At 41.7% G+C, this 255,460-nt stretch overlaps 3 protein-coding genes across 8 annotated transcripts; 2 read left to right on the forward strand and 1 right to left on the reverse strand.

Annotated features, from left to right (window-relative positions):
* Positions 1-6,193: 6,193 nt before the first annotated feature.
* Positions 6,194-217,326, reverse strand: COL26A1 (collagen type XXVI alpha 1 chain). Of its 5 annotated transcripts, none has more exons than XM_058164388.1 (15): positions 217,006-217,326; positions 166,338-166,460; positions 154,780-154,877; positions 55,311-55,372; positions 51,956-52,109; positions 49,668-49,757; positions 45,918-46,070; positions 36,399-36,491; positions 31,716-31,777; positions 29,901-29,963; positions 23,389-23,433; positions 20,017-20,061; positions 16,551-16,635; positions 14,683-14,847; positions 6,194-11,957 (listed from the first exon to the last, which is right to left on the reverse strand). In XM_058164388.1, exons 1-14 carry the CDS (start codon positions 217,155-217,157, stop codon positions 14,690-14,692), a joined length of 1,383 nt encoding a protein of 460 aa, XP_058020371.1. In that variant the 5' UTR covers positions 217,158-217,326; the 3' UTR covers positions 6,194-11,957; positions 14,683-14,689. The 5 variants fall into 5 exon arrangements, with proteins under 5 accessions (XP_058020371.1, XP_058020372.1, XP_058020369.1 ...); XM_058164389.1 differs by having other exon boundaries at positions 14,683-14,823; positions 154,780-154,883; XM_058164386.1 differs by having other exon boundaries at positions 154,780-154,883.
* Positions 122,236-123,413, forward strand: PFN4 (profilin family member 4). The gene has a single exon (XM_058164394.1). The coding sequence runs from the start codon at positions 122,236-122,238 to the stop codon at positions 122,620-122,622; it is 387 nt and encodes a 128-aa protein (XP_058020377.1). The 3' UTR covers positions 122,623-123,413.
* Positions 217,327-235,919: 18,593 nt separating the features above from the next.
* IFT22 (intraflagellar transport 22) lies at positions 235,920-239,719 on the forward strand. 2 transcript variants are annotated; one of them, XM_058164391.1, is made up of 5 exons: positions 235,922-236,071; positions 237,325-237,404; positions 238,233-238,322; positions 239,257-239,459; positions 239,549-239,712. In XM_058164391.1, the coding sequence occupies exons 1-5, from the start codon at positions 236,033-236,035 to the stop codon at positions 239,695-239,697; spliced, it is 561 nt and encodes a 186-aa protein (XP_058020374.1). In that variant the 5' UTR covers positions 235,922-236,032; the 3' UTR covers positions 239,698-239,712. The 2 variants fall into 2 exon arrangements, with proteins under 2 accessions (XP_058020376.1, XP_058020374.1); XM_058164393.1 differs by lacking the exon at positions 238,233-238,322 and having other exon boundaries at positions 235,920-236,071; positions 239,549-239,719.
* The last annotated feature ends 15,741 nt before the right edge of the window (positions 239,720-255,460 follow it).

The raw sequence follows: 255,460 nt of genomic DNA on the forward strand, positions 1-255,460 counted from the left end.
TAGTTATTATAGGAATTTACAGGATGAGATGTTAGGTCCACTTAAGGAATTATTTAATCAGATACAACTAGGAGGGGGAATTCCCCCCTCATGGAGAACCTCTTTTATTTCATTGATACCAAAAGAGGAACAGGATTGTTCTAAACCTGGGAATTATAGGCCAATCTCACTTTTAAATAATGATTATAAGATTTTTGTTAAAATAATAGCTAATAGATTAATGTTGATTTTGCAGCGAAGAATTCATAATGATCAATCTGGATTTATAAAAGGGAGACAGATGAGGAATAATGTTAGGCAGATTGTTAATTTACTGGAGTACTTAGAAAAGAAAAATTTTATTCCAGCAGCATTTATTTTTCTCGATGCAGAGAAAGCTTTTGATCGATTGCATTGGGATTTTTTATTTAAATTAATAGAAAAGATGCAATTTGGAGATGGTTTTTTAAGAATAATTAGGGCAATTTATGGAGAGCAAACAGCACAGATTATAATCAATGGTAGCTTAACAGAACCTTTTAAGATTGCGAAAGGAACAAGACAGGGATGTCCTTTATCACCATTATTGTTTATTTTAACTCTAGAACCATTATTGGATAAAATACGAGAAGTAAAGGAGATAGAGGGAATTAGAGTTAGACAGTATGAATATAAGTTAAGAGCTTTTGCAGATGATTTGGTGATTACTTTAACAAACCCTATAAATTCTAGTAAATCTTTGTTGGAAATAATTGATCAATATGGGAATGTCTCAGGGTTTAAGGTAAATCAGAAAAGACAAAAGTGATAATAAAAATATGGCCAGACAACAGAAAGAAAAACTAGAGGAAGTAACAGGATTTGAAATTGTAAAGAAGGTTAAGTACTTAGGGGTTTATATTACGTCGTCAAATGTGAAATTGTATAAGAATAACTATGAGGTTTTATGGCAAAAAGTTCAGAAGGAGTTGATTGTTTGGAAAAAATTGCAATTATCATTGCTGGGGAGAATTGCTGCTATTAAAATGAATGTTTTACCTAGATTTTTATTCCTCTTTCAGATGATACCAATAATTAAGAAAGATAAGAATCTTGAGGAATGGCAGAAGGGAATTAACAAATTTATATGGGAAGGTAAAAAAGCTAGGGTTAAAATGAAAATAATTCAAGATTCTCGAGAAAGGGGAGGTTTAAAAATGCCTAATTTTAAATTATATTATGAAGCAGCTGCTCTCTGCAATAAGTGATTGGTTTAATTTAACAGAGGACAGAATTTTGAATATAGAAGGTTATGATTTGTTATATGGATGGCATGCATATTTAATTTATGACAAAAAAGTGGATAAGGCCTTTAAAAATCATGTGCTAAGAAATGCCCTTCTGCGTGTTTGGAAAAATACTCTTATAAAGTAAATTATAAGGTTCCTATATGGGCAAGTCCTAGACATACAGTAGAAAATATAAACATAGAACAGAATCAGGAAATGATTACATATAAAGATCTTTTGTATACTGAAAGAGGTAATTTGCAGTTAAAATCTCTGCAAGTATTAAGAGAGGAAGGGAAAAATTATACTTGGTTTCAATATGAGCAACTACGTGCTAGATGGAAGGGAGATCAGAAAATTGGTATAGAGCAGAACGAGGAAATTTGGTAAAGCAAATTAGAAATCAGTCTCAGGAGCATATAAAGAGATTGTATAATGTGTTACTTGAAATAGATTCTGAAAGGGACTTGGTAAAGGACTGTATGATAAAGTGGGCACAAAATTTTCAGGAGCCAATATTATTGGAAACGTGGGAAAAAATTTGGGTTAGAAATGTTAAATTCACGCAGGCACAGAATCTGAGGAAAATTTTATAAAATGTTTTATAGATGGCATCTAGATCCTAAAAAATTATCGTGTATGTATCCAGAAATGCAAGCAAAATGTTGGAGATGTAATTGTGATGACGCTACATATTTTCACATTTGGTGGACTTGTAAGGACATAAAGGCCTTTTGGATAAAAATTTGGTGGATTTTACAAAATGTTCTGAAAAGAAGATAAAGTTCCTGCCGCAATTTTTCTTGTTGGGAATTATTACGGATTGTACAGTAATTGAGACTAAATTGATTTTAAATCTAATAACTGCAGCAAGATTACTAATAGGACAATATTGGAAGAAAAAGAAGTACCAACAATAGAAGAATGGATATTGAAAGTTGCCAATTTGGCTGAGATGGCGAAGATATCAGCCTTTTGAAAGACAATACAAGAAAGATACTTAAAGGAATGGAAAAATGGATTGACTATATTCAACGTAGATATCAGACTAAGAGTTATCAGACTGTTTTGAATGATTATGATGTATTATTTTGATTGCTTTTGGGGAAGTTAGGAATTGATGATTGTAGGGTATAATTAAGTTGGGACGAAAATTTTTAGCATATGTTTGTTTTATTTTTAACTATACCTTGTGCTCGTTCCGGGAAGTCGGGGAGGGGTTGCGAAGGGAGGGGGGGGAAAGGGGAAAAATTTTGTAAAACTTTTTGAATAATAAAAAAAAAAAAGTCCCTTTTTTAACTGCTGTTATAACATTGAATGGTCACTAAATGAACTGTTGTAAGTGGAGGACTACCTGTATTTATATGTGGCCCAAGACAATTCCTCTTCATTCAATGCAGCCCAGGTAAGCCAAAATGCTGGACATACGTGATCTAGGAGATTTAGGCGGCACTCTTATACTCAGATGACTGGAAACTTAATGGAGCTTTTATTATTATTTGCATTTATATCCTGCCCTTCTCCGAAGACTCAGGGCGGCTTGCACTATGTTAAGCAATAGTCTTCATCCATTTGTATATTATATACAAAGTGAACTTATTGCCCCCAACCATCTGGGTCCTCATTTTACCTACCTTATAAAGGATGGAAGGCTGAGTCAACCTTGGGCCTGGTGGGACTTGAACTTGCAGTAATTGCAAGCAGCTGTGTTAATAACAAACTGTCTTAGCAGTCTGAGCCACCAGAGGCCCTTCATGAATCTTACTTGTAAGCAGACACACAGATTGCCACTGTGGCAAACATTTTAATAAATGAGGAATAGTAGTCAGCAAACTAATTCCCCCCTGCATAACTAATTCCTATGCCTCCATGCCAATTCATGTTGCTCATTTTATTACATCTCTCTTATAATATCATTATATACTGTACAAATTTGAAATCACAACAGCCAGTTCTTTAGCTGGTGTTTGCCTTCATTCAGACTGAGTTCTTTGCAAGAACCATGTAATATGTGTGCAGATCCAAGCATTGCAGTCCTTGATAATTAACAAATAGAAATGTTGTCAATTGCCACATCAATTGTTCATGCTTTCTTCTTTTCACCTACAGTTAAATCTGCTGCGTTATGCACCGAGACTTTATCCGATTGTATTTTAACCTGTTGATTTTCAATTATTTTTTCAACTACCGTATATATTCGGATATAAGCCGATCCGAGTATAAGCCGAGGTCCCCAATTTTACCCCAAAAAACTGGGGTAAACTGGGGACTCGAGTATAAGCCGAGGGTGGGAAATGAGGCAGCTACTGGTCGGGGAAACCCTCCCTCCCTCAGCCGAGAAGGCTGGCGGGTCCCCCGCCCCGCCCTCTCACTGCACCGGGAGGGCTTCCCGCTAATGCAAAAGCCCGCCAAGTTTGCGCCATCCGTATAATGTGAAAAAGAAAAAAAAAACTCGAGTATAAGCCGTATATACTCAAGTATAAGCCGAGGGGACGTTTTTCAGCACAAAAAACGTGCTGAAAAACTCGGCTTATACTCGAGTATATACGGTATATGTTCCTGTATACAGCTAAAGGTTATGGAAAAATTCTGCTAATCAAAAGATTTGGATTGGGGTATTTTTGTACATGATGGAGGTTATGTGAAAACTACTTACGTGAAGTGTTAGTGCTACTTTATAATGCCTTGGTAAGGCCACACTTGGAATACTGCATTCAGTTTTGGTCGCCACGATGTAAAAAAGATATTGAGACTCTAGAAAGAGTGCAGAGAAGAGCAACAAAGATGATTAGGGGACTGGAGACTAAAACATATGAAGAACGGTTGCAGGAACTCGGTATGTCTAGTTTAATGAAAAGAAGGACTAGGGGAGACATGATAGCAGTGTTCCAATATCTCAGGGGCTGCCACAAAGAAGAGGGAGTCAGACTGTTCACCAAAGCACCTGAAGGCAGGACAAGAAGCAATGGGTGGAAACTAAGAAGACCGCTTTCTGCCACCGATAGCCTCCCAATGACCTGTGTGCTCCCACAGAGTGGGCCTCCTCAGGATGCCGTCGACCAAACAATGTCAGTTGGCGGCCCCCAGGGGGAGGGCCTTCTCTGTGGCAAGCACCGGCCCTATGGAATGAGCTGCCTCCGGGGTTACGCCAACTCCCCGACCTCCGGGCCTCCAAACGTGAACTGAAGACTCTACTATTTCATCGTGCGGGACTAGCCTAAATATAATTTTAATTGTAATTTTAATCTGGTTTTATGTCGGTCTTTGACCATTTTAGTTGATCTGGCCATTAAATATTTGGTTTTAATTCGTTTTTAAAATTGTTATTTATATTTGTAGTTTTAACATGGCTGTAAACCGCCCTGAGTCCTTTGGGAGAAGGGCGGTATAGAAATTAACTTATAAATAAATAAATAATAATCAAGGAGAGAAGCAACTTAGAACTAAGGAGAAATTTCCTGACAATTAGAACAATCAATAAGTGGAACAACTTGCCTGCAGAAGTTGTGAATGCTCCAACACTGGAAATTTTTAAGAAAATGTTGGATAGCCATTTGTCTGAAATGGTGTAGGGTTTCCTGCCTGGGCAGGGGGTTGGACTAGAAGACCTCCAAGATCCCTTCCAACTCTGTTATTATGTTATGTTATGTTACTAAGAGAAAGGTGAACGAACTCTTACGTTATTTTGGGACCACACCAGTTCTTCCTTTGTTCATTGTTGATTCTTTAAAACATAATGTTAGTACAGAATGGAGCTCAATGTGATTTGCTTTCCAAACTAATTATTGGCTACTGATGGCTAATGAAACCAGAGTGGTGTTGTCAGAAGGCATCTAAGCAAAGGTGATCCTTGAGGGATCCAGGTTGACAGTTTTGTACAATCATCAAGTCAGTGAGATATTTGTGTTGTCTCCATGGCCATCACCCTGATCAGATATGAGGACTTCCTGGCTCAGATCTCTATGTTTTAAAAGGATACTAAAATCCATTAAATAAAAATAGAAGATGGATGGTATAGTGGTGCAGTTATGTAATGTAAGGTTCTAGATATAATGGGCTTCTAGCCCTCTCTTTTTAAGACATGGGTGTGTATTTATTGATTTACATCAAACTGCAGTAAGATATTCTGCTGTTTTTGGAGGACTTTTCCTGAATGGAACTCTAGACTTTGACCCCAAATTCTGCTCCTGTCAATAATAAAACTTGAACTGCGATGGGGGGGGGTATATAAATTTAATAAATATATTTCTGAAGCATGCTTTGTACCTCACGTAAAAAGCATTGGCATCTCCTTCCAAATGATTGCTTATCATCCTCCCAAGTATTGGACTTAATCAATCAGATTTTAGCCAACCAGCTTTAATGTCCAAACACAATTATTTCAGGACTACATTCTTAGATGCTAGGATTCCTCAAATCTCTCAAGTCCTACTCCATTGTCCACTCATATAAAATATATAGGGAATAATAATGCTAACTCCATATAATTGTTTGATTCAAATTCAGTTTCATTTTTGGGGAGGGGGTGTTCCATGTTTTGTCCTAATTTTGGAGCACAGCATAACAACATGCAGAAGCTGAGAACGCCAGTTGTACAGCAATTAATTTCCTCAAAGATTCATATTTTTGAGAGGGTCCAAAATATGTCCATTTACTTGCTGAGTTGATTGAGGAATCCTTGCTAAAGACAGCAAAAAATATGTAGGAATGAGACAGAAATTCTCCATTCTGACCTTACTCTGAGCCATTCAAATCCACTTTGCACCTTCTTTTTATTATTATTTTTTTCTGGAAAGAATCAAATACTTGAAGTAAGATAATTCCCAAAAGCAGAAGTAATATCCCCACACACTTGTCCAATTTTATTTTGGGTTGCCAAATGCAGGCAGAAAGTCAATTTTAAAGACAAGAGATTGTTTTCACATACAGAATGTTTTATTGGTCAGTGCATTAAATAAGTATGTTTTTGGTCTCTTTGGGCTCTTTAATATTGCCCCCACTGTTCTGTAGAGGGGGGAAAACACCCCAACACCCAAAAAAGGAGAATACAAAACATTCCATATACAGTAATGAAACCTATAGTAAACAAGAAGAGAAGTAGATGCAATTCAATAAAAATTTATGAACCTGAACAGTAATAATAAAAAAAGCTGCAGAGAAGGGGTAGGTAGATGTCCCCCAGGCACTCCATTTAGGATCTGCATCTAGGAATATTTGGGCCAAAGAAAGCTTCCAAATCCTATTTCCATTCCCTTAAGTAGTTACCACATCAAAGCTAAAAATTAAGCAAAATTTGCAGCAAGTAATTCTGGTGAAACTATTTCTGAGACAGCCCACAGGAGAAAGTAGCAAGATTCTGACATTAGCCTCCCACTCATCTTTAAAGTAGTTTGCCTGAAATCCAGTTGCTGGTTTGGATACATTGCTTTGCCACTTAATATATCCATGAAGTTCACAAGATCTGACCAAAACTTTATTCATATTGGCATCCTCCATTAGGAAGAGAGCAGATACATGAGTAAGGTATCAAAAGAAGCTGGGACATTTTCAAATGTTCCTAATGCATGGATATAAATTAAATAGATATATTTAATATTTCACATATATATTTATATAATACATACTGTCTTGACTAGCATACCGAATTCAAATGCCTGCTTAAAGTGTGCTTTGCGGACTTTGATAGCAACTTTTGCATTCTTTGATTCATCGCCATCCCTGTAAGGAGGGTATGAGGTGAGGTTGTGGGATGCTTCCAAGGGCTTATCCTCAGACCACCCCCTAACCATGGAACAAAGATGCTTTGCTGAAGGACTTCACAATGTTACCTTGGTTTCATCCCCAGCAGATTAAATTCATCTTTAACTGTTCCAGTCCTAAATACTGTAATGTTTTTCCTCTTCTCCCAAAGCGAGCCTTGCCATACCAAGCAGCCTGCAATGCCTCCTTCACGGTGTTGGGGATGATGAAATCTGACCAGCTTCCTTTGACTACTTTAAGAGTCCTGCAGACACACCTTCTCCCCTCTGGCCACTGAGTATTGCCTTGTGTGGCCATTTTGGCTTGGCTGCTAAACACACCTGGGATCTGCAAAGGAATGTCCTTGCTTAGTATCTGACTAGAGCTGTCTGAGAGAGAGAGTGAGAGAGAGAAAGAAAGAGACAAAGAGACAGAGAGAGAAAGAGACAGAGAGATAGAGAGAGAGGGAGAGAGAAACAGAGAGAGAGGGGGAGAGAGAGAGAGGGAGAGAGAAACAGACAGAGAGAGAGAGAGACAGAGCGAGAGAGGGAGAGAGAAACAGAGAGAGGGGGAGAGAGAGAGAGGGGGAGAGAGAGAGACAGAGAGAGGGAGAGAGAAACAGAGACAGAGACAGAGAGGGAGAGGGAGAGGGAGACAGACAGACAGACAGACAGAAACAGAGAGAGAGAGGGACAGAGAAACAGAGAGAGAGAGAGAGAGAGAGAGAGAGAGACACAGTGCTATGTGGGCTCTTTATAAACACATGTATACCACTTTCCTGAAAGAACAGATGATCTGTTTATGAGAGAGGGGAGGAGGGAGAGGGAGAGAGAGAGAGAGATGTGTGTGCATATGCATGTTTCTTGTTCATTTAGCCATTAAACACCCTTGGGATGTTTTTCTGTTGCTGAAACCATCTTTCCTGAAATTCAAAGGGGATCACATTTTGAACTGTTTATTTGGATCTCAGGCTTGGCCAGCAGAAATTGGGGCAGGGAGAAAGTTCCTACTCACAAACAAAGAGAAAGCTTTGCAGTGTGCAGACATATAGTGCCATTCCAAAATAATGCAATTCTGGAGTAGCCATTCCACAAAAGATATTTTAGCATTATTTTTGGAATAGGGTTCTCCCAAGCACCAGAAGGTAAGACAAGAAGTAACAGATGGAAACTAATCAAGGAAACAACTTAGAACTAAGGAGAAATTTCCTAACAGTGAGAACAATCAACCAGTGGAACGGCTTGCCTTCAGAAGCTGTGGGTGTTCCATCACTGAAGGCTTTTAAGAAGAAACTGGACAGCCACTGGTTGGGAATGGTATAGGAACTCCTGCTTCAACAAGGGGTTGGACTAGAAGACCTTCAAGGTCCCTTCCAACTCTTCTTATTCAAGATGTTAAAGCCAGATCCAGCTAATAGTCGGGCTTCTTTTGAACTTGCCAAAAAGAAAACATATTCTGACACATGGCTAAATCCACCATTCTGGTCATCTATCAAAATTCACCTACTCTCCAGCCTCAGTCTATGCTAAAGAGAATGATGGTGAATGTTTACCCCTTTGCCTGGTGAGATTTGGTAGAAACTAAGCTTATGGAATTCACAAATCAATTTCTTTAGCTTGTCCTCTATTAAACCAATAAGGACAGCCTTACACCCTTATCAAGTGCAAAATATACTGAGGGCAGTGCCAAGTACGCCAGCGTATTTTTCTACCTCCTTGAAGTCTGTATGAAAGCACTTCAATACTGCTGTTTGAGGAAGCTCTTAGGAGTGGGTCTATGACAATTCGCAATGGCCTACTTGCCACGGCCAACTCATCACAGCCGACTTGCCATGGCCAACTCATCACAGCCAACTTGCCGTGGCCAACTCATCACAGCCGACTTGCCGTGGCCAACTCATCACAGCCAACTTGCCGTGGCCAACTCATCACAGCCAACTTGCCGTGGTCAACTGGCCACAGCTAACTTGTTGCAGGACAACTCACCACAGCAAGAAACCCGCTGCAGGACAAGAATTACACTAATATTAAAGAAACCGTAGAATAGAATCATTAAAGAAAGGATGCAAAAGGAGGGACAGAATGAAATGTGAATGGCAAAAATTTAAAAAAAATGATTTTAAATAATTAAATAGAATTGTTAAATTGTTCTGCGGTGAGTTGTTTTATGGTGAGTCGGCCATAGCAAGTTGGTCGTGGCAAATTGCCCCATTCCACTTTGCGGTAGCCTCTGGATTAGTTCCCAGTCACAACCCTGAGCATTTCTGCAACTGCTTCTGTTTTACATTTCAGACAATGGCAATGAAGGGAGAAGAGAAACGTGTGCAATGCAGCACAAAGGCAGGCAGGCAGGTGGACAGGTAGCTACTTCCTTGCTTGTCAGATTTTTCTTTATCATCCAATCACTACTTCCTGTCATCCTCTTTATGGTAAGACTCAAACATATGAAACCCAGTATGGAAGAAAAATCTTGGGTATAATGGTAGGGAAGAGAGATAAGGGAAATCATCCCGAATAAGACTTAAGTACCTGGCTTCTGTCTGCCATGTTTCTGCAAATTACTCCTAGCCTTTATCATCCAGGAACTTGCAATATATACCTTTTAGGTATCCATAATCTCATTTTGCAATCAAAAAGCAACAAAATGGTACAGTTGAGCAATATAGATCCTATCAAAATGATTTCATTTCGTAACATACAAGAAGACTGCTGATTATCAGAAACTATAGATGTACAAATTGTACATATCTTAAAGGACCATCTGCAATCAAATTATAAAACCCAAATCATTTCTAGCTGTTTGATTCAGCAGAAGCCTTCAGATAATGTTTTCCAAACCTTCAAGATATGGGCCCTTGTGAGAAAGTGAAATAAATGTAATTTTTAATAGCTTTCAAAATATTAAACAAGTTTCAGTAAAGAGAATATAGGAACGGTACCTTGAAACAGCCTTCAGCTACATTTATAAAGATTATTTTCTTTCTCATTTTCCATGATAATATATCTTAAGCAAAATTAGCATTAAAAAAAAGATCATGTGTGCTTTAATTTTCATCCTTGTTAATTAAAAGAGGCCCTTCTATTGCTCTAAGACAAACTTATAACAAGTTGTAGGTTGATAAACACATTTTTAAAATCTAATAAGCTGCATTGAATTGTGTTGCAAGAATTTCAATTTCGGTAAATGAACTAAGGCGTATCTTTTATACAGTTAGCAAACTATTTGTATGGCTGCAAGATTTTATGTGAATTCTACTTAAGTACTGGAAAGCCTTAAAACCACCTCAACTGTCCCTCCTAGTAGATACAGGGACAAAAATCTACATATTTCAATTCTAGAAGGATGGGTGTGATGTTACATCTTTTGTAACAAACAAGGCAAAAATGTGTAGTAGCAACTTAGAAAATCTATTATATAATCTTTTGTTCATCACAATCTGATCACATCTAATGAAGCAGACTGAGATATACAGGACCATATGTGACAATAAATTTATTAATATTTAATGTGCCACAAGACATTTCATTTTTTTTCCTTACATGCTAGAAATGACACACTATTCTTGTCTCTGCCATTGACATCTCATGGTTGAACTAAAATCCAATGGCTGAGGCAATTTTCCACACTTTGCCTGTGGAATTTCGTTCATTTGTTCAGTTATGAAGGTTATAGGAGCATTATCAAAATATATATCAATAACAGGTCCAAATGAACTTTAGTAAAAAGTGAAATAAGGAAGGAATCTAAAAAAACACCTTACAGGTAAGAAATTAACCACAGCAGAACCACAGATGGTAAACTCTAGCAAAATGATAACATTGTTGGTTTTATAGACCTTAATTTTGGATTATAACATCAAAGTTACTACTCAAAAATCTAGTTGGATTTGGGGGAGAATTAAAGGAAAGTATGTATATTCCCTAGAGCTTGGCTCTGTGGCTATACGAGCCATGTCCATATAATATTCTTGGCAACAGTATTTAAGGAGGCGGCATTAGATCTGAGGTGGCACAGTGGTTAGAGTACAGTACTGCAGGCTACTTCAGCTGACTGCTAGCTGCAGTTCAGCAGTTCAAATCTCACTGGCTCAAGGTTGACTCAGCCTTCCATCCTTCCGAGGTGGGTAAAATGAGGGCCCAGATTGTTGCGGGCAATAGGCTGACTCTGTAAACAGCTTAGAGAAGGCTGTAAAAGCACTATGAAGCTATATATAAATCTAAGTGCTATTGCTATTACGTTCTTCTCAGCTGCTTATTTGACTTTTCAAGCTAGCCTACAGCTCTGAGATTTTTCTGGTTATCTCCAAACTACATGTTCACCAATTCTGTTTAGTTTCTCAAGATCAGTCAAGTTTGGCTAGGCATTACAAATCTGGATAACAGGAAGATTTATATAGAACGATGGTTTTCAGACCAAGCTCAGCTGTGTAACTGAGGTTGCTTGAATGCTTGGTGTGAGTTCTACAATTAGAACATCAGTAACAGTCTTGAAGTGATCATTAACTATAGCTTACTTCTATTAATTGTCCCTCCTCCCTTGCAATATGAACTTGGGCTGTTTTCTGCAGTGCATAGTCCATTCATTCAAAGCAATGGTAGGGCCAATAAACAAATTCCGCACTCTTCGTGGATTGGGTGTGTGTGCTCTAGAATGTTATTCCCAGAATGTTCTAGACTGCAGCACTGGCTCCATGGCAGAGAAGGTTACATCAATGATGTTACAGAAAAGCTCTACAAATGTTGGTGTCTTTATCACATGAGACTTCTTGGGATTGGAACTTTATTGTAATCACCTGAGACGGGCCTCAAAACAAGAACAAAAATAGCATGTATGTAAAATGTGAAGAATATTTTTAAAAGATCATGGAAAGTTCAAGGAAGGTATTCCAATTGGACATGGCTCCATCCTCCTGACCTGCAGGACTTCCCAACAGGAGTAAACAGAGGTCTCTTCAAGCCTTTGCTGTTGGACCTACCAATGAAAAGGAATCCATTAACATTTTCTAACTTTTGGACAGTTGCTACTGTCATAGGAGCAACCAATTCAATTTCATGTCTTTACTTTCTTGTCATGTAATATTTAATCTTTTTAACTCTATTTAATTTTAACCTAATGTAAACCCAACCAAGCTTGACTTTTCCTCCAGTAACACCCACTGTTTTTTAGGCAATTTATCACACACAAGCCAAAGCCAGTTCTTGACTTACAAAAAGATCTACACCCTTGCTTTACAGATTTAAAACAAGCAAAAAACAAACCACTGTGCAGAAATCTACCCCAAAGGGAATCCTGGAAAGGTTTGGATGATGAAGGGATTTCAATTAACAAATTGTTGAATGGATGCCAGGTGGATTTTCTATTCTAAGTAGATTCCCTGAGGCTCATAGTGGTGCCAGCCTTGTCTCGTCGTCTCAGAAATTATGCTTCATCAATACAGAGCAGCGGCATCTGGTGGGTATGAAGGTGTGTCAAAATTAGCAAGATGGCAGATGAAATATCACATGTAAGCCCCTCCTTGAAGGACGGGGCCTGAATCATATTCCATCCACCATTTTGTTGATTTTAATTCACTACTGAAGACAATGCTGATAATATACAGTAATATTCCAGAATAAGCGTAACAAAATGGCAGCTTTTCCAAAGAGGCTAGTTAAATGCTTCTGGATACTTCCGAAGATGTGGGTGCTCCATCACTGGAGGACTTTAAGAAGACATTGGACAGCCAATTGTCTGAAATGGTATAGGACAGGGGTCTCCAACCTTGGTCCCTTTAAGACTTGTGGACTTCAACTCCCAGAGTTCCTTAGCCAGCTTTGCTGGCTGAGGGACTCTGGGAGTTGAAGTCCATAAGTCTTAAAGGGACCAAGGTTGGAGACCCCTGGTATAGGACAAGGGTGTAAAACTGGTCGGCCCGTGAGCCAGATGCATCACGTGCAGGCCAGTGGTGGGTTGCCCCTGGTTCGGACTGGTTCTATAGAACCGGTAGTAAAACCAGTGGGAGGCTCCGCCCACTGACCCAAACGTCATCAAAACTCTTCTGCACATCCGCGCAGGCAGGATGCAAACCGGTAGTAAAGATAAGTAGAACCCACCCCAGCTCTGTGAAGGGGGAAAACGCTGCAAAAGTCACATGATGGCAATGTGATGCCATGAAATTGATACCTGTGGTATAGGATCTCCTGCTTGAGCAGGGGGTTAGATTAAAAGACCTCCAAGGTCCCTTCCAACTCTGTTATTCTGCTCTGTTTGGTTCTATTCTATATTACTATTTCTGTATTACTCGGCTATTTGAGATCTGCTGTATGATAGCATTTCCTAACCTGGTACATCCTAACTGACTAGAATTACAATTCCAACCACCACTATTCTTGCTTGGGGAGCAAACTGGGAGGTGCCAGGCTGCTTCTATGTGTGATGCACAAAAGAGGAAAAATAGTGTTTCTTGTCTATCATTTTTAATATTAAAAAGTGAGGCACATTAATTCATGCTTCAATGACTTTGTTTTCCTTTTTCCTCTTCTTGTGTTTCTCCTTCTGTGCCATCTTATTATTATTTTTTTTCATTTGAAACACCAAATGCAAGAACCGCTTGGATTTAATTACTGTGTAGGAAGCTCTGGAAATTTTCAAGCTGAGTGGTGGGTTAGCCATACATTATTTAGATATATAATAAATAAAAGTAGCACCTACCCACGGAGTGTTAATCTACTTTAGACATTTAAACAAATTGGATTTCACAATCAAATCCGCTTTCCAGTGTAAGTATTTTTCTCGGGCTAACACCCGGAGTGAAAAATGTAAATGTAGCAAAAAAAGCCATGTGGCCAATATATATATATATATATATATATATATATATATCACAACTTCACAAAACCTTATATGCCTTTTGGTAAATGTTGTCTGTTAGAGAAGGCGCCACCAAATTCCTTCTGATATTTTTGCCACTGGAAAAGTGAGTGAGTTAGAACTTTCTCAAATGCCCAACAAATAATTACTCTTGGAAAAACACTGTTCACAGCCAAGGTGGTACCAAAGCAATTGCTGAGGGGGAAGACCAATAAAAGAGAGGATCTTCTAATGACACTTCTCCACATGTTGGCATTGCCTTGCACAACTGAAAGGGAGAGGAGCATACGGACCTTACCAGGGGTGAAATCCAGCAGGTACTGACAGGTTCTGGAGAACCAGTAGCGGAAATTTTGAGTAGTTCAGAGAACTGGCAAACACCACCTCTGGCTGGCCCCAGAGTAGGGTCGGAATGGGGATTTTGCAGTATCCTTCCACTGGAGTGGGGTGGGAATGGAGATTTTGAAATATCCTTCTCCCAGGAGTGGGGTGGGAATGGAGATTTTGCAATATCCTTCCCCCAGGAGTGGGGAGGGAATGGAGATTTTGCAGTATCATTCCCCTGGAGCGGGGTGGGAATGGAGATTTTGCAATATCCTTCCCCCAGGAGTGGGGAGGGAATGAGGATTTTGCAGTATCCTTCCCCCAGGAGTGGAGAGGGAATGGGGATTTTGCAGTATCCTTCCCCCAAGAGTGGGGAGGAAATGGGGATTTTGCAGTATCCTTCCCCTGGAATGGTGTGGGAATGGAGCTTTTGCAGTATCCATCCCCTGCCACGCCCACCAAGCCATGCCCACAGAACCCCGTAGCAAAAAAATAATAATTGAATTCCATCACTGGACCTTACTAAAGTTTTATTGCCTCTGGTCACTTTTCGCCCTGGGTCTGCTGTCATCCAGAAGTGAAGAAAGGATCTGGTTCGAATGGTGCCGCTTGTTTTTCGTGTTTGCTCGGAGCGGGGCGCCCAGGATCACATCTTGTCCTGAGCCTGGTTCAACGGAAGACAAAGAATCTGAAAACAAAGGAAACCGGGACGGGGGTATTGTTTAAAAAACAGGGAGGGGAAAGTGGGAAATTCCCTGGCCACGGAGGACCCAAAGTCTGAAAGCTTTGGCTGCCAGAGAAGCAGACAGATCAATGGCAGTAAATTATAAATACTCTAATCCAGGGGTCTCCAACCTTGGCAACTTTAAGACTTGTAGACTTCAACTCCCAGAATTCCTCAGCCAGCTTTGCTGGCTGAGGGATTCTGGGAGTTGAAGTCCACAAGTCTTAAAGTTGCCAAGGTTGGAGACCCCTGCTCTAATTAACTGCTATCCAGATAATCAAGAACTGGTTTCTTGTAGCAGTCAAAGTGCTGCACTAGAAACTGGGAGACGGTGAGTTCTAGTCAGTGATTTTGGGGCAGACGTTCTCCCTCAACCCACCCCGTCCCACTGGGGTATCTTTGTGTATCACAGATGTGGGATTCACTTATCTTCCCTACTAGTTCACAAATGTGAGCATGCGTGCCGTCCACGTGTGCTCTATGCTCATGCCTTCCACGCATGTGCATGGCCTCCAAAATGTGGCTAAGTAGGACGGCATTACGTCAGAGAGGGTGGGCGGGGCCTACCGTCGTCGCTGCTACCGGTTTGCCTGAACCGGACAGAACCGGCTGAATCCCACCACTGATGTGGCTGCTCTTCCTGTATTGCCATACTTATCCAAACTATAAGGGGCCCACTCCAAAAATGCCCTTTTGCCCTTCCAAAAAATGAGATAATATCACCCAATTGGGAAATGCGGCGTGGTTTTGCTTAAAAATTTGTACCAATAATAATAATAATAACGAAAACAACAACAGAGTTGGAAGGAACCTTGGAGGTTTTCTAGTCCAACCCCCTGCCCAGGCAGGAACCCTACACCACTTCAGACGAATGGTTATCCAACATCTTAAAAATTTCCAGTGTTGGAGCATTCACAACTTCTGCAGGCAAGTTGTTCAACTTATTAATTGTTCTGTCAGGAAATTTCTCCTTAGTTCTAAGTTGCTTTTCTCTTTGAATAGTTTCCATCCACTGCTTCTTGTCCTGCCCTCAGGTGCTTTGGAGAATAGCTTGACTCCCTCTTCTTTGTAGCAGCCCCTAAGATATTGGGACACTACTATCATGTCTCCCCTAGTCCCTCTTTTCATTAAACTGGACATACCCAGTTCCTGCAATGGTTCTTCATATGGGTATGTCTAGTTTAATGAAAAGAAGGACTGGGGGAGACATGATAGCAGTGTTGCAATATCTCAGGGGTTGCCAGAAAGAAGAGGGAGTCAAAAATTGTTCATTTCAATATCCAGGTACAAATGCAGAAATCCATTTTAAAATTTGGACAAAAATGCAACACATCCTCTTATAAAAAGAGAAACTGAGTTGCTGAAGTGCATATATCAGGGGTGTCAAAGTCACGGCCCGTGGGTCGGATGTGTCATGTGCTGGCCCCACCTGGTTTAGCGAAGTGGGGAAAAGTCCCGATATGTCACGTCACGACGCCGTGATGACGCAAGTTTGACACCCCTGGCATATATGATCAAATGTCCAGGGGCTGGCATCCCTGAATAGACAACAACAATAGACCTTCTTTAAGTCTTTAAACTGGACTTCTGGCAAACTACCTTTCATTGCCCCTCCAAGATAAGATAAGCAGGTCCCTTAAAGTAAAGCCACTTTTGCCGGCACTCACCATGGATCCCTATCATGTGTTCTAAAATTAGCACCCTCTCTGCTAAAATCTTCAAGGCCTCTCGCAGTTGTTGGACTCCTTCACCCTACAGAGGAGAGAAAAAGTGAGGGAGAGACAAGAAATTTGTGCACGGTGTTAAACTCCTATTTCCTCTTTTTCCTTTTTTTAAAGCAAATGAGAAGTATTTCAGTAACTCATTCTTAAGGACTGGCTGCATTGTTTCAAAATGGTTGGTACAGGTAATCCTCGACCTATGACTGTAATGGAGCCTGCCTGTTATAGTCCTATGCTGTAAGGGTCATAAAACAGGGCCAATCAGGTGACTGACCCAATTTTATGATCTTTCTCGCAGCAGTCATTAAGCAAACACTGTGGTCATTAAGCAACCCAATGATTTGCTATGGGTTTGCTAAAAGATACATATGTGCCAAAACCTGGAAGTGTTAGTTTTCGATAAAACTATTGTCAGTGTTCCAGAAAACTCCCAACTCCAAATAAAACTCCTAAGCAAGTATCTTTCAAAGTTCTATTTACTAGCATAGGTAAACTGGCACATCTGGGAAAACCCGGACCTCTCAGATTCGGGTTTTCCCTCAGTAAATCAAAACCCACAAAACCATCCCCTCACTCCTCAATTGATCACGTGCTCCAATTGCCAACCATCCCATCTCGAGACGGCACTCTGACCACTCCTTCTCCAGATTCAGGATCAGCCTGACCTTGACCAACAGGAAGAATGCTACTGTGTCTAAAGACAACCCCTCTACTAAATCCTCCCTCCTACTTTCCCACACAGGAGAAAGTGGCAGCACGGAAGCTTCCGGCCTAATATGGCTTCCAAAGCTGACAACTATCATAAAATGCAGTCATGTGACCATGGGACGTTGCAAACAACTGTAAATACAGTCATATTGATGAGCACCTGAAATTTGAGGGTGAAGGTTCGTTCTCCAAGCTTATGGGCTGGTTTCCGAATGTTTCATTACCAGGCTAGGTAACCTCTTCAGTGGTGTTTAGGGGATGTCAGTGTCAGTGTTCCTCTGTTTATAAGGGCTTCAGGTATGGGTGAGTCAAGTGAGGGTCTTGTAATGGGTTAGGGTTAGGTCACAAGACCCTCAGTTGACACACCCACATCTGAAAGCCTTATAAACAGAGGAACACTGACATCCCCTAAACTCCATTGAAGATGTTACCCAGCCTGGTAATGAAACATTCAGAAACCAACCCACAAGTTCAGAGAATGAACCTTCACCCTCATCCTACACCTGAGCTACAGATTTATCGCTACTATGGCAAACCTGAAATTTGGTCATGTGACTGCAGAGAAGGTCCAACCATCAGAACTTGGAATCCCCTTTTTTGGATCAGTCGTAACTTTGAGTGGTAAGTGATCAGACATAAAGTGAGGGCTACCTATTTTTAGTTTACAATAGCGGTTCCCAAACTTCCTAACTTTGCAGACAGGGAGGGGTGAGAGGGAATGGTTTTGGGTGAGCATGTGTGCGCCCACCCTCACCCGCCACTCAGGCAAATGGAGCTGCATGCACGCATACACTTGCCCGCCGTTTCCGTGACCTAGTTCCGAACAGGCCATGGCCTGGTACTGAGCCAGGGGTTGGGGACCTCTGGTTTACAATACAGGTGGATTCACCTGTACTTACACATTTGTGCACGCACACACACAGTTACACAGCATTTGAAAAGACAGCGTAAGGATGACCTTCACATGCTATCTTTCTATTAAATGCTTCTATTACAAGAAGCATTTTGCCATTCTTGGTGCTTCCTCTACCACAGGTTGATTAGAAGCTTTAAATTTCACACACCACTCTGAATTATCCATTTATGGCTGATATGCAGGTCTGGAGAAATAGATGATGGCTAACCAAGCAGAGTTGCTGCTTGTTTGCAGCTAGGACAAGGATAGAAAAAGGCTTACTTTGATAGGCTGTTCCTAGCCATCAAGGAACTGGATTCACTTTTGATGGTCAGAACGTCAGATTAATACACTAATCCTATTTCTCACTTGATAGTTACATTTGGCGTTTCGTCTTTAGCAGTTCATATTTACCATTTGGCATTTCATCTCCTCTTGTTCGGATCAGAGCAATTGGGAGCAAAGAGGATTTAAAGCCTGACATGCAATGACTGGAAGCTCTAAATAACAACATGGAGATATCATACAATGGTATTTCACATTTAAGACCAGACCTTGATGGCGTTTGGAGATTTTTCTTACACTCCACACCTTCCGAACTCCTGCAAATTTCCATTCTGTCTGACCAGTTTTTGAACCTCTACCTGAATTAAGGCATAGAAGATCAACTGGAGTCTCAGAATGAATTGCAATTAATATGCAGAGGGCACTTATTCTCTCCACCTCCCCATTTCCAGTTATTTCTTCCACAGAGACAGGAACTTCTGAATTAGTGTCTGGAGGCGACTTGAAACCAGTGGTGGGATTCAAATAATTTAACAACTGGTTCCCTGCCCTAATAACCAGATGGGTGGGCATGGCCAGGGGGGCTGGCCAGGGGGTGTGACAGGCAGCACTCGGCCTCCTGCACCCCATGGAAGCAAAAATGGGCCACGGGGGAGCACCGCACACACCTCGTGCTCAGTTTTGGGCCTAGTAGGCCTCCCTGCACTTACCTGGGAGCCAAAATGGGGCGCGTGGGGACTCCTGGAAGGGGTGGGGCAGGGCCAGCAATTTAACAACCGGTTCGCCCGAACTGGCCCGAACCAACTGAATCCCACCACTGCTTGAAACCGAACCAAAATCTAACCCACCCACCCCCAAAACAAATGGTGTACACAGAGTTATCACTTGCTCAGATTTATATTTAGTTCTAAGACATTTGCCCTTCCCCGAGTAGCCAACTCCACAATCAGGGAATTTACTGAATCTGAATTAACTGGGAAGTTTGAGTTTTCAATGATTGTGAAGAAGCGTTTTTAGGAAACGAATCTGCTACATCAAATGCCATCAAGTCTGAGATGGTCTCTCTCTTTGTCACCTCAGTTACCACAAGGGGTGTCAGATTTAGTTTCTTACAAAGCACAAGCGCTGCTTTACCACTTGTCAAGGAAAACCCTCCAGGACGTGAAATATTAAAGAATCTCTCCTACTTTCTGAGAAGTTTGGCTTAAAATGCTGGTCTTTTTATGAACTCCGAGAATAGGCTTCTGAACCTGAGATGGTAGATAATGTTAGATACTAGATAGGTTTAACAGTAACAAAGTTGGAAGGGACCTTGGAGGTCATCTAGTCCAAACCCCTGCTCACACAGGAAACCTGCAGTAGGGATTCGAACCACCAAACTGCCAACCCTTCTGATTGACAAGCTCAGTGTTTTAGCCATTGAGCCACCTAGTCAGGCAGATACTATCAATGCTAGATAAATGTTACACAGCAGTACAAGGAGAGACTGTTGACATGATTCCGAAAAGTTGATTGCATCCTTACATCGGCACCTCTGTCTCCTTCTTCACCTTTCTTACCAGGTTCACCCTAAAAAAAAAAAAAAAGCAGACAGAAATTGGTATCAAACTAACAACTGTCTTTCCGGTAATAAAGAGGGATAGAACCATGCTATGAGCTATGATTCAAGATCTCGGTCTCCTTCCACATTCCCCAATGTTGTCTCTTCCTGAAGCGCTTTCATTAGCTGTTCCTCCAACGTTGGCTGGAGAAAGCTACTCTTATCTTTTCCAAGGAAGCCTTTAAGTAGCTTAGTTAATGCTTATTGGTTGTTAAATAAGACAGGGGTTACAAACTTCATGGGTAGAGCCATGAAACCAAGCAAGCCGTAATAGGGCTTTGCCAATAACATTTAGGAGGCTCCCTCTAGAGCCAACAGTGGTTGCGGTCAGATGCTCCAGCACAGGTACACCTGGCTTATTGAAACACCACTCCAGGGACAAGTGTGGGATCTGAAATCCATTAACAATACGCATCGGCTTTGATCTCTTCCTGAAATACGCTATCCATTAGTGGTGTACTTTAAAATTATCTCCTGGCCCACCCAAGAAGCAGCTCTCCACAAACAAAAGCACTGGATTAAAAACAGAGGGCTGGCTCAAGTAACAGGACGTTTCAGAAGAAACTTGGCTCCGATGACTGTCCTTGAAAAACTCCGAGTGCGAAGGACGGAAAGAGATTTCGCCAGTGACAAAAGAAAGAGGCAGAAAGTTAATATACGGGGAGAGGTTATTTTTTAAAAAAATGGAAGAATCCACTTTTACATGGTTTTTCTATGTTGTTTCTCTAATCTAAAGTCCTCTGGATGTATTTAAGCTGGAAATCCCAAAATTCCAGCCACTACAAGTAAAAGTGATAGGGGGAAAAATAGGTATAAATAGATTTTTTTTTCCCTTTTTCGTGCCTTCAAATCAGCGTTGATTAAAGTAGTCCTTGACCAGTGGTGGGATTCAGCCAGTTTGCACCATTTCAGGAGAACCAATTGTTAACTGTCTGAACAGTTTGGCAAACTGGTTGTTGGAAGAAATCATTAGGGCAGAGAACCGGTTGTTAAATTACTTGAATCCCACCACTGTCCTTGACTTACGACTGGTTGCTTAGCAACCATTTGAAGTTACAACAGACCCCTCAAAAGATACTTATGACCCCGATTCAAAGTTTCAACAGTGGTGGCATAAGTGTGCAGAGGAGCTGGATAAAGGAGCGGATTTGGCCAACTGTACTGGCCAGAGATGGCTGGCAGGTTCGTGGCAGTCAGGAATATCATGCCCAGGAACGGGTGGTGCAAGAGGCTGTGAGGGCTTGCTGATCAGTGAGAGTGGCACATTTCCTCTCTCCCTGCCCATCCTGGGAGAAGAAGGCAATATAAGAGACCCAGCCAGTATTGAGGTATTGGAGACTGTGATAGAACTGGAAAGCAAAAGAGAGGACTGAGAACAAATCATACAGGAGACTGAGATGACGACTGATTTGGAGTGAAGAAATCAGCTGGAAAGGAAAAGGAAAGAACAGAGGGGACAGAGTGGAAGAAAAGTGGATGAGATGTGGCAAACAAAATAATGTGACAGAAAGTAAAACGGGATTAGAGAACTAGAGGACTAGTGTGCGAGAACTAATGTGGAACAATGAAGACTATCCGGTGATCCAGAAAGTGAATGATGGGTCAGCAGAGAATCCTGACAAGTGGTCAAAGGACAGTGAGGGGATGATGGGGATTTAGATTAGTGGCCCAGGGAGGATGCCATTTTGGAGGCCATTTTGGAGGCCAAGACTAGACCATTGGCCTGAGGCTGCAAGCAGTCATTAAATACAAGCCACATAGTCTAAATAGGAGACTTTGGGCAATTGTTATTGGTCCTTCAAGAGCATCTTGATAATGATGAGGATGGGACTGAATGGAGCCACAGAGGAACAGGTGTTACACAACCTGTGCATAATCAATTAACATCAAAAAAATGCTAGCCTGGATGAGATAGGAAAGAGATTAGCACACCTAACCTGGGAGAACCTAAGAGATGGCTGGGACTCCTGGTGCCCCAGTTAATATGAATAGTGAGTGAATAAAGTCACAGGATATTTTAAAAATAATGGGTGGAATGAGAGTGAAGAGATGAGATGCTTCTGCTTCTGGGACCAGAAGAGTGCTGACACCAAAGGATTGGCAGAGTGGTTACACACCAGATGGATAGAGTGGGAATGGAAAGATGTGTGAATGGAAGAAAGATGAATGTGAGCTGGGAGGGGAGGATGGCTTTTGGGACTCCTGCAGCTAATAGTGAAAACAAGGAAGAACTAAGAGGAGATAGTGTGGAGGGTGAATGTTGAAGTAATAATGGGTTGGAGATAAGAACTGAGCAGACTATTAGAAGAGAATAGTAGCAGGCAATTTGATACGCATCTCTCTCCCAGCTCAGCATCCTCAGCCCAGGGCCTAAGTGGCCGAATTGTGGCTTCCCTCAACATCAAGATATTGCCAGTTCTATGTAGAAGAATAACGGTCATGTTTATGACATGTATTACCAAGATTTGGCTGGAAAAAGAGGCAATGTACTCCTCCCTGAAACCTACCCACTGAGTGTTTGTGAAGTGAGGAAGCAAAGACTGCCTGGGACAAATTGGTTGTGAATAAGGGTCATGCTATAGAGCAGGTGTGTCAAATTCTAGGCCTGTGGGCCAGATATGGCCCGCAGGGTGCTTAGATCTTGCCCACAGGGCTGCCCTGGAAACAGCGAAAGACTGGCCTGCAGTACCTCTGCCAGTGAAAACAGAGCTCTGTTTTTGGTTGTGATGGTCTCCTGCAGCCCTCTGCCAGCGAAAATGAAGCGGCCTCCCCGAGCTCCGTTTTTGCTGGCAAAGAGCTGCAGGAGGCTGTCGCGGCCAAAAACAGAGCCTCCATGAGAGACATTGAGCTGGCCATGCCCATCCCGCACCCCGCACCCCCCCCCCGAGGTCAAACACAATCCTGATGTGGCCCTCAATGATATTGACTTCGACACCCTTGCTATAGAGGGTGCTAGCCTGTTTCTGATCTTGTGCAGTGGGACAAATGAAAGATCCTGTTTATGTTCATCTTGTTGTGTGGCCCAGTCCCTATTTGATCCCCTGGAGCTTATTGCAGGGGTCTCCAAACTTGGCAAATTTAAGGCTTGTGGACTTCAACTCTCAGAGTTCCTCAGCCTGCATTTTGGGAGTTGAAGTCCACAGGCCTTAAAGTTGCCACGTTTGGAGATCCCTGGTTTATTGGAAGGTTGGTTATGGTGTCGTCTCAGCTGGAGGGGGCTGTAGAACCTCAATCTTTATGCCTTGGGTGAAATTAAGCTGAAAACATAAACGGACACACATAAATAAATCACTTACAGGAAAACCCTTAATGCCTCTTTCACCAGTCTGCCCCGCTGGCCCCTGTCAGAAGTAAAATCAATTAATGGGAAAGTCCAGCTGCTAGGTTAGTAGCTAAAGCAATTTGTTTGTTTGTTTACATGAGAAGAGGATAGATCAGTGAAGGGATAGATGAGCATCAGGATGTAGAATCGAAAATCTTTCGAACAACATTAAATGAAACTGATTAAATGTAGTGTTTTGATACGAGATAGCCGAGATACCTTTTAGAAAAAGAAATAACTAAGGTTTTGGGAACAAATTCTGTGATCCTTTTGCTTATTTGTATTATTGTTCTTGTTATGTTTTTTTTAAACTGTGAGTTACCATACCTCAGGGTAGGTTTTTTTTTTTTTAATTTCTTTTTGTCACAACAGTATATACAAACAAATGTTATAGATAAAACAGCATATCTTGAAGAAAGAAATATATCCCAACTGCTGGAGAGATGGAGAGAATTTTGGAAAAGTTATCTAATATGGACAAGAAATTGGATGAAATAAGAGCAGAAATTGTGACTATCCAAAAGGATTTAAAGGATACTCAACAAGTTTCAGCAGAAAACAAGCAGAAAGTGGAAGGTTTGGAGGGTGAGATGCGGGCAGTGCAGAAAAGAGAGGAGACGACAGGCAATGCTGTGCTTGGACTACAGATGGATAAAATGTCTTATTTCCTTAGGTTTCAAAATTTGGAAGAAGTGGACCAAGAAGACTTGAGAGATGTTGTGACTAAATTGTTGGGAGAATTTCTTGGGAGAGGTGTTGATTTCATGAATTGGGATGTGGATCGAGTTTATAGAGTTAATTCGCAATATGCACGCATGCAGTTCCCAGAGAGGTTCATGTCAAATTTGTGAGAAGAGAGACGAGAGATGAAATTCTTAGAAAACATAGGAGTGGGGCACTGATTTACAGGGGCAGGGAGATAGCCATTCTGAGGCAGATTCCCAGACAGGTACGTGAAAAAAGAAAGAAATATTATTTTTTGTCAAGCAAATTGTACCAGAAGGAGTGGGCTTCAGATGGCTGATGCCAGAGGGATTGATGATTTTCCGGGAGGGCATTACGAAAAAATCAGTACAATTGCGGAGGCTACGGCCTATGTGGAGGAACACAAAGCCTCCTGGAATCAGATGACCCAGGAATTGAAGAAGGGAGGTTATAGATCATGGGCGGAGCGGCTGCCGCTGTTGCGGCCCTGGAGTTGGGTCAGGCTGAACCCAGAGTTCTGAGATCCAAAACTAGGAAGTGATAAAGATATTTGGGATTGTGTTGGTTTTCCTTATTCTCTTTTGAACGATATTCTGTTTATTCTTGACCCTTCTTTATTACGTATTTAAAATTTGTAAACTTAGCTACTTCGTGTTACCTGCTTGCCATATGGCTGTTGTATGTGTTAAAAAATTTGAGTAAAATTCTTATTTTAGATAAGAAAAATGAAAATTTACCATACCTGATATGTATTTGTATAAACCTTTTTTTTGACTAATAAAAACTTTTTGAATAAAAAAAAAAAAAAGAAAGAAATATATATATAACAATAGGACAGGAACGGTAGGCACTTTTGTGCTCTTATGCACGCCCCTTATAGCCCTCTTAGGAATGGGGTGAGGTCAATAGTAGACAGTTTTTGGTTGAAGATTTTGGGATTTTGAGTAGAGACTATGGAGTCAGGTAATGAGTTCCAAGCATTAACAACTCTGTTACAGAAGTCATATTTTCTGCAATCGAGTTTGAAGCGGTTGACATTTAGCTTGAATCTATTTTTTGCTCTTGTAATATTGCGATTGAAGCTGAAGTAGTCTTTTATAGGAAGGATATTGCAATAGATGATTTTGTGTGTTAAACACAGGTAATGTCGAAGTCGACGGAGTTGTAAGTTTTCTAATCCCAGGATTTCAAGTCTGTTAGTATAAGGTATTTTGTTTTTTTCAGAGGAGTGAAGAACTCTTCTAGTGAAATATTTCTGGACTCATTCTATTGTATTTATGTCAGAGATGTGGTATGGGTTCCAGACGGATGAGCTGTATTCAAGAATAGGTCTGGCAAATGTTTTGTATGCTCTAGTTAGTAGTGTAGAGTTTTTTGAAAAGAAGCTGTGTAAAATTAGGTTTACAACTCTTAGAGCCTTTTTTGCTATGTAGTTGCAGTGGGCTTTGGCATTAAGGTCATTTGATATGAGAACTCCAAGATCTTTGACAGGGTGGGGGTCGTCAGTTAGGTAATGTCCATGAAGTTTGTACTTGATGTTAGGGTTCTTTTTTCCAATATGTAATACTGAGCATTTGCTGGTTGAGATTTGGAGTTGCCAAGTTTTAGACCAATCAGAAATTAAGTCGAGGTCTTGTTGAAGGGTCGAAGTATTATTAGTGATATTAAATAGTTTGACATCATCAGCAAAGAGAACACAATAACTTGAGATGAGGTCACAGAGATCATTTCTATATAGTATGAAGAGTGTTGGTCCAAGAACACTACCTTGGGGAACGCCACTTTTGACAGGAACAGGATTTGACATAGCGTTGCCAATTTTGACCACTTGTTGTCTGTTTGACAGGAAGGCATTTATCCAATTGTGAAGAGGTCCCGAAATGCCGTAGGATTTTAGTTTGAGGAGTAGTTTATCATGTACTACTGAATCAAAAGCTTTGCAGAAGTCTATGTAGATTGCATCTATTGTTTTTCCTTGATCAAGTTTTCAATAAAAACTTCAAATGGTTAGCAAAAATCCTAAATTTACAAGTGAGCATTAAAATCCAATGAAAATTAAAAGTCTGCTCAAAATATGTGTTTATAAGGCTTTTTTAAAATGCCAGCAAAGTTGATTTCAAGATCTGAAGAGGCAACGCAATTCAGACGCTAAGGGAACTATAGAGATGGCTCAATTCCTAGTGATCCTTGGAAAAATGTTATTTTTATTAGTTTTTTATCTCAGCATTTTAACATTTTTTTTACGTAAAATTCAAGATGGCAAATAAAATATTCCTGCCTTCTATTTTCCCCATAAGAACATTGTGAAGTGGATTGGGCTGAGAGAGAGTGACTGGCCCAGTCACCCAGCTTGCTTTCATGCCTAAGGGAGAATTTTATTTATTTTTTATTTTATTTATTTATTTTGTCAAACACAATATATATAAGTATAAGCATGAAATAACCACACAAATTGAATACAACCAAAGGGAACATTAGGACAGGAATGGTAGGCACGCTGGTACTCTTATGCATGCCTCTTACGGACCTCTTAGGAATGGGGTGAGGTCAACAGTAGACAGTCTTTGGTTAAAGTTTTGGGGATTTTGGGATGAGACCATGGAGTCAGGTAGTGCATTCCAGGCATTAACAACTCTGTTACTGAAGTCATATTTTCTACAATCAAGATTGGAGCGGTTCACTTTAAGTTTAAATCAGTGGTAGTCAACCTGGTCCCTACCGCCCACTAGTGGGCGTTCCAGCTTTCATGGTGGGCAGTAGGGGTTTTGCCCGATACTGAAGCACTTTCCTTTTTAAAAAAATTTAATTGACTTTTTAAAAAAATTTTATAGCATTATTTAAAAACATTTTTATTAGGTTTTCATAAAATTCCCTGTGACAATTTAAATTTCTGAAAATATACTATTTGTATCGCCCACACATAAGTTTAATTCACGTTACGTAAGTGAAACTCAATGGCGCTATAGTGCGACCGCAAACAAAAGAGCCTCTGTGGAACCGGTGGGCGGTTAGAACATTTTACTAATTAACAGATATACAAAAGTGGGCGATAGGTATAAAAAGGTTGACTACCCCTGGTTTAAATCATGGTCTCCTGGTTTCCAAACCAGCGCCCTAAGCACGAAAATTGGTGTAGTAGAATGTACAGTACTTGGTCCTTGGGCCTAATGTAGATTGGTTTTAATATACATTGTATTTTGTTCTGAAATGTATGGGGATCAATACATTCCAATGTCATTGGCTGTTTTTCCACATTCACCAATGGAAGAAGAACATAATTTCTTCTGTTTGGAATCTTCTTTTGAGCATCCCCCGATTGGTAAACAAATTTTCTTAATTTCCTTTCACAAGAGCTTATGAAAGTTCTGAAGCTACTTCCTTTTGGGTCAATCAGGAGAGATCTACCAAACTGAAGAATAGAATAGTAAAGGAGAATAGTGTAAAGGCCCACCTACTTGGAGAACAGCTTTTTTCCACATAAATTAGCCTGAAGCGCCATTTTTCATCTAAGGCCCTTCTCCTGATATCATAATCGTCTCAGATATACCAAACTATATCTGCCATTAAGCGTATTATAGGACCAAATTATATTTGACAGTAAATATACCACCATGTTTTCTTAAGACTGTGCTATAATCCAGCTTCAAAGAGGAAATGGTGATTTGGTATGCATGGAAGTATTTGCCTCATACCAGTTGGTAAGTCCTTACAGAAGTTTACTTTTTTCCTGGGCTTTTGCTACACCAGTGTTGTTGCATTTGATTTAATGTGGTGCCAATAAGTACAGTGTACACTTCGGTGTATGGGTGGACAGTTTATGCCTGATTGCTTCTTCCCCTCTGAATCTGAATTGATGCTTTGCCTCAGTATTTAATACTCTTTTAAAAATTTCAGTTTAGCTGTTGAATACAGATAGTCCTTGAGTTATCATCGGTTGCTTAGCAACCATTCAAAGTTCTGACATGGGGGTACTTACACCAGGTTTCAAAGTTCCAACGGTCACCCCCCATGCAGTCACATGACTGCACTTTGAGAGCTTGGCAACTGGGTTACATTTACTACCATTTGCATTATCCCATGTTCACGTGACCACATTTTATGATGGTCTGACTAAAAACCAGCATTTACTTTCAGTTTTCAGCAAAACCAGCTCATAGAAAGCCACGAGTTTGCCCTGGTGGTACAGTGGTTAAGTGCAAACTCTGTCCACAGCCTGGAGTTCAGTCCTGACGGGGTTCAAGGTTGACTCAGCCTTCCATTCTTCCAAGGTCAGTAAAATGAGGAGTCAGATTGTTGGGGGCAGTATGCAAATAATGCTTTTACACTGTACTTTACGATCTGTTTCTGCTGCTCCCCTCTGGGAGGATGTTTGGAAGTATTTCTAGCAGGACTACCAGATTCTGTAACAGCTTTGTTCCCTATGCCATCCGTTTGGTAAACTCGAAAGATTTGTTTTTCTCTCCATGTACATGTATACATCTGAACTAGACTGTGCTGTTTTGTGTGTCATATAATATATATGAGTATGTGTATTCTTTTGTATTCATTTATTTAGTCATGTTTATGTAGTGCCTATTGGAGGTAGTCCCTTTGAGAACTATATGCAACAAAATTTCATTTTAATGTATGCCGATTAGTGTACATTCAAAGTGACAATAAAGTTATTCTAAGTCTAAACAGTTCAGAGACTACTGTAAAGAGCTATGGGGTGGTATATAAGCCTAAAATTCTATTTTGACTGCTATGAGTTCACTTAACAACCAATGCAAAAAAGCTCATAAAATTGGGTCAGCCATATGGCTGACCCGATTTACGTCTGTCACGTCTTACGACAGTGATGGGCAGGGTCCATTACGGTTATAACTCGAGGACTATCTGCAGGCAGGGGAATTAAGAGCTCCTGATGTCACAAATGACAGTTTCCCTTGCACTACAGATAACAACGATGAGATTGAGTTGAGATGTGAGTTGAGGTGTTGACATTGTATAGTTACCAAATAGCAAGCAGTATGCAACCCTATGATGTATGCTAACTCTGTGTGAAATTAGTCAGCCCGATATCACAATTGCATCATGTAACATGAAGGTTCCTATAGGAAACATCTTTGATGGCAGCAAGACTTCCTCCTCACTCTTTTAATTAAAAGATGGAAAGCTAGCTCTTTGCAAGTTCAACAATAGCCTCCAATTTAATCCTTATGTCTATAAATATTTCTGGGCTTCATATGAGCCTCAGTTGAATTTTTAGGAAATGGAAACAAAGAAGAAATACAGGCTTGTGATTCATTCAAGGGTAAATCTAGTTGCCCATATCTTTTAACAGGTCAGTTGGAATAGAATTTTGAAGAAAGGGTAGAACATTGTTTTTCAACATTAGAAACTTTCAGACCTGTGGACTTCAATTCCCAAAATTCCTCAGCCAGCCATGTCTGCTGGGGAATCCTAGGAGTTGAAATCCACACATCTTAAAGTTGCCAAGATTAAGAAACAATGGTGTAGATCAGGGGTCTACAAAGCTGGCTGAGGAACTCTGGGAGTTGAAGTCCACAAGTCTTAAAAGAGCCAAGTTTGCAGACCCCTGATGTAGATGAAGGAACTTTTAAGTGAGCAAGCCAGCCAAACAATCCCTATGTGAGCATGCCTAAAATAATGCTTCCAAAATTCCAATAATGTCCATTGACATAAATATTGCCCCAAAGGTCATAATGCATATTTTTAATGCATAAAAGGGATCTGCTGAAACGCACCGCTGATCTGGCGTAAATCTAAAAATTGGCTTACCCTTTCGCCCCGATCACCTTTTGGGCCCTTCAGCCCAGGCTGTCCAGGAGAACCAGGAGTGCCCTGATGGAAAGCAAAGACAGTAGTACTGTGTGTGGTCAACCTGGGCTGTTTTAAGATACGTGGACTTCAACTCCCAGAATTCCCTAGCCTGAATGAATTCTGGGAGCTGAAGTCCATACATCTTAAAAACAGCCCAGACTGAGAAATGCTGCCTTAAAAGTTATATTGCTTATGAAAAACTGTAAACTCTGATGGTTCCTTCAGCAATAATTATGTCCTATGTTTTATACTCATCAATAGCCACTGGTTAAATTCACTACTATAATATAAACAATACAAGACATTTTTGTAATATCACAGATAATATCACTCTGTCATATTAATACATAGTGCTGGATCTTTTTATAGGTAGAAAATGCTGCCTTTTGCAAAATCACACACTTATCTTGCCTGGGTTTTACCATGCCTTGCCTGCAACCATCATTGCACCTACCTATGACATCTATGTTACAAATGCTGGGTTTACACAGTATGTGGTGCTTTTCTCTAGCCTATCTTTAAGCCAAATAACTAGCAATACTTCAGCATTGCTGAAACAGTTCAGGTAGTCCTCAACTTAAAACTATTTGTTCAGTGAGTGAAATTACAGGTAGTCCTTGACTTACAACATTTCATTTAGCCGCTGTTCAAAGTTACAACAGCACTGAAAAACAGTTATGATCTTTGCAGCATCCCCATCATCATGTGATCAAAATTCAGATGCTTGGCAACTGGTTCATATTTATGACTGCTGCCATGTCCTGGGGGTCATGTGATCACCTTTCGCAACGTTCTGACAAACAAAGTCAGTGGGTTAGCCAATGGATTTGCTTAACAACCGGGTTGCTAACTTATCAATTGCAGTGATTCACTTAACAACTGAGGCTGTAGGAAAGGTTGTAAAATGGGGCAAAACTCACTAAACAAATTTCTCGCTTAACAACAGAAAATGTTGGCTCAATTGTGGTCGTAAGTCGAGAACTACCTGTACAATGATGCTGAATGAAAGGACAAATGTCCTGTAGTCTTAAGTTACAGTCATTGCAGCACTCCTGCAATCTTGTGATGAAAATCCATCCACTTAGCAACCCCACCTGCCCTTACGACTGACCATAGGGACATTGCAACTGCCCCCACCCGGCAATCTTTCCCCCACATCCTCCCTTGAAGGACCCCTGAGAGGCCTTGGGTCTCCTCCCTGTCCCAGCACACCTTGCTCCATTGACTTCCTTTGAAGGTTGCCTTTCCAAAAGAGAAAGTCAATGCGATGTGTGACAGACGCTGCCTCGTGCCATTCCAGAAGCAGCTGCTAGAAGCAGCTGTAATTCTCACTTACAATCTCTCAGAAAGACATAATTTTCCAAATCACTCCATTTGGAAAATTACGCTCTTCTGAGATTGCCCTAACGATGCCCATTTTCAGAATGGCACGAGGTGGCCTCTGTAGGAAGGCCACACATTGCACATTGGCTGAGTGCTCTTTCGGAAAGGTTGGCCGCAACGGACTCAGTGGTGGTCGTAGGTTGAGTACTACCTGTAACTATATGCGTTGTACCAGAGACTAATGACTCCTAAATTGTACATAATTTAAAATGTTAACCTATCACATGTCTGGTACAGAAAGGCAGAATCAGGGAGATCAACCCATTACAACCATGCCTCTTTAAAAAGAAAAGAAAAATGAATAGTAATTTTTGTTAAGCTTAGTAAAACAAAAATCACTTTAATTTGACTTGAAAAGGCTCCACAGGTGGGTGAAAATGGTTTGCCTACCTGTACTCCAGGTGCTCCCATTGGCCCTGGTGCTCCCTTGGGGCCTGAAGATCCAGGTGGACCTGGTGAAAAAATGTATTCATGTATTTTAAGGATTTGCACATTACTTAACGCACATCTGTATTCTGATGCAATATTAAGTTGCAAGATTCCAGGCTTTCTTTAAGCCAACGATATCCTGATATGGTTGGATTACAAATTCTGTGATTCCCAACTGCTCTGAGTGTCTTAAATGATTTAATTAACCTCTTTTGTCTAATATATTTGAAGGCACCACTCTGAAGAAAACTCTAGAGCATCATCTAGGGTTCATCTATCTGTTCCTTTTTGTTGGAGGAGAAATGCAGAGGATCCCAAAGAGTGGTCTTTGGGTCTCACTAAAATGAAACTCAAATACTTTGGCCACCTAATGAGAAGGAAGGACTCACTGGAGAAGAGCCTAATGCTGGTAAAGATTGAGGGCAAAAGAAGAATGGGACGACAGAGAATGAGGTGGCTGGATGGAGTCACTGAAGCAGTCGGCGTGAGCTTAAATGGACTCCAGAGGATGGTAGAGGACAGGAAGGCCTGGAAGGATGTTGTCCATGGGGTCGCGATGGGTCAGACACGACTAACAAAAAAAAAAGTATAGGGAAAAGATAGACAATGATCTTGATGTGCTATCTTTCTATTATAAGGATGTGTTTTGCCATTGTTGGTGTTTCCTTTCAGCTTCCACCACAGAGTCATTAGAAACTTTAAATTCCACACACCACTTCCGGAATATCCATTGATGGCTCATATGCAGGACTGGAGAAATTCAAATGTTGGACTACCGAAGAGAATTTGTTGCTTGTTTGCAACTAGAATAAGGATAGAAAGAGGCTTTCTTTGATAGGCTATTCCTATCCATCAAAGAACTGGATTTTGATGGTCAGAATTTTAGTTTAATATTCCAATCCTATTTCTCACTTGATATTTACATTTAATAACATTTGGCATTCCATATCGTTTGAGCCGTCGAGAGCAAATAGGATTTAGAGCCTGACATGCAAAGACTGGAAGCTTGTAACAATACGGAGATACCATACAATGGTATTTCCCATTTAAAGACCAGACCCTGCTCTCATCTAAGTGGCATTTGGCAATTTCACTCTAGAAAACCCATTTATGGCTGATGTGTGGGACTGGAAAAATTTAAATGATGGATAACCAACTCTCAAACTTTTAATTTCTCTCTTATGCAAAAAAATAATAATAATAAGTAAACCAACCTGAAAAGTCTATTTATTTCTGCCATTCTGCAACAAGTTTTGGCAAGGTGTAATAGAGCAGGCAGATTCATTGTACTTTATTATTAAATCAGCCTGAATAAAAACAAGCAGTGATACAGTAAGGACCTCTGAATTAGATAGGGTTAAGAAGGTTTACTGGAAAATCTAAAGGTATTACAGGGGCTAGGGGTAGTATTAAACCTGAACAAAAGTTTACACCTCCAATTTGTTTTGATCTATGCCTGGAAAGCAGCAGGAAACTGCTTGTGATTTCTTTGCAAATTTTCTACTGAAATTTGAGTGGTTTAGGTTGCCTGCACACCTTCCTTGCTTTTAGGAAGCAGCGCCAAGAACTGAAACTTAAGTGTTTCTGCAAGCAAAGCAGGTGCTCTTTCCTTGAACTGGTGACAGATCTAGACTCCACCTACATAACTTGCCAGGCATAATTTTGGATCCAGCTTCCAAATCTCTGCCCTAGAGAATTCGTGTGACTCCAGACAGGCTAGAACTTCCCGCCGTCTCTTTCCTAACAAGCGTTGAGTTCTTCCTGGCATGCAGCAAGCTCACTGCTTGGCAGGAGGAGAAGACTCATTTGGACTGATCTGCTTGTTAATGCTGCATGTTAAGAGATTGCCTTCAAATGGCTTCACCCTACCTGAAAAAAAAAAGGGGGGGAGTGATATAATTTCTTCCAGACGCCGACTATTAATTACACTTGCCGATCTTTGGGGAGGAGGGAGGGACGGCGTGGGCTCCTTCCAAACTTAGCCTTAATTGTTTCAGTTGAAACCCCCAAGAGCTCCAGACAGCTCACCAGGGCAATTGAATCTGCCTCCATAATTAATGCAGCCCTCATATATCAAAGTCTGGGCTGAAATGAGCTGAAGGCTCAATGCAGGAATGTGGTAATAAGAGAAAGGACGTCTTGTCAACCTGATGGGAGGTCACTTTTGAGCGCCTCTGCCATAGACAAATCACTTAAGACCATTTCTTTTCTTTTCTTTTTAAAAAAAAACCAAAAAAGCAGAAAGAAAGAAATGAAAATTACAGTTAAAAGTACAGGCCGGTCTAATGGAAGGAAGAGCTTTTTAACTATCGTGATTTCATTCCTGATTGTTGGGTGGACTGAAAAGATTCATACTGGTGAACATGGATGCCATATTATTTATTCCTTGAATAAAGCTGATTTTAGGTTTTCATAGGATTCCCACCTCAAAATGTTTTAACACCAGCATGCCTACTGTCCCTGTCCTAATGTTTTCTTTTATTCATACCTTTTACATGTGTTTATAATTATGTTTACACTTGTATCTGTCATAAAATACACACTTGACGAAAATAAATAAATAAATAATAAATAAATAAATAGCATAAATAAACCCACATAAAGCAAAGCTCTTTGTGAGGGGGGCCTCAATCATTGTTAGGAATTTAAAGGGATCCTAAAATTGAAATGTTTGAAAACTACTGCTGGGTGTGTGGAAAGCTAGCAGATTAATAAATCTGAAAAGTTGTTAAAAATGCTTCATAGTCTCAGTTTTATTCTTGGTGATGGTGACAGTTGTCAACCTTTTAAGGCAGACCAGGTCAGGAAACCAACAAGTTTGATTGGAACTCAAGACAGGCTATAGAAATGGTATCTTACAAAGCTGTGTTTTCCCTTCCTTTCATCTTATAGGTAAGGCACAGTCAACTTGAATTTTTTTCTAATCCTTTCTTCATTTCCTGGGCTTAAAATGTATTTTATTTTTAACTGCTGCTGCATACTTTCTTCAAGATCATCTCTGTGGCTCTCCCCAATGGTGAGCACAGCACCACTTATGGTATGAACAGTTCTTGGCCAAAGTTTCGATTCACTTTGATTCTCTAAACCAGAATTTGTCAATCTCGGCATTTTTGAGATGTGTGGACTCCAACTCCCAGAATCCCCCCAGCCCCTTAAACACTCAAAGAGCCACAAAGGTCCTAACTGGAAGCCTCCCCCCCGCCCCCGTTCAATTCTGGAGCCAACTAGAAGTCCAGTTCCCCCACCATAGTGTCTCCTCCTAGTGCAGCATCCTTTTTTCTCTACCTGTCCTAACTGAAAGCCCTATCAATTGTGGAGCTGACCGGAAAACCCGCCCCTTGCCATAGAGTCTCTTCCTGATGCTCCGTGCTTTTCCTCCCCATAACCAGAAGCTCCTCTCAAAATTGTGGCGGCGACAGGGAGCTGCAGCAGAGGGATGAAAGAGCCACATGTGTCATGTCCCACTCCTCCGCTGACGGCCGGGTCAGGGAAATCCGAATCAGGTGTGCCTCTGCAGCTCTGCCAAAGTCCTAGCAAAGTCCTCAGGGCAGGCAGGAGACCAGAAAGTGACTTCAGCAAGATATGTTTAGACTTTGCCTGACTCAGAGAATGCCAGAAAGCAGATCCTTTATATAGGCCATGGGGTGTGGCTCCATGACTCAGCACTTATCCAGGCCTGCCCCTCCCTTCCTTCTGTTGCCTCCGCCTATCAAGTCTTCTGACGCGAGGGTCACTCCAGTCGGCAGCTGTTGGTAATAGACCTCCCTCAGGCTCACATGCTGTGGAGGAGGGGGAGGGGTCTAGTTGCTCCGTTTGCCTGGGCATGGAGCCAGAGCTGGGGGCTGGAGGTATTTCTTCCTCTTCAGCCTGTCTGGGCATGGAGCCAGGGCTGGGGCCGGGAGGCATACTAGAACATTCCTCCATGTTCGGAAGCAGATAAGAAGACCCCGGCTGAGGTGAGATTGGACGAGACACAACAACATGTGGCTCCAGAGCCACGGGTTGCTGACCCCTGCTCCAGCCACACATCTTAAAGTTGCTGAGTTAGGAATTGAAGTCCATACATCTTAAAGTTGCTGAGGTTGACACGCACTGCTCTAAATAAACGTGTACTATTTTGTCTGTAACAGAGACCCTAGATTGGTGGGGGGGTATATCTGGATTTTTGAGAACACCTGTGGAACTCATACGGTTTCTGAGATGGGGAGGCTTTATAGTTGCCATTGGGCAGAAAATTAGTTACAGTTGACCCATTTACCAACAGGAGACTTCAGAGTCCCTTAGCTCCCACTTCTCTACTAGGATGGATGTTTCCTGTCTCTTCTTAACTTTGCCTCTTTGTGAAACAAAGCTCCAAGTTGCAGCTGTCATATTCTTATCATCCAAGAACACTTATGCAGTCTTGCTGAGTCCCAGAAACATTCTTGAAAACAAAGATGGTTGTTCAAGCTGCCACTTTGTTTGCTTCCCATTTAATTTTTCCAAATGGAATACAGATGGAAAAATCAAGGGTTGGGTGTTAAAAAAATAAAATAAAAATTAAGCGTGTCAAGCGAACAGGTTCTAAGAAGTGATTATCTTGGAGCCTCTCAAACACAGTGATTGCTTTATTCCTCTGTTTCTATCAATCCATCTCTCTCTTACCTGGCAGCCCTATGGGTCCTGGTGCCCCACGAGGTCCTGGCAAACCAGCCAATATAGTGTCAATGACAGTAGATGCTAACTGTGGCTCTCCATCTGTATTAGCAAGAAAAAGAGGCGAGACGTCATTGCACTTGTTAAATTATGAAAATGCGTGTTGCTGTATTTTGTGCCATCTGGTGATTTCCCTTGCAGACAAATAGAAAGACAGAGCTGGACAGTCCTTCAGTTCCATTCGATTTCGGTCCACGTTTTATAGTACAATACAAGATGCAGCCACAGACAGAATCCTGACTGTTTGCTGTCTAGCCTCCAAGGAGAGGTAGCCCTTGTATGTCTTCAGACAGTTATTTGCATTGTCGATCATCTCTTACCATTAGAGTAAGAATTTCTCCTATCAGTTGAGCCAAAATCTGTTCCCTTGTAATTTGCCTTTAATTGCTTCTAGCCCTGCCCTCTGGTGAAACAAAAAACAAGTCTGAACAATACTGGAATAATTACTAGCATGCTTCTTTTCCCATTTTTTTCCATTCGTTCACTGTCCTGCAAATTCACTCCCATCTTCATTCTGCTCTTTCTGAATTGTGGCTTAAAAAGAACACCCAAAGTTCATTTCCAAAATTAGTCCAGGTAGACAATAGTCCCTTTGACCCATTGCAGCTTTTTCTCCAACTTTTTGTTATGGATCTGCTGGCATCCGTTAATAAAAAATTTCAAAACAGTGATTTTTCCTCTGCAATCCTATGTGATGGTACCAAAGTTTTGTTTTAATGCAGTGTCCAAGTAATATACTCCACAACTCCCATGTTTTACCATAATATTGAACTGACTTACGCTTTTGTACTACTATCATGTAACTATCATGAGTCCTGAGTCCTTCGGGAGAAGGGCGGTATAAAAATTTAAATAATAAATAAATAAATAAATAAATAAATACTATCATGTACTATCATGTAACATGATAGTACTTTTGTACTATCATGTTAAGACTGCTGGCTTCTACAGCACTTTATGAAAGTGTAAAACGGGCCCATTTTTAAAAATAAATAAACAAAAAGAACCTTACTGTTGGAGGGTGTTCCAATTTTTATTTTAATATAGGTAGTCCTTGTTTAATGATTTAGCAACTGTTTGAAGTTAAGACAGGCTCATCCCCAGAACTATTTATAACCCATTTTCAAAGTTCTGATAACTGCACACACACCTCTAGTCACATGGCTGTATTTTGGGTGGTTGGCAAGTGGCTTGCATTTACAGCCATTTGCAGGATTTTGTGGTCACATGACTGCATTTTTTAGCAGATTTTGCTGATTTTCTATTTCCAGCAAAAACCAGCCACTTTGGGGAAAATGGGCTGGCCGGGGGAAAAAAAGTTGTAAAATTAGGTGCATGCAGTGATCTTACAACCATAACTTATGACCATAATTCTGGGCTCAATTACCTCCTCTCCTTTCCATAATGAAATCGTCAATAGTGTTGGAAAAAGAACATCGGAGAGAGATAAGCTAAAGTCAACTGCAGAAAATAAAATAATGAAATGGGTATGTGAAGAGAAGCAGGGATATAGATCGCAGATCAAAGAAAAGAATTTACAGGGCCTGAAGTGCAAAGTAAAACAAAGGTCTGGGCCATGAGATGTATACTGAGATGGTCAGACTATATACCAGGGGTTTCAAACTTGATTTCATTGAGGCAGGGGTGAAATCTACTTACCTTCCCTACCGGTTCGGAAATGTGCGCTCTGCACGTGTGTGATTTTGGACCCCCTGCGCATGCGCAGAGGATAAAAAATAGGTTACTTCCTGGTTTTAACCAATGACGTCCAGGTGGGTGGGCGGAGCCTTGCGCTGCCACCACTATTGGTTCTCCGAACCACCCACCGCCATCGCTACCGGTTTGGCCAAACCGGTCCGAACCGGTAGCATTTCACCCCTGCATTGAGGGCCACATCAGGGCTGTGTTTGACCTTCGAGGGGCCAGGGGTGTGTGGCCAGTTTGACGTCACTTGTGTCGAGGGCGCCTGTGGTGGCCTGAGCACTCTGCTAGTGAAAACAGGCTCCCAAGTTCCATTTCAGCTGCGACTGCCTCCTACAACCCACTGGCAGTGAAAACAAAGCTTGGGAGTGCCGCCCGCGGCCCTTGCGAGCTCCATTTTCTACTGCAGTGGCCTCCTTCAACCCTGTGCCAGTGAAGACAGAGCTCGGGAGTGCCGCATGCAGCTGTCCCGAGCTGCATTTTTTCTGGCAGAGGCACTGCGGACTGGTCCTTTGCTGTTTCCAAGGGCAGCCTCGCGGGCCAGATTTAAACACCGCATGGGCCAGATCCAGCACCTGGGCCTTGAGTTTGACACCCCTGCCATATACAGTCCAACAATTCCTAGATTCAACTTTCCCAACTTGGTGTCCCTTCAGATGTATTGGAACAACTCCCACCATTCTCCCAGCCTTTGGGCACACTGACTTAAACCAGGAGTCAACAGCATCTTCAAAAAGCACACAGTATTGTGCTTCTCCTAATTTTAAAAATTGAAAATTCCAAACTCTCACAAGACCTCGTATTTGAATAGAGACTTCTCAAGATTTGGTATATCAGGTGAAAGTGGATACTGCAGCATTATTATTGTCATCACCACGATCATTACATCATGGTCCTTGACTACCACCTAGTGGCCCTGCAGCTGCTGAAAAAAACCAACTTTTTCTTCCTGCTCCTAAGTAATAAAAAGAAGAACGTACCAATACTGATGGGAACGTACCAATTTCAACATTTTATTTATTGAGGATTATGAAGAAGAATAGAAGAGATCAACAAGTGCAAATAAAAAGAATACCAGAAAGTATTGAAGCCAAGTTAAAGAGCAAGTTAAACTATTTGAGTTATTAAAAATAACATTTTCCCTTTTGTTTTTTCCCAACAACAAAAAGAAGCAGTGATTTAAGCCAAAGAACTATAAAATTCTGTAAAGGGATGTGGTTTGAACTGACTTAAGGTTGGTACCCTTCCAGTTACAAGTGTCATCAAAAAGCTGCCCAGGATAGCTTAAAAGTCCTTTTTGCTAGACTGGCCTTCTCATACAGAATGCCCTGGAACTCTCTGACAGTAGAAACTTTTCACCACGATGACTCAGAATGACGGGAGATATGGCCTCAATACACCCGGAGCTCTCCTGATGAAAGGAGAAAGCAAAAACCACCTTCATGCAGAAAACCTCTGAAAAACAGAGATTGGTCCAGGGTTAGGAAGTTAGAAAAACTGCTGGTGGTTTTTTTGATGGTTGGAGAAGATAGGATAGGATAGGATAGGATAGGATAGGATAGGATAGGATAGGATAGGATAGGATAGGATAGGATAGGATAGGATAGGATAGGACAGGACAGGACATGACAGGACAGGACAGGACAGGACAGAATAGAATATTAGAGTTGGAAGGGATCTTGGAGGTCATCTAGTCTAACCCCCTGCCCAGGCAGGAAACCCTACACCACTTCAGACAAATGGTTATCCAATCTCTTCTTAAAAACTTCCAGTGTTGGAGCATTCAGAACATATACAAGCAAGTTGGTCCACTTATTAATTGTTCTGTCAGGAAATTTCTCCTTAGTTCTAAGTTGCTTCTCTCCTTGATTAGTTTCCACCCATTGCTTCTTGTCCTGCCCTCAGGTGCTTTGGAGAATAGCTTCACTCCCTCTTGTTTGTGGCAGCCCCTGAGATATTGGAACACTATCATGTCTCCCCTAGTCCTTCTTTTCATTAAACTAGACATACCCGGTTCCTGCAACTGTTCTTCATATGTTTTAGCCTCCAGTCCCCTAATCATCTTTGCTGTTCTTCTCTGCACTCTTTCAAGAGTCTTGAGATTCTTGAGACTATCATGGACAGCCAAGAAAACAAACTAATGAATCAGGAATTCTCATCTGAGGCACAAATGACAGACTCAAATTATCATCCTTCAGATACCTTATGCAAATATCTATTCCCTTGAGAAGTCCACAATGATGGGAAAAGTGGAAGAGACAACCAACAGCAAAATGTTAAGATTCAATTAAAGTGGCAATGGATGCCCCATTGGAAGATCTACAACCTTGGCAAAGCTGGCTGGAGAATTCTGGGAGTTGAAGTCCTCCAGGTTTAAAGTTGCCAAGATTGGAAACCCCTGATCTAGAAGACTAGGATAGGAACATCATGGGGGGGGGGGGAATCTATCCGTGTGGCTGCTAAGAACCAACACTAACTTGATAATAAAAATCAAAACACACAATCAGAATCACCAGCGGTTTGCCACTAGCAGTAGCCTTTTCATCATTACCTAGGTTCTGCTCCCCTCTGCTGTTAGTAATCCAGAGCAGCAGCTTAATGTTTTGCAACAGGTTCTTTAAAGCATATTGCGTCCCAAAAGTTGGTTTCACCTCTCTGAGAAGAGTTAATCTGGAAATCGATGAAGGTGACAGCTAAGAACTAACTATGCAGACAAAAGGCCATGAAGCCGAAGTGGCCAAGCAAATCTAGTGAGAAACCCACAAGCAGCAGGACCCAAAGCTATAAATTAAATACATCTGAAATACTTGAAAGGATCTGGCGATGAGGATCTCTTCTCTAAACTGTTCCAAAATACAGTTCACAGAATAATTAATTTAATTTGCAGGGGATTTCCAGTCAAATATGAAACTTCCTTACACTAAGGGCAGCTTGAAACCAGAAGCAATTACCCAGAGAGATGGTAGGTTATATTTGAGGATTTGTGTTATTTTTTTTTTTTTAAGAAGATGTTGAACATCTTTCTGGGAGTTTTAATTTTGAATCCAGCAATAAGGAGGAGGTTGGATCTGACTGCCCAAGTATCCGCCTCCTAGGATTCTATCAAATCTGGAACTTCCATTTAGGGTCAGGGGTATCCAAACTTGGCAACTTTAAGACTGTGGACTTCAATTCCCAGAATACCTCAGCCAGCAAAGCTGGCTGAGGAATTCTGGGAGTTGAAGTCCATAAAGCTTAAAGTTGTCAAGTTTGGACATCCCTGATTTAGGTAATGCAACTGTTTCCATGAATCAACAATGTGAACGCCGGTCTTAGTCTTTCAACACTTCCGTACTCTGATGTTAGAGCTGCCTTCAATATTCAAACAAAAATAAAAAGGATAGATTAAATTGAATAAATAAAATCGGTTAAATAAACGTGAATAAATACACGAGTATGTAGAAAGCAATTTGTCTAATAATCCCTGTTCAGAATTGCTTATGCAAAGTTTCATGGATATATTCAGGACTGGCCAAAATATTAGGCAAACTCAAGCAGTGTCCACCACACTAGACAGATAAGATAAGAAATCAACTTCACAGGAAGGTTAAAGTTACCTTTATTGAGATTGGCTATAGTAAACGAATCATAGGGGTCTGATTGTGCTGGGTCTTCTCCTCCACCTTATGGTTCAATGAATCGTGCCCCTTTTGCTTAGGCCCATGATGGCGAACCTATGGCATGCGTGCCAAAGGTGGCACATGGAGCCATATCTATGGGCACGCGAGCGTTGTCCTAGCTCAGCTCCAGCGTGCATACGCTCGCCAGCCAGCTGATTTTTGGGCCTTCCGGGCCCACCGGAAGTTGGGAAACAGACCGTTTCCGGCCTCCGGAGGGTCTCTGGGGGGGGTGGGGGAGGCCATTTTCATCCTCTTCAGGCTCCAAGAAAGCCTCTGGAGCCTGGGGAGGGTGAAAAACGTGCCTACCTGATCCACCGTTAACCTTTTTGCCATCGCATCCCAAAAGCTGGAGAAGTGCGGCGGGGTGTCACGCGCACATGTGTGGGAGGGAGGGGCGTGGGGGGCATTGAATTATGGGTGTGGGCACGTGCATGCACAACTTCCCCGCGCTCCCCCTTCTTTTGGCACGTGACAACAAAAAGGTTAGCCATCACTGGCCTAGACAATAGAACCTGCATATCTCGACCAAGGCCATCTTCCTTAGCCTCTACTCTCAAGAGGTAGACAGGGACAGACAGTGATTTAGGGCAAGTTCTATCTTCCTAATCTGCAGCCAATATTTTAGTGCACTCAAGGTAATGTTGAAGGCTTTCTAGAATAGCTTTCCCAAGCCATTTGCTCTGAGATGATCCTTCTAGAAATGCTTTGGGAGGTGGCTATCACGTGTACCTACAAAGGCAGCCATTCTGGAAGCCTCACAAAGGTATGCTTCAGAGGGAGCTCTCAGAGGCCAACTGATTTATCTAACCCCTATCTAACAAAATGAAATTCAATGTAGAGAAAAGTAAAGTCTTAGGCCAGAAAAACCAAAAGTACACATACAAACTGGGTGAAACCAAGCTTAATAGCAGTAACTGTGAGCGGGATCTTGGAGTCTTAGTAGACAACCAATTAAATATGAGCCAATAGTGTGCAGCGGCAGCCAAAAAAGCCAATGCAATCTTAAATTACATTAACAGTGGGATACAATCAAGATCAAGTGAGGTACTAATACCGCTCTATAAAGCCTTAATAAGACCACACCTAGAATACTGCATCCAGTTTTGATCACCACACTATCAAAAAGATGTTGAGGCTCTAGAAAAAGTGCAGAGAAGAGCAACCAGGATGATTAGAGGACTGGAGGCTAAAGCATACGAAGAACAGTTACAGGAACTGGGCATGGCTAGTCTAGTGAACAGAAGAACCAGGGGAAACATGATAGCAATGTTCAATATTGGAGGGGCTGCCACAGAGAGGAAGGCGTTAAGCTATTTTCCAAGGCACCTGAAGGCAAGACAATGAATAATGGATGAAAACTGAACAAGGAGAGATTCAACCTGGAAATAAGGAGAAATTTCCTGACAGCGAGAACCATCAACCAATGGAACATCTTGCTTTCAGAAATTGTGGGAGCTTTATTCAGTGATGAAGCTTTCAAGGATTGCCATCTGTCAAAAATGGTGTAGGGTCTGCTTGGGTTGGACTAGATAACCTACAAGGTCTCTTCCAAATCTGTTAATCTGTTAAACTGTTACATTTAGAGGATAAAAGTAGTCTTCCTGTTGAGGGAAGGGGTAAATGGGAGGAAAAAGGGGAATCATGTCAGGTCCTTCTCCCACCCATGTGTTCTCTCCAGTAACCCTTAAGGCATATCTTATAACTACAATCATATTTTGTGCATTTGTCCCGAATTACCAATATTGAAATAAATACGTTACATAGACTCCGTCTCAATTGCCCTCTCTCTCTCTTTCCCTCTCTGTCATACCTTCACCACCCTTCGGTCACAGGGATAGAGAATATCTTGCCCTCAAGACAGCCTTGAAATCCAGGTTGCTTATTAATATATTAATCAAACGTATATAGCTTCCCAAGCCATTTGCCAAAGGAACTCCGGGCAGCAAGCAATGATAAAAATAAAATGCCAATTTATAGTTAAGAATAAATAAGTTGAAGCTGTAGCCCAACATTTTGGGGATGGCCACCATGGTTTTCTTTCCTTGCCCTTCTAAACAGTCCTGAACGTTTTTTGCCAGTCTCTTGATCATTTTAGCTCCCCTATCCAACACTTTTTTTTTTCATTTCAGAAACCACTGGGACAGTGGTGGGATTCAATTTTTTTTACTACCGATTCTGTGTGCATGGCTTGGTGGGCGTGGCATGGCAAGGCTTGGTGGGCGTGGCATGACATGGCTTGGTGGGCATGGCAGGGGAAGGATGTCAACATTCCAGAAAACCCCTCCTGCAGAAAAGACTCCGAAACCAGCATCTTTCAAAGTTCTTTTACTAGCATAGGTAAACTGGCACAGTTGGATGAAAACCGAAACTGGGGTTTCCGGTTCATCCCTCAGTAATACAAACCCCAAAATCTCCACCCTCATGACCCCTCTGCTGGTCACATTCTCCACTCCCCAACTGTCCCGTGTTGAAGCATCACTCCAGCCACTCCTTTCCCAGATGCGAACCCAGCCTGACCTTGACCGGCAGGAAAAATATGTTGTTATGTCTAATCATCCCTTGCACTACCACCCTCCTCCCCTCCTTTCCCAGAGAGGAGAATTGTGGAAGCGTATGGAAGCCTTTGGCCTAGTACGGCTTCCAGAGCTGACAAAGGATACTATAAAATCACCATTCCCTCCGCACTCCAGGGGAAGGTTACTGCAAAATCCCCATTCCCCTCCTGATCAGCTGGGACTCAGGAGGCAGAGAATAAATGGGGGCGGGGCCAGTCAGAGGTCGTATTTGCCAGTTATAACTACTCATAATTTCTGCTACTGGTTTTCCAGAACCGGTGAGAACCGGCTGAATATCACCTCTGCATCATCAAGGTCATCTTCCTTACTCTCTGCACAAAGCTCGCTTCCTTGCCCTTTCTCTAGGTTCAGATCACACACAGAGGAAGTGGGGAGGGAATCAAAAGAAATTAAGGATATTCTTCCATCTCGTCACTCCTGTTGTGCTTGCAGAAACTCAGAGAAGACAGGATTGTTGGAAGCAAGAGGGATGGCATAAAACAAGATGGCAGGGAAATGCCAGAATGGGCAATAATAACAAGAACTTCCAACATATGCCACTCAATAACTACCTGGGTGGCCATCTCTAGTTCAACTATTATTATTATTATTTGCAATAGTAGGTTACATGTATTTGTTTCTTTGTTATTATTTATATAGTTCCTGGGTTTTTTTTAAAAATTCTGGTGTTCAAGACTTTCCTTCCTCCTTTTTCTTCCTACAGCAGCCCTGTGAGGGAGATTGGGTTGACAATGAGGAACTGGTAGCAAGCAGTGGTGGGTTGCTCCCGGTTCAGACCGGTTCTTGCGAACCAGTAGTAAAACCAGGGAGAGGCTCCGCCCACTGACCCCAATGTCATCAGGAAGCTTTGCAGAAGCAAGCATGTGCACGCAAGCAAAGCGAGCGCACGAGCGTGATCCCGCTGCAAACCAGTAGTAAAGATAAGTAGAATCCATCCCTGGTACCAAGGAGCTGCCATGGCTGAAGAAGGGCTCAAACCTGGGTCTCCTCCCTCCTAGTTCAGGACTTTCACCAGTATACCTCAACACAAGGGTGGGCTTCAAAAATTTTAGCAAGGGGTTCTCTGCCTGGTTGCTGGGTGGGCGTGGCCATGATGGGCGAGACCTAGTCAGCCTCCTGCACCATGGCTGCGGGGGGGGGGAATTTTTGCCCTCCCTGAGCTCCGGAGGCTCAGAGGGTGAAAACAGCCTCCCCAGGCTCCAGAGGCCCTCTGGAGTCCAGAAACAGACCCGCTTCTGGACTTCCTAAACTTCCGGTAGGCCCATTTTTCACCCTCCCCAAGCCTCTGCATGCCCTGCACTTACCTGTATCTAAAATGGGCCGCATGAGGACTCCAGGGAGGGGTGGGCGGGGTGGGGCGGAGCCAGTCAGGAGTGGGATTTGGGGGTTCTCCAAATTGCACAAAATCTTAGCTAGAGGTTCTCCCAAACCCTTGCAAACCCCCAGCAGCCCACCCTTTCCTCAACAGCTCTTTACATCCATATAGAGTTTACTGGGTATGCATTTCATTTTCAAACTATGCGTAGACCTACTTTCTTTTTCACCACTGGGCTGCAGTGAGTAAAGAACTCCTTGTTGAAATGTTAATGGGAGATTTGGAGACGCTGGGGGTCCCGGTGGCCCTGGTGGCCCAGGAATCCCTGTCTCTCCGGGATAGCCTCTAGGTCCTGGAGGTCCAAGTTGTCCTAGAATTCAGAGCAAAGAAAGAGTCAGGATTCCTCAGAGCACTGGAAGCGGCATTGGCTTTGCTGAGGATTAAGCTGAGCCTTAAGGCATCTGTCAGACAGCCTATTCCTTAATGCAAAAAATCTTGCTTGAGATATGTGAAACATTGATAAAGGAAGGACAACTTTCTATCCCAACTAAGGCATGGCCAAGCATGAGTCATCTCACACACACACACACACACACCCGTCTATCAAACCACTTCCTCCCAAGATTGGATTATTAAGCATAAATATTTTGCATGCCAATTCTAGACATTGGTGGAGAAAGTCCTGGCTGTGAGCAAAAGAGTATTAGTACATCCAGTTGAGTTACAAAGCAACTAAGAATCAAGAAAAAAGACAGATTGCTTTTTTTTAAAAAAAGGTCCAAATGGTAGAGGAGTATATACCAACTTGAGAAGAATGGGTTACTCAAGCGAGCTTCAATTTGAAGAGGAAGTTTTCTTAATCCCCTCCAGAAAGATTGAATGGCTGGCCTCAATGGGGAAGCATCCTCAGTCCAGCATGGAAGGCTGCAAAGAACTATAAGGCTCAACCTTTGTCTTTAATGATCATTTGCAGTCTCAAAAGAGGTGCTTTTCAGCCCATAAAGCACTTCTAGACATTGTAAAAAGTTGTGTTGCTCTTCTCCCCACCCTCCCAGTCACATGACCACATTTTGGGTGCTTGGCAACTTGTTCACATTTACACCTGGTTGCTAAGTGCCCTGTTATCGTGCAAAAAGGAGGCAAAATCCTCACTTATTCTGGAGGAATGGACTTCAAAGATGGCGAAGATATTTAACAGACAGAGGGAAGGCACATTCAGATTTGCAAAATTCTATTACTCTAACCCTGTAATGAAAGTTTTAGTATTTAGTATATAGTAGTAACTGTGGGAGGGAACTTGGAATCCTAGTGGATAACCATTTAGATATGAGCCAGCAGTGTGCAGCAGCTGCCAAAAAAGCCAACACAGTTCTAGGCTGCATAAACAGAGGGATAGAATCAAGATCATGTGAATTGTTAATACCACTTTATAATGCCTTGGTAAGGCCACACTTGGAATATTGCATTCAGTTTTGGTCGCCATGATATACAAAAGTTGTGGAGACTCTAGAAAGCATGCAGACACAGCAACAGAGATGATTAGGGGACTGGAGGCTAAAACATATGAAGAATGGTTGCAGGAACCGGGTATGTCTAGTTTAATAAAAAGAAGGACTAGGGGAGACATGATAGCAGTGTTCCAATATCTCAGGGGCTGCCACAAAGAAGAGGGAGTCAAGCTATTCTTCAAAGCACCTGCGGGTAGAACAAGAAGCAATGGGTGGAAACTAATCAAGGAGAGAAGCAACTTAGAACTAAGGAAAAATTTCCTGAGCAATTAATGGAACAATTTGCCTCCAGAAGTTGTGAATGCTCCACTACTGGAAGTTTTTAAGAAGAGATTGGATAACCATTTGTCTGAAGTGGTGTAGGGTTCCTGACTAGGCAGGAGGTTGAACTAGAAGACCTCCAAGGTCCCTTCCAACTCTGTTATTCTAATTCTAATTTATAACTTATATTAATATAATAAATTAATATATAATATTATATTATATATTAATATAATATATTAATATTATATTAATATTATATTAATATTATAAATTAATACCATAAATTATATTAATTTATAATTTATAAAGCACCTCCCCTTTCCTATCTTTATCTAGAAAAGATTTAGGGAGGGTCAAGTCTGAGACCTTTTTTCAAATTATATTTCTGCTTTGGACTCTGATCTCTCTGACAGTTGCCTGGGTTGCAGCTCTTCCTCTTATTCCTCAAAGTTATTCTCACAGCTCGTTTTATTTCTCCTGGTTAGTGCTCTAGGGGGTAGAGGCACACATCCTGTTTCATGCTAATTCATTGCAGCTTCTGAGATGATATGGTCAAAAACCCTTAGTGAGATTGTCCTGTCCCACTACCCCTTCACCCTTCTTTGCCCACCAAAATAGAGTAGCACTTCATCCTAGGGGGGAAAAAATGCAATGACTGTGTAGGAATTTAGCACCCACCCCCCTCCTAGAAAAATGAAATATTTTAGAAAATATTTAAAAAAGCAGAATATATTTCCCTGGATGAGAAATGGAGAAACATGTTTTAAAGGCAAAGCAGCTTCCTGACTCCCCCCACCTTTGTCAATGGGCCATTAAAGCCTCAGCCAAGCTCACTCATTTCCCCCCACCTTTGTCAATGGGTCAGAGGTAGAAACTCATTCTCCCCACCTTTGTCAATGGACCATCATCTGCAACACAATAGGACCCATCTAGCAACAGAAACTCATCACATGGCACCTGAGAAGATTACATCAGCCAGCAAGGCTAGCTAAGACCCCCCACCCCCTGGGAGTCTGACAACCAATCAAGATATTCTTCCTGTGCCCCAGAAAGTTCAAAGCTCAGAAAAAGCATAAAGCTAGGGAGTGCACAGGATCTCATCCCTTTTCTGTTCAGGAACTCAAGCCATGTGATCCTGACCACCATTAAACCATCTTTCCAAGCAGTCTCCATGTTTCCAGTGTCTTTGTCCCCACTTGGAACTGAACCCAGATGGATATTTCTTCCAACAACTGGTTCTGAACTGTTCAGATAAAACCCCTGGATGAGCTAAGATCTAGAAGCCCTGGTCTCTGGAATTGCAAAAGCTGGATATGAGGTTTACTCATGGATTTCTTTCTATACTCCAGTTGTTTAGACTGTGAATGTAAACAACTGGAATATACCAAGTAAGAAGATGCCATACAATACCTCTCAAATTTGGGGAAATGTTTTCTGACCAATTTCTAGGCATGCTTATGCTGTCACATATCTGGGAACAAGTCGATTGATGAGTTAGAATGTTTATTTACAGGGCACCATTTTTCTACAACCTAGTGTTCTCCAGATACAACTTCCACCTTCCCAGGCCAGGCATCACAGTCTAAAAACCAAGGGAATCTTTCACATGTAATAGAATTGCTTACATCCCAATAGATTAGAAATAGGATTCGAAGTAATGTTAAAAACAATCAATGGCTCCCCCACACCCCCACTTCTATCATATGTATTGAGTGCCATGCAGATTTTAAGGGCAAAACTGTTCTTTAAAAAAAAAGCATACTACTACTGATGAGAAAATGTTGCCCTTGATGACACATGGGATGTTCATTAATAAAATAAAGACCTAAGACAAAGCACACAAACATTCTCAAATGGAATAAATTACAGAGACTTTGTTTTTAAGTTTTAGACACAAGCTGCTTTAATAAAGAGTTAAGCATTGGGATTAGGAAAAATAGCCAAGAAGAAAACTCAATTCCGCCATCAAGACTGAAGATTTGTATTTGAATGTGCTGGACTCCAGGTCCCAGAAGTCCCTTCCTGTAATCTAAATCACTGTACTGATGGGGAATATGGGAATATGGATCATCTGGAAGCTGTAGAATTGCCACATAACATGTAGCCCAACTCCAAGTATCATCATGGAATGGGCCAACTTGAGCTCCATATTGTCCTCCCATAAGTGTAGCTGCTTCTCTCCTCACTGTACTCACCTGGTGGTCCAGTCGGTCCTTTTTCACCAATCTCTCCCTTTTCCCCCTTTGGCCCTTGCAGTCCTGGTCTCCCAGTTGGTCCTGGAAGCCCTAAAAATACAAACATAAACATTTTGGTTCAAAGGGTAAGCTACAGTATCAAACAGGGGTCAGTAAAATATATTTTTCCTTTTGGCACACTGGTTAGAATGCAGTATTGCAGGTTAATTCTGCTGAACGCCAGCAGTTTGATCCTCACTGACTCATGATTGACTCAGCCTTCCATCCTTTCGAGGTTGGTAAAATGAGGACACAGTTTGTTGGGGGCAATATGCTGACTCTGTAAATTGCTTAGAGAGGGCTGTAAAGCATTGTGAAGCAGTATATAAGTTCAAGTGCTATTGCTATGTTTACAAATACTCTACTTAAGTGTCTGTATTTATCTTTATTACTGTCAAAAAAGTTGAATGTGAAACAAAATGTAAATCTAACTTGCCTAATTAAGCAGTCTAACTATAAAATATTCATTAATAGGAAACCGCTCATAACGTAGCAAGAATAATAATTGACACCTTCCTAATTGATTCACAAGCTGTATTCTTAATTGATAAGCACTGCCAAAAATTCAGCTGCAGCAGGGGTCTCCTTGAAATTTCTGTCACAAAACAAACATTTTACATCTTCAGCATGAGATCTGCCTGCAACTATTTTTAACATGACCCAGATCAAGTCTAAGACAAGCCTTTCTCCCACCACTCTCACAAAATTACAGCGGCTCCAAAACATATTTGAGTCTAGAGATAATGTGAGAAAAAAGGAAAAGCTTGAAAAAATTGGGTATGTTTGGCACAGAGAACATACATGTTGCCATCTTAATCATCCTTGAATCTTTTTTCCCAGAGAATGCCTGTTCTTTTACTCTTTCCTTTCTGTACTGCCTTCCCCGGAGCATTTCTCCCCAAGAACCATTTTTCACTTAAATAATTTTACCCCTTCTCTTCCCTTTTTCACCCATTCCCTGTCACTTGGACAATCTTCTTCTACTAGAGGATGGAAAGAGAGAGCTATTGCATATATCCTGAGAAATTATCATGAACATCATTATTACTGGTGGAAGGAAAGCTTTAAAGAAAGACTTCCTCAGTCTTTTATCACTCTTTGTAAGTGTGTCTGTGTGTCAGAGAGAGAGAGAGAGAGAGAGAGAGAGAGACAGAGAGAGAGACAGAGATAGAGACAGAGAGACAGAGAGACAGAAAGAGAATGAGAGACAGAGAGACAGGGACAGAGACAGAGAGAGACAGAGAGACAGAGAGACAGAGAGACAGTGGCAAGGAAGTGATGGTCATACCATTGCAACCTATCCATTACTATTTCAACCAAGGGAAGTTGGTAAAAGAAGTGGAGTATTATTTGTCATTTGGATAAAAGCAACCTCACACTCCCATGACACAAGCCTCTTTTATGATGACATCATGATGATGTCATGCTCATGTTGTTATGAAGAAGTCCACAATCAGTATGATGCTGCTTTCTGATAAAAGTGGCTGTAGCTGTGGAAATGGTGCTGGAGAAGACTCCTGCGAGTCCTTTGGACTGCAAGGCGATCAGATTGGTCAGTCCTAGAGGAGATCAACCCTGACTGCTCTTTAGAAGGCCAGATACTGAAGATGAAACTGAAATACTTTGGCCACCTAATGAAAAGGAAGGACTCACTGGAGAAGAGCCTAATGCTGGGAAAGATTGAAGGCAAAAGAAGAAGGGGACAACAGAGAATGAGGTGGCTGGATGGAGTCACTGAAGCAGTTGGTGTGAGTTTAAGTGGACTAAAGAGGATGGTAGAGGACAGGAAGGCCTGGAGGAACGTTGTCCATGGGGTCGTGATGGGTCAGACACGACTTCGCAACTAGAGATATGGCTTGTGGAAAGCCATGTCTCTAGACATTAGCAAATGTGGGAAACGGCTTATTTGCAGACTTAACTGCATAGGGAAAGACTTCTCTCTTTATGGAGATCCAACAGGATTTCTACTTTTCTTGGAAAATGTCTAGATATACCTTTTTTTTTTTTTTACAAATGGCTAGTTACTTACTTATTTAAATAACCAAGATGCTTCTATAGCAAATGATAATGCTTTAACTAATGATTACATTTCTTGGCCTGAGTCCAGACTTAATGTTATTTGGTTGAAATAATGAACCACAAGTTCAATGCAGAAAAAAGACAGAATTGGCCTATGAAGAAATACATGGCATTTCCCATTTTTATGAAAATCAAAAGCCTAGGATGAGAACACGAGGCAATCTGCTCACCAACAGGTCCCATTGGTTTCCTCAGGGCTGTTCCTGGATTAGCTAGTGGAATAGCATCAGGCACCACATCATCATACCAAGTGGCTGTAGTTCTTGTCATCGGAAGATCATTGTCTGAAGGTGAAGCTCGTTCCGCAGCCTCAAGCAAAAGGATCTGGATGGAAAATATAATGGTCAAAGTGACATGGAGACAATCATGCTAAGTCTTTGTGAATAGGACATGGTGTTTAAATGAAAATCAGGACCACGAACAGCTCCTAATCAGTCCTTGAGGCCTGGAGCAGTTGGAATTTCTCTGGAATAGGATTCTGAACCATTGGCTCAAGGGATGGTGTCCTTGAGAAAACTTGGATTCCTGGAACACGCTCATTAGTACCTATATGAAGAGCTTCTGGGACAGATGGGCTGCACCTTGCAAAAATGAAGAAGAATATTTTTGGAAAACATATTGTTGAAGTCATCTGGAGGGCAAGGGAGTCTATTTCCTAGAACCACATTTAAAACACAAGTCTAAAGTACCTTATGATTCTTGATGAACGTATCTTTTCTTTTATGTATACTGAGAGCATATGCACCAAGACAAATTCCTTGTATATCCAATCACACTTGGCCAATAAAAAAATCTATTCTATTCTATTCTATTCTATTCTATTCTATTCTATTCTATTCTATTCTATTCTATTCTATTCTATTCTATTCTATTCTAAAGTCGGTATATTGTATCTTACATACACTAGGATGGGGTCTCCAACCTTGGCAACTTTAAGACTTGTGGACTTGAACTCCCAGAATTGAAGTTGAAGTCCACAAGTCTTAAAGTTGCCTAAGTTGGAGACCCCTGCACTAGGAGATACAGCAGGAAAATTTTAAAAAGGGGCATTATTAAAGGGCTTAAATACCCATATGGGGAGCAAACAAGCAAACTTAAAAGTCCTAGTATAGGAGAGTCAATATGACATTGAAAGTATTACAGACACTTGCTGGGATGGATATCATGATTGGAATACTGTGCACGAAAGATGTAATTGGTTCAGAGGAAACAGATCTGACAAATTCGACAAAAGGAGAGAAGTCTCGTTATATATAAAAACACATCTATGCAGAAATTCGTAAGTCACTGGGAGTTTGGCAGGAAATAAATTTAATAACAACAATGCAACAGAGAGGAAAATCCTGCGGAAAGTGCCTGAGTAAATATTAAGACACACACATACACACACACATCCACCCGTCCCAAATGACATTGTTGTGGGCATGTACTACAGGCAACTCAACCAAGCAGAAACTACAGGGGAAATTTTTGCAGACTGGATGATCAAGATATCCAGGAAACACTATTGTGAAAATGGAGGGTTTCAACTCCCCTGACATCATTGGGAATCATACTCTGCAGCAAATGGGAGGTCCAATAGGTTCTTGACATATACCTTGTAGACGACTGCAATGGAGGAAGGAACTAGAGAATCAGTTATACTGGACTTAATAACTACGATAAGAACAAGGAGCAAGTGATCAAGGAAATGGAAGTGGTAGGAACTTTGGGAGTGCCCATGTACTCCTAGAATTTACTAAAGGTTTGACAGCTTCAAATATTTTATATACAATATATATATATATATATATATATATATATATATATATATATATATATATATATATATATATATATATTATATATTCTAGAACACAGAGCATAGAATCATAGGTCATAGAAAGAGACCACAGAGGTCTTCTAGTCCAACTCCCTGCTCAAGGCAGGAGATGTTATACCAACCCAGGCAAATGGCTGTCCAGTCTATTTTTGAAAACTTCCAGTGATGGAGCATCCGCAACTCCTGGAGACAAGCTACTCCATTGATCAATTGTTCTCACTGTTAGAAAATTTCTCCTTACTTCTAGGTTTCTTTAATAAGCTTTCACCCATTACTTCTCATCCTGCCCTTTAGTGCCTTAGAGAATTCCCCCTCTTCTCTGTGACAGCCTCTCACATACTGGATGACAGTTATCATGTCTCCCCAGTCCTTCTCTTCTATAGGCTAGACATATCTAGCTCCCCTCAACCATTCATCATGTGGTTTAGCCTCCAGACTCCTTATTAAATGAAGTCTGAATTTGTAAGCATGTTTATCTATGGGAAAGCATGATTTAATTCACTGGGACTTATTTCTGATTAGATATAGATAAGACTGCATTTCATCTCATATAGCTGTTAACAGTTATTAAGAAAAATGTGTTTAAATTAAATCCGTGGAACAAAAACTCTATTTTCCTTTAAATAAATAAGCACAAGCCTTTTAATGATATGGGGAAAAGTTATAATTTGGAGTCTGGCAGAGAAAGATAATTATATTACGAAAAATAGCGATCATGCAAAAACTATGTGGTCCTTTAGCTATTACACACGGAATCAATCGTAACTAGTATTTGTGTAATCTTATGTCCTCACATCCAGGACACCATAGCCTATGCCCTCCACTGGGATGTTTGATATCAGCTCAGATCAGATAACTGCAAGTTTTCAAGGAGTGATCCAAACCTTAGATTTCTAACAGACTATTCATAATCCACCATGGATTGTGCCTAAAAGACATTGGCAGATAGGAACCCCCCCCCCAAAAAAAACAACCACCAAACCTAGGCTCCAGAGAACCTGGCAAATATTTATAGTCCTGGACAGATTATACATTGTGAAATCTAATACTTATATATAATTTTATACTGTATGCACTATATGCAGCCATGTAAATGCAAGGCTTCATGCTTGGTCAAGTGCTGGTGGCCTTGGAAACAAAGATCCACAATAACCAAAAAGAAGTGAAGAAGAGCAAAGATGATTAAGGGGCTAGAGACTAAAACCCATGAAGAATGGTTGCAGGAATTGGATATTTCTAGTTTAATGAAAAAAATGAAAATCTTAAAAGTCTATGCACATAGCTAGGGAGGGCCGCAAGTGCTCAGGCCACCACAAGGGCGGTGACGTTGAGCTGGCCATGCCCACCCTGGCCCCTCGAGGTCAAACACAACTTTGGTGCGGCCCTCAATGGAATTGAGTTTGACACCCCTGAGATAGACACTGGATAGCCATTTGTTTAAAATGTTTTCTCAGATCCTACATTAAGCGGTGGACTGAACTAGATGCCTTCTGAAATCTTGTCCATGATTCTGAGCATTTTTTTCTACTCATACATTAAAGGAGAATGATTGAAGTCTTTCAAATGAGGCTTTGGGAGATGCTCCAGAAATATGAGATCGGATATTTCAGAGCAGCTGAGAGCAATGAAGTCAGGTAAAGATGAAGGCCAAAGGCAAGGAGAATGCTCAGCTATCCAAATGGCTTCCCGAATAATTTACTTACTTTGGCTTCCAAGATATTCAGCCTTTCAGTCATATCTGTGAGCTTTGTGCAGTTCATACATTCTAGGAGAAAGAAAAACACTGAGTCTGTTACAACATATGGTTAAAATAAATGAGCAACTCATATTGATCATGTTTTAATTTTATTTTAATTACTGCAATGTACTGTTTGTGCTTAGCTTTTCAATTTTTAAAAAAAAAAATCCCTGGGGGGAAATTGTAATGATTTATTAACACAATAACATTTCAAAAACAGTACACATTCCTATGTTGAATGCAAATAAATAGATGATTAGTTTCATAAAAGGAGCAGATGGATGATCCTTGTAACATTTAAAGAGGGGTCCATAAATCAAGGTGGCCTGGAAACAATAAGGATAAAACAATGAGAAATGCTTTGACCCAATGTACTTGCTGGAGAACAAGGATTAGACAACAGGGTGGTAGATGATTTGGACTATGGTTCCTGTTTAGCACCAAACAAAAAAGGTCCAATGAATACGGATTCTGGTAACTTGTTGTTTAGAAGTCTTTGGTTGCTTATCTGTGCCCTAAGTAGGGATGGGGAAAAGCAAATTTCGTTACAAATCTGCAACAGAACTGCATGGAGGCTTGGGAGTTCAGAACACATATTCCATCTCCACTGCGAAGATCATTGGATGCAGTGATGGTGTTCTGTCCTCCCTCGCCTTCGTCCGAGTGATAGCTTAATTAGCCGGCACTATCAGCTCTGGCAGCAGAATAGCCAGCGTATGCCAAGAGCCTCCGTTATCTTCCACGACGCTGGTGAGTCACCCAGAAACAAACTTCAGCTCTTAATCAGTGGATTTGCCTTTTACAAAGAGACACACCAGCTCTCGCTGCCTTTTATATCCTGTGGGGTGTGGCTCCATGACTCAGCAATTCCTAGGCCTGCCCCACTCTTGCTTCTGTTGTTCCCTCCTCTCCTGCCTACAAAACCTAGGGTTCAATCAAGCCTGATTGCTGTCAGCTGGTTCTGCAGGCATGGCCTGGGGGGGGGGAAGAGTCAGGGGATGGAGGCCTCGTTATCTCTTCCACCTGGCCTGTTTCTGGCTCCTGGAGCTGAGCCAGGGAAGCCGGTGCTCCCGAAGTAAGTCCTGATGGCCCTTCTCCCTCACTGTCCAAGTCACTTTCTGACAGCAGGCCGGGCTCCAAGTCACTTTCTGGCAGCACGGCCGGCTCAGGGGGCGCAGACACAACAGATGGGTTTCAAAAAAATTTACTACCAGTTCTGTGGGTGTGGCTTGGAGGGCATGGTATAACTTGGTGGGTGTGGCTTGGTGGGCATGGCAGGGGAAGGGTAATGTAAAATCTCCATTCCCACCCCACTCCAGGGGAAGGTTACTGCAAAATCTCCATTTCCTCCCAATCAGCTGGGACTTGGGAGGTAGAGAATAGATGGGGGCAAGGCCAGTCAGAATTTTTACTACCGGTTCTCCAAACTACTCAAAATTTCCACTACTAGTTCTCCAGAATTGGTCAGAACCTGCTAAAACCCACCTCTGATTGGATGGAACTACAGGTGGTCCTCAACCAGTGGTTTAGCAATTGTCAAGCTATAACAAAGCCCTTAAAACGTACAACATGGTTCTGAAGTTCAGATGGCTGCCCCACCCCCACCCCAATCCCCTGATCTCACACTGCATATTGGGTGTTCGGCAACGGCCTGCATTTACAATGTTTACAAGGTCATAGGACTGCAATTTACCCATTTATTTAAATTTATATGCTTCCCATCTTGCAATCTGAGGCAATTCTGGCCAGTTTCACAATGCAATAAAACATAGAGATGTCAAAACAATTACAGTATATACATTTTTTTAAAAAAACAGCTGGAAATCAACATTTACTTCCTGTTTTCAGCAAAAACTGCCCATAGCAATCAATAGGTTTGCTCAATGACTGAGTCAGTCATGTGATCATCATAAATTACAAGTGTAATTGCCAAGGTCACTTTACAGCTTAAGTTAAGGACTTCCTGTAATAGAAGGGATTGGGGAAAAACAGCATCACCCGGAACCCAGTCATCAAATGCTCCAAAGAGAGATATCAAAAATATAACAAAGCATTCAGAACAGTTTCTGGAACTGTGTCCAACCCATTAACTAGCACTGGCTATAGGAGGTGCATTTTCTTTTGTGAAACAATAGCAATAGCACTTAGACTTAAATACTGCTTCATACTGCTTTACAGCCCTGTCTAAGTGGTTTACAGTGTCAGCATCTTGCCCCTAACAATCTGGGCCCTCATTTTACCCACCTCCAAAGAATGGAAGGCTGAGTCAACCTTGAGCCCATCAGGATCGAACTTCTGGCAGTGGGCAGAGTCAGCCTGCAATATGCATTCTAACCACTGTGCTACCACAGCTCCTTAAGGAGAAACAAAGTAATGTGTCCGATCTCTGCGATGTGTCTCTGTTCTCTTCTCATATCATATCGTGTTTCAGTGTTTGGGTGCTTTGAGGAGCAATTCCAAACAACAAACACTATGTTTTGTTTAAGTTAAATGTTTTGAGGATAAATATGATTTTGGAGCACTTTTGAGAATTCTACTGTCAAAAGCTCCTAATGTTTCAAAAACTATGGAGAAAACCTTTCCGGTTTACTCTGTCATCTCAATATTCAGTACCAATATTTATAACCCTTTTTGCTTGCTTTTAAGCTACTCTTGGCTTGGTAGTGCCACATCTACAGTATATGTAAAGCTTCAGCTACTAAGACATCCATTGTGTTCTGTTTTAGATGTCAAGTCTTTTTGAACTTGAAAGGCCCATAACCTTTTTACACAATTGTTGTGAAATACACATTTATTTATCAGATTTATATCCTGACTTTATTTTGTACAATTCCAGGCAGCAAATATAATAGCAATAGCACTTAGATGTATATACCGCATCACAGTGCTTGACAACACTCTCTGAGAGGTTTGCAAACATCAGCATACGGCCACCAACAATTTGGGTCCTAATTTTACTGACCTCAGAAGAATGGAATGCTGAGTCAACCTTGAGCCGTTCAAAATCAAACTTCTGACAATGGGCAGAGTTAGCTTGCAATAGTGTATTCTAACCAATACTGCACCACCATGGCTCCTAATGCTCCATTTTTCTCATAACAATAATCCTGTGAGGTGGCTTGGGTTGACATAGTGTGATTCATCCCAAATAACTCATGCCTAGCCTAGGGGAGGCTAAAACTCACAATGTCTCACTTTCTAATTCAGCACGATAACAGCTACATCAATTGGCTCTCGCGTTTTTACATCTCACTATCCGGGGGCCATCAAACGTACTGGAGTCAAATCCTGCCTTCCTTTACTCTGTCTATGAAATTACTGAGAGACCTACCTGAACCTTTCAGACTGGAAGAAATTTTAAAAGGAGCTTGCAAAATCTCTACTGGGGTAGTCTTCGTAGTATATACATTATCTTTTTCACTCTGTTGCAAGCATTTTTAAGCATGAGCTGACTCATCTTGCATTTTAGATTCCAAAACTGCTGGTAAGAAGCCACCAACTTTCCTATTAGGTACAGTACTTCCAGCTGCATAAAAAGGGTTCCCCCCCCCAAGTACCAGTTGCTACAAACTTGAAAACCAATAAAAAGCCTTAGGAATGATGCCCTGTTTGTGGTCTAGACTGCCTGCTGTTGGAAAAAAAGTTGCTGAACCTGATACATAATTTTTCAATGCATTTTAATCAGCTTTTGTCCCAAGGTAATAACAACCAATATGTAAAATTATTTTTAAAATCTATAAACTAAAATAAGACACTAGGTGGCAGTACTGACAAAGCAACATCTTAGAAGGAAACTAGGAAAAGGAGGGGGGAGAGGAAATGGAAAGGTGAGGGACAGATGGATCTTGTCTCATTAGAATGTTATTTTAACAACAGTAAAATAGCTTACAATGGAAAGGATTCGTCACACACACCAACCACCAGACCTATTTGTTGAAAAATGAATGAATGAATGAATGAATGAATGAATGAATGAATGAATGAATGAATGAATCTGTCAGTGTTCCAAGTAATGCACCCATAGAAAACAAAACTCTGAGGCAGGTAGATTCTTCATAGAGCAATTTATTGGATACATCATATTGGCACAACTGGTAAAAACCGACTCTGAAAGTTCCCGCAGTTTTCACCTAAATAAAAGTAGAAGTTTCCCCTTTCCCACCAAGTCATCAGTCATATTGTCCAATAGAGGTGCTGGCCAGTTCCTTGGTTACTCCACTCCACTTCTCCTCTCCTCGGCCACCTGTTGGAATGTCCTTAGTTCCCACAGGAAAACTTTTTGTTTTGATTACAAAACCCCAGCTATCTCTTTCCACCCTCCCTGTCCCCTCTTCCTCCTTGTGGCAACCCTGAAGCCTCAAAGATGGCCTCAGCAAGGTTTGCTTTAGGGTTGAGAGTATGAATGAGTTTGAATCAATTTACTATGGAAAAAATGTCCCTAGTGTTAACTCACAATACAAGATCCCAATAAGTAAATGCCCACTGCAAAATAGCTCACTTATTTGACAGTAAGAACTATTAAACAATGGGATACTTTGCCCCCTGGACTTGTGGATGCTCCACTGCTGGAGGTTTTCAAGAAAATAAAGCTTTTAAGAAGAAGGGTAGGCTATTCATCTTTTTTTTTCTTTTGCACATGACAAGCTTATAAAATGCTTTACAAAAAAAATATTGCAGTTCCTTTTGATACAAGTGAATGTTTTAATAGGGACAAACCCATACGGGCATACCACTGAATTCAGGAAATGGCCATTTATTAGAAACTCAGAAAATGGCTCATGTTTGAAAGAAAACAGATGGCAAAGAGCTAGAGCAGGGGTGTCAAACTTGATTTCACTGAGGGCCGCATCAGGGTTGTGTTTGACCTCAGGGACCAGGGGGGCGTGGCTAGCTTAGCATCACTCATGTTGGGAGTGTCTTGTTGTGGCCCAAGTGCCCTGCCAGTGAAAACAGGCTGCCATTCCATTTTACTTTATTTTATTTTATTTTATTTTATTTTATTGCATTTATAACCCGCCCTTCTCCGAAGACTCAGGGCGGCTTACACTATGTTAGCAATAGTCTTCATCCTATTTGTATATTTATATACAAATTCAACTTATTGCCCCCAACAATCTGGGTCCTCATTTTACCTACCTTATAAAGGATGGAAGGCTGAGTCAACCTTGGGCCTGGTGGGACTAGAACCTGCAGTAATTGCAGGCAGCTGCTGTTAATAACAGACTGCATTAGCAGTCTGAGCCACAATAAAATGTATTTATTTTATTTTGTCATTCATATATAAGATAACAGGTAAAAGTATAAACATAATTTTATAAAAATAATTTTATAATTTATAAAAATAATTTTGTAAAATTTTCCGCCATGACAAGACTCCTGCCATTCTCTGTCAGTGAAAACGAAGCTCCATTTTCATTGGCAGAGGGTGGCAGGAAGCCAGTCATTTGCTGTTTCTAGGGCGACTCCGCGGGCCAGATCTAAGCACCTCCGTGGCCGGACCCAGCCCCTAGAGCCTTGTGGGCTGCTCTCTCCACATGAAGGGGCCAGCAGGCCACCCTTCTATTAAATGTTGAGTCTGTTCACATTCCTAAATCCAGTTCCTGAATTAATCCATGTTCTCAGTTCATAATTTACAGTAAGGTTCAAAAAATAGAAACAGTCAAATACTACCCCAACTAAAGTTGGTATTAATCTATTTTAGGATGAATGTTAGAATGCAGCAGCTCCTAGGTTTTTTCATAGATTTGGATAAATATTGTGAAAATGATCCTCCAGAGCAGGGGTCTCCAACCTTGGTAACTTTAAGCCTGGAGGACTTCAACTCCCAGAATTCCCCAGCCAGCAAAGCTTCAACTCCCAGAATTCAACTCCCAGAACTTCAACTCCCAGGACTTCAACTCCCAGAATTCCCCAGCCAGCAAAGCAAAGAATTCTGGGAGTTGAAGCCCACCAGGCTTAAAGTTGCCAAGGTTGGAGACCCCTGCTCCAGAGTATCATATATGAGTCAGAGATCTTCCATACAGAAAAGAAAGGGAAGGTGGAGAACTGATGGCAACTATACATGAATTAACTTAACAATCCTATTCTGAGACTGTTCCCAAAAAGGGAAATGCTGGATATACCAGTAAGTGATAAATCAAGGAAAGCTAGTATCCCAATTAATGTAATTACAAATAAATTTAAAAATAAATCGGACTAGGGATAGGGCTGTATACAGCGGGTTGATTACATTTAAGAGCCTCGGTGGTTAGAGTACAGTACTGCAAGCTACTTCTGCTGACTGCCGGCTGACTGCAATTTGGCAGTTCGAATTCTACCAGGCTCAAGATTGACTCAGCCTTCCAGGTGGGTAAAATGAGGACCCAAACTGTTGGGGGCAATATGCTGACTCTGTAAACCGCTTAGAGAAGGCTGTAAAGCACTGTAAAGCGGTATATAAGTCTAGGTACTATTGCTATTTAAACCCATGACTGATGCAATCAGTCACTACCCAATCAGCCGTATTTATCTGTAGTAAATATCATAAACTATCCATGACAAACCCCTATCTTTTACTGCTGGAAGTCTGCCATCATTCCCTGCCACTTAAATATATATATATATTGGGGGAGGGGGGAAAATCCATGGTAACTCAGCTGTAATCAAACCCATTGTTAAGTCTTTCTTTCTACTACCAAACAAACATAACCCTAGAGTAGCCCTGGAAAAATTTAGTTTCTATAGGAATTTTTATGGATTTTGTTTTTAATCCTGACTTTAGTATTTTAATAAATAACTTCAGGCAATTCTCCTTCCTCCTCCTATTTTCCCCATAACAGCCATCCTGTGAAATGAGTTAAGCTGTAAGAGAGGAACTGGCCCAAAGTCCCCCAACTGGCTTTCATGATTAAGGTGGGATAGAATTCACCATCTCCTTGTTTATAGCCAGGTGCCTTAAAGACTAGACCAAAACATTAATCTCTTTACAAGAGATAGTGGTGTTGGTGGTTAAAAAGAGAAAGACTATGGACTTCTTTGTTTCCATCTAATAATGGTCTATTTTACAGCTCAGAATTGGTAGATCCAGCTCAAGAGATAATTTGTTGCCATCAAATGCTTCTTACCATTCATGCAGAAACCCAGCCCTTCAATGAAATCCATGTGATAAACTTTTTATGATGTTTTAAGTTGCCCAAAGATGGTTCTCAAACAATGTTGTTTCTCCACAGAAAAATATCAGGCTCGTTTTAATCTTATTGTTTCATTATTTGCAGGTTTACACCAATAAAAGATGTAGATTCCTCAAGTTCAGAACATTCCAGATGGTGGCTAATAATCTAGGCTTAAGCCAAATCCTGATTTAAAACTGATTAGAAGCTGCCTTATTTTGGTTCAATAATAAACATATGATAAACATACGATAAAATATACGATAAAGAGTTGCAGGAATTGGGTATGTCTAGTCTAACAAAGAGAAGGACTAGGAGTGAAATAATAGCAGTCTTCCAATATTTGAGGGGCTATCACAAAGAATGGGGGGGGGGTCAACCTACTCTCCAAAGCACCTGAGGCAAGGCAAGAAGTAACAGATGGAAACTTACCAAAGAGAGATCCAACCTAAAACTAAGGAGGAATTTCCCGATAGTGAAAACTATCAGTGGAACACCTTGCCTTCAGAAGTTGTGAGTGCTTCAACACTAGAGGTTTTTACGAAGAGACTGGACAGCCACATCCAGAATGGTTTAGGGTCCTCTGCATGGGCAGGGCATTGGACTAGAACAGGGGTCTCCAACCTTGGCAACTTTAAGACTTGTGGACTTCAACTCCCAGAGTTCCTCAGCCAGCAAAGTCCACAAGTCTTAAAGTTGCCAAGGTTGGAGACCCTTAAAGTTGCCAAGGTTGGAGACCCCTGGACTAGAAGACCTCCAAGGACCCTTCCAACTCTGTCAATAATCAGATGGGTTGCTAAGCTCCCAAACAAGCCTGGTCTGTCTATTCATTTCTAGGCAGGAAGACAGAATAAAGCAAACAAGCTGCATTAACCATTATTATCTCATTTGATCTAATAAGCTCCCTGACCAAATGATATAAAAACATGGGCTCTCCTCAGTAGAAAAACAAGCAATTCAAGAAAAGATTCGATCCACTTTTTGCCTACTCTGCTGGTTTTCTACTTGGGAGTTCTTTTTTAAGATGTTGGCCTGTATTCAAATAAGGTTTCCCCAGACAGCAATCTGGCCTTCTCTTTTCAGCTGCTTTGTCCTCGTGTGGACCATCTTTTAGAACGGAAAACTCCCCAGCGGAGGCTCGGAGAAAATTCCCATTTCCCTTTGCCATCTTCTGATGCCTTAATAGCAAGCCTCAGACACCAGGAACTAAGGAAGTTCATCCAGAAATTACAAGGGCCTGCAATTTCCGATTCCTTTCTGCCCAGGCATCCATTATTCATGATGGCAACCACTGCCATTTCTACAAGTACCCCACCCACAGTTTGGAGGAAAGCAGTTAAAAGCATCCCACTTTGAGAGAGAGAGAGAGAGAGAGGAAGATAAATCTCTTCTCAGCCACCCCCAAATTCATATCCAGAGACCTGGCTTTGCAACTCCAGTTTTGCTAAAACAATGTCTTGTCCTCGTCAGAGGTTCTACTCCGGAGCAAATTACTCAGGTTTCTGCAGGTTTTTGCCAGGGTGGCAAAAGATAGACATCTAGGCCTGAGCCCTTTTATCCCCAGATGTGCCATTGCTTCCTTCACAAAACCCCTCTGTGGTTTTGGGCAGCTCATCTGCGTAGCAGATGTGCCGCTTCTATGACTCCCAGGGTTTTCCCCTAGAACAAATCTACAGATGTTCACTAAAGTACACCTTTCCTAAACAACATTTTACTTCCCTGGAAGCTACTAGGCTCTCTGATCTCCTCCTGCTGGGATCCTGAAATCTATTTTCAGTTCTAAGCAGGGACACAACAACACAATGATGATGAGTGCTTTCAAGCTAAGGGGTTTTTGAACTCAGTAATTGTTAGCTAAGGAAAGACAGACTGTATGACACAAGGAGTCGGATTACAGAATCAGATTTTCTTTTATGCAAAAAGAGGCTTGCTGAGCTGCACTGCGCAGACAGTCCTTGACTTATGATACATTTAGCAACCATTCAGAATTACAACAGCGCTTTAAAAAGTGGCTTATGACCAGCTTACGATCATTGTAGTATCCCCATGATCATATATTCAAAATTCAGATGCTTGGCATGTATTTGTGATAGTTGAAGCACCCCAGGGGCTATGTGATAATTATTTGTGACCTTTCCAATTGACTTCGGACAAGCAAAGTCAAGGGGGGAAGGCCAGATTTGCTTAACAACCATGTGTTGGAAGAAATATTCATCTGGTTCAGTTCCAAGCCAGGAGAAAGACACTGGAAACATGGAGGCTGATTGGAAAGATGGTTTAATGATGAAGCAGAACCACATGGGTGGTTCTGATGCAGCTGACCACATGGAGTTGAGAGAGGGGGGTATTTATACCTTCTCTTTGGCTTTGCCCTTGAACTTCCTGTTCCTGTGCAAGAACATGTATGCTATTGGCTGTTGTAGGGGGTCATAGCTGGCTCTGTAAGTTGTCTGAGCTATGTTTGATTGAAGTTTGGAGGGTGATGCAGTGAAAAGGCTTGTTGCTAATTCCTATTGTGGTTGAGGGCTTACCCTACCTTTGTTCAGACCTTGCTGCAAGAAGTAATGGATTACAAAATCTGCATTTCTAAAAGCTGGCCTCAGTTTAATATCTGCTTGGGGGCAGGGAGCTGGGGCTCTGAGTTTCTGTCTCCCTTCAGATTTTTATTTCTCTTTTAGGGGAAATATTTTATCCTGCCTTTTTTAATATTTCTCAAAATATTATTATTTCATTCTTCTAGGAGAAGGGTGGGTGCTAAGTTTCTACACATGTGATTTACTTAGCTACTGCAGTAATTTGCTTAACAACTGTGGCAAAACAAGTTGTAAAATTGGGCACAACTCACTTGACAAGCACCTTGTTTAGCACGTGAAATTCTGGTTCTGATTGCAGTCGTAAGTGGAGCAGGGGTGGGATTCTACCGGTTGAACAACCGGTTCGCTGAGTGCGCGCTTTGCACACGCTTCATGCGCTTGTGCAGTTGCCATAAAATTGAACTTCCGCGTTGCAAACAAAGAAAGGAGCAAGGAAAACAGCTGAGGAGGGCCAATTCACTCTGCCACCCCTGATCAGCTGGGCTTCAAAAGCAGAAATGAAAGTCAGTATAACCCGGGGGCAGGCGGGTCCACTTTCACAGCAACAGAAAACCAGTTCGCTCTCGGCAGGAAGTGGGAACTACCAGTTTGGCCGAACCAGGCCGAACCAGTAGAATCCCACCACTGAAGTGGAGGACTACTATACACGGAGAAGTCAGTAAAACTTTCTGGAGTAGCCAAAGGCAAACCACTTCTCCACCATTGCCATGAAAACTGCTTGGATTCAGCCAAATTAAGCTCAATATTATAGTTTCTATATACTTTTATATTAAGAAATACACATATTCAACTTATTATGTGATTTTCTGGCAAGCAGTCCTTTAAAGAGGGATACCCTTATTGCAGCTGAACTAGAAGTTTATTTAAGAAAACTCCAAATTGGAAGCTTATATTTATCTACCACCCATCTTGCTTTCAAGGCAATGCTAAGGCCCTAGCATTGCCTTGAACAGCAGCTTACAATATCATGAAAATAGAAATATAATCATTATACATTGGTTGGCTCTATTATGGTCTAACCTAAAGAAGCAACAAACTGATTTAAAATATGAAACCAAAATGCTTTTTCCCAATATTACTACTTCACTGCACAAAGAAAATCTGGAAAGCTTTTCAGAGTTGGATGAGTGGGTGGGGGGAGTTACTATAAATATTCTGCTTTTTGTTATCATTTCATGGCATCATGAAATTATCCAACGGTGAAATGCTGGAAATATACTTAACAGATTGGATCCTTTTTCCATATGTGGTGGCAATGTTGTAAAACTCAACAGCACTAGAAAACAATCCACTTCTAGAATGGAACAATTTAGAAAGATGTACTCCTAGTCCATCCTGAGATATTTTTATTACATTTCATGAAATCATATATTTCTTTAAAATATACTGAATTGGCATTGTATATATTAATGACTACATGGATTTTACATGCTTTTTATTGGAAAACAACTTTGATTCCTTCCATGGAAGAGTGGCTAACCAAACGATGGGAAGATGCTTCAGTGTCTGGTATAACTTTGTGTTTAGAAAATAAACCTTTAAATTTCTAGGTTCTATCATATCGCAAGATCTAAAATGGACAGCTAACATCAAAAACATCATCAAAAAAGGACAACAAAGAATGTTCTTTCTGCGCCAACTCAGTAAGCTCAAACTGCCCAAGGAGCTGCTGATCCAGTTCTACAGAGGAATTATTGAGTCTGTCATTTGCACCTCTATAATTGTCTGGTTCGGTTCTGCAACCCAACAAGAAAGACACAGACTTCAGAGGATAATTAGAACTGCAGAAAAAATAATTGCTACCACCCTGCCTTCCACTGAGGACCTGTATACTGCACGAATCAAGAAGAGGGCCATGAAAATATTTACAGATCCCTCACTTCCAGGACATAAACTGTTTCAACTCCTACCCTCAAAACGACACTATAGAGCACTGCACACCAGAACAACTAGACACAAGAACAGTTTTTTCCCAAAGGCCATCACTCTGCTAAACAAATAATTCCTTCAACACTGTCAAACTATTTACTAAATGTGGACTACTATTAATCTTCTCATCGTTCCCATCACCAATCTCTTTCCACTTATGACTGTATGACTGTAACTTTGTTGCTGGCAATCCTTATGATTTATATTGATATATTGACCATCAGTTGTGTTGTAAATGTTGAAATGTTGTACCTTGATGAACGTATCTTTTCTTTTATGTACACTGAGAGCATATGCACCAAGACAAATTCCTTGTGTGTCCAATCACACTTGGCCCATAAAATTCAATTCAATTCTATCCTATCCTATCCTGTCCTGTCCTCTCCTGTCCTTGGCCAATAAAAAAAAAATTCTAATTCTAAATCTGATGTAGAATTCAGTTCTGTTTGAAACTCTTTTAGACTGTGATTTTATATGTGGAATTTTGGAAGGTTGTGGATGCAGTGATTGGTTGCGAAATTACTTTTTCATCATCAGTCGCCAAATAAGGCAGACATTAAGCAAGCATGACTTGTATGCAGTTCAGAAGTGATTAACAAGAAATACTGTGCACCCCGCATAAATTCAAGCACAATGCCTCTGTTTTTTTCTCAGAAAAAGATGCCACTACTTTAATGAGCTGACTCATTTGCATGACTTCTAAAAGAGCAGCATCTTTTTCCAGGATCCCTTGCAAGACTTTTGGGGGAGGGGAGGGGAGGAGGAGTAGAAAGAGGCCTTTTTAATGAAAAGCAGAGAGGTGTTACAGTTAGGGGATCTGAAACACATCTTTCAAATTGTTTTTGAAACATGCAGAATCCTAATTTTATTCTGTATATATTGGGCACTGCACTGTTCTTTTCAGGTTGACTCTGAAAGGTGATATAAATTGCCCACAGTGTGGCGTAATACACTGGGGGGGTCTGACCAACTTTAATTCACCAGAATATTAAATTAGTGCGTGTCTTTCTTTAGATTTTAAAAGAAACCAGCCACCACACATATACTGCAAAATGTCAGTTCTGACTTGCCATTTTTAACATTTCAACATTCTTTTATTCCTTTGTCTGTGTACAGCTAAATATAACACTGGGCTTCTGTATATAGACAGAAAGAAAGTACCGTATTTTTCAGAGTATAAGACGCACCTTTTTCCCTCCTAAAAGGGGGTGAAAATTTGGGTGCATCTTATACACTGAATGTAGCCCCTCCCACCCACTGGCCCCCACCCTTTGCCCTCTTCCTCCCAGCAATTTACCTCCTCGTAGCAAGCATAAAAAGAAACAGCTCATTTCAGCTTCAGCACAGCCTAATTAGCACAAGTTGATTGTCCCTTGGATAGGCCTCCCGACTCTCAGCTGTTTCAGGCTGCAGGGAGCCTTTTCTATGCGGGCCTCTGCAGCTTGCTGCAAGGAGGTAAATTGCTGAGAGCAGATTTTTTTTCTTGTGCTAATCAAGCTATGCTGAAAACGAAAATGAAAGTAAAGCAGGCTGTTTGCTGTTTGCTGCAATGAGGCAAAACTGCTGGGAGGCAGAGGCAGATTTTTTTTTCTTGTTTTCCTCACCAAAAAAGGTATAGTCCGGAACACTCTGAAAAATATGGTAGTTGGATTTTTGCTTCGAGAAGAACGAAACCTTCCTCTCAAAGAGAAAAAGAATTATTTTCAGGAAAAGAATTTGACCCGGCTCCCTGGAGTAGAAATGACCCAACACTAATCTGGCTTCAGATAGACAAAGAGAGATGGCTGCCAAAACAAGTGTATCTGGTCCTTTGGCAGATTTACCTGATTTTAATCGGGGCCTGGTTTTTTTATTCATCATTGTAATTCTGGTAATCCCTCCTTAAAATCTGACTTCCTCTCCTTTCTGCATATGGGTAAAGCTCCTTCCACGGAAAGTAGAATCAGCCACCTCAACCAGAAGATCCCTGATCTCTTCTACAACTTCTAGCCCTTCCCGACAATGAGTTATGGGACAAATCAAGTAATTACAATTCTCTACTTTTGTAAGATCTGCTATAGCTTTGCAGTGTTGAATGAAATTTCCTAGCAATGAGTGCCTGGCTATGAGGGATTCCTCTTGGCAATGACTGGACACATACCATAGCAGAGATGAAATTTTCACACAATGCAGATAGCCCTCAACTTACGACCAATGACTTAGCAACTGTTCCAATGGTTGCTTATCCATGTACTCAGTTGCCCAGGACCTCAAACCATGTGGTCCTGTCCACCATTAAACCATCTTTCCAATCAGCCTCCATGTTTCCAGTGTCTTTCTTCCCACTTGGAACTGAACCCAGGTGGATATTTCTTCCAACAATATACACTGAGAGCTAATGCACCACAGACAGATTCCTTGTGTGTCCAATCGCAGTCGGCCAATAAGCAACTATTCCATTCCATTCCACTCTATCCTTCCGTAAATTTCTAATCCAACTTCCCATTCTCGTACCTGCTTGTATCCCCTCTTCCTCATGCATATACACTGGCTTTTCCTACTGGCACGGGTGTGCTGCTTATAAGCATTGGTACCTTCCTTTAAAAAGCCAGGTTGTGCCACAGTTAGCCAGCTGGGGTTGTTGTTACACCAGTCAAATGGCTGGGATACCGGTGTGGATGGACGAGTGAGCGTGTGGTGATCAGTCTGTCTCTCTCAACAAGCTGGGAGGGAATTAAGCACTTCCTCTCTCAGGTTTCCAAGCTTGTAAATGTTTATGTCCCTGTGGGAAAGGGGATGAGCCGAGTGTTGCCTTGGGAAAGGATGGGGAGGAGGGCACTTCTGTCAGCATTTTCAGAGCAGTTTTTTCTTAGCAAAGAGAGCGATTTTAACCCCTTCTCCTCACACTGAGATATACAGTACACATCTTGGAGAAATCAGTTTCTGGTTCATTTTATTTTCTTAGTTCCTCTAAGGCCGTGATGGCGAACCTATGGCACCCGGTGCCAAGGGTGGCACGCAGAGCCCCCTCTATGGGCACGTGTGTCATCCTGGTTTCTGCATGCACATGCACACCAGCCATCTGGTCTTTGCGGGCACCAGAGTGCTGGAAATGGCCTGAAAAATGCCCCCAAAATAGGCTGTTTTTCAGACCATTCTCTGGACCATTTTTGGGCTGTTTTCAGGCCATTTTCCAGGCCATTTTTGGGCCCAAAACAGCCAAAACTGTCCAAAAAACAGGCATGCATGTAGTGGCCAGCTGGTCTTCTGGCGCTCCGGCACACACACATGCACATACACAAGCAAGTGCATTCTGGTTTGAGCGCTCGGTGCAGAAAAGGTTCGCCAACACAGCTCTAAGGCAATTACTTCCATTACTATTTCTTGAAGGGGGGTGTAAAAAAACAAACCCAGTTTAACTATACCTGTGAGAGGGTAGTAATAACAATTTAAAAAAAAACCCAGATCCAGAGTTCTTTAATGTCTACTTCAAATCCTACTTGTAAAAACTGGTGATTTTTTCAAAGTCTCTGAATCGTCAAAAAGCATATTTCATTTATTTATTTATTTATTATTACTATTTATTTTATCATGTACAAGATAACAGGGGTAAGTATAAAAATGGACATGAACGTAGGAAATAAGTACAAATAAATGGGGACAGGGATGGTAGGCACATTGGTGCCCTTATGCACGCCCCCTTTACGGACCTCTTAGGAATGGGTCCATAGTAGACAGTTTAAGGTTGAAGCTGTGGGAGTTTGAGGATGTAACAACGGAGTCAGATAGAGCATTCCAGGCATTGACCACTCTGTTGCTGAAGTCGTATTTTCTGTAATCGAGTTTGGAGCAGTTTACCTTGAGTTTGTATTTACTGTTTGCCCGAGTATTAGTGAGGTTGAAGCTGAAGTAGTCATTGACAGGTAGGACGTTGTAGCAGACAATTTTATTTATTATTTTTTTTGTTTACATTTATACCCCGCCCTTCTCCGAAGACTCAGGGCGGCTTACAATGTATTTTGTGTACTATGCTTAGTACACATGCTTGTGTACTATGCTTAGGTTAGACTGTAGGCGGCGTAGTTCCAGGTTGTCCAGGCCCAAAATTTCGAGCCTGGTGGCATAAGGGATTCTATTGTGAGTGGAAGAGTGGAGGACTCTTCTCGTGAAATAGCTCTGGACCCACTCAGTTGTATTAATGTCCGATATACAGTGTGGATTCCAGGCAGATGAACTGTATTCAAGAATTGGTCGGCAAAGGTTTCTGTATGCCCTAGCTAGCAGTACCATATTACCGGAGAAGAAGCTTCGCAAAATTAGGTTAACAACTCTTAATGCCTTTTTGGCAATGTTGTTACAGTGAGCTCTGGGGCTTAGATCGTTTGAGATGAGTACTCCTAGATCCTTGACACAGTGAAGGTCGTCTACGAGGTCGTATCCACCCAGCTTGTATTTGGTATTCTGGTTTTTGTTGCCAATATGTAAGACAGAGAATTTGTTAGTTGAGATTTGGAATTGCCAATTGTTTGACCATTGTGACACATGGTCAAGGTCTCTTTGTAGGGCAGCAGCATTATCGGTGGTGTTAAATAGTTTTACATCATCAGCGAAGAGGACACAGCTGCTTACAGGGTTGCATGTATAGGTAAGGTTAAGGTTGCATGTATAGGCACAATCAGGAAAGTACTTAAGAAATGCCAGTCCTTCTTGTTATTCACCCTTGTTAGGTGTGATACATGAATGTTTTATAACAACCCTGCAGAAAAGTTCAGCATTATCAGCCAGTCTACTGGAGTGTGTATATGTACATTTCTTAGGAAAAGAAGTTAAGTTAGATTTATTACAATCAAAAGACCACCATGAAACTTTTGCCATTCAATCTTTGTCTTCTAAGTCTTTGATGGCATCATTTTGCCATGGCCACCTGTCAACCTATCAAAGGCTTTTACAACATAGAAGCCGACTCAAGGATGGAATAGCCATTTTGTTAAAATTCCTGTTGTCCCTTTTTATCTGTTTTTAAAATTTGTAAAATAATTGGATTTCCAGGAGTTCATGACTGACTTGCCTCACATCCTTAACAGCTGTAAGTATTTAACCAAATAGCAATAGCACTTAGATTTATATACCGCTTCATAATGCTTATACATCCTCTCTAAGAAGTTTACAGAGTCAGCATATTGCCCCAACAATCTGGATTCTCATTTTACTGACCTTGGAAGGATGGAAGGCTGAGTTAACCTTGAGCTGCTCAGAATCGAACTCCTGGCAATGAGCAGTGAGCTAGGCTGCAATACTGCATTCTAACCACTGAGCCATCATGGCTCCTGTACAGGGGTGAGATCCTTCCAGTTTAATAACTGGTTCGGTGATCACAGGTGTTGCGTGTGTGCGCAGTTGAATAAAAAAAATCACTTTTCTCATTAGTGTTAGGGAATTAAAACAGCTGAGGCACGGCAATCTGCTCTGCCTCACTAATCAGCTGTGAAGATAAAGGTTAGTAAAGAGATGGGTGGGCAGGCCCAGCTGATTGTTGGGGGGAACCAGTTCACTCCCAACTCATCATTGGAGTTACCGGTTCAACTGAACTGGTCCGAACTGGTAGAATCCCACCCCTGCTCCTGTGGATGGATACCCATCCCTGTCTAAGCTTTCAATTCCTTTCTTTCATTTTGTTTGTCCCTCTCATCTCTTCTTCTCTTATTAGGGTTGGGAGTGAGCATTACCCTGTCTTCCCTGCACAGAGGTTGAACACTGCTAACCCCAATAGAAACCAACAATTCTTTTGTTAAGCTGCGCAGTTACTAAGTGTGAGGTTGTTCTGACCCAGGCCCAAATAGGTAGTATTAAAGTCAGATTAAAAACAAACAGACTTTATTAGAACAGCTGATAATTAACTCATTCTCAGCATCGTCCAAACTAAATCAAAGCTAATTCTTCATAGCACAGTTCTTCAGTCTTATCACCAACCTTGGTCTAATTAGGCAAACTGCCAAAGACTTCTCTTGGCAAAAGTTCAAAAGCAGAAGACGCCGACAAGAAATAAATGCACAAGACAAGGAGCAAGTCAATGTTGTTTTCCGACAACGAGCCCAAATGCCGTTGCTGGTCTTTTAAGCCTTATGGGAGTAGGTCAATCATCTCTTGACCTACTCCCTAGTCATCCTGTTTGCTTTAGCTGCTCTTGGTTTCTGGCAGCTCTTCTCATGCGTGCATTAGGAACAGGCTCCTCCTGTTCCTCTGTCTCATTACTGTCAGCCTCTGGAGGCTCCGGAGTCAGCACATCACTCCCTGTTGTGTCTGCGCCCCCCGAGCTGGGCCCCCTGCCAGAAAGTGACTTGGAAAGTGAGTGGGAAGGGCCATCAGGACTTACCTCTGGAGCACCGGCTTCCCTGGCTCAGCTCCAGGAGCCAGAGGCAGGCTAGATGGAGAAGATAACGAGGCCTCCATCCCCTGACTCTTCCCCCCCCAGGCCACGCCTCCAGACCCAGCTGATGGCAAGCAGAAGCAGAAGTGGGGCAGGCCTAGGAAGTGCTGAGTCACGGAGCCACACCCCACAGAGTATAAAAGCAGCCCTGGCTGCTCTTCTGCTCCGTGACGAGCAAAAATTGAGCTGAACTCTTTGACTCTTGGAGAATTGAGCTGAACATTTGGCCTGGACTGCTGACCTCCTGCTTGCATGGCAACCCCAAGATAAAAGGAAGACTTTGGCAGGCAGCTGCAGATTCCCTGCCAGGACTGATAGCAGCCGTGAACTCAATTACTGGCTCGTTTAGCCAGCTCATGTGGCTGAGGCCGGGAGGGGACAGAACACTCCCAGATGGCCCTGGCCCCATCTCTGCCTCTGATGCAGAGTTCTCATCCGGGCCTTTCCCAGCCTCCAGGACTGGCCCATGTTCTTTCTCAGCCTCATCGCTGTCCGACTCCACTGCTGGCGGACCACAACAGAGGTCCTATGACCCTGCTGACTTACTCCATCAGTTCTGTTGGTTGTGGCTGTGGTTGTTAAACATGACTTGACTTGAATCTTCATGATGGATTCCTTAATCAACTTTGCTTGTCATAAGCCAGCTATGAAGGTTACAACTGGCGATCAAGTGACCAAAATGAATGTTGTCATGGCTGCAAATTTGAGATCCTGTCATAAGTCTTATTGTCAACACCACTGAAACTTTGGTGGACAGTATGCAAGGATTAAGCTGGAAACTTGGGCTCTGAGAATTTCCAGCGGCTTGTTTGGCAGATTCTCTTAAAATTTGCAAAAGACTTCCTTAGAGTAGGGGTCTCCAACCTTGGCAACTTTAAGACTTGTGGACTTCAACTCTCAGAGTCCATCAGCCAGCAAAGCTGGCTGAAGTCCACAAGTCTTAAATTTGATAAGGTTGGAGACCCCTGCCTTATTTATTTTATTTTTAACTGGGATCCATAAGTAGGAAATTGAGCAGTCAGCAGACTACATCTGGCTATGAAGTTAGCTGCATTGCCATCTTTTAAACATTTGAGAAGAACTAGGGTGACATCATAGCAATCTTCCAAACTTTGAGAGGCTGCCACAGAGAAGAGAGGACTGAACTATTCTCCAAGCACCTGAAGGCATGACAAGAAGTAACGGATGAAAGATTATCAAAGAGATCTGACTAAAAATAAGGAGAAATTTCCTGAAAGTGAAAACAATTAATCAGTGGAATAGCTTATCTTCAGAGGTTGTGAGTGTTCCATCATTGAAGGTTTTGTCCAGAATGGGCTAAAGCAGTGATGGCTAACCTTTGAGTGCCCAAAGTGCACATGCATGTGCATGTGCATCCCCAAACCCCCAAAATACAATGTGTGCGTGGCCCCCTGCATGCCCCCTGCCCCCCACATATGTGAGCACGGGTCCCCCACACGAGTCCCGTGCCCCTCCGCACATGCATGGCAAAGACCCAAAGACCAGCTGGACGGTGGAATCCCCGGCGCATGCGCGGCAGAGCTGAACTGGGGCGATGGCTCGTGTGCCAATAGAGAGGGCACTGCGTGCCATCTCTGGCACGCATGCCATAGGTTCGCCATCACGGGCATAGGGTCTCTTGCTCGAGCAGGAGGTTGGACTAGAAGACCTCCAAGATCCCTTCTAACTCTGTAATCTGTATTCTATTTCAAATCTAGAGTCTTGGCCTACCCTTGAATATGCTATGTTGCCGCTAAGCAGACGGCAGCTGTCTATGAGCAGGGGGCATCCTTTCGTAAGTTCTGCAAGTTGTCGACTTTCACTCTCTCCCTGGAGAGCCTGTTCTAAAATATCAAAGAGAGATATTGCATTACTTACAGACTGAACTTTCTTGTTGGACTATATTGGTCAACTTTCAGCTGTTTCGGGGGTCTGGATGTAGCCTGCCTTTTTTCGCTCTCCACCTCATGTTGACAGCATTCCTTTTCTCCAATCTGATTGCTCAGTGTGCCAGAAGCTTCGGGCAAGCGGTGTTTTAAAAATCAAGATTTTAACAAAACATAAGGGAAAGGGAAAGGTTTCCCTCACACATATGTGCTAGTTGTTTCCAACTCTAGGGGGCGGTGCTCATCTCCATTTCAAAGCCGAAGAGCCAGAGCTGTCCGAAGACATCTCCGTGGTCATGTGGCCGGCATGACTAAATGCCAAAGGCACATGGAACGCTGTTACCTTCCCACCAAAGGTGGTCCCTATTTTTCTACTTGCATTTTTTACATGCTTTCGAACTGCTAGGTTGGCAGAAGCTGGGACAAGTAATGGGGTTCACCCCGTTACACAGCACTAGGGATTCAAACCGCTGAACTGCCAACCTTTCGATCGACAAGCTCAGCGTCTTAGCCACTGAGCCACCGCATCAGTAACAAAACATAGCACAGTAAAATAAGGAAAAATGTAAAATAGAAGAGTATAAAATGAAATGAAATAACATGTAAGGAGATAAAGGAGGTGTTTCCTTGTCACCATCTGTCAGCTTCCCCAAACCAAAAAAGGCACACAGAGTTACTTCAAAGTAGTTTCTTTTCTGTTCCATACCTATAGACAATAATCTCCAAATTAAAGCAACTACTTGCATCATATACTTTGAGAATTTCTAGGGAGGAGCCATCTTGACTCTTTCTCTCAACCAAACTATCTAAATTTTGCTGTCTCTGGGTCCTTTGGAGTGCAGCCCCTCCCTCCTGGGAATCCAGACTACATTCTACCCCACCATCTTTTTCCTTTTCTCCAGGTTGCTGTTGATAACTGATCCTTTGAGTTCTTCTAGGCCACAGGTGTCAAATTTACCGTGTCATGTTGCCATCACGTGATGTTTCACGATGTTTTTCCCATTCACGGAGCTGGGGTGGGCATGGCCTGCACCTGACACATCCGGCTCTCAGGCCGCCAGTTTGACACCCCTGTTCTAGACTTATGCTTGTGTCAGTGAGATGTGCCAAGTGCCAAAATTGCAATCTAGATCCTGCACTTAATTTATTTGGTCACTCTTCTGGAAAAATTGCAGGGCAATTCATTCATCTTTACTTTTGGATTTGCTCTTTCTTATCTCCACCATCCAGAATCTTTAACCTTTCTTCCTCTAGTTTCACCTTCCACTGCCACCAGAGAGTTCTATTTTCCATCACTCTTTGGGTTATAATGCATAATGCGATGGAACCAGGATATAGGTAGTCCTCGACTTGCAACCATTTGTTTAGTGACCATCTGAAAGTTACATAGCACCAAAAAAAGTGACTTACAACTAGTCCTCATACGTAGAATTGTCACAGCATTCCCATGGTCATGTGATCAAAATTCAAGCACTTGGTAACTGGCATTTATACTTGCAAGAACCTGGTATCATGTAACCACCAATTGCTACCTTCCCAGCCAGTTTCTGACAAGTCAGTTTGGGTATATGGATTCTCTTAACAACAGCATGATTCACTTAACAACTGTAGTGATTCACATAAAATTGGGTATGACTCACTTAATAGCCACCTTTGTTGCAATGGAAATTCTAGACCCAATTGTGGCCATAAATCGAGGACTACCCATATTTGAAAATTGTTTCTTATCCTATTAATATGTATGTATGCAGGGGTGAAATGCTTCTGGTTTGCACCAGTTCAGGTGAACTGGTAGTGATAAAAGCTACCGGTTCAGGCGAACCGGTAGTAAAAAATGCTACCCATTCGTCCGAACCAGTATTTCCAACTATCACCTGCGCTGCACAATTTATATTCACTAGAAAGCAGGAAATCCTGCTTTCTAGTGAATCTAAATAGCGCGGCACACTGCCCGCCCCCTCACTGTTCTACTTACCTTGTTAAGCCTCCTTTTTCTGTGCAAAGTGCGCGTTTGGCATGCAATGCGCATGTGTACACAGTGTGCTTTTGGCGCGCATTGCACATGTACAGGCAGCAAACCTGTGGCAATCCGCGGAGGATTTCACCACTGTATGTATGTATGTATTTATGTATGTATGAATGCATGCATACATGAATGAATGAATGAATGAATGAATGAATGAATGAATGAATGAACAAATAAACATTTCTATGGCTGCCCAAGTCACTCACAGTCACTCCAGGCAGCTTACAAAGATAAACGGATAAATAAAATACTGGTAGATTGTTCCCACAAACTAATAGTGGTTAATTTTCTGGGATAGCATTCTTTCTCTGGAATTCCTTTCTAATGCTGGTTAGACAAGCATCTACTTTCTTTAGCATCAAGCAGACAAATAAACAATTTTGATTCTGTTTAGTTTTTAATTTAAGATGACAGGTTTCCAATTCTCTATTAATAGTGGGGACTTCAACATGGCTTCCAGCTTAATGTGTTTTAATTTTTATTTAAAAGATCCCCTTTGAAAGCTCTTAATTGGTAAAAAGGAATTTATAAATATATTTTTATAGCTAAAACATTTTCCCCTCACTGGATTCTATAGATTTGGAAAGAAATGTATCCTGGACAGAGATAGCAAAAAAAAAAAAAAAAGTACACCCCATATAATATACACTTGGCAAAATACAGTATATAAGCTGGCTAGAAAGAGAGTATTATGTTTCAGTAATATTTCCTTAAAAGAAAAAGAAATCCTAGATTATGAAAGAACAATGTGAAACAAGTGCCAAAGTAGGAAGTTTTGACTTGAGAACTGAATTCCACCTGCTCAGGACAACTACTATTTTAATCTTTGACTTACATTAACGGCAAAGAATGCAACTTCCTTTAAGTGAAAATGAGTGACTTGTGAAGGACTGACTCAAGAGATGGTGTTTCAGGGTAAGGAAAGAACAGTGAAGAAGGCTAAAAGATGTATAAAGGTAAAGGTTCCCCTCGCACATATGTGCTAATCGTTCCCAACTCTAGGGGGCGGTGCTCATCTCCATTTCAAAGCCGAAGAGCCAGCGCTGTCCGAAGTCGTCTCCATGGACACGTGGCTGGCATGACTAAATGCCAAAGGCGTATGGAATGCTGTTACCTTCCCACCAAAGGTGGTCCCTATTTTTCTATGCATTTTTAATGTGCTTTTGAACTGCTAGGTTGGCAGAAGCTGGGACAAGTAATGGGAGCTCACCCCGTTACGCGGCACCAGGGATTCGAACCGCTGATTCACAAGCTCACATCTTAGCCACTGAGCCACCGCATCCCTATAAAAGATGTATACATTTCCTATATTTCTATCCCCACCCTTCCTCCATGGTGCTGGGGCACTTTCAAAGGCCAGCCTATTTTAACTACTGCAAATTTGAAGAATAGCCAATGATGGGTGAGTGAATCAATCTACATTTAATGCAGGTCACTGTGCCATTAGAGCACTCTGTCAAATTTGTTGTTATTTTTAAGTCCTGGGAAAAAAATAAATCACAATTGTTGTCAAATGCACACATCGTTTGTAAACTCTCATTTTGCAATTTTTTCAACAGATTTTGGAAAACAATGGGAATTCCTTGAGTCCAGAATGGAAAGGTTGGAAATGATTTTTGAGATCATCTAATTCAACTCTACTTACTGCAGGAATTCAGGATCACAGGATCCCAACAGAAAGTGATCCAGACTCTCATAAACAATTACAATAAATAAATATTAAATAAAAAATACAATTGAGAGAGGCCAGAGATATTTCACGAGAAGAGTCCTCCATTCCTCTACCCACAATAAAATACCTTGTACCACCAGACTTGAAATTTTGGGCTTATATAACTTAGAGCTACACCGACTTCAGTCTGACCTAAGCGTAGTACATAAAATTATCTGCTACAACGTCCTACCTGTCAATTACTACTTCAGCTTCAACCACAACAACACACGAACACACAATAGATACAAACTCAATTGCAGAAAATACAACTTCAGTAATAGAGTTGTCAATGCCTGGAATGCATTACCAGACTCTGTGGTTTCTTCCCCAAACCCCCAAAACTTTAACCTTAGACTGTCTACTATTGACCTCACCCCATTCCTAAGAGGTCTTTAAGGGGCGTGCACCACATACCAGCGTGCCTATCGTCCCTTTCCTAATGTCCCTTTTTATTTATATCCATTTCATGTATTCATAATCATGTTTATACTTTTATCAGTTATCTTACATATGCTTGACAAATAAAATAAAAAAATAAAAAATAAAAAATAAACTGCTCTAGTGAAAGATCTACTTTCTTGTAATTTCAACCCATGGGGTTTTTTTGCCCTGTCTTCAGGAACAAGTAATTACGGGTAGTCCTTGACTTACAACCATTCATTTAGTGACAGTTCAAAGTTGCAAGGGCACTGAAAAAAGGGACTTATGACCATTTTTCAACTTATAATCACTGTAGAATCCCCATGGTCATGTGATCAAAATTGGGACACTTAGCAACTGACTCATAGTGATGACGATTGCAGTGTCCCATGGTCACATGATTCCGTTTTGCGACCTTCTGACAAGCAAAGTCAATGGGGAAGTTGGATTCACTTAACAGCCGGGCTACTAACTTAACAACTACAGTGATTTGCTTAACAACTGTGGCAAGAAAGGTCGTAAAATGAGGCAAAAGTCACTTTACAGCTGTCTTGCTTAGCAACAAAAATGTGGGGCTCAGTTGGGGACATAATTCAAGGACTACCTGTATTGATTGAGTACAATGTCCTGCTCCTTACAGGATCACTAAGCATCTCTGACATGGGGCTCTCCAAGTTCACATATGAGGTCTTTGAGTGTGTAAATATTTGAAAATAAAATAGCCAGTTCTGTAGATTTCCAATTTCACAGCTGCAAGCAATGGTAAAAAGAGGAGATTCTGTTTCACCGATCTACCCTCCTCATCCCCACCACAATCCACTTAATGTAGCAGTTCCAGTATACGATCAAAGTGCGAATACAATCCAGGGATCCATCGTAAAAGTCTCTGAGCACATTTTCATCTCCTGAATTTCTGACTTTGAGCAAATTTCATTCTAAGAGGAGCCAGATGAGGTCTTTCCTCCATCTCCCAAACACAAGTTAAAAAGAGGAAACAAAACCATTTTTTAATATAAATTCAAAGATGTTATTTTTTTCCCCCCAAAGTATTTTTCAAATTTGCTCTCTGCTCTGCAGAAATCTCTCAGGCTGGCTTATTTTTCTATACCTGTCCCCTTGCTGGGAAAAAAAAAACACATTTATTCCTTTGAAACTTAACACTTTAGTGTCATAGACTACATTTTGGAAATTATACAGCTTCACGTAAACCACGGAGAGCCAAGCAATTGATTGATTCATCCAGTGAGAAGTTCAACCTTGGCAACTTTAAGCAGTGGTGGAATTCAAATTTTTTTACTACCGGTTTTGTGGGCGTGGCTTGGTGGGTGTGGTGTGGTTTGGTTTGGTGGGCATGGCAGGGGAAGGATACTGCAAAATCTCCATTCCCACCCCAGTCCAGGGGAAGGTTACTGCAAAATCCCCATTCCCTCCCCACTGTGGAGCCAGGCAGAGGTGGCATTTGCCGGTTCTCCAAACTACTCAAAATTTCCGCTACTGGTTCTCCAGAACCCGTCAGAACCTGCTGAATTTCATCCCTGACTTTAAGACTTGTAGACTTCAACTCCCAGAATTCCCCAGGCAGCATGGGGAATCTGAGAGCTGAAGTCCACAAGTTGCTAAGGTTGGGCATCCCTGATATAAAGCAAAAAGCAAGCAAAAGAGAGAACTAGGTTCACTGTGTCTTACACTGTTTGCTTAATTACAGTTTATTACAAAAACTGTTGGGTTCAAACAACAAGGTAACCTACAGACTTAGCTTAATGTCTCTTGTGTTCAAACAACACACAAGAAATATTCAATATACCACACTCTGATTTGGAGTATGATATATCAATAGGGACCTTTGAATATAGCACTCTGCTCAGTGCAGAAGACTTATATGGGTAATCCTTGTCTAGCAGCCACAACTGGAACAGGCAACATGGTCATTAAATGAAGCAATTGCTAAATGAAAGATCATAATGTTAAAATCTCAATTCAGTCTACCTTAGTTTTACAGACCTGCCTTCTCTGTGGGGGCTCCTACCCTCTGGAACGAGCTCCCTCTGGGGCTTCGTCAACTCCCCGACCTCAGGTCCTTCCGCCGCGAGCTGAAGACGCTGTTTCAAAGAGCAGGACTAGCGTGAACGTAGTTTTAAATTGGGGTTTTAAATCAGGGGTTTTAAACGGGGTTTTAAATTTGTATTTAAAAGTTTTAGGCCATCAATTGAATTAATTTTCTATTCTTTTTTGCTGTTTTATATGTATTATATGTTTTCTGTTGTTTTATTGGCTGTGAACCGCCCTGAGTCCTTCGGGAGATGGGCAATATACAAATATAATAAATAAATAAATAAATAAATAATAATCATAAATGGGAGGACTGGTCAATAAGTTACATTTTCATCACTATCGTAACAGTCATGTAACAATCGCTAAACAAGGCTGTCACAAAACAAGGTCTACCTGTAATTCAGAGAGATGGACAGCCAGCTGTGTGACAAAGGAACCCCAGCCTCTTCTTACATCCTTCCACTTGCCTCCAGAAGAAATTTATTGTACAATTCTACAGCTCTCACTTTATTAAGTTTCTGCTTTTATATGATTCTGTTGCCCATTCTTTACTAAAACTGCCATTCCCAGTATCAATAAAGTCTTAAGATTGTGGCACCTAAAAAACCAATAAAAAACTACATTTTCCAAATATCCAAGGAACAGACTTTTAATCTTCAAACTGATTAAATCCCATTGACCCACTAAACTTCAATCTGAATAGAGCTGGAAGGGACCTTGAAGGCTTTCTAGTCCAACACTCTGCTCAAGCAGGAGACCCTATACCAGTGATGGCGAACCTTTTCGGCGTCAAGTGCCCAAACCAGAACGTATACATGGTGTGCACACCAGAAAACCAGCTGGCCAGATGGTCTTTGGGTTTCCGGTGCCTACATGAGCACCAGCCAGCTGGTCTTCTGGTTTCTAGCACTCGGACATGAGCAACCAGCTGGCTACCCATGCCGGAAACCAGAAGACCAGCTGGGGATGACACTCATGCCCACAGAGAGGGCTCTGTGTGCTACCTCTGTCACTCATGCCATAGGTTCACTATCACAGTATTATACCATTTCAGACATGAGACTGTCCAGTCTCTTCTTAAAAACCTCCAGTGATGAAGCACCCACAACTTCTGAAGACAAGCTCTTTCACTGGCTAATTGTTCTCACTGTTTCTCCACTATCCCAGGTTGCTTCTCTCCTTGATTAGTTTCCATCCATTGTTTCTTGTCTTGCCTTCTGGTGCTTTGGAAAATAAGTTGACTCCCTCCTCTTTGTGGCAGCCCCGCAAATACTGGAATAACTGCTATCATGTCAACCCAAGTCCTTCTTTTCTCTAGACTAGACAACACTTCAGTACACAACAGTGGTGGGTTGCCCCCAGTTCAGACTGGTTCTATAGAACCGGTAGTAAAACTGGTGGGAGGCTCCGCCCGCTGACCCAGATGTTGTCATAGGTGATCTGTACATGTACAGAAGCTCGGCGCACGCATGAGCAAAGCCATCACGCACACACCATCCCGTTGCAAACCTGTAGTAAAGGTAAGTAGAACCCACCCCTGGTCCACACCAGTGATGGGATTCAAAAATATTTACTACTGGTTCTGTGATCGTGGCTTGGTGAGTGTGGCTGGGGAAGGATACTGTAAAATCTGCATTCCCTTCCCACTCCAGGGGAAGGTTACTGCAAAATCCCCATTTCTTCCTGATCATCTGGGACTCAGGAGGCAGAAAATAGATGGGAACGGGGCCAGTCAGAGATGGCATTTACTGGTTCTCTAAACTACTTAAAATTTCCGCTTCCGGTTCTCTAGAACTGGTCAGAGCCTGCTGAAACCCACCTCTGGTCCACACCATAGAGAAGACTTTTTTGTTTCTATCTTTTTATTCTTTTCTATGCCTGATCAACTGCAACTTTTGAGAAAGCGGCAACCTTGCCTTGGCTCAAAGTTGTACTTAGTTACACAGAAGTACTACGGCTTAACCTTTGATATTCTGCTAATCACCAAGTTCTTTGGCATTGGACTGCAAGGATTAAAACTAATCTGAGGTTAGTATTGTTGTTTTTATTGTGCTACAGTTTGTCAGTGTACGTTGCTTTGGGTTATGTTATTTTTAAGAAAAAGAAAGATGTAAAAAAAAAAGTTTGTCTTATTGGCTGAGAAACCTAATGACTGGAGTCCCAGACATCTGGAGGTCAGAGGTCAGGAAGGTTTTATTAAACAAACAAGATGAACTTTTTCAAACTGAAAGATTATCTCGCCCACTTGTAGAAACAGAATACTAGGCTCAACTGGAAATTTAGATGAAGAAAAGCAATATGAATCAATCCAGCAAAACAATCCTTATTTTATCCCGTTCCTTTCCCATGACCAATTATATTAAAGTAAAAAAATAAAATCATGCTACTACTCCTGTATCAACACTAGCATAAGTTTGAACAAAGAAGAACCCTTCGCTTTTCTCATTCTTATTTTTCTTTGTTTAATAACCTAGAGAGGCCTTCCATCTCTCTGGCAGCTGATTTATTTCCTTTCTTGCTTTCACACTGCTGTCAGTTCAGATCCCTGGACCTCTCCCACCAGGCTAATATTTCTGCAAACTTAAGATATACAGGTTTCAGCCAAATGCTGTCTGGAACTTGTTGGTTTTTCAATAAGAGTTTCAAATAAGGGGAAAATATCCACACACCTGTTCCCCATGGATATTAAAAGGTTCAATCTTTCATGACTTGATCTCTTTCTTATATCTTGAATCTAGATGCATTAGATGTCCTCTTAATTAGTAAAAAAACCATGGACCTTCTCAACGTAAACTGTTTGTATTTCAAATGTCTATGGAGATGCTCAGTCATCCAGATCATGATTGTCTCAAAGGTGCTTTTTCAAAAGGATTTTCTTTGTTTTTCCTTTCTTTCTATTTTATTCTATTGCATAACAGACATTAATACAATTGAGAGAGTCCAGAGATATTTCACGAGAAGAGTCCTCCATTCCTCGACCCGCAATAAAATACCTTATGCCACCAGGCTTGAAATTTTGGGCTTAGACAACTTAGAACTATACCGCCTTTGGTCCGACCTAAGTGTAGTACATAAAATTATCTGCTAGAACATCCTACCTGTCAATGAATATTTCAGCTTTAACCACCACAATTCCCGAACACATAATAGATACAAACTTCTGGTAAACTGCGCCAAACTCAACTGCAGAAAATACAACTTCAGTAACAGAGTGGTCAATGCCTGGAATGCACTACCTGACTCTGTGGTTTCTTCCCCAAACCCCCAAAACTTTACCCTTAGACTGTCTGCTGTCAACCTCACCCCACTCCTAAGAGGTCTGTAAGGGGCATACATAAGCGCACCAGCGTGCCTACCAACCCTGTCCTAATGTTCCCTTTTATTTGTATCCATTTCATGTATTCATAATTATCTTTATATTTATATCTAATACCTGCTTGATTAAAATAAATAAATAAACAAACAAACAAATAAATAAATAAAATATTTCCCTGTTTTTTGAAACATTTGCAGGCTTGTCCTGTAAACTGTGGTGCCTACAATTCCTTTCTACCTTATGGAGATTCATAGCCATATCTTTTCCAGATACCTACAGTATCTCCCACCAAGAAAATATTAGTTATTTGATATCACCTTCCAATCTTACAGGAAGACGTACTTAAGAAGATGTATGGTCTGTGTTCGGGGATTTTATCGAAACCATATGAGTACCCAGTTTCAAGTTCTGGTCTAAAGCCAAAACATATAAGCAGAAAATTACAAAAGTGTAAAATGTGATGGTTGGATTTTTAGAAGAGGCGAAAAAGTCACCTTTGTGCGGGTAATAAAAAAGGTTGATGTAGGTCAGTATTCTTCAAAGTATGCTAGAGAGACAAATTTTCAACCTGCCTGGCCATTCGTGATTGGAAAGCTAGGGAGTTGTAGCCATAACATATTTTGAAAGCATCACTCTGGGGAAATCTAACAAGAGGTTATTTAAGCAAATTAATATGACTAGTTTGAGTTTCATATAAAACTTTAGATTGGGTACTCCAATCAATCTGTATTAAAATACATGAGCAATGCTTAAAGGTTTGTGAACCATTTTGGATTTTCAACATTTCTGCATAAATATAACCTAAACCAGTGATGGCTAACGTTTTCCGGACCGAACCCCCAAAATGCAATGTGCGCACGGCCCCATGCATGTGTCCTGCCCCCTGCACATGCACACGTGCCCCTGCATATGCCTCCACGCATGCATGCACCCCTCCTGCATGCACCCCACCCCCGCACATGCACATGTGCCCCCCTGCACATGCGCGGCAGGGACCTGAAGCCCAGCTGGCAGACGGGAGGCACGCGCGCATGCACAACGGAGCTGAACTGGGGCAATGGCTCACATGCCATCAGAGAGGACTCTGCTTGCCACCCCTGAGACGCATGCCATATGTTCGCCATCATGGACCTAAACCATGATCAGTTTTCTACAGAAGTCCTAAAACTCGATATAGAGAAGCCAATTAAACAAATGAGTCAAAGCATTATAGGTAGTACAGGCTGCTCCCCACTGGGGTCACATGACTGCACTTTGGGCACTCAGAAGCTGGTCTGCATTTACGGCCATTCGTAGTGCCCCACAGTCATGTGACCACATTTTGCAACAGTTTTGCCAAAACCTGGGCTCTACTTCGAACTGGACTATAGTGAATCATTGGTTCATTTAACGATCATGGCGTTCAAGTAATGATCAAGGCATTTGCTTAATAATCGCCACAAAAACAGTTGTAAAGTTTGAGTCAGTCATGTAGATGACTCAATTTACAACCATCTATGACTTATGACAATAATAGTAGCTACTATGACTGTAAATCAAGGGCTACCTGTATATTGTATAAGAAAGAACAGGAAAATCGGTACGGGTGAGAAGTATCCAACCTGGGCTGCAAAAATCTGAATGACCACTAGGCAGCACAAAGGAGATCCCACAGAGTGTTTCTCAGAGATCAAAATAGAACCTTTCCTCATGTTTGCGTTACAAGAGAAATGTAGCATATTGCCAAGCCAGACATCCTCCACTATTCTAAAAAACCTGTAGAACAGAGATCACATAGAATGAGTTCCTCATGCAAGTTTTCATAGAAGAAAAACTGTATTTTCAATGTTTCTGTAGATTAGAATGCAAGGAAGGAAGGATGGATGGATGGATGGATGGAAGGAAGGAAGAAAGGAAGGAAGGAAGGAAGGAAGGAAGGAAGGAAGGAAGGAAGGAAGGAAGGAAGGAAGGAAGGAAGGTGGGAGGGAGGGAGGGAGGGCAGGCTGCAACTACCTGTAGTTTTAGGCTGATTTGCACAATAAAGTAATCAATAAACCATGATTTACAGACCACAGTGCAGGGATTTATACATACTTACTAAGCCAAAGGGACACGGTGGCTCAGGGGCTAGGATGTTGAGCTTGTCGATCGAAAGGTCGGCAGCTCAGCGGTTCGAATCCCTAGTGCTGCCGTGTAACGGGGTGAGCTCCCGTTACTTGTCCCAGCTTCTGCCAACCTAGCAGTTTCGAAAGCACGTAAAAATGCAAGTAGAAAAAATAGGGACCACCTTTGGTGGGAAGGTAACAGTGTTCCGTGCGCCTTTGGCGTTGAGTCATGCCGGCCACGTGACCACGGAGATGTCTTCGGACAGCGCTGGCTCTTCGGCTTTGAAACGGAGATGAGCACCGCCCCCTAGAGTCAGCAACGACTAGCATGTATGTGCGAGGGGAACCTTTACCTTACCTTACTAAGCCAAATCTATATAGACCACCTTATTAGCTTAAAACAATGTGTGTACCCAACTCATTCCTCCTCCTGAAAAATAGAGGGTTGTTGTTGCTGTTGTTTTAAAATGCACCCGAGGGAGATAATACTTGGTAGTGTTTGGCTGTGTTAACATACCATATTTAGCCTGTTTATTTCTTTTATTCATTTTCAGTCAGCACAATACACTGAATCATAACTAATCAAACAAGGATACATGATATTAAACAGGAAAGCAAACCAACTTTGGGAATTCATGAGGAAGCGGGCAAGAAGGCAAGGGACAATATGCATATAACCACACCATTGCACAACTGATGGGAATTGTGTCATTTGCACAATGATGTCATAACATATGTGACATTACTGTGGCTTGTACTAAACACCTATGGGGGGAAAAGGAAGACATTAACCCCATTGAACATGTAAGTGACTGCATCCACTCCACTAGTTTTTAACTAACTTCGGTGATAATGATATGTAAAGATTACCTTTAAGTAACAAACATTTATTCAAAATCAGTTATTACTTTACAAAACCTGTCTTGCCATATTCCTGAATCCAGACTTCCTTTCGGATTACTGTAGTTGATCTTCTAACACAAAGTGGGAACACAGTGCTCAGTCTATTCAGAATAGAATAGAATAGAATAGAATAGAATAGAATAGAATAGAATAGAATAGAATAGAATAGAATAGAATAACTTTAATGTACACTAATCAGCATACATTAAAATGAAATTTCATTGCATACACCTCTCAAAAGGTCACCACTTCCAATACACACTACTTAACTATGACAGAAGGAATGAATGAATGAATAAAAAAACAAACAAACAAACAAATAAATATTCTTTGTTAGAGCACATCTGGGTGGGGCTTAAAGTGATGTGCAAATACAGAAAAGCAGGCAGCTTAAGCTGTTTAATATCTATGAAGCAGACAGCGAATTAAAAACAGAATGGTCAATTCCTCCACCACCACCCTCCCCAAAAAGTAGGAGCAGAGTCCATTTTAGAGGGATAGAAAGAAAGACGGTCCATAGGACAAACCACCAGTGGCTTGATTTAAAGTCTCAGCCAGCAATTTTCCTTTTCGGTGGGTTGGGTTCCCCCCCCCCCCACTTTCTTTCTTTCTTTCTTTTTTTTAATGGCTGAATGAGTATTACTTCAGTGCTTTGTGCTTATCTACGTGAAGGAGAGCGTCTTGCAATGATTAACAATTACTTCAAAGTATAGACACAGAATGCACCCTTTTCAAGAGGGGGGAAAAGTACATCCGAGTGGAAAACAGTTGTAGAGCAGATTTTGGCAAATGGGGGTTGAGGTGGGAGCAGGGGCGCGGAACAGAGTGACTAAGATAAATTACAATCCTGATGTTATTGCTCAACTTTCAAACAGGAAACTCTGAAATCAGTGAACCCAACGAAAGAACAATTCTTATAAGAGACACGTTGTAATTTGCTCTGGGTCCTATCTCTTCCCTTTCACCACAGACATTCCAGTGTTTGTATTTCCGCCATTTTCTCTACTGTAGAATCAGAAAACAGCCCCTTCTCCCCTCCCCCACCAAAGGGAAAGAAACTGTTTGCAACGTATGATGAAATATCTTATGCCACCAGACTTAAAATTCTGAATTTAGAAAATTTAGAACCACGCCGCCTTCGGCATGACCTGAGCATAACTCATAAAATCATCTGCTACAATGTCCTTCCTGTCAAAGACTACTTCAGCTTCAACCACAACGATACACAAGCACACAATAGATTTAAACTTAAAGTGAACCGCTCCAATCTTGATTGTAGAAAATATGACTTCAGTAACAGAGTTGTTAATGCCTGGAATGCACTACTGGATTCTGTGGTTTCTTCTCCAAATCCCCAAAATAAGGTTAAAGTTTAGACTAAGGTTAGACTGTCTACTGTTGACCTCACCCCATTCCTAAGAGGTCTGTAAGGGGCGTGCATAAGAGCACCAGCGTGCCTACCGTGCCTGTCCTAATGTTCCCTTTGGTTGTATTCAATTTGTGTGGTTATTTCATGCTTATACTTGTATATATTGTTATGTTTGACAAAATAAATAAATAAATAAAAATAAAAAAATAGAAGTACAGCAGTAATGACCTAGTATACATGCAAAATGCCTTCAGCTTTAACCTTGCTCACATACTTTCAGGTAGAGCCAGGAAAAGCTCCTTTCCAGAATCTTGTTGGAGATTAATTACCACCAGTTAATGTTGGAAATATTAGTATTAATAAAGGAGGAGCTACACATTCAGTGACAGAAGAACTATTAGCTGGGTTCATAAAACACAATATATCCTAAACCCAAGTTAATAAATTATAACTACTCTGTTTCTTTCATATGTTATACTTTGAAACAAATAAACAGTATTATTTATTAAGTATGGCTTAATAAGATGGACCTAGGTCACACAACATGCTATGATAATTGATGGGTTTCCACTATATTAACTACAAACTATCCAACTTCATTTTAACCAAGCCTAGTATATCATGAAAACCCAGCCTTTTTTGTGTACAGAAGGTTGAAGTTCAATCTCGTATTTCCTGCTAAAGAGGGGGGGAAATCTACTAAGGTGCTAAACATATGCTACTCATCCATGCAGACCTGCCTTGCCCAACTTGATAATTCTCCAAGTGCATCTGAAGTTGCGACTTTCCAATCTCTAGCCAAGCAGACAAGATAGGTTAGTTCATACACCCCTAGATGGCTCAATGGTCTAGCTTTGTATAAGGTACAAAGTTGAAGCTGGCATTGCATCGATCTTGATGGATCCCCTGTCCCAGTCACAACTGATGTAATGCTAAAAGAAGTTAGGCAAAAATAAACAGATAGAGTTGTGTTACATAGCTGTCTAAATATTAAATACCTGAAGTATAATTCTTTTCCAGATCTTTGATGAGCAAATTGCCTTCCGGAATACAAACCCTTACTAATTTTTCAATGCATTTTATTTTAGCCATCAAAAAGGAAAGGAAGGGTCATTCTTAGTCCTCGTACATAGAATACTTCTGTTCTCTTTCGAAAATAGAAAGGAATTGAGCTTCCAAAATATTGCCCATTTCACTTTTCAGTCCTTATGTGAGAAAGCAAGTAGATGTCTAAGAAGCAGACTAGCAGAGTTGCCTCTGGAAGTCCTGCTCAGGCAGGAGACCCCATATCACTCTGAACAAACAGCAGTCCAATCTCTTCTTGAAAACCTCCAGTGATGGTGAAGCCACAACTTCTGAAAGCAAGTCATTTCACTAGTTTATTGTCCTGACTGTCAGGAAATTTCTCCTTCGTTCTAGGTTGCTTGTCTCCTTGATTAGTTTGCATTCATTGCTTCTCGTCCTGCCTTCAGGTGCTTCGGAAAATAGGTTGACCCCCCTCTTCCTTGTGGTAGCCCTTTAGATATTGGAACATTGCTATCATGCCACCCTAAGAAAGGGTGCAGAGAAGAGCAACACAGATGATCAGGGGACTGGAGGCTAAAACATATGAAGAACGGTTGCAGGAACTGGGTATGTCTAATTTAATGGAAAGGACTAGTGTTCCAATATCTCAGGGGCTGCCACAAAGAAGAGGGAGTCAAGCTATTCTCCAAAGCACCTGAGGAAGCAATGGGTGGAAACTAATCAAGGAGAGAAACAACTTAGGAGAAATTTCCTGACAGTTAGAACAATTGATCAGTGGAACAACTTGCCTTCAGAAGCTGTGAATGCTCTAACACTGGAAGTTTTTGAGAAGATGTTGGATAACCATTTGTCTGAAATGGTATAGGGTTTCCTGCCTAGCCAGGGGTAGGACTAGAAGACCTCCAAGGTCGCTTCCAACTCTATTATTCTATTCCTATTCCTATTCCTATTCCTATTCCTATTCCTATTCCTAATTCTATTCTATTCTATTCTATTCTATTCTATTCTATTCTATTCTATTCTATTCTATTCTATTCTATTCTATTCTATTCTATTCTATTCCTTCTTTTCATTAAACTAGACATACCCAATTCCTGCAACCATTCTTCATATGTTTTAGCCTTCAGTCTCCTAATTATCTTTATTGTTCTTCTCTGTACTCTTTCTATAGTCTTAACATCCATTTTATATCGTGGTGACGGAAATAAACACCCATCCAGACATTTGGAATGGCCATTCACAGTTTTAAATTCTGCTTTGATGTTGGTCCTTCATGTTCTCAACACAGCAGATTTTGCATCATTTCTGATGGATTTGTCACATAAGTTCCCCACCACCACCAAAGCAAGATTAAAGCTAGCATTGAAGCACTCTGGGACAATGATTTATAATATTAACTTTTATAACATTTATAATAACAAGAGCTATTTGACAGTGTGCCCAGTTGAGATGATTGGCTCCTCTTCATTATATTCAACAGAGGCTTGAAAATTTGCCCAGGACCCTTAAAATTGGATCCCTGGGATTCTATGAAGCCAGAGTTGTGTTTGACCTTGGGGTGTGTGTGGCCAGTGGGCGTGGCCAACTCAATTTCACTCGTGTTGGCAGCCCTCCCAAGCTCCGTTTTCACTGGCAGAGGGTTGCAGGAGGCCGCTGCAGCCAAAAACGGAACTCGGGAGCCTGTTTTCGCTGGCAGAAGCACCGTGGGCCTGTCCTTCACTGTTTCCAGGGTGGCTCCGCGGGCCAGATCTAAGCACCCCGCAGGCCAGATCCACCCCCGCAGGCCTTAAATTTGACATCCCTGACTTAGAATATAAGCCATGAAACAACATTAATAATAAATGTCTTAGTGTTCAGGGCATTAAAAGGCCCCATCTTGCTTTGCTGCAAAAAAAAAATGTTACAATAATTCAACAACATCAGGAGTCTATAATACACCATGTAAGTCTACTATGTGATGTGTGTAAATCTGATGACCCAATGAAATTGTCAAAGGCGTTTTAAGTCAACTAAAAAAGCAATCCAATCCCAGTCACAAGGAATTAACCAAGCTGTCTGGTGATTGCACAGTGAAGGATGCACTGTTAACTGAATAAGGCTTTGACACAGTGGTGGATTTCCATTCTTTTTACTACCAGTTCTGTGGGTGTGGCTTGGTGGGCGTGGTGTGGATTGGTGGGCATGGCTTGCTGGGCGTGGCAGGGGGAGGATACTGCAAAATCTCCATTCCCACCCCACTCCAAGGGAAGGATGCTGCAAAATCCCCATTCCCACCCCACTCTGGGGCCAGCCAGAGGTGGTATTTGCTGGTTCTCTGCACTACTCAAAATTTCCACTACTGGTTCCCCAGAACCTGTCAGAACCTGCAGAATTTCATCTCTGCGTTGACATATTGTTAACCCATAACAGACAGATAGACAGACCATTTATTCATTCATTCATTCAATTTGTATGGCAGCCCATCTCAACAATTGACTTTTGAATCATTGGGCAAAGTGAAAACTTATGCTAGGTGCCAAAAATCTGAGAAGTCACTCAGCAGCAAAAATCCTCAGAAAAGAGTTGCTGTGTACATAAAAAAAAAAAACAGATAAAAATATAATGTTAGCAAAATGTTCATCTGAGTTAAAGGTAAAGGTTCCCCTCGCACATATGTGCAAGCCGTTCCTGACTCTAGGGGGTGGTGCTCATCTCCGTTTCAAATCCGAAGAGCCAGCACTGTCCGAAGACACCTCCATAGTGATATGGCCAGCATGACTCAATGCCAAAGACGCATGGAACACTGTTACCTTCCCACCAAAGGTGGTCCCTATTTTTCTACTTGCATTTTTTACGTGCTTTCAAACTGCTAGGTTGGCGGAAGCTGGGACAAGTAATGGGAGCTCACCCTGTTACGCAGCACTAGGGATTTGACCCAGTGAACTGCCGACCTTTCGATCCACAAGCTCAGCGTCTCAGCCACTGAGCCACTACGTCCCTTCATCTGAGTTAGGGGTAACCTATATTAGTTTTTTGTGGCTTGTTGCATTGTGTGAAATTGGCCTATTTTTATTCATTGACCAGGTAATGTGTTAATTAATTTAAGATAAATACATGAACACGCAATCAATCAATCAGTAACTTTGACTAAGCCCAGATGGGAACAGTGTTGCATCAGATTATAGCTGAAGATTAACTAGACTTTGGAAAGGAAAATGAGCAGGCCCATAAAAGCAGCTAAAGTAACTGAATCTTCCAAAGCCAAAATACATGCAAAATTTAAATTAATCTCCTTTTGCCCTTTGACCTTCTGCTGCATCTGGAAGAAGAACCCTTGAGGGTTCCCAGAGGCCATCCCTGGAAGTTTGATAATCTCTTAACTGGAGCAAATTGTAATGGTTTTTTCTTTGGACCAAACTTTCAAACAGCTGCTGCGGTGGAACTTGCTCCCTCATCACCTTCCAAAAGAGATTGTTTTCTGCTTTTAAAAATCTCAGGTCATCCAGGGAAGATTACATCTGCAAATGTCTCTTCTCGTTGAAACAGATCAACCAACAAATAAACAATGCATTTTGAACAATGTAGAGAAACTCCACGGTTTTATGATGATGCTCTTTCAGAACCAGTCAAGGGAAGGAGCGGATATCCCACACGCTGCTGCCTATTTCGATGGCACCATAATCAGGAAAATATTGTATGAACTGAAATATTCCCAGCTTGCAATTGGAGGTTCCAAGGATACCTAAGCTCAAAAGCTATAACTGTCATCTTTAGAGACCTCCCAATGTGGTTACAAAATCATAAAAGCAAGTGGATGGTTATAAGTCACAGACAAAAGTTTGCGTTTTCTTTTAGATATGAAAACTATAGCCCGAATTCCTTCATTTCCCCTCACCAAGAGTTTTATAAGCATATGGAAAACTAAACTACTATTTTCATGTTCCGAGTGAAGCCAAAATATCCCCATTGAAGTAACTTTACACCAATATATCCCATTGAAATCAATGGAGTGTAAACTTTCAAAATGCTAACCCTGTTTCAAAATCTGGAAACAAAAACTCTAGCAATTGTTTTTCTTCCCACTGGACCCTCAAAATCATATCCCAGCCAGCAATTACAAGGGATAATATTTGCCTGGTGTATCAAATTTCCAGCTGACAAACATATAGCTATTGCAGACAAAGTCAAATTTTAAGCCCTCTTGTTTTAATTCTCTCCATGGTAGAACGTTATTTTAAGCAGATGTTTATGTCATGGGACATAATAAATTAGACCTTGTGAACTAACTGGTGGTATCTGTTTTCTTTCAGTGACTATGCTTGCCCCCTCATCTTTTATCCCAATCGTGTTCCAAATTCAAGGTACATGAAAATGGTGGTGGTGAAAATGGCAGACATCTTGAGCAATATTAACCAGATCTCTTGTTCAATCAAGAATATAATAAAAACATGCCATGAGGTAAAACCCTTCCTGTCCTTGAAATGAAGTCTGATCTCTGTCTAAGCTACTAACCATATAACTCTTCCTTCTCTGGGATGTCATTCAAAGGAAAGAAAGGCAGATCTCTGCAAATTCCAGCCAACATAGCTTTTAACGGAATAACATAGTGAGAAGAGACCTTGGAGGTCTTCTAGTTCAACCCCCTGCTCAAGCAGGAGACCCAATACCATTTCAGACAAATAGTTGGCCAATCTCTTCTTAAAAACCTCCAGTGTTGGAGCATTCACAAATTCTGGAGGCAAGTCGTTCCACTGATTAATTGTTCTAACTGTCAGGAAATTTCTCTTTAGTTCTAGGTTGCTTCTCTCCTTGATTAGTTTCCATTGCCTTCATGTGCTTTGGAGAATAAGTTTATCCCCTCTTCTTTGTGGCAGCCCCTGAGATATTGGAACACTGCTATCATGTCTCCCCTAGTCCTTCTTTTCATTAAGCTAGACATAAACAATTCCTGCAATCGTTCTTCGTATGTTTTAGTCTCCAGTCCCCTAATCATCTTTGTTGCTCTTCTCTGCACTCTTTCTAGAGCCTCAGCATCTTTTTTTTATCAAGACGACCCAAACTGGATACAATATTCCAAATGTGGCCTCAGCACAGCATTATATGTTTACATCTTCAAGCATATCTGGGGGACACTTGGTTGGAAAAAAAAAACTAGACCAGTGATGGTGAACCTTTTGGATTTGCGTGGTAAAAATTTGGAAAATATCTAACTCAACTCTGCTGTCTTGTTACACACACACATCCCTGAACAGTGAAACTTTCTCTCTCTCCCCATCTAAACCACCCCAAACAGCAGCATTTGTCTTGGCCTGAAGTAAAGGCCCAGGCCTTGAATTCAGCCCAATTGCCACCATTGCTACTCCAAAAGGCCACTTAATTCTGCCCACCCCATCCCCCCAGCACTCCTCAGGAACTGCCATACGCTGCTTCCTTTCAGGTTGTTTCTGTTGACAGACTTCTGTGACCTACCTGAGTCTATATAAGACCTTCATTCTTGAAGTGGTTTCGAAAACCTCTGCAATCTCTGAAAAGCACACAAAACCACAACCTGCTCTATCATGATTTCCAGAGGGTCCTGCAAGAGCACACCCCATTCACCAAAACATTGCGGTGTGTTATCTTTGATGTGTGTGTCATAGATTCACCATCACTATGCTAGAGGCTCAAGATTCTCCAAGTTGCAACTGGCACTTAACAACTGCAGTGATTTGCTTAACAACCATGACAGAAAAGATTGTAAAATTGGGTGCAACTCACCTAACTCTTAACCATGTTATTTAGCAATGGAAATTCTGGTCCCTATTATGATCATAAGTTGAGGACTATCCGTACCTAAATGTACATGATTGAGATTGGGCTAATGCATTCCTAAAAGCTTGCCTTAACTCTGTTTTGGGGTCCTTAAGAAAACTCACTAAGCAGAGTCCCAAAGGTGCTTTTTCAAGAGGCAACTGGACTTTCTGATTTTTCATAACATAACATAACATAACATAACATAACATAACATAACATAACATAACATAACATAACATAACATAACATAACATAACATAACATAACATAACATAACATAACACCAGAGTTGGAAGGGACCTTGGAGGCCTTCTAGTCCAACCCCCTGCCTAGGCAGGAACCCTACACCTTCTCAGTCAGATGGTTATCCAACATTTTCTTAAAAATTTCCAGTGTTGGAGCATTCACAACTTCTGCAGGCAAGTCGTTCCACTTATTAATTGTTCTAACTGTCAGGAAATTTCTCCTTAGTTCTAAGTTGCTTCTCTCCTTGATCAGTTTCCACCCATTGCTTCTTGTTCTACCTTCTTGTTCTACCCTACCCTTTTTCTTTAAAGACGTTTTGCTTCTCATCCAAGAAGCTTCTCCAGCTCGAGCGAAAGAAGCTTCTTGGATGAGAAGTGAAATGTCTGCAAAGAAAAACCAGAAAGTCCAGTTGCCTCTTGGAAAAAAAGCACCTTTGGGACAAACATGGCCTGCATGACTGAAAATCTCCATAGACATTTAACTAAGCAGAGAATAGAATAGAATAGAATAGAATAGAATAGAATAGAATAGAATAGAATAGAATAGAATTTTTTATTGGCCACGTGTGATTGGACACACAAGGAATTTGTCTTGGTGCATATGCTCTCAGTGTACATAAAAGAAAAGATATGTTCATCAAGAATCATAAGGTACAACACTTAATGATAGTCATAGGGTACAAATAAACAATCAGGAAACATTATCAATATAATTTATAAGGATATAAGCAACAAAGTTACAATCATACAGTCATAAGTGTCATAAAAGTTTTAAGAGCTTTGAATCTTTGCCGCTTTGCTGATAACTGTGGACAGCGGGAACATGTGCATTAATCAGAAGAAATGAAACAGTTAAATCCAATTACAGAGAACTGGAAAAAAGAGGAATGGTTTGTACAGTTTGTACAGGAGGCATGTTGGCACCAACACATTGTCACATACAGCTGGGATGCCCCTTCACAGGACACCCCTTCCCCCAAACACCTGTGATTGAAAGATATTATTTCTTCCTTCTGAAGCAGACAAAAGCCATGGATTCATCACAAACATGCTGAGTCAATGTCAGATGTGAACCTGGAGTGATATACTGTCCAGACATCTCTTTGGGAACTTCTTGTCTTGAAAGCATTAAAAGAAGAAAAACCAGTAAAAGTGTAACACACACACACACACACTTGACTTACACAAAGTCTGTATTCATTCCAGACACCTGGACCAGGCACTCCACAAGCTGGAGGCCTGTCAAGAGCACTCCAGAGGAGGAAGAAGGCAAGTTCATAAAATAAGAGCAGAGATTGAGGGAATTGAAGGAAAGCCCTCAATTAAACTAGCAGTGCAAGAGAAATAGCATGAAGAGATTTCTGGAAGAACGCCAAGTATATTTAACATCAAATCTGAAACTGCAGCAGAACACCAAACCAGAGCTGAATTCTAGGATCGATGATTCTTTCGGAGGTTCTGAAGTTCTTCCAGAGGAAAGCTTCATCAGAACTCCGTCCCATCCATGAGTGTTCCAAAGCAACACAGGAGGGACCTAATACCACCTAGCACTAGTGAAGAAAAGCAACAAGCAGAACCCCTGAAAGGCTGAGGGTGTGGGGTTGTGTGATCTGAGCTAAGGGGTGGGTTCTACTTACCTTTACTACTGGTTCACATCGTGCCCGAACCGGGTCTTCGTGCACAGAACACTTTTGATGACATTCAGGTCAGTGGGCAGAGCCTCCTGCCGGTTTTACTACCGGTTCTATAGAACCGGTCCGAATCGGGGGCAACCCACCACTGTTTGAGCTTCATGTTTTATTTATTTATTATATTTATTTTATTTATATAACCTTCCATTTCCATCGAACAGTGTGTGATCTGGGTACAGTTATTTTTAAACAGTCATGATCCACATATTTGTTCATACAGTAGACTAAGTCCCAAAGGTGCTTTTTTCAAGAGGCAACTGGACTTTCTGGGTTTTTTTTGAAGATGTTTCAGTTCTCATCCAAGAAGCTTCTTCAGCCAGAGCTGAAAGCAAAACCAGAAAGTCCAGTTGCCCCTTGAAAAAACACCTTTGGGACAACCATGACCTGGATGACTGAGAGTCTCCATAGACACAGCAGACTAAGCCACACACAAAAATAATTTAAAACTAATCAAGCTACATATACTGCACAAACATAACCAACTGAGGTTTTCAATAGGGCTATCATATCTGAACTGCAAAAATTCAGTGTACCACCATGCAGTAGATAACAAAGAGATCCCAAAATATAAGACCTTGCTAGCAACTTCAAGACATCTACAGATGTCCAGATACGATAGCCCAACTTTAGTTAACCTTAAATGTGTTATGTGAACTGAGCTAAGTGGCCATGAGAAATTTACCAATCTACTTTATGTGCCACAGAGGACATGTTTTTAAACAAAATACTAAGGTGCACTCACCTATCTTTTTATCTTGTAAGCATCGTTATGCTTCTGTGTGAAACTTAAAGACATTTTGGGAAACAAGATGCTGGAAACCAATATTACATTTTGTAATGTGTCAATTTCCCAACCTTTTAATTAAAAGAATTTAAAATAATACTAAGTGAGCTACGACGGTATCAAGAAATGTCTTTGCACTTATGCTCCAATAATCTATGATTACCTGCTGGATGTAATTGAGATAAATATTTATGCCTTTTTATCTTCTTATCTTCTCTAACCATTTGTATGTTATTAAACACATTTCTTTAGTTTGTGCTTACAGAGGGAAGACTATATATTTCTGTGATTAAGAGCATGACAGAGATTTAATTTATAGCCTGTCTTTTTTCTAGCTCTTAAAAAAAATCCTGAAATATATAGCAAAAGCTATTTCCCCCCTCATTTTAATGTGGTTTTCAGTATTAGGTTTATTGTTATGCACAGTGAGATTTTTTTTCAACATTTCCCCATGCCAAGACCATATGTTTGCAATATATTTCCAGTTTCATATTGGAAATATGCAACACATTTCCAGTTTCCAAAGGTACATTGTGCCCATTTCACTCAAAAAAAGTCAAAGCAAAAAAGGAGGTCTACCTATGTGGTCAGCCTGGGCATTTGATCCATCTGAAGCATGAAGGAATTAAGGCCAATTAAGCAAAAATGATATATAACCAAATTTATGAATAAAAATAGCAATAGGCTTACAAAAGGAATTTTACTGTGTAGTAAGAATATAATATAGTAATTTAGTCTTCTAATGATAACAGATATGCATAGAAGGTTACCCAGAAGGAAGAGGATAAGGAAAATAAAGAGGAAACAAAACTTGGACCAGCATTTTGTAATCTGAACATAAAAACAGGGAAACAGCTTTCGTCGACCTAATTTTTTTATATTAATTACTCCAACAGATTCGTAGACTGGCCACATTGCTGCCTTCTAGATGTGCTGGACTGTAAATACCATACTCAGAATAGTAAACGGTGAAGATGTTATGGGAATTTTTAAAGAATAAACTAGACTCGGTGCAAAGAATTTGAAACTGATGAGGTGATCTAAGTTAGAAAAGTTTTGAAAAACTGAACTAAAACATCCTTTTGTCTCACATCTCCTGAATCAGCAAAGTCATAGATAGATGCTGTACTTCTTTCATTTTGTTTGAGGCAATGGACAAGCTGCAGGTGAAAGGGGAATACCCCATGAATCAGCCAATATGGCTGTGTGCATTACATTATTACTGAAGTAACTAGACTAGCTGCCAAGTAGCTTCTGAGACGGCTCTAAATAATTTGGGACTAAGATTCTTGGCAGACTAACACCATGATTACAATCTGAGATCAACTGCTAAAATAGTCTGGAAAGGAAGATCCTCCTATGTGTACTAAGAACTATAGAATATCATCTTGCAATGATTCTTCAGTAAGCCTTCTTGGTTTTGGCGCTATTATTCTGGAATGCTCTATTGTCTTATTTTAATTGTTAATAGCAAGCTTTGCAAATTCATAATAATGGCAGTATGCAAATACATCAAAGAAATAAACATAGAAATAAATATTGTAAACTTAAACTCTACCCCCAAATGGTTTTCGTTCATTGAACATTATGTTGACCTTGGATTACACTTTTGTTTCCAAAGAGATCCATGATTCATATCACAGATTACACAAGAGATTTTTCTCTGTCTTCATAAGCGAATAGGGAAGAAGCCACCTGTTGACTTGGGAAAAGATACTCTTTTGAGTCAAGCTTTAGAACAGAGCCAAACATTCTTGGAAGTCTGGCTTTCTTTTTTAAGAAAAAGAAATTTGCTATTCTGTGTGGGCATGTATCATCACCATCATTTTTATCTTACAGTACATGTCTGCAAACCAAGCTAATCAGGAAATTGTGATTAGGCCAGCAAAAGTTGATTATATGCCGAGAATAAGGATGAAAGCACATTTTCTTTTGAAATTCTCCTTTGGGAAGTGGAGCTAGAAAATTGCCATTTTCAGCAGAGTAGCAAACAGATTAATTGCATTTTCCTTTTTCACCGCCTAAGGAGATTCTCCCTGATGTTCTCTTTAGTTTTTTGAGGGAGCAAAATTCCCCATCTGATTTCTTTATTCTTTTATCAGCTTTATCAGACATGCATCTAAATCTTCTTGAATTTCTAAAATTTAGACTATTCTATTTCTGCCTTATGCATAAAAGAAAGTTGGGTGACGTTGGACCAATCACTCTGTGCCCAACCCACTTCTCAGGGTTGTTGTGGTGGGAAAAATAGGAGGAGGAAGGAGTTGTTCACTGCCTTGTGTTACCTATAAAATAATCCAGGTAGTCCTCGATTTACGATCACAATTGAGCCTAAAATTTCTGTTGCTAAGTGAGATAGTTGTTAAGTGAATTTTACCTGATTTTACTACCTCTCTTGTTGTAGTTGTTACGTGAATCGCTGCAGTTGTTAAGTTAGTAACAGGGTTGTTACGTGAACTTGGCTCCCCCAATAACTCTGCTTATCAGAAGATCACAAAAGGGGATCACATCAGAGATGAGTTTCAGAGAACCAGTAGTAAAAATTCTGACTGGCCCCACTCCCATCTATTCTCTGCCTCCTGAGTCCCAGCCGATCGGGAGGAAATGGGGATTTTGCAGTATCCTTCCCCTGGAGTGGGGAGGGAATGGAGATTTTACAGTATCCTTCCCCTGCCACACCCACCAAGCCACACCCACCAAGCCACACCCACAGAACCGGTAATAGAAAATTTTGAAATCCACCACTGGATTACATGACCACAGGACACTGCAAGCATCATAAATATGAGCCAGGTGCAAAGCATCCCAATTTTGACCATTACAACATGAGGATGCTGTAATGGTCGTGTGAAAAACGGTCATAGTGTAAGTCATTTTTTCAGTGCCATTGTAACTTTGAACGGTCACTAAATGAATTGTTGTAAGCTGAGGACTACCTATAAAGGCATGATAAAAATCAAATAGATACATAAATACAATACCAGTATTGGAGCACTGTAGGTTTGCTGTTGATTTTACTTAATTCCATTTGTGTTCTTACTTTCCCTGTTACTGTAACCGGATAAACACTGCATGTTTAAAACAAGGATAAATGTGATAGTAATATATTCCTGACTTCCTCTGAATGGAAAGATCAGTGCCAATCAATAAATAGATGAGATAAAGATAATAAATTAAATAAAAGAAATAAAATCCGCCACAAAGCATTCTGGAGAAGTGTTGGTATAATATCTGAAAATTGAAAAATGGAAGAGCAGAGAGTTGCTAATGTCTGGTTTACACTTTGGGAACATATCCCAAGTTAAATAATTTTGAACTCCAATCTAAAGGAGCTATGTGAAAGACAGCAAAATAAACAAAACATGAAAAAGCAGCCTTTCTAAACAAAACAGCAGGGATTATCTCCATTATGTTAGTAATTGCCTCCAGCTCAGTACTATCAAAACTAAAACATTTAGAACTCAGAATGGCTGGAGCAACATGTCCAGAATGTTTTAACCTGAAACACAGCATTCTGACACACGTATTTCAACATAATTGTTTTTTAAACTCATTGTCAGAGTCATTAGTCCAATGAATCTTTTAATCATCATCAAAAATATTTTAAATTCATTTATCTAGCTGTACTGCTGTGCTGTTGGCTGCTAGCAATAGGACTTAGACTTATATACTGCTTCACTGTCCTCTCCAGCCCTCTCTAAGCGGTTTACAAAGTCAGCCTATATTGCTCCCAACAATCTGAGTTCTCATTTTACCCTCCTCGGAGGGATGGAAGGCTGAGTCAACCTTGAGCCTGGTGAGATTCGATCTGCCAAAGTGCTGGCAGGCCCTGATCAGCAGAAGTAACCTGCAGTACTGCACTCTAACCACTGCGCCACCACAGCTCTTATAGCAATCCTATTTGCAACAAGACTATCATATCTGGGCTGCAAAAATCCAGATGAATCTATAGATAGAATGTATAGAATGTATGAGATACAGAAGAAACTATACTTCTCTCTAGTGATATTTGGACTGTTGCAATCAACATATGGTGCCCTTAAAGAAGAATGTTTGTAGCTCAGGGTCCTTGATGAGGGTCCTTGATGTTCTGTGAGCAAGGTTGTTTTCTTCCAGATGTTTCATTACTCAAACTAGGAACATCATCAGTGCTCTGATGATGTTACCTAGTTTGAATAATGAAAAGTCTGCAAGAAAACCACCAAGCTCAGAGAGCACCAAAACCCTCATATGGCACCCTAATATATACATTGTAAGACTTACATTGGAATACCTTCCTATTGTACGTTGACTTCTATATGGTTCTTCCTGATTGTATAGTCTGCCAAAACATCATTTATTTAGCATGTCATCTCCGCCTCTGATTCTTATTTATTGCTCCCTTTAAAAAAATACAAAATTATAAACCAAGATTCTATAAATCAAGATTTAATACATTTAATATAATTGGCTTATTTGAGAAACATCAGAACTACACATCTTAACAGCAAGAATTGTGTATGCGCAGCAGCGGAAGAGTGAAAACACCCCCTCAGAGGAGGAGACAATAAGGAAGATACTAAACACTAAAAATAAAAGATAAAGGAGATACAGAATACTATGCTACATGGAATAGATTCTATCAATGTTTACAAACATGAGGTAGAAGTTGGAATGTGAAAGACTCAGGTTAGGTGGATGTTATGTACCAAAAAAGGAGTGAGCTATAGGCTTCACTCAGGTCCACCAAAACGGCGGGAAAATACTTAAAGCTCATTGGTTAAGCTATCTGACAGCCATCTATAAAAGGGCACGCTGTCAGACAAGCAAGTTGTTGGGTTGTACTGGTCTACTAATAAAAAGCCATTGTTATTGAAAGAGCTGTGTCCGTATCTTCCACCTTCTGATATAACAGTAGACATGGAAAGAGATACTACAGGTATGTATGTATTAGAAGGTAAGTATTAGAATGACGTATTATGAGGTATTAGGGATGTGGTGGCTTAGTGGCTAAGGCACTGACCTTGTTGATCGAAAGGTCGGCAGTTCAGCGGTTCGAATCCCTAGTGCCACGTAACGGGGTGAGCTCCCGTTACTTGTCCCAGCTTCTGCCAACCTAGCAGTTTAAAAGCACGTAAAAAATGCAAGTAGAAAAATAGGGACCACCTTTGGTGGAAAGGTAACAGCATTCCATACGCCTTTGGCATTTAGTCATGCCGGCCACATGACCACGGAGACGTCTTTGGACAGCGCTGGCTCTTTGGCTTTGAAACGGAGATGAGCACCGCCCCCTAGAGTCGGGAACAATTACCACATATGTGCGAGGGGAACCTTTACCTTTACCTTTTATTAGAATGATAGATAAGTTGACATTCTAGAATATGATGGTCAAAAATAAATGTACAACACTAGCACTGTTTAAAATGGTATATATGTTATTTGTTTTTAACCTGTGTTCCACGACAAGTGGAATGCCAGGACAATTACACTGCATTCAATATATTTATATGTAAACAATAAAAATATATTTTAAAAAAAGAACTGCAAACATAACTTCTGGTCTACCTATATTAAGCTAAATTCATAGTAGCTGGTGAAGAGGTGTTTTGCATGCCAGAGCTCTCCAGTCCAACTATGGTATCTCCACTTAAAAGCCTATTAGTAAGATCACTCCCTTTCTATGGAATAGAGAGATGTGCCAGAATAAACAGTGATGAAATTCATGTGGCTACAGTCTGAATGAAACAGACTTTGTAAGAGCAGTGAAAAAAATATAACGCTCGTTGCTGTAAATCCACAGCCACCACTTTAAGACTGGGGAACGTGCCAAAGGCTTCATGGAAAAGGTGGCTTCTCTAGGTGCAGTTGAAGAAAGATAAATGACATCATTGGAAATGTATGAAGGGTCTACAGGATAGTTAGAACATGTGTGCCTATAATGCTGTCTTGTTGGTGCATATACTGGATCTCTATTTACTGTCTATCCTTTCTTTCTGAAATTGGCCAGATGGGTTATCAATTTTTCTTTCATGCAGTCTCTGCCTTGGAAAAGGGAGGCAGCAGTAGCCTTTCTTTCCCCCTTCTGTAGGACTGTCCAACTCAGAGATGGGTTTCAGCAGGTTCTGACCAGTTCTGGAGAACCAGTAGAGGAAATTTTGAGTAGTTCGGAGAACTGGTAAATACCACCTCTGACTGGCCCTGCCCCATCTATTCCCTGCCTCCCGAATCCCCAGGAAATGGGGATTTTGCAGTAACCTTCCCCTGCCACGCCCACCAAGTCACACCCACAGAACCAACAATTTTGAAACCCACTACTGGTCCAACTGCTGCTGCCACTTTTTTCAGATGAGTAGTAATACGGCCCACCCCACTTATGCTGGCAGGGGAGGCATGCTGCAGATCCCGTCGGTCAAGGAATTCCACCTGGCAAGGTACAGGGGAAGAGCCTTTTCTGCTGTAGCTCCTTCCTTTTGGAACATGTTGGTCCCATCCTCCTGACCTTCCATGTGTACAAGGTTAGCACCCACCCCCCCTAGAAGAATGAAATATTTTGAGAAATATTAAAAAGGCAGAATATTATATTTCCCTAAAAGAGAAACATGCTCATGGAAAGCAGCCCCCACCTTTCTTAATAGCCCCAAGCAGGATTGGGCCAGCCTATCTACAAGACAAAAGACCTTCTGCTCCAGGGTGATGGGATTAAGACATGACCCTCCAGGATGTAATAAGATTAAACCGTCTAGCAGCAGAGCTCACCACATGGCACAATCACTGGAGACATTGCATCACCCGGCAAGCTTCAACCAAACTTGGGAGCTCAGACCACCTCAGCTATGACCCTTGCATAGCCCCATGGGAGTCTGACAGCAGCCAATGTGCTTGGTGGTTCTGCTTCATCAATAAATGGACTCTCTTTCCAATCAGCCTCTGTGTTTCCAATCTCTTTCTCCCAGCTTGGAACTGAACCAGATCAATATTTCTTTCAACATGTAAGAGCCTGAAGACCTGGCTCTGCCAGCGGGCTTGGGGCCCCAACAGGAAAGTATTAATCTGGAGGTGGTCGATGGACTAACAGATGATCCCAGCACCACCCACTGCACAGCCTGCTCTATTCTTTCCCATCTTTTAATTAGAATTTAATTATAGTTTGTATTTTTATTATTAGAAATTTTGAACAGTTTTATTGTTTTTATTGCTCTAAGCTGCCCAGAGTAACCTTGGGGTGAGATGGCAGCAAACAAATTTAATAAAAATATTGATGACATCTGTGATTGCTTGCTCCTCCATCCCATTTCCATTATAGATGCAAGGGAGAAGGGTCCAACAAAACACCTGATTCCCAGGCATTCAGCAGGACAATATTGTCTTCACAAGAGGAATTGCAATGATTGCTTGCATTTGCTGGAAAGATACTGTTTGGTTACTAAACGGAGATAAATGAAGAACAGGGATCAATTCCCTGTGTTTTGAAAATGCAGAGCCAAAAATATTTATGTCTCTTCCTATCCCTTGGGAGAATGCCTTCAATTTTTGGCTGTGCCTTTCACGGAGAGCAGTGGCTTCCAACTGGCATCGGTTTCCAAAGCTAATTCAAAGAGAAAGAGTAATGACAGAAACCAAAGAACAGCAACTCCAAGAAGACCAGACGTCTAAAGAGAAGGAATTGGCTGTCCTTCTCCACACCATTTAAGAGCAATTTTGGTCAGAGCAGGTGAGCAGTTGCTGGCATTCAAGGAATCCCAATTGCTGTATCCTCTGGAAGTCTGCACAGGGAAATGGCAAACCAACGTAAAGAGCAGTGAAGTGCAGCCACATGTACTGTTGAAGGAATGCAAAAAAAAAACACAACCCACTGAGCTCAAAATGCATCCGAGATAGCAAGTGGGCATGACATTTCAGCAGTGCTTTTCCAACAAATGACATAAACCATTAGTCCATATGCTTCAGGGATTGAAATAGGATTCTTCTGCATGCGAATTATATTGGATCTTGGATAAGTTTGAAGAAAGGGAGCAGCGATTAGGAGTTATGGAAATCAGGAAATAGTGTGATCTGGGTATGTTTCAGAGGTGGATTTCAGCAGGTTCTGACCAGTTCTGGAGAAGCAGTAGCGGAAATTTTGAGTAGTTCAGAGAACCGGTAATACAAATTCTGGCTGGCCCCACCCTCATCTATTCTCTGCCTCCCAAGTCCCAGATGATTTATTTATTTATTTATTTATTATTTAAATTTGTATACCGCCCTTCTCCCGAAGGACTCAGGAGGGAATGGAGATTTTGCAGTAACCTTTTCCTGGATTGGGGAGGGAATGGAGATTTTATAGTATCCTTCCCCTGGAGTGGGGTGGGAATGGAGATTTTACAGTATCCTTTCCCTGCCATGTCTACCAAGCCATGCCATGCCCACCAAGCCACACCCTCAGAACCGGTAGTAAAAAAAATTGAAACCCACCACTGATATGTTTAGCCTTGAAAAAACAACAACAGAGATGCAGGTGGAGGTAGAAGAATATGACAGCATCCGTCCAGGACCTGAAGGAGTGTCACTTAGAAGAAGATCAAGATCTCTTCTGAACTGTCCCAAAGCACAGGAATCAGAATGATGGTTTAATTTATAGGAGGCAGCAGTTTGATAGTAGTGCAGTGAACTCCCCTTTGCAGGCTGGATGAACATCTGTTTCAGACACTTTCATTTGGATTCCTGTACTGAGAAAGGGGTGAATCTGAAATGCAAAGTTGCCCCTTCCATCTCTTTGATTCCTCAGAAATGCAATTAGCAGGCACAACTGATTTCACACATATGTTTAGAAAATGAACCTAACCTGGTGATCTAATTACACTACTACTTTATTTCTTATTTAATCACTCGCACCATCCCTCAAATAAATATTTCTGCTTCTACGCAACAGTGCCAAGTCTTTAATCAAGCTAATGCAGTGCACTCTGACTGGTATCTTTTTGAAATGACACTTTCAATTCAATTAGTCTCTAAGATTAAATCACTTCCAACCTATTAAACAAAACAACTAAGTCATGCCAAGATAATGTGTCACACCACACTCTAATCTGTTTCTTGAGGCTCTTTTAGTAACCTAGATCAGGGGTCTGCAAACTTGGCTCTTTTAAGACTTGTGGACTTCAACTCCCAGAGTTCCTCAGCCAGATGGTGTATACAGAAGGAATTGTACATCACAGTCGTGCAGAATTCACGGGAAATCTGACTTACCATGATAATACATGCGCCAAATGGAGGACAGCCATCACCAGTGGGACACATTCTGGAGGGGAAACATCTCTACAGAATGGTGGCATCGCCATAAACCAACTACAAATATATCACTAGGAGGCATTTATCTTGTCTTGAACATGGGGACATCTGAGGTCACATCTCATGTTATTAAGAGTTTGGCATGTATATACAGCAGCAAGCACCTTGTTAGTATGTGTGTGGTCACTGCTGCACCCATACATGTTGCAACAACTACATGAGCACAAAGTCCCAGGGCATCTCCAAGCAGTTCATTGAGCGAAAGTCTTCTATGTCAGCAATATGGGCCTGTTATCTGCCTGTGCTAAGAAACACATACTCCTCTGTCAGACATAGCCATTTCGCTGGAGACAGCCAAACACAAGGAAAAAATAAATATAACATTATGTCAAACCTAATAATTCACTAGTCTGGGTTTATCCAGGCTGAGTCAGCAGTTTATTTGATTAGAGTTATTCCCAGATGTCTAACATCCTAGTAACCATTAGCAACCAGTTCATGAACTCCATCAAGAGATCAAATGTTGAAGTTTTGGGGTTCTTAGCTAAAGTTGCAGCTTCAAAGAAGAGAAGTTAATGGAGTGTATGTTTGAAATTTTAAACATTGATGAAGCAATAAGTAGAACCCAAAAGAAAAGAAAATGGGGGCATGCTTTTTCAGCACTATTTTCCCATCTGGCCTTGTTTCCTTGATATCTCACAATTCAGGTGAAGATGGAAAGGAAACAGTATGAGATGAATTAAGTTACATTCCCAGCTGCAACTCCTTTTAAGATAAAAGTCAAACAGAGCTCCCAGACAGGGGGGGAGGGAGTAAAGAAGAAGAATAGGCAAGAGAGTTGTGTTTACATTTTAAGTGTTTTAAATGTAGATATTGTATCTTTAAAGTGTTTCAATGAGTATTGTATTTTTCAAAAAAATCTTGTTTGGATACCAATAAAGGAGAATACTTGTAGCTCAGGGTTGAAATGAGGGATCCTTGGTGATCTCTGAGCTTGCTGAACTTACAGCCACTAAGACTGTTGGTCATGCAGGTACAAAGATAGTCAGGGAAATGACTGAAACCTGGGAAAACGGCCCCCTTGTCAATCAACACAAGTGTTGATTTACCATTGGTTTATCAGATACTTAGGAGCCGAGGCAGAGGTGCTATTCAGCAGGTTCTGACCAGTTCTGGAAAATCGGTAGCGGAAAGTTTGAGTAGTTTGGAGAACCGGTAAACACCACCTCTGACTGGCCCTGCCTCCATCTATTCTCTGCCTCCCAAGTCCCAGCTGATCGGGAGGAAATGGGTGGGCCATGCCACGCCCACCAAGCCACGCCCACAGAACCGTAGTAAAAAAATTTGAATCCCACCACTGAGCCGAGGGCTTGGCAGCACAACGAAACAATAGCCAATCACTGCCATCAACACACCAATCAACCAACAGGAAGGCACCACATAAATATGACTAGCTCAAAGCACATATTTATTCCAGTAGAAAGAAGTTCCCTGAAGATGGGCCCCAGCATGAGTCCAAAAGCTTGGAAGAGTAAATCTCTGGTCCTGGTGACCAACCTCCATTGGATCTTGCAACAGTAGAAGCACCTCACTAAGGACTACAAGCATAGGCTTTCCAAGCAGAGGGAAGACATGCTGGAGTGCAAGGCCAGGTACAGGGGCCTGGAGGCTTAGTGGGCTGAGATGGTCAGCCAGTTCCAGGCCATGATGCGGTCTCACTGGAACGAGGCCCTCTGGCTCTTCACCACCAGGGGCACTTCCCTCCAGCCTTCACCCAAAGCCCCACACCAGGAGGCTGAAGCAGACCCCAAGTTGGAATTTCTGCCTCCCTCCGACCCACACAAAAAGATCCCAAAGGAGGAGACTCTCTGCAGCAACACAAACGTTCATTGCACGTATCTGTCCCAGGGGGTGTAATTTGAGGACCCCTGATTTAGTGCAATATAAAAATGCAAATAATTTTTCTGCAGACCACCAGAATTTTCTCACAGACCACCAGTGGTCCACGGACCACCAGTTGGTGACCGTTGGTCTAGAAGGATACAATGGGCACACTTCTCCATTCCAGGTTTCAACAATAGCCATTGATTAGCGTAACAAATGTTGTGTTTGATGGAAATTTGACGGAAGAGCATCCAGATATCTAGCATTCATTTCTGGCTGCTCTGTAGTTGTTGCCCCACCAACATTTCAACAACCTTCTCTAATAATGTGGCTGTTGTCTAATACTTCTGCATCCCAAGAAGGCATCTTAAGCAAAGAGCTGACCAAGGTCTCCTTTAAGACTATAAGCAATAACCTGTCCAAAATGAGGAACTGACAATTTCCTATCCTTCTACCTTACAACCATACATTCCTGGAATCTCTTTGTTCAACAAACAATACCCCATTTATTGACTTAGCCTACTTTGAAGAACTGGAAGCATGTATCAGAGCTTGGCCAGATTTAGTATTCATCTTTTTCCACCAATGGTGGAGACATTGCTAGGTAGAAATACTGGTATATGCCATAGTCAGAGAAATGTAACTTCTTAGTTACACAAGGTAAGAAACCTCACAGGTAAACCATACTGCTCTCATGCACAAGTTTTTTGTTACTTAAGAGAAAAAATCTTTGCTGTATTTCTTGAGTTTAGCAGCATATTCTAGACATAGACTCAAGAGGTGGGTACTTGCACTTATAGAATTCCTGTCTTTAACACTAAGAATGTTTTAAATCAGTCTCCCTCAATTTGGTGTTTTCCAGATGTGTTGGAAAGCAGCTCCTAGAATTGCCAGCCAGCATGGCTCAAGACCATTCTGGTTGGGAATTCTGGGATTTGCAGTCCCAGCACATCAGAAAATTGCCAAATTGAAGAAGGCTGTTTTAACTTAATGTAGCCTTCAGTCCTAAGTGTAAAACATCTGTTGTTAATTCACAACTTGGTGGAAGAGAAATGCCAACACATCATTTATTAGATCCATTGATGCTATAATGTCCTTCCTCATGTTCCTTTTGTCTTTTTCTCAGAGAGCATAATAGATTCCAGGATGTCTTTTGTTTCACAGTATAGACCATGTTTCCTCCCATCAAACAGAGCAAGATATAATGGATTCCATATATGTGTGTATGTGCGTGTGTGTGTAAAAAATTGCAATGCATATCATTTTACTTTTTGGTCCTTGTTTGGTTTTTGCATAAAAGAATAAATAGAAATGCTACTTCATATTTACTGTAATGGTTTGATAACATATAACAAAAAATGCTGGGTCAAACCGTAAGTCCATCTTTTGAAGCATTTTGTTTTCATAGTGGCCAACCTGATGTCCCAAGTCAATAAACAAGATATAAGTGAAAACAGCCCTAAGTAGTTTGGAGCCAAAATATCCAAACCTCCTCCCGCCCTGCTTTATTTACATTAAGATTTACATAACATCCTGATTCTTGTTTTTTTTATATATAGTGATACTATTTAATTTTTTTATTTTGAAATATGAATTCATGACAATAAAATAGATTAACTAGGTGTCCAGTCCATATAAATCTTGCTTATAGAATCACACATGGACCCTAAGGTATTATTAGCAGGATCACATTTCACAGATAATTCTCCCAGCTTAGGCTTTCAGACAGTGATGAAATTCAATTTTTTTTACTACCGGTTCTGTGGGCGTGACTTGATGGGTGTGGCAGGGGAAGCATACTGCAAAATCCCCATTCCCTCCCCATTCCTGGGGGAAGTATATTGCAAAATCTCCATTCCCACCCCACTCTGGGGCCAGCCAGAGATGGTATTTACCAGTTCTCTGAACTACTCAAAATTTCCACTACCAGTTCTCCAGAACCTGTCAGAACCTGCTGGATTTCACCCCTGCTATCAGAGCAACTTTCCCCAGCCTGGTGCCTTCTAGACACATTAGGATTACTACAGCCAGAATTCCCCTGCAGCAGGTTACATTAAGATTTCCAGCGTGGCATGGCTTGGTGGGCATGGCAGGGGAAGGTTACTGCAAAATCCCCATTTCCTCCCGATCAGCTGGGACTTGGGAGACAGAGAATAAATGGGGGCGGGGCCAGACAGAATTCTTACTACCGGTTCTCCGAACTATTCAAAATTTCCGCTACCAGTTCTCCAGAAATGGTCAGAACCTGCTGAAACCCACCTCTGGTGCCTCCTGTTCCAAATGTAAGTTTAAGATGAGCAAGATTTTCTCTGATATCTCTAAAAAAAAAAAATTACTTTTCCACTCTGGAAAGGTTTTTCCTTTGTTGACTTGTAGAACTCCATTCAGGTATACCTATAGAACTTATCTTGGAATACTGTATACAGTTTATCCTTTTAGATAAAATATGACTTCTGTAACAGAATCATCAGTGCTTGGAATACTTTACCTGACTCTGTGGTCTCTTCCCATAATCCTAAAAGCTTTATCCAAAAACTTTCTACTATTGACCTCAACCCATTCCTAAGAGGACCATAAGGGGCGTGCATAAGCGCACAAACGTGCCTACCGTTCCTGTCCTATTGTTTTTCTTTTCTTCTTCCTATATATATGCTTATACCTCCTTATATTTACCCATATATGTTTATATACTATATAATCTTTTGTATGATTCCTACATATATTGTTGTGACAAAATAAAAAAAATAAAAAAAATAAATAAAAATAAAGGAAAGCCTTTCAGAGATGGGATGTTCAGAGCAAGTCACGGATTTCTGACTGTACACAGTATTCCAAGATAAGTTATATATGTATACACTACACACAGTCAAATTATTGTTGTTCTTTCCATTTTCCAGGGCAGGTAATCAATTTCAGATAAAACCAATTAAAAGAAAACTATGCCTATCTAGAAACCAAGGTACTTGTCACTAGAGTCCAATAGTTATTTTTTTTATTAAAAAAATATTGCAGGAAGTATCACATTTCATTTTAGGGGCTATTGGTCCATGTTGCAATGCAATTCCTTTTTCTCCCATTTCCTGCTTTTCCTCACAGCTGTCCCACAGAATTACTTGCAGACAGGCAATAAAAAAAAAAAACTTGGGAGAGGGAAAGAAGGATGAAGAGGTACGGCGAGACCAACTCTATTTATTTATTTACACATTCCTAACCCCCCTTGACACTGATTCTCATTTGGAAAATCAATATTTTGGTTTTTCATGCTTTTTCATCAACAACAATTAAAACTCTGCAAAGGCATATATGTCGTTCTCAACTTATGACCACATTGAGGTGAGAATTTATGCTGTTAAGCAAAGCAGTTTTTAAGTGAGTCAAACCCAATATTACAATCTTTTTTGCCATGGTTGTTAAGGGAATCATTGCAGTTGTTAAGTGGATAATATGATCTTCAAGCAAATCCAGCTTCTCCATTGATTTAGCATGCCAGAAGCCAGCTCAGAAGATCGTCAATGATGATCACATGATCCCAGGATGCTGCAACTATTGTAAATACATGTCATATATCAAACAACCAAATTATGTAAGCTGGAGACAGGGGTGGGATTCAGCTGGTTCGAACCGGTTTGGACAAATTGGTAGTTCCGACAATCAGCTGGCCCCGCCCACCCACCCCGCCCTATCCTGTCCTATATTTCCTTCTTTCTGGCTCAGCTGATTTCCACCCCTTCCACCCCTCCACTGTTCTACTTACCAGGGCTGCCTTAAAAGGGAAGCAGCTGAGCTTCAAACTGCTGTATTTTGAACGCTGTGTGCAAGCATGTTAGGCGAAGCGCGCACTCACCCAGTTGTTCAACCGGGTGCATCCCATCCCTGCCCGGGGAAGTTGTAGTCATCAGTAGAGAACTGGCTGTAAGTCACATTTTCAGTGTCACTGTAACTCTGAACAGTCACTAAATGAATGGCTGTAAGTCAAGGGCCTCTGGTGGCTCAGACTGCTAAGACAGTCTGTAATTAACAGCAGCTGCTTGCAATTACTGCAAGTTCAAGTCCCACCAGGCCCAAGGTTGACTCAGCCTTCCATCCTTTATAAGGTAGGTAAAATGAGGACCCAGATTGTTGGGGGCAATAAGTTGACTTTGTATATAATATACAAATGGATGAATGGTGTAAGCCATATAATATACAAATGGATTGACATAGTGTAAGCCACCCTGAGTCTTCGGAGAAGGGCGGGATATAAATGCAAATTTAAAAAAAAGGACTATCTGTATAAGTGTCTCATACTTCCCTCATCTCCATTTGAGAAACACTGCCCTAAATATGAAAGGAAACAGCTGTGGAGAGAGGGGAGATGAGAATTCCAGTTCCCAAAACCAACTCCTCCTCCCAAATAAGGTCAGTGAAAATTCTTTCATGTACAAGCCTGCATATGAAAGTCTTCTTACAAGACAGATGCAAAACTATCTTGTTAATTTTTTATAGTCTTAACCGCTAAACAAGCTACTTTTTCAATAATTTATACCTGAATGGTGTGTCTAGACATGACATCATTTTAAGATATGCCTGATGTTTTGTGGTCTATTTACAATAACCAGGATGTATAATTGCCTTCATTCAGGTCGGCAAAAAGGGTGATTAGTGGGTTAAGGAGTGGAGGAGAAAAATCAAAAACCGCATAACAGCTGTTTTAGGGAATGGCTTTGAAAGGCTGTTGTTCTCTGTCAAAGAGGCAGGTCACAAATGTTAGAATCCCCATTGAATCAGTATTCCTTGCAGTAAGGAGGGATGACAAATACCACAGATAATCTCTAATTCATAAGTAGTTTCTTGTGGATGGTTTACATTAAAGTCAGGAAAGAGAGCCAGTTGCGGTTAATGTAAAATATCTATGTGTATGGGTGTAGAGAGACTGACACTGCAAGGACAAGATCCTGAACCTATTTATAAAATATGATCTTTTGGAGTATTTGCCTTTGAGCAGGGAGAAAGACAAGGTTGTGTAAAGTCCCCTTAGATCAGGGGTCTCCAACCTTGGCAACTTTAAGACTTGTAGACTTCAACTCCCAGAGTTTCCCAGCCAGCTTTGCCTTAGGTGTTTAATGTGTTTATGTACAAACATATAAGGAATATTTGCTGTGGTGTTAGAGGTGCAGTGCAGTTGCTGGTGACAGGAATGGGTGTGCATTTTTGTACACAGATGAAGTCATCATTCTGGCTGACAGTTCAAATGATTTGGGGCAAATGTCAGTCATGTCCACACGCATGTGTCAAGATGTCGCAGTGAAAATCTCAGTCGGAACAGATGGCGGCCTTTCTTAGGGTCTGGGACCGGGAAGGGTTTGTTTTCTGACCTTCTGGTCCAAGACCCTGCCGGGGGAACATCTGGTGCAGCGTTCATGATGAGGCTGGCCGAGCTGATGGTCCAGGACGTGTGGTAGGCACAGCATTTCCCTCGGCCTTCTGTTGGGGTGGCGGCCGCGGCGGTCGCGGCATGGCTTCTGGGTTCCGGCGGCGGCGGCAGCAGCAGCAGCCGCGGCCTCCCCCAGGGGCTGAGGGCTTTTCCATCAACGCCGGAGAGAAGAGGGTCGGACGTTTCCCACAGCGTTTCCCTCGGCCTTCTGTTGGGGTGGTGGCCGCAGTGGCCGCGGCATGGCTTCCGGGTTCCGGTGGCGGTGGTGGCGGTGGCAGCGGCCTCCCCCAGGGGCTGAGGGCTTTTCCATCAACGCCGGAGAGGAGAGAGTCGGACGTTAGGCAGAGGGTTGGACAAGTTATCTGGAGGGTCCAGCCCATTGAAGAGGGAGCTGGAGGTGAGGCTGGCCCTCTTTCGGACCCTCTGCAGTTCGGCCCAGGATGGCCCAAGATGGCGGCGGTGGCGGCAGTGACGGCTTGGAGTTCCGGCCGGTGGCGACACGACGGCCTTTTCGCCTGATGGGTTTATTCTGGATGATCGAGGCCCTCACTAAGGCTAGGCCTGAAGAGCCGGAGAAGGTTGGTTGGAGGAGGCAACCTGAGGGTGGAACCTGCCGAAGAGTGGGCTCGAGGCAGGTTCGGGCCCTCTTCCTGGCCCCGCCTTTGGGGGGGTATCGGCGTCAGTGTCGGCAGCGTCGGCGATGGACTTTGCCGGCAGCGAGGGCAGCGATGTTGGCCTTTCCATGGCTGGACTTAGGCCAGGACCCCCGACCTCTGGTTTCTTTGGTTGCCTGGTATGGAGTCCCTGGCCCCTATCGACTTTTAACATCAAGATCCATATCGACTTTTAACATCAAGGCCGACTGGACTGGCTTGGAGGAGAGTGGCTGGTTTCATCTGGACCTGGGGCAAGTGGTGGCCGTTTGGGTTTGGTGGTAGAGTAACGGCCCCACGGAGTCCTGGAAGTCTGAGCACTGAGACAGCTTTGGTCGCGTTGGTGGATGATCTCTGGAGGGCCAGGGATAGGGGCTGTTCCTCTGCCCTGGTCCTATTAGACCTCTCAGCGGCTTTCGATACCATCGACCATGGTATCCTGCTGCGCCGGTTGGGGGGATTGGGAGTTGGAGGCACCGTTTATCGGTGGTTCTCCTCCTATCTCTCCGATCGGTCGCAGACGGTGTTGACAGGGGGGCAGAGGTCGGCTCCGAGGCGCCTCACTTGTGGGGTGCCGCAAGGGTCGATCCTCTCACCCCTTCTGTTCAACATCTATATGAAGCCGCTGGGTGAGATCATCAGTGGCTTCGGTGTGAGGTACCAGCTGTACGCTGATGACACCCAGCTGTACTTTTCCACACCGGGCCACCCCAATGAAGTTATCGAAGTGCTGTCCCGGTGTTTGGAAGCCGTACGGGTCTGGATGGGGAGAAACAGGCTCAAGCTCAATCCCTCCAAGACAGAGTGGCTGTGGATGCCGGCATCCCGGTACAGTCAGCTGAGTCCACGGCTGACTGTTGGGGGCGAGTCATTGGCCCCAATGGAGAGGGTGCGCAACTTGGGCGTCCTCCTGGATGAACGGCTGTCTTTTGAAGATCATTTGACGGCCGTCTCCAGGAGAGCTTTTTACCAGGTTCGCCTGGTGCGCCAGTTGCACCCCTTTCTAGACCGGGATGCCCTATGCACGGTCACTCACGCCCTCGTGACGTCTCGCCTGGATTACTGCAATGCTCTCTACATGGGGCTCCCCTTGAAGGGCATCCGGAGACTGCAGTTAGTTCAGAATGCGGCTGCGCGGGTTATAAAGGGAGCCCCTCGTGGCTCCCGTATGACACCTATCCTGCGCAGGCTGCATTGGCTACCTGTGGCCTTCCGGGTGCGCTTCAAGGTTTTGGTAACCACCTTTAAAGCGCTCCATGGCATAGGGCCAGGTTACTTACGGGACCGCCTACTGCTACCGAATACCTCTCACCGACCCGTGCGCTCTCACAGAGAGGGACTCCTCAGGGTGCCGTCAGCTAGGCAGTGTCATCGGGCAACGCCCAGGGGAAGGGCCTTCTCTGTGGGGGCTCCCACCCTCTGGAACGAACTCCCCCCAGGACTCCGTCAACTTCCGGACCTCCGAACCTTCCGTCGCGAGCTTAAAACACATTTATTCATCTGCGCAGGACTGGACTAGATTTTAAATTTATAGTGGTTTTAATTGGTTTTAATATTTATACTATTTTTAATTATTTGGCTTTTAGAATAAGTTTTTTAATGGTTATCTTAATTTGTACATATATGTTTTTTACTTGCCTGTGAACCGCCCTGAGTCCTTCGGGAGATAGGGCGGTATACAAATACGAATAAATATATAAATAAATAAATAAGTCCACGGTCTATCTTGCCAGCCGGGGAGCCTCGTTCTGCTGTAGTGACATCTTGACCAGCTTGGATGGGCTGCTAACCGTACTTTTTGTTATGTGGATATTTTCAACTGCGGACCTTTTTGCCCTGCGAGATTCCCCTCTCTCGCAGGTTTGGCCCTCCACACTATTGAGGGCCCATCTTGAGGACAGGTTTTGGAACCCCGAGAGTTGGCATGCTAAATCTAGGAGGCTTAGGGGATTTTTAACAAACTGTTTAAATCGTTTTTTTAAGGGGAGTTTTAATGGGAATTTTAAGGGGGGGAGGGAAATTGATGGGTTTGGGTTGGGGGGGTGGATGGGTGGGGGGGGAACCCATCAGGGAGGGTACCAAGTCCAACATGTGTTCGCGGCGGTAATTTAACAGGTCCGAAGGAGGCGGGGGAGGGTTTCGTTCCAGTTTATCAGGGTCGAGTTTTCAATACGGTAAGTGGGAGAGGCACATATGATGGAATGGGGGGCACATCAGGTTTTGGGGGTACGCCCTTGCTGTTTAAGAGCGATTGCGTGCTCCGGTCCCCCAGGATTTTCCCATTCCCCGAGTGGCCAGAGTACTCGGGACTTGGGCCTTCGGCTGATGTTATGTAATGCAAGGTCCGTGGTTAACAAAGCCCCCCTGATTTCAGATCTAATTCAGGAAGGGACCACGGACGTTATGGGCATTACGGAAACCTGGTTGGGCACCGAAGGGGGGGGGTTCCCCTAGTGGAGATGTGCCCACCAGGTTCCCGAGCATTCCATCAGCCGAGGGCCCAGGGTAGGGGTGGCGGGGTGGCAGTTATCATTAAGGAGAGTCTTGAGCCGAGGGAGACCACTGTGCCTCAGATAGCTGGGTGTGAGTCCCTCTACGTGAAGTGGGGTCGTAGGACTCAAGTGGGCTTGTTGATCACATACCTGGCTCCTTGCTGCGTGACAACAGCCCTGCCTGAGCTGTTGGAGTTGCTGGCCGGGTTGGCAGTTGAAACCCCTAGACTGTTGGTCATGGGGGATTTCAATCTGCCATCAACTGGCGCGGCATCCTCGGCGGCTCGGGAGTTCATGGCTTCCATGACGGCCATGGACCTGATTCAATTAGTTGACGGCCCTATCCACGTCGGGGGAGGCACCCTAGATCTGATTTTTATCTTGATTTTTAAAATTTTAATTTGATTTAATGGGTTTTAAATTTCTGTAATTTTATAGGGTATAATTGTATTTTAAATTTTTGGCCAATTGAATAAGTTTTTTAAGGGTTGTTCTTAATATTGTATGTGTTTGTTTTTGTATTTTACTTGGTTGTTCACCGCCCTGAGTCCTTCGGGAGAAGGGCGGTATACAAATTAAAATATTATTATTATTATTATTATTATTATTATTATTATTATTATTATTATTATTATTATTATTATTATTATTATGATGTCATATGTCGCAGGAAGGAGCACAGATTTGAAAATTAATATAGTGAAGATGAAGGTAGCTATATTTGGGGGGGGAGAGCAAGCAAATCCAAGTTATACATAAATGGCAAAAAGCTAGAGCTAGCCAAGGTATTTGTATTGTATTATATTTATTCAATAAGGTATGTTCACTGCCTTGAGTTGACCAAGTATTTTAAAAAAGTAGGTAAGATGATGATGATGATGTTGATGATACTAGATAATACAATACTAGACAACACAGTATCAACAGTAGAGACCTTCAAATTTCAAGGTTCTACCATATCCCAAGATCTAAAATGGACACCTAACATCAAAAGTATCATCAAAAAAGCACAACAAAGAATGTTCTTTCTACACCAACTCAGAAAGCTCAAACTGCCCAAGGAGCTGCTGATACAGTTCTACAGAAGAATTATTGAGTCTGTCATCTGCACCTCTATATCTGTCTGGTTTGGTTCTGCAACCCAACAAGACAGACAGAACTTCAGAGGATAATTAGAACTGCAGAAAAAACAATGACTACCAACTTGCCTTCCATTGAGGACCTGTACACTGTATGAGTCAAAAAGAGGGCTGTGAAAATATTTACAGACTCCTCGCATCCTGGACATAAATTGTTTCAACTCCTATCCTCAAACGATGCTATAGAGCACTACACACCAGAACAACTAGACACAAGAACAGTTTTTTCCCGAACGCCATCACTCTGCTAAACAAATAATTCCCTCAACACTGTCAAACTAAGTCTAAACTACTATTAATCTACTCATAGTTCCTATCACCCATCTCCTTCCACTAATGACTGTATGCAGCGGTGGGATTCAAGTAATTTAACAACCAGTTCTCTGCGCTAATGATTTCTTCCAACAACCAGTTTGCAAAACTGCTCAGAAAGTTAAACAACTGGTTCTCCTGAAGCGGTGCGAACTGGCTGAATCCCACCACTGACTGTATGACTGTAACTTTGTTGCTTGTGTCCTTACGATTTATATTGACTGTTTCCTAATATGATTTGATTGCTTATTTGTACCCTGTGACTATCATTAAGTGTTGTACCTTATGATTCTTGATGAACGTATCTTTTCTTTTATGTACACTGGGAGCATATGCACCAAGAAAAATTCCTTGTGTGTCCAATCACACTTGGCCCATAAAATTCAATTCAATTCTATCCTATCCTATCCTGTCCTGTCCTGTCCTATCCTATGATACAATGGTGTCTGGAGCAGCTTGTACCTATTTATGAGAACGGATTGTTAAGTATTCTGAAATTCTGCAAGCTATTTGAGAGCATAGCTGAGCTGCAATGGCTATTGGGCCAAATAGCTGAGTGACAGCCAGCATCATGGCATGATGGCAGCGATGAAACTAGTTGGTGGTTAAAATCACTTTAGACAGCGAGATGGCCAGCATATACATTTAATAAATAAATATAAATAAATACCAAAACATCATAGCATTTATGTGATAGCGTATGTCATCTTGCCTCTCCCATTTCCTGCAGACACCTCTGGACTCCTGATAATCCTTTCTGGCCTTATCGGAATCTTCTTTTTTTTAGAATCCTTGTTAAAGCATGATAACCAGAAAGGGACACAGTACTTGTGAAGGAGCCTAACCAAAGCAGAACAGGTAAAACAATTACTTTCTTTGAATGAACTATATGTTTTGTCCTTGACAGAAAAACTGTTCATCAAGGAAAATGTTAGGTTACAAACTTTCCCTCATACAGTATATGAAAGTCTTTTTTAAAATATATATATATATATACTACAGCTCTGTTTTAATTCTGCCATTAATTAATTAAATAAATTCAACATGAAACAGTCACTTTGATTAACTTCTGAGATGTTATCATTTTATAAGATATTACCATTTACACTTTTATTTTATATTTTTAATTTCTGGTTTTTATTTTTTCCCTTTTCCTTTTTGAACATTTTGTACTCCAAGGCAGAATGCTACAGAAAAAGTTGTGGTGGCGCAATAGTTAGAATGCAGTACTGCAGGCTTCTTCTGCTGACTGCCAGCTGACTGCAATTTGGCAGATCGAATCTTACTAGGCTCAAGGTTGACTCAGCCTTCCAGGAGGACCCAGATTGTTGGGGGCAATAGGCTGAGTCTGTAAACTGCTTAGAGAGGGTTGTAAAAAGCGCTGTGAAGCAGTATATAAGTCTAAGTGGTATTGCTACTAACCTCCCCAAAAGGCAATAATTGCTTATTTTTGGCCAAATCAATATATTGACTGCAAGAAACTAGATCTTTCTTAAATATAAAAGAAAAAACACTGTTTTTAAAAGTTGCACAGGCAGAGGCAGACTCAGCTGGGAATCTGTCTACCTAATGGTTTCAGAACCTGTGTGGAAACCAGTCTGATTTTGTTTAATAAGCACTTCTCAACTGGTCTATTTACAGGTTTCAGAACGACTGCTTAGAAATGTCAATGGCTTTATTTAAGAACGAACACTGTGAAATGTCTGTTTGGTGGATGGCACTTCTAAGGACCAATAATTGAAGTATTAAAGAAAATCAGAACCATTTTACTGTATTTCATTTTTATCTTTAATCACATAAATTCTGCAGATTTTTGAAGCAGTATAAAAGATCCAAGATTAATAGAGGTATCATTCTTAATTTTTTTATTTCTGACTTCATATCTACCTGAAAGGAAAACTATGCCCTCCCCAAAATTAAATGTATAAGTCATTTTACTTTTGCTAAAAATCAAAGGGAAGTAATAGATTCCTGTAGTCTATTTTTTGTTTGTCAATGTCATTTTTCTTTGAGGTGCAATTGGTATTTAAGTCAGGATCAGAAGGAATGTAGGAATTATATTCAAGTATCAGTGCAGTAAATACAAGGTTAAGAGATGGAGGTTATTTTCCTTTCAAATCTGTTAGAAAAAATTCTCCTTGCACACTTTGCTCTGGGTCTCCATCTTTAAAAATGGGAAAGACATTTAAAAATAAAACAAACTTTGCAATTTCATAGAAGAGGCTGGGCTTAACTCTACTCCTTACCTAGTCTATGGCTGAGCATGTGAGCTCAGCATTCTTCATAAACTACAGCTCCCAGAATCCCTTGGGAGAAACCAGGGCAACTAAACTGTTTACACTCTCCAGGGAGAAGCCAAAGCCTTAGTTATCAAACGCAGAGGGAGATGAACCAGGCACAAACTCTGCTGCTTGACGGACTCATCAAGACAAAGCATGTAGAGAAAGCGGCCCTTATCAGAATATCCGACATGAATGTGATGACATCAACTCTAGGCTTTAATATTCAGAACTGGGCCTCAGTCATTGTCCAAGCCTTCTTCAACAACCCAGCCCAAATGAGAAAGGAAGGGCAGTACTTTCATGACCGGTATTATAAATGTTTCCGAGCAGATGGCAACTCCATCTACCTTAAAGCAAAAGAAGAGGGAGTGATACTAGTTAAAACAGCAAACTTTATCCTGGTCGGAACATATTGCCAAGGCATGTACCCCAGTGTCTGCGTCGAGGCAGTGGAGAAACTAGCAGACTACCTGAGAGCGAAGGGGAACTGAAGAAAGAAAGGAAGAAGGAAAAGAGCAACAGAACTTCCTACCCAAAATTCTTGCTTGCCATAACCAGCAAAAGAAATGTCCCTTTTTGAACAACACAATGGGTTCCCTACAGGCCAGTCTCAATGGACATGTCCTTTGGAGCCACACAGGAGAATGCCCAGCATCATCATTAAACACTTTCAAAGTGTAGACAAGAATCTTGAGGTGGAATTGAATTACTATAAGCCTATTTCCAGAGAAAGATATAACAGGCAAGCATGGGCAGAGACGGAGACCATCTCCTTGCTATTAACCTGCAATGAAAGGAAACCAGCTGAGATTGGCAGAGCTGTTACCACGGCAATGACAAGTTCCTTGTTGAGAAAAAGGACCACCAGGTTGCCAAGGCAATGGACCACTGGGCCTCCATGGGGAATTTCCTGTCAGAGCCAGCTCTACCATTGGACAGAGTAAGGCAGTAGGTTAAAAATGCAGCAAACCATAGTTTTCTTGGTTTTATTCTCAAGAAGAGGCAATTCTGGGATTTTGCTTTGCCCCAGTTACAACTTGGACTGTCTTTGGTCCCCTGCACCTGAACTTGGATGCTAGAAAGATCTGCATTTTGCTGCCAGACATAAATAATGTTTTCCATCAAATCTTGGGTACATGTTCTCTTTGCCACGCCCAGTAACAAACAGGGCAGCTTTTTTCAAGCTGGAGATTGTAACTGGCCACAGGCTGGCATGCCAGGGTTGTGCCACTTTGAAAGCAGAATTTCATGCCATTTTGAAAGCAGACGGGTCCAAGGCAAAGGAGTGGGTGAGCAAGGAGGAGTGGTTTTAAATTGCATTAATGTTGATTTGTAAATGTTCAATAAATGTGGTTAATAGAATTCCCTGTGTGAATTATTTTCCTCTTCTCTTCCATTAAGCATTACAGTTGGGGAGGGTAACTTTTGAAGAAGTACAAGAATACCTTAGGGATATTATGGGTTCAGTTCCAGACCACTGCAATAAAGCAAATATCGCAATAAAGTGAGTCACAGAAATGTGTTGGGTTTCCAAGGGCATATAAAAATTATGTTTACAATAAACTGTAGACTATTAAGTGAGCAATAGCATTATGTCTAAAAAAAACACCAATGTGGATACCTTAATTAAAAAATGACTTTATTGCTAAAAAATGCTAATCATCATTTGAGCCTTCAAAGAAAGCCATAATTATTTTGTTGGTGGAGGGTCTCATAAAATACACACACACAGAGAGAGAGAGAGAGAGAGTATCTGCAAAGCACAATAAAGTATAATGCAATAAAATGAGGTATGCTTGTACAGGGGGCCACACACCAGGTTTTCTAAGTCCATATGTGGCCCTGGAGCATAAAAATGGTCATCCCTTATATAGAGAGGAATAAATAACCCTTTTTATTCTCTTTTTCTATTTCTTCTCTGTCTCTTTCTCATCCCCGTCCATTCACCACTTTTGTTTTACCAATACTTTTTTCCTTTCAGCCCTGCAGTTTGCTGGAAAAAGAGACAAATTTCTTTTGTTATAAATCTTAACTCCCACCCACCCCCCAAGGCTGACAATGTTAGCCCAAGGACTGCAGGTTTATTACCTCAGGTATGGAAACTTGGAGGGAAAGCCTGGGATGCAACTTAGAACACTACAATGTCAATAAAATGAGACCATTTTAACCTCTGAGTTTCCAAAGCTGGGTTTCTCACCTGGCGGAATCTTCTTTACCCATACTGGGACGCAGAAATAAAATGAGGAGAAAAGCAAGCAATACAGAATTTAGAATAGTTGTTAATATGTTTTCTTCCATCTAAATAAATACATTAGTTTCTGTACATAGTTTTATTCCAGACAATTAAAAACAATTCTGTTTTTAATTCTCAATAGCATAGTCAGAAGGGACGCGGTGGCTCAGTGGCTAAGATGTTGACCTTGTCGATTGAAAGGTCGGCAGTTCAGCGGTTCGAATCCCTAATACCGTGTAACGGGGTGAGCTCCTGTTACTTGTCCCAGCTTCTGCCAACCTAGCAGTTCGAAAGCAGGTAAAAAATGCAAGCAGAAAAATAGGGACCACCTTTGGTGGGAAGGTAACAGCATTCCGTGCGCCTTTGGAGTTTAGTCATGCTGGCCACATGACCACGGAGACGTCTTCGGACAGCGCTGGCTCTTCAGCTTTGAAATGGAGATGAGCGCTGCCCCCTAGAGTCGGGAATGACTAGCACATATGTGCGAGGGGAACCTTTACCTTTTTACCTTTAGCATAGTCAAGAGATCCAGATCTCATCTATGAACGCCCCAGGAGCTGCTATGTAGAAGCCCACCCATGCCTCTGTTTGCCTGTGCTCTATAGCAGTGGTCTCCAACCTTGGCAACTTTAAGACTTGTGGACTTCAACTTCCAGAATTCCTCAGCCAGCTTTTTTGCTGCCTGAAGAATTCTGGGAGTTGAAGTCCACAAGTCTTAAAGTTGCCAAGATTGGAGACCACTGCTTTATAGCACCCATTCATAGCACTCAACCCACTGCCTGCTGGGTTGCTTGCCTGGGAATCCCACTTCTTCCCACATTATTAGGTGAGGTCCTTGTTTAATGACCTACATATTCCTGGGGCTTTGACAGCAATTGGGATTGTTGCTGCCAAGCAATTCAGTCACATGACATCAAGCTTTACAACCACATCCCAATTGCCTTTGTAACTTGAGGACTGATTGTAAGGTTGGGCACTGAAACTAAGTGGATGGAGAGCACTTGTATGTGGGCATGCTCTCCTCTCCCTCGTGATTATTGTTGATGTTATTTGTGAATTTATATGACCATCTATTTGAAATGACTTTTAGCCTCTTGGAATCTGCTGTATCTAAGTTGTACCTGTTTGAGGAGTATTTTGGAATGAAGGCCTGAAACATACTTAAGCTTTTACCAACAAACTCAGCCTGGTGATCTGGGGTTGTTTTGTGTGTGTGTCTCTCTCTCCCTGTTTGTAGGTCTGTCTATCTTGTTTTCAGCTGTTGGATGAATAAAGTGGAAATTAGGGGAAGAAAACCCATGTGCTTTCCAAAGTCCTTGGAGAACCAGTCAAATCCAGGGGTAAAATTCAGCAGGTTCTGACAGGTTCTGGAGAACCGGTATCGGAAGTATTGAGTAGTTCAGAGAACTGGCAAATACCACCTGTTGGCTCCAGAGTGGGGTGGGAATGGAGATTTTGCAGTATCCTTCCCCTGCCACGCACACCAAGTCATGCCCACAGAACCGGTAAAAAAATTTGAGTTCCACCACTGGTCAAATCAAAATTTCTTTAGTAAAATTATTCAGCAATGTGGGATTGGCTTAAAGCTTCTACATTTAAGGAACACAGGGAAAGTTGGAAGCAGATTTCTGCTTTAGCATGGTTCAAATGATTCCATCAGATATCCCTGCTACAGTATTTCCTAGTATGCCAAGGACTGTGTGATGAAGATACAGGTAGTCCTCAACTTACAACCATTTGTTTAGTGACTGTTTGAAACGGTTAGAATTTGTGGCAAATTCCATGAAAATACTTAATTGATCTTCAGTCCTGCTTCTTCCCTCCATATCACACAGACATACACACAAAGAGAGAGAGAGAGATTCATTTACCTCTGATATTCTGTGATCAAGCTTTTATGACTCTGTAATCCCTTAATTCAGGGCAGGAGAAGGAGAAAACCCTAGGTAATACAGTTAAAAATGGGACTTTTAATCTAATACGTTATGTAAGATTTCCGCCATCCAGTCAAATCTAATAGAGTCTCAAATCTATTCCCCTTCCTTGGTTTTCTGTTTTTTCTTCCACTGTAATTTGCTAGCATTCTGCATTATTTATTTGAAAAATGTACACATTGTACTTCATAATATAGCTTTCTTAAAGTGGCTTATAATGTTCTAAAGACCCTGACCCTAATCCTATATACTTCATTAATGGTTTTGAAGAGTAAGCTACCATATTGGTCCAGGGCAAGTTAGTAGGTAGATGGTTTTTACTTCCCAGAGTAGAGTTGATCGGCTCAAAATCATCCAGCTGGCTTCCATGGCTGAAATTCGACCAATTCCTAGTCCAGCACCTTAACTATTACATGATATTGGCTCTCAAAATGTATATAAAAGCATATAAACATAAATATAAAAATACATAAAGTGGTAAACAGCAGGAAGAAAATAAGCTTAAAAACTCCATTGCTGCATGAATATTAAAGCGTTAGAAGTCGTAGAAGAATAAAAATGCCTTTCCCTGATGCTGAAAAGATACTAAAATAAGGTCTAAGGCTATCTCACTGCAGGAGGGCATTCCAAGGTGGGTGCCCCCACTAAGTAAGCTTGTTCCTATGAAGTTACCCATTATATGTCACTATGAGAATTAGGTGTAGCCGAGTTTCCAACAATGATCTCTGCCAGGACTATGTGCATACTGTTCTTCATATTCTACATATTCCTTCTACAGAGGAATTACTGAGTCTGTCATCTGCACCACTATAACTATCTGGTTTGGTTCTGCAACCCAGCAAGACAGACAGAGACTTCAGAGGATAATTAGAACTGCAGAAAAAACAATGGCTACCAACTGCATGAGTCAAAAAGAGGGCTGTGAAAATATTTACAGACCCCTCACATTCTGGACATAAATTGTTTCAACTCCTATGACACTATAGAGCACTGCACACCAGAATAACTAGACACAAGAACAGTTTTTTCCCCGAAGGCCATCACCTTGCAAACAAATAATTCCCTCAACACTGTCAAAGTATTCACATCAGGCTGCATTACTATAGCTATTAGTCTTCTCATCATTCCTGTCGCCCATCTCCTCCCACTTGTGACTGCATGACTGTAACTTTGCTGCTTGTATCCTTGCAATTTATATTGATATTGATTATTTCCTAGTATGATTTGATTGCTTATTGTACCGTATGACTGTCACCGGGTGTTGTGCCTTGTGATTCTTGACGAGAGTATCTTGTCTTTTTATGTACACACTTTTTATGTACACTTTGATGCATATGCATCAAAGACAAATTCCTTGTGTGTCCAATCACAGTTGGCCAATAAGGAATTCTATTCTATTCTATTCTATTCTATTCTATTCTATTCTATTCTATTCTATTCTATTCTATTCTATTCTATTCTATATATATATAATACTTAAATAAATAAATAAACCTTAGGTTGCAGATAATAGATGGGAGGAAGTTTCATTACATGTACTGTGCTGGGAATGGTCATAAAGTATAATTGACATTCGTGAAGCCTCTCAATAAAATGAACAAAGCATGATGTACATTTAACTGAATCCAAAGTTGAAATATTGCTCATGAGAATGGCAAGGTATCATGGCCACTTTTGTAAGCCAAGGCTGAAGAGGATATGGCCTTTAAATATTTATAGAACTACAAGCCAGAGCATTCAAGACCACTGCCCATGCTAGTTGAATCAAACATCTGTCGTGCCAAATGCTCCAACTTTGTGTCAAACACTTGGAAATGAATTCCAGATCTCTCTTCTCTTTCTTGTAAAATCCTCTTTAAAGAGCCTGATAGCTATTGTAATTTGCAGTGCAGGCAAAGTAATGAAACTGAAAAAGCAAAGGAACTACGAATTGGACACCCAACCCTATAAAAGCTCTTCTTTCCAGATTGGTGGCTGCAAATGGGAAAATGCTAAATGAATTTTGCATGATAAGAAAACTGGGAATATCTAGTAGGCAAGGAACACAATCAAATGTTGACCAAAATGGAGAAATAGGCAAAAGGCCATGCAATAAGATTCCAAAATAAATGATGTAAAAAAAAACTTTGTTTCTTTTTACAAAGATAATGGAGGAAATAAATACTTAAATCAAAGTATCAACTAAGCGAGGTCAGTTTAATCCACTGATAATTAACATGCTGTGCCAGAATAGACGACTATAGCTGAGCGCTGCAAAATATAAGTTACTAAATTGGATGCATCTTGGTATCCCATGCAGTTTTTATCTCCCTGCTCTACAATATTGTCTGAAAGAGAAAAGTGCAAAGATTCCCAGTCAGAGAACACTTGCTGAGAGGTTAGAAAGGAGGGGGTCTAAAAACAGGCAACCTGTGTGGCAGCCACCCCGCCTTCCTGGAATGACTCACCCCCAAAGGTTTAAGTGACACACACACCCCTCATAGCATTCTGGGAGTCTGTATAAATTTAGCTGTTCTGACAGATCTTTGGAATTTGCTGTTTTATATTTACTGGCAACAAATGCAAGCATTACTGTAATTATATATGGTTATCTTTTAATCTGTTGTATTATTGTATTCTTTTATTGGCTATGTTACCTTGTGCTTGTATACTGCCTAAAGTTCTTGAAATTGAAATGTATACATTCCATAAATATATGAATGAGCAGCATAAAATGCGGTAAATAAATGCATAAATAATCACAAGCAAGACAAAGATGCCGAAAGTGACACTAAAATTCCACCCAATTTCAAATATGTATACTATTTGATATATTCAAAAATACATATTTTCAACATTTCTGGTTTCTTGGCTTCTTAGAAGGAACTAAGATATATTCACACAGGATTATCTAGAAACAATTAGCTATAAAAGTTACAGTTGTTTACATAGGCTTATAAATTCTGATAAAAATATATGTTTAATGAGCCTCTTATATGCTTGCTTGTGGAATTTTTTCACTTCTCCTTCCACTTAAGCATTAAGAACAGGGGTGGTTCTATTATGCTTTGAGATTATGTTGTAGTAACCAGTGACAGAGGGAACATTCTGCAGGTAGAAGACAGAATGCGTTCAGCTAAATATAAACATATCCAAGAAGCTAATGTCTGAAATTCTTTAATTAGAGAAGAGAAAGGTAAGGGTTTGGAATGCTTTTACCACACCCAGAATAGAGCATAATGGGAAATCTCCATAATGTAACTCAAAAACACAGCGCATGCAAAGAAACTTGACAATAATTCTGGGCAAGAAAAACTGGGCAAGAAAGAGTGAGAAAAAACTCCAAAAGCAAGAATTTACCCTAGCAGACTACAAGACATATCTACAAGCTGTTATTGTTTCCAAAGAAAGTGAAGGGCATCCAAAATTATGCTATATTTGTGTTTAATATGAATTAACTTAAGTCAGGGGTGCCAAACTCAATTTCACTGAGGGTCACATCAGGGTTGTGTTTACCTACGGGGGGGCGGGGGCTGGGTGAGTGGGTATGGCCAGGGTGAGCATGGCCAGCTCAACGTCACTCATGTCGGAGGCACCTGTGGTGGCCCAAGCGCTCTGCCAGTAAAAAGGGGAGCGCCATTTTCACTGGCAGAGGGTTGCAGGAGGATGTTGCAACTGAAAACGGAGCTCGGGAAGGGAGCGTGCAGCCCTCTTGAGCTCTGTTTTCACTGGCAGAGGGAATGTGGGCCAGTCCTTTGTTGTTTCCATGGCAGCCCCATGGGCCAGATCTAAGCACCACACAGGCCGGATCCAGCCTGCGGGCCTTGAGTTTGACACCCCTCGCTTAGGTAGTCAATGAAAAATACAGTTTGACGAGACGGGCCTAAATGTTTTCGTACAATTATTAGAGAACCTGCTATGGTCAAATGAAGAATAGCTATGAAGACTAGTTTCTATGAGAAGCAAATAATGGCAGCAGAACTGCTTAAATCAGTTCTCTTGATGTTTTTTGTATTACGTTAAACTGCAGGTAGTATGGATGTACCTTTAAGTATACCTTCATAAAAGCTAGATGCTTCATTCTAGGGGAAAAAATGCTATGGAAACTACATTTGACCCAGTAGTGGGATTCAAATCCTGGCGCTACTGGTTCGCTATTGGTAGCGCACAGGTGTGCGCACTTGCTTCAAGAGCACGTGGCACTTCTGCACATGCGCAGAGCGTTTTTGATGACGTCTGGGCGGGTGGGCGGAGCCGGGGCGAACTGGAAGCAACCCACCACTGGTTTGACCCTATATACCAGGGGTCTCCAACCTTGGCAACTTTAAGACTTGTGGACTTCAACTCCCAGAGTTCCTCAGCCAGATGGCTGAGGAACTCTGGGAGTTGAAGTCCACAAGTCTTAAAGTTGCCAAGGTTGGAGACCCCTGGTATATACTGTATATCCTGAATTACCACAAAGTCACAGCCTGCAAACTACCCTTCCCAGAATAACCAGGTAGAGCAATTGTCGCCCTTGGTGAATTGCTACTATTCCTTTAAAACAGGGGTCTCCAACCGTGGCAACTTTAAGCCCGGAGGATTTCAACTTCCAGAATTCCCCAGGTGGCTGGGGCATTCTGGGAGCTGAAGTCCTCTGGGCTTAAAGTTGCCAAGGTTGGAGACCCCTGCTTTAAAACATAAAAAGAATCTGTATCTAAAAAGGACAGAAGACAGGGTTGACATTTATATGAGCAAACGTAAAACAGTTGTCATTAGCTGGCTGCATCAAATTGGTGCCAAGATTCCAAGTTGATCGGGGACATTTTAGCCTCCCCAGAGAAGATCCTCGTCTTTGAACTTCTAAGCACATGGGAGAAGGGAAACAGACTAGGTTGAGGTGTCAGCATTATCTTGGATTCAAATCAATCAAGTTGATGCATGTTGCAATAATTAGTGCACATCACCTCTGGGCTGCCCCCTTCCATATGGTCTTTATATCAGGATTTAGCAGTCTGGGTGGCTGAATAGGCTCATTTCCTGTTCTAGCTAAAAACTCCTTTTGCTCCAAACAGAGAGAGAGAGAAAGAGAGAGAGAGAGAAATAAAGTCAAGCTTATTATACAGCAGAATTGTTTGAATAAAGGCCTTCAAAGCCAAAAAAACAATTCCTGCTAAGTTCTTCATTATCTTACCAACCTAACTAGATACAAGCAAAAGGAATAAACAAATAAATACTGATGAGTCCCCAAGGCTAGCGTGCCTCACACGTTTTACCACACAGATTAATTTGCAGTATCTTCCATGATCCAGATCCCAAAATTGAAGAATGCTAGAAATATTGAATCTAGGATTCAGGCAGCTGGAATCAAATAATTCCTTTAAGTAGCAAAGAAACTGTCCAGATATTTTGCTATCAGAGGTGAAAGATAAATCGTAGTCTCCTTCCACATAAAGAAATTGGTTAGATTAGTAATCTAACTGAAGAAAGTCTAAAATTCTCTATCCCATCCAACTCTGGCCAACTTAAGAAGGCACTTGACAGGCTACATAAGATCTGCACCTTACACTCATATCACCCACTGCCTACTCATTACCCAGGGTCTAGGACAACTTGCCATGGCTGACTCCCTGTGGCCAACTCACTGCAGGATAGTTCACTGTGGGACAATTCAACACAGGATAACTCAAGACAGGGACAAATGAATTGCGCCATGGCGAGATGTCCCACAGTGAGTTGGCTGCAGTGAGACAATTGGAGCAGGTTGAGTGGGGCTAGCTGGCCGGGGTGAATTGTCCCACTACACATTGCCCACTCAAATTTTTATTTCTTGCTGCTAGCTGCCAGTTTTATCATTATAATTATTAGAAAGAGCAATTCTCCTTGGATCAGTAATAAGGGCCGTGGTAGCTCAGGCTGTAAGAAGCCTGTTATTAAAACACAGCAGCCTGCAATTACTGCAGGTTCAAGCCCGGCCCAAGGTTGACTCAGCCTTCCATCCTTTATAAGGTAGGTAAAATGAGGACCCAGATTGTTGGGGGGCAATAAGTTGACTTTGTAAATATACAAATAGAATGAGACTATTGCCTTATACACTGTAAGCCGCCCTGAGTCTTCGGAGAAATAAATAAATGTAAATAAAAAATTAAATAAAAAAAAAATTAAAAAGGCTGGTAATTAGTATGGCTGAAATTTATACAATAGCAAAGAGTTTGCTAAGTAAAGATTGATTTATTCAAATTTGGCCTTCAGTGTTTAGCTCTCAAGAACAAACTATTTTGAACAGATTATACTGTATATAAGATCTCTGGTCAGAAATACTGAGTATCATAGAATCAGAACTGGGATCTCCAAGGGATCTTGGAGATCATCTAGACCAGGGGTGTCAAACTGGATTTCTTCGAGGACTGGATCAGCATTGTAGTTCTCCGTGGGCTGGTGGGGAGAGGGGGTGGAGGGGAAACGGGACAGATGCCTCCTGCAGCACCCTGCCAGCCAAAAAGGGATGCAGTGGGTCCGTGCGTGGCTCCCCCCACGGCTCATTTTCAACCTCCCCGGCCTCCAGCAGCACTATGCTAGCCAAAACCAGGACACAAGGCCCCCATGCAGCCATTTTTGGCCCCCCATTTTTGGCTGGCAGAATGCTGCAGGAGGCTATGGAGATTGAAAACAAGCCCGGGGGGGGCTGCACGACGCCCATTTTAGCTGCCAGAGGCACCCAGGCTGGTCCTTTGATATTTCCAGGCCGGCCCCATGGGCCAGATTTAAGCACAGGCCTTGAGTTTGACACCCCTGATCTAGTCCAACTCTTTGCCCAAGTTAGGAATCCTCATCCCAGGCAATTGGCTATCTAGCCTTTGTTTAAAAATATTGACAGAGTTACTGCAAATCCAACAAGGAGGCTGTTCCACTGCTTAATAGCTTTATTTACTTACCAAATTTATATGACCACTTATCTACAAGAAGAGACAGTGGGCAACATATAGCAAAAAAAAAAAAAGTATAACTATGTCAACTCACTTCAAGGAAGAGAATGTTCCATATAAGGCAAGTGCCATGGCAGAGAAGGCTCGCCTCCTTGACCTCGCCAAATTTAATTTCCCGAGGGATAAGAACCAGTGGATTCTTTTGAAACAAACAGATGTAATCAGGCAGAGGTGGTTCCTCAGATAACCCGACCTCATACCATGAAGGGCTTTAAAGGTCAAAACCAGCACTTTGAATTGGATCCGAGATGTCACGCTGATATACTTTAAACTTTGCATCTCTCTTAAAGATTTCAAATGTGTGGCCTCAAACTATTTTTTTCCTTCCCAGTTTCTTTCTCTCCCTGCTGTCCTTTAAAAAAATCCTTGAACCATTAATATTTTATTAAAATAACAAATGTGTTTAAAACAGTGTCAATTCTATATCTCCTTCCTTGATAGAATACTGTCAGTCCAACTGGCACCTCCCATCTGAATTGAATCTGATGTTTTTTAAGTTCTTGTGTAAAAAAAGCAAATTCCTTCCTGTCTCTTAACATCTTTGAAGGAATCTCTTTCAACACCTTCAACTCCTGTTCTCCAATTTTTAAAGTTGTCTGATATGAAACTTGCAGAATTTGATTTCTCATAGTCCTTTTCACAAAATAAACCACAATGTCCCGAGGAAGCTTTCTCTGTCTTGCAATCCAGGAATTAACTCTATATATTTTATCAATTTGGTAAGCTACCTCTTGGGGGTCCACTTCAATAAATTCAGCCAATGCTTCTGATATAATTTTTCTTAAGTCTTCTCCTCGCTCTTCTTGCATACCACGAATTCTAAGAGCTCCTTCCATAAGTTTATATTGTAATATCACAACCTGATCTTCATTTTGATCCACTTTTTTCTGAACACCTTTCATTTTGTCTTCTAAATGCTTATTTGACTGAGAGATCTGTTGCATTTCCACTTCCAATCCTTCAATTTTTTTACTCAGTCCTTGAACTGCCATAAGAATATCTTCTCTTATTTTTGCATTAAAATTCTCCATCATCTCTTTTTGCCTATCTTCAGAAAGTTTTAATTGTTCTTTCAATATTTCCTCAAGACTTGGTTCAGATCCCCTTCTTCCAGAAGGCTTTAAAGGTTTAGCTGCCATTCTGTCTTCAAAAGAATCAGGAATTCAAACTTAATAACTCTCCTTCCCTCCTTTCAGTATAAAAACTCCGTTTGTAACAATCCACAAATAACGCTGCTTCATCGTACTAAAAATTTTACTTTCACTTTCAGACGCCATTTTAAAAGTCAATTAATCAAAGACAAAGAAAGGTTTCAAGTTTCAAAAAGGGAGTCGGTACTTGCCGTGCTGATTCTACATCAAAGATCGAACGCTTGTGAAATTCCCGTCTGCTTAGAATATCAATCAATTTAATAAGTCCTTTAGAGCAGAAGCGACATTCCCACTCCTTTTTCCTGATAAAAACAGGAGCGTGCTGAAGTTGGAGGGAGTGGAATTCGGTGGGGTCATAAATCCAGGAAAATTCGCTCTTGAGAGCAAACCCCCTGTCAGACCTGCCACTTTCCCACAACTCTGATAACCTCTTTCACCCAGAGGTTATGCTAAGCTCAGTGAACAGTGATTTTTTTTCTGTTTCACTGACTTTTACAATCTTCTAACACGGAGTGCTCTGTTAGAGCACCCAGCAGGAGGGTGACGTCACTGGAGCCTCAATAACCCGACCTCATACCATGAAGGGCTTTAAAGGTCAAAACCAGCACTTTGAATTGGATCCGAGATGTCACGCTGATATACTTTAAACTTTGCATCTCTCTTAAAGATTTCAAATGTGTGGCCTCAAACTATTTTTTTCCTTCCCAGTTTCTTTCTCTCCCTGCTGTCCTTTAAAAAAATCCTTGAACCATTAATATTTTATTAAAATAACAAATGTGGTCATATAACACCACTGCATGGTACAGAGGAACTTCACCAATAAGAAGCCTAGACTGAGCTGGATGCCCTTTTCCTGCTTGCTGGCTTCTGAACTCTTTTTGTAAGACTCCTGTTGTGGCCCACCAGCTGCCAGAGAAGTTGGTGGCAGACTCCGACGATGAGGAGATTGGGGAGGGACTTGGGCCAGTTCTGGAGTCTGGGGAAGGCTCTGATGGATGCTCTGCGTTGGACACAGAGATAGAGCCAGGGCCGTCCGACATTTCCCAGCCACCGGAGAGGCAGCTGCCTTTGGAGGCCCAGATGAGTGAGGAGGAAGAACAGCTGGGGCCTGTTCCAGATGCACGTATGTGCAGAGCAGTTAGGAGAGGTGAACAACAGAGGGCAAGGAGTCGACTCAGGAAGCAAAGCACACGTGGACGCTGATTGGCCTCTCCCTGGCTGGGGAATAAATAGAAGGAAAGGGGAGTGGTTGTCGTAGGAGAAAACAGTTCGTATTTCTGAAGATTTTGCTCATTGTGTTTCGTGCTACAAATTTTCAGCTCACGGCCTTGCAATTATTGCAAGGAACTGATAAGGTCTGTTACTGCAGTTAACTCTTTGAAGAACTATTGCCTGGACTTTTCAGTGGGTGAATGCATTTAATTCACACAAGGTAAATAAAGAAAAGTTTTTCATGACAAGGAGTCTGTTTCTTGCTTCTGCTAAGGCTGGGTCAGAACAATTCCTATGAATCAGGAGAAAACAATTAGGATAGCTACCATCCAAGGGGATGAGGTTTCAGAGTCTATGACTACACAGCTTTCAAACAAAACAATCATTTATTTGACAAACTGGTAAAGAAAAGGCTTTTGTAAGCCCAGAGTCAATGAGAGTGAGTTGTGCGGCCATATAAATTTTTGTAAATTAATAAATATTTTTTTAAAAAACAACAACAACGATAGATCATCTCAAAATAAGGAGCATAACAGAGAAAACCATGGAGAAATTTTCTTAGGAATTTAACTAATTTTGTATCCTTATACTGTAAATAAAGTTCTTAGGAAGAACACAAGACATGGGTAATGATGATTTAAAGCTGACTAACCAATGTAAGGCTAATGCAACTGTAAAGCTGATGAAATGTAAGGCTGATGCAATGAGAATGAATCAGCATTGGTATAGCCAGTTTAAGACTCTGAAGGGGTCCACCCAAGTCTTTTACCCCTTTAAGAGGTGTTTATAAATTTCAGCCAGAAGAGGGCGTATTCTCTCTCCTTGTGTCCGGTATTCATTGCTGAGTTCTCCATGTAGAGTTAAGAAGAAAACTGATTGCTTGTAAGGTATTTGCTTACCACGTATATTTCTGTATATATCTTGTATATAAGCCACTGTTAAATATCTAAGTCTTTGCGTGCTGTGTTTTGCTCCTGGGTTGTCTCCTAATAGTAGTCACTTTGCAAATGCTCTGACAGAATATGGAAAGGGGTTACACAATTCAGCACACTCATTAGTTGGCCAAGTCTTCCCCACAAAAAGATTGAGATTAAGAAGGAGATCTTTAGATTGCCCCAAGGAGATTGTTCTTACACCTCAAAAAGAACGATTAAAAAGATGGAAACTTCAAGTTAAAAATCTTCATAATTGGATAGAACCGCTTAAGGAGTTGCCTGGAGGTTTGGAAGAGGAATGGATGTTTTGGAGATGTTTAAATGGATTGACCACTGATTTGGCTAGAACTAAAGACCACATGGAAAAATGGGGGCTTCTTTCACAGGACATTTAGTGCGAATGTGGCACAAAATGTCACATATTCAAACAACTATCCATCTTTTACAGTACCCCCTGGGACCAACATACATACATTTGCTGGTCACAAATATCCCTGCCATCAATGTAGCCCGGCACTGGGCTAGAACTATATAAATCTATGCTTTTATTAAAGCTTTTAATATTTTTAAACGTAATTAATATTTTTCCCCTTTCTAGTTCCTGCATTTCTGACAGGAGACAAAATCAGTAAAGGTCTCTCCGGGTTTGGCTAGACAAGTTCTTTTGATCCCAAGGTCTTTCTACTATCTCAAGAGATTTGCTGAGCATAAGGAAAAAAACCACTACTTTCAAGAGTTTTTTTGGGGGTGGGAGTAGATAAATTTTACATTTCGCATATCTTTCTTCATACCTATGGCAGCCTTCCCCAACAATGTGTATAATGAATGCTCTTACTGGAGCAGGATACTGGAAGCCATCATCTCATATAGCTAGAAGGCACCAAAATGAGAAAGTTTGGCCCTTTCCTTTTATTATGCTGGAAGATATTACGTTAGTAACCCCAAAATCATTTGCATACTGTGAGTGAAAAACATCAAAGTTAAAACAATCCAAAGTTCTGGCTCAGTTTTCTATTAAAATTGACGTCAAAAATAAAAGAAAAAATAAAGGGAACCGAAAACAAACATAAGTGAACGAAAAATTAAACCACTTGAATGTTTCAAATATATATCCTTTTAAGTTCCAAATGCACTCAAAATAAAATTGAACTAGGGACAGGAAGCTATGTCAAAACAAACAATATCTCTTCTTTCTTCAAAACCCCTTCCCTTTATAAAGCTTCTGCTTCATACATGGATTACATATTTTCCTATCTGGCCATAACCCTGCAAAGAAAATTAACCTTAGAATTAGATTTGCAAGCTTGAGGGTCTGACAAGAATTCACATGTGTGAAGCTGTCTAACGCAAAATGAAGAATATGAGTCAATCTATTTTAATTGCAAATTAGTCTTGTAGTTGCTATGCTAATATCTTTTGTCTTGGAATTTGTCTTGGTGCATATGCTCTCAGTGCACATGGAGCATATGCACCAAGACAAATTCCTTGTGTGTCCAATCACACTTGGCCAATAAAAAATTCTATTCTATTCTATTCTATTCTATTCTATTCTAATGTTTTTTTCTGCCATCATGTCCTAAAACTTTTCAGGAGTTAAGGCCAAGAGACCAACTACAGCCAATCTGTAATTTGTGTGCGTAGGATGTGTCAGAACCTGGAAAGATGAAAAATAATATATCAATCGGTTATCTAAAATTAGTTTAATTGCACGTAGCTGTCTCCCCTCCAACAGAAGCCTCACAGGTAATTTCCTGCAGATGATTGCAGGTACAAGTTCTTAATGCACACTTGGCACAACATTCACCCAGCTGAGCTGAATCTTATCAAAAATGTTATTATTTATTTTATTATTTATTCCAGAAAAGTGTTAGAGAGGGGGCCATTCTAATCTCTGGGGGAATAATGTTCCAGAGAGAGGAAGCCACCACGGAGAAGGCCGTTCTTCTGGGTCCCACCAGGTGTATCTCCCTAGGGGATGGGACCCGCAATATTCCCTGCTTCCCAAATGATGAAAGATAGGCAGTTTCTCAAATAACCAGACCCCATGCCTATTGCCTGAGTGTATTTATTTGTCTACTTCATATGGATTTTGTTCCCATGGATTCTCTGGCATTCCTTTTTTTTAATCCTATTTTATTCTTTTTTTTTAATCCTATTTTTTGTTGTTGGAAAAAAAATCTGTTTCTCCCCATTCCAGTGACTCTTTTTTTTTTTGCTTTGTAGAGTTGAACATTGTTGAATCTCATTTTAGAGTAAAACAGAAAGTCTTGACCCTTTGTTAATGGGTTCAGGTTTTGAGAAAAGTAACCACTTAACCATCACCAGCTGGTGGGCACCTCCTTAATGCTAAAGGCTACAGATTGTTTAGATTATAATTATCTCAGGAATTTTAATTCTTAACCAGGCAGCTGACAAAAAAAAAAAAAGAACTCCAGCCTGCAAAGAAATCTTTCTGGCAGTTCACTCAACTCTATGTCATATGTGAGCTTTAAATCATCACTTTTTCCTCTTTAGGGAAAATGTTCCCTCTATATTCATGAGATATTCTCCTTCCTATGGAATATGTCATGTCTGTGTCGACACAGGGCAATTTTACAGAGCTATTTTCTGAAATCCCACTCTAGGAGACATTATTACTTTTTTCTGGCCTTCTAAACCAGGGGTCTCCAACCTTAGCAACTTTTAAGACTTGTGGACTCCAACTCCCAGAGTTCCTCAGCCAGCAAAGCTGGCTGAGGAACTCTGGGAGTTGAAGTCCACAAGTCTTAAAGTTGCCAAGGTTGGAGACCCCTGTTCTAAACTATGGGCTGATCCTTCTTTTGCTTTTGTTCTTAGTTGAATTGCACCAGAACTGGGCTGTAAACAAAGAGGAGCAAATGTCCATTAATTCTATAATATCCTATTTAATGCAGGTGTTGGTTGTCTATCACATTTCTACACCGCCACTCCCATCTCACCTAAGGGAGTTTGGACAGTTTACCTCTCCGTGCTTATCTCAGTCTTCCTGGTTAAACCAGACAGGAAACACAGTTAGATGAGGTAATTCTTACTTTAAAGTAAGATACATTGATAGAATTTTGAAAATCTGAAAGTACAAAACTTCCTGTTACCACTTTTAACTGCTTGGTCCATTTGGGAGGGTCCTTTCTAAGTTTCTTCTTCTGACTGTTAAGCCACTGGGGCTCCTGCCTCTTTTATCTGATCGTTTCCTAAGCAAATCTCTTCCTATCTTTCCCACATCCAATTGCAATTTACTAGAATGGGACAGGCTATAAACTAAAATTATGCAGCTGAACTTCTGGGGTTCCCAATTCTTATTTTGAGTTCCTAATTATTAGGGCTCATCCAATAACAAGTCTAAAGGTAAAGCAAGTGGCATAATGTTGGATCAGTTTGGTGCTCACACTAAACTTAAGTAAAAAAAAATAATACAATTGCTGCACTCATACAATAAGTTGCACCAAACATAAGTATGGAGTAACATAATACTTTGATTCACACAATAGACTAAGAAAATAGCTAGTTTTTCACAACATACTGAACTGAAAACAATCCAACCCCGGTTTAATGCTAACCTAAAACATTATGTATACCCATTCAAACTATGACAAGGAGCTTCAGAAAATAAATCACTAAAGGGCCAACTAGGGAAATTTGAGAAAGTAAATTGAGAAATCAGTTAAACAAACTTTAATTCACACTGACTTGTTTCGTATCTTATATGTGCATCATAGTGGTCTTTCTCCAAATTCTGTGAAGCACTTTGACTTCAAATATATAGCAATTTTTCAAAATACATAACTCAGTATAAAGCTATCTAGAAAAGTATATATCGAAGTAAAATCCTCATCTAAATAGCAATAGCTATTAGACTTCATAGTGCTTTACAGCCCTCTCTAAGCAGTTTACAGTGTCAGCATATTGCCCCCAACAATCTGAGTCCTCATTTTATCGACTTCAAAAGTATGGACGGCTGAGTCTATCTTGAGCTGATCAGGATCAAACTGCTGGATGTGAGCAGAGTTTGCTTGCAATGCTGCATTCTAACCACTGCACCTACATGGCTCTCTCTAAATGAGCGACTTATAAGAATGTGGTCCATACATTTTAATAAAATTATCACTTTAAAAAAATCCATTCACTTATGCAAAAACAGAACACATTTATGAATTAATACTTGAATTATAAGTAAACTCTGGGGGCCATCTTTAAGATCCAAAGACCTCGGTCACTGCTTACTTAATGGTTACACAGATACCTTTTCCAGTAATAAAGCGGATGAGCAGAGTTAATGAGAGATAATCTTGACCTGCTTCCTCCCCACAAACCTAGATATGTAATTTTCTTCTTAATGATATTTGTGAAGGAGATTGTTCACCAAACAATTAGGTTGATTCAACAGGCCCAAAATGTGGTAGCCATAACTGTTCTACAGGCTATTGAGGTTTGCACTGCTGACCTATATATTCTATGATTATCACTAAATGTTGTATCTTATGATTCTTGATGAATGTATTTTTAATGTACCCTGAGTGCATATGCACCAAAGACAAATTCCTTATGTGTCCAATCACACTTGTCCAATAAAGAATTCAATTCAAGTCTAGTCTAGTCTAGTCAAACGGGAGTGGGGGAGGTCATTTCAGCAAATCTTGTATTTATTCTTGTGCTATTTTATCAGGCTGTAAACCGCCCTGGGTCCTTCGGGAGATAGGGCGGTATAAAAATTTGATTAAATAAATAAATAAATAAATAAATAAATAAATAAATAAATAAATAAATAAATAAATAAATAAATCACAGTTTGCCAGAGAAAGATAATATGATGTGTAACGTTTTCCATGAATCAAAAGCTGGAATTAAGGTTGCCGGGAGAAATATCAACAACCTCAGATATGCAGATGATGCCACTCTAATGGCAGAAAATGAAGTGGAACTAAAGAACCTCTTGATGCGGGTAAAGAAGGAGAGGGCAAAAATTGGCTTGAAATTCAACATTAAGAAAACTAAGATCATGGCATCTGGCCCCCTCAATTCCTGGCAAATAGATGGGGAAGAAATGGAGGTAGTGACAGATTTTATTTTCCTGTGCTCCAAGATCACCGCAGATGGGGACTGCAGCCAAGAAATTAAAAGACGCTTGCTCCTGGGAAGGAAAGCTATGGCAAATCTAGACAGCGTACTAAAAAGCAGAGACATCACCCTGCCAACAAAAGTGCGTATAGTCAAGGCTATGGTTTTTCCAGTTGCAATGTATGGCTGTGAAAGTTGGACCATAAGAAAGGCTGAGCGCCAAAGAATTGAGGCTTTTGAACTCTGGTGCTGGAGAAAACTCCTGCGAGTCCCTTGGAATGCAAGACAATCAAACCTGTCAGTCCTAGAGGAGAGCAACCCTGACTGATCTTTAGAAGGCCAGATCCCGAAGATGAAACTCAAATATTTTGGCCACCTAATGAGAAGGAAGGACTCACTGGAGAAGAGCCTAATGCTGGGAAAGATTGAGGGCAAAGAAGAATTTATTTTATTTATTTATTTATTTTGTCACAACAGTATATATAAGCATAAGCATGAAAGTAACTATATAATATATAAGCATATATATATAAGCATAAGAATGCAATAACTATATTAATTGGATATAATGAAAGAAAACAATAGAACAGGAACGGTAGGCACATTTGTGCTCTTATGCACAAACTTATGCATGGAATGATAGAGAATGAGGTGGCTGGATGGGGTCATTGAAGCAGTAGGTGTGAGCTTAAATGGATTCCAGAGGATGGTAGAGGACAGGAAGGCCTGGAGGAACATTGTTCATGGGGTCGCGATGGGTCAGACACGACTTCCCAACTAACAACAACAAACAACAAACATTTTCCAATCTTAGAACATTTCAAGATGGGATTTGTAATTCCAAGGCCTACAGTTTTTATTGCAGCTCTATATTGGCTCTATCTCATCCTCAGAACAAAGCAGCAAAAAAACCCACTTTTGATTTGATCTAAAAGCTATTGATTTCAGGCTGGCTGGTGTAGTTCCAATGATTTTCTTTTCCTTTCCCCACCCCTTATCTCCTCCTTTCTGAAAGGAAGAGACAATATTCCTCCAGTTGTTTGACCCTTCATCAGTTCTCAACAATTTCTCAAAGATACTACAAGTGACATATAAATTGATTGTTTGATGTAAATAAAAAGGTAGACCATTAGCTGGTCCCTTCAGTTCAATTCCTCTGGAGATTTAGGTATTCCCCAATCATATTTCTTTTATGTACACTGAGGGCATATGCAAAGACAAATTCCTTATGTGTCCAATCACACTTGTCCAATAAAGAATTCAATTCAAGTCTAGTCTAGTCTAGTCAAACGGGAGTGGGGGAGGTCATTTCAGCAAATCTTGTATTTATTCTTGTGCTATTTTATCAGGCTGTAAACCGCCCTGGGTCCTTCGGGAGATAGGGCGGTATAAAAATTTGATTAAATAAATAAATAAATAAATAAATAAATAAATAAATAAATAAATAAATAAATAAATAAATAAATAAATCACAGTTTGCCAGAGAAAGATAATATGATGTGTAACGTTTTCCATGAAAAAAAAGCTGAAATTAAGGTTGCCGGAAGAAATATCACCAACCTCAGATATGCAGATGATGCCACTCTAATGGCAGAAAATGAAGTGGAACTAAAGAACCTCTTGATGCGGGTAAAGAAGGAGAGGGCAAAAATTGGCTTGAAATTCAACATTAAGAAAACTAAGATCATGGCATCTGGCCCCCTCAATTCCTGGCAAATAGATGGGGAAGAAATGGAGGTAGTGACAGATTTTATTTTCCTGTGCTCCAAGATCACCGCAGATGGGGACTGCAGCCAAGAAATTAAAAGACGCTTGCTCCTGGGAAGGAAAGCTATGGCAAATCTAGACAGCGTACTAAAAAGCAGAGACATCACCCTGCCAACAAAAGTGCGTATAGTCAAGGCTATGGTTTTTCCAGTTGCAATGTATGGCTGTGAAAGTTGGACCATAAGAAAGGCTGAGCGCCAAAGAATTGAGGCTTTTGAACTCTGGTGCTGGAGAAAACTCCTGCGAGTCCCTTGGAATGCAAGACAATCAAACCTGTCAGTCCTAGAGGAGAGCAACCCTGACTGATCTTTAGAAGGCCAGATCCCGAAGATGAAACTCAAATATTTTGGCCACCTAATGAGAAGGAAGGACTCACTGGAGAAGAGCCTAATGCTGGGAAAGATTGAGGGCAAAGAAGAATTTATTTTATTTATTTATTTATTTTGTCACAACAGTATATATAAGCATAAGCATGAAAGTAACTATATAATATATAAGCATATATATATAAGCATAAGAATGCAATAACTATATTAATTGGATATAATGAAAGAAAACAATAGAACAGGAACGGTAGGCACATTTGTGCTCTTATGCACAAACTTATGCATGGAATGATAGAGAATGAGGTGGCTGGATGGGGTCATTGAAGCAGTAGGTGTGAGCTTAAATGGATTCCAGAGGATGGTAGAGGACAGGAAGGCCTGGAGGAACATTGTTCATGGGGTCGCGATGGGTCAGACACGACTTCCCAACTAACAACAACAAACAACAAACATTTTCCAATCTTAGAACATTTCAAGATGGGATTTGTAATTCCAAGGCCTACAGTTTTTATTGCAGCTCTATATTGGCTCTATCTCATCCTCAGAACAAAGCAGCAAAAAAACCCACTTTTGATTTGATCTAAAAGCTATTGATTTCAGGCTGGCTGGTGTAGTTCCAATGATTTTCTTTTCCTTTCCCCACCCCTTATCTCCTCCTTTCTGAAAGGAAGAGACAATATTCCTCCAGTTGTTTGACCCTTCATCAGTTCTCAACAATTTCTCAAAGATACTACAAGTGACATATAAATTGATTGTTTGATGTAAATAAAAAGGTAGACCATTAGCTGGTCCCTTCAGTTCAATTCCTCTGGAGATTTAGGTATTCCCCAATCATATTTCTTTTATGTACACTGAGGGCATATGCACCAAAGACAAATTCCTTGTGTGTCCAATCACACTTGACCAATAAAGAATTCTATTCTATTCTACTCTATTCTATCTGAGCTGAGGTGGCGCAGTGCTTAGAGTGCAGTACTGCATGCTACTTCAGCTGACTGCTAGCTGCAATTCGGCAGTTCAAATCTCACCGGCTCAAGTGCTATTGCTATATTTCAGGGACCCCCAAACTTTCCTTCTGCTCTTTAGAATAGAATAGAATAGAATAGAATTTTTATTGGCCAAGTGTGATTGGACACACAAGGAATTTGTCTTGGTGCATATGCTCTCAGTGTACATAAAAGAAAAGATACGTTCATCAAGGTACAACATTTACAACACAATTGATGATCAATATATCAATATAAATCATAAGGATTGCCAGCAACAAGTTATAGTCATACAGTCATAAGTGGAAAGAGATTGGTGATGGGAACTATGAAACGATTAATAGTAGTGCAGATTCAGTAAATAGTCTGACAGTGTTGAGGGAATTATTTGTTTAGCAGAGTGATGGCCTTCGGGGAAAAACTGTGCTTGTGTCTAGTTGTTCTGGTGTGCAGTGCTCTATAGCGTTGTTTTGAGGGTAGGAGTTGAAACAGTTTATGTCCAGGATGCGAGGGATCTGCAAATATTTTCACAGCCCTCTTCTTGATTCGTGCAGTATACAGGTCCTCAATGGAAGGCAGGTTGGAAGCAATTATTTTTTCTGCAGTTCTAATTATCCTCTGGAGTCTGTGTTTTTCTTGTTGGGTTGCAGAACCGAACCAGACAGTTATAGAGGTGCAAATGACAGACTCAATAATTCCTGTGTAGAATTGGATCAGCAGCTCCTTGGGCAGTTTGAGCTTACTGAGTTGGCGCAGAAAGAACAGTCTTTGTTGTCCTTTTTTAATGATGTTTTTGATGTTAGCTGTGTCAGGCCTGGAAACCATATTAGACTTTAGGTTTCCAGACGCTGCCACATTTTTCCCCTGAGGGGAAGAATGGGGGCTGTGGGGTATGGTAACATTCTTCAGACGGTCAAGGTCGGATGGTGTTCACATCTGCAGGAAGAGTGGCAAGAAGATATTCGAATGAACTGGGAGAACGTGGGACCATGTGACCATCAAAGGGGTCAGGGGGGTGGGACTCTTGGGGTTTGTATAACTGGGGAAAAGAATCCGGAAATTCAGTTTTGGAATTTCACTCATCGTGTGCCAGTTTCCTCATGCTAACTCTTAAAGTAAAGGACTCTTAAAGACAATGGCTTCTGAGTTTTCTTTATGCAGAAGAGGTTTTTCTGGAACCTTGACAAGCTGTCCATTTGAGATCTTGCGATATGATAGAACCCAGAAATTTGAAGGTTTCTACTGTTGATACTGTGTTGTCAAGTATTGTGAGAGGTGGAAGTATGGAAGGGTTTTTCCTAAAGTCTACCACCATTTCTACGGTTTTGAGTGTGTTCAGTTCCAGATTGTTTTGGTTGCACCACAAACTTTAATCTTGCTCTTCACAATTACCTGGTGAAACACATTACCCTCTTATTCAGGGGTGTCAAGCTCGCATCGTCATGGTGGTGCCATGTGACATATCGGGACTTTTTCCTCCTTCACTAAACCGGGCATGGGTGTGGTCAGCGCATGATCCATCTGGCCAGCGGGCTACATCCCTGCTCTTATTGGTGACAACAGAATCAAAACAAGAGCTCTGCTTTTTCTTTGTTCCCTGTTAACATTTTTATGTCTTCATTGGGTTGTTGCTTTATTGATTCTTTTCTCTTTTTATTTTAGATAGTCGAGTGCAAACTTCTTGAATTCAAAACAGCTGTTTGAAGATCAGGATCGGTTATTCCAAACTTAAAATATTTATCTGGGCCATTTCAAGCTCAGAACATTCACAGGAAGGTTGGAAAGCTTCCTGTAAGGATGGAACAGCCCATTTTTAAACTTGAAACAACTTTCAAGCTCAAAATCTTTCACACTTACGATGGTTTAAACAACTCTAACATTACAAACCTCTATAAAAGCCTTTTTTATTGTTTTTAGCATCCTTTATCAACTTTAGCTCATTCTCACATTTCTTATACCATTTCTACAGTTTTCATCCGTCCGTATGCCTGCAGTATGTGTAGGGTAAATTCCCACACACCTGGGCAAGTTCAAGAGAGCCAGAACTACTCCCATTTCAGTAAAATATCTTTAATGGTAGTCTTGAGATAAACACAGAGTCTTGAAACCACAAGAGGAACTTCTAATCCTCCTTTAGGTTGGCTGGGGAATTCTGGAAGTAGACGACGTCCACACAGCTTGAAGTTACCAAATGTGAAAAACAGAGTGAATTAATTATGCTAGTTTTAGAGTCTGAAATGTCCGATTCTAAAGAGAGTCTGAATTTTCTGGCATCTGGGCTGAGTTGCCATTTGTAAGATAAACTGCCAGTGGCCTCACCTCTTCTCTCTTCATTAGATCTGCTTTCCCTTCCATTTCTTTCTCAGCTTCCCTATAATCTCTTATATTAAGTGATCTACACCTCTTTCTACCATCTTTATGTATCTGTTGGGCTTTCAAATCTCCACTAATATTTTGTGAAGCCATATTAGCTTTTTCTGTTGTTCTCTTTTTTTATCCTCCGTGGAATTGTTTGCAATTGTGTTTTCAGTATTTCCTTTTTGAGGATCTCCGACCAAATTCTGAGGCCTTTTCCCATTAACATACCTGCCATGGAATCCTGCCATGGAATCTTGTATTTAGATTTCATCTGCTACTCCATGGAAAGATTTATTTTTCATGAAATCACTGAAAGGATTGTGCTTGGCAGACTTTGTATTCCAAGCATACAGAAGTCCCTCATCACAATGTTTTTTTTTGAAATATCCAGAATTTACTTTTGGAAAGCATCACTTACGTGTTTTCCTTATTTGTGTCAAGTGCAGGAAATCAGGAGGTACAGTGATTCAAATGAATACAGGTTTATTGCCTGCTAACCCTCTCTCAACAAAAATCTGAACTACTAACAGCCAAAGAAAAGTGGCAGTAGTTTAAGAGCCATTGGAATACAAGATGTGTTAGACTTAGATCTCTTTTTTTTTTAATAAAAAAGTTTTATTTCCATTTTCCAACAGCCTATTCAATATACAGTCTCTTATTCAACATTAGTCATTAACTTTCATTTGTTACTTATTCGGACCTGCCCAGCTACCACTTCCTTCCTTAACAAACCTTTCCTCCTCCCTTCTCTACTTTCTTCTACTTTCTTCATCCTTCCTCTCCTTCGCTTTTCTACATCCTCTCCTCCTTCCCCACTCTTCTCTTCCACCCTTTCTAACCCTCTCTTTCCCCTTTCTTCTTCCTCTCCTTTCCCCCTCTTCTACCTCTCTCTTTCCTACCTACTTTCTTCCTTCACTCTCTCCTCTCCCTTTCCATTCCCTTCTGCTGAGCAGCCCCGATTTCATTTCAAATTATTTCTATTTCTTAATTACATATCTTCAATCAATCCTTTACATTGATCCTTCATCTCCCCCCGTCTCCCCCCTTCCCCTCCCTCCCCCCTCCCACCCCCCGAGACTTCCCAGAACAAAGTACAGGGTATAAAATTAACAATCATAAATTAAAATACAACATAAGTCATAATCCATAGTCACTCCTCTCTCTAAGACCTTAACTCCCTTTCCAGAAACAAAAAAGTACATTCTTCTTCCAGTCCATTATATATCAGTCCATTCCACTCCTAAAATCTTCAGAATCTTCCAATTAAATTAGTATTTCCAGTTCATCAATAAAATACATAGTTTTTAATATCCAGTCTTCATCGATTAACACCAAATATATATCAATCCATTCCACTCCTAAAATCTTCAGAATCTTCCAATTAAATTAGTATTTCCAGTTCATCAATAAAATACATAGTTTTTAATATCCAATCTTCATCGATTAACACCAAATATATATCAATCCATTCCACTCCTGAAGTCTTCAGAATCTTATAGTTTTTAATATTCAATCTTCATCGATCAAGACCAAGACGATATTCCATCTTCCAGTATTCATCAGAATTTTTTTTATAATATACCTTTCTTCCTTAAACAATCTCCCAAATATAATTCATATTTCCAGCTTAAATTCTTAAATTTTTATCCAATCTCCAAAAATAAACAATATTCTATCTTCTCATATCTTTAATATCACTTACATAAATCAAATAACATTGCTAATATTAATATTTCTTCAATTTACCTTATATCTGTCAAATAACATTATTAAAATTATACTTATAACTTATATCCAAAATATATCAATTATAACAATTAAATTCTATTTAACCAAATACCAACATTACATCCATAAATTTTTCTATCTGTCCTCCAAAAGTTAAACAATATTCCATCTTCCCATTCCTTTATACCTCACATATATCAAATAGTAACACCTTATACCCAAAATAGATCAGTTGTAAAAATTAAACCATATATATATATATACACACACACATATATATATATATATATATATATAAATATCATCAAAATCACATCTTAAGCATTCTCCTTCCCCTTGTCTTCTATCTTACACATTTTCCACCATCTGCTCACCAATCAGCTTAACATCTAACAATAAAGAATTTCCACTCTTTAATATATTGGTGTAAAAATTTCTTGTTTAAAAACTTATTAAGAAAAGATAAGCTTCCAAAAGTTCCTATTAAAAAAATTTCCATATTTGAACTGAAGAAGTTTCCAAGATTTTAGTAGTTAGTTCTGTTTGCTTAAGAGCCATTTTTAAACTGTAAAATCTACCAAAAAGAGAAAAAAAAAATTCAATAAACTTTTCTTCTTAAACATTGCGATAAAGAAAAAGGTAAAAAGAAAAAAAAATCATTAACAGTTTCATTCCATTTAAAAAGTAGCTTGTTATGTTCTTCTTATAGGTTCCACGCCAGCAGTTATAATAAGCATTTCCTTAACTTTCACTTCCAATACACAAACGCCATTTGCTAAAATCTTCTTACACGCAAATGCCAGCACACTCCAACACTTTTAAAAGCAGTTGTTTTTAATTGCTTAATTGCCATCTTCTTTTAAACTTTATTTCTTAAAATTAAAATTAGTAAAAAATCTTTTTGAAAATCTCTTCCTTTATCCTTTTGTAGTTTCACTTTCCTTTGTATATTGCAAACGCCATTTTAAATCCACTCAGGTTGAAAGTTAGTTCAAAGGAAGGCTATTTAAGAGCCGAAGTTAAGATTTATTACTTGCAAATTCTTGCTAGTCCTCCTGCTTTGTTCTGTCTGTGTTGAGTTCTCTTTAAAAATAAATCTTGGCACAGAGATGGTCGCGGCTTCTCGTTCTGTATAAACAGAAGCACCCTGGGCACGGAGCTTCGACAGGCTGAAGGGGAGCTCTCACCCTTCGATCCCCTGGTTAAATTCCAGGGGCTCCCGGGGAGCTCTACCCAGTCCTGACCACTCTTCTCTCCCCCTTCTCCTGGGGGAGAGAATTCCAAACCGTTTGACAGCCCATTTACGCTGTCAGGGACGATTTGACGAAACCCAGGGCAGACAATCCCAAAGGAACGTCCACGAAGCCTGCGTTGCCAGCGGAAGTCGTGTTAGACTTAGATCTCTTGTAGGCACGAAAGGACTCAAGACCGATGACATGCTTGACCCCTCCTCAGGCTCAGCTTGGTCATCTCCTCCAGACTGGGATGGTAATACTAGCTATCAATCAGTGTATTGTTTTTACCTGTTCCTACTTATTCCTTTATATTCACAAAGAGTTCGTTCCTGTTCAAAAGCATGAAGAATGCAAGTAGATTCATAGGTATCACTTCGGTGGGAAGGTAACAACACTCTGTGCACCTTTGGTGTATAGCCATGCTGGCCATATAACATGGAAATTATCTTCAGACAACACTGGCTTCCTCAGCCAAGAAATGAGGATGAGCACCATACCCTAGAGTCGTGCAAGATAAACCTTTACCTTTGCTAATACTTTTGATATATATGATTTATCACTTATAGCTTATATGTACAATGAGAGCTTATGCACCAAAGACAAATTCCTTTGTGTCCAATCACACTTGGCCAATAAATAATCCTATCCTATCCCATCCCATCCCATTCCACTCTACTCCACTCCATTTCATTATATTATTCTATTTTTATCAGAAAACCTTATATTAGGAGTTTCATTCTCAATCTCCACGGTGTGATTTTAAAACCCTTCTGATCATGCTCAGCCTACATTAGTCAAACATGCTTTTACCAATCCTTGTGAAATATCAGCAGCCTTCTATTCGAACAAATATGTGTAACTACTTCATTGCACTTGAAATGTGCAACTCTCTAGTACAACTTGCCTTTTCGTGTAGTTGCTCTTCGTGTGACATAATGTGAGATATCTGCATAAGCAGCCATAACCACTTCATAATACAGAACTTTGAGAATCCATTCAATGTGATGTCCTATAGGAAGCCTGTTAGGTCAAGAAGTGAATAGTGTTGTTGATGGTGCCAGAGGAAACATACATGTGAAAGAACAACAGAGATGAAATTCTTTTGAATTTCCGCCTTGTGCGGAAGCTGGGAAAGATTGTGGGGAGGCTGGGAAAAGAATGGAAGGGAGAGTAGACATAAACATTCAAGAGAGAGAATGAAAATCCTCAGGTAGCTTATCTCATAAATGACAAGCTAGTCTAAATGGTAAGATACTTTGGAAGGAACATTTAAATTACTGTAGTCAAAAAGTCTCTACAGTACTTCAATTAAGTCATATAAAAGAAGATGGGAAATTCTTATAGTTTCCAATATTATATATTTACCTAATTTTTTTTTTAAATTTACATTTATATCCCGCCCTTCTCCGAAGACTCAGGGCGGCTTACAGTGTGTAAGGCAATAGTCTCATTCTATTTGTATATTTACAAAGTCAACTTATTGCCCCCCCAACAATCTGGGTCCTCATTTTACCTACCTTATAAAGGATGGAAGGCTGAGTCAACCTTGGACCTGGTGGGACTAGAACCTGCAGTAATTGCAGGCAGCTGTGTTTTAATAACAGGCTTCTTACAGCCTGAGCCACACCGCGGCCCTATACCGAAAACTCATATACCGAAAACTCATCAAGTTTTGATGTGCTGCATGGGACTTGACAGAAGCAGAAAAAGGGAAGGAATTAGAGGCATGCCCTTGTCGGAATGGGACAACATGGTGAGGCCCACTCGCCGCAGTCAACTCACTGAGGCCAACTTGGCGTGGCCAACTCAACACCAGCCAACTCACTGCAGGACAACTCACTGTGGGGCAATTCAATAATTCAATTTAAGTATTTAAAATTATTTTAATTTTTGTTATTCACGTTTCATTTTGTCTCTCCTTTTGCATCCTTTCTTTATGATTCTGTCCCACCATTTCTTCAATAGGAGTGTAACTCTTGTCCTGCAGTGAGTTGTACTGTGGTACGTTGGCCATGGCACGTTGTCCCGCAGTAAGTCAGCCAAGGTGAGTTGTCCTGCAGCAAATTGGTCACACTGAGTTGTCTTAGACCTTGCCCTTGTTGACAGCAGGGTAAATAAGGTGAGTTTATTCAGCAAGGTTCTCTGTCAATTCCAATATTATCCTACAAATAAGTACCATTGTCCTTGAGGGAGCAGTTACATGAACTGGGGCTGCTCCTGAACTGAAAGCAATTGCCAGATCGATGGTGAAAATCTAGCTAGGAGGGCCCTCATCTAGCTTTGGCTGATACATCATCTGTGGCCCGACTTGGAGCGAGAGGACTTTGTAGCTCATGTTGCATAACTAGATCCTACCACTCACAAATTGCACTTCATCCAAAACAGAACAGCTCATATATTAATGGGTTCTGGACAGATGAACACATCTCTCTGTGTTAGGGGCCTTTCACTGGTTGTCAATAGATTTCTAGATGCAATTTAAAGTACCGAATTTAATTTATAAAGCCTTACATGGTTTGATGCTGAGGCACCTTCAGGACTACTTTTTTCAAATAGAATCCACCAACCTAAAGACAACTCAGAAAAAAATAATAATGTCTATGAAATGGGTGGTGGGCTGAGGCCAGGAGAAGCTGTTTCTCAATACAATAATGTGTTTTTATTTATTTGTTCAATTTCTATGACTTTCCGTCTCAATCACTGACTCTGGGCAACTATTGTAATATAATGGTCTTACATTATGGAACAGTTTCACCCAAGAAACTAGACAAGCCTTGACATTACTGCCTTTTTGGAAACAAGATAAAACAAAACTCTTCTGAAAGTCTTTTTAAATTTGATGTAATGAGGGAACACAACATGTGTGTTTATATTGCTCTAAGTTGCTGTTTTTAATTTTTGTATTGTACTATTATTTGGTATTTTTATGATTAGACATTTTGTAATTATTTTCATACCCTGCCAAGAGTGGCATGATTGCAGCCATTTAGAAACTAATAAACAAATGAACAAACAATGGAAAAACCAAGAACCAAGAAGAGGGTTGACAGAAAAAAAAACAGCAACAAGAGAGAGAAGGGAATTGAGAAATAGCAAATCAATGGGTTTTATTGCAAGTCTCACCCTTAAAATTCATAGCAGAGCAACCTTTACTGAAAAACAGCGGGCTTTCCTCTTGTGTATTTTAATAATTATCCAATTATAATTGTAATAATAGATGTATCAAAAGGGGTTTTTATTTTGAAAAGGCAACTGGACCGAGGAAAAAGACAAGATGTTTTGTTTCTTATTCTGGAAGCTTCATCAGTGGAATTGAATGCTGTGGGAGATGGAAGCAATAGCAATAGCACTTAGACTTATATACCGCTTCCCAGTGCTTTACAGCCCTCTCTAAGCGGTTTACAGAGTCAGCATATTTGCCCCCAACAATCTGGGTCCTCATTTTACCCACCTCGGAAAGATGGAAGGCTGAGTCAACCTTGAGCTGTTGAGATTTGAACTGCCGAATTGCAGCTAGTAGTCAGCTGAAGTAGCATGCAGTGCTGCACTCTAACCACTGTGCTACCTCAGCTCAAATAGAATAGAATAGAACAGAATAGAATTCTTTATTGGCCAAATGTGATTGGACACACAAGGAATTTGTCTTGGCGCATTTGCCTTCAGTGAACAAAAAAGAAATATGATTGGGGAATACCTAAATCTCCAGAGGAATTGAACTGAATTGAAAGAACCAGCTAATGGTCTACCTTTTTATTTACATCAAACAATCAATCAAACTACAAACACTTGTAGTATATTTGAGAAATTGAGAAATTCCATTTCCCCACACCCACCATCCTGTCAGAACCTATCATTCTTCCTCCCACCAACTAATCTCAATAATTGTCCTTCCATCTCCCACAGCATCCAATACAATAGATGAAGCTTCCAGAATAGGAAGCAAAACGTCTTGTGTTTTTCTCAAAAAAATCCGGACAGTTGCCTTTTCAAAATAAAAACCACTTTTGATACAACTATGATCTGGATAACTGAGAATCTTCATAGACATTTGCAATAAAGGATGTACATAGTAAGTAAATAGGCATGTAGGTCTATAGAATACAGAAATGTAAAAATATATTCAGTAGTTACTGTAGGTCACAGCTTGGTCAAGGTGTTTAGTGGCATACATCTACTATCCGTTTAACCACATGTGAGTTGCTAGGAATCCTGTAACATGTTTAGTCCTATAACAGAGACTGATGATGGAAATGTACTGTATATAGACCATGAGATGCATAGTGCTTCTGTCTATTGCTATGGGAGTTACAATAAAGTTTCAATGCCATGTACTGAAATTTCCTAATTAGTTGTAGACAGAAAACAATGCAACATGGGAGGAAAAAAATCTAAATAGCACATAATGATACATCACTTAAAATTAGTGTGGCTTGCAAGCCATAAAAGCATACATTTATGAATTCCTCAGAAATTTGACTCTTGCTTAAGGGTAAACACAGATGAAACTCTGATAGGATCATAGTCCAGTATTTCTAATCTAAACAAGTAAATCCTCCCATTTCTAACTACTAGCATATTCCAGTCTCCCATGCTCCATAGATGGTGGGCCTACTTCCATAGTCTCCATGCTGAGATTTATGCTGAATAGGGTTGTGAGAATCCAAGTCCAAAACAGCCAAATGGGAGAAGGCTGGATGTATATACTCACAGCTTCATAGACACACGCTCTTGATGGGCAGTGTTTGTCAAGTATGCAGGAGTCTTACCTTCCTCACAGTTGCTTCCAGTGAATCCAGGGCAGCATCGCCATTCAAGAGCAGTTACTGTTCGGTAAGCTATCTTGTACGTGGGTCGGATGAGGGTCCTGTAACTAACACAAGCAACACGTCATCCACAATGTTCAGCTCAAACTTGCCAACATCAGTAGTTGCTCATAGCAACAAGGTCAAATCCAGGTAGTCCTTGATTTACAATTACAATTGAGCCCAAAATTTCCATTGCTCATCAAGACAGTTGCTAAGCACTGTAAAGTGCTATATACAGTGGTGGGGTTCAAGTAATTTAACAACCAGTTCTCTGCCCTAATGATTTCTTCCAACAACCAGCTTGCCAAACTGCTCAGAAAGTTAACAACCGGTTCTCCCGAAGTGATGCGAACTGGCTGAATCCCACCACTGGCTATATAAGTCTAAGTATTAGTTCTATTTAAAGTGTGTTCTATTCCAAGCTAGTTCTATTTGAAGTGTATTAAAATGTTATGCAGGGTAGCAATGACACCAAAAATGGGGAAGGGAGTGGACCAAACATTTTGATATAAAAACTTAGAAATAATTGCTATAATTCAAATAATGCTAAATATTTCATTTAAAGCAGTGGAGTTTGAGCAGGTGATCTGTGGAGTTACATTCTACTTCTAAGTACAGGTAAGCCATATCCCAGCTCCTCTTGTTTGTTTTTCTTAATTCCATAAATATATTATACCAACAAAGAAATTCTATGCATTTGTGAGATTTTTTCCAATCACAGAGTCTACGGGTCAAGATGTTATCTGTATGGTAAGATTTTGTATGTAGTTTGCAGGAAGGAAAGGAATTGAACTGGTAGTGGCAGCTGTGAGAGGCTCCGTCCTGTTTTTGATGCTCTGCGCATGCGCGGAAGGCTCTGTGCACTCGCACACTCACTTTTGCGAACCAGTAGTGAAGGTAAGTGAATACCACCCCTGTTCTGATTACATATGTATGCATGCATGTGGAAAAAAGAGAAAGGGAGACAGACAACGAAGAAGATCGTAGAAACAATATAGTTCTTCCATTGTTAACTCTGGCTTTACTTACTATTGACAAATTCCTCAAGCAAACATAGCTCTCAGAATACATACTCATACTGTACCACCACCACTCTGACACAGATAAAGTTTCTATTACTCATAGGAGTTTTTTCAAGCTTTACTCAAATGATCAATTTAGGGACTAATTGAAATTTAAGTCTATACCAGGAACTTTCTTACTTCCCTTGCTATTTGCAGGAATCAGGGCTTCTGTTTTGTTTGCAGTGAGCCCCATCCTCAGCAGAGAGATGAAACCCCAGGCCTACAATTTCAAATTGTGGCAATATTGCACATTGACTATTGTGCTAGAAAAATGTTGCCAAGGAAAACGTGGATCCAAATATGTCTGGCCTGCATATGCTAGCTGGGAAATTTGGAAATTGCAAGCTGACACATATGGAGGATATCAAACTGGGAAGGCTAGAGTGAGTGTTACACTGGGTAACCATAACAAATGTGTCTGGCACAGCTCACACAGTTATTTCCTAAGCACTGAGAGCAACACTATATTCTCCTTAAGCTTCTCAAAATATACTTTTTAAGCATGTGTAAAAATTACATCTGAATATAGTACATAAGGGGCTTATTGGATAACCCAAATGGGCCATTAGAGATGAAATGTAAAAAAAGAAAAGGGCTGTTGAGACAATACATCAAACCAGATTTCTTATCCAGCAGCACCTGTGGTGTTTCCTCCAGCATCAGCTGTTCATCTTCCTGAGCACTCACTCTGGAGAAGGTCTGTCTATGTAGCTACTAAGAATCAGTATCAACTTGACTGGTGAGAGTTGGATATGATGGGAGTTTTACATAAGCAGTTGGAGCTAGGCATGATGGAAAATACATAGGTAAAGGTAAAGGTTCCCCTTGTACATATGTGTTAATCATTCCCGACTCTAGGGGGCAGTGCTCATCTCCGTTTCAAAGCAGAAGAGCCAGCGCTGTCCGAAGACGTCTCCGTGGTCATGTGGCCGGCACGACTAAATGCCAAAGGCGCATGGAACGCTGTTACCTTCCCACCAAAGGTGGTCCCTATTTTACTACTTGCATTTCTTACATGCTTTCGAACTGCTAGGTTGGCAGAAGCTGGGACAAGTAATGGGAGTCACTCCATTACGCAGGACTAGGGATTCGAACCGCTGAACTGCCACCCTTTCAATCGACAAGCTCAGTGTCTTAGCCACTGAGCCACCACATCCCTTGGAAAATACATATAAGCATACTAATACAAGGAGGCCTCGGCTCATGACAGGGCAGGCTCCATTACGGTCGTTAAGTTGTGGCAGTCATTAAATGAGGCACCCACGTGATTACCTTGATAATAACCAAAATTTCTGCTCTCTCCATTACAGTTACCGCACAGTGACCGCACAGGCCATTAAGCAGAGCACAGGGTGCCTTGGGTGGGAGAGACATTAAGAAGCTTAGCACAGGCCCAGGCCCACACTGCTTATGTCTGCCCCGGCGTCCCAGAGCCCCCCAGACTCCATGAGAAAACCCATGTTCCACTTCCTGCCACATGGGTCCCCCAGGATTTGGGCCTGCTTCCAGTCCTACTGGGTCCCACACCCTCATCCCCACCTTTTCCATAAATTTCTAGAAGCCGCTGATCCACCACATGGCTTTCCTACATGGAAGCTGTACGACACCAGTCTGGAGGCGGACCCCATTTTGGGACCAGTGACAATTCATTGTGTCTCCTCCAAAATGGCGCCAGCTTCTAGGACGATACCAAGTGACCTCCACAGGAGGCTGATGGGCAAATTGGCCAGATCTCCTTCGCAAAGGTGATCTTTCTGCAGTTTCCATAACTTTGGGCAGGGGTTATACATCCCTTCATTCAGCACCATAGTAATTTCAAACAGTCATTGAATGAATGGATGTAAGTCAAGCACTACAGTGCTTGTTTCAAGTTCAACATCTGAATGAAGCCTCCTGGGTATTTCTGGTTAGACTAAAATCATCTCAATGGCTGATGCTCTCAAATGGATTTTCCCTGCATTTTACTTTTTTTTTTTTTTGAAATCTACTAAGTGATATACAGTCACATGCAGGGCTGTTTCTGAGCACCACTGCTCAGGATAAATTACCAAAAGGCATGTGCATCACTAGGTGAGAAGCCTAGCTTGCATTATTATTATTATTATTATTATTTATTAGATTTTTATACCGCCCTTCTCCCGAAGGAATCAGGGCGGTATACAGCCAGAAGATAAAAACCCAATATATACAATTAAAACAAAAAATTTAAAACAAAGCATATTACAAAGTGGCCGACATTAAAAAAATTAAAATTTAAAACCCTAAAATAATAAAATCCCAATTAAAATTTAATAAAACTGTTAGGCCAGTCCCGCTTGAATAAGTGTGTTTTTAGCTCACAGCGAAAGGTCCGAAGATCGGGCACTTGGCGTAGGCCAGGGGGAAGTTCGTTCCAGAGCGTAGGAGCTCCAACAGAGAAGGCCCTGCGCCTGGAGGCCGCCAGCCGACATTGTTTGGCGGATGGCACCCTGAGAAGACCCTCTCTGTGTGAGCGTACGGGTCGGTGGGAGGCATAAGGTAACAGCAGGCGGTCCCGTAAGTACCCGGGTCCTAAGCCATGGAGCGCTTTAAAGGTGGTGACCAAAATCTTAAAGCGCACCCGAAAGACCACAGGAAGCCAGTGCAGACTGCGTAGCAGTGGTGTTACGTGGGAGCAACGAGTGGCTCCCATTACTATTTGCGCAGCTGCATTCTGGACTAGCTGCAGCCTCCGGGTGCACTTCAAGGGCAGCCCCATGTAGAGAGCATTGCAATAATCCAAACGAGAAGTGACCAGAGCGTGAGTGACCGTGCATAAGGCATCCCGGTCAAGGAAGGGACGCAACTGGCGAACCAAGCGTACTTGGTAAAAGGCCCTCCTGGAGACGGCTGCCAGGTGTTCATCAAAAGACAGCCGTCCATCCAGGAGGACGCCCAAGTTGCGTACCCCCTCCCTTGGGGCCAATAACTCGCCCCCAACAGTCAGCCGTGGTTGCAGCCGACTGTACCGGGGTGCCGGCATCCACAGCCACTCCGTCTTGGAGGGATTGAGCTTGAGTCTGTTTCTCCCCATCCAGACCCGTATGGCTTCCAGGCACCGGGACAGTACTTATTAACAGTACATGGCCACAAAATGTCACAATTACATACATTATGCAACAAACTCGTGGCAAAATGTACTGTAATTTTTCATAGAATAAAAAAACGTTAGCCAATTTTTTTTAACATGTAAGTTTGTCTCTTTCTTTTTGCTGCAAGAAAATGAAACAACTAACTCTCTGGAAACAGTTAAAAAAAACAAAAGCACAGTGTGTGTGTGTGTGTGTGTGTGTGTGTGTGTGTGTATTTAATCTTTAGCCATATAACTGCATTAACATTGCAACCTAATCTCCTTTTTCGCTTTTTTTCTTCATACTCAGGAGGATATATATAGCTGTCAGTATGGATGTTTTTTCACTTATACAAAAAGAACAGCAACTTTTTCTGGCCCTGGACATTTTCCAGTACACTGTCCCAATCTATGAAAGTTGCAAGGCCACTCATCAGAACAATGACGTTTTGTCAGAACTCAGCACTTTTATTTTTTCATTCTGATGTGGCATAACACATTAGTTGTACCACCTCGAACTAGAAAACAGGACCCAAGTGGACTTTCTCTCATAGAAGAGCCAGCAGTGTGCAGCAGCTGTTAAAAAAGCCAACACAGTTCTGGGCTGCATAAACAGAGGGATAGAATCAAGATCACGTGAAGTGATCTGGATGGGGAGAAACAGGCTCAAGCTCAATCCCGCCAAGACAGAGTGGCTGTGGATGCCGGCATCCCGGTACAGTCAGCTAAATCCGCGGCTGAACATCGGTGGCGAGTCATTGGCCCCGATGGAGAGGGTCCGCAACTTAGGCGTCCTCCTGGATGAACGGCTGTCTCTAGAAGAGCATTTGACGGCCGTCTCCAGGAGAGCGTTCTACCAGGTTCGCCTGGTACGCCAGTTGCGCCCCTTTCTGGACCGGGATGCCCTATCCACGCTTACTCACGCACTCGTGACGTCTCGCCTGGATTACTGCAACGCTCTCTACATGGGGCTCCCCTTGAGGGGCATCCGGAGGCTACAGTTAGTCCAGAATGCAGCTGCGCGGGTGATAGATGGAGCCCCTCGTGGCTCCCATATGACACCTATCCTGCGCAGACTGCACTGGCTTCCTGTGGCCTTCCGGGTGCGCTTCAAGGTTTTGGTGACCACCTTTAAAGCGCTCCATGGCATTGGGCCGGGTTACTTACGGGACCGCCTACTGCAACCGAATACCTCCCACCGTCCCATGCGCTCTCACAGAGAGGGTCTCCTCAGGGTGCCGTCAGCAAGGCAATGTCGTCTGGCGACGCCCAGGGGAAGGGCCTTCTCTGTGGGGGCTCCCACCCTCTGGAACGATCTACCCCCCGGACTTCGTCAGCTTTCGGACTTTCGGACCTTCCGCCGCGGGCTTAAAACATACTTATTTAATTGTGCAGGACTGAGCTAGATTTTAAATTTTGGGTTTTAAATTGGGTTTTATTTCTATTTTTAATTGGACGGGCTTTAGAATAAGTTTTTTAAATGTTTTATATTGTATTTATATTCTATTTATCTGTTTTTAGTGCCTGTAAACCGCCCTGAGTCCCTTGGGAGATAGGGCGGTATATAAATATGATTAATAAATAATAAATAAATAAATAAAGTGTTAGTACCACTTTATAATGCCTTGGTAAGGCCACACTTGGAATATTGCATCCAGTTTTGGACGCCACGATGTAAAAAAGATGTTGAGACTCTAGAAAGAGTGCAGAGAAGAGCAACAAAGATGATTAGGGGACTGGAGGATAAAACATATGAAGAACGGTTGCAGGAACTGGGTATGTCTAGTTTAACAAAAAGAAGGACAAGGGGAGACATGATAGCTATGTTCCAATATCTCAGGGGCTGCCACAAAGAAGAGGGAGTCGGGCTGTTCTCCAAAGCACCTGAGGGTAGAACAAGAAGCAATGGGTGAAAACTGATCAAAGAAAGAAGCAACTTAGAACTAAGGAGAAATTTCCTGACAGTTAGAACAATTAATAAGTGGAACGACTTGCCTTCAGAAGTTGTGAATGCTCCAACACTGGAAATTTTTAAGAAAATGTTGGATAACCATCTGACTGAGATGGTGTAGGGTTTCCTGCCTGGGCAGGGGGTTGGACTAGAAGACCTCCAAGGTCCCTTCCAACTCTGATGTTATGTTATGTTATGTAAGAAAGAGATAAGCAAGCCATTGAAGGGAGACATTCAAAAAATATTTCCAGAGAAAGAGACAAATGTGAGAAAGGACCTCAAAATCAGATCATTTTCTCCTCCGCCTAGACTTTCAGACCACCGCTCACCACCGCAGGGAGACAGAACCAATGCGTTGGTTCCATCCCAGGAGCCTGATGGACCCCGAGAGGTTCCTGATGGAGCTTGGGCCGTTTCCTGAGGATCTGGCCTACGGCACGACTGAAGAACTAGTTGCGGCCTGGGCTTTGGACCGTGTCGTGCCTTTGCGGCCTCTGACCCGGCGCAGATCTCAATTGGCTCCTTGGTTTTCTGAGGAGCTGAGAGAGATGAAACGCCGGAGAAGATGAAACGCCGGAGAAGACGCCTAGAGAGTACCTGGAAGTCCAGCCGTTCCGAGGCTGATCGGACACTAGTTAGGTCTTTTTCGAAAACCTACCTAGTGGCACTGAGGGTGGCGAGGCGTTCCTACGTATCCACCCTCATTGCATCGGCAGATAACCGCCCGGCCGCCCTGTTTCGGGTGACCCGCTCCCTCCTACATCAGGGAGGGCGGGATGACCCCTTGCAGGGACGTGCCAAGGAGTTTAGTGGTTATCTATACGATAAAATCGCTCAGCTTCGGGATAGTCTGGACCAAAACTGCGATGATCCGGGTGAGATGACTGAGACGTGTCTTGTTGATGTTGTTTGAGATGGGTTTGATTCTGTGGCTCTCGAGGACGTGGATAGGTTACTGGGGAGGTTACATGCCACTACATGTTTACTGGACCCGTGTCCCTCCTGGCTGGTGCTGGCCACTCAGGAGGTGACACAAGGCTGGCTCCGGGGAATTATAAATGCTTCTTTGTTGGAGGGGGTCTTTTCCGCCGCCTTGAAAGAGGCGGTGGTGAGGCCCCTCCTCAAGAAGCCTTCTCTGGACCCAGTTATTTTGGGTAATTATCATCCAATCTCCAACCTTCGCTTTGTGGCGAAGGTTGTAGAGAGAGTGGTGGCATGGCAGCTTCCCCAATACCTGGATGAAGTTGTCTATCTAGACCCGTTCCAGTCCAGCTTCCGGTCCGGATATAGCACGGAGACAGCTTTGGTCGCGTTGGTGGATGACCTCTGGAGGGCCAGGGATAGGGGTTGTTCCTCTGCCCTGGTCCTATTAGATCTCTCAGCGGCTTTTGATACCATCGACCATGGTATCCTGCTGCACCGGTTGGAGAGTTTGGGAGTGGGAGGCACCATTTATCGGTGGTTCTCCTCCTATCTCTCTGACCGGTCGCAGACAGTGTTGACAGGAGGGCAGAGATCGACCGCGAGGCGCCTTACTTGTGGGGTGCCTCAGGGGTCAATTCTCTCGCCTCTCCTGTTCAACATCTATATGAAGCCGTTGTGTGAGGTCATCAGTGGCTTTGGGGTGAGTTACCAGCTGTACGTTGATGATACTCAGCTGTACTTTTCCACCCCAGGCCACCCCAACGAAGCTGTCGAAGTGCTGTCCCGGTGCCTGGAGGCTGTACGGGTCTGGATGGGGAGAAACAGACTCAGACTCAATCCATCCAAGACGGAGTAGCTGTGGATGCCGGCACCCCGGTACAGTCAGCTGCAACCGTGGCTGACTGTTGGGGGCGAGTCACTGGCCCCAACAGAAAGAGTGTTCTCCTGGATGGACGGCTGTCGTTTGAAGATCAGTTGGTGGCCGTCTCCAGGAGAGCCTTTTACCAGGTTCGCCTGGTTCGCCAGTTGCGCCCCTTTCTTGACCGGGATGCCTTATGCACAGTCACTCATGCTCTCGTCACTTCTCGTCTGGATTATTGCAATGCTCTCTACATGGGGCTACCCCTGAAGTGCACTCGGAGGCTCCAGTTAGTCCAGAATGCAGCTGCGCGGGTGATTGAGGGAGCCACACGTTGCTCCCGGGTAACACCGCTCCTGCGCAGTCTGCACTGGCTACCTGTGGTCTTTCAGGTGCGCTTCAAGGTGTTGGTTACCACCTTTAAAGCGCTCCATGGCTTAGGGCCCGGGTACTTACAGGACCGCCTGCTGTTACCTTATGCCTCCCACCGACCCGTACGCTCACACAGAGAAGGTCTTCTCAGGGTGCCGTCCGCCAAACAATGTCGGCTGGCGGCCCCCAGGGGAAGGGCCTTCTCTGTTGGAGCACCTACCCTCTGGAACGAACTTCCCCTCGGTTTACGCCAATTACCTGACCTTTGGACCTTTCGCCGTGAATTGAAAACATATCTGTTTATCCAAGCGGGACTGGCTTGATTTTTAAATTTTCAAATTTCTGATTTTTAATAATTTTAAATTGGGGTATTTTAGTATCAGTCAATTCGACGGTTTTAATTTTTGGCCATCTTTTGAATATGTATTTTAATTGTTATTTTAATTTTGTATATTATTGTTTTAATCTGGCTGTACACCGCCCTGAGTCCTTCGGGAGAAGGGCGGTATAAAAATCTAAATAATAAAATAAATAAATAAAATAACCTTGCCTTGAATTTGTTTGGTATAAAATGTGGAAGAGAGGAATATTGATATGCAAATTGTGTTATTCTGCCCTATAACTATAAAAATCATTCCTAGAAACTCTGCCATTCCTGTTGCTTACCTTCATCTATTGAAATACAGTTATAAGGTTCTCCAAAGACTGGAGCAACCCAGTGGTGGAATTCAATTTTTTTACTACCGGTTCTGTGGCTGTGGCTTGGTGGGTGTGGCTTGGTGGGCGTGGCAGGGGAAGGATACTGAAAAATCTCCATTCCCTCCCCACTCTGGGACCAACCAGAGGTGGTATTTGCCGGTTCCCCGAACTACTCAAAATTTCCACTACCGGTTCTCCAGAACCTGTCAGAACCTGCTGAATAGCACCCCTGGAGCAACCACACAAGAAGCTGTACAACCAGTCTCCATCCTCTGGGAAGCCTACCAGAATAATTGGGGGTGGGGGAAGAGCTCACGATCAATTCCTAAATATCATTATGCAGTGGGAATTGTTTTTGACAGGCCAACCAGTGGAATTGCCTACAGATTGGTCCAAAGTAGACTCTGTTCCTAACCTGGTAAAAGAAGGGGCAATCAAATGAGATATGCCATTCCTTAAGAGCAAAGGTGCATTGGTGGGTAATTGCCACAACTTCATGCAAAGATTTAGAGCTGCTTTTTCAGCCAGGAGAACTACAGAAAATTGAGTCACTAACTGAAGCATGGAAATTGCCAAATTTGGGAGTACAGGCAGTTTTTAACTTATGACTATGTTTGAACCCAGAATTACGATAATAAGTTGTTGCGGTCATACGTTGAAGCTGCAGGAGATGACTTTGTCAGAGGCATCACGTAACCAGATTCAAAGTTACAACTATTTTTATGATGGTCTTTTTAAACAAATGTGGTTGTTAAGTAAATCCTTTTTCACCAATGGTGTTTTGTTTTTGGTTTTTTTTTGCTGGAAACTGGAAGTAAACTCCAGAAACCAGCAAAAAAATAAATCATAAATTAGGTTTATGTTCACAAGACACCACAAAGGGACATAACGTCGAACGTCAAGTGCCCAAATTGCAATCACGTGATTCAGGGGGGACATTGTAATTCGGAAAATGGATGATAAGTGGCTCTATCATAACAGTTAAGTGACTAGTCATAACTCAAGGATTACCTAGAGCCGATTTCCAGTTGTTCACCAGAGATGTGTCTTTAGAATGATCTTAGCCTGACCAGTTTGGGAAAGACTTTCCGATAAGCATGTTAATCAGCAGATGATTGAGGAGTTGAGGCACGAAGGAAATAATAGGAGGAGGAGATTTTACTATTATTTGTAATCCCAAGCCCCCTCCCTCTGACCTCATTGGACAATAACCTCATGAAAGCCAGGCAAATATGACTGATGAAAAGACGCTCATCTGCCATATAGAATAGAATAGAATAGAATAGAATAGAATAGAATAGAATAGAATAGAATAGAATAGAATAGAATAGAATAACAGAGTTGGAAGGACTTTGGAGGTCTTCTAGTCCAACCCCCTGCTTAGGCAGGAAACCCTATACCATTTCAGACAAATAGTTATCCAATCTCTTCTTAAAAACTTCCAGTGTCGGAGCCTTCACAACTTCTGGAGGCAAGTTATTCCACTGATTAATTACTCTAACTGTCAGGAAATTTCTTCTTAGTTCTAGGTTGCTTCTCTCCTTGATTAGTTTCCACCCATTGCTTCTTGTCCTACCCTTAGGTGCTTTGGAGAATAGCTTGATTCCCTCTTCTTTGTGGCAGCCCCTGAGATATTGGAACACTTATATCATGTCTCCCCTAGTCTTTCTTTTCATCAAACCAGACATACCCAATTCCATCAACCGTGCTTTATATGTTTTAGCCTCCAGTCCCCTAATCATCTTTGTTGTTCTTCTCTGCACAAAGAAAGAAGGATCTCCGTGTACAATTTAGCTGTGAATCTTAAGGACATGTATTGAGTCTTTTATATCTGCAGCATCTGCACTGATGTTTTGTGTAAAAAAAGAAAGATTATGTTTTAAGAGTTGTGGAGTAGGATAGACTTCTGAACTCTGTGGCCTTTAAGAACCAGCACACTTTTCAGAGCTGCTGGATCACCTTCAGAAGGTAATCAGTTTCACTATAGTATACTTTTAGGAATGAATTAGAATTAGAAACTGGCAACATATAACGGGGGTCCCCAAGTGGTGAGTGAACACGTGCGCACAGGCAGCTCCATTTGCATGAGTGGCAGGCACTCATGCTCGCCCATAGCTCTAGCTCTGTGAGCAGTTGGCGCTCGTGCAAATGGACCTGTGCGCCTGCCTGCCACTCAAACAGAACCCCCACTGGGCCGCCAAAAGCTAGAAAAGTTGGGGACCACTGCAATTCAAGCTGACCAGGTAATAACCCAAGAATTGCTACCTTTTTCAGGTAGACCTCAATTCACATGTTTACAGATGTCTCTGAACAGAGGTGTACATGATGTCAAAGAATGTTACGGTTTCCAAACAACTACTACACAGATTCAGCAGATCTTTCAAATGGACTGAAGTCTAGCCAACCTTTGGCTTCCGTCATCACAGTAGAACATTTATCCACCGCTATTTCTCTGTAGCTTGGATCAAAAAAAAAAGTTCTAAAACACAGTTTTAGGGGGTTGGACTAGAAGACCTCCAAGGTCCCTTCCAACTCTGTTATTATTATTATACAGTCCATTACCTCACTAAGTTGGCACAAGGTCCCGGCCACCGGCAGCTCTGATAAACCCTTTGGATAACTGTCTCCGAGCCATTCTGCACTTGACAGGAAACCGTCCGGGTGACCGTGTAGTGGCACCAATGACTGCGGAATAGAACGGAAGACAAATACTGTTATTCAGGTTTAATTATTTGTTTTAGCTGTAGTTCACTGCAAATTCCAAAGACAAGTCAACAAATACAAATTACCAGACTAAGACGGAATGCATGCCCAGGGTCCAAAGCTTGAGCACTAAGTCAGGTTTACAAGTCCTTATTAAAGGCCAACAGGAATGGGGCCAATATAATCTTGGGGAGGAGAGGTGTTAGTGATGATATTCCAAGGGGCAAGAGTACTGTTGCAAAAAAGGCTGACTTCTGGGTCCTGCCAGCCAATACTCCCTATTGGATGTTTCCTGGAACAGGGCTCTCTGATCCAGGAATAAGTGAATTGGCCCAAAGCACTAAGCTCTGTAAAGGACCTCCTGGCCATGGCTACCATCTGAGTCCAGGAGACCCCCAGACTGAGCATCACGTCTGTCTGTGGGCAGTGCCACCCCATCCAGAACCAAAGATGAAAGGTCCTTGAAACCAGAAGGTCCAAAAACCTAGAGCAGGGATGTCAAACTGGCGGCCCGCAGGCTGAATGCATCATGCACAGACCATGCCCACCCCAGCTCCGCGAAGAGATAAAATGACATGAAACGTCACGTGACAGCAACGTGATGCTGTGAGTTTGACATCCGTGACCAAGAGCCATTCAGTCTTCCTTGGGTTGAGCTGAAGCTTGTTATACCCTATCCAGGCCCCCACAGGCTCCAAGCTCTGAACCTCGATAGTATCACTCAGGCAGCCTGGGGTAGAGATATAACCCCAAACTTTGCATGACCTCAGCCAGCAGTTTCATGCAGATATTAAATAGAGGAGAGAGTACCAAGGGCTCTGAGACAGCCCACAAAGGAAGGGTGGCCAGCGGAATCTCTCCCCCATCAATACTTTCTGGAACCAATTCCAAAAGAAGGAGGAGAATCAACACAACACCTTGACACCCACTCCCACTCCTAGAGCTGGTCCGGAAGAATATCATGATCATCAAAAGCCTCTGAAAGGTCAAGAAGAGCAAAGATGGACACACTACTCCCATCCTGCTGCTGGCAAAGGTCATCCAAAAGCATGATCAAGGCTATCTTAGTCCCATACCTAAGCCTGAACCGTCATTGAAAATGCTCCCGATAACCCACTTCTTCCTCTGAAGCTGCAATGCATTTATCTTCTCTACATTTCCTAGAAAGGGAAAAGCGAAAACTGGATGAAAATTGTACAGGATGGTGGAGTTTAGTAATAGCTCCTTGAGGAGGAGGCAAACCATTGCCTCCTTAAGAGATAGAACTACTCCCTCCTTCGAAGGGCAGTTACCCACCACTGGAACCTCATCACATGTCCCTTTCTAAGAAGCCTCAGCCAGCCAGGAGCAGTGGTAGGATGCTGCCAGTTTAACAACTGCTTCAGTGCACAATTTTACAAATATTAACCTTCTGTGTTACCATTTGGGAGTAACACAGCTGAGGCGCAGCAATCCACTCTGCCGCAACAATCAGCTGAGAGGATAAAGGTAAGTAAAGCGCAACCGGTTCGCTCCCAGCTGATTGTCAGAGCTACCAGTTCAGCCGAACCGCTATGAACCGGTAGAATCCCTCCCCTGGCCAGGAGGGACATGGATCTAACAGAGGTGTCTGCACTAACAGCCTCAAGGACCATGTTCACTTTCTCAGTCTCAACAGGATCAAAGATAGCCAAGCTGGAACCAGCCAAAGCAACCTCCACAGGACCTGCTTCAAGGCCAGAGACCAGCTCAGAGCAGATCTGATCGACTTTGTCCATTAGCCTAGCATACTCTTTACATAGTCCTGTTGATGTATCTTAGAATCATTTCCACCCAGAAGGCATGAGGTCACACAAACCAGGCCACTGGACAGCTATCCAAGATGTAAGATTATCGCCACACAATAGGCCCTAAAAGCAGCTCTAATTCTTGTTCAATCAATTTACTCTTGTCCTCCAGAAGTTTTCTAGGATCCCTTCTCCAGCTTCAGTTCCTTACCTCCTCCATATACCACTCAGGATGATGCATTATCTGTCAATCAATCATTCTATCACTGGCTATCAGCCATCAGACTTAAATTCCTATGTGCATAGAAGTTAGTAGTTCTTAAAACACTTCGTCTCTCACATTTTGCCTACGAAATTCCTGGAAGCACAAACATTAAACTTTGTCTTTCACCTAGTTAGACTTTATCTTAGCCACCACAAAATCAACACGATCTCGACATTAACCCTCCACGTTTTGTGGCAGCAATTTTTACCACCAAATCCGGAGTTGCCAGGGATTGAAGCAGAAATGTTCAGCACACAAATAAATGCTCAACCACTGAGCGATGTCTCTTGTCCTCTCTGCCCATGTAAGAAGTGAAATATTAAACTATGGGTACTCCTCAATTTATAAATGTCTACGGAGATTCTAAATCATCCAGGTCATGGTTATCCCAAGGGTGCTTTTCCAAAAAGCAACTCGAATTTCTTGATTTTTTTTTCCTTGAAAATGTTTTGCTTCTCTTCCAAGAAACTTTTTCAAAACTTGTATGAGAAGCAAAACATTTTCAACAGGAAAAAAACCCAAAAGAGTCCAGTTTCCTTTTGGAAAAGCACCTTTGGGACCTCAACTTCTACCCTGAAAACAATGCTATATAGGGCACTGCACACCAGAGCAACTAAACACAAGGACAGTTTTTTCCCGAATGCCATCATTCTGCTAAACAACTAATTCCCACAACCCTGTCAAACTGTTTACTAAGACTGTATTACTATTATTCTTCTCATCCTTCCTAGTACCTATCTCTTCCCACCTATGACTATAACCATGTTGCTTGTATCTTTACAATTTATATTGTTTTATTTGTTTCCTAGTACGATTTGATTGCTTATTAGTAACCAGTGACTATCACTAAGTGTTGCATCTTACGATTCTGGATGAATGTATTTTATTTTTCTTTATGTACACTGACAGCATATGTACCAAAGACAAATTCTTTCCATGTCCAACCACACATGGCCAATAAAGAATTCTATTCTATTCTATTCTATTCTATTCTATTCTATTCTATTCTATTCTATTCTATTCTATTCTAACATAACATAACAACAGAGTTGGAAGGGACCTGGAGGCCTTCTAGTCCAACCCCCTGCCTAGGCAGGAACCCTACACCATCTCAGTCAGATGGTTATCCAACATTTTCTTTAAAATTTCCAGTGTTGGAGCATTCACAACTTCTGCAGGCAAGTCGTTCCACTTATTAATTGTTCTAACTGTCAGGAAATTTCTCCTTAGTTCTAAGTTGCTTCTTTCTTTGATCAGTTTCCACCCATTGCTTCTTGTTCTACCCTCAGGTGCTTTGGAGAACAGCCCGACTCCCTCTTCTTTGTGGCAACCCCTGAGATATTGGAACACAGCTATCATGTCTCCCCTAGTCCTTCTTTTTATTAAACTAGACATACCCAGTTCCTGCAACCGTTCTTCATATGTTTTAGCCTCCAGTCCTCTAATCATCTTTGTTGCTCTTCTCTGCACTCTTTCTAGAGTCTCAACATCTTTTTTACATCGTGGCATCCAAAACTGGATGCAATATTCCAAGTGTGGCCTTACCAAGGCATTATAAAGTGGCACTAATACTTCACGTGATCTTGATTTTATCCCTCTGTTTATGCAGCCTAGAACTGTGTTGGCTTTTTTAGCAGCTGCTGCACACTGCTGGCTCATATCTAAATGGTTATCCACTAGGACTCCAAGATCCCTCTCACAGGTACTACTATTGAGCAAGGTACCACATATACGGTACTGGTGCATTTTGTTTTTTTTGCCTAAATGTAGAATCTTACTTTTTTCACTGTTGAATTTCATTTTGTTAGATAGCGCCCAATGTTCAAGTTTGTCAAGATCTTTCTGTAATTTGAGCCTATCTTCTGGAGTGTTGGCTATTCCTGCCAGCTTGGTGTCATCTTTTCTATTCTATTCTATTCTATTCTATTCTATTCTATTCTATTCTATTCTATTCTATTCTATTCTATTCTATTCTATTCTAACTTATAACCACCCATTTAGCCACTATTCAAAGCTACAATAGCACTGAAAAACGGAGTCATGAGCAGTCCTTACATTTATAACTTTGTAGCATCCCTGGGATCATTTCATCGTCATCAGTGGCCTTTCCAGCCGACTTCCAACAAGGAAGGTCAGCACAGGAAACTGAATTCACTTAATGACTGCATGATTCCCTGAAAAAGCTGCCATGATTTGCTTAACAACTGTGGCAAAAATGTTGTAAAATTGGGGTCAACTCATTTAAAACCTCCTTTCCCAGCAACGGAAATCAAGGATTATCTGTAGATGCTGGTTGGTCTGCTAACATTTCTCTGCTAACATTTCTTATGCTCTTGTCATCTGAAACATATTGTCAGGGTTCCAAGTAATAGCAAGCAAAACTCCGAGGCAGGGAGATTCAAGCGCGGTTTCCACCTAATTAAAAGTAAAAGTTTGACACTTTCTCAAAACAATCAGTCACATGGGCCAATCACGGCGCTGTCTGGTTGTTTGATGACATCACTCCGCCTTCCTCTGCCAGGTGTGAGAATGTCCTTGGTTCCCAAGAGAAAGTATTTTGTTTTGGCTACAAAATCCCAGCTATCTAAAATCCCCCCTCCCTATCCCTCTGCTCCAGTATGGCAACACTGAAGAGTCCAAGATGGCTTCAGTCCAGATAAATGTAATGTCGGCCATCCCTGAGTTACATTTAGTAAATGCATGGCATTACAGGAAGCTTCAATATCGCTGGCTCAGAAGTGAGCCTGACTAGCTGGCCATCTCTTCCTTGCCAGGAAACACTGAGATAGGAAGATGAAGCAGACATTATAGTACAGGAGGATTAAACTTTACAAAGATTTGACACTGGGGAGGGAGACCCTAGCTGTGTTTACATTACCCAATGCAGTTAAAATTTTGCATCCTGGGATGAAGGATTTCCTAGCAATAAAACAAACAAGATAATTAAAAGCTTCTCTCGGTCCCTTGGATGCATCTTCTCATCTTTAAGGGAATGACTCATGGCTTTGACCTCATGGGACTGTAATTTTATGACAAAGGAAGATGCATGTTTTAAAAAAAATATCTTTCAAGCAGAAAAAAAAAACCTGCAACATCCAGGACAAAAATGCCCAGTTCACTTCAACTTTGTCTATTTGAACACTTTTTTAAATATAGCACTTATAGTTAGATTCTAAATTTACCCTAAATGGACTGACTGCAGTGATATTAAAGTTTTTTTTTAAAAAAAATACAAAAAGAGATTTAAAAATGTATTATTCCATGCTTCAAAGAGACATCGAAGAATAGATAATGGTGAAGGAAAATTACTAATTTATAATCTATTAAATATCACCTTAAAAAAGAACAAGCAAAAATGAAGAATGGAAGCAATAATTTCACAATTCCAAACACAGCTACATGTAGGAAAAGGTCATATCATAGTTAAATGCTAAAAAAACCAGGAGGGGGTTGGGAGATGAAAAGCTTTGGATGTGGTTATTTGGATTGGAAGGGAAAATTTTATTCTATGTTTGGTTTATGTATAACAATACCTTGTGATTGACCCGGGAAGCCGGGGAGGGGAGGAGGGGAAGGGGTTTTTGGGAGGAGGGGAAAAAGGGGGAAAAATGTTTTTGTTTTTTAAAACTCTTTCAATAAAAAAAAACAAAAAAACCTAGGCCCAGTTCTGTTCTGGTGCGGGCAGGGGAGATATGTCTTCTCCTCCATATAAAGTGAATGAGTCAAAATGGAGCTTCAGAATTCAAACTGACCAGAACAAACAAAGTTGCTTCCTGCAAAGGCTCATGTGCCTTTGCTCCTCCTTTATGTCTTATGGGAGGGGCCAATCATCTCCAAGCCCTACTCCCGAGTCATCCCTTTTGTCTTAACTGTTCTTGCCTTCTGGCAGCTCTGTGCCTGCGCGCACTGGGAGCAGGCTCCCCCTGTTCCTCTGCCTCACTGATGTCCGACTCTGGAGGCTCCAGAGGCAGCACATAACTCACAGATGGCTCTGGCCCCCTCTCTGCCTCCGACGCAGAGCCCTCATCCGAGCCTTCCCCAGACTCCAGGACTGGCCCATGTTCCTCCCCACCCTCCTCACTGTCCAACTCTGTTGCCAGCTCTGCAGGCCGCCGGTGGACCACAATACTGATAGACTCACAGGTTACTAAATAAAAATGTAAAATTGCAAGAATAAGGGGAAAAATCCTCTTACATTGGTACCTTGATACTCAACTGCTTTGAAACTCATCAAATTTAATACTCAATGTATTTGACGTAACGTTTTTGACCCAGTACTCATTGTTTGTTTTGATACTCAATGCACAAGCTAAAATTTATCGGTGTCAGCTGTCTTGTGATTCACTACATTATTCCTTACAGGAAAAAATTGTTTGGTACTCATTGTTTTTGGTACCCATCGCACCTCCCAGAACCAATTAAGGATGAGTACCAAGGTATCCCTGTATTTTTCTTCAAAACAATGGGACAAAATGAAATAGATGCAATACTGTATTTACTTTTTAAAGTACCCTTTATAGCAGTGATTTTCAATCCTAGCAGCTTTAAGATGCATGGATTTCAGCTTCCAGAATCCCCCAGCCAGCAAGCACTGCTTCTCAACCTCAGTAACTTGACAATAAATGGACTATAACTCCCAGAATTCCATGTATCCTCGAGTTGCTGAGAAACACTGCTTTAGAGTTCTAAATACTATAAATGGATGCTACTGCCAAGGCCTATCCCATTTCCCAGTGTCTTGAGAGTCAGTATAAGACAGGAATATGTTGACCTATAGTATGTGTTTCCCAATCAGGAGAACTTCCAGATGTGTAACTTCAACTCCCAGAATTCCCTAGCCGGTTTGGCCGTTGTGGAGAATTCTGGGGGCTAAAAGCCACACATCTGGAAGTTGCTGTGGTTGGGAAAAGACTGTTCTACATCAAAAGTTTACAAAAGCAAGCAAGGCCGTGAGCTTAGAAACCAAACCCTCCTCTTGTGAAAATGAAAGCTATGTTTCTTTGGAGAAAGAGTTGCATTTTGTTGCCCCTGAGAACTATATTATTTAACTTGTCCTCTGCATGCAGGAACTGTAAAGATTTGACTGTGTGATTAGTCTTATATAAACCTCCTATTCCATAGCGTTTGGAAATAAATTTCCAAAAGCTAAAATTGGGGGGTAAACACTAATAAAATAGTCACACATTTCTTAAAACATTTTAACATGCCATTTTAAAACAAAATATCAGGAGGTGATATCAATCATTATGAAAAGAAAAAGAAGTACGGAAATATCCACCCAATTTTTCTGTATTCTAACATTCCAGCTACTGGAGACGGACTTCCCCAATAGTAGTAAATACTGTATATTAGGATTCTTTATTTTGGAGGCTATTATTTCCAAGTCTTTATTTGGGAAGTGTAACAAGTATTGGTAGTCCTCAACAATTAAGCCCAAAATTTCTGTTGCTAAGCAAAATATTTGTTAAGTGACTTTTGCCCCATTTTACAACCTTTCTTGTCACAGTTGCTAAGTGAATCACTGCGGTTGTTACGTTAGTAACACGGTTGTTAGCTGAATCTGGTTTATCCATTAACTTTGCTTGTTAGAAAGTCGCAAAAGATGATCACATGACCCTGAGACACTGCAACCATCATGAGTCAGTTGCCAAGTGTCTGAATTTTGACCACGTGACCATGGGGATTCTGCACCGTCATAAGTGTGAAAAATGGTCATAAGCCACCACACTGTAATTTTGAACCAGTGGTGGGTTGCTCCTGGTTCTGTCTGGTTCTTTAGAACCAGTAGTAAAAGCGGCAGGAGGCTCCGCCCACCCACCCGGATGTCATAACTGACGATCTGCGCATGCGCAGAAGCGCACGCTACGGTTGCGAACCGGTAGTAAAAGTAAGTAGAACCCACCCCTGCTTTGAACGGTTACTAAATGAACTGTTGTATGTCAGGAAATACCTTTAATTTCAATTACTCTGAAAACAAGAAGGAGTATAGGAATACCCACCCAATATTTCTTCCAGACTTTTTCTTTACTTTAACTACTGGAGACAGGCTTCCCCAATAGTACTAAATATATTAAGGTTCTTTATTTTGGCAGATATTATTCCCACACATATATTTGGGAAGTGTAACAAGTACTATGGGATACTGCATGCTAAGCAAAAAAAAAATTGAAAGAGAGCAGGTCTGCACAGCATTCACATGCTAAAGTATTACCTTATTTAACGAAATGCAAGTGGACACCCTAAATACAAACTAGCCTATCCATATGCATTAAAAGCAACAAAAAATATTTGTTAACCTTTCTGTAAACCAATATCTTAACTGTACTGACGAGATTCCAAAGCTTTTCACCAAAAGGCAATAAAATACCACCATCTTAAATTCCAGACTTTACAAATGGTCTACCACCAGCATTACATACAGATGTCTCAGTGCAAGACATCTTTAAAAATGCAGTTGGCACAAACCCAGAATATAGCAATAGCAATAGCACTGCTTATCCATGTGGAGAAAAATGGACTCATTCATGTTTTAACTCTCCAGTGCAGGGGTCTCCAACCTTGGCAACTTTAAGACTTGTGGACTTCAACTCCCAGAATTCCTCAGCCAGCCTTGCCATTGTGGAGATTCTGGGGGCTAAAAGCCACACATCTGGAACAATGATGGGGTTCAAATAATTTAACAACTGGTTCTCTGTCCTAGTGACTGGCTGAGTCGACATGGCCATGGTCGGCCAGGGGGTTGTGACAGGCAGCATTCGGCCTTCTGCATCCCCCTGGGAGCAAAAATGGGCTGCGGAGGGTGGGGGGGAACATGCCGCCCCCCCATGCCCTGTTTTGGGCCTAGTAGGCTTCCCTGCACCCTCCTGGGAGCAAAAACGGGCTGGGGGGGCTGTGCCGCACCCCTCCGGGTCCCATTTGGGCCTAGGCTTCCCTGCACTTACCTGGGAGCCAAAATAGGGTGTATGGGGACTCCTGGAAGGGGTGGGGAGGGAAGGGGAGGGGCCATCCAGTAACTACTGGTTCACCCGAACCGGCCTGAACTGGCTGAATCCCACCATTGATCTGGAAGTTATTATGGTTGGGAAAGACTCTATGAGTTGAAGTCCACAAGTCTTAAAGTTGCCAAGTTGGAGACTCCTGCTCTCGTGCTCATAGCTGCTTGTTTTTTGGAAACTATGTGTGCCTGAAAAGGGTTCAGCAACTGTCTTAAAGATATAGAATTCCACCTGTGCTGAGCAGATCAAATTTAATTTATCAATTACCTCTTTACAGCACAGGTTAATTCAGTAGAGCAATTCTTTCTTATCTTATAGTCACTGAAATGCACAGCTTTTCTTCCCACAGCCCTAGGGACACACCGCTTTCTGCATAGTCAATGGTGTGGCATATTGGAGAGATATCATAAATGTCATAATAACTACTGCAACACATTGGTGCCTCCTGAACGGCTGTAAAATAGCTTTGCCTAATCTAGGTACCTTCTATAGTAGATATGAGCCACGATGGCGCAGTGATTAGAGTCCAGTACTACAGGCTACTTCTGCTGGCTGTTGGCTGCCTGCAATTTGGCAGTTCAAAGCTCACGAGGCTCAAGGTTGACTAAGCCTTCCATCCTTCCAAAGTGGGTAAAATGAGGACCCAGATTGTTGGGGGCAATAGGCTGACTCTGTAAACCACTTAGAGGGGGCTGTAAAGCAGTATATAAGTGCTACCGCTATATGGACATATGGATTTCAGCTTCCCAATTTCCCATGAACAGTATGGTCTCTATTGAGAATTCTGGGAATTGAAGTTCACAATCTGGAGGGTTCAGCTAAGCTGATGAAGCTGACTGCACAAAATATGAAATTTCAAAACAACCGTCAAAATAGGTTTCTGAATGTTGAGCAAAATATTCAAAAACACTGTTATTTTGGCGTTATTGTAGGAAGACAATATAGGGTGTCCTCTATTTACAATTATACTTGAGCCCAGAATAATGGTTGTAATCTGCCCGTCTTAAGCAGAACATACGACTGCGCCCAATTTTATGGCCATTTTTGCAGTGATCATTAAACAAGCGGCACATTCATTAAGATAATCTATTGTCCACAATGGATGTAGTTTTTTTTGCCGGAAACTGGAAATAAATGCTGTTTTCTGGCAGGGAGGGAATCATAAATCAAGGTCACGTGGCTGTGGGTTCAGAGGTGAGTTTCAGCCAGTTCTGACCAGTTCTGGAAAATCGGTAGCAGAAATTTTGAGTAGTTCGGAGAACTGGTAAATACCACCTCTGACTGGCCCCACCCCCATCAATTCTCTGCCTCCCGAGTCCCAGCTGATTGGGAGGAAATGGGGATTTTGCAGTATCCTTCCCCTGGAGTGGAGTGGGAATGGAGACTTTACAATATACTTCCCCTGCCACACCCACCAAGCCATGCCCACCAAGCCACGCCCACCGAACCGGTAGTAAAAAAATTGAAACCCACCGTGTGGGATGTTGCAAATGTAAATGCTAGCAGGGGGGCGGGTGCAAAAAAATGTGATCAAGTGACTGTGACGGGTGGGGGGCATACATTGTAATAATTTGAATTGGGTCACAAGTAGCCCTGGGGAGGTCAGTCATAACGCTGAACTGTCGCTAAGCAAGCAGTGAGAGGTTAACCTGTCATGATGTTTCACATAGCACAGGGGTGTCAAACTCAAGGCCCGTGGGCCAAAACCAGCCCACGGGGTGCTTAAATCTGGCCCACGGGGTCACCCTGGAAACAACGAAGGACCGGCCCACGTTGGGCTTGGGAGAGTTGCGTGCAGCCCTCCCAAGCTCCATTCTCACTGGCAGAAGATTGCAGGAGGCCATCCCAGTTGAAAACAGAGCTCGGGAGCCTGTTTTCGCTGGCAGAGAGCTCGGGCCGCCACAGGCGCCCCGACACAAGTGACATCAAGCTGGCCACACCCACACTCGCCACGCCCTCCCCAGCTCCCTGAGGTCAAACACAACCCTGATGCAGCCCTCAATGAAATCGTGTTTGACACCCCTGACATAGCTGCTAGAATGCAGTAAGCAATCTTGCTGTCCTAGAAGTTGTGGGAGAAAAGTACTTCAAAATTCCAGGTACCATTCATTCATTCATTCATTCATTCATTCATTCATTCATTCATTCATTCATTTATTTATTTATTTATTTATTTATTTATTTATATTATTTCTATCCCACCTTTTGTTGTTGTTTTTTAAGTAACTCAGAGTGGTGAACATGCCTAGTACTGCTACCTCCTCCTGTTTCCCTCACAACAAGAAACCTGTGAGGTGAGTTGGACTGAGCAAGGTTGAGACTGGCCCAAAGTCACCCAGTAGGTTTTCATGCCCGAAGCAGAACTAGAACTCACAGTCTCCTGATTTCAGGTCTTCTTTGTGTTGAACTAGATGCCTCTTGACTTGTCCGTGCAATTTCTCAGCAAAAGTGAGAAAATGGTTGGTCACGGTCTTCTTTCATAATGCTTTTTTGACTTCCCAGTCTAGACTATACCCCTGGAATTTCCTAGCAATTTCACATTCATATACTCATCAGGCCAGTCCTGCTTAATTTCTGAGTGCAAAGTCAGTCATGTGCATCCAGCTAAAACCAGTGGTTGCAAAAGAGATAAGTGATCATACAATGGACATCCTTCAGTGAGTACACGGAATTTCACAAAAACCCATTTTTGGACCGTCCACCCTAAAGATTTAAAATCAGAACAATAAAATGAGAAGAGCAAATTAAATAACACAGCCAGAAAATAAAATCCAGATTTTTAAAAAGCAGATCGAGCAAATAAAAAAAAAATAATTAGTTCTAAATTTATTCAGGCTTTCTTTGCCAAACAGCTAAAACAAGAGCGAGGAAGATTTGGGGCAACTTGAGAAGGCTTTTCCCATTATTTAGCATCACCACAAAAAAAGCCCTCATCTCCAAGGCTACTACGTTGCCTGCCAATACCTTCTTTGGGAATCTGACAGGATATGAAACACAGGGCCAGTCTCCAGATCATTTATTTAAAGCATACTTCGAAGCCTCCAATAATCCTACTGGCAACCTCAGAAAATCAAAATTAGTGGCTACGTTACGGAAGCAGAGAACTTTCTGGAAAACTGGAAGGGATGATGGGGAGCAATTTCATTAGTGGTCTTCTGCTAAGTTTAATTATTTCTGTCGGAACATATAAATAATTCTTGGCTTATGACCATAATGGAGCCTGCCCATTTCAGTTGTAACTCACGACAGTCATAAAGCAAGTCACCCTCATGACTGACCCAATTTTATGACCTTTTTTGCAGCAGTCACTAAGCAAACAAAAGGCTTGTTAGGTGAAGTAACTGTTTGTTTTGGGTCAGTCTGACTGAAAAACTAAAGTAAATTCAGGTTTTTGGCAAAAACATTGTAAAATGCAGTCACGTGACCACAGGATGCTGCAAACAGCCATAAATGCAGGCCAGTTGCCAAGTGCCTGAAATGAAGTCACATGACCATGGAGGAGTGTCATAACTTCAGAAACAGATGGTAAGTACCCCCAGGGAGGTCTGTCAGTACTTGGAATGGTTGTGACTAGCTGTAAGCCAAGGACTACTTGTATTCACAATCTGTTGCACCCATTTGTAAGAGTGTCCATAGCTTGCTCTCAGAATTGCAAATATACTCACCCTTGGTTTGGTTTCTACAGAAATAGACATATCTCATCTGGCTCATGTGAAACCTTCAGAACTTCTGCTTGCCTTCAGAAGCTGTAGGTAGTCCATCACTGGAGGTTTTTAAGAAGAGATTGGACAGCCATTTGTCTGGTGTGATATAGAGCCGCCTGCTTGAGCAGGGGATTGGAATAGAACTTAGTAACTTTTAAGATTTGTGAACTGAGGAATTCTGTGAGTTGAAGTCCACAAGTCTTAAAAGTTACCAAGTTTGGAGTCACCTGAACTAGAGGGAGCCTTACTACTGTCTACGCTACTCTATTCTACTCTACTCTACTCTATGCTACTCCACTCCACTCTACTCCACTCTACTCTCTAGATCAGGGGTGTCCAAACTACGGCCCGCGGGCCAACTGCGGCCCGCGGGTCAGTTTTTATTGGCCCGCAGCAAATTCTGGAAGTATAATTTAATATGGCCCTTTTCGCGCTGCGAGGCTCGCGGCTCCTCCCCATGGGCGGGGAATAATGAAGGGAGGGGGCAGAGGAGGCGGCGAGCGGGAAAGAGGCTGCTGGCCGTGCCTGCCCCCAGCAGTTCTACCCTCGCCTTCCTCGGGCCGCCTGGCGAGGCTCCTCGCGCCTCCCCATGTCGGACACGCGTGGCGGCAGTGACAGCCATCGAGAAACAGGTGAGGAGGCGGCAAGCGCGAAAGAGGCTGCTGGCCGTGCCCGGCCCAGCAGTTCTATCCTCGCCTTCCTCGGGCAGGGAATAACGAAGGGAGGGGGGGAGGAGGCGGCGGCAAGCGCGAAAGAGGCTGCTGGCCGTGCCCGGCCCAGCAGTTCTATCCTCGCCTTCCTCGGGCAGGGAATAACGAAGGGAGGGGGGGAGGAGGCGGCGGCAAGCGCGGAAGAGGCTGCTTGGCGTGGCCGGCCCAGCAGTTCTATCTCGCCTTCCTCGGGCAGGGAATAACGAAGGGGGGGGAGGAGGAGGCGGCAAGCGCGAAAGAGGCTGCTGGCCGTGCCCGGCCCAGCAGTTCTATCCTCGCCTTCCTCGGGCCGCCTGGTGAGGCTCCTCGCGCCTCCACCCCTTGGGCAGGGAATAACGAAGGGAGTTTCAAGTTCATACCAAATACAAAACAAAAGCCAAGATCAGGGGTGTCCAAACTTGGTCTCTTTAAGACTTGTGGACTTCAGTTCCCAGAGTCCCTCAGCCAGCTTTGCTGGCTGAGGGACTCTGGGAGTTGAAGTCCACAAGTCTTAAGGGACCAAGTTTGGACACCCCTGGCCAAGATGAATGAATATGAAACATTTTCCCCCCTTAAATGAAGATGATATCCACATTTTTAGTAGACTGACTGTATCCATCTGTATTGTAATGTCCCAGGTTTTCAGGCCGCATGCCTTTCTGAATAATTATATTTAAAAATATTACATTAAAAATCAACATAACACAAACACACACGTACACAAACATAGAGATACACATGCACATATATATAACTCACACACATATAGTATACTTAAGCCTAAACTGTGCATAGGGACTACCCAGACGGCTGAAAAAAGTGATTTCTGACAGGTTCTCACACTTTTGACTGGTCCTCACACGTACAACTATCTTTACATTTTGCACCCTATCTTGTAACCGTGGTGAAGAGAAGCAGTTGTGAAATGAGTGATATGGTTGTTAAAAATGCTGCAATGGGCATAAATGTGAGGATGGTCATAAGTGTGAGGACTGGTCAAAAATTACTTTTTTTAGCCCTCTGAGTAGTTTCTATGCCCATAGCCACATCCACTCAGTCACATGAGCAGTTAGCCACGCCCACCAGTCACATGACCACCAAGCCACACCCCAAAATAAGCCACGCCCATTCCCCCCCCCCCCGGTGGCCCGGGCCTTTGCTTATTTTTCTGTATTTGGCCCTCACTCAAAAAAGTTTGGACACCCCTGCTCTAGATCTAGGTTCTCTCCATTAAATGATAATATCTGATGGAAGTGTGCCTTCGTTGACACAGCATCTGCCCTCTGATCCCCTCCCCAAGATATATCTAGCCCCCACTCTGGTTATCACGGACGCTCTGCGCAGGAACAAAAGGTCCTGCGCATGCGCAGAAGCGCCGCACGCAAGCGAAGCGAGTGCACATTCCTGGTTCCAAACCGGTAGCGAAGGTAAGAGGAACCCACTAATGGTCATTGGCCAAGTGTCTGAATTTTGATCATTGGACCACAGGAATACTGCAACACTTGTAAGTGTGAAAAACGGTCCTAAGTCACTATTTTTCAGTGCCGCTATAACTTCAAATGGTCACCAAAGGAACTGTTGTAAGTCAAGGACTACCTGTATTCAAAATCTGATTCAGGCCTCATCAGGTTTGTTACGTCTTATTTGCTAGTGATTTTAAGTATGTTGTTCAGGGAGCTTTTTCAGATCTAGATGCAGATGAAAGTACTTTATATAAATAAATGATCATGCCTCTGGCATTTAGGAACTAGGAATAGATGGATCCTTGGCTCCGAAAATTCAATAGCAGGGTATTTTAAAAGCATGTTATCAGCACAAACTACTGCATTGAATTATCTTCTTGTTTTCCTAAAGATAAAAGTTCTCTGGACAATACCCAACTGAGAGCAATATTTGAGAACAGGAAAAAAAAATGGTAGGAGCATTTTGCTAAGGCTAGGGTCTGTCTTCTATTCCCTCTTGAGTTACTCCCTGGTGTTTCATTGCAGAAATATCTGGTTTCTTTGTAAGGGAGGACTGGAATTTCAATAAAAACTCAAAGGTCATGGACTCAGAATGGGAAAGGGGATGATCAACAAAGCCATCAACAAAGAACTTTAAAATTAAAAAAAGGGCGTGGAGGTCATTTGTTTCATATATCAAACTGCTCACCAACTTGTGAGGATTGCTATTACAGATAGCCCTTGACTTACAACAGTTGATTTAGCGACTGTTCCACATCACTGAAAAAAGTGACTTCTGACTGTTTGGCACACTTATGAGCATTGCCGCTTCCCCATGGTCACGTGATCAAAATTTGGATGCTTGGCAACTGGTTCGTGTTTATGACGGTTGCAGTGTCCTGGGGTCATGTGATCACCTTTTGGACCTTGTGGCAATCAAACACAATCAGGAAGCCAGATTCGCTTAACAAACATGTGACTAACTTAACAACTGCAGTGATTCACTTAAAAAATGTGGCAAGAAAGGTCATAAAATGGGGCAAAATTCACTTAACAACTACCTCGTTTGGCAAGAGAAATTTTGGGCTCAACTATGGACGTAAGTCAAGGACAACTTGTATACTGTATATATCTTCAATCCATTCCTTTAGCCTGAAGAGAGTTAAGTACAGCTGCCTTGTCTGCTTTCTCAGATGGACTTGTGCCCCACTTCCATCATGTTGAGAACCATTTTAGATTTTGCCCAATAATCAAAACCCACATTCCAAAAAAAGATATAAGCAAGACTTTGGGGGAGGGCCAAAAGGAAGAAAAAAAGTTTGAAACTGAATTATGTACAAATGATGAACATGTTATTGCTAAAATGTATACACTTTTATTGAGATTTGAAACAGAAGAGGAACAAGTTAAAGAGTGCATGATAAAATAGGCAAAGAATTTTTGTTATAACATACAGATGGACCAACGGGAGAGAATGTAGAAAAAAGGACAGAAATTCACATTGTGTTCCAACTTAAAAGAGAACTTTTATGAAATGATGTGCCATTAGTATATGACTCCAGAGAAACGATCAAACATGCATAAAATTACTTCTAATCAATGCTGTGAAAAATATGAAGAGGCATTTTATTATGTATAGACAACTTGCAAAAAACCAAATAAAAATCAGATTCAAGTACAAATGATAAAGTTTTAAAGATCAATATTCAGATGAAAACATAATTTTTTGGATAAGACTTACAGAAAAATAATTTTGTGTGTGTGTGTGTGTATGTGTGTGTGTGTATATGTGTATGTAGGTCTTAGCATATTCGGGTCTTTTCCCGTGTAAGGTTGAGAGTATCTTGGCGACGTTTCGACGAGGTATCACTCATCATCTTCAGGCTGGTGCTTTCAGCTTCGTGCTTGTGCGAGCAAAGCGTGGTTGGAGCTGCCGTCTCTCTATAAATACTGGTGGGGAGGTGGGGAGTGTTGCTGTGAGCGGGTTGGTTGGCTGTCTGGTTGCATCTTGATTGATAGATGGAGTGGGTGTTTGCAGATTGGTCAGCTCTTTCGTAGCATCCTGTGTGGGTGTGATCCTAGTCTTTTGTTCCTGAGCTTTGGTGTTGTGGCCTCTGGAGTTCTGTGATGTGATGACTAAATGAGAACTAGCTACTTTCCCCTCTTTTCTTTAGTTTAAGTCAGGGGTCTCCAACCTTGGCAACTTTATGACTTGTGGACTTCAACTCCCAGAATTCCTCAGCCAGTGCATGCAGGAATTCTGAGAGCTGAAGTTCACAAGTCGTAAAGTTGTCAAGGATGGAGACTCCTGGTTTAGGTGATATGGCCATTGCATTGTTGATAGCAAGCTAGCAATGTTAGCTACCAATAGCTTACTAGGAAGAACATCTCTATTGTGAATATTGACCCTAGCTATTTCTTGCACTGCTATTGCATTGCTATGATAACAAGATGCACCCTTTCAATAATTTCTAAATAAGGAAAAAGGAAGTGGTTGAAGGAACTTCACATTATGCTAAAGCCGGCTGGGGAATTCTGGGAATTAAAGTCCATACCTCTTAAAGTTGGCAAGTTTAGAAAAACGCAATGTATTTGCTTTTGACTCTGCATGTCATGTGAACTGCAGCAAAGACTAGACTTTATGCCAGTTTGCTCCAGATGAGTCCTTTCTCAGACATAGAGACAATCTGAATTGGTCTCTCCACACGTCATCCTTAGTGAAGTGTGCAAACCAGCATCTGCCTTTCCTGCACCAGATGAGGAGAGCACATCTTTCTCCTCCTGTCCCGGCCACTTTTTACAGAGGCACAATTGAGAGCATTTTAACAAACTGCATCACTGTTTGGTTTGGGGGCAGCAGTGTCTCAGATAGAAAGTCCATACAGAGAGTGGTAAGGACAGCTGAGAAGATTATAGGAAGCTCGCTTGCTGGTATTCAGGATGCTGCTTATAAGTGCTATGTGCTTACAGCTCAAAGCATTGTTAGAGACCCACTTTACGGTTTCTTTCTGTTGCTCCCTTCTGGGAGGTGGTTTTGAAGTATTTTTAGCAGGACTACCAGATTCTGTAGTAGCTTTGTTTCCTATACCATTTGTCTGGTAAACTCACAAGATTCGTTTATCTTGCCATGTACAGGTATATATCTGAACTAGACGGTGTTGTTTCTCTGTGACATATATGTGGGTATATGCATAATTCTGTATTTATCTTTATTTATTTATATTATGTAGTGTATATTGGAGGTGGTGCCCTTTGAGAGTTGTATGCAAAGAAATTTCACTTTAACGTATGCCGGTTAGTGTACATTCAAAGTGACAATATAGTTATTATCCTATCCTATCCTATCCTATCCTATCCTATCCTATCCTATCCTATCCTATCCTATCCTACTCTACTCTACTCTACATAGGGTAAACTGGACCAGTGGTGTGATTCAAATTTTTTTACTACCAGTTCTGTGGGCGTGGCTTGGTGGGCATGACAGGGGAAGGTTACTGTAAAATCTCCATTCCCTCCTGATCAGCTGGGACTTGGGAGGCAGAGAATAGATAGGGGCAGGGGCAGTCAGAGGTGGTATTTACCGGTTCTCTGAACTACTCAAAGTTTCTGCTACCAGTTCTCCAGAATTGATCAGAACCTGCTGAATACCACCCTCTGAACTGGATCCTTTGGGCAGCTTTGTGTGCCCCTGTTCCCATGGTGGCAAAATCACAACACTAAACAGTTGTTGGACCGGGCAAGTAGCAATAAGTGGAAAGTATGGAGGCAAGATTTGTCTCCGAGGCAGTGCAAGGTGGGAGAGCTACAACAGATGCTGCAATGGCTGGGGTCCAGCCCAGACCCACCGCTTGAAGCAAGAGACTCATCCTGCCTCAAGCGAGAGCCAGCCTTGCATCCAAGCTGTCCCCCCACCCTCCAAATCCAGCTGACATGGCCAAGCGAGTCAATCCAAATGTTCATTACAAGAGATGGCTGCCACCGCACAAAGTACCATGGCATTGAATGGAAAGGTTTCCCTCTGTTGCTGCATAACTCAGGCCTCCCCTGCAGAGAAATATAATAGTGAGGTATTTGGCCAAAGCGCAGCAATGCTCGCCAAGGAGGGAATGGGTAGAAGATCCTGCAGGAAATGGGAAACACAATGATTCCTTGCAATATCTGAGATGCACCAGGGACCATAGCATTCCTAAGGAAAGCAAGTGTTTTATTTCAAACATCAGGTGCTAGAAAGCAAAAAAGGGAAACCTGCAACTTTTCAGAAAGGATCCTACAGGGTAAGGGAAAGGCACCGGAAATCAGTCACCTGCACCACCCCTCATATACCTTCCTTGCGATTGGGAATTTTTTAAGATTAAAAAAGATATTCAAATCAATGCTAAAAGTTCATAAACAACCTTGCAAAGGGATAAATGATAGGTGTATAAAATGCTTTAGGAATTAACAAAAGACATGGATTCTGCAAAAGGAAGGAAGGAAGGAAGGAAGGAAGGAAGCAAGGAAGGAAGGAAGGAAGGAAGGAAGGAAGGAAGGAAGGAAGGAAGGAAGATAGATAGATAGGTCTCATCCTCATTTGAAAAGGAAGAGAGAACTATTAGGTTCATTACAGGTAGTCCTCAACTTACAACAGTTTGTTTAGTGACCATTTGAAGTTACAACATCGCTGGAAAAAAAGTGATTTATAACTGTTTTTCACACTTACGACCATTGTAGCATTCCCTTGGTCACATGATCAAAATTCAGATGCTTGCCAACTGGTTCGATGGTTGCAGGTCATTTTGCGACCTTCTGACAAGCCAAGTCAATGGGGAAGCCAGATTCACTTAACAACCCTGTTATTAACAACTGCAGGGATTCACTTAACAACGGTGCCAAGAAAGGGAAAACTCACTTAACAATGGTCTCGCTTAGCAACAGAATCTTTGGGCTCAGTTGTGATCTGTATTGGACAGATTCAGGAGAAGTTTCTTTGATGTCCAATGTGGTGTAGTAATTAGAACAGTCTTCTCCAAACTGTTGCCCTCCAAATGTGATGGAGTGTATGCCCAGAATTCCCAGTTAATTATACTTGAAGTCTTTGTCTGAAAATGATTGCTTGACTATGCAGCACGAAGTCATTTTTGACTCCTAGTAAAGGTAAAGGTTCCCCTGGCATATATGTGCTGGTCATTCCCGATTCTAGGGGGTGGTGCTCATCTCTGTTTCAAAGCCAAAGAGCCAGCGCTGTCCGAAGACGTCTCCGTGGTCATGTTCTACTTTATTCTAAGGCTTCCTGAAGAGAATCTTGCAAGTCTGAATGTACAATTCTCCCCCTATCGCCTTTACATCTTGAAAAGTTAGGGAGGTTTCTTCTGAACCTCTTGCCCTGTCCATTATGCAACTGTGGACTATGCAGTCTCTTATCTAGCCATCCCCTTGCCAGCACCTCTTCTTTGCCTAATCTTCTAATCTTCCAGATTGACCATTATTTGTCATTTTCATTCATGTCCATCCTCTATCCAAAAATGGCCTGATGGAGAAATTTCAGGCTTCAAAATTCTCGGTTCATATCATACTTTTTAATTGGGCTTTAATCCCAGCTGCAAGAACCCAAATTTGCTACTAGCTAACAAGCAAAGAGATTCAAAGAAGTCTAATGCTTTGCTGCCATTTACTTATAAAGGTAAAGGTTTCCCTTGTCCAGTTGTATTCAATTCAAAGTCCACCCAGGACTTCGTCAACTTCCTGACCTTCGAACTTTCCGCTGCGAGGTTAAAACACATCTATTTATTTGTGCAGGACTGGACTAGAATTTTAATCTTAAATTTAATTTAATGGGGTTTTATCATTTTAATTGTAATTTTAAATTTTGGCCTATTTAAATAAGTTTTTTAATTAGTGTTTTATCTTGTATTATATTTGTATTTTTATCGGGCTGTAAACTGCCCTGAGTCCTTCGGGAGATAGGGCGGTATAAAAATTTGATTAAATAAATTAAATAAAAATTCTAGGCAGTGCTGCTCACTCCATTTCTTAGCCAGGGAACCAGCATTGTACAAAGACACTTCTGTGATCACGTAGCCAGCATGACTTTACACCCAGGTGCATGAAACACTCTTATCTTCCCATTGAAGTGATATCTATTTGTTTGCTTTCAAACTACTCGGTTGGCAGGAGCTGGAGCAAGAATAGGAGCTCAACCCATCATGTGATGTTTGGGTCTCTGCCAACCTTCTGTTTGACAAGCCCAGCGACTTAACCACTAGGCCACTGTACCCACTATTGCCATTTACTTATAATCTGACTCAGTGGTGACATCCAAATTTTTTTACTACCGGTTGTGTGGCGTGGCTTGGTGGGTGTGGTGCGGGTTGGTGGATGTGGCTTCATAGGCGTGGCAGGGGAAGGATACTGCAAAATCCCCATTCCCTCCCCACTCCTGGGGGAAGGATATTGCAAAATCTCCATTCCTACCCCACTCTGGGGCCAGTCAGAGATGGTATTTGCCAGTTCTCCAAACTGCTAAAAAAATTCTGCTACCGGTTCTCCAGAACCTGTTAGAACCTGCTGGGTTTCACCCCTGGTCTTATTGTTACTCAGTTCTGATATGATATTCCTAACTGTCTTCACCACCACATGCGCAGTAATAATTCGGAGCTAAGCAGGAAGGCTCTTCAAACCAAAATGTTTCCACTCAAGCCAGCAACGAGCACTCAAACGATTGCATTAGTACTAAGTATTGCTATTGTCCTTTGCTACTTCTAAGGCACTTCTGGGAAATACTGAACTTATTTTAAACATAAGGTACTTATTCTTTTAAATACTGAAGTTAATTTAAACAAAACTTTAAAAAAGAACCCCAAAAGCACTTAACCTCAAAGTCGCTATGAGCTTGTAAACCAAAACACCTCATAACTCATTTTTTAAAAAGAGAAAGAGAAAGAGAGAGAGAGAGAGAGAGAGAGAGAGAGAGAGGAAATTCATTATTTGAACTTGGCATAGACAAGCCAGCGCCTTTAACTTCCATTTGCAGAGATAAGCTAGTTTTGACTGCTGTTGAGATATAAGTACTCTTAAATTTGAAGGGGCGGACAGAAATTTCTTTTACAAAAATGTATTTATTAGATAGTGCAGAATGTGCGCTGGACAATAGATACAGAAACCGTGGCCAAAAAAAAGAGAAAATGGAGTGACTGTTTGAAGAAATATAGCACCTTCTCCAATAGCCTGGGTGTTAACACATGCAGACAAAAATGCATGGAAACATTTTCAAAAAAAACCCGTACTCAATTGAAATGGCTCAGTTACGAAAGGTAAAAGAGGAAGCAAATCAGTCTCCCATTTCTCCAAACTGGAAAGCCCAAATATTAGTTTAAACGAGATAAAGTTCAAACATGTTGGCTTAGTTCTGTCTGCTTTCAGTGCACATAATTATTCTTGCTTTCTCTCTAATATTATGTCCATGAAAGTTTAATTGGAGAAAACAATCAGAAAATGTAATTCAGCACATCTCTATTCAAACATCGCACAGTGTCCAAATATGGTTGGTTTGGGTTTATGGTACCCGACATGTTATACAGGTAGGCCTTAACTTACGACCACAGTTGGGAGGGATGCAAGGGTGAAATCTACTTACCTTCCTTACCGGCTTGGAAGTGCACACGCCGCATGCACAGAAGGTAAAAAACACATTACTTCCTGGTTTTAACCATGAAGTAATAACACCCGGGCGGGTGGGTGGAGCTCCGCTCCGCCATCACTACCAGATCGCTGAACCACCAGCCACGATCGCTACCGGATCGCGAGATCCAGTCAGAACCAGGAGCATTTCACCCCTGGAGGGATGGCACCATGTGCACTTATGTGCCTCTTAATCAGGATCTTCTGAGTAATGATGCTACTGTACTGTCTTCTACATAGAAGCTCCCTCTCTTGACTATAAAATGTGAAAGACGGCTGAATATCGTATGAGACTTTGTTGCTGTTGTTATTCATAGTTAACGAGGAAGAAATGAAGGGTCCAACTTCCACTTAGACTCACTATCAAGCATGACCAAAGAAAGCCTCAGGGATACAGGAAACTAGTGCAGATTTCAGATCCAGATAAAAAAGCTATTGAATCCCAGAAGGAGCTCGCCTGGCTTGAACGTGGTTTGCTGTTATCCCTCCAGGCAGAAGCTCCAGACTTTCTCCACTCCATCTCCCCCCCCCCCAATTTCCTTCTCCCTCTTCTGACAGGCTCAACCTGACCTCCTAACTTAAGCCTTCTGCGGAAAGGTCAAATAGAAAGACTAACCCCCAGGAGGATAAACCGCATCAAGGAATTAAAAGGGAAAGAAAGAAAAGAAAAAGAAAAAAGCAAGTTCCATTACACAAACACACACACACTTCAAATCTGCACAGACGGAAATAAGGATGGCTTTACATGTATTTATTCAGGAGCTAGACTTGAGAGCAAGCCAACACAATCTTATATGCCAGCAAAAAAACCTCAAAGGCTCTGAATTAGGTAGGGATGTTCCATCCACGCATACATTTATGAATACAAACAGGCACATGCACGTAAATACATACACACAAATACAAGCTTCTAGTTCTCTTTGTCTTAAACAGTATTGTCTCAAGGCAAGGGACAATTTTAAGCTTCCGTCCTTTTTACATGATGGGGGAAAGGCAGGGGTGGGCTGCTGGGGGTTCGCAGGGGTTCGGGAAAATCTCTAGCTAAGATTCTGTGCAGTTCGGAGAACCCCCAAATCTCACTCCTGGCTGGCCCCTCCCACCCCACCCCGCCCCTCCCAGGAGCCCCCACACGGCCCATTTTGGATACAGGTAAGTGCAGGGCACGCCCGGAGGCTCGGGGGTGGGGAGCAAAAACAGGCTTACTGGAAGTTCGGGAAGGCTGGAAATTGGCCCGTTTCTGGCCTTCAGATGGCCTCCAGAGCCTGGAGAGACCATTTTCGCCCTCCCGGAGACTCAAGGAAAAACTCCAGAGTCCAGGAAAGGCAAAAAATCCCCCAGGCTGACTAGGCCACGCCCACCATGGCCACACTCACCCAGCAACCGGGCAGAGAACCCCTTGCTAAAATTTTTGAAGCCCACCCCTGGGAAAAGGTGTCCGAAGAAAAAGGATAAAGCAGTCCCAGCTTGATTGGAAAGGGAAAGACAGATGGCAAAAGCAGAAGGGGATGGCAGAGGAGGAGATGGTTAGATCGTGTCATCGATGTAATGGGCATAGCTTGGGCAGAGTCAGGGAGACGGGGGAGAACGAGGGACCTGGTGTTCTCTGTTATGAAGAGTCAGATACAACTTAGCGACGGAACGACAATAAAAGTTCCAGGTAAATGGGTGCCTTCAGGATGACATAACACGATTCCATAAAGTAAGGCGACACCCTTTCCTGACAAAGTTTACACAACAGATTTGCAAAGAGGGGCGATTATTTTAAATCTAATTAGGAAAAACAATGTTTCAGGAGAGTCAGGAATTTCAGTGATGGAAATGGGAACATTTTGTCTCGAAGCAGCTTAACACATCCCTTTCCTTCATTAATGTTGTTGCTGTTTTTTTGCAATTGGCTACTAAATGGAGAATTAGAAATGCAGAAAAAGGGGCCTTGAGGGTCATCTAGTCCAACCTGCTGCTCAAACAGGAGACCTTGTACCATTTCTGACAAGTGGCTTGTCCAGTCTCTTCTTGAAAGCCTCCAGTGATGAAGTACCCACAAAGCAAGCTTTGCCACAGGTTAAAATTACAAAATAATCAAACAAACCAAAAACCGTGGGTTTAGTGTGGAGAGGTGTTGGTACCTTCTCTATTACTGCACCAACCACCTTCCAGCCAACAGCTTCTTCCATCTCACATCCAGTGGCAAGATGTTCCAAAGGGCAAGGGCCTTGACAGAAAGGACTCTTCTCCTGGATCCTTGACTGAGATCTGTGGTAGGCCCCTTCTGCCGGCACAAGTGGGGCGGGCCAATCCCATTGGGGGAAGACAGTTTCACAGATATCCATAGAAAGTATTAAAAGTGATAACCAGAGGTTGGCTTCAGCAGGTTCTGACCAGTTCTGGAGAACCAGTAGCGGAAATTTTGAGTAGTTCGGAGAACCAGTAGTAAAAATTCTGACTGGCCCTGCCCCCATCTATTCTCTGCCTCCCAAGTCCCATCTGATCGGGAGGAAATGGGGATTTTGCAGTAACCTTCCTCTGGATTGGGGTGGGAATGGAGATTTTGCAGTATCCTTCTCCCTGGAGTGGGGAAGGAATGGAGATTTTACAGTATCCTTCCCCTGCCACGCCCACCAAGCCACAACCACATAACTGGTAGTAAAAAAATTTGAAACTCACCAGTGGTGATAACCAACATACTGAATTGTACCTAGAAGCAGACAGTGTAGCTCATGTAATAGTACTGTGACATGTGCCACTCTAGGGGCCTCCAAAACTCTCCGTGCCATTTCTGGTTTGTGGAGTCCAACGGTTGAAACGATTTTATTTATTTATTTATTTATTTATTTAATCAAATTTTTATACCGCCCTATCTCCCGAAGGACTCAGGGCGGTTTACAGCCTGATAAAAATACAAATATAATACAAGATAAAACACTAATTAAAAAACTTAGTTAAATAGGCCAAAATTTAAAATTACAATTAAAATGATAAAACCCCATTAAAATTAATTTTAAAATTAAAATTCTAGTCCAGTCCTGCACAAATAAATAGATGTGTTTTAAGCTTGCGGCGGAAGGTTCGAAGGTCAGGAAGTTGACGGAGTCCTGGGGGAAGTTCATTCCAGAGGGTGGGAGCCCCCACAGAGAAGGCCCTTCCCCTGGGTGTCGCCAGTCGGCACTGCCTGGCTGACGGCACCCTAAGGAGTCCCTCCCCGTGAGAGCGCACGGGTCGGTGGGAAGCAATCGGTGGCAGCAGACGGTCCCATAAGTAGCCCGGCCCTAAGCCATGGAGCGCTTTGAAGATAGTTACCAAAACCTTGAAGCGCACCCAGAAGGCCACAGGTAGCCAATGCAGTCTGCGCAGGAGTGGTGTCACATGGGAGCCACGAGGGGCTCCCTCTATCACCCGCGCAGCCGCATTCTGGACTAACTGGAGCCTCCGGGTGCTCCTCAAGGGAAGCCCCATGTAGAGAGCATTGCAGTAATCCAGGCGAGATGTCACGAGAGCATGAGTGACCGTGCATAGGGCATCCCGGTCCAGGAAGGGGCGCAACTGGCGAACCAGGCGAAACGATCAGAGAATATTCAGTCTTTATTAGGAAGTTATAGGTAGTCCTCAATTTATGTCCACAATTGAGCCCCAAATTTCTGTTGCTAAGTGAGACATTTGTGAATTTTTCCCCATTTTATGATTTTTCTATCCACAGTTGTTAGGTGAATCACTCTACTTCTTAAAATTAATAACACGGTTGTTAAGTGAATCTGGCTTCCGCATTGACTTTGCTCATCGGAAGGTTGCAAAAGGTGATCACGTGACCCTGGGACCCTGCAACGGTCATAAGTAGGAGTCAGTTGCCAAGCGTCTGAATTTTGATCACATGACCATGGAGATGCTGTAACTGTTGTGAGAAAAACAGTCATAAGTCACTTTTCTCAGTGATGTTGCAACTTCGAACAGTCACTAAACGAACTGTTGTAAAACAAGGACTAGCTGTATTGGTTTCTCTAAGTGGTGAACACCCACAACCAGGGGTGCAATGTAAAATTTGTTACTGCTGGTTTTATGGCCGTGGCTTGGTGGGGGGGTAATGTGACTGGATGGGCGTGGACAGCTTTTTTTTTTTAACTTTTAAAAGCATTTTTTCAGCTGAAGAGGTTGTAAAAAAAATGCTTTTAAAAGCCTGTGATGATCAGGCAACTCAGCTGGGATGACCAGAGGAAAAAAAGCTTTTAAGGGATTCTTAGGATCCCAGCTGAGTTGCCTGACCGCCAGAACCTTTTAAAAACATTTTTTCTACAACCCCTTCAGCCAAAGAGCTTGTAGAAAACATGCTTTTAAAGGGTTCTGACGACCCCAACTGAGTTGCCTAATCGCCAGAACCCTTTAAAAGCCGAAGAGGTTGTAAAAAAAGCCGAAGAGGTTGTAAAAAAATGCTTTTAAAGGGTTCTGATGATCCCAGCTGAGCCACGCAAACATCAGAGGCTTTTTTTTTTACTTTTAAAAGCATTTTTGGGCCGAAGATAAAATGCTTTTAAAAGTTAAAAAAAAAAAAACCTCTGATGATCGCACGGCTCAGCTGGGGCGGGTGGGGGGGGCAGGGATTTTTGATACAGGTTCTCCGATTTTTGATACAGATTCTCCAAATCACCCATTGCCATCGCTACCAGATCGGGTGATCCGGTCCAAACCAGGAGCATTTCACCCCTGCCCAAAACTAACTTTCTTTTACTAGCAATCCAAATATGTGCTATCTCCTTAATCACATCATAATTAGAACTGCAGAAAAAATAATTGCTACCAACCTGCCTTCCATTGAGGACCTGTATACTACACGAATCAAGAAGAGGGCCGTGAAAATATTTACAGACCCCTCGCATCCTGGACATAAATTGTTTCAACTCCTACCCTCAAAACGATGCTATAGAGCACTGCACACCAGAACACCAGACACAAGAACAGTTTTTTCCCGAAGGCCATCACTCTGCTAAACAAATAATTCCCTCAACACTGTCAGACTATTTACTGAATCTGCACTACTATTAATCGTTTCATAGTTCCCATCACCAATCTCTTTCCACTTATGACTGTATGACTATAACTTGTTGCTGGCAATCCTTATGATTTATATTGATATATTGTGTTGTAAATGTTGTACCTTGATGAACGTATCTTTTCTTTTATGTACACTGAGAGCATATGCACCAAGACAAATTCCTTGTGTGTCCAATCACACTTGGCCAATAAAAAATTCTATTCTATTCTATCATTGTGCTACATGTATAGTTGGATCATTTGCCCTTGGGTATGATTATTTGAACACTGTTGATAGGACTGCTATATTTGTATTAGAAATGACCAAACTCCTATTAACTACAGTTGAACACACGTTGTTTTCTGCCCTATCATACTTCCACTTCTTGTCAGCACTGTATTTTCTTACCATTTTTTGCGTAACTAACAGTTCTTTTCCTTGGTTTCATTCCCTTTTAAATTCATAATTACATGGGCTTAGGCTAGCTTCATTCAGATCAATATATTTCACTTCCAAAGTGCTCAGTCTTGATTTCTTTGAAACAAATTAGGTGGTAAATCACCAAGCTGGTTAAATTAAGAACCGAGAACTCAATTTTCTCCTCGATTTTGGGAACATTTGTTTCTAAAAATAGACATGCTCCCTCTACTGGCAGAAACAGGATTTAATGCTCTTGTGTTATACAGTATAAGAGTCTGAATTTTCCTGCTTCAGGAATCCTTTCCGTATCAGTTTGTACTTGAAAGAACAGATTAGAGATAGATCATCATGAAGAAAAATCTATCTATGTGGTTACCAGAAGATGAAAATGACTTGATAGCACATAATCAATCAATCAATCAATCAATCAATCCATGTATATCAGAATACCATGGATATCAAATGGGGACAAATAAGAAAACCTGAGCCATTGAGCAAATCTTCCTTTATTTATTTGAAATCCAACATCAGATACAAATTCCACTTATGACTGTAACTTTGTTGCTTGTATCCTTACAATTTATACTGATATTGATTGTTTCCTGATTGCTTAATTGTAGCCTATGACTATCATTAAATGTTGTATCATTAAGTATTAAATGTGTACCCTATGACTATCATTAAGTGTTATAAGTGTTGTACCTTGATGAAGGTATCTTATCTTTGATGTACACTGAAAGCATATGTACCAAGACAAATTCCTTTCCTCCACCAAATTCTATTCTATTCTATTCTATTCTATTCTATTCTATTCTATTCTATTCTATTCTATTCTATTCTATTCTATTCTATGTGTAAGTAATGGTATTTGCATCATGATTTGTTGAGTAAATTAAAATCAGCTGCACGTATACAACATGCTATGAACTCTGATTTTAAATAATGGTTGAGTTTATGCATTGCCTTGTCGTGGTTTTTTTTTTAATCATGGTTTACTGTATAGACCTCAATCAGTTGAGCTCACTGAATTGAACTGTGCTGAAAATTGTGGTTTAGAACAACAGCTGGGTTTGCGCAGCAAGCTAAAATACATAGAAGCAAACCATTATTATTATTTTTTTTATTTTTTTTGGCTTAGAGCAAAGTAGGACTAGAGATCCTTACATATTAGAAAATCGAAGTACGAATGCTTGTAATTTGGGACATAAATGAAGTACCTGTTCATTGTGATTTATCGCTTTGCAAATGGTGGCCTCTACTGAAGGAATGGAAAAGGCCATAATTAAAATCACATTCACTGTTAGAAGAACCAACAAGTCTTAAAAAAATTACACATGTGTGTCTTTAATCCTTCCCTACCCAAAGTTGAGTGATCCGTTAGCTAAACTTGAAACTCTAGTTTTGAAACATCTGGTTCCCTCTGAGTTAATGCACTACATATGTTAATTGTACTCCACACTGGAATAAAACAAGACGCAATGAAATCACCTAAGTTTTCTGAGTCAAGGACCAAGGAGGTCTTGTCAGTTCTGTACAGCAGAGGAAGGTAAATCTCAAGATACTTTGTGGAAGATTAGCATGCATTTTCCACTCCCAGTCATTTAGTAGCAACAGTAAATAACCTTACTTCACTCTCTGAAATTAGGATGCCTAACCAAGAAATTGTGGGAGAAAGCAGAAACAGATTCACGGATGAAAATACGTGTGTGCAGGCTCTAGTTCTGAAATGAACATAAATCCCTGCTGAGCTGTGCATCTGCTTGAAGACAGCTTGGTCTACAATTACACACTGATCTTTCTGAGCAACTTTTCGGTATTGGGGTCTAGTTCACAGGTAGGTTTCAGCAGGTTCTGACCAGTTCTGGAGAACCGGTAGCGGACATTTTGAGTAGTTTGGAGAACTGGTAGTAAAAATTTTGACTGGCCCCACCCCCATCTATTCTGTGCCTCCCAAGTCCCAGCTGATCGGGAGGAAATGGGGATTTTGCAGTAACCTTCCCCTGGATTAGGGAGGGAATGGAGATTTTACAGTATTTTCCCCTGCCACACCTAACAAGCCATGCCATGCCCACCAAGCCACGTCCACAGAACCGGTAGTAAAAAAATTTGAAACCCACCAGTGGTCTAATTGGTGCATCTCAGTCATGTTCCTGAACTTGCAAGCCTTAAATCTGCTTTTTCCCTGTGGGATTAGTAGACAGCATTGTTTCTGAAGTTGGAAGTCTCCCATGGCTCCGTGCAGCTAGGCTCAGAAAAGGTGTAACTGCCAAGCAATGAGTAGGGGAACACACCCTGTAGAGCAGGGATGTCAAACTCAAGGCCCCCGGGCCAGATCCAGCCTACTGGGTGTTTAGACCTGGCCCATGGAGCTGCTTTGGAAACAGCAAAGGACCAGCCCATGGTGCCTCTGCAGCGAAAACAGGCTTCTGATCTGTTTTCGGCTGGGACGGCCTCCTGCAACCCTCTGCCAGTGAAAATGGAGTTCACGGGCAGAGTGTTGCAGGAAGCCGTCCAAGCTGAAAGTGGAGATCAGGAGCCCATTTTCACTGGAAGAGCGCTCAGGCCACCACAGATGCTCTCGACACAAGTGATGTCGAGATGGCCATGCCCACCTTGGCCACACCCACCTTGGCCCCCCAAGGTCAAACACAACCCTGATGCGGCCCTCAAAGAAATTGAGTTTGACACCCCTGCTGTACAGCAGTGGTCCCCAATCTTTTGGGCAACAGGGATTGGTTTGGTGGAAAACAATTCCCTCCCCCCAAAAAAAATGGACCGGAGGATGGTTTCACATGCAACCTAGATCCTATGCATGCGCAGATGAAGCTTCACTTGCTTGCATGGTCAGTTCCCAATGGGCTGCAGACCAGTAGCAGTCCACAACCCAGGGGTTGGGGATTCTTGCTCTGTAGAGCATGTAGTTCTTTCATTACAGACAGTGCTGTTGGGCTCAGATACTGAATAATGTTCATATTTCCATTTCTTACATCTGAAACTTCTGATACTGAAAACAAATTCCAAATCTGAAATGTACTCACCTTATTCCTTCTTTTGAACTTTGCTGACCATCTGGGAACTGAGGCCCAAATTATGGTATGAAGCTAGTTTAAGATCCTGCTTTACTCCCAAGCTGACGACTATAGTTTTTTGGCTGACTTAAACAAGAAAGCCATGGTCAGTTGCAGAGATTATGATTAACTCTTGGCTGAGTTCTGACTTGAAAGGGTTATAAGCATGGGCAAAAGAAGGTATCATATCTCATCATAAGAAATCAAGATGTGATCATCCAAACCAAACTAATAATTCTTAGGGATAATTAATAATTAATCCACACTGTATATTGGACATTAATACAATTGAGCGAGTCCAGAGGATGCGGTGGCTCAGTGGCTAAGATGCTGAGCTTGTCGAACAAAAGGTTGGCAGTTCAGTGGTTTGAATCCCCAGTGCCACGTAACGGGGTGAGCTCCCATTACTTGTCCCAGCTTCTGCCAACCTAGCAGTTCAAAAGCATGTAAAAATGCAAGTAGAAAAATAGGGACCACCTTTGGTGGGAAGGTAACAGCGTTCCGTGCGTCTTTGGCATTGAGTCATGCTGGCCACATGACCACGGAGATGTCTTCAGACAGCGCTGGCTCTTCGGCTTTGAAACGGAGATGAGCACCGCCCCCTAGAGTCAGGAACGACTAGCACATATGTGTGAGGGGAACCTTAACCTTTACCTTTAGAGGTATTTCACAAGAAGAGTACTTCACTCCTCTGCTCACAATAGAATCCCTTATGCCACCAGACTTGAAATTCTGGGCTTGGACAATCTGGAATTGTGCCACCTGTGGCCTGATCTAAGCACAGTACACAAAATTGTCTGCTACAACATCTTATCTGTCATTGACTTCTTCAGCTTCAACCACAATAATACATGGGCAAACAATAGATACAAACTCAAGGAAAACCGCTCCAAACTCGATTGCAGAAAATACGACTTCAGCAACAGAGTGGTCAACACCTGGAATGCTCTACTTGACTCTGTTGTTACATCCTCAAACCCCCACAGCTTCAATCTCAAACTGTCTACGGTGGACCTCACCCCATTCCTAAGAGGTCCTTAAAGGGGACGTGGATAAGTGCACCAGCGTGCCTACCATCCCTGTCTTAATGTCCTCATTTATCTGTATTCATTTCCTTCGTTCATGTCCATGTTCATATTTATACCTGCTATCTTGTACATGTTTGACAAACAAACAAATAAATATAAATAAATAAAATTAGAATCTCCAAGTTCAGCAACAAATAGCAGCAGCTATGAGAGAGTTCTATTCCCAGTTAGCCATGTGCTCTACTTCCCTTTAACCTCTGTCTGAAGGGATTTTCTACAATATTTGAAGCAGGTGGGAGATCCTGGCCAAGCTCATCTAGGCTCACAAGCTAAACAAGGTCAAGCCTAGTTAGCCTGCCAGAGAATCCCAGTTTATAGGCCAGACTAGGAAGTTGGGCAAACATTTCTAGAAGAAGGCAGTGAGCAACAAATCGCTTCTGTATTGCTGCCAAGAAAATTACATGAATGTGGTCCTTGAAATCGGTGGTTCTTGAGCCCTTCTTGAAACTTTTATTTCTATTTGAAATTCTGCCCAATCACTTCAGGATTTAGGAATTCACTTTAGGAAACAAGGGAGAAAGGAGATCATTCCATTAGTCGAATGGAATTAGCAACTGCACAATGCATGGTGGCTGTACCTTTTCCCATTATAGCACGATGTGCTGCCTTTCTGTTACAATGACTTCCAAATTGCCTTCCATGTATTAATCAACAGGACTGAATCAAACTAATGGATTAACAAGTACAACCGTTGTGCAAATCTCTGGCTTCTCTTCTGCGCTATGCAATTCCCCTCTTTCAGGGAGTGCACTTGAGCCACTCTAGCTACCTGCAGGCATTCCAGAAGCCTCTGGCAGAACTTGGTGGCAAACACACACACACAAAACCCCAGGATGTTGAACTAATACCAGGCTGCTGTTCTGCTCAAACCAGCTCCTTACATCTACTGAAGTGGTTATGTGCATTTTTTTTGCTGATAAGCAATCATTTATTTATTCAACACCATAGGAAACTGCCTTATATGAAATGGAGCCTCCAGGTCACTGAGTACATTACTGTTTATTTTAAAACAGACCCCAGTGGTTCTTGGGGGTCTTTCCCAGACCTCCTACTAGGCTAGCAAGAGATGCAGGGGTTGCACTTAAAAGAAGCAAAGCTGCCCTCTTCCACCACTGAGTAATGGGATCTCCAGAGATTTTTTTTGTGTGGAACTATATGTAAACCCACCCATTAATATTTCACAGATGAAAAGGGGGCATGCGGTGGAATTCCTTTTTAAAATAAGCATCCCAAATCTCTGATCAGCCAGACTATTTCTAATGGCTCTATTTATCTTATCTTGCTTTATCTTATCTTTTCATTCCATTCCATTCCGTTCTGTTTCATTCATTCATTTTACAACAGCCTGAACAGCACTAATCTTAAAGAAAGATGGGAGGGGGTCTGTATGTTAACATAAACTAGAGCAGTCTCTCTTAACTTGCTGCCCTCCAGATATGTCAAGTCTGTAACTCCCAAAATTCCTTTCCAGGACTGTCATCTTGCTTGGGAATTGTGGGATTTCAGCACATCTGGAGTATGCTAAGTTAGGGAAAGCAGTTTTTAAAAGACAACTTTTTTCCCCCTATAAAATATGATCCCACATTTCCGTTGCTTTGGCATTCTCCAGAATCCATGCTCAACTAAATTTCATGCACTAGTAAGTTTTTAGCCTAGAGATTGTTTTGCTTTGTGAAATAAAAAGTAACCGCTACAGTACAATAATCATCGTAATCTCACTTCTGATACTGAAAATAAATTCCTTGTCTGAAATGCATTCACCTTGTTCCTTCTTTTCAACTTTACATCTTACACGCTGGAATTATTAGGAATGCTTCTTGGGGCAAAAGATTCAGATTTCATAAGCCTCCTTTTTGACTATGGGGCCAAAGACCAGAGGGGTCTGCAGGAGGGGCAGGTGTACCTTTCATTTATTAAACAAATGTCCATTGCCGCCAAACTCACACTCAAGTGATTTTATTTTATTTTATTTTATTTTATTTTATTTTATTTATTTATTATTTTTATGTATTTGTCGAGTACGTATTAGATATATATATATATATATATATGTATGTATATATAAGCATGAATTGAATACATAAAATGAATACAATTAAAGGGAACATTAGGACAGGGATGGTAGGCGCGCTGGTGCTCTTATGCACGCCCCTTACAGACCTCTTAGGAATGGGGTGAGGTCTACAGTAGCCAGTCTAAGGTTAAAATTTTGGGGGTATAGAGTCAGGTAGTGCATCCCAGGCATTGACCTCTGTTGCTGAAGTCATATTTTCTGCAATCGAGTTTGTAGCGGTTCACTTTAAGTTTGTATCTATTGTGTGCTTGTGTATTGTTGTGGTTGAAGCTGAAGTAGTCATTGACAGGTAGGACATTGTAGCCGATGATTTTATGAGCTATGCTTATTCACAGCATTAAAAATCGTAAAATTCCACCCACACCCCCATGGCAGAAGCAACACAATCAGACCAATCACTTCATCAGCTCTATCTCCATTTGGGGTCTCCAGGCTCATTGACAAAACCATTGTATACAGGGTCCTTTGGAAAAGCAACAAGATGGGGGCCAATTCTATCTCATTGAGAATGATATTCCATAGGAAAGGGGCCACCACTGAGAAGGCCCTTTTGGGTGGTCCCATCCGATGTACATCCCTAATAAATGGGACCTGCAATGTGCCCCGCCTTCCCATCCTGATGGGCTGGGTAGATGCAATGGGGGAGAAGTGAACCTTCAAATAGTTTGGCCCCAAAGCTTTGCTATGAAGGCCCTGAACATCCACGCTTGGGGCTTGTGCAGCAATGCCTTCTCCATCTTGCCAACTTGCCAGTGCTGACTCTTGCCAATGTCAGCAGCTTGCCAATGTGGACTCTGCCCTGCAGACACTGCAGGGGGGTGAATAAAAGCCCTAATGAAAGATTCCAAAGCACAATGGAAGATAATGAGCAATAGTGACATCACATGAAAGAAATGCCATCCAAATAATGCACAAAGATACCTTCCAAATATCTTGCAGCAGGAACTGAGGGAGGGAGAGAAGGAGGAGTTGGTGAAGGCAAGCCAGCAACAGGCCCCTGTGCATAGAAGCTAGTCAAAGAAATGGAAGTATTTGAACCATCACAAACTCCCTCTTTTCCATTCTACTCCATCTACTCCCTACACACTTCCAGGAGTATCTTGGTGACTAGTTCTGCCTTGCATTTGCCAGACACGGTTGATAGTCTGCAAGATGAGATTACACCCTGTTGCATTTCAAAGGAAGAATGGCGTCCTTCCAATTTCTCTTATCCCAAGGAATTCCCCTTCTTCTGTTGCTTTTGTTCAAATCCCTTTATTTTTGAGTTTTAATGATGCCACTAGGCACGATGAACAGTTCCCAGAATTATTTAATTCAGAGAATTCTCTTTGCAAGAAATTTACATTTAACCCTGATGACCTTCTGAAGACTTGCCAAAATCCATTTCTTTTTACACTTGGCAAGTTGTATTTCTTTACCTTTTCTTTAACTGAACTAGCCGGCGGTTTGCATTGCTTTCTGCCAGACAGGCTTCTCACCATGAAGTCAAGGGGAGAAAAGAGAAACGCAAATGGACCTAAAAGAGAAAGGCGTACTGCGTTCAATGAGACTTACTCCCAAATACACACACAGGATTGCACCAGAGGCAGCATAGCAATTAGGAGAAAAGCAGATTACACAATAGTACACAGTGAGCTATTATGCTGCATCATGACTTTTTAAATTGTGTTTTAATAAACAATCGACATTTAGCTAGGTTCCCATATGACCACAGTTTGCAAACCAAAGCCCTGGGATTCATGAACATGCTAAGCTCATGGCAAACAAACTGCGGTTTGCTTTAGTTTTAGTGTGATGTGTGAATCCAACCATTTTGTCAACTATTCCCGGAGAACTAGCCTTAACTCCAGCTATATGGCGCAGTAGTGAAATCCAAATTTTTTTACTACTGGTTCTGTGGGCGTGGTGTGGCTTGGTGGGCATGACTTGGTGGGCATGGCAGGGGAAGGATACTGCAAAATCTCCATTCCCACCCCACTCCAGGGGAAGGATACTGCAAAATCCCCATTCCCTCCCCACTCCTGAGGGAAGGATATTGCAAAATATACATTCTCACCTCACCCTGGGGTCAGCCAGCCGGTTCTCTGAAATGCTCAAAATTTCCGCTACTGGTTCTCCAAACTACGCAAAATTTCTGCTACCAGTTCTCTGAACTGCTCAAAATTTCTGCTACCGGTTCTCCAGAACCTGTCAGAACTTGCTGGATTTCACCCCTGATGTGGCGGCATGTGTGTCTGTGTCAAACTGATCAGTCTGATGAAAGCAGCACTGCATTCTTGTGATTGCAAGCCCCCATCCCTTTTCCATATGCCTCCTTCATCACATGCTCATCGCAAAGGGTAGCACTTGTGACACAACGTTGTTTTTGTCATTTTGACCGACACTGGGGACACTGAGACTTAATTCAGCATCTGTTATTCTTACAAAAAGTAAAATTGCCAGGCAACAATTCTGTATTGTACCCACTTCAGTGGTAAATCCAACTGAGCAAAATAAGCATGATGGTAAAATAATACATCTGCACACTATGCCTCATTTTTGTACCGTTGCTAAATGTCTTCATTTAGCTAGGACTGGCCCAATTTTCAAGCTGTAAAATTCTGCTGTAAAATTAGGCTTCCTGATAAATCTTGAGAGTTGGATGACTTTTCTGCTCCGACCTGATTTCACAAGAACAAGTAAGACAATAAATTTTCCTAAGTTTAGCTTGCTTCTAGCGCTTCATCCATTTACATCATACACCCCAAATATGCAAGTTTCTGCAAGGCGGTCAGTCTGCTTGCTCCAAGTCTGCTTCTTTTGGCAGTCCACTGTATTCTTCCAAATTCGTTATTCAAATGCATTGGTTTTTTCCCTCTCTTACTCCACCTCAATATCCTGCTTTCACAGCTATATACGTTACCTTGGGGGAAAAAATATTCTAATGTTTGGATCAAATCAAGGAGATTAGATATTGGATATTGAAACTAATCAAGAAGAAAGCCAACCAAGGACTAAGGAGAAATTTCCTGACAGAATTACCGGGTTTCCCCGAAAATAAGACTCTGTCTTATTTTTCTGAACCCCAAAATAAGCGCTTGCCTTTATTTTCGGGGAGGTCTTATTATTTTGGGGCGCATGGAGCAAGACGGGGCTCCTCTTGCTGTCTTACCTGATTTCCAGCTCTGTCTCCCTAACCCTAACCAGAGGAAATGGCAGGGACCGGCTGCACATGTGGTTAAATATTTTTGGGGAGGGCTTACTTTTGGGGAGGGCTTATTTTGGGGAGATGGTTTGTTTTCATTCTCTTTAGTATAAATTTCTGGAAAAAATCCCCAACAGAAATATTTGGGGTTTCAGATCAATATGTTGTTGTATCATCTTCTCCAACCACGTATGTATTTTTGTCTGTGATTTTTTGCCTTCTGTGCATTTCCACCACATATGATAATATGACCCAGGTGTCTGGTGACAGTTCCAATACTTGGCTGATTTGTCTTTAAATATCTCTGCCAGTCTTGCCGGTGGAAAATGCCATCTATAAAACAAGTTACAAGTTTTCTTTATATGCAGTTGACATTGTTAATTCATAGTTTCCATCCCATAATTGCTGGCATTTTTCTAGTTCTATTGTATAACCAAAAATTTTTGCCCATGCTATCATTGTCTCCTTCTCCTGTTCCTCTTCTAGTTTAATACCCAATAAATAGCTACACAATTTCTTTAGCACCCTTTCTTCTGTATGCAGAAGAACGTTCTGATGATGGCAATGGCGGTGATAGCAAAGGCAGTGGCGGGGACGACAGAAGATCCTTGGAAAATGAGTGATGGCTGCTGAGAAATGCCACACTGAAATATCTGGTGCAGTGGTGGTGGAGGAAAAAGGCTGGGAAGATGGAGGGCAGATGGTCAGGGGGTGTGCAAGAGTGACAGCAATTAAGAGGAGGGAAGGAAGGTGTTCAGAAAATCAGGGGCAGTGGAGTTTTATGCCCTATTTCTTGGTTGGACTACTGCAACTCTACATGGGTTGTTCTTAAAGATCATCTGGAAGTTACAATTGGCACAGAATGCGATGGTGCACCAGTATTGTGCACCCTTCAGTTTTCTTAAACGTAACGTAACATAACATAACGTAACGTAACGTAACGTAACATAACATAACATAACATAACAACAGAGTTGGAAGGGACCTTGGAGGCCTTCTAGTCCAACCCCCCTGCCCAGGCAGGAAACCCTACACCATCTCAGTCAGATGGTTATCCAACATTTTCTTAAAAATTTCCAGTGTTGGAGTATTCACAACTTCTATAGGCAAGTTGTTCCACTTATTAATTGTTCTAACTGTCAGGAAATTCAAAGTGTAGGTTATGGCTTTTAAAGCCCTACATGGAATAAAGCCAGATTATTTGCAGAACTGCCTCTTTTTGACAGTATCTATTCATCCAAACCAGGTCAGACAGGGAGGGCACATTCCAGGTCCTTTCCCTGAAATACTGCCATATAGTGATTCCTATTGTGGTCCATCAGCAGCCTAGGAGCTGGCAACCGAGTCAGACAGCAATGAGGCTGAGGTGAGGCCAGGGCCATCGGGAAGTGAGGTGCGAACTCCAGAGCCTCCAGAAATTGATAGTGGTGAGGCAGAGGAACAGGAGGAGCCTGTTCCTAATGCACGCATGAGAAGAGCTGCCAGAAGGCAAGAGCAGCTCAAGCAGAGAGGACGACTCGGGAGTAGGGCCAAGAGATGATTGGCCCCTCCCATAAGGCTTAAAACAGACCAGCACCAGTGTTTCAGCTTTGCCAGAAAACAACATTATAGCTGCGTCTTCTGCTTCGTCTTCTGCTTCGTATCCATCTTTGTTTTTGTGGCTTCTGGACATTTGCCAGGAAGGGCCTTTGGCAGTTTGCCTAATTGGACTAAGGTTTGTGAGATAACTGAAGAATTTGTGTTGGGAGGCATTTGTTTTATTCTGAGTTGAAAGACGCTGAGAATGAAGTAATTCCCAGCTGTTTGAATAAAGTTTGTCTTTCCGCGGACTAAGTTTATTACTACCTACTTGGGCCTGGGTCACAACAATTCCTAGGAAGCATGCCTTCTCCATGATGGCCCCTACCTTGTGAAATATCATCTGGTGATGTGGCAGCTTCCGCTCTTTTGGCCTTCTGGAAGGCCATAAGACCTGGCCCTTCCTCCCCTCCCCTCACACTGGAGGAAAAGTGTGATACAAGCCTTCCGATGGTTGATGAGGCATCCCAAGAGGATATTTGAGATGTAGGGTTTTAGTCTTGGCTTTTGTAGTTTTTATGGTATTATGGTTTTGTGGTTTTATTGTTGTTGTGAGTGCCCATAGTTGAACTCCACGATGGGCAGCCCTACAAACCTTATAAACAAACAAACAAATATTGAAGGGGTGGAAGAGAAGACTTGATCAGCATCAATCGTGCCCACTCATCCTTCTGGATTTCATTTGAAACCAGGAGCAATCGATGTTTCAGTTATGCCCAACTACGCCTGGCCAAAAATGTCTCTTGAAATTTGTCTTGAAATACAGCAGGGGTCTCCAACCTTGGTCCCTTTAAGACTTGTGGACTTCAACTCCCAGAATTCTGGGAGTTGAAGTCCACAAGTCTTAAAGGACCAGGGTTGGAGAGCCCTGAAATACAGTACACATCTTGAAACCTGAAGGTTTGCTTTAGTTTGAAAACAAAACATTTTCTCATGGCACAAAGACCTCTAGTATCCATCTTTATCTATTCTTGAACTCCAGCAAACAAAATTATTTCCCTTCCCCCACCCCATCAGTTCTTTGTCATCAACTGAGGGTAAACTAAATGTGCTGATTGATAGTATTTTTTAATCTTCTTATCATTTAACATTGACCAAGATTTTTAACTTACTATTTTTACTTTCATAACCAGCCCTTCTGAGCAGTGGTGGGATTCAGCCAGTTCTCTCGGGTCGCACGAACTGGTAATGGCGACTGCAGGTGGCTCCGCCCACCCACCCGGACAGAATGCGTGGCTACTGTGCATGCGCAGAAGGCCGTGCGTACGTGCAGAGGTGGCCCGTGCAAGCAAAGCAAGCGCGCACACACACTCCCATTTGCAAACTGGTAGGGAAGGTAAGTGAATCTCACCTCTCCTTCTAAGTCAACGGTTCTCAACCTGTGGGTCACAACAATTCCTAGGAAGCATGCCTTCTCCATGATGGCCCCTACCTTGTGAAATATCATCTGGTGATGTGGCAGCTTCCGCTCTTTTGGCCTTCTGGAAGGCCATAAGACCTGGCCCTTCCTCCCCTCCCCTCACACTGGAGGAAAAGTGTGATACAAGCCTTCCGATGGTTGATGAGGCATCCCAAGAGGATGTTTGAGATGTAGGGTTTTAGTCTTGGCTTTTGTAGTTTTTATGGTTTTATGGTTTTGTGGTTTTATTGTTGTTGTGAGTGCCCATAGTTGAACTCCACGATGGGCAGCCCTACAAACCTTATAAACAAACAAACAAATATTGAAGGGGTGGAAGAGAAGACTTGATCAGCGTCAATCTTGCCCACTCATCCTTCTGGATTTCATTTGAAACCAGGAGCAATCGATGTTTCAGTTATGCCCAACTACGCCTGGCCAAAAATGTCTCTTGAAATTTGTCTTGAAATACAGCAGGTCTCAACCTTGGTCCCTTTAAGACTTAGGGACTTCAACTCCAGAATTCTGGGAGTTGAAGTCCACAAGTCTTAAAGGACCAAGGTTGAGAACCACTGTTCTAAGCCTTCTTTACTTTCATAACCAGCCCTTCTGAGCAGTGGTGGGATTCAGCCAGTTCTCTCCGGGTCGCACGAATTGGTAACGGCGACTGCGGGTGGCTCCGCCCACCCGGACGTAATGCGTGGCTACTGTGCATGCGCAGAAGGCCGTGCGTACGTGCAGAGGTGGCCCGTGCAAGCAAAGCAAGCGCGCGCACACACTTCCATTTGCAAACTGGTAGGGAAGGTAAGTGAATCTCACCTCTCCTTCTAAGTCAGCGGTTCTCAACCTGTGGGTCACAACCCCGTTGGGGGTTGAATGACGATTTGCCAGGGGTCACCTAAGACCATCGGAAATATGGGAAGTATACTTGCGACTCGAAGAATCGCACTCCAATGGTTGACTCCACAAGCCAGCTGCAATCACTCCCAATCGCTAGCCTAATTTGGCTTCAGGCACAATAAACTTAATAGGGGAGGAATCTCCGCTTTAATGCCTCCGTCCTCAAGGCAATCGCAAACAGTTCAGATCACTAGCCAATATGGCTTCAGGCGCGATGAATTAAAAAAGAGAGAAATCTTTGCTCTGATGTCTCCCTCTCAAGCCAGCTGCAATCACTCCCAATCGCTAGCCTAATTTGGCTTCAGGCACAATAAACTTAATAGGGGAGGAATCTCCGCTTTAATGCCTCCGTCCTCAAGGCAATCGCAAACAGTTCAGATCACTAGCCAATATGGCTTCAGGCACAATAAACTTAATAGGAGGAATCTCCGCTTTAATGCCTCCGTCCTCAAGGCAATCGAAACAGTTCAGATCACTAGCCAATATGGCTTCAGGCGCGATGAATTAAAAAGAGAAATCTTTGCTCTGATGTCTCCCTCTCAAGCCAGCTGCAGGCTCTTCAAATCGCTAGCCGAATTCGGCTTCAGGCGCGATGAATTAAAAAGCTTGCTATAGTCAAAAAAGCAAAGGTTTTTTCTCGCGTTCTCTTTCTTCTCCATTACCCCTTACATGATACTGTAGCTGTCTGATTGTGTGCCCTTATGCCTTTTTTGAAGTCGGCCTTGATTTGACATTATTGCATATATATTGGGGTGAAATGTAAAATTTGTTACTACCGGTTCTGTGGGCGTGGCCAACTTTTTTAACTTTTAAAAGCTTCTGACGATCAGGCAACTCAGCTGGGATCGTTAGAGGAGCCTTTAAAAGAATTTTTCTACAACCTTCTTGGCCAAAGAGGTGGCAAAATGCTTTTAAAAGCATTTTTCTACATTCTTCTCGGCCAAAGAGGTGGCAAAAAATGCTTTTAAAAGCTTCTGACGATCAGGCAACTCAGCTGGGATCGTTAGAGGAGCCTTTAAAAGAATTTTTCTACAACCTTCTTGGCCAAAGAGGTGGCAAAATGCTTTTAAAAGCATTTTTTCTACAACCTTCTTGGCCAAAGAGGTGGCAAAAAATGCTTTTAAAAGCTTCTGACGATCAGGCAACTCAGCTGGGGTCGTTAGAGGGGCCTTTTAAAAGAATTTTTCTACAACCTTCTTGGCCAAAGAGGTGGCAAAATGCTTTTAAAAGCTTTTTTTCTACAACCTTCTCGGCCAAAGAGGTGGCAAAAAATGCTTTTAAAAGCTTCTGACGATCAGGCAACTCAGCTGGGATCGTTAGAGGAGCCTTTTAAAAGAATTTTTTCTACAACCTCTTCGGCTGAAGAGGTTTTAAAAGCCTCTGATGATCCCAGCTGAACGTGATCATCAGAGTTTTTTACTTTTAAAAGCATTTTTCGGCAGAAGAAAAATGCTTTTAAAAGTAAAAAAACCTCTGATAATTGCACGGCTCAGCTGGGCATGGGGTGGCAGGATTTTGCTACCAGTTCTCCAAACCACCCACCACCATTGCTACCGGATCGGGTGATCTGGTCCAACCAGGGGAGCATCTCAAATTATTATCATTTTGACCTCCCTTTTTTTATTTCCAGCCTGCCATTCTTCTAACATACCGTACTGTTTGCTTAAGTTAAATAGAATTGTAACCACACACATCCTCGCCTGACTTCTTTTCTATTCTGAATCACTCTGCGTACTTTTGCAGTAGCTACTTATTCATTGTAATGGTTCCTAGATGAATTATCACAAGTTTTGGCATTCCCCTTAGCTTTAATGTGTTCCATGTCCTGGAAGAATTTAAAAAAAAAGCTTGCTATAGTCAAAAAAGCAAAGGTTTTTTCTCGCATTCTCTTTCTTCTCCATTACCCCTTACATGATACTGTAGCTGTCTGATTGTGTGCCCTTATGCCTTTTTTGAAGTCGGCCTTGATTTGACATTATTGCATATATATTGGGGTGAAATGTAAAATTTGTTACTACCGGTTCTGTGGGCGTGGCTTGGTTGGGGGGGTAATGTGACGGGGTGGGCGTGGCCAACTCTTTTTTTAACTTTTAAAAGCATTTTTTCTACAACCTTCTTGGCCAAAGAGGTGGCAAAAAATGCTTTTAAAAGCTTCTGACGATCAGGCAACTCAGCTGGGATCGTTAGAGGAGCCTTTTAAAAGAATTTTTTCTACAACCTCTTTGGCTGAAGAGGTTTTAAAAGCCTCTGACGATCCCAGCTGAACCGCGTGATCATCAGAGCCTCTTTTTTTACTTTTAAAAGCATTTTTTCGGCAGAAGAAAAAATGCTTTTAAAAGTAAAAAAAAAAACCTCTGATAATTGCACGGCTCAGCTGGGCATGGGGTGGGGGCAGGGATTTTTGCTACCAGTTCTCCAAACCACCCACCACCATTGCTACCGGATCGGGTGATCTGGTCCGAACCAGGAGCATTTCACCCCTGATACATATGTAATGTTTAATGTGTTTGATATCAAAGAAAAACCATGTCTGGATCACAGTACCTTGAAGGACTGGAAAGAGCTCTCCTCTTGAACAGTCCTCAAGGATAAAGTCAGCCCCATCCAAGATGTTTTTTCCATAGTGCAATTAAGAGCTTCCTCAGAGCATTTGGGAATGAAGGAATATTAAGCGGCTCCTACAGAACTAACATTAAGTGACTGTTGTGATTTGACAGGTATGGCTGTGTAGATATGAGAGTTGCTGCCTCTGTCCTTTGGTTTCAATAATATTGATTTAACTTTAATTTGACCTTATTACTTTAATGGGGAATCTAAGCCATTTGGAATCATTTCTGAGTGGAGTCGCAAATAAATGCTAAACAAATAAGCCATATAAGTTGGACCCCATGTAATAGAAATACAGACTTATTATTGTCATATTCATGACACAATATTATGTATTTGTTACATCTCCAACAGGAACTTTGCTTTTTCATCTCTGCTACTATCTGCTGTCATGTCTACCCCTCTTAACTACTTCAAGCTTTGTTGAAAGTCTACTCTTTCTGAAAGACTCTGTCTCTCGGTAATGATCCTTCCTCGATTTGTTGTCCTTTACATATATTGGACCTCGACTTCTATAACCTCCAGATAAAAGTTGACTTTGTATATAATATACAAATGGATGAGACTATTGCTTAACACAATGTAAGCCGCCCTCAGTCTTCGGAGAAGGGCGGGATATAAATTCAAATAAAAAAATAATAATAACACTGTCAAAGGTACTTGAAGCCTGTAATTTTGGAGGACATCAAAATAAAAAAGCTGTATTAGCTTTAAAATAATAGGCATTGGATTACTTTTCATCTGAATTCTAATTAGAATCGGGTACATCTACATTTGTGTTCTGCTTTAATGGGGTATAATTCTCTAAGCGGATGCTACGACCATTATTTATTCATTTTCAGTTGCTTCTATGGGTAACAGGAACTTCTGGATCTTTGAGACCACATAGAAATCTTCTCTAGAGCATAATTCAACTCAGTAATGAAAAAGACCTCAGAAACAGAGATGTTGCACTTAGAAAGAACCATGGATCTTCTATTTTTGTTGTTGTTGTTAGTTGCGAAGTCATGTCCGACCCATCACGATCTCATGGACAATGTTCCTCCAGGCCTTCCTTTCCTCTACCATCCTCTGGAGTCCATTTAAGCTCATGCCGACTGCTTCAGTGATTTCATCCAGCCACCTCGTTCTCTGTCATCCCCTTCTTCTTTTGCCCAGCATTAGGCTCTTCTCCAGTGAGTCCTTCCTTCTCATTAGGTGGCCAAAGTATTTCAGTTTCATCTTCAGAATCTGGCCTTCTAAAGAGCAGTCAGGGTTGATTTCCTCTAGGACTGACTTGTTTGTTCGCCTTGCAGTCCAAGGGACTCGCAGGAGTCTTCTCCAGCACTATTTAAAGGTTTTCCTTATGGTCCAACTTTCACAGCCATACATTGCAACTAGAAAAATCATAGCCTTGACTATCTATTCTTCTATTTGGTATATTCCAAAAACCAAATCCTCAATATCAGATTGAAATTCAATAGCATTAGCATTTAGACTTATATACTGCTTCACAGTGCTTTACAGCCCCCTCTAAGTGGTTTACAGAGTCAGCATAATTGCCCCCAACAATCTGGGTCCTCATTTTACCCACTTCGGAAGGATGGAAGGCTGAGTCAACCTTGAGCCTGGTGAGATTCGAACTGCCAAATTGCAGGCAACCAGCAGTCAGCAGAAGTAGCCTGCAATACTGCACTCTAACCACTGCACCACCACAGCTCTGGACAAAGACTGGACAGCCACTTTTCTGAAATGGTATAGGGTTTCCTGCTTCAGCAGAGGGTTGGACTAGAAGACCTCTAAGGTCCCTTCAAGCTTTATTATTCTGTTAAATTAAGTTTCTGCATCTTGAACATTACAATGCTGCAAGTGGCAAGTTGATCTCAGCTGGGACAAATCTAGAAGAATGACACAGAGCAGTTTGTTTATTATATTTATCTGCTGCCCACCTAAAGTGACCAGATTTCAGCGATGGCAAAGCAGGACACCATTGATGGGGGGGAGGGGGGGGACTGCGCATGTGCGCTGAGTCTTGCCACCTGGCTGAAGGAGGAGGAGCAGCTGCTGCTTCTTGGCTCTTCCAGGCAGGCTCGGCTCTCCTCGGCTCTCCTCTCGGCTCTTCCAGGCAGCGGGCGATCTCGCGCCCCCTTCTCCGCCACTCCCCCTTCTCCGCCTCCTCCTCCTCCTCTTCCGTTGCCGCCTCCATTTTCAGAATGGGAGTGAAAAAAAAATCAGGACTTTTTTGAAATGCTGCGGGATGCAGGAAAAATTATTAAAAAGCGGGACTGTCCCGCCAAAAGCGGGATGTCTGGTCACTATACGCGGCACACCTCAACCACAAGGTGACCCTGGGTGGCTTACAATGTTAACATTCCTTATCCTTTTAGGCTAGCAGATACAGTAGTGACCAAAATTGTGGAAACCTTTTGGGGAAAATGTATTTTCTGAAACTAGGTAATAACACCACTTTTTTTTGGAGTAGTACCATAAAACTATATATCAATGGAAAGATAATTTAATCAAAAATGTAATGCAATAACTTTTGCGAAGGATTTGCTATTAGAATAGCAGTTACAGTATAAAGAAGAAAAGTGAAACACATAGAAAAAATGATCTATACAAAAATTATCACCATAGAAAAAACGAGATATACAAAAATTATCACATCAGTTAATACTTAGTTGGGTAATCTTTAGCATGAATTACGGCCTTACAACAGCTTCCCATGGAGTAAACCAAGTCTTTTAGTTCTGCAGCTGTTATAATGTGAAACCAAGATTGAATGATTGCTTTTATTAACTGGATTTTATTGCTGGGTCACTTCTGACTAACAAGTTTCTTTAGTCGGCTCCATAGATTTTCAATTGCGTTAAGGTTTGGGCTATTCCCAGGCCATTCCAGCAGTGGAGTATGATTATCTTGAAATTCCAAAAAAAAAAAAAAAAAGTGGTGTTATTAGCTATCAAACCTCAAAAATATACTTTTCCCAAAAGGTTTCCACAATTTTGGCCACTACTGTACATTCAGGATTTAAAAGCATGCTGTGGCTCTCTCACAAAACGACTGCCAGATTGCCAGTTCAGTTATTTTTCCAGAAGGTAAAATGGTGAGGTTGGTCCTCATTGCTTACTCTAGCTATTCTGGAAGATACTTCAGTGTATCTTGAAGTTACCATTTGTGAATTGGGTGGGCATATATATGTGTTTAATAATTTAAAAAGGTAAAGGTTTTTCCGTCCTGTCAGTCGTGGAACACGGTGCTCATCTCTGTTTCTCAGCCAAGGGAGCCACCGTTGGCAATTTCCATAAATAAATAATTAATATATACATCTCTGGATCTTTTTTTTCTGAGTTAATGGGCACACATCCATACAAAACATTAGACGGCAACCTCTTATAACTCTGGTTCTCTAGGAATATCTCTGAAGTATATGCAAACTCAAAAGAACAGTATGCCAGTAACTAAACCTTCTGCTGTGCAACTGGACAAGTCCCATTTTATGTTTTTAATTACGATAATCTAAAAATAATGAAATGAAAGCATGTGAAGCATGTGTAGCCTAATGGTTTCCAAGGTGGGTATCCATGAGTGACATGGTGGGGGCCCAGGTTACAGCAAATTCCCTGGGATTGCCCTTTGACCTGCGTAGGCTATCTCCAGTTCAGCTACTTCAAGTTCCTTCTCAAAATGCTTCTTTTTTATATATATATGGCACTTGGCTTTTATATGGCACTTGGTTAGCAATTCACAATATTTTCTGATGTCAACCAACTGCTGCTTTCCCAGAGGAATAGCAATGTGGTCAGACTTCAGAGATGGCTGGATGGTGCTATGAAGACATTATTAGTCACTAGCGTGGAATGACTGCACCTCAGTTGCAACCAACCTTCGTAGAAGGTAGTTTTATTTATTTATTCATTTATTTTATTAATTAGATTTCTAGACCGCCCTTCTCCTGAAGGACTCAGGGCGGTGTACAGCCTTATTTAAAACACATAGATACACAATACAAATCCCAAATTTAAATACATTTAAAATGAAATATTTTACCGGCCAATTTAAACTAAAACGGTCGAAGACCGATATAAGACCCTTAGAATATAAAATTATAAATAGATTAGTACAATTAAAATTAAATTAAAATTAAATTAAACTAAATATTAAATTAAAATAAATATTTAGGCTAGTCCCGCCCGATTGAATAGTAGAGTCTTCAGTTCCCGCTTGAAGGTACGGAGGTCAGGAAGTTGGCGTAACCCTGGAGGTAACTCATTCCATAGGGTCGGTGCTGCCACAGAGAAGGCTCTCCCCCTGGGGGCCACCAGCCGGCACTGTTTGGCTGATGGCACCCAGAGCAGGCCCGCTCTGTGGGAACGCACAGGTCGTTGGGAGGCTATCGGTGGCAGAAGGCGATCTCATAAATAGCCCGGTCCTAAGCCATAGAGCGCTTTAAAGGTGAGCACTAGCACCTTGAATTGCACCCGGAAGGCTACCGGCAGCCAGTGCAGGCCGCGCAGGATAGGTGTTATATGGGAGCAACGTGATGCTCCCACGATTACCCGCGCAGCCGCATTCTGGACTAGCTGGAGCCTCCCGGTGCTCTTCAAGGGGAGCCCCATGTAGAGAGCATTGCAATAGTCCAGGCGAGAGGTAACGAGGGCGTGAGTGACCGTGCGTAAAGAGTCCCGGTCAAGAAAGGGGCGCAACTGGTGCATCAGGCGAACCTGATAGAATGCTCCCCTGGCGACGGCCGTCAAATGTTCTTCTAAAGACAGCCGATCGTCCAGGAGAACGCCCAAGTTGCTCACCCTTCCCCTGGAGGTCAGAACTTCACCCCCCACAGTCAGCGAAGGCGTAAGCTGACTATACCGGGACGCTGGAACCCATAGCCACTCTGTCTTGGTAGGGTTGAGTTGGAGCCTGTTCCTCCCCATCCAGTAGTTCTTCTACTTCTCCCTCAATGTCCTTTTTGTCTGTTTTTAGATTTTAAACTTCATAGGAGCACAGACCTGATTATGTATGCAGCCAAGTATATAGGATGATAGTCTGTATAGATTCTCAGTCATCCAGATCATGGTTGTCCCAAAGGTGTTTTTTCAGGAAGCAACTGGACTTCCTTGTTTTTTCTTTGAAGACGTTTCCCTTCTCATCCAAGAAGCTTCTTCAGCTCTGACAGGACAGTGGGGAACGGAAGGATTTATATTCCTTGCAGATAGCTGGTCGTTTGCACTCTTTTAGAGCAGGGGTCTCCAACCTTGGTCCCTTTTAAGACTTGTGGACTTCAACTCCCAGAGTCCCTCAGCCAGCAAAGCTGGCTGAGGAACTCTGGGAGTTGAAGTCCACAAGTCTTAAAGGGACCAAGGTTGGAGACCTCTGTTTTAGAGGGTCCTTGAAGCACTTGGAGGTTTATCTGTGTCCTCAGGGTCCCCTGAGTAGTACTCCTGGTTCCTGTAATCAGCAATTTTTTTTTTACTTTTTCTTTTTTCCTCTGGAAATCCATTCCTATTCCCACACCATTCAAAGGGTGTTCATCCCAAACTGTATAGCTAAAAGTCTGTAGAGTCCCCACTATCCTGTGAGAGCTGAAGAAGCTTCTTGGATGAGAAGCGAAACATCTTCAAAGAAAAAAATGAGAAAGTCCAGTTGCCTCCTGAAAAAGCATCTTTGGGACTATATAGGATGATGGTAAAAAAGCAAAAACCCATGATCCATATGCAATCATCTTATAAACCTTCTTCCTCACACTGCTGGTGGTGTATGAAATATAGAACAACTGAAGCAAATCTCCAGGGCAGGTTCACAATGTGCTCCGATCATTTGAGTTCTAAAAAATGACCCAAAGCTCTGAAGCTGGCAGACAAATATTGATGCTCGAAATACTAAATTAATTTAACTAGGCTACTGAACTAATGCTTTCTGGTCCACACTGAACCACTAACTAAATCAAACAGAACCTGCTAAGCAACTTTATTAAAATTAAAATACAAAGCGAAAGCCAAGCATCAAGGTTTAAATTATTCTATGAACTCAGTGAATTAACACAGCTTCCACATTATGCAAATACAACAACCAGTGGGATTTTAACTGGGTTAGTGAAGCGCACTATGTGCAAACCGTACCACCCAATCATTAGATGCATTCACACGTTCAATGAGAGAAAAGCTGTACAAAAGAAACTTGAAAAACAAGAATTGCATCACATCTCCTTCGGTGTCCGTCTAACTAACTACGGCTTGTCCTTTCTCCCTTATAGTTCCTCACATCTTTTCCTTTTTAAGAAGGAAGATTAATACAAACTAGACAACCAGTACGATAAAAAGGAGACAAAATTTAAGGAGCAAAAAAAAAAAAAACAAGGGGAAAGGTAAGGAAGGAAATCTACAATAGTCCATGTATGTAACTTATATTGGCTCAGTCCAAGATAACCACAAACCAAAAAATCCCATTACTGACTGAAAGAGGAGGAGGAGGAGGAGGAGGGAGGCGTGGAGGGCAACGACTTTCGCCGCTCGACCAAAGAAACGTGCAGGCAAGATTTTAAAAAATCCGCTTCTATTTATTATTATTTATTTTCAGAAACGGAGCCACCACCAACTTAGCTGTTGGTCCCATTACCTATAAAGTAGCCATTCGTTCTTAAGAGGCGCCGGGCCGTTCCCAGCGACGAAGAGGGGGCGGGGGGTCTGGCTTACTTACCGACGATTGGCAAAGGCATTGCCCGCCGGTCCGCCGGAGTTCTGCTCGGGATAATTGTGTTGCAGAGTCGATGCCGGGAACGGATAGAGAAATCCGGTCCCGAAGGAACATCCCCAAAGGCAGCAGGAGCACCACAAGAAAACCAGATACATCTTGGGGACTGGAAAGTCTGGACTGGCGCTTCGGAGTGCCACGAACAGGACGCGGAGGAGACGCGGGAAGGACCCCAGGAGAGACTTAGAGACTCATCCTCCCGGGCTAAGGCCAAATGCAGGGGGGAGGAGGAGGGACTAATGCTGGATTATTATTATTTTTTTTTTTTTTAAAAGCTGGGGTTTAAAGCCACCCCGCCTTTAAGGAGAGGTACGTGCGCTGTAGGCGCACAAGTGCTTTGAGGGTGCTTTTTCAAGCGAGGTTGGTTCAGCAGCATTCTGCAAAAGGGGGCGGGAGGTGGGTGGGGGGCGCCGGTTTAACCCTTCAGGAACGAGGCTGCCGCTGCTGCTGCTACTGCAGATGTCATTGTTCCCATAGAAGAGAGTATAGAAGAGAGGCACCAGCGTGCCTACCGTCCCTGTCCTAATGTTCCCTTTAATTGTGTTCATTCTATATATTCAATTCATGCTTATACTTATATATATTATCTAATATGTAATCAACAAAATAAATAAATAAATAACGAATGAATGAATGAATGTGCAATTCAGGATTGAATGGTGGACTCCTTGGTGCTCTCTCAACTTGGTGGTTTGCCTACAGAGTTTCATTACCCGACTGGAGTATTATGGCTAGTCTAGTGAAGAGAAGGACCAGGGGAGACATGATAGCAGTCTTCCAATATTTGAGGGGCTACTGCCACAGAGAGAAAGAGGGCCAAGCTATTTTCCAAAGCGCCCGAAGGCCAGACAAGGAATAATGGATGGAAACTGAACAAGGAGAGATTCAACCTGGAAATAAGGAGAAATTTTCTGACAGCGAGAACAATCAACCAATGGAGACTTTCAAGAAGAGATGTCTCTTGCCTGGGCAGGGAGGGGAGGTGGGTTGGACTAGATCAGCGGTCACCAAATTTTCTAGAGAAAATTTTGGTGGTCCCCAGAACAATTATTTGCATTTTTTATATTGCACTAAATCAGGGGTCCTCAAACTATGGCCCCTGGACTGGATACGTGCAATGAGTGCTTGTGTTGCTGCAGAGAGTCTCCCCCTTCAGGGTCTTTTTGTGTGGGTTGGGGTCTGCTTCAGCCTCCTAGTGTGGGTCTTTGGATGAAGGCTGGAGGGAAGAGCCGGAGGGCCTTCTTCCAGTGGGACTGCATCATGGCCTGGAACTGGCTGACCATCTCAGCCCGCTGATCCTCCAGGCACTAGTACCAGGCCTTGCACTCCTGCAGGTCTTCCCTCTGTTTGGAAAGGCTGTGCTCCTAGTCCTCAGTGAGATGTTTCTGCTGAGCCTCCTTCTCAGCCAGATCCAATCTGAACTGAGCCAGCTGGTTTGCCAACTCTTTCTCATAGTGGCTGCTTAGCTCCAACAACTGCTTCCTGTTGGGGCCCTAAGGAGCCCGAGCAGGCAGGGGATGAGTGGTAGTAGGGGAGGGGCGAGTAGAGGCCAGCGAAGCACCCCTCGACGTGAGTGACATCAAGTTGGTCATGCCCACCCAGTCACATGACCACCTAACCACACCCACCCAGCCGGTCATTAAGCAGATCATATTAGTGGTCCACGGGATTTAAAATTATGAATGTAATGGTCCCTGAGGTCCGAAAGGTTGGGGACCCCTGGACTAGATGACTTACAAGGACCCTTCCAACTCTGTTAATCTGTTAACGTTACCATTTAAAGTAATAAAACCTCTTGCAAGCAAACGATCAAGCTTACAGAGCATTAAGGACTCCACAGATGTAGCTGTCTAGAAATGCACAATAAGCAGGAAGGCTGAACAACCAGAGTGGGAAAAGTGAAAGGAAGATGGCAAGCATGTAAATTTAGATATTTTTTTAACAAATCTCCCACACAGACATTTCTCAATTCATATTCGATGTGAAGAGGTTCAACATTGCCCATGTGGGCAGAGCTATTTTATACACACATTTAAATTCTGATCACATGTTTACCTTGGATAGGCACTGGGAACTTAGTGGTACAGTATAGGTGGTCCTGAACTTACAACCATTTGTTTTGCGATCGTTCCAAGTTACAATGGCACTGAAAAAGGTGACTTATGACCGGTTGTCATTTTTACAGTCGTTATGACTACATAATTCACTTAACTGTGGTGATTCGCTTAACAACAGTTGCAAAAAATGAAAAGGTATTTATATCCGGTTGTCAAACTTATGACAGTTAGGACCACACAATTCACTTAATTGCAGTGATTCACTTAACAACCGTTGCAAAGAACGATTCTGAAACCGAGTATAAGTCACTTAATAAAGTTACCTTGCCTAGCAATGGAAGTTTTCTTTTCAGTTGTGGTCTTCAAAAAGTAGACTTCAAACTGGCCCTTCAGATCTTCCAGTAGTGTATTCCATTCCACTGTATTTGGGCCCATCCATCTTGTTGCTGGGCATCCTCTTCTTTTCCTCCTTCTTTCCATCTTTCCCAGCATTGGAATTTTCTCCAGAGAACTGAGTCTTTCCATAATGTACCAAAATAGGAAAATTTTAACCTGGTGATTTGTGCCTCAAGTGAACACTCTGTATTAATTTGTTCAAGGATCCATATATTCATTTTCCAGACTATCAATGGTAATCTCAGGAGTCTTCTGCCACAGAGTATCTTAAGGAAAGCCATTGCATGCATGATTCTGAACTTTGCGTTGTCACACATCACAGCATCTAAAAATCTTTCAAAGGTCTTCATTGCTATTCTACCAAGAGCTACGGTAAGATGTGGCATCTTTTTTGACTGCTGGTTCCTTTACTGATGATATTTCTGAAGATTTGGATAGATCTGTGACAATTAATAGGCCCAGCATAGATTTTTCGCAAAAGAATTGTGGCATAACACATTAGTTGTACCACCTCGAACTAGAAAACAGGACCCAAGTGGACTTTCTCTCATAGAAGAGCCAGCAGTGTGCAGCAGCTGTTAAAAAAGCCAACACAGTTCTGGGCTGCATAAACAGAGGGATAGAATCAAGATCACATGAAGTGTTAGTGCCAGTTTATAATGCCTTGGTAAGGCCACACTTGGAATACGGCATTCAGTTTTGGTCGCCGCGATGTAAAAAAGATGCTGAGACTCTAGAAAGAGTGCAGAGAAGAGCAACAAAGATGATTAGGGGACTGGAGGCTAAAACAGATGAAGAATGGTTGCTGGAATTGGGTATGTCTAGTTTAATAAAAAGAAGGACTAGGGGAGACATGATAGCAGTGTTCCAATATCTCAGGGTTGCCACAAAGAAGAGGGAGTCGGGCTATTCTCCAAAGCACCTGAGGGTAGAACAAGAAGCAATGGGTGGAAACTGATCAAGGAAAGAAGCAACTTAGAACTAAGGAGAAATTTCCTGACAGTTAGAACAATTAATAAGTGGAACGACTTGCCTGCAGAAGTTGTGAATGCTCCAACACTGGAAATTTTTAAGAAAATGTTGGATAACCATCCGTCTGAGAAGGTGTAGGGTTTCCTGCCTGGGCAGGGGGTTGGACTAGAAGGCCTCCAAGGTCCCTTCCAACTCTGTTGTTGTTATTATTATTATTATTATTATATAGAATGGGACAACCCACCATCATAACCTCAACTCCTTCAATAAAGTGTGTAGTTCAGTAGATCAAAGGAATCATCTAGACATAGTGTATTAACGTTTTTACTGAATGCCTCACGATATTCTCCTTTCATAAAATGATAGAATATGGGCTAAATGATATTGTGTTGGATGAACTCACAGCTGGCTGATATAACCATACCACAAAAATGCTTCATAATGGCTCCAGCTTGCAGAGAAGTTCAAGGGAAATGTCATAGAACTCTTTCCTAGATTCTTTGCTGTTCAACGTTTTTATCCATGATTTGGACAAAGGTGCTGAGGGGGATGCTTATTAGGTTTGTAAATGACACAAAGCTGTCAGCTGTTGCTAATGCCTTAGATAAACATGGGAAGAATCAAAAACATCTAAACGAAATTTGAACACTGTATTGAAATAAAGATTCTGGCATTTAACAGGGAAAAATGTAATGTTCTTCATCTGAGAAAGAAAAACAAAAGACATAAGTATAGAATAAAGGAGACTGGTATTGGCAGTAATATGTATGAAAGAGGTGTGTGTGTGGGGGTGGGGGCTTTAAGTAAATGTTGGCTCCTCCTGGTGACTGCCTGGGCAAGTTTGTGCAGGTTTTTCTGGCATGATTTCCAGAGTGGTTTGCCACTGTTTGCTTTCTAGGGCCTAGAGAGAATGACTAGCCTGAGGTCACTCAGCTGCCTTTATCCTTAAAGTGAGACTAGATCTCATGGTTCCCCCGTTTATAGCCTGGTACCTTAACCACTACACCAACCAGCGCTCTTGTCTTTGTTGACCACAAATTGAATATGAAATATGAGACATCTTTTTTGATGGTGGGTCTATTCCTTTGGCTGGAGAATTAATATGCAGGTAGATATTCCCAAATGGTTTACAAAAAAGGCAATTAGGTAATTAGGTAATTAGTTCTGATGGTAAAATGGAACCTTCATGTCCAAAGGTAAAAGGTGCCCTTAGTAATAGTTGCTATAGAGCAGGGGCAACAAAGTCGATTTCATCGAGGGCTGCTTGAGGGTTGTGTTTGACCTCAAGCGGCTGGGGTGGGCGTGGCCAGGGTGGGCATGGCCAGTTCGACATCACTTGTGTTGGGGACGCCTGTGGTGGCCCGAGCACTCTCCCATCAAAAGCGGACTCCCGAACTCCATTTTTGTTTGCGATGGCTTCCTGCAACATTCTACAAGCGAAAACAAAGCACTGCAGGCTGGTCCTTCGCTGTTTCCAGGGTAGCCCCACGGGCCAGATCTAAGCACACCATGGGCCGGATCCGGACCCTGGGCCTTGAATTTGACACCACTGCTGTAGAGCATCATTGGAGAAGCTCTGTTCTTTTTGCCTTTTAGCTGGTATGGGAAGAAAAGTCCTAAGTGCCATTTTGATCTGATTCACCAATGCTCACTTTTATTTTGCCGGGGTCCTGTGGAGAAGAGATGTATACATTTTATTCATATGGTACAGTGTTTTTACAAACGGAGATCTTCAGAAATGCTTGAGCAGCTCGCTGCATATACTTCTCGATCCCTACAGTATATCCAGAGGTGGGTTTCAGCAGGTTCTGACCAGTTCTGGAGAACCGATAGCGGAAATTTTGAGTAGTTCAGAGAACAGGTAGTAAAAATTCTGACTGGCCCTGTCCCCATCTATTCTCTGCCTCCCAAGTCCCAGCTGATAGGGAGGAAATGGGGATTTTGCAGTATCCTTCCCCTGGATTGGAGAGGGAATGGAGATTTTACAGTATCCTAACCCTGGAATGGGGAGGGAATGGAGATTTTGCAGTATTTTTCTCCTGCCACACCCACCAAGCCACATCCACCAAGCCATGCCACGCCCACCAGGTCACACCCACAGAACTGGTAGTAAAAAAATTTGAAACCCACCACTGAGTATATCTGATGTACTTGAGCTCCTTATTCCATTTGATTGTCAAATTAGGAATACATGGAAGCCCAATAAGAATTTATTTATATACCCATATCATTATGGGTTTCTGACTCCCGGCGATTTAACAGTTCTGATAGCCAGACAGCTTGGAAAGTGAGGAAGGCAACAAAACAGAATATTATACATGCATTGTATGTGTGAAAGGATGGCTAAGGTCACATAACATGCTAAAGGCTAAAATATGGCTACATGTATATGGGTACTTTAGATAGCTGTAGGAAACCAGCCGCTATCTTACCATGTTGTGTAAGGTAGAGCATTATTTAAGCAATATTTCTTATAGTGTAATACTTTATTTTTGGAGGGCGTAGCATCTTACACAAAGGCAGCAATCTTGTTTTCTTAACCTGTCTTAGAATTTAGTGTGTTCTGTCTACTCAGCTGATACAAATATAAGAGCTATAATTCGGGGGGTGGGGGGAATATCCTGGGTTCATAGAGTATTGTAAAAAGAGTTCATTGTTCATTACCAATAGTTGCTTCAAGCATCATAAATTACCAGCAGACTTTGGAGTAAATTTAAATACATAATAGAAAACAGAAGATACTGCATTCTAGTCAGCCAAAACATTTCTAGGTGCAAGGTTTGGAACAGACCATGAATTATTGTTTCATATGTAAAGGATAAGATTAGAGAATTAGAGAGTAGATTTGCCAGGAAGATTATATCTGGGGGATATACCGGGATTCTTGGGAGCTGAGTGGTACAGGAAGGGAAGGAAAGGGAATGGGAGAGATTCGGTACTGATACATAAAAGAACCTGAAGCACAATGGGAAGAGTTAAGCACTGTGAAAAAGTAAGAGAAAGTTCTCCAAATTTCAAGAAAAGCTCATATGATGAAGGATGAAAGGCCTGGCCAAAAAGAACATAAAATGACTCAAGACTTTTAACATCAGTCAAGGAAAGAAACAGGCAAGGAAAATATCTCAGGAAAGTCAACAAATAGTGGAAAATAACAAGAAAAAGAAAATAAATTATGTCCCTATGTCTGTTTAATTTATCCAGTTAATATAATACATGTAGTCCTCATTTAGTGTGTCAGGAAAGCTGAAGTAAGATAGTAAGCAGGGTTCTGGTTTCACCTAGACCCATGATGGCGAACCTATGGCATGCGTGCCAGAGGTGGCACATAGCGCCCTCTCTTATGGCACGCGAGCCGTCGCCCCAGTTCAGATCTGCTGTGCATGCAAGCACACCTCCCGCCAACCTGCTGGTTTTCGGGTCTCTGCCACGCATGCGCAGGGATGGGGCACGTGCAGGGAGACTGCGTGCGCATGCATAGGGGGCGGGATGCATGCGGGGGCCACGTGTGCATGCACAGGAGCCACGCACAGATTGCATTTGGGGGTTCAGGCACACATGTGCTTTGGGCACTCGGTCTGGAAAAGATTAGCCATCACTGACCTACAACTTGCCTGCAGAAGTTGTAAATGCTCCAACACTGGAAATTTTTAAGAAAATGTTGGATAGCCATTTGTCTGAAATGGTGTAGGGTTTCCTGCCTGGGCAGGGGGGTGGACTAGAAGACCTCCAAGGTCCCTTCCAACTCTGATATTATTATTATTATTATAGATAATATTATTATAGATAATATTATAGATAAAAGTTTGAGAAACATACATGATGCCACTTTAATGAATGATAGCATAGAAAAGCTTATTATGAAAATAACAAATCTTTGTTAATGTTAAAAATTAAGAAGACAACAAAGGGAATGTCAACCTGAAGACTTGGATCATTCCCAGTTAGTGGGAAAGATTTTAAGGTGTAAATAGTTTTATTTTCTTAGACTCAAGAATAGATAAAGGTGGACTATATAATGGAGAAGCAAAGAGATCAATCCAGGGGAAGAATGCAATTACAAACTTGGGCAAGATCATGAAGACCTTCTCTGTGACAAAGTTAGAATTGTTAAAGAAAATGTTTTTTTCAGTGATAATAAGTAGCTGGATGAAAGCTGGATATTGAAAACGTACAAGAGAAAGAAAATAAAAGCTTCTGAATTATAGATTTAAAGTTAGTTATGTACTGAAGTATCATGGATTAGAAGAAGAACTAGCTAATTATGTGATTGTTGTAAGTGGATGATGGACTTTAATATACTTTGTCAAATTGGGGAAATTCAAAAAGGGGAAGACAGCAGAAAATAATGATGAATGGGATAAGGGAAATCAACAAATTATCTTTGGAGACTTACAGTTTAAATCTGAGCCAGGCTGAGATGATAGGCATTGGTCAATACCAGGAGTTTTCAAACTTCAGGCTATGGAAATTTTAATTTAAAAGTATCTCATAAATCTTGATCAGCAGGCAAAGTTCTAGTAATAGAAATTTGCCTCTTTACAGCTGAACTCTTTATTTCCCTGTGATGTCTCAAAGAACCTCATCAGCTTGAAAGATCCTGGTTTCTATGTATGCCAATTTTCTTTTTTATATATTTTATTAAAATTTTACAAAAGCTAAAATATAAAATGCAAACAAACAAAATATTAAGAAGGAAAAATATAGGGTAAGGGAAGGTGCAAAGAAATAAAATAAAATAAAAAGAAATAAAGAATTCAGCTTTCAAGATAGTTATAAATATATAATGCATTGAACTTCTGTATTTCTATAATCATAAACACTTCATTTTGTCAATCTTAAAATTAATGTAGCATTTCAGTTTCTAACAGAAAGTCAAAAAGCAGATTCTATGTGGAAACAAAGTTAGACATTAAAAAAAAATAAAAGTAGTAAATTTTGCCATCTCAAGACAGTTCCATTATCTTCACCATCCATTCTTCCATTGTGGGACTCTATAAGTCTTTCCATTTCTGAGCATACAAAAATCTTGCTGCAGTTATCATATATAGAAACAAAGTCCCAATTTTTTCTTTAACTGCTTATCCCTGAAACCTAACTAGTCATCTCAATTAAATGGCATTGAAGATCACATTTATGTTCCGAATGCAATTTCCAGACAGGATGGGCAACGGGAATTATAAGAGTTGAACTCAATAGGTTTGGGGATATTGGGAAACTGTCAGCCAGGCTAGAAGGAGGGTTAAGCAAGGGCCTAGCTTGGAATCTTCACATAGCCACCAGCAGGATAAACTAACTTCCTCCATGATCCATGAAGCCTTATCTGGTTGTTTGCAGGGGAAGGCAAGCAGTCTGCGAGATTCTTGTAACATAAGTGGTATATAATAAAGTTACTGACTTTTATTATTCATGAGTGGCTCTGGTTGCTTACATCTGACAGGAAAATGGCTTTTTTGCAGAAGGCTGAGATAGGAGCAGAGCAATGAGGGGGCATATGTAGCTCTATTCCCTTGCATCATTTGCCAAGTTTAATTAAACTTGAAGGCACCTGAATAATGGATGTAAATTGATCAAGGAGAGAGATTCAACCTAGAAATAAGGAGAAATTTTCAGACAGTGAGAACAATCAACCCATGGAACAGAAGTTGCCTTCAGAAGTTGTGGGAGCTTCATCACTGGAAGCTTTCAAGAAGAGACCGGACTGCCATCTGTCAGAAATGGTGTCGGGTCTTCTGCTTGGGCAGGGGGTTGGATTAGATGACCTACAAGGTCCCTTCCAACTCTGTTAATCTGTTAAAAAAAACAACACCCTGCTCCAAGCTCCATTAGGGGTGAATATAGAATATAGATCCTGATATCCTGCACAGTATGAGAAGTAAGATAATGGGCTAAAAAAATGATGACAGTAAATAGCCTTTTTTTAAAAAAAACAACTTCTTTATAAGAAAATCTAGTTAAGTGCAACTTACCTGTTTTTCAAGGTAACATGGGTTGATTTTGGAGAAGAGAGAGAAAGCAGCATGATTCTTTTAGAAGTGGCAAATTGAAGAAGACATACGTACATTCTTTAGTCTTTTAGAGATAGGTCATATAATGACTTATATTAGGAGTAATAAATGGATTCTCTCTTCCCCCCACCCCCCACAAGGTGTCTTTCAAAACTGTCTATCAGAACAATTTCTCAAAACTATGTTGATAAATTGGGTGCAGCACAGTTTGGAAGCAGAAGCAGCCAACAAAAATACCCATTCATTCCATTTATCAGGGAGATTTCTTTTCTGTGTTTAAAGAAGAGCAACCTAGAAATACGAACAGGCCAATCCATAAAAAGCACTGTAATGCTAATCAGGTAACAGAAACAAAAGGGACAGTTTTACTACTAATTTGAAGAATCACCTTGGACAATGAGTAAATAAATAATAAATACATGTGTTTTAAGTGTATTGATTAAATATTTGCTACACATATAACCATGCAGACAACCTTTTCGTTGGATGAAAAGTAGCTTCTGCTGCTTTTCTATGTCTGGGTTCACATACCACGCTCAGCCAAAAGATGATTCATTTGTCTTTGGTTTAATGGCTTGCAACACAAAACATGGCTTACTTCAGGGATGGCTGGGTGTGCAGCTACATGGTGCCTATCCCCACTTCGCAGCCTTCTGTCCATGCTTCCTGTTTTGAGAGTAAGTGTATTATAACCCTCCTGCGGATGAATGGATTTCATTCTCCTGAGTATGTCTCTCAATTTTATGTTATTATAATATATGGCTTTATTTTTAAATTAGATTTGTATTGGTATTCATCTTAATTGTGCATTGGGGAGCTGAGAGTTGGCTGACTAGAGTGGCTGACAGTTATAAGCCCATAAGTAGTAAAATAAATAAATAAATAGAAATTAGTTAAAAACTTAAATTAGTAAAAGTAGTTTTTTAAAAAAATTGGTACTAAATTAAATTAGTACTATTAATAAATAATTTTTTTAAATTAAATTTGAAAAAGCACTTTTTAAATGAGTAAAATGTAGCACAAATTAGTTTAAAAAACAGTTTAAAAAGAAAACTTTTGAAACTCCAATGAACAACACAATTCTGCCTACAGGCGGATTTTTTTTAAATGTAGGCAGGAGATACCAGTGCTCCTTTTCTCTTGCAGGTCTGCTTTCCAGAAGACCACACCCCACAAAATTAGATTGTCCTTGATTCTGCCAGCTGTCTGCAAAGCACTAAAGATCTGGATGTGCTCCAAGGACTAAGGACTAAGGAGCTTATTTAATTTACCATATTTTAGATGATGGTTAGATGACCCTTGAGATGTTACTGTTCTTCTGAGCACTTATTGGGTTTTTTCTAGGTCGGGGTGTCAAACTCCATTTCATTAAGGGCCACATCAGGGTTGTATTTGACCTCGGGGTGGGGGATGGGTGGGTGTGGCCAGCTTGACATCTCTTGTGTCGGGAACACAAGTTTCCCCAGGACTTCGTCAACTTCCGGACCTCCGAACCTTTCACCGCGAGCTTAAAACTCATCTATTCATCTGCGCAGGACTGGACTAGATTTTAGATTTTAAATTTAAACTGGTTTTAATGGGTTTTATTATGTATACTGTTATTTTTAATTATTCGGCTATTTGGAATAAGTTTTTTAATTGATGTTTTATTTTGTATTTATATATATTTTTTTATCTGCCTGTAAACCGCCCTGAGTCCCTAGGGAGATAGGGCGATATAAAAATACGAAAAATAAATAAATAAATAAATAAATAAATAAACATTTGTGGTGGTCCAAGCGCTCATTTCGCGCACAGCACTCCCAAGCTTCGTTTTCGCTGTCAGAGGGCTGCAGGAGGCCGTTGCAGCTGCAAATGGAGTTTGGGAGGGGTCCATTTTTGCTGGCAGAGACACCATGGACCAGTCCTTCACTGTTTCCAGGACAGCCCCGTAGGCCAGATCTAAGCACCCCGCCAGCCGAATCCGGCCCGAGGGCCTTGAGTTTGACACCTCTATTCTAGGTGACCATTGTTATCTTTTTATGGATAGCTTTTATCTTTTTGCATTGTTTTAAAGTATTGTTGGAGTCACATCTGAGAGATGGGCAGCCATAAATCCAAGTTTTTATTTTATTAATTTATTTTTGAAATTTGTATGTTGTCCACTTCATTGTCAAGCAACTCTGGGTGGCTTGTAAATTGCTTTCTTCAGCTGCTGCTGCTGCTGTCTCGCTTGCTATTGCAGCTCGGGCCTCTTCCACTCCATTCCCTGCCCATCTGCCATCACTTCATTTCAGGCATCCAGCTTGGCTAGATTCTCAGGGTCTCCCTCCAGTAACTCACTTCACATGGGGACTGAAACAGCTTTGCCAGATCAGTCCTTCCACCCTCACCACCCTTTCCTTTTCTGTTTCTTTCTCATACTTACTATTCCCAACAGAGGATCTTGTCTTGTTTTCATAATCTTTGTCCAAATCAATTTGATTCATTCCCCTCACCGGTCTGAGTGGTATCATGACTGAGCCCCAGAGAATTCTCTGAGCAAATTAAGTCAGATGCCAGAATCTCTCCTCCCTCTTTTGTATCTTTCAGCTAAAATACAGCTTGGCTGGTGACATTCTGAAGCTCTCCCAAAGGTGCTTTTTCTTTTCTTTTTTTAAAGAATTTTTTTTTATTTTTAACAAAAAGAAAACTCATCAAATCAATTACAACGTGCTGCATGAGTGTTAACATATATTCTTGTGCGATCACAAAATAAACATCTCTTTCATACATATATTATCTTTTCTAACGTATCTTTCCATCTAACCAATGATAAAATAAATCCCATAGTTTATAATATTGCTTATCTTCTTGCTCTCTAATTTCAAATGTTAATTTACTCATCTCTGCACATTCCATCATTTTTCTAATTATTTCATCTTGCGAAGGTAACTTCTCAGTTACCTTCCAATTTTTAGCAAATACAATCCTGGCTGCTGTAATAATATTCACAATCAAATATTTTACATCTCTAGTATATATCTCTGGTATAATTTCCAACAGAAAGACTTCTGGCTTAAAGTCAATATGCTTTTTGATCATTTTCTCCAACCACGTGTGTATTTTAGTCCAGTATCTTTTTGCTGCAACACATGTCCACCACATGTGGTAGTATGATCCAGGTGCCTGATGACACTTCCAACATTTTTCAGATTTGTCCTTGAACATTCTACCAATTCTTGTTGGGGGTAAATGCCACCTGACCAAAGGTGCTTTTTTAAGAGGCAACTGGACTTTCTGGTTTTTCTTTGAAGAAGTTTCGCTTCTCATCCAAGATGAGATCCATTCTTTTCTTCAGCAGAAAAGAATGTTTTGGCCAAAGGACTGAATTTTGCAGTAACACCAGAACAGCTACCAATTGTAGATCTCCTCACAGCCACAGAGTCAGCCATCAGGAACAATAAACTGGCAGAACCAGAAGCAGAAAAATTAAGGATGAAAGTATCTGCAGCCCTCACCAGTGCCAAAACATCCCCTTCCAACCTCGGAGCTGAAGAAGCTTCTTGGATGAGAAGCAAAATGTCTTCAAAGAAAAAACATGACCTGGATGGCTGAGAATCTCCATAGACATTCTGAAGCTCTGAAATTCATTCATTCATTCATTCATTCCTTTGTCTGTTTGCTCAATTTACATAGCTGCCCATTCTACATACATGGCTCTGGGTGGCTTAAAATAATTGAAAAAAAAGAAGGAAATGTAAATATATAAAAGCATTAAAAACTTTATAAAATATATAATTGGCAACCAATGCATAAAAACAACTTTCAACAAAGCTACTGCACAGGCTGTACCACACACCTGAGTTTCCATGTCTGGTGACACAGCGACATCTTCAAGGGTTTGAGGATGCCAAGGGTCAGGGCCCATCTGATCTTCTCATCCAAGACACTTCTTCAGCTCAAACTGGATGGTGGAAGCAAAATGTCTTCAAAGAAAACCAAGTCCAGTTGCCTCTTGAAAAAACACCTTTGAGACAACCATGACTGGATGACTGAGACTCTCCATAGACTTCCATCTGCTAACCCATACATAGACTGTGGGTTTCAAACCAGATTATGGCTAAATTCACAATGTGTGAATCCAGCTGTTTTCTTAAATCCTCAACACAGTCTATCCCTGTGGTCTATCCCTTCATTTCCCTGACACAGTACTATATTTTTTTTATTTTTTAAAAAAACAATAAACTGCTCCCTCAGGATTTAATGTTTCTAGAACACAATTTGTCTGCTTCAAAATAGTATCCAGTTTAAGATTATAATCTGTTAGATGCAAAAAGCCAAATAGCCATTAGGTGAGAGCCAAGTGGCAATAAAGGCACATCTTTTTTGCCAACTGGTAGTTGACCATGATATGAAACAAACAAACCAGAAGTGGGAAATAAATATTGTGTGGGGCTGTTAACTTAATGGAAAAAGAAGTTGGACTTACTAGGATCACACACACACACACAGGTATGAAGACTGTGCTTACACACTCAACCACAACCAAAAATAACCAAGATTATTACTCGTTAGCACATTGAAGGAATGCAGCTGCTATCTCCTCATCTGCTCTCATTAAACATGCTGTACAGAGCCGGTTTATTTAGGTTATATTTAATATGCTGTATGAGCCCAGCCATTGGTTTATTCATCCAATCCTTATTAAACAAACTATGGCCTACTTGGGTGTAAACGTTTGAGTGGCTACAGATCAAGCGTTTAAAGCAGCTTGACTTTTATTGTAACTATTGTTAAATAATTAGGAGTGAGAAACATAATTGCTAAATAATTGGAAGCCAGCTGCTGAGATGTTGCATTAGATATCTTTTATTTTAATTAATGTAAGCATCCGATTTCATATTTGTGGGCTAACCATGATTTGATGATAACCATCTCAATTATGGTTAGGATCTACTTTGTGTGCTAAGCAAAATCAGATAGACCACATTATTGTTTTAGCACCACATATGAGTGCAGCTAGTTGGAGATTAAAGAGAACATGAGTCAGTTACAAGCAGACATAATATTTTACTTCCAGTAATCAGATTTTATTATTTTCTGTTCCAAAAACACAAGCAATACATACAATGGTTTGCAAATGTAATTTGCCAGACAGAGCAGTGAACAAAGAAAAAGTTAGATATGCCTGAGATGCAAGCAAAATATCGGCCCAATCACTGTCAACTTTTTCTTTTTAATGTATTATTAGTCTCCAAGCCCAGATGTCAGCCAGGGCTCTCTTAGACCACAGGCGAAGATAGGGAAAAAATGTAACTGAGGCAGCAAACGGGGACTTGCAGCTTAACCGACCAGGTTTTTACAAGCCTAAGCAGAATTTTATCATCTTGTTCACTTGCCAGTATTTTAGGCACAGGAGATGTGAGCCAAAAGAAAGAAATCTTCCCAACCATCCACTTGTGTTTTGAATTTGTACAATGTGACATAGAAGCAGACAATATCCAGAAGAGAAGGGCAGTAGCTCCAAACACTACCAATCTACTCCCACATATTAGGGACCCTTGTGAGATCTGAATTGGGGAAAAGGTTTATATAACTTTATGTAACTAACTGAAGTTGTAAATACTCCAACACTGGAAATTTTTAAGAAAATGTTGGATAGCCATTTGTCTAAAATGGTGTAGGGTTTCCTGCCTGGGCAGGGGGTTGGGCTAGAAGACCTCCAAGGTCCCTTCCAACTCTGATATTATGATGATGATGATGATGATGATGTCAATAAATAGAGATAAAGGAGACTTGGAACACGCTCAGGTTCTAGGGAATTGTCATCCCTTTGAGGTTGTGTGGACAAGAAGCACAAACCACGAGTAGTAATTACTAATGTCATGCAATGTGCATTTAGAGAGGAAATGTGTGTGGGGTGGGGGCAGAAAGCTCCAGAGAGAAACCTCAAATAAATGACTGTCCTGAATATTTCCTGAACAAGTCCCAAACTGGATGGGGGAGGGAGTGAAGAAGAGGTTCAGGTGATTACATCTTGGAATCTCTCAGAGTATAGTAGTCCTCGACTTAAGACCATTATTGAGCCTGGAATTACAGTTGTAAGTTGTTATGGTTGTAAGTCAAGGCATCACATGACTAGACCTGATTTTTTTATTATGCAAATACTGTTATTGTTGAGCAAATCCATTCTGCCCAATGGATGGGTTTTGGGTTTTTTTTGCAAAAAAACAGAAGTAAAAGCCCAAAACTAGCCAAAATGTCAAAAACCATCGTCATATGGTGTTGTAAGAGTGAGCTGGTTGCCAAGCACCCAAAATGTAGTCACATGGACTGTAGGACGATGCGGCATTGTAAAACTCATGATGACCTATCAAATCCAAACTGGGCTATTTGGGCTGTTTTAGCTACACATTGTTAGCACCTCAAGAACAAGGTTAGTCAAGATGGTGATCACAACCACATAATTGAAGCTTTGCCCATTTTTACATGAGAAGAGAAGAGAAGAGAAGAGAAGAGAAGAGAAGAGAAGAGAATTCTTTATTGGCCAAGTCTGATTGGACACACAAGGAATTTGTCTTGGTGCATACGCTCTCGGTGTATATAAAAGAAAAGGGCAGGACTTCAGTTAGGCAGTCACAGCTGCCATCTTGTCTTTTTTGCCATCCACCCTCAAAGATTCCACCAGGTTCAAGGTAAGAATGAGGTCATTTTGCCAAGAAGAGTTTGAGAATCCCTTCTACACTATTCCACTCAAGCCAACAGGATTTCAAGGGACTGAACTATGAATTAGCTACCTGATGACTGAGTTGCTCCAGAAGTAACTAATTGCACAAACCACCCTGGAGCTAAACTTGAAGAAGAATTATTCCTGAGGAAGTATTGAGTTGCACAGACAAGTGTCAGTTTTCGAATGTAATGAAGTCACCATCTTGTCGCCAGTGAGATGACTTTCTCCTTTTAAAGAAAAAGAGAGAAAGTGTACTGGAAATCAGGGTGCCAGCAGGTCAGGAAGTGTGTAACCCACCCACTCAAAGGCTAAATCAGCAACTAATCCAGCATTCTGCTTTCTCAACCACATAATGGGTGGGTGGGGGGAGGGAGAGAGAGAGAGGGAGAGAGGAAGAGAGAGGGAGAGAGGGGGGAGTGTGTGTGTGTGTGTGTGTGTGTGTGTGTGAGAGAGAGAGAGAGAGAGAGTTGGGTGGGATACTTTCTATCCTAATAAAAAACAACACAGGAGAGGACTGGAGGAAAAGTGGGGCTGCTACGCACAATGAAAACCTGTCAGTGATATTAAGTTAAGGGCAACAGAGAGAAAGGAAATTAATTTAAATACACTCAGCCACTAGAGGTTACTGTTGCTCTATCTATTTTTAGATTAGAATTGCTTTATTAAGAAATGGAAACTGCTCTTAAGTATCCCCTTGGGTACCCACTTTCTAGGTTTTCAGCTGAAAACTTTCACCGCTTCTGATGCAAACACGGTTTTACTTTTTCTGCCATTTCTTTATCACCGACCCTTGTGTGGTAGAGAGAAATCTGGACAACATTTTGGAGAAATCAAAATCTGCAGTATTCACACTGCAGACCAAAATATTGTGTTTCCAAGAAAGAATCCATTCAGTGAAATATTCACTTGAGAAGAAACAGCATGCTCTCTGAGCCGGTTCTATAAACACAAGTAAAATAAAACACAGTTTTGTTTTTAAACAGAATTTGTTTGAGAGTGCAAGAGTAATTTTCAGTAGATTTATAAGGCTGCCCAATTCAATGTAACTCTAGGGTGGTGGGCAACAACAAAAAGCAAACAATAAATCCAAAAAAGAGTAACATGATGTAAAAACATACACAATATATAAATATGAATATGAAAGCAAAGCCAATTTTGTCTGCTCTCGGATTGCCTTGCTGCAAGCATCTCCCAGTTTTGATAAACTAGAACTGATATCATCAGTAAGTTTACTGAAATATCTATAGGTACTGTATATATAGATCTATCTAGAAGAGTGCTGACTGTTACTACATTTGTCCAAAGGTTGTTCTCAGTTTCTGAGCAGTAAACAAATCTACCATCTCATTTTTTGTTTCCTGTTTGATGATTTACAGTTTTATCATTTTACTGTTTTATGATTGAAATCATTGTGTAAATTGTCCACAGAAATGCAATTACTGTGGATTAAATATTTCTTAGTAACAGCAATAAGTTGCTGTTAAGTTCTTTCTCTACTTAAGGTAACTTACAGAAGGGCGGACCAATTTTCAGAACTGAAAAAGATGCAATCAGACTCTCATAATTATACTTACATAGCAGAGGTGGGTTTCAGCAGGTTCTGACCAGTTCTGGAGAACCGATAGTGGAAATTTTGAGTAGTTCGTAGAACCTGTAGTAAAAATTCTGACTGGCCCTGCCCCCATCTATTCTCTGCCTCCCAAGTCCAGTTGATCTGGAGGAAATGGGGATTTTGCAGTAACCTTCCCCTGGATTAGGGAGGTAATGGAGATTTTACAGTATCCTTCCCCTGCCACGCCCACCAAGCCATGCCTACCAAGCCACACCCACAGAATCTGTAGTAAAAAAATTTGAAACCCACCTCTGTTACATAGCCCTGTTGTCATCTCCTTAATCCCTACAAATGAGTCTTTGTTTCTTATCTCCCTTCATTGTGAATATTGTGCATTTATTCTTATTATTTTCAGTTCTTTGCCAAACTTTAACCCATCAGAGGACTCCCTCTGGATTCTCATCACTGCTTAGTTCACCCGAAAATTTTCGAAGAGGAACCTTTTTAAAAGCTTTTTCTTCTTTATCAACTTATCTGATTTTTTTGTGGGGGGGGGAGCGGGGGGCGGGAAGAACCAGGAAATTTGGGCACTGTTTTGAAAAATAGATTTGGATTTGGGAATAGAAAAGAAAATATATTTGTTTGGACGCAATATCCCACTGAATTCAGTTTTCAACTCCTTCTGGCAATTTATTCCTTAGGCTTTCATGCATCACAGCCTGGTTCAACAAAAGCAGGGATAAAATCATGAGAAAAGGAAAAGAAAATGAAAAAAATGTTATCTTAGGAGTGCGTTCCTTGCAATTTAATGCAGGGTGGTTCTGTGATTTAGGCAAGCAGGGTCAAACTTCAAGTTTGTTTGTTTGTTTATTTCTCGAGTACGTATTAGATAATATATATAATTATAAGCATGAATTGAATACATAAGATGAATACAATTAAAGGGAACATTAGGGCAGGGCCGATAGGCACGCTGGTGCTCTTATATACTCTTATATACCAGATATACTCCGTTGCCGTTAAACCAAAAGTCTAACGGGTTGTTGTTGTTTTTATGATCTGCAACAGAAGCAAACAATTTAATTACAGACGAAGGTAAAGAAATTCTTCTCCGCCCCGCCCTGAGAGACCTGCAAACAGAGCCTGTCAAGGCAGCCCCTCCTTCTCCCGCCCGTAGCAACCGCGCTTAGCAACACGCGCGTGGCTGGATTGGGCGGAGCTTTTCTGGATCTTCGGTCCGTTGGAGCGTCGGGCCGGCTGTCTATGCAAGGCCGAGGCTGTATGGCCTAGTCCGAAAGGGATGCTTAAAATAAAACTCCTTTTCGTAGGCCCCAGCGAGGTGAGTGTGCTTCCGAGACCTTCTCAAAGAAAGGAAACCTCTCACGGTCTTGTCTCTTTGACTCCTCGTCCTTTTTTAAAATCGGACGGGAAAGGCTGCGAGGCAAACCGGAGTTTACAGCCTGCTAACTCCTCCAAAGATCGGCAGGTGGGGAAGGATGGAGTTCTGTTGCCTTCACTTGCCTCGGTGGACTCCCAAAGGCATCGGGTTGCCTAAGGGTGAGAAACAGGATGCTGAAGAACTGGATGCCAGCTTGGCATAATCGAGCAATGCATTTTCTATTCCTGCTGACAACGGCCATTAAAACAGTACTGTAGAACCTTCATGTTAAGAAACAGTCTATCTTCGCGAACAAGAGATCCATTCCTTAGTATTCTGTTGCGTCTTTCTTCTCTCGTTTCCTAGATCGGGGTCTCCATCCTTGGCAACTTTAAGACTTGTGGACTTCAACTCCCAGAGGAACTCTGGGAGTTGAAGTCCACAAGTCTTAAAGTTGCCAAGGTTGGAGACCCCTGTCCTAGGTAGTCTGATCCAGCAGGTTTCTACTTATTACAGTAGTCCTTGACTTATAATCATTCCTTTAGTGACGGTTCAAAGTGACTCGTGACTGTTTTTCACACTTATGATTGTTGCATGGATGGTCATGAGTTCAAAATTCAGGCGCTTGGCAACTGGCCCATATTTATGACGGTTGCAGTGTCATGTGATCAACTTTTGCGACCTTCTGACAAGCGGAGTCAATGGGGAAACTATACTTACTTAAAATTGTGTTACTAACTTAACAACTGCAGTGATTTGTTTAACAACTGTGGCATTTATGGGGCAAACTCACTTAATGACAGAAATGTTGGCCTCGATTGTGGTAAATCGATGACTACCTGCTAAAGAAAGTTTATTCTCAAGATGCCTAATCATTGCCAATTTGGGTTGAGGCAGATGAGAATTGGAGTTCAAAATATCCTCTCACCTTGGATGGGAAAAACTGTCAAAATGTTCCTTGAAACTAATCCCAGTCTTGTGCACTCATTCATGCATCATATTTCTAAACTATTTAAAAATATATCAGTCACAGTGGGGAAGAATTCCAGGTGGGATCTTCTTTAAGCTGCAGCCAGTATTAAAAAATACCTCTTTTCCAAACTTGTCAGAGCAGCCTTGAAAAGGTATAGTTTTGTTGGGTGCATCACAATACTTTTGTAATTTAATTCCTGCTAATGCTTCAGTAATTTTGTTTCTGAATTTGTTTGTGATAGGCTGGAAAATCTGTCTTGGCAAACTTCTTGTCAGAGACCATTGAAGGTATTGGCAGTTACATCCCCACACAAGGAGTAAGGTGAGGAGGAATAGACTTATTTGCAAATAATAGACTGATTAAACAAGCAAACTTTAAAATGTCTGAAGCCATTCATTAAAATCATTGTTAGTAATTTCTCCCTGTCAGAAAACATAACTTAGATCATACTGATTTACAGGCAGTCCTTGACTTATAACACAATTGGGATCAGGATTTCCATTGCTAAACAAGGCAGTTATTAAATCATTTACTTTTTTCAGTGTCACTATAACTTGAACAGTGCCTAAATGAATAATTGTAAGTTGAGAACTCCCTGTACCAAGTTACTTCTTCAATAATGAAATCTTGACAGTACATACCCAGTCTAATACCTGTAGATCATTGCAGAAATGAATGGGATTATCTTGCTTGTACATAACTCTCCCAAAGCTTACTATCCTGCAGAAAATTTTGCTAAATGTGTGGCTTAGATGAGATAGTTGCATTTTTCTGCTGAGAACAGAACAAGGAGTTTGCATTCTCTGGCAACCTGTTTGATTTGTTAATCTCAGGATGCAGGGAATAGTCTTCCATTGCCCTTTTCATGCAAATTCCATGCAGTATATTTGTCGACATGTAGCTCTTGACTGACAGGCTAATGCCTAAATCCAAGACTATGAATGCCTCTTTCTGTTGAAACAAGAGATAGTAGTGACTGATATTAGCCAATGGGCAGAGAAGATTGAATGTCTGAGAGAATTCTAACTAGACTTTGATTGGAAAGAAAATAAATTAATCATGGCAAGTAATATGATACAGATCAGGGTTCCTCTTTCTCTAGCATGCTTGCTTTATATACTCAAATGTAGTACCTATTTTACATTTTAGGATTTTAGAATATGAGAAGCCACATTTCAATGGAAACAGCAAAGGACCAGGATGTCGGTTTGAACTATGGGATTGTGGAGGTGATCAAAAGTGAGCAAGTTTCTTATATATCTTGCCAGCTTTCTTGGTGTAGGTCCATTCACAACCTGTGCCAGACGGTTAAGCTAAGGAACCTTAACAATGATTTGGCATGGTAGTTGAATTGATGGATGATTTGTAATCAGCTAGCAAACTAGAGCTAGAAATTATGATTTGAAAAGGAGATTGAACACCATGACTTTTGGTACCTACACCTACATCAATTAAAAAACCAGTTTTTTACAATCACATAGAAAGCCTCCACAGATAAAGACGCACCTTGTTGCAGGCAAACAAGTGGTGGGTATTTGCATTATGTCAGTGCTGCAAACTGATGTAAATTAGATTCTGAAAGAGGATATGCTCAAGGCACATGTTTTTGTATTATTTATTACTGCAATTATGGTATGCTTCTTATTTGGGGGGAATTTAAAATGTTTCACAAGAGTTTCTCTCCCATCATTCAAGCTACAACCAGCCTGTGAACTATGTTGGGCTGTAAAAGAAACTGAGATATGCACATCTGCAGCCAAATAGGAATTTCACATATAACACTAAGGCTTAATTAAATTATGATTTGGCTTGGTGGTTTCATCTTATACGATATGTCAGTGTTTCTCAACCTCATCAACTTTAAGATATGTGGACTTTTAACTCCCAAAATTCCCCAGGCAGCAATTATGGGAGTTGAAGTCCACTCATCTTAAAATTGCTAAGCCTGAGATAATACTGTGTTATATGAACCCAACTGATGTGACTAGCAAACTATGCTTGACATTTTACATTAATATTTATACTTTGATAGCGAGATGGGCTGCATATTAAGTAGTTGAAAAACTGTGGCTTGAAGCAATGAAACCAGTTATTATCTGCAGCTGGGTTGCATAATTTCTATTAAACAACATTAAGTGTTTCCAGCCACATCCTTTTTCTTTTGCACTTCTAGATTTGAGACTTGCTGGCCTGCTCTGATGAAAGATTCCCATGGTGTCGTCATTATTTTTAATCCAGACTTGCCAAGCCATGTGAAGGAAATTGAAATGTGGTACTCCTGTTTTGTCCAACAGCAGCAGTTGCTTGAGAATCAGTGCTTGCTCATTGCACATCACAAGCCAGGCACTGCAGAAGATGTAGACAATCTCACTTTGCGTAAGACCATAACCTTTATTTCCCCATTTTTGTGTAACCTTTGTCAAATTACAAACCTGATTCACTGTTTTTTCTCTTCAACTTCAAAGCTTCACCATTGAACAGGCTGACACTGATACACTCCAGTCTTGAAGAAGACCCTGAAGATGTCCGAATGGAATTTGTGAAGTTCCTGAAGAATATTACTAATTTGGTAAATGAGACCCGGGACAGAGAGGAGATGCTGATTATTAATTAGTAATATGATAAACTTTGGAGAAATAAGTGGCTATTATTTATTAATAACTTATTTATTTTATTTATTTATTTATTTTATTTATTTATTTGATTTTTATACCGCCCTTCTCCCAAAGGACTCAGGGCGGTGCACAGGCAAAAGTAAAAAACAAACAATACAATATACAATTTAAAATGCAAGTTAAAAACTTATTATAATCAGCCTAAAAACTTTAAAATATATAAAAAACTAAAACCCCATTTAAAATTAGTAATAAGAAATTTAAAATCGATAAAACTTAAGCCAGCCCTGCGCGAGTGAAAAGATATGTCTTCAGTTCGCGGCGAAAGGTCCGAAGGTCCGGTATTTGGCGTAAACCCGGGGGAAGCTTGTTCCAGAGTGTGGGAGCCCCCACAGAGAAGGACCTTCCCCTGGGGGTCGCCAGCCGACATTGTTTGGCGGACGGCACCCTGAGAAGTCCTTCTCTGTGAGAGCGTACGGGTCGGTGGGAGGCATGCGGTAACAGCAGGCGGTCCCGTAAGTACCCGGGCCCTAAGCCATGGAGCGCTTTAAAGGTTGTAACCAAAACCTTAAAGTGCACTCGAAAGGCCACAGGTAGCCAGTGCAGCCTGCGCAGGAGCGGTGTTACGTGGGAGCTACGCGTAGCTCCCTCTATCACCCGCGCAGCTGCATTCTGGACTAACTGAAGCCTCCGAATGCACCTCAAGGGGAGCCCCATGTAGAGAGCATTACAATAATCCAAGCGAGAGGTAACGAGCGCATGAGTGACTGTGCACAAGGCATCCCGATCAAGGAAGGGGCGCAACTGCCGAACCAGGCGAACCTGGTGGAAGGCCCTCCTGGAGACGGCCGTCAAATGATCTTCAAACGACAGCCGTTCATCCAGGAGGACACCTAAGTTGCGCACCCTATCCTTTGGGGCCAATAACTCGCCTCCAACAGTCAGCCGCGGCTGCAGCTGACTGAATCGGGATGCCGGCATCCACAGCCACTCCGTCTTGGAGGGATTAAGCTTAAGTTTCCATTAGGTTTTTCTTAATGATTACAAACTCATTTATTTTTTCTTCCAAATGTGAGAACAACTGTATTGACTTGGAATTGTGTAATAAGGGAATCAGCATTTATTGTGCGGTACACAATGAGAAATACATAGCTATGGATCCCTTATACAGGTAGTCCTCAACTTAACAACTGTTCATTTAGTCACCGTTCAAACTTACAACACTTAAAAAAGTGACATGACCATTTTTCACACTTATGACCATTGCAGCATTGCCATAATAATGTGATCAAAATTTAAATGCTTCGCAACTGACTCATATTTATGATAGCTGTAGTGTCCTGGAGTCATGTTATCCCCTTTTGCAACCTTCTGACAAGGAAAGTCAATGGGGAAGCCAGATTCACTTAACAACTGTGTTACTAATTTAGCAACTGCAGTGATTCACTTAACAACTGTGGCAAGAAAGGTCGTAAAATAGGGAAAACATTTAACAAATTTCTCACTTAACAACATAAATTTTGGGCTCAATTGTGTCATAAGTCAAGGACTTCCTGAATTAAAATTAAGTTCTGAGTCTATTGTTCAAAAATATCCTTCAATATATCCAATGTTATAATATTTGGCTTCCTTCCGTAATCGTAAATTGAGTTTGTGTTCTTTAACTGTTACCTTTTTTACATCACATCTGTTGGCATTCATTGCTCCACTAAACCATGCTGCATTTCTGAAAAGCATCAATCTCCAATCTAATCAGCCAGTTGTGTGCTGCAACCGTTTATTTAAAATTGACAGTTGGGATCATCTTTCTGCTTTTTTTTCATCCATGCTTGCTAAAGCAGTTGGCTCTTTAGGTGCAAGAATGAGACCAGAGAGCTGATTAATATTGTTTGCTTGCTTATATTTGAATTCCTTGCCTACCAGTAGTTGAGCAGAAGCTTCAATGGGTTTGACATTATCAGCAATAGCAGGAAAATTGGTGAAATCATTAACTATCCGAGGTCAAAGTTTCCTCCCAGCAACATTAAGTGTGCTTTGGTTTATTTCATCCAAGGATTCCTTAATGATAATTAGTGCATGAGCAGTCATATATCATTTTCATGTATCTCAAACAAAGTCTTAGCTACTTGGGTGACAATAGCCATGGTTTAGATTTCTCCTGAGTGGCCAGTCTCTGTATACCAAATCTGGAAGGGCTTTTCAGTTTATAGAGGAGTCCTGGCAGATGAAGTTGCAGAAGAAACATCTATAGTAGTACTAGAGAAAGACAAAGAGTCTGACATGGGTAAAAGTCCACGTTAAAGATTACATCGTACTGATAAGAGTAGAAAAATGAAATTATTCTCCAGATATGTGTAACTTGACCTGGACCTTATTAGAGAGGAAACTGCTATGAGGATTCCAAGAGGGATAAAAACACTTGGATCTTCTCTGATTTGTAGCATGACCGTGCAAAAATAAGTGCTATTAATCTAATGAGATATACTAACTAATCATGCAGAGCCTCATGCTGTAAAATTCATTTTCTCCATAAACAGACACTTTCATTTTTGTCTAAATTTTTATAGATAATAAATGAATCATTTATACAAATTAGAGTCGAGTAAAGGTAGTTGGAGGGGTTGTCTTATATATAATACTTTAAAAGATGAAACAAAATATATGCATGTGTCACAGATTGCCATTTTTCTCTCTATAGTGTGAGAAGGAATCAAGAAATATGTTAGCTTTAATGAAAAGATGACTCCCAGGAAGCAGGGTTGGAACACATTCTCAGTCTTGCTTCTTCTCCAATCCCAGTGGTGGGATTCAAATTTTTTTACTACCGGTTCTGTGGGCATGGCTTGATGGGTGTGGTGTGGTTTGGTGGGCATGGCAGGGGAAGGATACTGCAAAATCCCCATTCCCTCCTGACTCCTGGGGGAAAAATATTGCAAAATCTCCATTCCCACCCCATTCTGGGGCCAGCCAGAAATAGTATTTGCCGGTTCTCCGAACTACTCAAAATTTCCGCTACCGGTTCTCCAGAACCTGTCAGAACCTGCTGAATTTCACCCCTGTTCTTCTTTGGGAAAACTCAAATGCGGCATTTATTCAATTTGGCAATATCTATTTGATTTTCTGAAAGGCATATGGAACATATATTTTTTCTCCTCTTTAAAAGAGAAAAGATCTTAAAAGTAGTGTTTATACAGCAAGTTTTGTTTTGGCAGCAAGACACCAAACATTCCGATACCATTGTGCTGTTTAAAATTACACAAAATGCAACATCATTTTTTTGCACCCATTCCAACTGCACAATACCCCCTTTACTCAGAGGTGACTCTGACTCATCCTCTTCTTCTGCCTTTGAAATGAAAGTTTAAAAAGAGCTTTAGTGCATCAAAAATGACTAACCAAACATTATTATTTAAGTATGAAAAATAATATAAGTACAAGATAATGCGGTTGGGTTTATAGATCAGGCTCAATTATCAAGTGCTTTATTAAGTTTGGCTTATTGTGTTCTTTGACCTAGCTAGTCTGATTTTTCAAATATATTTTGCAGCCATTAGTATGAACAAAGTTAATGGTACTTTATTGAACAAATAAACTAAACTCAGAACAAGTCCTAGGTAGCATGATATTTGAATCCAAACGATGATATATTCACACAATATATTAAGTCAATTCAACTGAAGATTTACTGCTTTACTTACTTTTTAATTTTCAGAAACCAAAATTAAAATTTACAAGAAGTCATTTTGTGAGACTCCAGGATGCACTCTAGATAGGCGTGTACGAGCCCATTTGAGATTCTTCAGTTTTTCTTCTGCAGAAAACTGCAAAAGTTTTCTTCTTCTGCAGTTAGGCTAAATATTTTTTTAATAAGCTTCCTGGAAGAAAACAATTCATTGTTTGTTAAGTATGGGAATGCGGGTTCTCTGTTTCTACTGTTTATACAACATATAGGAAAGTTTCAACTCTGTGTCCTTACTGCAAAGGGACAAATTTTGAAAACTCTTCTTGCCAAACTGCAATCAGTAGATTCTTTTCAAAGTGGGCAGTTCTCTTATGCCTGTACAGTATTGGGGAGAGAAGGAATTTTCCATTTCCATTCACTGCCATTTGAGAAATAACCACTAGCTGGAAAAAGACAAGTCCAGAGAAGTAAATCACCGAGATAAGGACAAATTCCTTTTTTTTAGTCTATGTACTATTGAACATAGCTTTTTTTAAAGTTTTGATTACTTTCTCATGGTGTGCCAGCAGATTTTGCTAACGTGTGAATTTTACCGCAAATGCTTCTCTGACCTAACCTAAAATTTGAGTACCATTAATTTTCAATCATTAGTTTCTATCAGTATATATATTTTTTTTGCAGGCAGGAACAAAATGTTCAGGCTTATGAAATATCAAAGTCTTTGGTGAACACTTCTTACAGAGGAATGAAAGAGTGCTTTCAGACTCTTAATAAGGGCAGCTTTCAAATGAGATCATGAGTTTTGAATCTATTTCAACGTATAGGCAATGCAAGGAACATTAACTACTAGCACATTTGTTTTCAGCATTTAGGGAGGTGTCTCATCTGCTTTCCATCTATTCGGAACATGCACCCACATGGAACCTTTTAGACAAGGAGGGAAATTACAACCCCTCTAAATGTTTTTTTGCAAAGATTTTCAATCGCATAAAATATCTGGGAGGCAGGATAGGTTAAGATAATTTATGATTGCAAGCAAACTATTGTTTCAGGATGAAAACCAAATTATGGGGCTGTTGCTGGAATGATCCTTGGCAGTTTAAAATGTATACACCAGTCTCTCCTGAGAATCCTGGGGCTTACCTAAGTTTCCACAACAAAATGGCATTAATAAAGATGCTAATAAATATGTCTTTGCTTAGCAATGTACATGCATCATTTTTATTTCTGATTAAAATTAGAGTAGGAGATTAAAAAAAAGAGCTGACATTGTCTTTGGGCATTTATGGGATACAGTTCCAAAGTTGTAAGTTGACAGACTTGATTTATTCAAATCTTTGTTGAAAAACTGCACAGAACAATCCCTGGGGAATCTGGAATTACCAGCACAACAACAACAGCAACAAAAAAAAAACTATGCCCAAGTTCACATTTTAGAAAACAGGCTTGCCAGGTTAACATTCAGATATGGGAGACCCCAAAGGTTTGATATAAACTCTTTGACTGAATTGGGAATGGGGGAAAAAACCCAATGAAATTTAGTTTTGTTCCTTGTAGAAATGGAGATGAAATTCTCATAATCTGTAGAAGAGATCTCTGAACTACAAGCTAGCCAACGACATTTTATCTTGCATATTGAGAGAACCTAGCTTATATTTATTTATTTATTTATTTATTTAATCATATTTATATACCGCCCTATCTCCCAAGGGACTCAGGGCGGTTTACAGGCACTAAAAACAGATAAATAGAATATAAATACAATATAAAACATTTAAAAAACTTATTCTAAAGCCCGTCCAATTAAAAATAGAAATAAAACCCAATTTAAAACCCAAAATTTAAAATCTAGCTCAGTCCTGCACAATTAAATAAGTATGTTTTAAGCCCGCGGCGGAAGGTCCGAAGGTCCGAAAGCTGACGAAGTCCGGGGGGTAGATCGTTCCAGAGGGTGGGAGCCCCCACAGAAGGCCCTTCCTGGGCGTCGCCAGACGACATTGCCTCGCTGACGGCACCCTGAGGAGACCCTCTCTGTGAGAGCGCACGGGACGGTGGGAGGTATTCGGTCGCAGTAGGCGGTCCCGTAAATAACCCGGCCCAATGCCATGGAGCGCTTTAAAGGTGGTCACCAAAACCTTGAAGCGCACCCGGAAGGCCACAGGAAGCCAGTGCAGTCTGCGCAGGATAGGTGTCATATGGGAGCCACGAGGGGCTCCATCTATCACCCCCGCAGCTGCATTCTGGACTAACTGTAGCCTCCGGATGCCCCTCAAGGGGAGCCCCATGTAGAGAGCATTGCAGTAATCCAGGCGAGACGTCACGAGTGCGTGAGTAACCGTGGATAGGGCATCCCGGTCCAGAAAGGGGCGCAACTGGCGTACCAGGCGAACCTGGTAGAACGCTCTCCTGGAGACGGCCGTCAAATGCTCTTCTAGAGACAGCCGTTCATCCAGGAGGACGCCTGTTGCGGACCCTCTCCATCGGGGCCAATGACTCGCCACCGATGTTCAGCCGGATTTACCTGACTGTACCGGGATGCCGGCACCCACAGCCACTCTGTCTTGGCGGGATTGAGCTTGAGCCTGTTTCTCCCCATCCAGACCCGCACGGCCTCCAGACACCGGGACAGCACTTGATAACCGTTGGGGTGGTTCGGTGTGAAAAATACAGCTGAGTATCATCCGCATACAGCTGATACTTCACACGAAACCACTGATGATCTCACCCAGCGGTTTCATGTAGATGTTAAACAGAAGGCGAGAGAATCGACCCCGCGGCACCCCACAAGTGAGGCGCCTCGGGGCGACCTCTGCCCCTGTCAACACCGACTGCGACCGATCGGAGAGATAGGAGGAGAACCACCGATAAACGGTGCCTCCCACTCCCAATCCCCCCAACCGGCGCAGCAGGATACCATGGTCGATGGTATCGAAAGCCGCTGAGAGGTCTAATAGGACCAGGGCAGAGGAACAACCCCTATCCCTGGCTCTCCAGAGATCATCTACCAACGCGACCAAAGCCGCCTCCGTGCTGTAACCGGTCGGAAGCCAGACTGAACGGGTCTAGATAGACAGTTCCACCCAGGTGCAAGGGAACCTGATATGCCACCATCCTCTCTACAACCTCCGCCGCAAAGCGAAGGTTGGAGACCGGACGATAGTTACCTAAAACAGCCGGGTCCAGGGAAGGCTTCTTGAGGAGGGGTCTCACCACCGCCTCTTTCAAGGCGGCCGGGAAGACACCTCCACCAAAGAAGCGATCGTAATCGCCTGAGCCAGCCTCGTGTCACCTCCCGAGTGGCCAGCACCAGCCAGGAGGGCACGGGTCCAGTAAACACGTGGTGGCATTCAACCTACCCAGCAACCTGTCCATGTCCTCGGGAGCCACAGGGTCAAACTCATCCCAAATAATGTCGCCAAGACCACCCTCGAGCGTCTCACCCGCATCACCGCAATCTTGGTCCAGACCATCCCGGTTGAACGATTTTATCGTATAGATAACCGTTAAACTCCTCAGCCCGTCCCTGCAACGGGTCATCCCGCTCCCCTGATGAAGGAGGAGCGAGTCACCCGAAACAGGGCGGCCGGGCGGTTATCTGCCGATGCAATGAGGGAGGAGGCGTAGCTACGCCTCGCTTCCCTCAATGCCACTAGGTAAGTCCTAGTATAGGACTTCACTAGTGTCCGATCAGCTTCCGAACGGCTAGACCTCCAGGAACTCTCTAGGCGTCTTCTCCGGCGCTTCATCCCCCTCAGCTCCTCGGAGAACCAAGGAGCCGGTTGGGCCCTGCGCCGGGTCATATCTTTACAAGCTAATAATTCAGTGTGTTATGTGAACCCTGAAATTAGTTTTTTTCTTCAACTCTGGTTAACACAACTGAGGTCAGAAAATTGATAGATATTAGCTCTAGATTTCAAGCATAGTGGATACAAGAAGGAAAAACAGCATGTGAAGGGCCCTTGCCTAGCAAGTCAAGTACTGTATTGTGATAAAAAATAATCTTTGAAATCTAATCTTTGAATGGAAAATGAAATGTGGAATGTGGAAGCTGAATGGAACCAATCAGAAGAACACTGGTTGACATCAAAAACTGTTAAGAAGCACAAGATGCAATACTTCCTCCTTTCACATTTTACTAAGGTAAATAACCTATGTAACTATTATGGCCAGGCTTGAATTCAGTCTGGTAGAGCCCTACTTCTTTCTCCCAAGCCTGTTCAAAAAAAGATGGGTGTATATAAGATGAAAGTTGTTTTTTCCATGGGATCCAGGCCAGGCTTCTTGAGGAGGGGCCTCACCACCGCCTCTTTCAAGGCGGCCGGAAGACACCTCCACCAAAGAAGCGATCGTAATCGCCTGAGCCAGCCTCGTGTCACCTCCCGAGTGGCCAGCACCAGCCAGGAGGGCACGGGTCCAGTAAACACGTGGTGGCATTCAACCTACCCAGCAACCTGTCCATGTCCTCGGGAGCCACAGGGTCAAACTCATCCCAAATAATGTCGCCAAGACCACCCTCGAGCGTCTCACCCGCATCACCGCAATCTTGGTCCAGACCATCCCGAAGCTGAACGATTTTATCGTATAGATAACCGTTAAACTCCTCAGCCCGTCCCTGCAACGGGTCATCCCGCTCCCCCTGATGAAGGAGGGAGCGAGTCACCCGAAACAGGGCGGCCGGGCGGTTATCTGCCGATGCAATGAGGGAGGAGGCGTAGCTACGCCTCGCTTCCCTCAATGCCACTAGGTAAGTCCTAGTATAGGACTTCACTAGTGTCCGATCAGCTTCCGAACGGCTAGACCTCCAGGAACTCTCTAGGCGTCTTCTCCGGCGCTTCATCCCCCTCAGCTCCTCGGAGAACCAAGGAGCCGGTTGGGCCCTGCGCCGGGTCATATCTTTACAAGCTAATAATTCAGTGTGTTATGTGAACCCTGAAATTAGTTTTTTTCTTAAACTCTGGTTAACACAACTGAGGTCAGAAAATTGATAGATATTAGCTCTAGATTTCAAGCATAGTGGATACAAGAAGGAAAAACAGCATGTGAAGGGCCCTTGCCTAGCAAGTCAAGTACTGTATTGTGATAAAAAATAATCTTTGAAATCTAATCTTTGAATGGAAAATGAAATGTGGAATGTGGAAGCTGAATGGAACCAATCAGAAGAACACTGGTTGACATCAAAAACTGTTAAGAAGCACAAGATGCAATACTTCCTCCTTTCACATTTTACTAAGGTAAATAACCTATGTAACTATTATGGCCAGGCTTGAATTCAGTCTGGTAGAGCCCTACTTCTTTCTCCCAAGCCTGTTCAAAAAAAGATGGGTGTATATAAGATGAAAGTTGTTTTTTCCATGGGATCCAGGCCAGGCTTCTTGAGGAATGGCTGGAATGTCCTTTTCCTTCAGAGAAGCACTGACCACAACCTGGATCCAGCTTCAAATCTCTTCCCAGTGGGACAGGGATCCAATGCACAAATGGGAGAGCTACAGTACGGCAATAGCACTTAGAGTTAAATACCACTTCATAGTGCTTTACAAGCCCCCTCTAAGTGATTTACAGAGTCAGCATATTGCCCCCAACAATCTGGGTCCTCATTTTATCCACCTTGGAAGGATGGAAGGCTGAGTCAACCTTGAGCCTGGTGAGCTTTGAACTGCCAAATTATAGGCAGCTGGCAGTCAGCAGAAGTAGCCTGCAGTACTGCACTCTAACCACTGCGCCACTGTGGTATAAAGCAGGGGTCTCCAACCTTGGCGACTTTAAGACTTGTGGACATCAACTCCCAGAGCTTTGCTGGCTGAGGAACTCTGAGAGTTGAAGTCCACAAGTCTTAAAGTTGCCAAGGTTGGAGACCCCTGGTATAGAGAACTTGGTCCTTTTCCTTGAGGTCTACAGCTAAAAAATCTTCAATGATGTCTGTCATTTTAACAGAGTCCATCTATCTAGTTTCCAACTTGGAGCAGATAAGACCTGTTTTATCAAGGCTGTAATAGCTGTCATATGTTTCTTATTCTGGCCAATCCTTATATAAATAAGATCTGAGATACCTTGGCCAACATTTTGCCAATGGAGTAAAAGTATGGAAGTGATTCTGCCTCACCACCTTTATCGCTTACATAATAGGGTCCAATTTTAGTTCATACCTATGTCCAGGCATATTTACTCTTTGAAGATCATATTTTAAGCTGTTCTCCAAACACATTCCTCCATATCTTATTTTACAGAAATAGTCTTTCACTTGAGATCTCAGGGGTGTAGACAGCCTTAAAAAATCCTGGATAATGTCTTTAAAACCACTTCAGGCGTTGCCATCTAAATCACAATTTTAATATGCTAGGAGAAAATAAGTAAATACATATGGAGCAGATATATTAATGGTATTGCATTAAAATAAAAATTACACTAAATTATTTTTTCTTCTTGGCACCATGGTGCATGCAATAACAAGCAGAGGATCTATATGCTGTGTTAGAAATCACCTGGGATTACTTCTCAGAAACATAAATCTTCCATATCAAATTTGCAGAATAAGGTACTGTTATAAATAATGCAATGGATTATGCATGCAAGCCAACTACTCATAATCTTTTTGCTTCTAAAACAGAACAAGAATAGCATTTCTGTGTTGGTAATACAGTTCTAATTACTGTGACATCTGCAAGCAGAGAAAACAGATAAGGTGCTCTTCAAGTATCTATATTTTCCAATTTATAATTAGACTTCTATTACATTTAAGAACATGATGTTCAACCTTACTGAATTCCAACCTTTCTTACATTTCTCTCTCTCACTCTCTCTCTCTTGTGATGGGAGGCATGCTTAATCATCAAGACAAAATAAAGAATTGACTAGCTAGGATGCCAACATTTCAGGGTTGCCTTCCTTAGCTATACAACCACAAACCTCTTTACCTAAGCATTTGTGCAAGATGTCTGGTTTGACAGGTGTTCAGATTTGCTGCTGCTAAACTCTGATATACACTTGTCTGTAGTAACTTCATTGAACACAATTAAGGATGCTGCCAGGACTGTTTTGTGACCGTGGGGCCTCAACTGCACCTCTAAAATTTGGGGACAAATCATCAAGGCCAACCTGATTTCCTATGGAAATCAGAGAACCATGGAAGAACAAGACAAAGATAAGGGGTACATTAGATGAGTAGTCCTCAGTTTAACATATTTTAAGTCCCATCATTTACTCAAAGAAATTGGTTCTCAGTCTCACCATAATAGGAAAATACCCATGTGGGACAGGAATATGTTTACAGGCATTCTATTATTGTACTTATTATTTCTGAAGGGTGTTAAATAATAAAAGCACAGAATTGTAGACGAGAAATGAATTACAAGGATCATCTAGTGCAGTTTCTGCAATATGCAGGAATGTCAAATTGTCCTCTGGGATGATATCCTGGCTCTTCTTCCAAAACTTCATAGGCAGAGTACCCACAGGTAGACTGTTTCACTGATCTACACAATTTATTTTAATTAACTTTTTGACAACTTATCTATGTCCCACATTGTTTGTTTGTTTATTCATTCCTTATGTTCCAACTCCAAATGAGATGTCTGACTGCCATCTGCCATAAACTTACCACTGGTTGAAAACAATCAAATGATCGCATTCACTTCATTTTTCTTAGTTAATTCCAAGGACCCCAAAATAAAATAATGAAGGAGGAGGAGGAGGAGGAGGAGGAGAAAGAGAGAGGAAGGAAGGAAGGAAGGAAGGAAGGAAGGAAGGAAGGAAGGAAGGAAGGAAGGAAGGAAGGAAGGAAGGAAGGTAGGTAGGTAGGTCTAGGTCTGCTGTCTCCAACTCTAGCAGCATCATTGCATCTTTACCATGAGAGATTAATTCCCAAAAAGCAATCTGGCCTTAGTTACAGAAAGTTTGTCTGGCGCTGCCCTAAGCCATTAATGTAATTTGTGGACACAGCTAAATGCAACCTTTTAAAAAAAATGCACAGGTACCGTATATGTGGTACCTTGCTCAATAGTAGTAACTATGAGAGGGATCTTGGAGTCCTAGTGGACAACCATTTAGATATGAGCCAGCAGTGTGCAGCAGCTGCCAAAAAAGCCAACACAGTTCTAAGCTGCATAAATAGAGGGATAGAATCAAGATCACGTGAAGTGTTAATACTACTTTATAATGCCTTAGTAAGAACACACTTGGAGTATTGCATTCAGTTTTGGTTGCCATGATGTAAAAAAGATGTTGAGACTCTAGAAAGCATGCAGAGAAGAGCAACAAAGATGATTAGGGGACTGGAGGCTAAAGCATATGAAGAACGGTTGCAGGAACTCGGTATGTCTAGTCTTATGAAAAGAAGGACTAGGGGTGACATGATAGCAGTGTTCCAATATCTCAGGGGTTGCCACAAAGAAGAGGGAGTCAATATTCTGCAAAGCACCTGAGGGCAGGACAAGAAGCAATGGGTGGAAACCGATCAAGGAAAGAAGCAACTTAGAACTGTAGGAAGTTAGCACCCACCCCCCTCCTAGAAGAATGAAACATTTTAGAAAATATTTAAAAGGCAGAATATATTTCTCTGGATGAGTAATGGAGAAACATGTTTTAAAGACAAAGCAGCTTCCTGACCCCCCCCCACCTTTGTCAATGGGCCATTAAAGCCTCAGCCAAGCTCACTCATTTCCCCCCACCTTTGTCAATGGATCAGAGGTAGAAACTCATTCTGCCCACCTTTGTCAATGGACCATCATCTGCAACATAATAGGACCCATCTAGCAACTGAAACTCACCACATGACACCTGGGAAGATTACATCAGCCAGCAAGGCTAGCTAAGACCCCCACCCCCTGGGAGTCTGACAACCAATCAGGATACTCTTCCTGTGCCCCAGAAAGTTCAAAGCTCAGAAAAAGCATAAAGCCAGGGAGCCCACAGGATCTCATCCCTTTTCTGTTCAGGACCTCAAACCATGTGATCCTGGCCAACTGACCACCAAGCATGCCACCCAGAAGACATGAAAGAAAGGAACCTGAGTTGTACAAGTAAAGACTAAAAGGCTGTTTTCAATCCCCAGAAGACAGCTGGAAAGACTATGGGGGAGGGTGGAAATTCATTGTAAGGTTTTCTGTCTTGTCTCCTTTATATTGTAATCAGTCTAAAGTATTCACATAAGGATTGTCTTTGAAAGTGGCTGCCACAGTAAGTTCTGAACACCTGAGATTTCTGTCTGATGGTAGGGAAATTTGTCCAGCATGTTTGTATTGTCTGAATTGTAAAGGTAGCTGCATACACAGGCACACACAGAGAGACACACCATTCAGAATTAGACTGAAACTATTCCCTTCACTTACCTCCACACAAGGCTTCTCTTAGGTTGATTTTGCTCTGTGGCACTAAAAGCCCAAGGAGTCAGATCTCCCTGCTAATTCCATGGGGGAGGGGGTAGTCCCCCTCAGGCAATTCCCTCACTTGAAGAGATAGCAGAAAAAGTGATATCCAAAACCCAAGCCCTGACTGACTCACAAATGATGCTGCCCAGTTGCCCAGTAAAGTAAGATATGTTGTGCTGGTGGTCTCATGAGCAGAAGTCCCAGGGCTCATTGCGTGTAATATAAAAAAAAAAGCCTGGATTGCGCACTGATTAACTTCAATTTGGACTCACAAATCTTGGATGCACTAAAGTAAGAGCTAGGGCAGGTTCAGTAACCAACCCTTGGAAATGGGCAGCCTGTAATTTAAAGGAAAACCATGGCTGTGAAAATTTTGGGATGTGTGCTTGCTTGAAACCTGACTGGAAGCTCACAGAAAGTGATATTTGACATCTGAAATTAATTGGCATAGAAAATTGGATACTGTAAATTTCTTTCCAGAATTTTTGCCCTGGCTGCTAGACCTTCATGGTTGAAAGCTTTTGGGAGCCACTGAAGGAATCTTTTTCTGTTGTCTCTAATCAATGCCTTCCCTTTGCACCAGAAATAAATTAAGAGCACCCTTCAAGCCTCCCTGATTTGATCAATTTTAATTTTTTGCCAAGAGCATGTTTCAAAACTCACCTTTTGGGGGGAAAAAAGTAGGAATTGTAGGAAGTTAGCACCCACCTCCCTCCTAGAAGAATGAAATATTTTAGAAAATATTTAAAAGGCAGAATATATTTCCCTGGATGAGAAATGGAGAAACATGTTTTAAAGATAAAGCAGCTTCCTGACTCCCCCCACCTTTGTCAATGGGTCAGAGGTAGAAACTCATTCTCCCCACCTTTGTCAATGGGTCAGAGACAGAAACTCATTCTCCCCACCTTTGTCAATGAACCATCATCTGCAACATAATAGGACCCATCTAGCAACTGAAACTCACCACATGACACCTGGGAAGATTACATCAGCCAGCAAGGCTAGCTAAGACCCCCCACCCCCTGGGAGTCTGACAACCAATCAGGATACTCTTCCTGTGCTCCAGAAAGTTCAAAGCTCAGAGAAAGCATAAAGCCAGGGAGCGCACAGGATCTCAGCCCCTTTTCTGTTCAGGAACTCAAGCCATGTGATCCTGGCCAACTGACCACCAAGCATGCCACCCAGAAGACATGAAAGAAAGGAACCTGAGTTGTACAAGTAAAGACTAAAAGGCTGTTTTCAATCCCCAGAAGACAGCTGGAAAGACTATGGGGGAGGGTGGAAATTCATTGTAAGGTTTTCTGTCTTGTCTCCTTTATATTGTAATCAGTCTAAAGTATTCATGTAAGGATTGTCTTTGAAAGTGGCTGCCACAGTAAGTTCTGAACACCTTAGATTTCTGTCTAATGGTAGGGAAATTTGTCCAGCATGTTTGTATTGCCTGAATTGTAAAGGTAGCTGCATACACAGGCACACACAGAGAGACACACCATTCAGAATTAGACTGAAACTATTCCCTTCACTTACCTCCACACAAGGCTTCTCCTAGGTTGATTTTGCTCTGTGGCACTAAAAGCCCAAGGAGTCAGATCTCCCTGCTAATTCCATGCGGGAGGGGCATCCCCCTCAGGCAATTCCCTCACTTGAAGAGATAGCAGAAAAAGTGACATCCAAAACCCAAGCCCTGACTGACTCACAAATGATGCTGCCCAGTTGCCCAGTAAAGCAAGATATGTTGTGCTGGTGGTCTCATGAGTAGAAGTCCCAGGGCTCATTGCGTGTAATTTTGAAGGAAAAAAAAAAGCCTGGATTGCGCACTGATTAACTTCAATTTGGACTCACAAATCTTGGATGCACTAAAGTAAGAGCTAGGGCAGGTTCAGTCACCAACCCTTGGAAATGCGCAGCCTGTAATTTAAAGGAAAACCATGGCTGTGAAAATTTTGGGATGTGTGCTTGCTTGAAACCTGACTGGAAGCTCACAGAAAGTGATATCTGACATCTGAAATTAATTGGCATAGAAAATTTGATACTGTAAATTTCTTTCCAGAATTTTTGCCCTGGCTGCTAGACCTTCATGGTTGAAAGCTTTTGGGAGCCACTGAAGGAATCTTTTTCTGTTGTCTCTAATCAATGCCTTCCCTTTGCACCAGAAATAAATTAAGAGCACCCTTCAAGCCTCCCTGATTTGATCAATTTTAATTTTTTGCCAAGAGCATGTTTCAAAACTCACCTTTTGGGGGGAAAAAAGTAGGAATTGTAGGAAGTTAGCACCCACCTCCCTCCTAGAAGAATGAAACATTTTAGAAAATATTTAAAAGGCAGAATATATTTCCCTGGATGAGAAATGGAGAAACATGTTTTAAAGACAAAGCAGCTTCCAGACTCCCCCCCACCTTTGTCAATGGGTCAGAGACAGAAACTCACTCCCCCCACCTTTGTCAATGGGTCAGAGGTAGAAACTCATTCTCCCCACCTTTGTCAATGGGCCATCATCTGCAACATAATAGGACCCATCTAGCAACTGAAACTCACCACATGACACCTGGGAAGATTACATCAACCAGCAAGGCTAGCTAAGACCCCCACCTTCTGGGAGTCTGACAACCATACTCTTCCTGTGCCCCAGAAAGTTCAAAGCTCAGAAAAAGCATATAGCCAGGGAGTGCACAGGATCTCATCCCTTTTCTGTTCAGGATCTCAAGCCATGTGATCTTG

This window comes from Ahaetulla prasina, chromosome 1 (assembly GCF_028640845.1).
Source record: "Ahaetulla prasina isolate Xishuangbanna chromosome 1, ASM2864084v1, whole genome shotgun sequence".
Classification (NCBI taxonomy): domain Eukaryota; kingdom Metazoa; phylum Chordata; class Lepidosauria; order Squamata; family Colubridae; genus Ahaetulla; species Ahaetulla prasina.

What these genes read in the sequence shown, in the direction of transcription:
- PFN4 (XM_058164394.1), top strand. Translation starts at nt 122,236, where the DNA reads ATGAACCAGGCACAAACTCTGCTGCTTGACGGACTCATCAAGACAAAG.
- COL26A1 (XM_058164386.1), bottom strand. Translation starts at nt 217,157, where the DNA reads ATGTATCTGGTTTTCTTGTGGTGCTCCTGCTGCCTTTGGGGATGTTCC. An exon ending in CCTTGTGCCAACTTAGTGAG is followed by an intron (nt 154,884 to 166,337) that starts GTAATGGACTGT and finishes TGCTTGTGTTAG; the next exon opens with TTACAGGACCCTCATCCGAC. An exon ending in TGGAAGCAACTGTGAGGAAG is followed by an intron (nt 55,373 to 154,779) that starts GTAAGACTCCTG and finishes TCTTTCTCCTAG; the next exon opens with AATGTATGAACTGCACAAAG.
- IFT22 (XM_058164391.1), top strand. Translation starts at nt 236,033, where the DNA reads ATGCTTAAAATAAAACTCCTTTTCGTAGGCCCCAGCGAG. An exon ending in ATCCCCACACAAGGAGTAAG is followed by an intron (nt 237,405 to 238,232) that starts GTGAGGAGGAAT and finishes TTTACATTTTAG; the next exon opens with GATTTTAGAATATGAGAAGC. An exon ending in TGTAGACAATCTCACTTTGC is followed by an intron (nt 239,460 to 239,548) that starts GTAAGACCATAA and finishes TCAACTTCAAAG; the next exon opens with CTTCACCATTGAACAGGCTG.